General features: G+C 40.1%; 2 protein-coding genes across 11 annotated transcripts; one reads left to right on the top strand and one right to left on the bottom strand.

The window, feature by feature from the left end:
- Positions 1-50,653: 50,653 nt before the first annotated feature.
- Positions 50,654-95,770, top strand: LOC142144389 (uncharacterized). 2 transcript variants are annotated; one of them, XM_075203164.1, is made up of 14 exons: positions 50,654-51,110; positions 57,265-57,384; positions 58,774-58,893; positions 59,762-59,881; positions 60,324-60,446; positions 62,257-62,339; positions 72,755-72,880; positions 74,004-74,049; positions 80,208-80,356; positions 80,907-81,035; positions 83,238-83,352; positions 84,886-85,020; positions 86,424-86,549; positions 94,847-95,770. In XM_075203164.1, the coding sequence occupies exons 1-14, from the start codon at positions 50,885-50,887 to the stop codon at positions 94,981-94,983; spliced, it is 1,755 nt and encodes a 584-aa protein (XP_075059265.1). In that variant the 5' UTR covers positions 50,654-50,884; the 3' UTR covers positions 94,984-95,770. The 2 variants fall into 2 exon arrangements, with proteins under 2 accessions (XP_075059265.1, XP_075059266.1); XM_075203165.1 differs by having other exon boundaries at positions 50,655-51,110; positions 80,208-80,341.
- A 143-nt stretch (positions 95,771-95,913) lies between these two features.
- On the bottom strand, positions 95,914-218,432 carry MAP7 (microtubule associated protein 7). Of its 9 annotated transcripts, none has more exons than XM_075203157.1 (19): positions 218,315-218,432; positions 134,670-134,753; positions 129,099-129,176; positions 122,760-122,923; positions 122,372-122,489; positions 121,592-121,675; positions 118,190-118,300; positions 116,698-116,811; positions 115,462-115,616; positions 109,656-109,780; positions 108,925-109,205; positions 107,916-108,093; positions 107,570-107,762; positions 103,911-103,991; positions 103,262-103,312; positions 100,571-100,622; positions 99,266-99,377; positions 98,868-99,061; positions 95,914-97,506 (listed from the first exon to the last, which is right to left on the bottom strand). In XM_075203157.1, exons 1-19 carry the CDS (start codon positions 218,400-218,402, stop codon positions 97,496-97,498), a joined length of 2,274 nt encoding a protein of 757 aa, XP_075059258.1. In that variant the 5' UTR covers positions 218,403-218,432; the 3' UTR covers positions 95,914-97,495. The 9 variants fall into 9 exon arrangements, with proteins under 9 accessions (XP_075059258.1, XP_075059255.1, XP_075059256.1 ...); XM_075203154.1 differs by lacking the exon at positions 218,315-218,432 and adding an exon at positions 181,614-182,197; XM_075203155.1 differs by lacking the exon at positions 218,315-218,432 and adding an exon at positions 181,614-182,197 and having other exon boundaries at positions 115,462-115,592.
- Positions 218,433-227,151: the final 8,719 nt, after the last annotated feature.

Genomic DNA, 227,151 nt, shown 5'->3' with positions numbered 1-227,151 from the left:
AATGGAAAGTTGAATACTAATGTTGCAAGGGTAATTGCAGCCCAGAATACAAATAAAGGTCAATGTCAAAGTGCGAAAGAAGAAGCATTAAAACTGAGGAATGAAAAGGAAAATCTGCAGAAAGAACTTGACGCCAAAGTCCCAGATATATAAGAAAAAATTAAGATCATGTCCCAGGTTGAAAATGTAGGAAAGCAATATAAGACTCAATACGAAGAATTAAAGATTCAGCATAAACTGATTGCTGAAGCCCTCCTAGCTCAGACAGCACCATCAGAAGAGCGAGCTTCTCAAACAGAAGTACAAGAGTTAAGAGAGTCACATGTCCAGGCTAAAATAGAGATATCTGCACTGGCAGACCAACAAGAGTCAATAAGTTCAAAGGAAATAAAGTTAAAGGTCAACAGGAGCTGTAAAAGGACCTGTGGTAGCGCCTCACATGCGCACGCTATCCTCTTATTCTGTTCTCAGATACACTTATTATAAAACTCACACTTTTATGCACTTTTCCTTACACAATGTTGCCTTACTCAGTCTTTTGACCACACTAAATAACACTTAAGCTTCACAGAATTATTTATCCAATAACTACTGTATCTCAGCAGTACTTCACAGTATATATTCGTTATATATAACACATACCCACAACATATGTATGTATTTATATCAAAGTATTTTACTGTTAACACAGAAAGGCTTGTATTCACAGTTCACACATATATCATAACGTTGTTCAACATAACATAGTATATCAATATAACACCACCCCTGTCGGTTCTCCCCATTGTGTATGTGTCCAACAGTAAAAAGCAAATGAACCTCCTAGTGTCCCAACACCCTCCTTTGTCTCTGGTCAGTTTCAGATAACAGCTTTGATACCTGAGTTGTGTGTGGGGTTTTACAAACACATGCAAAATAGCTAATGTTGCCATGTGGCTGGGAGGAGGGGAGATACTTTGAACAACGCCTGAAATGGCTTGAGAATCATATCATAGGAGAAGATTCTTCAACAGTCCCCCTGTTGTCGGAAACCCGACACTACAAGTTAGAAGTTACCTGTCCCTAGATTTGGTGGTGAACTAAAAAAAAAATAAAGGGAGAGAGAGAGACCCCAATATTTTCAACTCTCTCTTCCTCTCCCTACCAACTATGGAGGAGATAAAAAAAACAACTCTTGGGGCGTGGCCAGGCATCCAAACAAAATGGTCGCACTGGCTGTGAGCTCCGGACAAGAAGTTTAAAAAACAACCATATATCGGCGGTCTAGGGTTCTCCCCAGCCACGGACCTTACTCACGGCAATGCGCCTGGTACCCCGACAGCTGACGTGGACGGCAAAGCGGGGATCCGTCTCACGATCCCAGGTGGCTGAAGGGCTGAACGCCTTTGCAGCTGAGGCAGGCAGAAGTCCGAGTGGTGGACAGTGGAACAAGTGTCTCCCCCAGCGCATATATCATCCAGCTGTTTTCTCTCTTTGGGTGCCTCCGAGGCTGCTGTGTCGGGTGGCTGTAGCGGTGACTGGCCGGAAGTCCCAGGATGCCATAGCCGCCTTCTCTTCCAGGGAGCCAGTCTCTGCAGGGTCTGCTGGGAGTCAACCTGAGACGCAGAGGAAGGAGAAGCGGCGCTGCGGAGGTAAGAGGTGATCTGCCTCCCATAGATTGTAAGCTTGCGAGCAGGGCCTTCTCACCTCTTTGTCTGTTTTACCCAGTTTGTTTATTAGTTTACTATGTTTGTCCCCAATTGTAAAGCGCTACGGAATATGTTGGCGCTATATAAATAAATGATGATGATGATGATGCCTCTACCTATACCTATATAGAGCTAGCTCTGCACTCATAAAGCCCCCACTCTGCACGGCCAAATCTGTCGATGCTCATCAGCCAGAGTGACTTGCTAGCCTGCTTTCAATTTTGATGTGATCACAGTGTGGCTTCACCCCCACCTAAGATTTTTACAGCAAGGGGACCACCCAACATATCTGCTTATAGATTTCAATATCAAGTTTACTAAAGAGTTACCACTCGTACCTGTATAAAAGTCTATACAGCAGCCACTTGTTCTCTTCTGCATTTAACAAGCAGCGTATGCTGCCATCTAGTGGTCGCCTTCCATATCACTTTGAAATAACTCTTACCACATTAAACCTTTACCAGATTTATTAAGAAGTTTGCTCTTTGGGGCGTGGCTTGATAGCCTTCTGTGTCGGACCCCCTTCCAGACGTGTCTGCATATGACCAGGGAAACAATAACATCAACCTACAGCTCTTTCTCCACCTGGTAGCTGTTGTCGTAGTTCCGCTCATCAACATACACTGTCCGCTACCAACACTGTATGGTGACCCCGTCTGCCGAGTGAGGCTCTGGCCGTGAACTCTCTTGCAATGTGGGAACTCCCACGTTCCCCCAACTTCAACGCCCTATGAAATGTTGATGTCTGGGTGCTAACCATGCCTCTCTACTCCCCTTGGTCCTGAACCATTTACAGCAAAGCAACCAATCTCCCCTCCCCACTACTTCTGTAAATTGTTGAACCCCTATTCTACCAAGATGCCTAGGGGGGAAAAAAGACCCAAGGAGGAGAACTCCTACCCTACCTCTCCAAACAGAAAACTCCTGCCAGATCCAGTGATTCTGATTCGGACCCTGATACTGAGGATTCTGCTCCGATGATTCGCAGAGACTTTCTATCCCTCCTCAAAGAGCTGAAAGATGTCAAAGCCTCAGTCCAAGCCCTTCACTCACTAAAAGCAGACATTGCTGACATAGGTGGCAGAACCGATCATCTTGAACACAGAGTGGAGGAGGTGGTGACCTACCAGCAATCAGTCGGAAGGGATCTCCACCAAATCCGCCAAGACATCATCCAATTACAAGAAGGAGAAAAAGACCAAGATAATCGAGCATGACGCAACAATATGAGAATTCGCGGGATACCGGCACAGATTCAATCCGCCCACTTGGACCTTTACCTCAAAAGACTTTTCACTCAGCTCTCCTCTTCGACTCCTGAGGAGCACCTTCTTCTAGATAGAGCCAATCGGGCGCTGAGACCTTGCTCCCAAGATCCGTCCCAACCTAGAGACATCATCCTTAGAATGCACTACTTCATGGCGAAAGAAAACTTCATGAGGGAAGTTCGCCGCCTTCAATCCATCACCTTTGACAACGTTAGTTTTCAAATCTTTCAAGATCTTTCCCCACTTACCCTAGCCAAAAGAAGGGACTTCAAACCTATTACTACACTTCTCCGGCAACGACAAATCAAATACCGCTGGGGATTCCCCTTTCGCATTCTGATTTGGCATCAGGGTTTGATGCTCATGGCCAGAACTCTCTCTGAAGCTCAGTCCCTGCTTCCGAAACTTGGAATTACTACTGTTCTTCCAGCCCCCACTGAATCATCTCCTCTTCCTCAGAGGGCAACAAGACCTTCGTCGCGTCAAGCTCCCAGTACTGAGTGGACCACCGTACCGATTTCATCATCATCACCTGATGAGGCCTCCGGTACTTGATTTTCCCTGTCAGGTTTTGTTTTTCTGTACTCTCAATGGGTTTTTTTTCCATTCTCTTGTCCTTGCTATTTTTTTCCTCCTCTGAGGTCTGGCCTAAATGTCACATGTTGGAGAAAGCCCATGTATAACTCTGGGTCTCCACCTTTAGTGGGATCCCCCTCATTCATGTGCCTTGCGGCTCCACAATGCCTTATGTTCATCGGTAGTTCTGTTTCATAACATCTTTGTTGGGTGCTCCTGTGTCGCAGCTCCTCACCATATGTGCCATTTGATTGTCCTTGTTGACACCTTCCTACCCTCCCAGCATCACTCACCCACCTGACCTGCTTCAAGTGGGGGCTGTCGCACAGGACCACCCGACTATTTATTAATCTTTGTTTTATTGCATTACCATATGATGCCAATTTACCTTGTTCAACCTTAATATACATGGCTATACTCTTTTAGCTATGATTATTACACTAGAGCGGCCCACGCAGGAACACCACCTGATACCACCATACTTACCCCTTTGGTATTGTTTTACATGTTGCTTCCTATCATACCGATATGTTAGCCTTACCTATTGTTATTTGGGTGTCCGCGGACCCTTACTACTTATTAATGTTACCCTTATCGCAGTGCCACTTGATACTAGTTTATACTGTTTTATTATAAAAATGTTTGCTTAAATTGTTTTGTTTTGCTCCACATTCCTATTTTTCTCTATACCTTTGCCCTCTCTCCTCTACACTCATTACCCCTCCCCTCCTCTATCTCATCTCACCTCAATTCAAACCGTCTACAATATTCCACATTTTCGTTATCCCTGCCTCCCTCCCAGGTTGCTTCGCCCATTACCCGCATCTAATCCCACTCTAAAAACTCCTTGTTCAGATACCCCAAGGAGACACCCCCCTGATCCGTCCTTTTGGACCCACGCGATGCATCTATTGGATGCCTCGCCGTGTTCCCCTGAAGCTGTTAGCTCCTTTGCTGACCTATGTACTCCCCAAGTACATAGTAACCTCTCTCGATGTCGGCACCACTGGTCCCGGCCTTTTTTGCCGTGTGACCCACTTCTTGCCCTCCCCCCCCTTTCCCTATCACCAACTTCTCCCCTTCTTCAACCGACCACATGGAACATTCAGATTTAACCCCCTCACTCACCTTCCCAAACCCTTCCCCTTCACTTTCCGGCCACACTATACCAGGCCCTCTCCTGATCTTTTTCCTCCTCGCTGCACATGGGTCTTAGAGTCCTCTCATTTAATATTAAAGGGCTGAATAGCCCTCAGAAAAGAGGTAAGCTTTTCACTACCCTCAAACTCTACTCGGGCAATTTAATTTTCCTACAAGAAACAAATTTCCAACACAATTCCCATCCCAAACTCCGCTCAAAAGCATAACCTGATACACACCATGCATGCGATCACACAACTAAAAAACGGGGAGACAGAGAGGGTAGGTACCTTATCTTAGTAGGCAAAATTAATAATAAACTTTGCACCCTGGTTAATCTTTACGCTCCCAACCAACACCAGAACCGCTTTTTTTTTCAAAACTAGATGTCTTAGTGTCCCGCCTGTGTCAGGGAGATTGTCACCCGCCGGGGTATCGGGCAGCTCACCCGACCCCAGGCAAACTTACCTGCCTCCGGCGGTCCGCTCCGTCCTGGGCGCCGCCATCAACTTATAAAATCTTTGCCTGTCCTCCTATTGGCCAGGCAATCCTGGCGCCGAATACAAAAGGCACTTCCTCCAAACCCTCAGTGCCTGTTCCTCAGTTACCTTTTGGGTACCTTAGACGTGGCTACTCTGATCTATCTCGTCTGCAAAGCTGACACTCCATTCAGATACCAACTATCTGTACTACTCGTCTGCAAAGCTGACACTCTACTCACGTACCTGCTACTATCTCGTCTGCAAAGCTGACACTCCATTCAGGTACCAACTATCTGTACTACTCGTCTGCAAAGCTGACACTCTACTCACGTACCTGCTACTATCTCGTCTGCAAAGCTGACACTCCATTCAGGTACCAACTATCTGTACTACTCGTCTGCAAAGCTGACACTCCATTCAGGTACCAACTATCTGTGCTACTCGTCTGCAGAGCTGACACTCTACTCACATACCTGCTACTATCTCGTCTGCAAAGCTGACACTCCATTCAGGTACCAACTATCTGTACTACTCGTCTGCAAAGCTGACACTCTACTCACGTACCTGCTACTATCTCGTCTGCAAAGCTGACACTCCATTCAGAGCTGACACTTTTCTCACATACCTGCTACTATCTCGTCTGCAAAGCTGACACTCCATTCAGGTACCAACTATCTGTACTACTCGTCTGCAAAGCTGACACTCTACTCACGTACCTGCTACTATCTCGTCTGCAAAGCTGACACTCCATTCAGGTACCAACTATCTACTCTACTCGTCTGCAAGCCGACACTCCGTTCAAGTACCAACCATCTAGTCTACTAGTCTGCTAAGCTGACACTCTACTAAAGTACCTGCTACTATACTCGTCGGCAAGGCTGACATTCTATTCTAATACCTGTTATCCTACCTGCTGGGTTCCAAACTTCCCAAGAGGGCCTCGTGCAGTACTCTAGCAGGGGTCGCGACCTGCGAGCAAGACGCAGCTAAAGACCATACTGCCTTGCGGCAGTTCCTGGTGAACACCGTCTGCTCATTAGACTCCACGCCCTGTTGGTGTAGCGCTAAACTGTGCAGACCCTAGGATTCGCATTGTAAAGACCTGCTATCGCTTGAGACCGTGACAGAGATCTTATCGTAGCGGGAGACTTTAATACTATCTTGAATCATTCCTTGGACTGTTCCAGCCCTGTGGCCGCACCCTCTGCTGCTTCGGACCCAACATCCTCTAAGTCTCATGAAATCCCAGCTTCTTTACGACTCCTGGAGAGTGAAGAAACCGACCGCACGTGACTATACATACTACTCTCACCTTGACTAATGATCTATCCCTTAAACTACAATCCCTGGAAGCCCAACACAAGGCTACTCCAGACCCTGCCACTTTGCTAGCCCTCCGCGGGACCAAAGCCAACTTGATCTTCTTCTTTCCAAACAGGTAGCCAAGCACCTTAAATGGCTCCGACAATCCTTTTATGAAAAGGGAGACAAGACGGACAAAATCCTAGCGGCACGGCTTCGATCAGTCAGCACCCACAAAAATATTATATCGATCCGGAATTCCAACAACCAACTCCTCCATGACCCCGCTGCTATCAGAGAAGCTTTCCAGCAATACTATTCCTCCCTTTACAACTTCCCAGCCCCCCCTCCTCACAGCAATCCAATGCTGCTCTGATCTCAAATTTCCTTGCTACATCTAAACTCCCTAAGCTATCCCCTCAAGCCCTCCAACATCTTATTGAAGAAATCTCATTAGATGAAATCCAACTCGCTATTAAGTCACAAAAAGTGGCTAATCCCCAGGCCCCGATGGCTTTATGGCACTCTATTACAAAAAATTTTTGAGCTTGCTTGCTCCCTACCTGCACTCTCTGTACAATGGTGCCCTTCGGGGAACCCCCTTCCCACCTGAAATGCTCAAAGCCAGAATTGTAGTGGTCCCAAAAGATGGAAAAGACCCACTCTATTGCGCCAGCTACAGACCCATCTCCCTCCTTAACCTGGACCTAAAGATATACGCTAAAATCCTAGAAACTCACCTGAATGAATTCCTCCCATCACTGATCCACTACGACCAAGTGGGATTCATTCCGGGATGCCAGGCAAGGAATAACACCAGGAGAGCCATTGATGTCATCCATATTGCAAACACCAGGAGATCCCCTACTATACTCCTCTCTCTGGATGCTGAAAAAGCATTTGATAGGATCTCCTGGGGTTTTATGAGAGCAGATCTCGAGGCCTTTGGCTTCACTGCTGATTTTCTCACTGGTATCCTGGCACTGTACTCCTCGCCCTCGGCTAAAGTCCTGGTCAACGGCACACCTTCAAATTTGATATCCATCCAAAATGGTACAAGACAAGGTTGTCCTCTCTGTCCCCTCATTTTCGCTCTAGGGGCGTGCAGGTGGGGGACATCAACTCTAAAGTTTCACTTTTTGCGGATGATGTCCTGCTCTCGCTCTCTCAGCCGGCCATCTCCCTCCCCAACCTCTGTAAAATTCTCCAGACTTACAAAATAAATGGCAGACCAGGAAAATAAAATATTTGGGAGTCTATCTTACATCTCGTTATGACCTCCTTTATCAGGAAAACTTTCCACCTCTATTTTCAAAAACACAATCTGATTTGGCTTCCTGGAACCATCTCATCATCTCCTGGCTGGTCAGGATCATAGCAGTTAAAGTGAATATCATACCCAAATGGTTATATCTCTTCCAAACTCTACCAGTTGCTGTGCCTGCCACCCTCCTATCCAATATCCAGAAAGCTCTGACTCTTTTCATTGGAAATCACAGGCCCCCAAGGGTCTCACTCAATATTCTGAAAAAGACCATCTCTGGTGGCGGCAGGGGACTACCCGATATTAAGTTATTTTATCTGGCTTCCCATTTCTCCCAAATTGTTGCATCATATGCCCCCTCGGGGTCCACCTGGTGGCTTGACCTAGAGGCAGCATATATAGTTCTCCCTGATTTCACCTCACTATGGGGTCTACCCCCTATACACCGTCCCCCCCATCCAAATTACTTCCTACCACTAAATTTGACACCAAGATTTGGGATTCTTACTCCTTTAAATTAAAACTCACATCTGCCCTTTCCCCTTTGACTCCCATTTGGTTTAACCCTATATTTCGTCCTGGCCTCTACAAGGTGAGACACCGCCATTGGACTCAAGCTGGCCTCAAATTCCCATCAGATTTCTCGAAACAAGGCAAATGGCTCCCACTAGCAGAACTTCAGCCTCGCCCCCCAGCTCGAATGCTTAATCCTTTCGAGTTCTTCCAAATCACCCACTTTTTACGATCCCTACCACCCAAATATTTACTACATCATTATAAACTTTTGACTTCTTATTGTATATACCTTTTGTTGACTGACCATGCAAAATAAAGAATTAAAAAAACAAACCCTCTTGTGTTATTGGCGCACAACAGGAAAAAACCTCCTAGAGGGGGAAACCATAGTGGAAAAACACCCTTTCCCAGAGGGTGTGAAGAGCAGGAGAGAAGAAAGGAGAAGAGGAACAGAGAAAAGGCACAAAGGAATAAAAAAAAATTCATGCAAAGCAAATCCTATGCCCGCAAAGTCCATAATGCATAATGTCCATACCCCCCCCTTTCCTTAATAATTCATCATTTGTTGTCCTTTAGTCTTCATGTGTAACTAATACCAATATAATGAGAACTATTATGGGATGAATGAGAAGATGATACTTTGGCATCATGTTCCAGCTTAATTGTAGCTTGATTCCCAGAAAGTTTCTGCAATATGTCTTCTTCCTTCCCGAAGTCGAGCAGCCAATTCTTGAGTTCTGAACCAAAACCAAGCGGAATTTTCTGAAGCCTCACAGTAGTATCTGGATGGGTACCTAGTCGCTTCTCTGGGGAGAAAGAGTACAATATGCTCCTCAGAGGTGAATCCCTCTTTGAGCACTGTTAGTTGCATATACAGTACAGGATGTAATCAGGGGAGGGTTCTAGGATTTTCCTTTCCTTACACTTTGGTTCTCAATGATCAGTTAAAACCCCTTTTTTTGTTTTTTTATTTGGAAGGAGTATTTCTCAATCTACCCATCTCAATGAGCACAGAAGCACTCTATTGAGTTAAGGAGGCTTGCGTGGTTTTCACTTAATCGACGTGGACCCAGAGAACTTTATGTCTTCTCCGAGAGTCTTTCTTTTTAGTCGTTGGCCTTTGTACCTTTAGCATTGTATCACCCAAGATTTCAAGGACCTGATATGGTCCCTCCCAGTTTGCATCCCAGGGACCTGCCTTTCGGAATGTGTTGATCATTACCAGACTATGTACTGGAGACATGGGAGTCTCCCCCTGCAGATAGGGTTTGTTCAGCCAGATGGCTGTGTATGGCAGCAGTTCTTTCAGGTTATTTTGCACCTGTTGTAAGAACACATCTCTGGCAATCGCCTCTTTGATGGGGTTTGACAACTGTGGTTCATTGGGGAAGCAAAGTGGCATTTTGCGACCAATCATGAGCTCAAACGGAGTGATCCTGTTGTAGTTGTCTCAGTTGCCCGAATACCCATCAGTGTTGCTGGCAGAGCTGTCACCCAAGAGGAGCCCTTCTCTAAAAGTGTCTTGGTCAAATGAGATTTGATTGTTTGATTCATTCGTTCTACTATACCTGCTGACTGGGGATAATAAGGTATATGAAATCGCTGTTTTATGTCCAGTAGTTCACAAAGCGCTTTCATGACCTTGCTAGTAAAGTGTGTTCCCCGATCAGATTCAATGATTCTGGGAACTCCCCAACGTGACAGAATCTGTTCCCATAAGACCCTTGCTGTGGTAGCAGCAGAGTCATCTACAGTTGGAATGGCCTCAACCCATTTTGAAAATTTATCCACCACTACCAAGGCATACTGACAATTGCGACTGCCAGCTGGTAGTGGTCCTATAAAATCTAAATGTAGGGCAGCCCATGGTCCTCCTGCAGGGGGCACACGCTGTAGAACTGGCTTGAGAGCTGGAGCTCTGGGGTTTACTTGTGAACACACAAGACATTGTTGTGTGACAATTTCCACTGTCTTAGACATCCCTGACCAGTATAACTTGTCCGTTAAGTGAGACATGAGTTTATCTCGGCCAGGGTGTCTGAGGAGCTGATGGTTGAGTCTTGTCAGCTCTACCTGAAGATGTGCGGGAACAACTGGTGGGGTTCTGAACCCTCATTGTTTGTATGACACAGGATGCCCTCTTTGATTGACCAGGGATCTTGTGGCGTGGTAATGTGGGGTATAAGAAGAGGATCCTTTGCTTGTTCCTCTTCAAATGACACTGGACTTTCATTCAGAGTCTTGTTTTGTATAGTTACTTTATAAGAAGATACTTCCTTGCAATCTGGGTCTCGGAAAAACCCAGATAATGCATCCAGTTTGGCTGCTTCATCTGCAGAGTTATTACCCAGGACAAGGGGAACATTCCCTTTCTGGTGAGACCGAGACCCATCATCAAAGATGACTCTGTCATCCGGATGTGTTGTTTGTTTAAACAAAGTCATTGTTTCATCATATGACATTTGTCCACAGTCGTGTTCCATCCCTGCTGTGTTTAGCAGTTGAGACAATACATATTTGACCTTGTGACTTACTTTGAGATTGCCTCCACTGAAATCCATTATCCATCTCCCAAACCTCTGTTGAGAGACACCAGGCAGCATGTCCCAGAGTAGAAGGATTAATGAAGAGTGTGGGGTCTGTATAGTAAGGGGTCTAAAGCCCACAATATGTTCTGTCACTTTGACAGCATAATGTATTGCAGCAAGTTGTTTTGCACATTCATCAAAACCTCTTTCCACAGGAGAAAGAAGTCTTGAGAAATATCCTAGTGGTCTAGTCACAGATCCTACTTCTTGTAGTAAGACTGTTGATATGGACTCTGGGCCGGCGTGAGCCTGAATTGCCAGCTCACCCTCTGGGTGTGGGGTGGCCAAAACTGGGGCAGAAGAGAGATCTCTTTTCAGAGTAGAAAATGCCTCTTCCTGTGCTTCTGCCCATCCTTTCAATGAAGGTTCCTCACCTCTGAGCAATTCATACAGAGGTTTCGCTTTTGTAGCAAAATCCTCTATGAACTCCCTCATGAAGTTTGTAACCCCAAGGAATTTTCGCAAATCTTGTAGGGTATTTGGTTTAGGTAATTTGACCATTGCGTCAACTCGGGTGGCCATTATACCTTTTGTCTCATGAGTGATCTTGACTCCCAGAAAAATGAACTCTGGCCTAGCCAGGTTTGCTTTATGAGGACTCAGTTTGAGCTCTGCACGTACAAGGAGGGCTAACAATTCCTGTAGGCGTGTCATATGTTCCTCCATAGTCTCTGTATGGAGTAGTAGATCATCCACATATTGCAGTAGGCATTCTGGGTGTAAAAATACACTCAGTACTTCTGCTAATGCCTGATGGAAATATGTGGGACTATTGTGAAATCCTTGGGGTAATACACAAAACATGTATTGCGTATCTTGCACGGTGAATGCAAATTTGTAACTGCAGCTTTCTGTCAATGGTATCGAAAAGAAACCATTGGCTACATCATTGGTAGAGAATACCTTACTTTTGCCATTTATTCTTGCCAATATGTCTGGCGTCTCTGCTACTACCTGTGCTGCCATGGGGGTATATTTATTCAAAACCCTGAGATCAATTGTGAGTCTCCAGGTGTTAGTCTCCTTCTTCTTGACAGGCCATAAGGGATTATTGCACTTGAAATTTCTCTTTAAGACCACCCCCCTTGCTTCTAAGTCAGTCACTGCTTCTATCACTGGTTCCATAGCTTCAGGGGGGAAACAATATTGGCGTTGAGGTGGTGGATCTGGTCCTTGTATGTCCACCTGAACATCAATCATCTTTCCACAATCATTCTTTCTTTGAGCCCATAGCTCTGGGAATTTGTATACAATATGTTCAAGGTCTGTGTTATGCAAGACCTCTGGCCATTTGTGTACAACCATGTTGACTGTTCCACTAATTTCATGTATGGGTGGTCCTAAGTGATGTTTGTTTATCACAAAGACCTTTGAGTTTTGTGGGCCCTTCCATAGCAAACAGTTTGCTAGATCTAAGATCCAGCCATTCTGTGTCATTACATCAGTTCCGATAATGTTATCAGAACCTGAATAATACCACATAGGTATTTTTAAGGTGAAATCATTGTTGATTTCCACAGTGACTTCCTCAATTCTTTGGGCTTTTACCCCCCCCCCCCCTTGTCGGTGAATCCAGTCACCACACACTGAGGGCTGTCTGGTAGTAAGTCATAATCTACATTAGTGATTGACATTTCTGCTCCAGTGTCAGGGCAGAAGCATAATTTTCAGTAATTCATTTTTTATTCTGGCCATTATGTAGAGTCTCCCTGAGGAATCCAATATGATATTGCATATTGGTGCCAGATCCTTAGGAGTCCCTAACCTTCAATCTAGTTGCACCAGATTCCCAGTAGGGACATCTGCTGTGTGAACTGCTACTTGTGCTTTCTGTACGTCACAATTGTTTACCTATTCTAAAAAGTTCTGTGTCTGTGGAGTCACTGAGTTATGTGACTGTACATGAGACTTTCCTGCTTGGCCAGTATGTGTACTTACAAGCGACACACATTTTTGCATCTGATTCAGGTGCTGCAGTTTTGACTGGGTAAGTGTTTACTCTCTAACATGAGGCTTGTTTTTAAAGCCATTGTTATAGCCCAGGTGTTCAGAGTCTCATATATACTCTTTGCGAACACCTTGTGGACAGTTACGTCTTACATGGCCAAACTTTAGGCATGCATAACATTGCACATTTACCCATTTCTCCTGTGGAGGAGCTGTAGGGGTAATATGTGTCTGTCTGCGCACATTGCCATATGTTGTGTAACAGTTATCTTGTGATCTGCCATTGGCCACAACATATTCCCTGATCTTCAGTGACTTCCTATTTTTCATCAAATCTTGTCTATACTCTTCTATAACCATTGCTGTATCTGCAAGCGTTGGTTCTTTAGCCGCGCTTAAGCGAACTTCTGTGTCAATGTAAGGAAACTTTTCCACAAACATGCGTATCATGCCTTGTGGAACTTCTGTACCTTGATCTTTGGTTACTTTTCTATACATTGCTTCAAACCTACCACATAGAGACAATGGCTCATCGTGAATGCTTGGTTTAAAGTTAGATAGGATCTCTGGGGCAACTTCCCAATGACCAGTTGCCAATTTCATGAGGACAAAAGTCTCTCTTCTTCATCGTGAAATTGACCATTTTTGGGAGCAGTTTTTCCAGTTGCTTCATACCTCTGATTGAGGTGAGTGAGTAACCACAATTTAAACAAGTCCATGCGATGTTCTGGGGCGACAATAAATTTGTCACAATGTCACTCAAAAATATCGCAGGAGGTAAAAAGGTCTATAATGGAATCATATTTTGGAATTCCCTTATGGATTTTCAACAGAAATTGAGTCTTCTCCATACTATAATTTCGATGGGGAACATGCAGTCCTGTGCCATTACCGTGACATGTTTTGGTGTAGGAGCGGTCTGTACAGTTTCCCAACTGCTGCCTAGGCCAAAAACTTGATTATCCAAAAATTGTGCACGACCATTAGATCCTTTCCCCATGGGTGTTGGGGAATAAGCTAATGTGCATGCTACAAGGTCAGCCACTGAGGCTATTGGATTTCTCTGATCTATCACAGGAGTAAGTATGGGCATATTATGTCTTATACTCCCTGTTTCACTGCTTCTCTTATCTGTTATACTTACCTGCTTTCTAGGCATGGATGTATTGTGTGTTGTGGAGAAGGGTGATAACTCATTGATTATTTTTTTCATATTGGTTATCATCTGTGCTCTATTAAATAAATCACTTTGTAATTCAGCAATTAGAACTTCATTAGATGCTACCTTATCCCTGAATACATTGATCTGTGTATACAGATCTGCCAATTCCTTATCAACATCTGTGTAATATTTTTCTCTAATAATTGGGAATTGAGCATACAAATCTGCAATCCCCTTTCTATATTGGCCATATCTTTGCCTTCCAATTGTGCTTCAACTATGGAAACACTTTTAACCTCTTCAATGCAGCCCTGACAATGAGAATTTGCATCAGTGCCCTTTTTGTTTTTAAGTACCATCTCAGCGTGTTCAGATGTCCAAATACTATCTTCATGTACCAATTTAGCTAACATTTGGAGACATTTAGTTTTTTTGTTAAACACGGTTCTCCTGTTAATACAAAGCATATTATGTGTATTAGCCTGTTCTAAAAGTGTTGTCCATACATTTTCATAAGATGTGTAATTATTAGGCATCACTGGGTTAAATATAATATTTGCTAACAACTTCTCAATGGTAATAAAATTCATACTCGCCTGTCCAGATACAGAAGTCATTTTTGTTCTGTGTTCAGTGTTACTTCTCACTGTAGTAATATCGGTCCCCTTAAGCTTCCGGGACTTAAAAATGTTGCTTCCAGAAAGATTCTCTTCAGTTCAGGAACTACTTTCTCTTCTCAGCAGAACCCTTCCAAGGGACTGTTGCATCCTTGAAAAGTGAATCCAAGTTTCTCACAAATGCTCACAGTGCGACAAACTGTTCCTTCTTAAAGAAAAAAATAAAACGAGTGTCACGCATGTGCAGTTGTACTGTTAGTGTGCGCGCACGCTCATCGCGTGCACACAGCGACTCTCCCCTTCACACCTATAAACAGCTACAGCCTTCCCCTTAGGCAATACTAATGCAAACTGACCATCTAGACAATTCTCTCTTTAACACCCTGATTATAACTCAGACTCCCCATAGTGAATGTAGTGTCTGAACAGGACCTTCTCACCTTTTTGTCTGTTTTACTCAGTTTGTTTATTACTTTACTGTGTTTGTCTGCAATTTTAAAGTGCTACGGAATATGTTGGCGCTATATAAATAAAGGATGATGATGATAAGTAGCACAGATGAGTGTGAGTAATGCTATGGGGACTCACACACAGATTTCAGCAAAAGATGAGATGGGACATATGAGGGAGACAGGCAGTAAATAGACGTGAGACAATAGGTAGAGAGGACCCTGCCCGTGAGAGCTTACATTCTGGGGGGGGGGGGGGGGGGGTGGTGAGAGACAGCAGGACCAACTGGGAGAAAATGGAGATGGCAGGCAAAGAGGAGGTGATGCGTAGAATGGTTATGAGGTGGTAAGATAGACAAGCTTGAAAAGGTGAGCTTTGAGTGAGGCTAGGTACACACTGGAGCGTTTTCATCCAATAATCAGGCAAATCAGCCGACATACGACCATTCGGTTGGAAATCGGGTTAGTGTGTATAGAGACACGATGGTCGAAAGTCTTGCCAAAGTGTCAATTGTCGGCTCATTTGGTTGGTTGTACTGTTTAATATTTTCCGACCAATCCACCTAACGATCATGAAGTGTGTATAATTTTCCGATCGATCCACGACCAAATGCTGATAGTTCCTCAAGCTGCGACTCCTTTGAGGCCATGTGTATGTTAATTTATGATGCCTGTACCAGTCCTACATGGTGTGGTGTCCGCATTTCACTCATTTTGTAATTAGGTGCTTCTAGCGGTAAAGCAATAGCCACATATAGCACAGTAGAATGTCACTGGAGACTTTTATGAACACTGACAGCCCTATTATTACAATTTCTGTTTCAGCACTGAACCCTGCCACCCTCCTGTTTCTGAGTGAGCTATGGTACAGTAAAAAGTAACTGCAGATTTAGACCAAGACTGCCAGCCCTATTATTTCTATTTGAGCAATTACAATTAGCAATGGAGCAATGGAGCTCTCTTCTTTGTGTGTTACCTATATAACACAGTACAATGTGACTGCAGATTTAGAAGATCAAGCCTGCCATACTGTCAGGCGCCGTCCCGCGATCTCTCCGGGATGGCCGCCTGTTCTTCCTATGTGATTTTAGCAAAAAAAATAAAATTAGAAAAAATAGGTACCCAAAACCAAAACCAAAATCGAAAAGGGCGGTTTTGCCAAAACCAAAACACGAAATTAATCCAGATCCAAAACCAAAACCAAAACCAGAACACGGGAGTCAGTGAACATCTCTAATTTATATGTGTATTGCTTATGTCTGCCTCCTTAATTATAGCTATGTGTCACTTTATTGTACACTCAATACACATTAATAAAAAGGTTAAATATGTGTATTACATTTGACTGCTTGCTAAATTAAATACATTTTTGTATATAACACACGTTTTGTGTTTCTTATAGATGTGTATATTAGAGATGCTCACTGACTCCCGTGAAGTGGTTTTGGTTTTGGTTTTGGATGTGTATTTTTTTAGAAAATGTGTAAAATATGCTAAAATCACATAATTTTGCTCTTTTTTTGACCCTACATTATTATTAACCTCACTAACACAAATTTCAAGCCATTTGCAGTCAGTTTTGACTACCTCACAGGTCACATTATTATTTTCATACACTTTCGGACAAATACTGCAGTGACCTGGCTAGATACTAAGCGACAGAGCAATGACGCAAACACATGGCAGTTCCTACCATATCTAGGACACATTGGCACACAGCAGTGGCAGAAAAGAAAAGTGGTGCAAGATGGAATTGTCCTTGGGACCTCCCACCCACCCTTATGTTGGATCTTAAAAAGGACATGCACACTTTAACAAACCAAGCACTTCAGCCACAAAAATGCCACTCCTTGTGGCTGAAGTGCTTGGTTTGTTTGGGCCCCCACAAAACAAGGTAACAATGGCCTTAAGGCACCTAAGGTAACAGTGCTGTTAATTAACTCTACTGTGGCAAGATGTTGTTGTCATCATCCTCAGCCTCAACATCCTCATTAGCGCACTCATCGACTACACAAATATCCCACTCATCCTGTTCCAATTCCAAAGTGGCATCCTCAATTGGTGTATCACCGGCTACACTCGGGCTGTTCAGGCACACATCAGCAGAAATGCTGAAAGGGGCCTTCTTTATGGGTACACTATCAGAATGGTCAGGATTACACATAGCACTCGTGGATGAATTCTCCTCAGGGATTGGTGTCATTTCTGAATCTGAGCATACATTTTCCTCTAATGCCTTATTGTTTTCTTCCTTCTTGGTTTTTACACGTAAAAGTATTTGTGCACCACTTTTGGAGTCCAAATTGCTTGATCACGAGCGACCTTACAAGAAGATGCCTAAGTAACAATTTTAGATCTCGCACTCATTAAGAAAGGCGAAGGCCTCATTCTTTCTTTGGCAATTTTTGTTTTTCGGCAAATAACTTTTCCTGGATTACAGCTCTTTTTTTCTTGACCATGGTAAAAGGTGTTTTTTTTATTGTTTTTTTCCCTGACTTAAAAAGACTGTGTACTTTTACATAGGGTTTACCAGATGATGTACAGCTATTACTATCATCAGGACTGGTGGCAGCAGCTGCTTGCTGCTCCTGCTCTTCTGTGTACTGCTGTGAATCCATTTGGATAACACCCTGCACTTTTTGGTGCAAATTCAGGCGAAAAGTCTGCAAGGACTAGTATATTTGTATTTCAGCAATGACAATTAGCAATGGAGTTCTTGTCTTTGGTTGTATATAACACCCTACACTTTTTGGTGCAAATTCAGAAGAAAAGCCTGCAAGGACTAGTATATTTGTATTGCAGCAATGACAGTTAGCAATGGAGATCTTGTCTTTGGGTGTATATAACACCCTACACTTTTTGGTGCAAATTCAGAAGAAAAGCCTGCAAGGACTAGTATATTTGTATTGCAGCAATGACAGTTAGCAATGGAGATCTTGTCTTTGGGGGTCTTGTCAGGGCCGCCATCAGGGGGTACAGGGAGTACAGCAGTATGGGGCCCAGCAGCAGAGTGGGGCCCCACCAGCCCTGGGCCCAAATTTATTAGGGGAGGAGTCATCCAGAGTGAATAAGGGAAGTAGCAGGCGCTATTTCTAGGCAGCAGTTGTTCCTGAGATGTGAGAGGTGGTGTGGGGAGAGACCTCTGCACGTAACTAAGGATGTGGTAGTGGGCCCCCTTGTAGGCATGTTTGGCTCCACTCCCAAGATGTCGGGGCCCCACAGTTTCTGCTATTTGCTCCAGCCCCAGTCTCAGGTGCCCGGCTCCCAGGCAGAGTGCCACGACAAGGCAGAGAGACTCTCTGCAGCATCGCTGATGTCATGAAGTTAATAACGTGACAGTGCTGTCAATAGAGAGGAGTCGAAAGGAGACAGCAAGAAGACGCAGAGAGGTAAGTAAATTACTGCAGGGGTTAGAAGGAGCTGGGGATGGGGGGGTGACTGTAGAGAATGGGGGGAGGCAAGCGGCTAGAGAATAATTAAAAAATGGAGATGGGGTGAGAGAAGCAAGGAGGGGGGCCCTGCCTACTACATTTGTACTGGGCCCCGCAATTTCTGGTGGCAGCCTTGTATCTAACACCCTACACTTTTTGGTGCAAATTCAGAAGAAAAGCCTGCAAGGACTAGTATATTTGTATTTCAGCAATGACAATTAGCAACGCAGCTCTCCTTTTTGTGTTACCTATATAACACTGTAGAATTTTACTGCAGATTTACACAAACCCTGACGGCACTAGTTTTCTTATTTTTATGCAATGAGAATTACCAACACAGCTCTCCTTTCTGTGTGTTACCTATATAACACAGTAGAATTGGACTTCAAAATTACATCAACCCTGTAAGCACTATTATTTGAATTTTTCTGCAATGAGATTTAACACAGGAGCTCTCCTATCTGTGTGTTACCTATATAACACAGTAGAATTGGACTGCAGAATTACACCAACCCTGACAGCAGCAATACTATTTGTATTTTTCTGCAATGAGATTTAACACTGGAACTATGGAGCTCTCCTGAATGTCACTGACAGGCGCGGGCTGGGAGGTATCAGCACGGGGGGGGGGGGCGCACAGGCGGCCGCATCACATGACACGCGATGCGGCTGCGTCATAATGACGCGGCCGCATCGTGTGTCACGTGATGCGCCCGCCTGTGTGCTGACGCGGCCGCATCGGTAATATAAAAAAAAATATTGCATCCACGGCGGGGGACGGGGGAGGCGGCCGGCCCGAACAGCCACTAGACTGAGCAGCCCGAGTGCCCGCTGCCCCCCTGCCCCCCGGTCCAGCCCGCCCCTGGTCACTGATTAATTTCTTTAACACTGCTACCACCCTCCTCTTTCAATTCTCTAACCGAGTTGGCTCGGTACTCGGATCCCCTAAGTAAGGTGTGTTCGATTTCCGAGGAACCGAGCCTGAGCATCTCTAGTATATATGTTAAATAGATAGATAGATTTTATATATGTCTGGTTGCATATTAGTATACCTGTGTAAATTGTTCTGCATCTTTCACCTGTCTGTGTTCTGTAAAACCCTTTACATGTACATTTAAGATGTTTTATAATCAAACCTTTATTTACTTGTTAATGCATATATTTGTAAAATACACAGAATAAACCACACATTGTACATCCAACAGATTTCTTGTTGAATTATGCTTCAAAAAATAACATGTGAAAAATAAAAAATAAAAAAATAAAACATTTCAACATTTTAATGCTAAAAGTGCCTAGTGCTTTATGGCATAAGCTTTTGAAAAAAACTGAAACATCTCTATGAAGTTTTTTACTATTTTTTTTTTTTTTACATCATTGATGTTTGTCCTCAATTATTTAAAATATTCCTCAAGCTTTTCCATCTTCTCTACCACACCCTGCAAAGGACTACCAACATTCTTTTCTCCCTCAGAACTTTCGGCCGATATGACGATGGTATCTACGAGAAAAGGGGAAAAAAATGTTTAACTCTTAACTTCTATATCTGTAATAAAGTTTATTTCTTTTCCAACACCAAGCAAAGTCTCAATGTGCTCACCTTGTACCCTGCTCGTAATAACTTTATGTTGTGGTCTCTCTTGTTGCATCTCTGCAAAGGTGCCCTTTACCTCCATGGTTTCTGTAAAATAGGCGCCATTTTGGTTATTATAACAGTATGCGTTTCTTGCCAAAGCATTTTACAGTTTCCACATGTGACTTCAATTACCTTCTTTTTATACATCCTTTTTATCTTCAAATTCAGTATCTATTTTTTCAGCTTTAATAAGTACGTGTTCAGCTTTAAAATTTTCAGTACCTACACAGCACATGTCATCGTGCATTCTTCTTTCTGGAAATAAAACATTTTTAATACACTATATACTATTGGCAATCGTATATCTACAAATTCACTTACAAGTCCTTCAAGCAGTCAAACTCACCATCCAAGAACAGTTTGGTGACGAACAATTTGCGCTTATGGCAAGGTGCTCCATCATGCTGGAAAAGGCATTGTTCATCACCAAACGGTTCTTGGATGGTTGGGAAAAGTTGCTTTTGGAGGATGTTTTGGTACCATTCTTTATTCATGGCTGTGTTCTTAGGCAAAATTGTGAGTGAATGCGAACATCGAAATTTTGGGTCCATGGTCAGGAAACTCCCCAGACCATAATCCCATTGAGAACTTGTGGTCAATCTGCAAGAGGCGGTTGGACAAACAAAAACCCACAAATTTCAACAAACTCCAAGCATTGATTAGGCAAGAATGAGCAGCCATCAGTCAGTATGTGGCCCAGAAGTTGATTGACAGCATGCCAGGGAGTGACTTGCAGAGGTCTTCAAAAAGAAGGGTCAACAATGCAAATATTGTCTCTTTGACACTTATGAAATGCTTGTAATTTTACTTCAGTTTACCATAGCAACATCTTAAATCACTGAAGCAGCAAACTGTGTGAAAACCAATATTTGTGTCATTCTCAAAACTTTTGGTCATGACTGTAATTAAAATATATTACGCTGTTGCTGTGTAACAGGTTTATTACAGTAGAAATACATAACAATAAAGTTTGCACACATAACATGCTTATGCACAATTGTTACATACACTCATTCTGCCATGGCAGAGCACCCTCACCGTTAATATATTGAAGGTATGCCTCCCTGTTTAATTTTGCACTGGCACTTGCATTTCTAAGGTGGCACGACTTTAGAGGTGTCAAGCCAATTCCCTCTGTTTCCTCAATATTGTTGTCCTCATAAATATGGAAACTGCGTACACAGGAGGTTTGTCTTAGAAAGTTATGCAGAACACAACAGGCCATCACCACTTTGTCTATCTTGTCCAAACGCAGATTATTAGCAGAATGGAAAACTCTGAATCAGTTACTGAGATTTCAAAAAATGCATTTTCAACAACATACCTAGCTTGTGACAGTCTATATTTAAATATCCGCCTTTTTGTAGACGGACTGCAATGCGGGTAAGGTTTCAATACATTGTTGTGCAATGCAAATGCCTTATCCGCCACAAACACAAAATTAAGTCCATATTTTGTATTACTTTTGTTTGGAATATTAAGTTCATTGTTTTTTAATTTAGCATGAAAGGGATTCTGCTCCAATGCACTGCCATCATACACTTTACCACTTTTTCCAATGTCCACAAATAAGAATTAATAATTCGCATCCACGATGGCCATTAGAATGATGCTCAAAAATCCTTTATAATTATAATAAAAAGCTCCACTGTTGGATGGAGGCAGAATTCTGACATGTTTCCCATCAATGGCACCACCACAGTTCGGAAAATTCCAGTGCTTTTCAAATTCGTCTGCAATAATTTGCTATTGTTCTACCATTGCAGGAAACTAAAACATAAAGATGAGTGAAAGAGTTTTATTACATGCATTTAATATTGTACTATTTTTTTTCTCCTTTTATCAATACCAGCTGTCCTGTCACAAGGACTCATGTTGGAATTTGATGACCAAGAAGAGACAACTACAACTATTGTACAGGGAACCCAGGTGACAGTTAACAGCCAGGATGTACCTGGGGTTATAATTCCACCACAAACGCAACAGAAGAGGGGAAAAAAAAAAAGCTCTGTGAGGTTGATGAAAGTGATGCGCTAACTACAAAGTTTTTGATGGCCAAAAAACTTGAACCACACACTTTTGACCTACTTAGACAAACGCTAGCAAGCAAAATGATAAGTGCTAGTAGACCGATATAAATTGAATTGGGGCATTGGGTGTGCGACCTCTTTTGTAGGGCTACCAAGGAAGATTTGTACCCAGATTCAATTCTAACGCCAGCAAACCACAGCCAGACACCCTCGTACACATTTCGACATACACAGATGGAGCATTGTAGTATGGGGGAACAATATTTAATTTCAAAACCATTCCTGACTTCTACCACTATACCCAGCTCAAACATGCAACACTTCAGTGGACCTGCTTTTATTGGTTTGTACTTTATAAATTTAATATATATTGTAAATTTAATAAATGCAAATAAAATTATACATTTAAATCTAAAAAAACACTATTTATGTTTACCAACCTTCATATACTGTTCATGGAGAACTTCAATGATAGCATCACAGGTCTCAGGTATTATCAAACCCAGAGCTTGTGGTGAAATTGCTGTGCTGTATTTCAGATCAACCAGTATCCTTCCTGTTGTCAGAAATCTTAGGGTAGCAACCAGTCTCTGCTCAGCAGATATGGGACCCCTTAAACGGGTGTCCTCTTCTGGATGATGGGGGTGACTAGTTGGAGCAGTTCCTGGAATGTGGGTTCATTCATTCTCAGGAAATTCCTGAAGTCATCAGGGTTGTTATCCTGTATCTCCTGCTGCAGGGACATATGAGAGAATGAGTCTCTCCTCTGGGACCACTCTTTGGTCCAACAAAATCTATCCTTTCTCCTTCTTTCCCTTCGGGTTTGTACTTGCAGTCTTCTTGCCACAGTGAGCAGAAAAAGAGCAGTTGCTTGTCGTTATTCCAAAGTATCCATATTAGTAAAATTATTTTCCTTTTTTTTGCGGTTGAGAATGTACGTACGATGCACTCGTGCTAGCGAATGCATGAAGAAAACGTGTTGCCTTTGCTTTTTTTATGAGGTTTGGGGTGGTTTCTATTGAACATGCTCTGCCCCTTATTTAAATTTCTTAGGGATATTGTTACATAGTCGTTTGTATACAAATTTCTAATCTTTGTTCAATATGGCGGTGAAAAGTCGTTGCCCGGACGGTTGCTCTTTCGTTAATCGTCTAAAATGTTACTAGTGTGTATGCATTAATTGTCTGAGCGATCGGACCTTCGGTCGAAGGGAAAATTGTTGTAGATGACACAACAGTCAGAAAATTCTTCAGTGTGTACCTAGCCTTATTTAACTACAAGCACTATAAATTCCCAAATACAGCATACGCTGCACCACTCTACCTTCACAATCGAGCATACTTTACATTAGACACACCTGTACTATCAGTTGACTTAAGTGTAAGATAAAATAGATACTTTTAATGAGCACTCCTGAAACACAAAGAAATGCAGCCTGCCTGCACTTAGGGTGCCACTACACCCAAAAGACAAATAACTTTTACAAAGAATGTTGACACTGGCACAAATCTTCAATATATTTCATGTTCTTTGAATATTTGTCTAAGTCACTTCTATTAGAAAATGTTAAATCCAAAAAGGATGAAATTCCACAGATTCCAAGTCCCAGAATCCTTTTCAGATCTACTTTTACTGCCATTTATTTATGATGAGTTAAACCAATCAGTATTGACATCCAGGTTTCCATGGTAACCCTTTTTTTTTTTTTTTTTTAAAGAAAACATAGTTCTTTATATCATCACACACATTATGTTGTGCCTAGCACCCCATTAAATCTTAAAAATAAGCCACTTTACAGGTAATATATAAAAAGACTAAATACCCAAGGTCCACTACTGCTGTTACCTTACATCATTCAAAATACACCCAATAAAAGAAGCGAGTTCCGAAGGCTGTACAGACTTCTAAAGAACATACCTTCATCATAGCGTAATACCGCTGGTAATTCTTATATATGGATAGTTCAGCTACAATAAAAGCTCGTACTAACAAGAGACAACTGTGTGATTTCCTGCAATTCAAATTTCGATGTTGCTTAGCAGTGTACATCAACAATATGATATGAGCTGCATCAAACTAATTGGAATAGTTCAAAAGGTGCTTAAGGTGCAAGATATATGCTGATAGTTTTATATACAATAAAACTTCATAATATCGTAAGACTATAAGATAATTTCCAGAACTAAAAAATCTATGTTGCCCAGACACATAAATCAGCGATGTAACATGAATGAAACAACCATCTATAGAAAAGTACTGCCTATTGGATAATCGTAATCTGCATTTTATAAAGCAAGATGTTAAGTCAACATATAAAGTCTTAGGGGTATATTTACTAAACTGCGGGTTTGAAAAAGTGCTGATGTTGCCTATAGCAACCAATCAGATTCTAGTTATCATTTATTTAGTACATTCTACAAAATGACAGATAGAATCTGATTGGCTGCTATAGGCAACATCTCCACTTTTTCAAACCCACAGTTTAGTAAATATACCCCTTACTCTTCAATGACATCTCAATGTCATAGCAGAACGTACTCATTCAATAACTAAATATCACCTTAATTTCCTCAGCTTATATTACAGTGTCGAAGTCGTATAATTGGATGAACGAAAGTATATTGGTTAATATTGTTTTGCCGTGCGATTGCGATCCGTACGCCACGTAACACAGATCCGTACGCCACGTAACACGTGGCATGGTGCGATTGCACGGTAAAATACGCACGCAAACACTCGCATTACAACATTTAGTTATTTATATAATTCATATTCATATTGTTTCCGTTACACTGTAATTTATGAGCAGATAGTATTTGGTTTATTATTAGTCTATATATATTATGATTATATGTACACTTCAGTGATATTCAAGGTTCAGGTTATAGGAAAGGTATCATGCCTAGTATCATATTAAAACCCTATTCATCAGCAGCTGTCCGGTTCCATCGCCGAAGAGATCGCATATTGCATTCTCTAGTTATTGATGTTAGGGAATAAACCTTTGTATGATGCTGGCTATGAAATGCTAATTTACTAAGATGTAACTGGAGCATTGGCGGGAAGAAAGGAGCTTATCCCCTGGAGAGACGACCCCCACCTTTGGATTCCTTAGATTGAATCAGCCTATGACCTGTTTAGCCTGGACCCATCTGATGTCTGGACCTATAGAAGCAAGCCACGTCATTTGCATTGTTCTCTGTAACACTGACTGTGTATATATGATCATAGCTGCGCACCCAGTCCTCAGTCTTCACTGACCGCAGTATTCTAACAGATATACTGTCCACTGGGTCCCGTGGGTGCGCAGCGAGCGCATGCGATAGCAGCGGTATGTATTTATCTTTTGGTATTGGCTGTACTGTACTGTATTATATTACAATCATGTATTGAACTGTTAACTTTTTACATCTGCTAAAATAAATCACTTTGTGCGTTAGAAACACAATACAATCACTTGGGCAATGCTTATTTGAAAACGATAGAATTACTTTAATAACAGACTTATCAAGGTGCTGTCACAACTCACAAAGAATCTGATGCCCATATGGTAAACTTGTAGTACTCACATAATTAAATTTGCAACATAGTGTTGTTCCTTAAACTGTTTTTGTATGTAATTGAATACCTCAAGATCTTATCTATATTTCTATTATAAGGGATTTTTTTTGTAAGAACCATTTAAGTTCAAACTCAGCATTAAGGTCTTCTGGGGAAAGTGTTTTAAGGTTATAAATATATTCGATTTCTGCCTTCGCTAATCTTTCCCCTAAATTATCACATTGCCAACTGTCTCTGACACAATTCTACAAAATGTTCTAAAGGAATTAATAGAGCACTTATGTGTGTATTTAAATTGAGCAGGTAATGAATGTGTAGTGAGGTCATTTCTTAGATTGGTAAGATGGTCGCCATTTCTTTTTTTCAATGGGAGGATGGTTTTCCCAATGTATTGTTTATTACACTGTAGAAAATATATAACTTTTTTTGTATGGAACATTTTAAAGTTCCTAATATAATGCTTAGAGCCATAAGCTGTGGATTCACATTCAGTTGTTTACTTTTGATTACACATGATGGTTCTACAAGGTAGACCACATCTATGAAAACTTTCCGTTTTGATATAACTCCTATTTCTATCTTCATACTAGCCTACCCTTAAGGCTTGGGGACTTCCGATATGCAAACTTTGGTTTCTCTAGAATTGTGTTTTTCAGTGTTTTAGGATGTTCCAATGTTTCTTAATGGCAGTTTCTAATTTCCAATAACATCCTATATTGTTCATTACATTGAGTAATAAAAAGCAGACTGAAATCTTGTTTCTTCTCCTTGTTTTTGCTTGGGGCTAATAGACATTGTGGGCCTGATTCATTAAGGCATGCAAAATTTGCATAATTAGTTAAAAAAACAAAACTTTTTTTTTTAAATGCACGTAAATTGGGCATACACACATCCGTATTGAACAAGGAGCAGATCTGAAGACACGTCTGTTGAATACGGGTTTAGGTACGGTCTGCTCTGAGAGACACAATACACTGCAAGATACATCCAATACATATTTGGAATATAAAGTCCCAAAAGAACATACTCACTTTCTTTTCACTCATTTAAATTGGCTTATTGGAATACTTTTTAGCCAATTCTCATGGTGGTGACAAGTGGCCATGTTGTATGAGTTACTATCCTTAGTTTTCCTGAATGTCTTGGTATGTATTGCTTTCTCCTTAATGTAAATGAACAAATCAAGAAAATTCACACTATTTTTACTGATGTCAAATATTAATGTTAATGTTAGTATAATATTGTAGAGATTATCATTAAGGTGATTACAAAAATAATCCAAATATTCTTTCTCACCATACCATATAAAGGAAATGTTGTCAATATACCTATTTCACTATACTAGACACCGCCTGCGCTTCATGTTTCAATATAGAGGTCATTCCAGGAACTCATGAATAAATTTTTCCTAGCAGGGAGCGAATCTGGTGCTCATAACAGTACCAATCTTCTGTAGGTAATAGCTCACTTCAAAATAAAAATAATTGTTTTTCAAAATAAATTCCATGCCCTTGATGATTAAATCATTTATATTTACATTTACAGTCCTTTTTGATTTATAATGTACTTTTTACAGCTTGGATCTCTTAATAATATTGAATGATAGCATACAGTGAGGTTACATCAGCTGTGATTCGAAAATAACTATCCTTCTATTCTATTTCTTATAATTTATTCAGAATGTCTCAGGTATCTTTAAGATAGGATGTACTCTTCGTAACAAGGGGCTGTAAATGATGAACTAAACATAGATAAATTAGATGTAATAGAAGTACAACCCGGTATAATGGGCCAACCTGGAGGTTTATTCTCGTCCTTATGGACTTTGTGTAATGTATACTAATGTATACTGTGTAATGTAACAGGTACTGGTGGATTTGTGATAATTAAAAGCCAGTCATCTCTTTACTAATATCTCCTTTCTTTTGATTAAAATGAATGAAATTCTAAAACTCCTTTTTAATTTTTTTCTGTGGGGTTATTCTGTGGGGTTATTCCTTAGTTTTTGACATGTTCCCCCTTCATTTAATTGGCTGTAGACTTCCGCAATGTAATCAGCTCTATTCATGATTACAATAGCACCTTCTTTATGATGATTTCATGGTTAGATTTATTCTCTCTTTTTTCTTTAGAAGGTCCTTTCTGCTTTTTATTTTTTACCTATCACCTTCCACTTATTTTTACAATTTTTCCCAAAAATTATCTGAATATTTCCCTAAAGGCTCATACCTATTTTATGTGGTATTCTAAAATGTAATGAAAGGGTCTCCTCTTTTTTCCATCTTTCCTCTCTATCATTCCATATGGTTATTCTGCTCTTATTTTGTCTTTTTCTTTTTTAGCTTCTCCAATGTTTTATCTATAATCATACAAGTCAGAACATAGATTGGTTAGGCTCTGGAGCGTAGTGATCTCCTCTTCCAGCTTTCTTGAAACAGGTGTAAGTGTGTCTGACGTATGCCTGACATAAACCTTGTGTATATATGCTGCTGGTACAGAGCTGAACCCATCTAGTGATGCGTACGCCTTAGCGCATGGGTGTAAATTAACTATTTTTTGCATACATATAAGAAATGGGACATTTATATTTACTTTTTTCTTTAATAAATGGGGACATGATGATTTCTTAATTCAATAATGGGGCCGCTATGCTTTATTTAGTTATTATTATAGTGACATTTTAACAGCATTTACAAAAATAAAAAGGGGTACCAGGAGTGGCCCAGTGGGCCATGTATTTCTATATTTTTTAACACAATAATAGGCAAAATACTGTAGCTCAAACAGCATGTGGTTTCTCGCCACTCACAATCACCTCTTTTTTTCCAGGGGGTTTTCACAGTGGTTTATCTAACTATAGCTTCATGAATGTCATGCTTTGTATTCTTAGCATGTAAGAAATCAGGATGGAGATTTGTAATGTGGCAATTTATAAACCAGAGATTTTCAGGCGTTTGCCTTTAGTAAATCGAGCAGATTAAACAAATGCTGGAAAACAGCCTGTTTCACTAAACCACACTTTAGTAAATTTTCTCCTTTATGTGTAAAGCACATAATTCTGGAGGAAGTCAGAAAGATAATATATCACTATTAGGTCTATAGAAAATTTGATTATAACGGTGATCAAGATGGCTTAAGAGGCTTCGGGAAGAATGACACTTTCAGAGAAAATGGCTCGTTTATCCAAAGGATTGAACACACGTTATGGACAGCTTTTACAAGAGAGTCCTCTTTGTCAATGTATACTGCAGCTTAATGATCATCAACCAATAATTTAGTAAGGTACTAGAAGACATAAATAACTGCAGAAGCTTTGTTTTGGAAGGAAATCTTAAATGTTATTTTTGTAGCTAAATAAATTGGTTGTTTTCAGCTTTTTGCATCCCGTCATTAATCCCATTAGTATACTAACATGATAGCACACTAGGTAAATAGAAAATTATTGTCCATTACTTACCATAATTTTCTTTTTCTAGTCCATTCATTCCACAATCCCAAAAAATACTGGGGGGGGGGGGTGCGTGTGTGTGTGTGTCTGCAACAGGGTAGGAACTCATATGAATGATGAAATATTCTCTACACAGAGCTACATAATATGGCGGTACTATAAAAATAAATAATAATAATATGCAACACCCCCGCATTATGGCTCTGAAAGGGGTGTTGCAGATAAGTGGTGAGTGTATCTTCTCACTTCTCTCGATGGCGCAGTGCCTCCACCCGAATCTTCTTTCATGCTTGAAGGGTAGAGAGACTTGCCTACACTCGCCTCACACGCTTCCTTTCCGCAAGCAGCCTGTTGGATCCTCTTCAGTCTGGCTTTTGTTCTCAACACTCCACAGAGACTGCGTTGACTAAGGTTGTCAATGATCTGATCACTGCTAAAACTAAACGCCATTACTCTCTCCTAATTCTCCTGGATCTCTCGGCTGCATTTGACACCGTTGACCACTCTCTTCTCATACAGACACTGCAATCCCTAGGGCTTCAAGACACTGTTCTATCCTGGTTCTCATCCTACCTTTCTAATCGCTCTTTCACTGTTAACCTCTGCTCCGCTTCCTTTATCAGTTGGAGTACCGCAAGGCTCAGTACTAGGTCCTCTGCTGTTCTCTATCTATACCGCTTCTCATGGAAATCTAACAAGTTCCTTTGGATTTCAGTATCATCTCTATGCGGTTGATACCCAAATTTATCTATCCTCTCCTGATCTCTCGACATCTGTGTTGTCCCGTGTAACTGACTCTTTCTGCCATTTCGGCTTGGATGTCATCTCGCCAACTGAAACTTAATCTTTCTAAAACAGAGTTAATAATATTCCCACCCACCAACAAGAGCATACCTGACATTTCTATCTCTGTTGATAACATAACCATAAATCCCACCCCACAAGCTCGCTGCCTAGGTGTAATCCTTGACTCACACCTATCCTTTGTTCCCCACATCGACTCTATATCTAAATCATGTTACATACATCTAAAAAACATTTCCAGAGTCCGCACATATCTCACACAAGACACTGCAAAAACCTTAATTCATGCACTTATCATCTCCCGCATAGACTATTGCAATTCCCTCCTTACTGGCCTTCCCAAAAACAGACTCAAATCCCTACAATCTATTTTGCACACTGCTGCAAGATTGATTTTCCTTGCAAATCGTTATTCCTCTGTTGAATCACTCTGTATGTCTCTACACTGGTTGCCTGTTTACTACCGAATCCAATATAAAATACTCTTACTAACCTACAAGGCCATCAACAAAGCTGCACCATCATACATCTCCTCTCTTGTCACAAAATATCTCCCAACTCGGCAACTCCGTTCTGCACAAGATCTGCATCTCTCATCCACACTCATTACATCCTCCCATTCCCGATTACAGGACTTTTTCCGGGCTGCACCCACTCTATGGAATTCTCTCCCTCGCACAATAAGACTCTCCTCTAGTCTACAAGCTTTTAAGTGTTCTCTGAAAACCCACCTCTTCAGACAAGCTTATAATATTCCTCAACCAGCCTCTTAACCTCAGTACATTACCCTATAACCACCTGTTATACAACTACCCCTTGATCACCATTGCTGTGTGACAGGATCATTTAGCTTATGAGTCACTTTTACCTTTGCAATCTGGCTGGGCCGACTGCAAATGTAGACTTAACCTCATGTGTCAAACTCCCATTGTCCAATAGATTGTAAGCTTGCGAGCAGGGCCTTCTCACCTCTTTGTCTGTTTTACCCAGTTTGTTTATTAGTTTACTATGTTTTGTCCCCAATTGTAAAGCGCTACAGAATATGTTGGCGCTATATAAATAAATGATGATGATGATGATGTGGCTAGAGGGTTTTTCCACCGGGGGATGACTCGGGAGGACCCTTGTACCTGACGCAAGCAGGACTTTGGGCACACTTACAAACTCCTACGACACAACTCACCAAAATGGGAGTTCCTTTTAAATGCTCACCTAAGGCACGAGAAGCTTTTATTAGGCATAAAATCTGGAACAAAAAAACAACTCTAAAGTGCTGTTACTCCAAAAAATATATATATTTTTATAGACTATATAATGTTATAGTATGAAACAACAAACCAGTGTCGCTCCCTAACTGAGGAGTACCAGACCCTCAAATTGCAAAACCATGAGAAAAAAAACTTATTAAAATTTACTGATATATTAAACCCAGCAAAAGAGAAGTGGCGTATGCACCTATTTGTTTTTATTTTTTAATAAATTAGTTGGTTATATACAACCTCACAAACTCCGCTTTTCTCTTGCTGGATTTAATATATTAGTAAATTTTAATTACATTGAGTCAGACCTCTGGCGCCCCTTTCTCATGGTTTTATTAGGCATAAGACTCTTTTTAAATCAGGACCAACATTGGTACATCCAAATTCCAAGCATCCTTTTTTGTTGAAGTTTATGCCTCTGATACTGCAGTTGGTGCAATCCTCTTACAACTTGTGGGTGAGGGGATGTTGTTGCATCGCTGTGCCTATTCTTCTCAACAAATGGCACCATTTTTCCAGCGGACTCAGACCTGTCAGTGTCACTGCTTGATAAACTACTGTGGCACATTATGGGCATAATTAATTAATGTACGCAAAACAAACGTAATGTGCAACTGCAGGTTATGGCCAATACATATGAGAAATACAAACTCACCAAAGAACACACAGAAAAATAAAAAACTATTCAATTAATGTCACCTGTTAATAATACACAAATCATTATAAATATAGTAAATATACAATATCAATATAATATAATATACAAAACATTTTAAAAAAATGATTTTCAAACTTGTTTTTTTAATGAAAAACATTTATTAGGATGTAATTAAATGTCTACTGTACATAAAATACATTTTTACAGTTGCTTCTGATTGCAAACACAAGTTCTAACATGAATACATAGCTGTCATCATTAGCAATCAACACTTTACTAGACCTGTAGCTGGAGAAAGATATACAGATGAAAAACTAGTACCTTATAAATGCTCTGAACTTGAATTGGACACCGCTGGGTGCCCCCGAGCTTGGCATATTCCTACTGTACAGTAACTACAGACATATGCCCCTTCCCCACCCTGTTCCCTCCTTGAAATTGTAAGCTGTTGTAAGTGTCCTTTGTGGTCAAAGATTAAACAGAAATTGCTGCGTTCTTTGGCATATGGTTCCGGATCTGGGTATATGCAGAGTAATTATGCGCATCTTACGCAAGAAATCGCCACTTACGGTCCTTAATTAATCAGGCCCTATTTATATACTCTGGATTTCTGCAAGGGGCACTGGCAAATGTCACCAGTCAGAGATATCTAGGAGAGATCAGCCTTCATTACCCTGTGACGCCCTTCAAAGCAAAGAATGCCTTGGCCACTTTCCAGTGAATAGCAGACCATATCCAGGTAGGATGCCAGGAATTAACCCAGACCTATTTAGATTATATTCCTATCTTTAGTACCACTTTGGAGGATCACTATTAACATGTGGTCAGGGTAAATGCAGACATGATACAACAAATGGCAATTAGGAATGGCGGTGGTACAGTATTCGGGCCACCAAGCAGGAGGGGATAAAGTATAACCAGCACCAACCAAAAAAGATGCAATTTTTTTATTGACCACACCCCTTCCAAACAATGGTAGGTATGAGCCTTCCTGAGCACCACCTGTTATTATTGAACATTTGTTCCTCAATACAGCGACCTCTTCAATGAATCCATATTCACCATATCCAGATGCACAATGAATCCATATACACCATATCCAGGTCTAGTCTAGTCTAATCCATATCCAGACACGTTACCAGTGTACCTGCATATGCCCTTCACCATGCCAAGTGTCCCTTACATGCCATCTACTGTACCAAATGCCACCAGATGCTATCCACTGTACCAGTTTCCTCCAAAATACCTTCCACTGAGTCAGGTGTCCCCACATGCCATCTATAATCCCAGCCATCTCATGCCACTCACTGTAGCCACAGCTTCTATTGCTGTCCCCTCACTGCTTCCTCCACATACCATCAGTTGTGCCAGATGTTATATACCATTCATTGTGACAGGTGCCCCCACATGCTACCCAGTGTCCGAGTCACATTATTATATCACTCACACACATTAAACCAATAGCACCCCCACTCCTCTTCCCACACAATACACTAATAGCACCCACACCCCTTTCTGCACCTTACATACAAAGGCTGGCTGTCAAATTATAGCCCGGAGGTTCATTAAGAAAGCCTATGGATTGGAAAATGGAGAAATGTTTTAAATAGATTCATATCTCTTTAATCTGGAGTAGGCATGTCCATGCATGGATGGATAATCTGTATACAGACATTCAAGAAAAAGAAAGTAAAAAACGTTTGATGAATAATATGGAAATTATGAAAATAGGAATTGATTTCCTCTGTGAAAATCACTGGATACGATCACACTTTATGCCAGAAGTGTAGTTTTAAACATGGTGTTGCAGAGATTCCCTTAGACACATCTCTGGGCAGCAGATTAACAGTCTTAAAATCGCTTAACTACACTACACCAAAAAGAAAACCAATTCACAATGACTCCTGGCTAACACAACCTCCAGCAGGACTGTTGGGTGACAGGACTGTAAGGTATTCAAGGACCTGGACACACACTAGGCAAGATCGTTGGGTTTGGGATATTATAAATATATATTTACAAAATAAATACAATTTATAAACAAAGGGTACAATAAAAAAACTTGAGTGGTTCACACCTTTAATCCTGTTAGTTGCACCCACACTCCTGGGCACAGGTTCAGCTTTCTTTAGTTCTCTCTCCTCTCTCTTGCTTGCTTGAGTCCCCTCCTTCCCCTCTCTAGTTTCTTAGTGTCCTGACCCTCACTTATACCTCCTTAATATAAGTGGGTTGATAATTTACTGCACTTTGCTCTTGTAATGCCCTGTATGCTGCTTCCTGTTTTTATTCCCATGCTCTATGTACGGCACAGCAGGCCCTTTGCAACGCCATACAAATAAAAGACAATAATAATAATAATAATAATCTTCACCTAGATGTACACAATCCATTGGATCCCATATCCAGAATATCTGGATCATCCTATAAGACTTATCACCCCTCTCAAAAACAGAATGGACTATATTAATAACAGATTCAAGCTCCAATGATTGGGGTGCTCATCTGCACACAGAGGTAGTACAGTGTGCTAGGTTTCAAAAGGAAAAGAAACTGCATTCTGGCGCCAAGGATAGTATGGCATGCAAAACAATGTTTTCTAACTCATTTGGAACACAAACATCTCAAGATGTTCTCAGACAACTAGATGGTAGTGGCATTTATAAGCCAACAAGGAGACACAAATAGCACAACCATTGTGACACAGGTATTGACAATCATACATGGGCAGAAAACAATATGAGATCTCTTTCAGTTTTTCACAAAGCGGGCAAGGATAACAAGTTGGCAGATTATCTCAGTCGGTATCAGATCTACCCAGGAGAGGTGAGTATCACATAAGGAGGTGTTTCAGCAATTGGTGGAAAAGTTTTGCTCCCCTCAGATAGATCTGATGATGACAAATCAAAACACCAAAATGGAGCTATTCTATTCCCATCACAAAGACTCCACAGAGTGGAATAGATACTCTGACAAGAACTGGGGGCATGTGTTTCCTCCTGTTACTCTCATTGGACATACAAAGATCAAGAGAGACGCAGTAGAAGTATTAGTGTTTCTTCCATTCTAGCCCCTGCCGGCCATGGTTCACAGTAGCATGGAAAATGCTCCTAGAACAACCTTGGTCTCTACCACTTCAGCCAGATCTTCTTCATCAAGGACCAATTTTTCTCTCCTTGATGGTGTGATGATTGAGTGGCCGTTGCTTAAGAGTATCTCTGACAAGTTGATTGAGGTATTATTGCAAGAAAAAAAAAATCTTACATAGTGTATGGAAAACATTCATACTTTGGTGCAAATCCATATTGACCAATCCAGTTACAGCTAATATAGCTCAGGTGCTGGATTTCCTTCAAGAAGATTAACAGAAGGGCCTTGCCCTTAGTACATTAAAGATACAGGTTCCAGCATTTGTTACTGGACACAAGATTGATATTAGAAGATCTGCTGGAAACATTTTTTCAAGCAGCTAAAATAATTCATCCTAGCATCAAAACTTTTCTATCAACTTATGACCTTAATCTATCTTTGGAGGCACTGGTATCATAACACTTTGAATCCTCACATGAGGTTTCACTTAAAGGGCTTACGCTCAAGGGACTATTCTTAGTGGCAATCACATCTGCTAGGAGAGTGGAAGAACTTCAGGCTTTATGATACAAGGAACCATTTTGGAACATGTACACTGATAAAGTGGCGCTACAAAGAACTCCTGCCTTCTTGCCTAGGGTAGTTTCCACATTTTGAATCAACCAAAAAATTGTATTTTGCCCAAAGCCATCTAATGAAAGTGAGAAAGATTACACACTCTAGACCTGGTGAGCCTGAGTCATTAATGAGAGTAAAGTTTAAAAAAAGAGTAACTTTACACTTGGGCAAAACCATGTTGCATTGGAGGGGCAGGTAAATTTAAAATGCGGGGAAAGATTCATAGTTGGAATAGGGCATGTCCTAGATCAACTTTAAATTTCAGTATAAAAATAAAGCTATCAAGTCTTTGTGTGCTACATGAAGCCAGTAATTAACTTATGTGCAAACTAATAAACTCATTTTCACCCCTTGCATTGTAACATATTTTGTCCAGGGTCAAACTTACTCCTTTTTTGCTTTGCTCTCCTTAATGACTCAGGCCTGGTCAGAGCAATTTCTATGTATCTCTTGCGAACACAGGAATTCAGTAAGACAGAGTATTACTTTGTATTTCCTGAATGTCAAATCAGGAGCAAGCTCCATCCAAAAATACTCTTGCAAGGTTGATTCAAGAAATCATTTCACAGGTTTATAAGAGGAATGGACGTGTCGTGTCAAAAATGCTGAGGGTGCAGACAGGACTTTGGATCCAGCAAGTAATCTATGCAAAGCAGCAGGCTGATCATCAAGTCAAACCTTCTCCAGACATTTGCTCTGTGCCTGTATTCAGTTTACCCCTTACCAGAAGAAGTTTACTTAAAGTTTACTCTATGGAAGCTTCTAGGGTGGCAAGTAAGACTGCAGTCCATGATAATAACCTTAATATCTAAATACTTGATGTACTGTTCACTGCTCTGGTAAGTGAATTTTAAGATGCCTGTAGGTGTGAAGTGATGACCAGCCTGCTGCTTTGCATAACACATTTGCTGGATGTCATAGCTTCAGCTGATGCACATTTTGGAAGGAAGATTCTTCAAGCAGTTGAATAATAAAATATTTTACTTTAAACTCTTTAAGAACTGTGTCAGAGGTACATGACAATAGAAAGATATTATGAGTAAACACTACATATAGGGGCATATTTAATAAAGCACGATAGTGCTTTTAACGGGTCATTAAGGTCCCACAGTGTCCTCCGCAAATTTATTAAGGGGGCATCGCAGCAGATATCATGGATATCTGCTGCTTTGCATTCCTCTTCGTTTTTGGGAGCAGTCACCATTCAACAGAATGGTGACTGCTCCTAGCCGCAATCTAACAAGTCCCGAAAAAACATTTTTTTTGGGAACTTGTCATGTTAATGTACGTCAGCTGAAGCTGGCGTACATCATCCGAATTGAAGAAATCTAATGCTGTCAGCTCTGCTCCGGAGAGCAGAGCTGGACAGCGCATGTGTGGAGGGATCACATGATCCCTCCCTGTCACTCAGTGCTCTCTCTCTGCAACTATCGTTGCAGAGACAGAGAGGGGAACTGGACATGTGCAATTGAAGAGTGAAGAGAAGACCCGAAGACAGCGCTTCCGAAGAGGGGGGTAAGTATGATTTTTTTTATCTCTGAAACAGCAGTTTTTCGGAACTGCTGTTTCTGTGCAGGGCTGTACATAAATGTGAGAAGTAGTTCAATCCTTATCATTGCGATAAGGATTGAAAACTACTTTTCACTTTATGTGAATATTGATAAATGTGCCCCTTAAAGGCTACATGATACATAGACACATTTAACAAGCATATAACTTATGAAACGCAACACAACATGGGATTGGATAAGAGAAAGGTTAAATAAGTAGATACAGGATTTTGGTGTTGTGTGGGGTTTGTGAAGAGTAGGGGGGGGTACTGCAAACATATATAGTACTATGCTAAAGTGCTGCAAAGTAAGAATGCTTTCAAAAACAGAAGTGATAATAGTTTTTATTTATCAATTAACAAAATGCAAAGTGAATGAAGAGAAGAGAAATCTAAATCAAATTAATATTTGGTGTGACCACCCTTCACCTTCAAAACAGCATCAATTCTTCTATGCACACTTGCACACAGTTTTTGAAGGAATTCAGCAGGGCGGTTGTTCCAAACATCTTGGAGAACTAAAAGAGCTCAAATCCTTCTGTCTCTTCATGTAATCCCAAACAGACTCAATGATGTAGAGATCAGGGGGTAAGTTTACTAAACTGCGGGTTTGAAAAAGTGGAGATGTGTTCTATCGCAACCAATCAGATTCTAGTTGTCATTTTGTAGATCGTACTAAATAAATGAAAACGAAAGTCTGGTTTGTTGCAATAGGCAACATCTCCACTTTTTCAAACCCGCAGTTTAGTAAATATACCCCCAGGACTCTGTAGGGGCCATAGTATCACTTCCAGGACTCCTTGTTCTTCTTTATGCTGAAGATAGTTCTTAATGACATTGGTTGTATGTTTGGGGTCATTGCCCTGCTGCAGTATTAAGTTGGAGCCGATCAGATGCCTCCCTGGAATGGAAATGCATGATGGATAAGTACCTGCCTGTATTTCTCAGCAAAAAGGAAACCATTAATCCTGACCAAATCCTCAACTCCATTTGCAAAAATGCAGCCCCAAACTTGCAAGGAACCTCCACCATGCTTAACTGTTGCCTGCAGACACTCATTATTGTACCGCTCTTTAGCCCTTTGGCAAACAGATTGCTTTCTGTTATAGCCAAATATTTAAAATTTTGACTCATCAGTCCAGAGCACCTGCTGCCATTTTTCTGTCCCCCAGATCCTATGTTTTTGTGTATGAGTTGAGTCGCTTGGCCTCATTTCCACGTTGAAGGTATGTCTTTTTGACCGCAATTCTTCCATGAAGACCACGTCTGGCCAGACTTCTCTGAACAGTAGATGGATGTACCTGGGTCCCATTGTTTTTTTCCATTTCTGAGCTGATGGCACTGCTGGACATCTTCCAATTTTGAAGGGAAGTAAGCATGATATGTCTTCCATCTGATGCACTAAGTTTCCTTGGCCAACCACTGTGTCTATGGTCCTCAACGTTACCTGTTTCTTTGTGCTTTTTCAAAAGAGCTTGAACAGCATGTCTTAAAACCCCAGTCTGCATGGAATCTTTGCCTGGGAGAGACCTTGCTGATGCAGTATAACTACCTTGTGTGTTGATGCTGTGCTCAGTCTCACCATGGTGTATGACTTGTGACATGAAACCGTCTTCTACAACCTCACCTTTGCAGAAGAGTTTGGCTGTTCCTCACCCAGTTTTAAGCCTCCTACACAACTGTTTCTGTTTCAGTTAATGACTGTGTTTTAACCTACATATGAAAATGATCATTATCACCTGTTTGGTATGATTGGTTAATCATACACCTGACTATAACCCTACAAAATTCCTGACTTTGTGCAAGTGTACCTAGAAGAATTCATGTTGTTTGAAGGCAAAGGGTGATCACACTGAATATTGATTTTATTTAGAATTCTCTTTTGTTCATTCACTTTGCATTTTGTTAATTGAAAAAAATAAAATAAACTATTAACACGTCTATTTTTGAAAGCATTCTTACTTTGCAGCATTTTTTCCACACCTGTCTAAAAAAAATTGTACAGTATTGTATGTCCCCCAGTTTTCAAGAAAAGGCAAGGTTTGTTTTGATTTGCATGAATGAATACAGAACCTTTGCTTAATCTAAGGATTTTACAAAACCAACAGGGATATGGTGGTGTGGACCTACTTAACGTACATTTGTATTATTTAGCTAGTCAGCTGGCACACCTCATGTCTTGGATGAAATAGGGCAAAGTCAGAGCGTGAAGTTTGTTGGTGTTTGCAATGGATGCTATATATTATGACCACAATATTAATTTAAAAAAATCCTGGTTGGAAATTGGATTTGGTTAAGGATCTGATAGGGATAAGTCCTACTCATGTATCCCCATTTGGGGTAATCAACAGTTCCTACAAACACAGTGGGGGAGGAAGCTTTTAACAAAAATATCTTTTTTTTAAAAAAAAAAAAAAAAAACCTCAGCCAGTGGTTTAAAGATGGCTTTTTCAAAAACGTCAACAACCTAGACTAGAATTTGGACTTCCTAAATTACTTGTTTAGATATTGCTGACTCTATCATGCCCTAATAATGTAGGTTCGCTGACAGTTTGCCAAATCCACTGTCAGTGAAATTCCATCTGCACATCTTATTTGAATGTGTGACACCAAAAGCCTTCTGTTAAGTTTTTATTCCTGCATGCTGTTGGCTTTCCAGCGTGATCAAGCCACGTAAGACTTACAGGGAGGATGTCGACCAATGCAGCATCTCTGGTGTACATTATCCACTGAGCATGAAGTGCATGAATGAAAACTGCATTTAAATTAGGGATGTGCACCGGCGACTTTTGAGGTCTCGTGTTTTGTGTTTTGGATCCGGATTTTCGTTATTTTTGAGGTTCGGATTTGTCTCGCAAAACACTTGACGAAAGGTCTCGGTTCGGATTTAAGGTTTTGGATTCGGATTTTTTTTGAAAAAAACATAAAAAGTTTAAAAATCAAGTTTTTGGGCTTATTTTCACTCCTAGGCTATTATTAACCTCAATAACATTCAATAACAAGCATTTCCACTAATTTACAGTGTATTCTGAACACCTCACAATATAGTTATTAGTCCAAAACGTTGCAACAAGGTATCTTTCTGGACTGCGTAGAGGAGTGGGTCACCACAATATATATTAAAAACCCTGAACTTTTATGATTCGCACCAATAAATGTACCTGGACTGCGTAGAGGAGTGGGTCACCACAATATATATTAAAAACCCTGAACTTTTATGAATCGCACCAATAATTGTACCTGGACTGCGTAGAGGAGTGGGTCACCACAATATATATTAAAAACCCTGAACTTTTATGATTCGCACCAATAAATGTACCTGGACTGCGTAGAGGAGTGGGTCACCACAATATCTTAAAAACCCTGAACTTTTATGAATCGCACCAATAAATGTACCTGGACTGCGTAGAGGAGTGGGTCACCACAATATCTTAAAAACCCCGAACTTTTATGAATCGCACCAATAAATGTACCTGGACTGCGTAGAGGAGTGGGCACTGGGCACCACAATAAAATATATAAAAAACCTTCAACAGATCTGCATTACACTACACATACGGCTGCTCCTCCATCCTCTCCATCATATACATGTTGGAGTTTTAGCGTGTGACAACCTCTTGTTTTTGATAATGTCAGTGCATTTTGAATATTTTATTTTCAATTTGCCCCACACCACTGAATGTACTTTATCTATGATACGCAATACGCATCTATCTATCTTGACTGCGTAGTGTGGTGGCCCCGGTACACAATTTGGTACCGAGGCCACAATATAATTAAAAAACCCTCCACGTGTCAGAATTCCACCAAACAAGTATCTGGACTGCATAGTGGGGTGGCCCCGGTACCCAATTTGATACCGGGGCCACAATACCTCCTCCAAACATGGTACAGACAATTCGTCATTGAGATCCCAGACAGACAGGGTCAAAGTGTTATTGTTTGACTTTGTAAACCCAAAAAACTGTCCCTGTTGCACATAGTCGTGCAATGAAGACTGACTTTTTCATTTAAAGGCACGATCTTTCAAGTGTAGTGTTTGTAAGTCTAAGTCATATTATACTTTTGGTAAAATTGGTTTATTTTGTTCCTCTTTATGGTAATTAGTAATAGAATTAAAGTATGAAATAGAATTAAAGTATGAAATAGAATTAAAGTATGAAATAGAATTAAAGTATGAAATAGAATTAAAGTATGAAATAGAGTGGTATAGAGTTGTAGTGTGGTATAGATAGAGTGGTCCACACAATATAATAATAAAACCCTCAACTGGTCTGAATTCCACCAAACAAGTATCTGGACTGCGTAGTGTGGTGGCCCCGGTACACAATTTGGTACCGAGGCCACAATATAATTAAAAAATTGGGCATCAACTGTCACCGTTGTTTAATATCTGATACACCTAAATATGGACTGCACAGTGGAGTGGCCCCGGTAGTAAATTTGGTGCCGGGGCCACAATACCTCCTCCAACTTCCAAGTGTAGTGTTTATAAAGACAGACAGCGTCGAAGTGTTATTAGTTGACTTTCTTAACCCTAAAATTGTCCCTGTTGCAAATATTCGTGCAATGGACAGACTTTTTTATTGAAAGACTCAAGCTGTCAAGTGTAGTGTTTATAAAATATAAACAACAATACAGTAGTTTTAGAGCACGTCAATACCTCTTGTTTTAAATTATGACACGGCATTTTACTTTTGGTTTAATTTCTTGTATTTCTTTAAATTTGGTTTTACTTTTTGAACATGGCAAACGACTGTTGATTGGTCATATAATGCAAAAAAAAAAGGTCCAAGATGGAATTGTCCTTGGGCCCTCACACCCACCCTTATGTTGTTTAAATAGGACATGCACACTTTAACAAACCAATCATTTCAGCGACAGGGCCTACCAAACAACTTTGGCTGAAATGATTGGTTTGTTTGGGCCCCCACACCAAAAAAGCTATTCATCTCTCCCTGTACAGACTAAACAGGCTCTACTGAGGCAAGATGTCGTCCTCATCCTCAACCTCTGATTCCTCTCCCCCTACAGTGTGTACTTCCTCCTCATCACACATTATCAATTCGTCCCCGCTGGACTCCACAACCACAGGTCCTTCTGTAGTATCTGGAGGGCAGTGCTGTACTTCATTGAGGAATTGATTATTCATTTTTATAAACATCATTTTTTCAACGTTGTGAGGAAGCAACCTCCTTCGCCGCTCACTGACCAGGTTCCCCGCTGCACTAAAAACTCTTTCCGAGTACACACTGGAGGGGGGACAACTCAGGTAAAATAGAGCCAGTTTGTACAGGGGCTTCCAAACTGCCTTTTTTTCCTGCCAGTAACAATATGGACTGTCTGACATGTCTACTTGGATGGTGTCAGCAAAGTAATCATCCACAATTTTTTCTATTGTGACAGCATCCAATGCAGCGAGAGTAGACATGTCTGCAATGGTTGGCAGGTCCTTCAGTCCGGACCAGATGTTATCAGCATCCCCGCCAGTGCCTCTTTTGGGAAAACTGAGCTTTTTCCTCGCAGCCATAGATGTGGAAGAAAATGAGGGTGGAGCTGTTGGCATGTCACGGTCCTCTTCAGAGGACAATCTCCTGACCAGCAGGTCTTTGCACCGCTGTAGACTTGTGTCCGCCGGAAACAGAGACACAACATACGCTTTAAACCGAGGATCGAGCACGGTGGCCAGAATGTATTCCTCTGACTTTAAAAGAGTGACCACCCTCGGATCCTGGCAAAGCGTACGAAGGGCTACATCCACAAGAGCTACATGCTTGGTGTAATCGCAATGGCTTACCAGCTCCTCCCTCACTTTCTCCAGCTGCTTCTGCAACAGCCTGATCAGGGGAATGACCTGACCCAAGCTGGCAGTGTCGGAACTGACTTCTCGTGTGGCAAGTTCAAATGGCTGCAGAACCTTGCACAACACGGAAATCAGTCTCCACTGCGCTTGACTGAGGCGCATCCCCACTCCTTTGCCTATGTCGTAGGTGGCTGTGTAGGCCTGAATGGCCTTTTGCTGCTCCTCCATCCTCTGCAGCATATAGAGGGTGGAGTTCCAGCGCGTCACAACCTCTTGTTTGAGGTGATGGCAGGGCAGGTTCATGCTTTTTTGATGTGCCTCTAGTCTGCGGTAGGCACTGGCTGAATGCCGAAAGTGTCCAGCAATTTTGCGCGCCACCGCAAGCATCTCCTGCACACCCCTGTCACTCTTGAGGTAATGCTGCACCACCAAATTAATGGTGTGGGCAAAACATGGGACGTGCTGGAAATTGCCCATATTTAATGCCCGCACAATGTTACTGGCATTGTCTGACACCACAAATCCCCATGAGAGTCTAAGTGGGGTAAGCCACTGGGAGATAATTTCCCTCATTTTCTCTAATATGTTGTCAGCGTTGTGCCTCTTATTAAAGCCTGTAATGCACAATGTTGCCTGCCTTTGCATGAGCAGCCATTTTGTAGATGCTGCTACTGATGCAGCTGTTGCTGTTGCTGCGGAAGGGGATGCATCTACCCAGTGGGCTGTCACAGTCATATAGTCCTTCGTTTGCCCAGAACCACTTGTCCACATGTCCGTGGTTAAGTGGACAGTGGGTACAACCGCATTTTTAAGAGCACTGAGGACACTTGATCGTACTTCTCTGTACATTTTTGGTATCGCCTGCCTAGTGAAGTGGAATCTCGAGGGGATTTGGTACCGGGGACACAATACCTCCATCAACCCTCTAAATCCCACTCCACTGATGGCGGACACCGGGCGCACGTCTAACACCAACATTGCAGTTACAGCCGCAGTTATACGCTTTGCAATAGGGTGACTACTATCGTATTTTGTGGTCATGGCAAACGACTGTTGGACGGTCAATTGTTTTGTGAAAGACTTAGCGGTCTTACGACTTCCCCTCTGGGAAGATGACCGACTAACAGCAGCAACAGCAGCAGTGGCAGTAGTAGGCGTACCGCTGCAGGATTCCTCGGATGAATCCCGTATTGAGGAGGACTCAGTCTGGCTGCTGACTTGGGCTGCAGGACTGAATCTGATGGAGATTGTGGAGGAAGTTGACGAGGAGGGTGTTGCTGGTGTGTATCCAACTGGACCACGGGATTTAGGTGTCCCTGTACCGATGAGGGTCCTAGCCCCAGTTCCTGAACTAACCACTGAACTATGAAGGTTATTCAGGTGACGTATAAGGGAGGATGTTCCTAGGTGGGCAAGATCCTTACCCCTGCTTATTTGAGCTTTACATAAGCTACATATGGCCATACATTGGTTGTCTGGATTTGGATAAAAATAACTCCAGACCGAAGAGGTGCATTTTTTGGTCTTCTGACCAGGCATGACGATGGGCTTTTTCATCCCATGGACATCAGCTGTTTCCCCCCCTGGTGCCTCATTTACAATAACCACATCACCATCCTCATCATCAAGTTCCTCCACAGCGCCAGCTACATCATCAATAGCCTCCTCCCGAGCCACCTCTTCCCGTACAGTGATGGGAAGGTCAGGCTTGACAACCACCAACACCCTTGGACTCGCCTTGGGGATTTGTGATAATTTCTCTTTAGAAGGCAGAGTTGTTTGCTGTTTTGTTGCTGACAGCATAACTCTCTTCAATTTTTTTGTAGGGGGGGGGAGGAGGAGGAGGGCTAAGATCCGTGGGTGAAGCTGAACCACTAGTCATGAACACGGGCCAGGGCCTAAGCCGTTCCTTGCCACTCCGTGTCGTAAATGGCATATTGGCAACTTTACGTTTCTCCTCAGATGATTTAAAGTTTCTCTTTTTGCTACTTTTTCTTAACTTGGGCTTTTTGGATTTTACATGCCCGGTACTACGAGATTGGGCATCGGGCTTGGAAGACGACGTTGATGGCATTTCATCGTCTATGTCATGACTAGTGGCAGCAGCTTCAGCATTAGGAGGAAGTGGGTCTTGATCTTTCCCTACTTTATCCTCCAAATTTTTGGTCTCCATTATATGTAGCACAAGATACTGCAGAATGTGTGAACTTGGTAATATTGCAGTACCAATGGACTTATACTGCTGGATTGGTTTTGCAAATTTGGTTATAATTATTATATATTTTTTTTTTTTTAATTTTTTTTTTTTTTTTACTTTTTTTTTATTTTTAAAAAACTTGGGAATAGTGGGGAAATAACTATGCCCTTAGAAGCACAGAGCACAGGACACAGCACCACTGGACTGAACAGGACACGGCACAGGACCCAGCAGCACTACGGAACTCAGCAGGACAGAGCACAGGACACAGCACCACTGGACTGATACTGCAGAATGTGTGAACTTGGTAATATTGCAGTACCAATGGACTTATACTGCTGGATTGGTTTTGCAAATTTGGTTATAATTATTATATATTTTTTTTTTTTTTAAATTTTTTATTTTTTTTTACTTTTTTTTTATTTTTTAAAAACTTGGGAATAATGGGGAAATAACTATGCCCTTAGAAGCACAGAGCACAGGACACAGCACCACTGGACTGAACAGGACACGGCACAGGACCCAGCAGCACTACGGAACTCAGCAGGACAGAGCACAGGACACAGCACCACTGGACTGATACTGCAGAATGTGTAAACTTTGTAATATTGCAGTACCACTGGACTTTTACTGCTGAATGTGTGAACTTGGTAATATTGCAGTACCAATGGGCTTATACTGCAGGATTGGTTGTGCAAATTTTGTGGTAATTAAAAAAAAATAAAGTAGTTTTTGGTATTTTTTTAAAAAACTTTTTTTTATTTTTTTAAACACAGGGGAATATTGGGGAAATAACTATGCCCTTAGAAGCACAGAGCACAGGACACAGCACCACTGGACTGAACAGGACACAGCACAGGACCCAGCAGCACCACTGACCTCAGAAGGACAGAGCACAGCACACAGCACCACTGGACTGATACTGCAGAACACAGCACAGCACAGCACAGCACAGCACTAAACAGCACAGAACTAAACAGCACAGAACTAAACAGCACAGAACTAAACAGCACAGAACTAAACAGCACAGAACTAAACAGCACAGAGGACCACCTAACACACCCTCCCTCTACCCTGATCAATGCCTGAGTGAAGATGGCGGCGACTAGCGGGGAATTTATAGGATCCGAGTATCGCGAGATCCGACAACGGGATTATGAGTCAGAGCCTCAGTTTCACTTTTGAATTTGGCGCCAATACCCGGATCTGTCTCGGATCCGACTCGGATCCGCAACGTTCGGGTGGGCTCGGATTTCATAAATCCGAGTGCGCTCATCCCTAATTTAAATTAGCATGATACTTGCCATAGATACAGGAATTGTTACGTTTTGGAGGTTATTTGCCAAAAGGTAGTATTATTCTTACATGTCCCAGTCACTCAAGACTCCAAATTATGTATTTTGGGTATATTCACCTGAATGTCTCTAGGAGCCTAATGGTTTGAAATAGTTTCCCACCAAAAAGCCATAAATTGTCTCCCTGAATCTCAACTCTCAGGTGTAGCTCAATTAAATCATGCTTGTCACATAAACATTATATAGACACTAAAAGAGCTTGTCAAGATAAATTCTCCAAAATATGGCAACATTCATTACCATGTCCTAAAATGGGTACCGCAAATCTGGAATGATATGGGTATATGATATTTCGATGTGGGTGCCTCAACATTGTCCGTTTATCCTGTCCCAACGTAGTTTGGCGGCTACCCTCCAGTGAGTATGCCTACCCCACTCAATCCCCCTGTGTTAGTCAAATTGTGTATAAACCTATTTGTATCAGTGTGGTATCCTGCATTGACCATTATGTGTATGTTGTTGTTATAAGCGGCATTGATGGCACTTATTTAATAGTATTGTGTTTGTGAGATGTGAAATCATCATTGATAAAAAATAAAATAAATGCCCTCATCTGAATACTCCCTTGTCTGGTTACCAGCAGTTCCACCTCCATCTTACCATCAATCACACAGCTAATGTTTGCTTTTGCAGTAATACATTCAAATTTAAATAGTAAATAGAGTTATGGGCCCCTCAGTTCACAGGATCCCTGTGCAGCGGAATGAACAATTGGATTTTTGTGTGTGTGTGTGTGTGTGGGAGGGAGGGGGCAGTAAAGCATTCCTACTTCCCACTCTGGCCCATCACTTTGTTCTGCTTAATATACAAGGTGGTGTCACATGCACAGTGGGGCCCTTTTGGTCTTACAGTTCCAACACAATGCATCTGCACATGCTCAGTACAGCAGAGTGCCTTCGGAGCGGCCCCTTACTGCCAAGCCCCAGAGCAGCAGCGTGGGCTACCTCATTGGTAGCTGCACCTCTCGGCCCACCCCTTGACCATTTATTACTGGAGTACAGTATTCTAGTAGTGACCTAAACATTCCTCTTCACTTTAATACACCCTCTTTTAAAGGAGTTTTAGTTTTGTTGAAGCCAGAGGTGCGTGACTCCAAATCACCAAGTGCAGTCCAGTACTGTGCTGGGGGCTTGATATTTTGAACCCTTCACTAAAGGAAAAGGGCCCCATAGGACTCTTCTTTGCCAAAGCTAGAAAGGGCATCTTTAGATCCCCGACCTCCAGAGCCAAAAGGTCCCTTATGAGGCAAAGGTCTTCAAGACCACTTCTACTTCAAGACTCGGGTGATCAGCTTTACCCCAAGGTTAGCCGAAGTTTCCCCCAGGGGAACTAGTTCTTCAGCTCCCCCTTCGGATAACCTGAGGAGAGAGCTGTCCAAACTATGTGAGGACAAAAACATACTAGCCCCCAAAAAATGAAGAAAAGTGATTAGTGCTAAGTACTGCGTGTTAATAACTAGGTGCCATAAGACCCCTGCCTTTCGTCGGAAATATAAAAATTGTCCTTGCACCCGTCCAAAAGGCTAGGGCAAAGGAAAAATGGTGTTGCCTGAAAATTACCGGAGCATAGTGCAAAGTGATTTACTCAGGTACCTTTCGCTTCACCATATGCATTTTCGGGCACCAGAGGACCAGATGACAGCCCATCCCCTACAGGGGGTGCCTCTAAGCCCCACTGCATACATTGGCATCTACATCTGATCTTAGCCAAAAGGCCTCATTTAAAGGTGTTCTTTAGATCAAACTAAAAATTAACTGTGTACTTCTTGGCAGTAAAATAGCAGTTCTTAATCCTGCTACTCCTTCCAGGGAACTGAAGTACTGGAGATTCTCTTCACCCCTACAATTTGCTGCTTGGACCCAAGAACAGAAAACTGCGGTGTACACAACAGCGAAGACAAATTCAAATGAAGTTTGTTATTTTGTTGCATGGTGGGGGTGAAGAGAGACCCAAGTGTTTCAACATACTGTAGGGGGCAGTGTGTGTGCTGTTATTCACAATGTACTGCTGACAGTTTGTATACAGTACAGCTTTAGTTTAAGGTGGGGCGCCATGTGAATTTAGCATTTTCCTATGCAATTTAATGGCACACAAACAGTTTAACAAAGGGCTTGTGCTCACAGGCGGTATTAACACTCCAAAATGTATAACAGAGAGGGTGTATTCTACTAACTATAAACACTCAGAAAGTTATGGGTTCACTGAACTTTTGGTGAATGCTCCCTCTGTACACAAGGACAATCCCTGTGAATGCAGAACAGTCCTTTTATACAAGGCAATGCTGCTTTTGATGTTGCCTTGCGTACAAAAACTGCCCCACTTTCACAGCCAGTACCTGAGCTTACAGAGAGTGCAAAAGGTTCAATGGACTTTCGTTTTCTGTGTATTCACAGTGCGCCAAAGATGCTTTACCTGAACATTGTTGCCGCTTGTGTGTACGAGGCTGATAAAATAAATATATATTTTTAATAGATTCACTGTAATGAGAATGAACCTACACAAACCCTCTTCCGTATCTACTCACAATCTTACTGTCTGTGTGCAGAATTGGTCTCTGTATAATGTCTTTTATATAGTAAATGTTTTATGTCTTGTTTCCTTGGCTGGGATTAATGAATGAATAACAAGAAAAAATTATCTGAATATGTGTATTTTTCTCCTGGTTTTTTTTTCATTTTGACCAGACTGCTGAGTTATCACTTTATCAGCACTATGGTAATTATCTCTGACAGTCACACTCTATATTGATTATCTCTGCTGAGACCTGTGTGCATGTTCAGTCACATTCCATATAAACTTCCCCCAGCTGTTTCCTTTCTACCAGTGACCCTTGCTATTCTAATCCCCACCACCATTTGCTTGCACACCCAATGCTTTATTGGTTTCAGATGTGATAATAAAGAAGGGGTAGAGCCAGTGCTTTTTTTGCAAGAAAAAAAGGTGCCGGAACTCACCTTTTTCTGCCCCCTCATTTTTGTGAAGCCCTCTCTGTCTGCACCCCTCGCTTCTCTGTAGCCCTCTCTTTCTGCCCCCCTCATTTTTCTGTAGCCTTCTCTTTCTGCACCCCCTCCCCCGCTTTCTGTAGTCTGTACTTACCTTTTATGCTTCTAATCTCACTTCTCTGCTTGATCGCGGCTCCTCTCACTGGCAACGTCATGACGTCACAACGCTGCCAGAGCCGGAAACAGGACACACACTAAGATGCGGTACTGCACTGTAGCAGCACCGCAGAGAAAAATAAATAAAAAGTTAATTGAACTTTGAAAACCTGAGGAAAAAAGGTGCCGGAACGCCGTTCTGAGCGTTCTATGACCAAAAAAGCACCGGTTAGAACTATCTCAAACACTTTTCTTAATAAGCAGCCATTGGGCCTGATGTGGGGTTAAGAGCAAATCAAAAAAAGGAGCAATTTGCACATGGACAAACCATAGTACAATGCAAGGGGTGCAAATTGATTTTTTTTTGTAGACAAGTAAAATACTGGCTGCTTTTTCATGTAGCACACAAATACTTGATAGCTTTATTTTCACACTGAAATTTAAAGTTGATCTAAGACATGCCCTACCCCAACTATAAATCTGTCCCTACATCTTAAATTTACCTCCCCCTCAATTGCAACATGGTTTTGCCAAGGTGCAAATTTGCTCCATTTTGTTTTCTTTCTTTGTTTTCAGTCCCATTGTTTTGAAATTTGAAGAAAAAAAATCCCAAAACACACAGCTGCTTTTCTAAATGTGTAGTACTGTGTCTATTACTCATAATTCAAATAAATATTTTTTATCTGGGTTGCATAATATGTTGTATAATTTAAACTTTATTTTAGTACCTTTTGTGGGTACTTTTAATTATCCTACTTGTCCTGATAATCTCCACAGCGCTATGTACAGAAATGGCTCTAATATATAAACTGATAGCAAAATAATTGATCCATTGTTATAGGGTGGAGGGGGCTATCTTATCTACATGAATGTAATGAACTTTCTGTACAGAAATAAGCTAGACAACAAGCCTCTGAAACGGTACTTGTAAAACCTTTAGACATAGTATTGTTTTTATTGTTGTTTCCCTTAAATCCACAACATATGCGAGCTCCTTTGTTCACAAAGAACTGGAATATCCTGTTCTGCTGTGTAAAACCTTACTGTCCACGGGCCAATAGGAATGGTGCAGCCTGAAAGGGGAAGGGACCAGCCATTACATCACCGTGTGATCCTGCAGTTGTCCTGCAGAGGGGTCTGGTGGTGACTTCACTGTTCTTTGTCTGTGCTCTCCATTGAACCGATTTCCCTGCAGCAGTTTGATACAGATCGTGTGGAGGAGATGCACAGGGACTGCTGAACGGCTCTTTTTATTTAATAGCTAAGATCTAAATTGTGCAATAAGGACAATTTGATAAGAGGGTCACAAGAAGAGCGAGAAGGCAACAGCTGAATCCAACTTTAGACCAACATGGGTCGTCTGTGTGAAAGGTGCGCTCAGCTGGTTCAGGACTTTGTCAACTTTGTCAAGAGATTGTCCTCCAGGATACTGGATAACATCAAGGAGTGTGCGGCCGTCATACGTGAGGGCTGTTGCTTCAACACCAATGCTTCAAAAGTCAGACAGCTGTATGAGCCTGTTCTGGAGAACCATGAGAAACAAGCTGCTCAGGAATTCCTCAATCATATGGAGACAGGTAAGATGGTGACCCCAGATTGTGCTACATTATACATTAAGCCTTCAGAGACAGCATAACAATAATGGTCTTGTGCACATGCAGCTTTTCTTCAGCACCACATGCAGTGTTTATCTTTAGTTGCAGGAAGGTAATTTAGTATTTACATTTTGGAGGCTCCATAGGAAATGCATCCTGGAAAGCAGAGGGGGATGGGCTCCTATTCTTGTGTTTCTTTTTTTTTTTTCTTGTCCAACACGTGTTTGGTCACCTGTGAGTGCACTTCCTATTGCTCATATAAATAGAAGTTCAAAATAGAAATGGAATATATATATAGAACAGGCAACTTTATTCCACATAGCAAAGTGAAATAGTTTAATTTGTAAATGAACACAATTTGGGAAAACAATGATATATGTATCTTGTGACTATAAGCAAAAACAACCAAATATATACTTTTGTTTATCTAAATAATACATTATACTAAAACAGCTGATGGCATGGTCACCAATGATATATATAGATAGATATGTGTGTGTCTACCATGCTTTCTGTGGTGCTACATAATTGTCTCCATCACACCTATGCTACAGTAAGGGATATATAGTAGTTTCAATTGAATTTACATACTTTTCACTCTTTTAAGCCTTAAATCAATGGCTACAGTATATGAAGGGTAACATTACTAACCGTGGTCACATTACCGATAATTCAATTTTGTTTAATTGATAGCATGTATATCTGTGTGGGAATGTTGCTGTTAATTATGTGCTTGCTCATGTGTATGATGTCTATTTACTTTGATCGAATTGTAGGCATTAGTTGCTCTTTTACTAAAAAAAATAACCTTGTTATTATTTAGAATCTGAAATAAGTTATTAGAATGTCCGGATATCATCTTTAAATATATTTTTTAAAATGTAGCAGTTTTTCAGTTTTTATCTGGAAATAGTTCAACACACATTGTTACAGATTCTTATTTTCAAATTTTAAAGGTACAGTAAAGACTAATTGGATTTACAATGTATTTTACAGTGTTATACATATTAACATATGATGCTGTGGTTCAATTAAAGATGGCTGGCTTGTTATTTAGATGTTCCTGAATTTGAAGCTACCACAGCCATTTTAGCAGAATTTTAGAGGAGCATTTGCCTCTCAGATGTTAAATTCGTTTTGCAGATAAAATACAAAAGTTAAGATTTTTGACATGCCAGATACTAGAGGTGATGCTTTTAAAATGTGTTTTTGTTAAATAAGGTGGACACAAACTTCACAGATCAATGATAATTGGATTGTCCCCCATTGCATCTACATTACATATCCAAAGTCATCTTATAAATTGTTAGGTCACCACATTGAGTATGATCAGTTATTCAATTATATAAATCATTGGTAGGATCCACAGTATTGTGCACTGAAATAAATGATTCATTCCTATAAGGTTTCTGCCATTATCATATAAATGTGTGTACTTATTCCTCATAGCAAAGAGGAAATAAGATAGAAACAGATGACCTTTTTCATGTAATCTTTCTAAAAACCAATACAACAGATACCATTGCTCTGACAATTAAATGTGAAATCAGTATCTGTGTATGTATGTATGTATATATATATATATATATATATATATATATATATATATATATGTGTGTGTGTGTGAGTGTGAAGCCTCTATGTATATAACTTTTAGTTGAGAATATCATTGCTTTATTATAGTGATCGGCAGAATACATTTTCATACAACATATTTAATACATTCAGTGAAATAGGACACTTTTCTATAATTTATGTAGATATTATATCCAAGGTATTGCTCTCCATAATTTCAAGTTTATGAAAATTACAAATACATGTTCAATACAAGTGACAAATTAATTTCATTAAAACTGTATCTGGGTTAAAACCACATTTCACAAATTTGACATTTCAACATAAATAGCAGGTGATATCTATTTCTTTGTTTTTGAAGCAGAAACTTACTGGTAGGTTAATTGGCTTCTGAAATAAATGGACCCTAGTTTGGCATTTGCCGTGCTTGCCCTACCAATTAACTCTTGCAATACCCCAACTATACATCCAACAGTGGGACCCTCATTTACCCTTTTGAGGTCATGGCCCTTCCATCTGACTGCTAGGGGGGCTTTTCAATATTTTAAGAGCAAGTAGGGGTTTATTTTTATATGCATTCCCCGCTGCCACATCTTTCTGTAATATTTCCCAATATTTAGTGATAATAGGCCTGATTCATCCACGGACGTAACCTGAGCGCAGCTTATGTTTCATAAAATGCATGTAACTTCAAATCCAAGTGGAATTTTTGGTTTATGAAAGTTAGTGAGATTAAACATATTGCGCCTGATTCACCTTCGAACGTAAGTCCATTTGCATGGCGTATTTTGCGTAAAATATCTCTGCGCATGAGCCAGAACGGTTTTTACACCAATGAACGGAATTGTATGACTGGCCACGTCTTGCAGAGTGGAACCGGGGTGGGAAGTGGCTGGCGGCCGTAAGCAATGTACAGTAAGGATGTGCCGAGAGCATGCAAACCCAGATGCGCCCAATTCAAATTCAGCGTATCTCTTAAGTATATGATTTGTAGCTGTATCATTTGCACCAGCTACAGGGCAGCTGTAAGTGCCAGCAGATAGTGATGAATACACGTATGGGTGCGACTAGATAGCACAGAACATGTGTTTGCAAGAAAGAGAAACTATAAAAATGCATTTTATTACAGTACGCGTTAAGAACATCCTAATTTATGTTTTAAATATAAACAAATATTTATTTTATTGATTTAGCAAGAGTTGTAAATTTATTTTAGAAAACATTTTTTTGCATGCGTTCTGATGGAACTTTATACTGCACACATGTGTGCAGTTTGTCTACATACAGCAATTAATGTATAGCCAGATCATACTTCTCAGATTCAAATGGAAACGTATCTTGTATTTGAATACGTGCTTAGAGGTTACAAGCGCATTTTTTTTTAAACACAAGTTGCGTTCATATTGTGAAGATGAAGCATGCCCCATGTGTTTAATGTAAACTCTCATATCATAAGTTCAAAAAAAAAAAAAAAATTCATTCAATGGGGGAATTCAGTTGATGTGGTGCACTTACATTGAGCCGTGCACATTGCCGGCAATTACGGTACCAATCTCTGCTTATTTTCCCTTGCACTTCTATGGGGAGTGCAGAAAAATGAGAGTAGATTTCTGTCAAATCTCCACCACAAAGGGCTAGATTTACTAAGCTGCGGGTTTGAAAAAGTGGGGATGTTGCCTATAGCAACCAATCAGATTCTAGCTGTCATTTTGTAGATAGTACTAAATAAATGAAAGCTGAGATCTGATTGGTTGCTATAGGCAACATCCCCACTTTTTCAAACCCGCAGCTTAGTAAATCTAGCCCAAAGTGTCTCACTGACGTTCCAGAAACACTTTGCAACTAATTAAATGCCCCATTGTCTTCATTTTCTGGGGGTTTTTCTCTCAATAATTCTTCTCTAGGTTTCCTTCTAGCTCTGTCTGAAAACTTTTGTACAACCTACTTATCATAGCCACACCCACTTTCAGAAGGCGATTATCATTTTTCAGTTCCAGGACCACCAGGACCTTAGTTCAGGACTACAAATTACCAGAACACTTTCCCATCTTATGTCTTCAAAGTAACAGTACTCTGACCTATAGCTGATTCCTGAAGCATAAAGCTAGTTACCCATTAATGTTAAATATTATTATTTTATTATTGTATTTTAATGCCAGTAAAAGCAGATAAATGGGGATAGAACCTTCCAAATATCTTTTATACATGGTAGCCGCTGGGAGCACCATCTTTTGGATGCTTTCTGTAGTGTTCACTTGCTTTCACTACAAGTGAGTACAAGGTCCAATGCAGTATCCTTTATTTACACCCCATAGAGCAAGTCTAAGTGCTGCAGAAACGGTGTCTCTGGCATTTTCTTTTTGTAGAAATTTTATTTATTACAAGGACCATAAAATAAAAACAAACCTATTACAATACAAAAAGCATCTATTGAAAGGTATAGAATTAAAATAGACAATATGGTAATCAGAGCTTTGAGCTTTAAAACTAGGGGTTTATGATAAAAGGGGAAGCTTAAGCAGAGGAGAAGGGAAGTAGTAAGGAAGGATAAAAGAAGGTGTTCATGTCCAGGGTGAACAGGTAAAAATAGTTATATAATAGTTTAGTAATAGCGAGAATTAATAAAAAGCCAGAGGAGATATATATATATATATATAAAGTGAGAGGCCCAGGGTTCACAAACCTTAGCAAAGGATTTAGTGAACTGATATTTCATGTCATAAACTCCGTTCGGTATACGTACCAAATTCTGTTAATAACTGATCATATGGGTGAAGCTGATGGAGATTTCCATTTTGCCAGGTGGCTGCAGAAACTATGTGATGAATAAGTTTAAATTGATGCTTGGTGATTCCGGGGAGCCAGAGGTAGGAGGTAATATTTAGGAGAGAACAGAGGTTCAACATGGAGAATGCTGTGTATTAAGCTGTTTACAGCTATCTAAGGGCTAGATTTACTAAGCTGCGGGTTTGAAAAAGTGGGGATGTTGCCTATAGCAACCAATCAGATTCTAGCTGTCATTTTGTAGAAAGGTACTAAATAAATGAAAGCTAGAATCTGATTGGTTGCTATAGGCAACATCCCCACTTTTTCAAACCCGCAGCTTAGTAAATCTAGGCCTAAATCTCTTGGAGCTTCGGACAAGACCACCTGACATGGAAAAAATATCTATAGAATCTGACAGGAACGTAGTATTAACAGTACAGAAGTTTATGACGGTTTTTTTCTTTAGAAAAGGGATTGAGCTGGAGGAAATTTGCTCACGGATCTTGGCCCAGTCTTTGCTTTTTAATATCTCTCCACTATCAGATTCCCAAGTCTTAACTCAAGCAAAGATATTCAAAGGTTATTAGAGGATATAATGGTTATATAGTCAAAGACCCCTAAGATCACAAATTGTCTTAATGCCAGTGGGTAACCACCCTTACTGTAGACTAAATTCTATACATTTCAGAGTAATGAAAAACCTCGACTGATTAGATAGTCAGTAATGTAAAAACCATGATTATGATGAAGTAAAAAAAATAGCTTGTGTGAATATATTGTGAGTTGATGTCTGTACACCTGTGAGAGTGAAATTCAACAGGATGTACAGTATAATCTAACATGTTCTACAGTACAGTTTTGGTCCGGTCTCTCGTTCTTCTGCTGGTGTTCAGGGTAAAGCAATGTTTCAACTAAAAGCAACTTTCAAATAATAGAGATCAGTCTATCTATGCTCCACTATCAAGCAAGTCTGTTACCTAATTGGAAACCTGGATTATTAAAACACTGATGGGGAACCTAGGCTTAATGCATCAAGATGCTGTCTGCTGCTCCTCATTGTCAGCATTATACCATACTTACCAAGTTTCTGGGAGAGGGGGCGTCGCGGGGGGCAAAATGACGCGATTGGCCTCGTCCCGCCCTCCAAAATGACGCGATTCTCGGTGAGATTGGGATGCGGGAGAAATGCCAGCTTGCCCGGATTTCGGGAGTCTCCCGGACTTTCCGGGAGAGTTGGCATGTATGCGTTATACTTGGAGTGTGGTGCTTGACTATGATGTCACAATCAATAGCCACATTTCCAGTCCCAGGGGGAGAGAATTCCAATGCAATGCAAAACCAATGATTTTGGTGATCAATTGGGAATAATATTCTGATCAGTTTTTTTCTAGATTACTTAAAGAGCTAACAGTTTGTGCCCTTTGTCCTTTACATTCTTTAATTCCTTGTCAGATTTTATATTATTTTTTTTCCAACATGTGCAGATTTTAAAATGGTTTCGGAATCTATGAATCCCATAAGCTTTCAGAATGTATAATAACATTTCTCAGAATGTATGGGAGTTGGTTCTCCAGTGAGACTAATGTTGAAAGCATCCACTTCTAGGGCTAACTAAGGACAGGTGTGAAAATGACTGGTGTGATCCATCACTGTGACACAGTATGCATGAATGCAGATACTGCATAAGTTTTGTTTTTTTTCTTTTTCTCACTACATTCTGGTTTTATAAATGATACCACCACATACAGTTGGCAAAGATTTACATTCTTATCAGTACATATTTACTTTTTTTAAGGATTAAACGAGTCACCAGTGGGAAAAGAGACCCTGGATGCATTGATGATCTTGGCATTTTCAGACAATGGTAACCTACAACATTCTGCTGCTCTTTACTATTTGCATATGAGCCAGCACAGTAAGTATCCCAATATCCATTAAAACAAATACAATTACCTTTCTTACTGTACTATATACTTATAATGCAAAGATCTTTAATATAATGAACAAAGCAAATAATAAATCTAAAATGGATATATTTCATTACAATTATGATGTACTACGAGTGATCCGATAAGATCAAAAATCTGGAATTTCAATGTTTTCTGACCTGCTTTAAATACGTACTTACAATTGTGTAGCAATTCTTCTTCCCATTCTATAGTTTTGGTCATTAATGCACATTTTATGACTCTACAATAGCAAGCTTTGATCTGACCAATCAACCCTTATGGGGTAAATGTATCAAGCTGAGAGTTTTCCGGCGGGTTTGAAAAGCCAATCAGATTCTAGCTATCATTAAAATGATAGCTAGAATCTGATTGATTGCTATAGGCAACATCTCCACTTTTCAAACCCGCCGGAAAACTCTCAGCTTGATACATTTACCCCTATGTGTCTGTTTTCAGTAAGAAGCCTAACTATATATTGGAATTTGACATTTTAAGGGGAAAGCAATTGCTGGAAGCCATAGTGGCCTCATGCACTGTGATTCTTTTTTTTTTTTTAAGTGAAGGTCCCTACTTCATTTGCCACGTATTCACTAGCCCTTTTTAAAGTTCACAATCTTTCCTATACTGTTTTTCTTACTTTATATTTTTCTACCTTCTATTGCATTATTTTTAAAACTACAACATCCTTTACACCTTTTTATCTATATTTACCCCTCACTACTCCTCTCTCCCACCAATTAATACTCATAAATACCTTTCCTATCATTAATCCTCTAAAAAACTGCTACAGAAAAGAAAATCTCATACATATTTTAACCATCTTTGTATCTCTCTGTCCTTCTTCTATTAGCTGGTGATATATCACCAAATCCTGGTGAGCATCCCCACATCTCCCATTAATATCATTCTGATTCAGGACTCTGTTATATAAATTATATAAAATATTTATCTATACTAGGGAAGGTGGTGTGGTTCTTGTGGATCCAACCCTGCTGCCATATGAGAGGCAACCTATTGGCTGCAGATCCCAGGGCAAACGAACCCTGTGGCAAAGGGATTCTAAAGATAGGAGGTCGATGATGTAAAGGGGCCCTTCCTCTTTAGAGGAAGGCCTGTAGACTTGTGACCCAAGAGTATGATTTTCCTCCCACCTTCTGGAGCTTGTCTGCTGGCTGAAGAGAGCACTGCATCTCAGGCTTTCAAAAAAAAAGAAAACCAAACATACTATTTACCTGATCAGTATGACTTAGGATGTAGCTTCTAGACAGTGTAACATGGTGTAGTTAATACACACATAGTTTTGGATATGTACAGTCCTTTTCATTTTGATGTCTTATTATTGTCTATATCCTCAGTGACTACACAGCTACCACCAGAGTTCCTGGAGCCATTCCAGCCATTGCTGCAGTCCAGTGACCTGGAGGTCCAGCAGATGGCTTCCTTGTCCCTTGTGAACTTTCTTCTTGAAGGAAATTGTAAGTTGACACAATCTTAAGCTACAAACACATACTTTAGTTACCTATTCTTTCATTTGGTTTTCCTACTGTAGATACATGTTCATTGAAGATAGAGTGGAAGGCTACACTTCTACCTTAGTAAAACAACCGAAATCTGAAGTGGCCCACTAACATAAAACATATTATAATTAAGATTACCTGTCCATCTGCTTGTCTGTCTATAGCAAATGTACAAAAATGCAAGAACTTTGCATAACTACATTATTTCAGGTAAAACCTTATTCGGGAGGGTAGAGAAAGATTTCTCAGTTTTTACCAGACTCTCTAAAGTTTGGAGGATACAGTAAATAGGCTAGGGACCAAAGTATTATTTTGTTCTTGCCAAATGCAATTAAAATTTATGAAAGGTTGAAATTGATCTGTCTTCTGTTAACCTATGTAACTATGTACCAAGGATGTGTATCTATAGCCATTCTTATTTTTGTAATATACATTTTTTTTAGATTAAATCAGTTTGTATTGAGTTACAGTGGCCATTTCATCCAACATAGGAAAAACTTGAAATGTGTGTTAGATTTTTAAGGGGAATTCAATTAGCTGCGAGGTGCGTTGGACATCACCTCCATGTCCGGCTGCGCACATTGCCAGCTAATACGGTACAGAAATTCTGCTTATTTCTCTATGGAACTCAAGGGAAAGTGAGAGGAGATTTGAGTAAAACCTCCGCTGTGACATGTTGCTGGAACAGTCAGCAGAGACACAGCACCTTGTGAATTGTCCCACTAATATCGGCATCACATATCAAACAGCAGGCATACAATTTATCTTGTTATCAATATAATTGTGAGGAATGATTATTTCATTATGTTTTAATCTCTGTTTACAGTGAATAAAGAGCTTGTTGTCCAGGTGGGATTACTTGAGCCAATACTTGAGATGCTGGAGTCCGGGGATTCAGCCGTACAGTGTAATTCCTGTGCCTGTATCATGACTTTGGCTGTCACAGGTTAGCACATATATTTATAGTCTTTATAGACTAATTTCCTTGTAAGAGATAGTTGATAGAGGTATCGAACAATATTGTTAATGTTATGTATAACTTAAATATGTTGAAAGGTGTTAGCAAAAATTTCTCATAAACAATGATTCAACAATATGGATTCAAAAAAGTACACTATTTTCATACGTATATACATTTATTTTCTATTTTTACTCTTATCTAAACTTTATCATTGTTTCTTTAACACCTTTTCATCAGTATTGTGTTAATCTGAGAGAGAACCAACTTTAGCCAACCATTCCATTTTTTATTTTTTTTCCTTGTTTAATTTTTAGTTAACTTTTCTTTTACTTTTGCAATTATAACCCATGGATAAGCTAAATGATAAATGTATTAATATCTTATAATCTCCTCTGTTAATGCTTAAGTTGACTCCTTTGTTCTTCAGACTCCAATCGTCAGGCCATTGGTATTGCTGGAGGTATCCTGCCTCTGCTCACACTGTCCAAGTCTTATGATCCCCGAGTTCAACAGAATGCTGTTGGGGCTATACTGAACTTAACTCGATCAGGTTATTTTAACTATATTTACTAATTTGTGTCCTTCCTTTTTTAAATCCATACAGCATTTTTCCCTATATGCTAAAGTCTACAATTAAGTACAGACTTCAGTGATGTGTGCATATTGTGTATGCTGCAGACCATTGATGGGCAACAGGCAGTGGCCCGTCAAGCTTGCACCTGTGGCCCCCAGCTCCCACACTGTTTACTATTGATTAGGTCAGAGCTGCGGGCATCTTCGAATGCAAAGGACACCTCAGCCTACGATTTTGGGGAGTGAACATGGTGGGAAGGGTGTTATAGTCAATGTATAGTAAACTCAAGCACACACAGCCACGCCCAAATCATGCTCTGGGCATCGCAAAGTTACTTGTTTTTCTGCCGTATTTCTTGCTCCAGCTACAGGGCTAGTCTAAGTTCTGACAACTAGTGATGACAGTCTCATGCATGCTATAACATGTGCCTGCAAGTTTGCAATCAGGAGCAAATGTACAAAATGTATTTTATATTCAGTAGACATTAACAGCATCCTAATAAATGTATTTCAAAAAAACCTTTTTTTCTTTCTTTAATACTGTTTGATCATTAATGCCTTTATTATCAACTGGTTGCATTAGATATATATTTTTTATTCTATTTTTTTCTGTGCGTTCTTTTGCGAATTTATATTCCACATAGGCTTTAGACGTGTCATGCAGTGTCTTGTATAATAGAGCACAGCAGACCTACACCCGAATTCAATAGCACACGTGTCTTCAGATCTGTGCCTTGATGAATTCGGGCATGCACAAAGCCGAAATACAGGTTGCCCTCAGTATGTGTGCCTTGAAGAATCGGGCCCATTATGCCATTGGACAGTCATTTGTCACAAACTGTTCAAAGTGTGACAAACACTATTTTGTGTTTATTCAGGTTGTTTTTTTATCCTATATTCAATTTTGTTTGAATATCTGAAACAATTAAGTGTGACAGATATCCAAAAATAAAAAAAATAATCAGGAAGGGGGCAAAATATTTTCACACCACTGTACAGTTTAAGAAAAGTAGAGTAAGCCCGTAAGACCTTTAACACCCTCAGCAAGGTTCAAGAGAAAAATTTCAACAACAGTTTGGTTTATTAATAAAAATATAATCCTAAAAAATGAGCCATTTTTACATACACAATCAAATTTATATATTGTGTACTTGAGATTATGAGAAATAGGATCACTTAATTGTGAACTTTTAATTTAACCATACATTAAATCAGGGTTTCCCAAACCCAGTCCTCAGGGCTCCCTAACAGTGCAGGTTTTCCATATCTCCTTGCTGGAGCACAGGTGTGTTCATTACTGACTGACACATTGTAACAGATCCACAGGTGGTCCTAATTATGTCACATGTGATCCAGAAAACCTGCACTGTTGGGGAGGCCTGAGGACTGGGTTTGGGAAACCCTGCATTAAATGATGCAATTGTTTTCAAATAATAGGTGTTGACAATGACTAAAATTTGGTTGACATATTTCTGAATGATTTCAGATTAGACTGCAACATGTTTATGTTGTTTGTGTGCCAGACAATTATTGATAATTGTATAATCATCAAGTAGGATTGTATTGAAAATAAAAATTGGTGCATTTGTAAGTAATCTGTAGATGTTTCTGATATGCTGAGACTATTACACGGTTATGTTTTGTGGGTGGTTGGTTTGTATTCACAAATGAATATCCCTTGTGACACTTGTACCATTAAATTGAGCTGGTATAGTTTAATTTTCCTTTTAAATATTTTATTGCTAAATGATTTATTATTAACTTGATTTGTTGCCTTTATCTCGTAGAGCGGATCAAGAGTATCCTGTGCCGAGAGGGAGCTCTGCCAGTTCTCACCCTGCTCCTGCAATCAGCTGATTCAGAAATCCAGGTATGAAATAGATATATGTTGTAATGAATGTGTTGCAAAAGTGTTGAATAAATATTGATGTGGCTCATTATGTTTGTAAACATAATACAGATCATTTTGCCAGATTATTAGTTATGTATTGATCAACGTTGCATGTATACACAGGGCCATCTTTTCCATTGGGCACGATGGGCAGCTGCCCGGGGGCCCCAAGGGCAAGGGGGCCCCATAGGCACAGCTCTTAATGAGAATAAATAATACTGCAAAAGAAAGAAAATCTGCAAAAAAAACCTACAAGGGTCACTGAGCAAGTACATCTATCTATCTATCTCCTATATATCTATATCTATATCTGTATCTGTATACATCTATATATCTATATCTAGGGGCCCGGGGGCCCATAATGTTGTTAAGATGGCCCTGTGTTATACATAAAGCCGATACATACAAAAGCACCATATCCTCCAACAATGATAATAGATACTAAAAATATTAATAGGAGTACTGCAGTAAAATATCTAAATAGCTTTAAACAAAATATCTCTGGTTTCAAGTAATGTATTTGAAAAAATAAATGTAAGAATTATGTATATATAATGCATACTTGCCAACTTTGGCAAGGCTTGCTCCAGGAGATCGGGAGCGAGAGGCGTGTTGGGCGTGGGGTTGCGTCATTTGGCCCCGCCCTCTAAACATCAATTGCCTTTTCGGACCAATTGGCACATGGGGCAGGGCCACAGTGATGTGCAATTCACGTCCTAAACCCCACCCCCCGCCACTGTATTGCTGTGGTTGTTATTGAACTGGGAGATTAGCCTGCTCTCCCAGGAGTCTGGGAGGACTCCCAGAAATTTGGGAGTCTCCCGGACATTCCGGGAGAGTCGGCAACTATGATATAATGTCTTATCTGTGTAATGGAAGGCTCTGAGTAATCCCGCCTCTAAGGCTTAACTAGGAGTTATCCAGTTCTAATTGATAAAGTGAAAATTCCTAGGCTCGAGGAGATCCCGGGTTTCTTCATTGTTTGCTTACAGCCTTATGTGAAGAGTATCAGTCCACCCTTCACTCAAAATACTCCATCCCGAGGTCCCACAGTGCAAACAAAAAGAATAAAAGCTTTAACAACATCATAGGGCTTTTTATATCCTACCATAAGGGGTAATGGTTACACAATACTTAAGGTCTAAAATATCTGCATTCCACAACAGTAAGCAATACTCAGAGGAAGTAGACATCACTAGAATATTTGGGAAATCTGGAAAGGTTAGCTCCAATTCCAATCTCTCCACTACCACAGCTATTTTGGGTGGGGGTCATGGCCTTATAACTGCAGGCTATGTGTCTTTTGACGGGCTGAAATCATTGGCAGGTATGCTGGAAAACTATTTTGTAGTGGCTTATTTTGGTTTTCCATTTTGCTAATAATAGGTTATTGAACTTTACTTCCTTTTTCTCACACTATCAGTCACCACGCTACACGTGACTACAGGAAAGAGCAGAAATGAAGTGTCACCCTCTGCTTAAGGTTCTCTGTATCTTTAAGTTTATTAAAGGCAAAAATGAAAATCCACTCCTTCCATAATTATTGCTTAGTGTGGTCAGTGACTGGAGAAGAGCTTCTCCCCATTCCTCCTTTTAGACATGACACTGACAACTTCCCATACTTGGTGGTTGTTCTTTTTGAGCATGGACATATTACAGAACTATTTCTTTTTTATTTAGAAATTATACATCACAAAGTGAAGTGGTTAGTTACAGTGTGAGTCTAAAAATGGTGACAATCCCTTATATGCGTCTTCTAAATTGTTCAAATCTTACGTGAGATTTTGGCAAAAGACATGTATTGAAATAATGTTGCTAAAATTATAGTGGGCATTTTGAGCAATTGAATAGGACTGGCCAAGAAAATCTGGAGCTTGAGGAGAAAAGAACATTTGAACCCCCATTCCTCTCAAACTACCTTTTACTACTGTGTTAACTGGTCTAATCAATACTATACTAAATACTTGTGGTCAGGGCAGTTTAAAGAGCCCTGGGGGTATATTTACTAAACTGTGGGTATGAAAAAGTGGAGATGTTACCTATAGCAACCAGTCAGGTTCTAGTTGTCATTTTGTAGAACATACTAAATGATAAATAAAATCTGATTGGTTGCTATAGGCAACATCTCCACTTTTTTCAAACCTGCAGTTTAGCCCCCCCTTGGGGTAGAAGGCTGTGAGACTTAAAGAACATTTAAGTCATAAATGCATACTTATCATTTAGGCTCGCTGTGCTTCATTTTAGGATTCGGCGTCAGAATAATTTGTAAAACAATTCAATAATTGGCAAATCCTAAAATATGGATTTGATATATCCCTAGTTTAATTACTGCAGAAATGGTCTTTCGTGTAGTCAAGCATCACAGTATTTGAGTAATTAGCTGCTGTGGTTTCCCATTGTTTATTCACTGGAATAGTTCATATCTGTAGTAAAGCTTGTGTTGATAAGCGCTTGTGTAAAGGCCAGTATCTGGTACTGCATATGTGTCTATTTATAGATGCATACCTTCATGTTGATTTCTGAAGCTGCCCGTTGGTCAATAGATTGCTGTTTGCATGGTTAATTAAATCCTTTGTCAAATATAGAATGAATGGAGTTTACACAGGTTTATAGCAACCAGTGTTTGCAGCAAAGGTCTGTGGGTTTATAATATTATATATATTTCAAAGCTCTGATTTGCTTTGTTTCTTTTTTTCTGTTTTAGTAAATGAAAATGTCTCTAAGCTTTGAAATGAATCTATTTTAGTATTTTATTATTGATTTTTAATTCTAGATTTTAATAGATTCAGACATTTATTCTGAATGTATCCATTATTAAATCAGTATAAGATGCTTCAATATTAATTACTCTTAAACAGACACTATAATGTGCTTTTTGCAGGCATTCCTAAGTCTTTCACACTCAATTCATCTATTTATCTTATTCTAATAGAAAGGGTTGTTTTGTGTGAAGAATGGGCTAGAAAGTTGGCATACCACATGCATACTTGGTGTCTTTTTTGTTGTTACCCCTCTGGAAGATCCCATTGAGGAGGTGAAGTGAAAGGGGGATGGGGGGGGGGGGGTTCGCCACAAATCTTGTCATTTTGGCCCCATCCCTGCAAAGCTATGACGCAGTCATGTCATTTCGTTGTGGTAAGTGGGGCCAAAATTGTGTGATTCACTGGAGGTCCCATGCTGCCCAGTTCACAAATGGTCAAGAAGTGGGAGAATGGCGTGCTCTCCCAGGAGACCTACCTAGAATTCAGGAGTCTCTCTGAAATTCCAGGACAGTGGGCAAGTATGACCAAATGTGTTGTCATATCATGCTTTAGTGATATCTTATTCTAAAAACGTTCTACAGCACTCTTCTTAATGTCTGAGTTTAACAGTAATTGCTTTGTAAGGCCAAACTCAGGATTTCTAGAGTATTGTTTCGGAAATGCTTGATTATGGATCATTTACAGGGGCAGCATTGCTAATACAAATATGGGGGACATATTTATTTGTTTGTGATAGAGGACATTTATAGTGCACACTTCTGTGACATCATCATCATCATTTATTTATGTAGCGCCACTATTTCCGCAGCGCTGTACATAGAACTCATTCACATTAGTCCCTGCCCCAGTGGAGCTTACAGTCTAAATGGCCTAACACACACACAAAGTCAGAGAGCAAGAGACTAGGGTCAATTTGATAGCAACCAATTAACCTATTATGTTTTTTGGAGTGTGGGAGGAAACCGGAGCACCCAGAGGAAACCCACGCAAACACGGGGAGAACATACAAACTCCACACAGATAAGGCCATGGTCGGGAATTGAACTAATGACCCCAGTGCTGTGAGGCAGAGGTGCTAACCACTAAGCCACAGTGCTGCCCATGTGACACTACAAATGTGCATATGCACTCACACCCATAAGCAGAAGGGGTTGTACTATATCTTGATATTTTAGCCCTGGTATCCAACAGCCATGAGTACCAGGGGTGGAGAGCTAGTCAGCATTGGGCTGGTACACTCTAGGTGTGGGGGCCTGGTTTATTTTGCTGGGCTCTTACAGAATGTAGTCGGTAGAACCCAATAATTACCAACCGATTTTACCATGCGGTTTGCCCTAAGCGCATAGGGATTTGCAAGCCTCCAAAGATTGAATGCTGCTTGAGTTTTCAGTCTCCAAACAGCAAGATAGTAAATCCTGCGGTTCAGACCTGAAACTGCATCCAATGTGTGGTGGTTTGCAAACCACACTTTGTTTCTCTTTTTTAACCCCTTAGACTGCTGACAAAGTGTTTTTACTTTTATAATGCAGGCACTAATTGGGATGTTCCTAAAAGTTTTTTCTTGCTGCTAAACCACATAACAATTGTAATATGAGTGTGTCTATGGGGGGTTTCTTGGTTACAGAAAACGCCCCTGAGTGTGCACTGTACCATTTGAGTCTGGTGCTATTTCAGTACACATCAATTAATTTGTCAGCAGAGGCAACTGTGATTTCAATTAATAGATGCAAATATCAGAAGAAGCAAATGTTCATTATACGGAGTTAGATACACTATATGGACAAAAGTATTTGGACGCTTGACCATTACACCAACAAGGACTGAGGGACTGTAATGGCATTGTATTCAAATACATATAATTTATTATGGAGTTGGTTCCCCTTTTGCAGCGATATCAGCATACACTGTTCTTGGAAGGGTTTCCACAAGATGATGGAGTATTTCTGTGGGAATTTGTGCCCATTCATTCTGTAGAGCATTTATGAGGTCAGGCACTGATGTTGGACAAGAAGGCCTGGCTTGCAGTTTCCGTTCCAGTTCATCCCAAAGGTGTTCGATGGGGTGGATATATATATATATATATATATATATATATATATATATATATATATATATATATATATATATATATATATATATGGATAAATCAAGACTGGGTCATAAATCGAGATCTGTATGCTTCCCGCAGATTGGGATAGAGGCAAAGACACAGATTATTTGATTTCACACTGCAATATTCTAGCCTAACCAAAATATGGGGAGATTGAGTATGAGTAGTGTCCAAGTTAAGATCAGTTTCAAGCTGACCGCCATAACCTTGATCCTGTCTGATAGTTGAGAGTAGGTATGCTGAACCTCAATTCAATAATTATCAGGTGTGGCCAAATACTTTTGTCCATATAGTGTATATCTATATGATTTACTATCCATTTACTGGAAGTTAGAGTGAAAATGAGATAATAGATTTATTTTTTTTCCCCTATGTGTAATCTACTTTAAATTAGAAAATTGATGTAAACATTGCAAGGTATATCTACATAATGTTCTATTGCTGTTGAGTTCTGGGCATTGTTGCTCTTTGTACTTGTTTCATGTTGTGAAAGAATTAAGGTGTGTACACAACAAACAAAGCTGATCTAACAACGTTAAGGTTTACTTACATCTTAGCTGTTTTAATAGTTCTAATGTGCAAAACAAACCTTAGCCTATAAAAAGGGGTTAAAAGTGACCACTTATCACCAGTTTTAACAGCTTAGATTTTATTGAATTTGGGCAGCACGGTGGCGTAGTGGTAGCACTTTTGCCTTATAGCACTGAGGTCATGAGTTCAATTCCCGACGATGGTCTTATCTGTGAGGAGTTTGTATGTTCTCCCCGTGTTTGTGTGGGTTTCCTCCCACATGCCAAAAACATACTGGTAAGTTAATTGGCTGCTATCAAAATTGACCCTAGTCTGTGTATGTATGTTAGGGAATTTAGACTGTAAGCCCCAATGGGGCAGGGACTGATGTGAGTGAGTTCTCTGTACAGCGCTGCAGAATCAGTGGCGCTATATAAATAAATGGTGATGATGATGATGGTAGCTGATAAAACATATAAAATATGTTTAGTGGTGATCTAACTTTATGTAATCTTCTGTAATCATGATGCAGAAGCAGAGCTCTCCAACCATTCTGCAGTGTGAGCCAGTCACCTCTCATACTTTACTCAGTATACATTTTACAAGCATTTATTAGACATTTAAAACAGGCACTTCCTCCCCATCCCTGTCTCTAACATTCTCCTGCATAGGAACACATGACAGAGTGTTGAGCCGATGTCTGTCTCACAATGGTGAGACCACGGGTCTGAATGTGAACATTCACAATTGTGGATTGATTATGCATTTTGAAATGAAACAAGCCAACTATTTAGAATCCATGATTACCGGTACGCTTTCTATTTGAGTGCACAATTATTCCTTTGTATGGCCCAGGATACTGTCTGATCTGGGAGCCAAGTGTATATAAATAACCTGTGTATTAAGGACAATAATCCCATATTGCTTCAGGGGATACCCAGTGACATTTACTTCTCCCCCCTCAACATCAATTGGTCTGCTTCCAATAGGTTGGCTTGGCCACCTAGAAAAAAAAGAAAGCCATTTGTATCAAAAAGAATGGGGGTAAGAGAATTTGCACATTTTAATGTTTTCATATAATTTTTATTAAATATATTAATAATAACATATTAATACTGTGAACACATATTACAAATGTGGAAAAAAATCAGATAGACCTAGGGTGGTTAGTCAGGTATCCAGCAGCATGGAGAATGGAGACCACTATAATTAAGTCGGCCACACATGTGACTATTCTACAATAAGGGGTGAACGAAAATATTAATATCCAATTTGTCCCCACATATGTTGCCGATCGAGATGCTGCCCTTCTGTCTGATGATCGATTCCGGCATAATTGGACCCTGTTAGATTAGAAAATAGCTGCATGCAAAAGCCAATCTGCGGTCATCTTCTAAACGCATTCAGAAACATGCCTATAATGAGCCTGTTTATTTCTGTATGACCATTATAGGCACAAAAGTCATTTTGGAATCATACATGCTGTGATATCACAGCCAGTATTGGGAAATGGGCACAGATATCACAGCCAATTTCCCAATATTGGCTGTGATATCCCAACATGTATGGCTAACATTTATGATGAATCAAAAGAAGGTGATAATTGATTGTCAATCATGGTTGCTATACCCTAAGACACTTGGTATCTGTCCTCCTGGGATATGGGAAAATTTTCCTTTGAGAAAACATCTCATCTAATGTGGCTTATAGCTGTCCAAAAGCTATGTAAGCTATAACATACTTATTATTTATTCATTTCATGGTTGTTAATATTTGTATGGACAATTTCCAAGCCAATAACAGGGATATTGTTCTTTTAACTGCACCCTTCTAAAAGCCATGAAGCCTATATGCTATAGTGATTTTGTATTAAATGAATCCACCCTGCATACAATAAAATCATACTATGTGAAAATACAAGTCTTACTGCATTCTTGCTATTCTTTGGTGCACAGTTTGAAACATTTTTATATAGCGTTGTCCAACGATTGTTTTAGCTCACGACGCATGCGATTCACATATAAAACACAGGTGTGATTCAGAAATAGTGAGAGGACCTGTACGTCACAAAATGTTTTATAAACATAGAGTTCTTGACAATTAAAATAGCAATGTTCTTATCTCTTATCAGGTGCAGGATTTTTTTACTCGGCAACATGTGAAATTTGACTTTTACATTTCTCTTGTTACCCACATATCTTGTAGTACTGTGTAAATACATAAATGCAAATGTATATAGCATGCAATTTTATTTTTGCCCATATACCAAATATATATGTATAGAAGTAAATTAACATAAATAATAATAATTTTAATACAAAGACCCTTTCAAAAGCCTTTGGATTCCATGTGTCTATAAAATGAATTTACTGTGACAGTTGTATGTCTGTCTGTTCTTATGTAGTAGTTATTACTTGTAGAAAGAGGTGTTGTATTTTAATACTTACAGGAATAAATGTGTTTAAAAGTAGTATAATACTTGGCTTGAAAAAGCAATATCTATTACATGTGAAAAGTCGGTGTACTTGAGAACTATTGAGATGGCACCATTTGTAACATACAAGATTTATTTATCCAACCCTTCCTGCCCTTAAACTCTGTGAAAAATAGTTGTTGCAGTAGTCTAGTATTTTTAATTATCAGGGCTATTCATTACAATGGTATTGCTGCAGATATCTGTGCTATCTGTGCCGTTCCTTTAATTACCATTCGCAGCAGCTGTCTCCATAGCGGTCTATGGGGACTGTGAAACGGCTTTATTTATCTAGCGCCAAAAAGCTTTTTAAAGCTCGGCCTCTATAAATAACGCCAACTCACTTGTCATCCCTTAAAATAATCTTTACATCCAATTTAAAAAAATTATGGCCAGCAGGGATCCACGGAATGAAAATAAGGGCACCCGTGTAACTATTTAGACCCTAAACCATTGGAGTAGTAAATGCTATGTGAAATTAAAGCAGCAATACCATGATAAAATTGTGATTTTTTTTATTTTTTTTGTTGTTTTGTTTTTTTACATAATTCACCGTGGTAGGCTCTTGCTGCTAATGTTGGTATTTATTTATTTTCTTCCTACATTTTGTTTCTTCGGGCTGCTATTAATGATGTATAATTATGCTCAGTGTCATGGAGTACAACAAGAGGCTTACAGAGTGCAGTATGTTGTGAACAGACATGCTTTGACTCAACCCCCCCTGCTGAGTTCAGTGTACTTTAAAATCTGTGAGCCTGTGTGTGACAGGTAGCCATACCTTGTGCCCTCGAGAGATTTTGAAATGCACATCATGATTTGTAGGAGGACAGCTAAGAAAAATGACTAACAGTTACTTAACTTGCTATTTAAAAAAAGACAACAAAAAGCTTAGTGGGATTGCTGCTTTATGTACTGTCAAAGGCTGTTCTATTTTTCACTGATCTATATTTGACTGTAGGTAACCATGATTCAGGATCATATCAGGAGTCTGTATTGAAAGCTGGCATAATCCAACTTGATGTCACAGAAAGTTTCTTAGGAGCACAGTGGTAATACTCCTGGTTCACACATTTAGTAATACTCATGATTTTATGCATACATCTAACAAGGGAATTTAGTGTTACAACAGATAGAACGATCCACAGCATCTAAGATGTTAACAGTCACATAAAACTGATCAGTGCAAGGAGGGGAATTGGTTGCTAAGGATGTTATGGGGCTCAATGTTTTCTTTTCAATGTTTCTCTCTTATATTCCTTGTTGTACTCTTGTTGGATGTGTTACAGACAAGTCATACTGTTATATTTATTTTGTATACACTGAATACAGTTGACTTCCTTTCCTCATTTCTAAAAAAATCTAAACTTATAGATCAGTATTCTAACATTTAGGAGAACACAGTTCCTATATAGTGTTTATATGCGGTCTGTTCAGAAATGTATTTAATGTGATGTCACAAATATACATACTTGCCAACTCTCCCGGAATGTCCGGGAGACTCCCGCATTTCATGTGAGTCTCCCGGACTCCCTGGAGAGTGTGGCAATCTCCCGCATCTAGTGGGCAGAATTAGGGCCAAAATGCCGCTATTCTCTGGGAATCACAGCATTTGGCCCCGCCACTGTTGTAAAATGACGCATTTTTGGAGCCCCGCCCCCCACACGCCCACCTGCCCCAGGGAGGCTCCCGAACACCAGCGCTAGAAAGTTGGTAAGTATGCAAATATATATGACTATTGTTTGCTATAAACAACTATGCTCCGAACCCTCATGGCGTCTTGTGAGCTGTTTTCACTCACTGAGAGATGAGTTCTTCAATATTTCAGATTGGTTTTTGTTTTGTTTTTCCTGCCAGGGGCAGTTTAAACAGATGACAGGTAGAGGAGAATAACAGATTTATATGAAGAACTGCTTGCAGCGTTTAACAAGCTTGTATGACCTCATCTAGACCAAACCAGTTTATTTCAAAAGGACAGCATCTTCAAGAAGAAAGCACTAAAGAAAAAACCTCACCAGGAACCTCTTGTTTGACACCACTCTGTCTTTAGAATTCTGATGAGGCAGATTTTCTTTTAGTCAGCGACAGGTCACTTACATAATCTGACACAAACAGCTGCATCATTGGAATTCTAAATACAACTACGTTGCACATCCTTGGCAGTTTTCTTGGTTTTTTTTGGGAGGGGGGACGGACAAATTCTTATTTTTACCATTTTATAATTGATATAAAATAATGAACACATTATAGGCATTGCTTTGCTTTTATTAGGCATTATTATTATTATTATTATTATTATTATTATTATTTCATGACTAGTGTTAGTTTGTTTTATTTTTACAGCATGTTATGAAATATAAGATGTTGTTGTAACCAAAACCTAATCAAGACAAATAATAACAGGTTGATAGAAGAATTGAAGCATGTTGAAGCAGTAATCTGCAAACTGTAATATATAACCCAAATATACATTTGTGTAATATGCTTGCTTTTAGTGTCATTTTTCCCCCCAGTTTTTTATTATCCGTTTGTTTTATTGCAGTATTACAGCTGTGCCTCGTTGGGAAACATTGCTGCCAGTCCAGAGCACCATAAAGCCATGCTAGCCATTGGTGACAAATTCCTACTTCGAATGCTGTTCTCTCTGATGTCCTCCTCTGTGCAAAAGGTGCAGTAATTCTCACAATGCCACCATACCTGTTATTGATTATGTTGTACACAAGCCATATAGCGGTCACGTTTAGCAGATCCGCTTACTCTTGCAACCATTGTTTTGCTCAAAGTCTCTACCGGTGGCGGATAATAATAAAAGGGACTAATGAGATTATGAAGTGGGGACCAAAGCTGGAAGGAGGGCAGGGATTAGTCATATCTAACTGCATTGTGCAAGTATATATTTTCAAGAGTTAAAATAAGAATTTAGGGGATAGTGATTATACTTTAACAAATGTGACATATAGATGTATTCTTATTATTTATATATTGTGAACAAATTCCACTGCACTGTACAATTAGGGAAAACAATTACAATATGGCAACCAATCAGATTCTAGCTTTCGTTTATTTAGTGCATTCTACAAAATGACAGCTAGAATCTGATTGGTTGCTATAGGCAACATCTCCACTTTTTTTAAACCCGCAGTTTAGTAAATATAACCCTAAGGGGTAAATTTATCAAGGTGCTGGTTTGAAAAGTAGAGATGTTGTCTATAGCAAACAATCAGATTCTAGCTGTCATTTTGTAGAATGTACTAAATAAATGATAACTAGAATCTAATTGGTTGCTATAGGAAACATCTCCACTTTTTCAAACCCACAGCTTGATAAATTTACCTCTAAGTGTTAAGAGCATGAATTAATGTTTAGCGGTGTCATCAGTAAAGTAAAGGAGATCATTTTGAGGCTGATGTGACATGATTTTGCGAAGGGTTACAAGACATAATCACATATTCTGAACAAGGGGGATTCAATTGGAACCGCAAGCAGAAATCCGGGTTAAAATTAACATATGAATGATAATAGTATGCAAACCACGTTACTTTCAAGAGTAATGCAGCCAATTAAATCCGCCCTAAAAATATTATTGGCATAAAATAAAACGGCAACAAAATGTAAATTCTGAATGCATTTATAAATGAGAGGATTTTCATTATGATACAAGGAAGCAGGTAAACCATGTTATTCATACACAGAGGAGTAATTTCCTTCTGTGTGTCCATTCAAAGAGCAGTAGATAAGTGTCTCTGGCATAAACCTGTTTTCACAGTGTACTGTTTTTTTCTTTCTTGCAGGTAGCCAGTCAGGCCTGCCTCTGTTTGAATAACCTAGCCTCAAATGGTGAGGGATTTTAAATTCTTTATACTTCTAATTAACTACAGCGATACATTAAGGGGGAAGGGTGCATAAAAGGAGGCTAAAGAAGGGGGGGGGATACAATTGAGTCATTCAACATACATGTTCTGTCCAAGACACTGGGGAAATCTCTATTCCGCAAAGTTTGTGTGTGATGACAATGTGATGACATTGTGTAGAGCTAAGTAATGGGTGCATTGTCTATTCTTGGGTCAGAGTACTTGCCATGCATCATATAGATTGTGTAATCGTATAGGTATTGAAGGTATACTCTTAGTGCTCTGTGAAGCAGCCAACACACAAGTATGTTAGTTTGAATGTGTCAAAGTGTGGTTTCTTTTTTTTGAAGAGGAGGGTGAAGAGTTAGGTAAATCAGGTATACACAGTTGGCGAAGTAGCTCTGAACTTTATTCTGGGGCTTTCATCAAAGAATTTGTGCCTTTGTTGGTAGCTATTAACTTGAATGAAAATTCCCAATTATATATTACCCAATGATTAAGCAGCATCTTCTTAATATTAATAAGACCATGCTGCTTCATCCGTGTGGAGAAAATGTGAGTCAGAGTGTAGAATAACTGGTATGTTTCTAGCTGTTGCCATCATTTTCTCCTTTGTTTGAAAGGAATGAAAACAGCAATAGCCATTCTCTGGAGAAACTGCATGAAAACTGGGATTAGTTTGGGAATGCGAGCAGGAACCCATTTTGGGCTTCCAGTTCCATATTCTACAACAAATAAAAATTAAAGTTAAACATTACATTGCATTTGGTAAATAGGCTTCCCCATTGCATGGGGTAGCCTAGCAGGAGGCCCCCAGCGATAGCAGGAAATAACCTTTTCTGGCTGGGACTTTGGTAAATCCTGCGAAAATCTTGTTAAATAAATAGACCCCTTACTGTATGACCAATGATCTCTAAACACTGAGGGTTTTATTCAGTGATGCTTCAATGGTGCAGAGACAAATACCAATACAATCTTCTTGTTACTGCGTTTGTTCACCTGTTAAATTTGAGCTACCGATCAGTTGATCGGAGTCCTACTCGCAGCAGAGAGTAGGCTTTAAGAAATCTTCTAACAAATGACTAATTGTGAGATTACAATTTTTCTGTTTGAGCATGTGGATCTTTTATATAAAAATACTTATTGGAAAGATAGATGTGTATGTTTCATTTGTAATCTCAAAACTTTTAAAGGGTCCAAATACTTTTGAAAGGCATAATGTGTCTGGTCTATGTTTCTTAGTAGGGTTTATTGTTCTGGAGGATTCATTGGCTTGAAATGATAAAAAGTGAAATAATACTTTGCCAAATTAATTACCAAGCAGTCCCGTTTTATAAGTAGTTGGGTCAAAAAACGTAATAAGTATCTAGGTCAGGACAGAAATACTTATGTGTATCTTTGCATACAACTAAATAAATCCAAGGGAGAATAATATTTTTATATATTTTTTTCAATTATATTTCTGTCAAAGAATAATTTACAGCTAACTCACTCTGTGCCCCTGCATCATCATCCACACACTCTGTGCCCCTGCATCATCATCCACACACTCTGCGCCCCTGCATCATCATCCACACACTCTATGCCCCTGCATCATCATCCATACACTCTGTGCCCCTGCATCATCATCTACACTCTCTGTGCACCTGCATCATCATCCACACACTCTGTGCCCCTGCATCATCATCCACACACTCTGTGCCCCTGCATCATCATCCACACACTCTATGCCCCTGCATCATCATCTACACTCTCTGTGCCCCTGCATCATCATCTACACTCTGTGCCCCTGCATCATCACCCACACTCTCTGTGCCCTTGCATCATTATCCACACACTCTGTGCCTCTACATCATCATCCTCACTCTCTGTGCCCCTGCATCATCATCCACACTCTCTGTGCCCCTTCATCATTATCCACACACTCTGTGCCCCTGCATCATCATCCACACACTCTGTGCCCCTGCATCATCATCCACACACTCTGTGCCTCTACATCATCATCCTCACTCTCTGTGCCCCTGCATCATCATCCACACACTCTGCGCCCCTGCATCATCATCCACACACTCTATGCCCCTGCATCATCATCCATACACTCTGTGCCCCTGCATCATCATCTACACTCTCTGTGCACCTGCATCATCATCCACACACTCTGTGCCCCTGCATCATCATCCACACACTCTGTGCCCCTGCATCATCATCCACACACTCTATGCCCCTGCATCATCATCTACACTCTCTGTGCCCCTGCATCATCATTCACACACTCTGTGCCCCTGCATCATCATCATCCACACACTCTGTGCCCCTGCATCATCATCATCTACACACTCTGTGCCCCTGCATCATCATCATCCACACACTCTGTGCCCCTGCATCATCATCATCCACACACTCTGTGCCCCTGCATCATCATCATCCACACACTCTGTGCCCCTGCATCATCATCATCTACACACTCTGTGCCCCTGCATCATCATCATCTACACACTCTGTGCCCCTGCATCATCATCATCTACACACTCTGTGCCCCTGCATCATCATCTACACACTCTGTGACCCTGCATCATCATCATCTACACTCTGTGCCCCTGCATCATCACCCACACTCTCTGTGCCCTTGCATCATTATCCACACACTCTGTGCCTCTACATCATCATCCTCACTCTCTGTGCCCCTGCATCATCATCCACACTCTCTGTGCCCCTTCATCATTATCCACACACTCTGTGCCCCTGCATCATCATCCACACACTCTGTGCCCCTGCATCATCATCCACACACTCTGTGCCTCTACATCATCATCCTCACTCTCTGTGCCCCTGCATCATCATCCACACACTCTGTGCTCCTGCATCATCATCCACACTCTCTGTGCCCCTGCATCATCATCCACACTCTCTTTGCCCTTGCATCATCATCCACACACTCTGTGCCCCTGCATCATCATTCACACACTCTGTGCCCCTGCATCATCATCATCCACACACTCTGTGCCCCTGCATCATCATCATCTACACACTCTGTGCCCCTGCATCATCATCATCCACACACTCTGTGCCCCTGCATCATCATCATCCACACACTCTGTGCCCCTGCATCATCATCATCCACACACTCTGTGCCCCTGCATCATCATCATCTACACACTCTGTGCCCCTGCATCATCATCATCTACACACTCTGTGCCCCTGCATCATCATCATCTACACACTCTGTGCCCCTGCATCATCATCTACACACTCTGTGACCCTGCATCATCATCATCTACACACTCTGTGCCCCTGCATCATCATCATCCACACACTCTGTGCCCCTGCATCATCATCATCTACACACTCTGTGCCCCTGCATCATCATCATCATCTACACACTCTGTGCCCCTGCATCATCATCTACACACTCTGTGACCCTGCATCATCATCATCTACACACTCTGTGCCCCTGCATCATCATCATCCACACACTCTGTGCCCCTGCATCATCATCATCTACACACTCTGTGCCCCTGCATCATCATCCACACACTCTGTGCCCCTGCATCATCATTCACACACTCTGTGCCCCTGCATCATCATCATCTACACACTCTGTGCCCCTGCATCATCATCATCCACACACTCTGTGCTCCTGCATCATCATCCACACTCTCTGTGCCCCTGCATCATCATCCACACTCTCTTTGCCCTTGCATCATCATCCACACACTCTGTGCCCCTGCATCATCATTCACACACTCTGTGCCCCTGCATCATCATCATCCACACACTCTGTGCCCCTGCATCATCATCATCTACACACTCTGTGCTCCTGCATCATCATCATCCACACACTCTGTGCCCCTGCATCATCATCATCCACACACTCTGTGCCCCTGCATCATCATCATCCACACACTCTGTGCCCCTGCATCATCATCATCTACACACTCTGTGCCCCTGCATCATCATCATCTACACACTCTGTGCCCCTGCATCATCATCTACACACTGTGACCCTGCATCATCATCATCTACACACTCTGTGCCCCTGCATCATCATCATCCACACACTCTGTGCCCCTGCATCATCATCATCATCTACACACTCTGTGCCCCTGCATCATCATCTACACACTCTGTGACCCTGCATCATCATCATCTACACACTCTGTGCCCCTGCATCATCATCATCCACACACTCTGTGCCCCTGCATCATCATCATCTACACACTCTGTGCCCCATCATCATCATCCACACACTCTGTGCCCCTGCATCATCATCATCTACACACTCTGTGCCCCTGCATCATCATCCACACACTCTGTGCCCCTGCATCATCATTCACACACTCTGTGCCCCTGCATCATCATCATCTACACACTCTGTGCCCCTGCATCATCATCATCCACACACTCTGTGCTCCTGCATCATCATCCACACTCTCTGTGCCCCTGCATCATCATCCACACTCTCTTTGCCCTTGCATCATCATCCACACACTCTGTGCCCCTGCATCATCATTCACACACTCTGTGCCCCTGCATCATCATCATCCACACACTCTGTGCCCCTGCATCATCATCATCTACACACTCTGTGCTCCTGCATCATCATCATCCACACACTCTGTGCCCCTGCATCATCATCATCCACACACTCTGTGCCCCTGCATCATCATCATCCACACACTCTGTGCCCCTGCATCATCATCATCTACACACTCTGTGCCCCTGCATCATCATCATCTACACACTCTGTGCCCCTGCATCATCATCATCTACACACTCTGTGCCCCTGCATCATCATCTACACACTCTGTGACCCTGCATCATCATCATCTACACACTCTGTGCCCCTGCATCATCATCATCCACACACTCTGTGCCCCTGCATCATCATTATCTACACACTCTGTGCCCCTGCATCATCATCCACACACTCTGTGCCCTCTGCATCCACTCTCTGTTACCCCTCTGCATCCTTAATCTGCCCCCTCTGCATCCTCACCCTGCCTCCTCCTTCATTCTTTTGCCCCTCCATTGCGGTTTCCTATCACCATTCCCCTTCATTCCCCTTCATTTCTTTACTTACCATACGTCGGCGGTGCCTGGGATCCAGCATCCTCTCTCCTGCCACTTGTCACTGAATGTTGGGCGTGATGACGTCACGTCTGAGGATGCTGGGTCCCGTTAGCCACCAGATTGGTAAGTTGTTGCTTTGTTTTGTTATTTTTGTCCCCTGGCCACGGCACCCCTGTGACAGCGCCGCGGCACCCCTGGGAGCCGCGGCGCACACTTTGGGAACCTAGGATCTAAGTACTTCTATTGTTATCTATTGAGAGTTCTTAATGGTGGCATTAAAGAACCATTAACCTTAATATAAAAGGGGCAGTACATAAGCAGGCTCATAGTAACAATCATAATATTTATAAAACCTCCTATATATTGAAATAATTTTAGATATTTTCCATTGTAGTTACATTTTCTATGAGTGCAAGCTATTGGTTGCTGTAATCTGCCACTTCAGGCAAACAGAAGCTGAATACAGAGTCCTTCAGACAGTTAATCTGTTTTGCACAATGTTCACCACAGAAATTATTTTGGCAAATTGGCCTTATGCCCTCTCTATTTGTGGTCAGCTTGTTCATGAATGATTGCCCATGTTTTCATCTGCCGAGCACACGAACAGCCCCTATGTGATCCATGCACTCTGCCCGAACACCAAATGGCTAAATTTATCCAATTTAGCCACTTATCCGTGTGTCCTATTATAAATGGACTCTGATGCTCGACCAAGATGGATTGTGCATAAAATCATCTTCAACAACTTGATCTCAAATATCTTTAGTTCTGATAAGTTTTGGGAACTTGTACATAAATACTTGTGATTGTCACTAATGCTGTAGCTATTTTATAGAAGATATAGCTTTTAGGTTTAGTGGCCCTTTAACACTTGGGCATTATATGGGCCCCTTTGGTAAGTAGTAAGTATATTAAAGCAGACAATGAATTTCTGAAAAGCATAGTATATTTCTGCAGCCTCTGGGCTTTACAGTGTCACATATATCCTTTATAATGTATGTTACTGAGGCACTATTCCATATTTACAAGGTTTTTTTTTTTTAATATTAATGAATGTTTCATATTCATTTTTAGGAGACGTTCGGGTTCACCTTTTTTCTATGGACATCATACCTCTAGTCCTGTCATTGCTCAATTCCAGCAGTAAAGATGTCCGACAAGCTTCCATTACTCTTCTCTGCACCATGTCCCACCCTCCTGGAAACATGGTAACTATTACACTGGTACGGTGCTGTGTTTTGTCATGTCCTACATCTATAGTTATATGTATGCATTTAGCACCATGTACAAATGTCTTACTTTTATTTTCACCTCTTTAGACCGAACCTAAACACAAGTTCAATTTCATGTGAAGAGATGATTTTTTTTCCATATAAATAGTTTCACTCAGCCATAATTATGGTGGGTTTATTCCCAACTGATATCCAAAATATAACAAATAGCATCACAGAATCACCTGCAAGTTATATCAGTATTTCCCGAGTCTAATACTAGAAACACTTTCACAAGCTAAAGGTTACTTTACAAGGAGAACAGCCTCTTCCAGCAGTTTACTGAAAATATCTAAAACAACAGTGTTGTATATCAAAGAGAATTTCACAAGGAGAAACCACATATTATGTGAAAGAGATTATTCTGACCTGTTTGGGCATAGTTCGAATTTCACTCAAAGGCTGTTTCAGCTTTTATGTTTCAATTCCTGCAAGCACATTATCTATTTTAACCCTTTGAGGAACTATACACATCTATCCCATGTTTATCTGTTTCTCCCAGGATGCACTGCTGTGTGAAGAAATGCTTCAACAGTTAGCTGTACTGATGCAGACAGAGAGGAGGAACCCTGTGGTTTTGATTCATGCAGCCTGCACTATTCAGAATCTCAGCCAAGCAGAGAACGTAGAGGTAACTGTATGTTTTTCTCCCAACAAACCACTGCAACTTATGATTGTTGCAGACAAAATAAAAGTGAGCTCAGTTATTATGTGCACCTGTTGTCTATTTATAGTGGCATAGGCAAACCGAGGGGGGGTTTCCTAGTATCTGGAAACCCCCATCCAAGCCTGGGGCACTGTATAATTGAGGTGGCTGGACCCTGCCCCGCTTTACACGGCTCTGCTTGAAAAGGAAGAGCTGCGTGCACCTAACAGTAGTGCATGCAGCATTGCCCATGTATATTATGGGGATAGGAAGAGTTGGAGAGCAGCCAAACACTGTCTAATATTAGAGCCACGCCCCCATGCATGCTGGTCACACCCACTGGTGGCGTGGTGTGGAAACCCCCCTCTACAAATCCTGCTTTTGCCCCTGAGTGGAGGCTGCCATGTTACTGGGCTTAGCCAGTAACATTTATGGCTTTGTGATAGAAGTGACCAGTGAATTAATATGCCGCACTCATCTGACTCTACAGTGTTTAGGACATATGTGAACATCAATATTGCCAAATATTTTCCCTAGCCATTAACATAATTTCTTGTGGGAAAAGTTCTCTGAAGCAGCAACATTGATGAAAATGAACACAAATCTTTACATTTTATGTTTATTTTTTTAAAGCATCCATCATTTTTAACAAATATTTTTCCAAAATGAGGATGGAATAAATACAACATGAGAGATGAAAAGGGTAGACGGGGCAGGAGACAGTTGCACAGTAATGTCATATAACTGTCACATAACTTTGTTACACAATCAGAATAGTAAGAAAATGTTTAATGAAGGCTGAACTATAATTGAGATGAGCGTTGACAGTCAGATGGGTTAGTTGGTGAGTTTTCATTCTTATCAATGTGTTCTTACACACCAAATGTCGGGAATTCATTTTTTAGTACCATTGCATTCCTATTAATGTTATTGAGGAAATTAGACTTGCTACACTATTAAAGGAAAATATCAAAAAGACCTACATTTGTATTGTGCTGTGTAGAAGTAAATATAATTAAACTGAAAATGTTTAATTGGGGTTGGGTACGATATGGCGACGGTAAATATGTTGACAGTTATACTGTTGGCACCAATGAGGTGACATGTTTAAAATGGTGACATTGTGACTGTTGACAGTAGTAATGTCGACATTCAAAGGGCAATACAGCCGGTCCAGCAAAAAATATTTTAATATGAAAAAAATTACAACCATTAACTGCAAACCCCTCTCCCCAACAGAACACATTAACTCTAGTGCTGGCAGACCAGCAGCCACAATCCAGTACAATAATACACAATAACATAGATAAAAAGATATAAAAAAAGCGTGCCTCACCAAAAGATGAATCCTAGTGGTACTAGCAAAATTGGAGGGACAAATAGTGTTGGGTCCCCGTGAACTTACTATTACCAACACTAGGCTTTGCCAGTCTGGGCTGGTGGCACTATAGCAGGGAAACCTGCAGCATGGGGCCCTCTTGACATAATGACAATCTGCCCCAGGCTGGTCAGCACAGGGCTGGATTCCCTATAGAGAGTTTAGCATAAAGTGCAGAGTATTTAAAAAAATATGAAAGGTCTTGACATCAAGGCTCTCTGGAAGCAAAAAATAAATCCTGATTTGTAAAAGTAGTATACATTTTTATGTGATTAGATCAGAGGTTTCAAAAAATCCCAAAAATTGGGGAAAGGTGGATGAACAAGTTATATCGTTAGTAATCTAACACCACCTGCTAGCCACAGAGCAAAAAATATGGAAGCCAGAAAATTTTTTTTTTTTTTTTTTTATTACAGTGGTAATGTCTGTGTATTGTCTCCAGGAGTGATCACACTGATTATAGATCTCAGGGTCAGATGTCAGGGCTTTCTCCTGGTCGTTTCTTCCCTTACATTGAGTCAACCGATCTTCCTGTAAATCCAATAGCTCTATGTGCTGACCATTGGACAGGTGCAAAACTATTAACTGGTTATTCCAGTAAGATCAGATTAGGCAGCTTTGGATCAATGTTGCATTGTTTTGTTTATATCCACTAGTGTTTCAAAATAATTTATTATAAACCCAAGCCTCAATGTCAAAAAGTCATACTTTAATGCATGCATCAATGTTTAAGAATACATCATATAATGTTACCCTTTCTGATTATTTTGAAGGCCTTTTCTAAGAAATGACTTCTTTTGTTATGTTAGGTTATTGTGCGGAGTCAGTGCTTTGAGGAATTTCTACTGGCTCTTCTTGATCCAAAAAATGAAGAGGAATCTCTGCAGTATGTGGCATCGTGCCTTGCAGAGCTAGCTAAATATGGTAGGATTTTATCATTTCACATTCAGATTATTAATGATTTTCATAGTGTGCACAAATACACTCACATATTAATTCTGCATAATACATACAGATAGATTTTGTAAATAGAAGGTAAAATTGCTTAGCTGGATCCATACATTCTCTAACAAAATGCAGCTGTTACCTAAATCTGCAGACTCTTCTCAAGATGAAAGTGTATGTTTTATTTATATATATATATATATATAGCTTGGATATGTTGCCCCCTCAACTGCTGCATCAGCTGCCAACATCATTGGTTTTGAAATCACTGGTAAATAAAGTTCTTCAAGAGTACAGACGCTGGCGGATGATCTAGAGATGGGGCTGCAGAAGACTGCATAGGTTACCTCCCATTAGACAAGAGTCACCAGGTCCAGGTAACATTAGAAACTCTCGGAGAGAATGTATGTATCAAACTAAGCAAGTTAGGTAGGAACTATAGGCTTGTTTTTCTAATCCTCTCCACTCTATTCTATGACTGGCACATTAAGAAACAGTTTGCTGTGTATTTTTCTTAAAACCTTTCGTATATGGTACTGTAAGTATTTAATAGAGAAATATTTAATTCTAGTTTGAACACAAAAAGGTGCTTTCCTAATTAAATAGCATTAGACCATGGCCACTCAGAAGTTAATGGTATTTTCTAGACCAGTGTTTATCATCTCCAGACTCCACGCACCCCCAGAGCTTCTCACCTGAGTGACCCACCCATTATATATCGCCTTATCCTCTTGGATTTCTATCTCTCCTTAATATCCCCGATTCCTTTCCTTTTCTTTCTTACTCCACCTCCCTTCTTTTGTCCATCCCTTTGATATAGAAAATCTTGGTCAACTCTTTGAAACAACTTGTATCCTCACGTTGTTTTATGTGATTTTTAGCTCTCTATGTGATCCTATGTGTCAATCTGTTCATTACGTTCCTGCCAATTTGCTGTTTTTTCATGTTGACTTTAAGAAGTTAAATATAAAAAAATAAATAAAGCAGCAACCCATTGCCAGGCCTACCAACTCTAAGAACATAGCATATACATTAGTTATTTAAATATTTATGAAAATGATGTTTTTGGTTACCATATTGTATGGAATGTATAAGTTCAATGCATCACAAACTTCATCCCTTCTAGTCCTGATTTTTGGGCATATATATATATATATATATATATATATATATATATATATATATATATATATATATATATATATATATATATATATAAATATATATCTGTGTTATAAAAAAAGAACAAAAAAAATGTATATAGGGTTAAAATGTTTACAGAAAGTTTATTAGTGTGTTGTATTCTGCCTATGTTACTACTGGAATGTTTACTTGACAATAATACAGATAACTTGAATATATTAAATAGAATATTGCTACTCCAAAAAGGCAATCTAATTAACAATTGTATTTATAAACAGCATTAGTTTAAGTATGTTGGTAAACATCGATTATTGTGAAGCCAAGTTGGAAATCGAGTCACCTTGTATTTATACAATATTTAATTTGCAGACTTCACACGGGAGCAGATGATTAAGAGGAAGGATAAAGCAGTCATCCGGTGCTTAGTGAGAATGGCAGGGCACTTGGAACACAAAGAACTCTCCCTTGAAGCAGCTACAGTTATCAAACATCTGTCACATTCTGGTAATGTACTGAGGAGAAATCCTTTAATCACATCCACCATCAAACAATATTATCCAAACTATAAATATGTCATGTTAGAGAACACAAAACTTAAAAAGCTATTTTAAGAAACCCATTGTCTATGGAAGAGTAATGTGATTGTGGCAATTGAGTTTTCTGAAAACAATATTCGTCTTGTTAAAGATTTATATGTCTACTAGGCAAATGTACCACTGTAATCACCAGCATGAATAGTATTGTACTAAGAAATGTCCCCCAGTCATGTATCAGGCGATATAGTATAACAATGCTTTCAACTGCAAAAGTTTTCCTGCAGCCACCAAAAACACAGTGCAAACTGCTCTAAATTGATAGGAATGCTAGCCATTTATTCTCTATATTCCTAACCACATTGTCATTCCCTTAGCGCTGATTGGCTGTTAGAGACGATGGAGCATCAGCCAGCATTCCTGCCAGATGTTCAGGAACACTCTTTTTCAATTCACGGTGGTAATGGTAGTTTACTAGTCAGGCTTTTGCTGGTTATTGGTCAAATTGGTTCTGCAATATATATTGTTCAAATGTAGTGCGTTCTTATAGCAATTGCAGAGAAAATTGGGTATGACTAAAAAAAACACATTTACACACCAGATTTTTTTTGTGGGAGGTAGTTGAAAAGTCAACAGTGAAAAGGTCTGCACCAAAATGTCTACAGTCATAAAATATGTACATGGTTGTAAATGTTACTCAATTTAAAACAGCATTTTTACTGTCCAGCCTTGTGCTGACCAGCCTGGAGCTGGTTTGGCATTATGACAGGGGGATCCCATGCTGCAGGTTTCCCTACTATAGTGCCAACAGCCCAGACTGGCAAAGCCTAGTACAGTTTGTCACTATAAACAATGTACAGCTAAATATTGAAGTATTTCTTCACACAGCATTGCATCATGGGAGGTGATTATATCGTTGCTGTAATAGCACATGTAATTGATCAGGTAGCTAGGAGAAGCCATATTTGCATACCTGGCTTCAATGGATTATACAAAATACTAATAGTTATCCAGAAATAATGGCCTTTTATATTTAACAAAGTTTCCATTTTGAAAAAATAAAACAAAATGGCAGTATGGATTGTGGAAGTGTGTGAGCAGGGCAGAAGTTGGATGGAAAATTAAAAATTCCCACCATGCAGACACTTACTTATGTTTAGTTATTCATACATCTGTACACTTTTTTAGCCTAAAAAAATAAACCCTTTTTAAAGGAGTCCTTTCTGGCTAATATTATAAAGGGGGAAGGTGATCACCATAAAATCAAATCACACTTTTCTTTTTGGTTAATGTGTGCAATATGTATGTATCTAAGGGAACAGGAATAACATCAACTGATATATCATGTAAGGATGTTCTCTATTTATCTTATAGGGAAAATTGCAGCAGATTTGATGCCTCTTATGAAAGAAGTTCAGGCCTACCTCATGAGTTTCCTCACTCACCCAGAGCTGAGATTCCAGCAGATGAGCATTGCCACACTCTGCTACTTAAGTGAAGGTACAGATAGTTTTTTGATTTGTATATTTTTTTTTTTGGGGGGGAAGAAGGATGGATGGATTTGTGTGTTTGATTTGTTTTTTTATTGTAACGTCCTCAGTTAACCTATCTCTTATTATTGGCAAGTTGTGCCCTCTAGCCATACAACTGCACGCAATTACTAACTACTACACATATTTTGTCATTTCTGCTAATGCAATAGGGACCTTTACAGAGAACATTTACACTGCTTGCTGCTCTTTCTCCGGCATCCAACTGTGGGACACTGGGGTATAGAGGTGCAGCCAGGAGTGTGGGAACTTTAAAATTGTAATTCCTCTGTAGCTATTCCACCACCCTACCTTGCCCCTGCTAGAAAATGCACACAAGGATGTTTATGTTTTTGGGTTTTTTTTGCTTGTGTTGCATTAGCAGCTTAGTTTTTATTTTAATTTGAGACCACTACTGCAGTCTGGCAGCACCTCAAGGAGCACACATGCTGGTTTGGTGCCTGTAGCAGAGTGTGGAGTTTCCGTACAGGTGCCTCCAATAAGTTCTGAGGAAGCACCCCAGAAGCAGCAGTCCTTTCCAGTCCAGCGCTCCTTTTCTATACCACTGGTGTCATGAGTTATAATTACTGAGTTTGTTTAATTCTGTTTTACTGAGCTTCAGTCTGTATAGCAGGTTCACCTCCTTTGCTTTGGATTGTGTTCTGCTTTTGTATTCTAACTTTGGCTTTTGGCCATGTCAGACATGGGGGTTCTCCCAGAGTTCAAGCTGGGAAGGTGGCTTCATATGTTGTAGTTGCCACATTCAGTTACCCTTGGTACAGTCAGGTGCAGATGTCCTATGCGCAGCCTGGCAGTGTGAGAATCATGTGCCATGTATGCCGAGGGGTTCTTGGGTACATGGCACCTGATCCTCAGACATGGCAGGTTAATGTCTAGCAAACTCCATTGATGAGCTTCCTCAGCTGACCACTTTCATGAGGGGAGCCCTTCTCGAGTTCCCTCAAGTTTTGTGAAGGTTCCTTAGGACAAGGGTCTGCTTTGTTCATGTTAAGCCAGGGTCCTGGGAGTCCCATAGTCAGGGCCATCTTAACAACATTATGGGCCCCCGGGCAAAGCAGTGCACCAGGGCCCCTACAGATACAGAGAGATAGATAGATGTACTTGCTCAGTGACCCTTGAAGGTTATTTTGCAGGTTTTTTCTTTTGCAGGATTATTTATTCTAATTAAGAGCCCTGCCTATGGGACCCCCTTGCCCCGTGGGGCCCCCGGGCACCTGCTTAATGGAAAATATGGCCCTGCTCAGGAAGAACCTGTGTGGGCAAGAAGTCTAACAACTTCTTTTCAGGGACTAGTTAAAGTGTCGTCCTCCATAGAAAAGATGCTGGAATCTGCCACTCCTACTGCCTCTCGCAAACGCCTAAGTCTGATGTTACCTTAGCCTGGGAATAATTCAAATTCTGACTGTTCCTCCCAGGACTAGGGTAATTGAGCTGGGGGCTCAGATCTAGAGGACTATTCATTTTTGGAAAGATTCTATTAACCAACAAGGGGTTGCTGACGTGATACAGTCTGTTACCCAGGTATTGGACTCCCAAGACCAGAAAGTTCCAAATATGTAGGAAACTTCTATATTTAAAAGGAATGAAAAAAAATATTTATTTTCCTTCTTCTTAGGAAAAAAAAAGAAGCTATATGACTTGCTTGGCAAGGCGTGGATTATACTATGTGTCCTGTAAGCTGCAGAACTGTTATTCTCTTTTTAATGAGGATACAGTTAAGTGGGAAGTGGCGGATGCCTCGGTAACGAGGTTGTCCAAGTCAACCAATATTTGCATTCCAAATGCTGCAAATATTAAGGTCTTAATAAAGCCATTGAGAAGTGGTCTGAACAACTTTCCGAAGGATTGTTAGCAAGCAGACCAGGATGTCTTTTGTAGGAGTAGATTCAGGGAGCTACAGAGTATTTGGGAGATGCCACTCTAGATGTCAGACTGGTCTGGGCTAGGATTTCAGCTAAAGTATTCTTTGCTCTTCTGACTCTGTAGCTTAAAGCCTGGGAACCTGATATCTTATTTAAGGGGACTATAGTATCCCTTCCATTCTCTGGAGGGGATATAGTTGGCCCTAAGCTAGATAAGATTTCCAGCCAAGTTACAGGGTGAAGGAATTCTTTGCTTTCATTTAATGCTCCTAAAGCCCAGCCAGATTTCATTTCTCACAGAATGCACTTGGAGGAAAAATGAGGCGCGAGTACCCCCAGAGGACAATCTTTTGCGCCAAGGGAGGAATTCAGAGGGAGAGCGGCTTGCACTGCTATAAACCCACCAGACAGGTATTCAGCCAAGCTCTTAGCATGACAGGCATTTTGCCCACCCATGAATTATTATAATAATATCATGCTTGAGGCCTACGTCCAGGAGACTGCACAAACTTTAGAATACCGCAGGTGGATTCTTAATTACAAAAAGCCCAAATTGACAGTCACAGTGAATGATCATTTTGGGTCTTCTCTGACACCAGAAACAGGTGTTCTTACCCTTAAACAAAATTCTGGCCTTGCAGAGTATTGTAACGTCTCTGTTGGCTTGCAGATAGACTTTTGTACACTTTTGCATGAGTACTGGGCAAGATGGCTTTGACTTTTGAGGCAGTCCAGTTTGTAAAGTTTCATGGGAGCGAGTTCCAGATATAACTCCTCTCAAAGTAAAAGATATCACCTTTTGCCTATCCAATTAACAGACATGCCTTTCCCAAAGGTGTGTTACTTGCTCCTTTGGTGAATGCAGAAGTTGCACATTTTCCATTTGGGATTGGACTACAGATGCCTGCTGGCCTTCGGTGCTGGGGGGTTCTGTCATTCTTCATTCTCGCTTTCAGGATCTTTGGGCCACTGAAAGACCAAGATTCCTAATAGACGTGCTAGAATTGTGAGCAGTTTTCTGGGCTCTAGTCAGCACAGAATACTTGTTGCGGGGGAGTGCAGTGAAGATATAGTATGACAATGGCACAGCTGTGGCATACCTCAACCACCAGAAGGCACCAGAAGTCCTCTTGCCATGTTAGAGACAGTCAACAGCTTACATTGGGCAGTTCAAATGTTCAGACCATCATGGCAGTATTCATCCCAGGGATAGACAACTGGGAAGCATACTTTCTGAGCAGGCAGACTTTTCACCCATGGGAATGGTCTCTTCACTCAGATGTCTTTTCAGACTGTGGACATATCATTGATATGATGGTATCTTGGTGGAACTGTTTTGTTTAAGGGCAAAAGACCCAAAGGCTGTTTTACTAGAGGTCATGTCACTCCCCTGGACTGGCAGTTCCTTCTAGTTCTTGATGAAGGTGAAGGGAGAGGTGGTTTGGTCATTCTTGTGGCTCCAGCTGAACCACGAAGATCCTGATGCACAGAAATCCCATTTTCCTTTTAGCTATTTTGACTGCTAGAAGAGTTTCAGAGCTGGCAGTATTTTGTTCAAGTCTCCCTCTCTTATATTCCACGAAGATAGATCAGTCTTTCAGCCTAAAGTGGTTTCCAGATTTTACCTTACCCAAGACAAAGTGTTTCTGGCCTTGGCTCAGGGTAGATCTCCTAACAATGAGGGTGATGACGATGTTGTCAGAGCTTTAAGAAACTATATTCATAGAAATCACAACATTTACAAGACTAAGGATAGGTTTATCCTCTAGGAGGCCCACAAGAGGACTTGGCCAGTGTCCAAGGCATCGATTGCAAGATGGATTTGTTGGTAGTCCATCAGGCTTACAATGGAGAAGGGCAACCTGTTACAGAAAATCTCAGGGCTTACTCCACCAGAAAGATGGGTTGCTTGTGGGCAGCATGGACTGGCACTGGTCTCAGCTAGCAGCTGTGTTGGGCTGATACCTGGTCCTTGTTTACACATTTACCAATTGCTATAGGTTTAATGTTTGCATCTAGGGATCTGCTTGGATCTCAGAAAATCAACTGTTTCTTATCATCAGGCTGGAAAGGGTTATTAGACCATTTCTAAACAATTTCAAGTCCATCATTCTACAGTGAAAAAGATTATTCACAAATGGAGAACATTGAAAACAGTTATCAATCTTCCCAGGAGTGAATAGTGGGCCTCCCAGAAAATAACCCAAAAGCTGCATCCAGGGATCTACCAACACAGTAAATATTAATGACTCAGAAAAAGACTGAACAAATATGGCTTTCATGGAAGGGCAGCCAGGAGAAAGCCCATGCTTGACAAAAAAAACACACAAAACATCACAATACAGCTTAGATTTGCAAAGTTGCGTCTGATTGAAACATAATACTTCTGGAATAATACCCTATGGACAGACAAGACAATTGTCTGTTCTTAATGCCATGTTTGGTGAAAACCAAATGAAGCGTACCACAAAAAGAATCTCGTACTGACCAGAACGCTTTTGGGTTGTTTTGTAAACACAAGGCCCTGGATGCCTTGCAGTCAATGTCCTTCATGAAGTCCTCATTATACCAGCATTTGATGCCATTTGTCAGACAACTGAAGCTTGGCCTGTATGTGATCATGCAACACCCAGTGAATCTACAACCGATTTGCTGAAAAAGATAAGAACCAACGTCCAGACCTCAACTCATGCTATGGTTGACCTTAAGAGAGCTGTGCATAAACTAATGAGATCAGAGTTGTATATTAATATTGTAAATATTAATGCTTCTAAACGGTGTAGGCATTGTCCACATTTATAGAAATCAAGGAGAATGCTCACTAGTGTGTGCGGGTTCTTTCGCTAACATTGTATTTTAGATTATTAGCTTTAAAGCCATGAAAGTGTTGCTTGTTTGTCATTCTAAAATGGTGCCTGAATGATGGTGTGGCCACACAGATCAATAAGAGCTCTGTGCTTGCAACTTTGTCTCACAGTCCCAATTGAAGTGGGATTCAGAGAAAAGTACGCTGCATGGATCAATACAAACGACTGAGCTCCTGGAGAAAAGGCTCTTCCAGGCAGCCATTTCTCCTGGAGCTCCAGTGAGGTGCGTAGGGTATCTTCACCCTACCCAAGAATTCCACTTTAATAGGCTTTGAGACTGCACATTAAATGCTTTAAGTTACTGTAGTCATGGTTTTATGCCAAGTTCCATTGTGGGGTGAAACAATAACATCAGAGCTTGGACTATTATCTATTCTCTCTGAAATTTTAACTTGAATCTAAAATCCTAAGCAAACAGGTTAGAGCCTATTTGATTCATTTTCCACTAGAAGGCAACAGAAAAAAAACAACAATGAAAGTGACAGGCATGTACCATCAGCATCTATTATAGAACTGTATACTTGGAATGAAGGTCCAAGTGTAAGAGATTCTTCTACACATGTACAGTGGATATAAAAAAAAGGCTACATATCCTTATTGAAATTGCAAGTGTTTGTGATGTAAAGCCAAATATCCTTTTTCCATATTTAATGTTACCTTGCAACACAAACAAACATTCAAGTAAAAAAACAAATATACAATTTTTAGGAAAATGTAAAAAATAAAAAAAACTATCCTAGTTGCTGGTGTGCACAACTTTTTATAACAGGGCTGTAACTATGTTTAGAGTAAACGACTCAAGTTCAAGGCAATTATAATACAGCTGCATGCAATGAAAGTGATTATGATTTGTCTCAAAGAAAGATCAGTTGTTCCTGTAGGATTTCCTTGCAATTTTGTTTACGGGACCTCATTGTTGAAAGGTACCAAACCAATCAGGAGTATAAAAGAATTTCAAAGGCATTGCATACTTGAGACACTGTGAAGACGGTCCTCAATAAGTGGAGAAAATGTGACAATGGGCATTTCCAAGAACATGACGCCCCTTTGAAGTTGATGGTTACCAATAGGCATACAGCAACATTAAATGAGCTGCAGGAATTTCTATCAGGAACTGGTTACTCCCTGCATGTGACAGCAATCTCCTGTGCTCTGTGCCTGTCTGGGGTATGGTGGCAAGACAAAAGCCATAAAAAAAAGAACATCCAAGCTAGCCTAAATTTTGCCCAAAAAAAATTAAAAAAATATATGCAATCACCATTTCCCACAATGGTCTATAATTAGACAAAGGTTGAACTTTTTGGCATTAATTCGAAAAGATATGTTTGGCGCAAAGACAAAACTGCTCATCAGCCAAAGAACACCATACCAATTGTGAAGCATGCTGGTGGCAGCATCATGCTTTGGGGCTGCTTCTCTTCTGCTAAGAAAGGGTTTCTAGTAAGGATAGAGGGCATAATGAATACCTCCAAATATCAAGTTATTCTGGCACAAACCTGATGGCCTCTGTCTGAAAACTGAATAGGCAGAGGAATTTCACCTTCCAACATAACAATCCAAAGTACACATCTTAGTCCACCAAGGGATGGCTTCAGAAAAGGAAGATCAAAGTCTTATAAGAGCCCCAGACCTCAATCCCATTGATAACCTGAGGAATGGCATAGAGAGAGCTATTCACAGTTGCTAGTTGCGAAGCTGAAGCTTATTCAAAAAGACTCACTACTATAATAAAAGCAAAAGGTGCTACCCCAAAGTATTAGTTGAAGGGTGTACATACTTATGCAATCAGGGAATTATAGGGTTTTTATTTTCACTTTTTCTTTAAAAATTGTCTTTGTTTCTTTTTCACTTGGTTGTAAGGTCACATTAAATGCTATGCCTTTGAATAATTACACCTAAATGCTTGGTGCTTTTACTTCGTATTAAAACAGGGAGGTGAATATTTATGTAATCAATTATTGTCTCTGCTTCCATCCAAGTTAAGAAAAAGCTTTATTTTTTTTATTTGACATTAGAGTATTTTGTGTGAATCAGTGTTAAGAATTCTCACGAGATATGTAATCATGTTATGTGTTGGCCATAATTAAACAAAGATTACATAAAAACAAAGGATTCTCAAATTAATCCATTTCGATGCCATGATATGAAAATAAAATCTGAAAGCTAACTGAATACTTTTTAAAGTCACTGAACGAACGTGACAACTCTTTATTCTATAATCAATAAATTATAATCCATCAAAGTACAATGCGTAGTTGCCAACTGTTTCTAATAAAGTACAATCCCACGTTTTAAAAATTTCTCCCTGGAAATGTCAGTTTTTCAGAACGGACCAAGTTAGCAGTGCATTTCCTTTTAGTCTATGGGGGCGCACATTGTTGGCAATTGCAGTAGAAATCTCCACTCATTTTTCCTCGCATCTCTATTGGGTGAAAGGAAAAATGAGTGGAGATTTCTGTTAAAATCTCCACCACAAAGTGTCTCCGCACTTCACGCCCGAATCCCCCCCCCTATATATTGAATGCAACTCTCATTCTATGTATTTTGTCTTTATTACCAGTGTCTTATAAGTTAAAACTTTCTGCACTCGAGTATAACAAAAAAAATGAATTTTAACCAAGGTATTCAACTATTTATGTGGAATCAGTAGGTCCTGATTTTTTTTTTTGTTTTATATTGCATTTAACATTGATGTATTCATACACATCTATTTTAACCTACCAATCACTTGATGACATTTATTAGGTATTTATTGGCTGAATATAACTTGCTACACTCCGCTTCCATCTCCTATCAATAGACTTAAAATCATCAATGGGTGTTATTCAATTGCATGATGCAGCCAATTTAGATTTTTAGTTTCTATTTCAAGGTAATTTTCTTTTCACCTTCGAACAAAACCCACCCCAAAAATCCTCACTAGTGTGGAAAATATCAACCACCAAGCTCACCAATAGTATGTATGTATGTATGGGCCCATCCCATACAAGAAAAGGACGTAATGAGTGTTGCATCAATAGCATTGAAAGACTGATCTCTGAAATATTTCCTGTATGAAACGTAATTGGATCATTTGGTCCGCTGCATGAAAGACTATAGCAGTTTCAGGGATGGTGAGCAGTGCGGAAGTGTTTAACAGAGACAGCATAATGCAGTTGTTAATGGTAGAGGAGAGAAAAGGGATTATCTTTATAATGTCCATCTTTGCTCCCTCAGTGTCTTATTGGGCAAAATACAAGGCAACAAAATGTTAAGTCTAACAATTAAATATTGCTTGAAGGACTATATAACGTGAATATGGAAAGAGGACACAAAGGATGATTAAAAGGGCAGGTAAAGGCAGCAGCACATGAAAGTGAAACAAGAGCATTGAGATCACTAAAGGTAGTAAAGTAACTGTGTACCAAGAACTTGGAATATAAATTGAAGGGTGGCACAATTTAGTTATGTGATACAATATCAATAACCTCAAATTTTACGGAGAATAACGCAGCCACTGTTCTCCTTGTCTTTTCCAGATCCCGAGTTTTCCATGATCATCAGTCAAAGTCGTCTAAAGGAACAACTTGAACAAGTCCACCAGCAGGCAGAGGAGACCCAGGCACTGCTCAGACTGGCCATCAGTCAGACAGACAGTTTAAACTTGAATGAGTGATTTGCTAGCCTTGCTTTAATATTTTTTACATAGTATTGGCTAGTGGGGAAAGCTGTAATTCACCCCACTGACTGTTGCTTGTAGTGTTTTACTTTTCAAAGTAGGGAAATTATTTAGTGATGTGGGTCTTGTTACTGCTAGTGTTGACGGTGCAACCTCCTGATAATAAGCATTGGCTTGATACTTGCAGAACACAAACCCCATTCTCACTGGATAGAGCACATTCCTTGTATTGGATACACAGATCCACTTTAAAGGGTATCTCCACTCAAAAATGACTTAGACAATTTCACTTATTGTTAGTTATTACAACAACTCATATTTTAAATGGGACTTTTGCTTGGAATTGGCTAATAAAGACCCAGAAACACACTGTTACTGACATTTCAAAGGTTGTTTAGAATGGTCATTCATTAGGGATATCTGCAACCAGAAAAACAATCTGTGCACTGCACTTTGATCAACAGGAATTACTCAAGAAAGTTGTAATATTCAGCATAATGATTTTAACTAGGCAACATCATTTTTCAGTGGAATTATACTTGTTAACTGCATCTTCCAAAATCACGTCTCCCTTTTATTTATTATACACCTTTGTGTTCTTTATTGAAAAATACCTTTCAGAATTGGATTTTATATGTTATATAACTTTGTGTTTTATACCAGATTACTTTTAATTCATTGCCAGTGTATTGTAACATAAAAATGTTGACATGGTCATATTGTGAACCGGTGGATGTATAAAGGAGTAATTTGAATATTAAATTAAAGTGGAAAGTTGAATGTTTATTTGGGCATGTTTCATTGTGGCTGACCTATCATTGTTTAGCTTGTTCAGCAACTGTGTTAATACTGTGTCTGTTTCAGTAATGCCTTTGCACTGTACAAAACAAAAAGAAGATAAAAATAAATACACAGATTTTAGGCTAATTAAAATTACTTCAAACATATTTATTAATTAATAACATGCTATATAGATTAAAAGAAATAAACTACATTATTTTTTTTAAATATAACTCTTATGTACATGGGCATCAGAACAAACCAAAAAACAAATCCGAACTCAGTGTATGAAAGTGGAGTTTGTGTAAAACGTGAACCAAATGTTTTTTACTTGTATTACTCTATTAACTGATGTGTGACATTAACTCAACATAACTTTATAAAAAAAAAACAGGTTTTATTTGCAGTTGCGTACAAATCCTGTAGACATAAATATCCAGACCTATGGGCTAACATAGATGTCCATCTCCAGTCCTCTTATGCGCTCTAGGCCTTGTTTTAGCATATGCCTGTTGGAGAAATGTAGTGTAACATTTGTCTTTATTGTACACCTTCACTAAAGACTGTACTTCCACAAACCTAAGAGGGATGCTTGACAACGAGTGATGGGAAACTATAGGCTAGCATTTTATCACCCTTCCCTTGACTGGTATCATCATAATTTAAAACACAAATAAGTAAATTATAGTAGTGAGGTTTAAAAAAAGTGCAATATTATAAACCTTCATTCGATAGACAAAAACAGCAATGTACAGTGTAAGTGTATTCATGTGAGGAAAACGGTGAAAGATATATAAAAAAAAAAAAAGACACTTTATATCGACAAATAAAGAGAAATTAATAATGGTTCAACATTTTGTTTTGCTCTGAAACGAGCAAAGGAACAAATGTTTTCAAAGTGATAATTCTTATTTTCCTTCGACCCCACCCATTTTTATATATAATATATCCGTGTTTTAGAATTTAATAAGGCAAAGAAACATCTATAGGTAAGTAGAGCAGACAAAAAGTAACAGTTACAATATAGAGACTTTTTTTTCTTTCAATTTCTGTTATTGTACAACAAATATTCAAGTATGGTAAAATCAGGTATAATTTACTATGGAAACATTGGTTCAAAAATTATTTAAAAAATAAAATAAAAGCAAATCAAACAACTAGTTTCTTACTGATCAAAATTAAGCAATTGTCAATTACTTTCAAAGAAAACGAGAAAGAAACCAACCTATGAGATGATTCAGATATGCATGTACTAATTACATTTCTGAGAACCTGATACAGTAGCCTATACATTAAAGCCCCTATAAATGGAGTTCTCAGCAATAATATTTAAACCAAATGGCTTAAATGGAACCACTCTATAGCCCTACATGTAGAGCTATGATGGTATATTCAAGTATTAAACATACAGTGTAAAAGATTATTAGCAGGTTAAACAATTGTTTAAAATTGGACAATCCCAAAAACTCTCCCACACAGTCTTGATGCTTCCAATTAATGTTTCCCCTTCAACGTAGGTAAAGACTTCAAATGTAATGGTATTTGCTGGAAGCAGCATTTGAGAGAAAGCAGCTGGTTTATGCACCGGACACGGTCTGTTTGGATAGAGCAGCTGTCCATCGGCTGGTTCTAGTAAGGTTTTCCACATATATAGTAAACAATCCTTTTTAAACTTTACAAAGATTCCCTGGGGCTTTAATGATGATTTTTAAAATGTCACTTTTGGTGTTCAATTTACCTCTGTGAACACAAAACAGAAAAAGATTATGTATAAAGAAAGCATATTAAGAATATTTTTAAACATAGAGCTAGTTTGTAGATCAAAGGTCAATGGCACTCAACTTACAATGTAACTTTACATGGAATTCAGTATGATAGGATAAAGCAAAAATCATTCCTGCACTTTCCAGGTGGCAGTAATATCCAAGTGAGATCCTCAGTTCTGTTGGAGTAACTTTTTTTTTTTTTTTTTTTTTTTTAAAGTGATGGGAAAAGTGACAAAACTTTTCCCATTCAATGTTCGTTTGGAAAGGGTATCGACGACTGCGCTGTCTGTCTGAAAAAAAAAATGCCCCCTCCAGCAAGACAGAGAATCTCCTACAATCAGCTGTTACATGTACAGTGTTAGCAAGAGTGCGTGGCACAACAAATGCTATCATTTTGGCCATGTTCCCAATCGTGTCATTTTGCAGCGGGTGCAGGGCCAAAAATGACCAGTCACTAAATGTAGTATATTTTTTGTTTACTATATTTTAGGCTTCTTCAGATTAGAAAGAAGTCCCATACATAAGTTTCATTTTTTTTTTTTTGACGGTGGTGGAAAATCTATGTTTCAACACTCCAGAATCACTTATGCACACAGCTGCTTGCGAGCAACCTCTTGTTAATCATGACTTTACCTCATATTTCTATTCCAACATCATCTTAACCACTGTTAGGGCAGCACGGTGGCTAATGGTTAGCACTTCTGCCTCACAGCACTGGTGTCATGAATTCAATTCCTGGCCATGGCCTTATCTGTGTGGAGTTTGTATGTTCTCCCTGTGTTTGCGTGGGTTTTCTCCGGGTACTCCGGTTTCCTCCCACACTCCAAAAACATACTAGTAGGTTAATTGGCTGCTAACAAAATTGACGTGTGTGTGTGTGTGTGTGTGTGTGTTTTAGGGAATTTAGACTGTAAGCTCCAATGGGGCAGGGACTGATGTGAGTGAGTTCTCTGTACAGTGCTGTGGAATTAGTGGCGCTATATAAATAAATGATGATGATGATGTTCTTCATTAATCTTAAGCAAATTAAGCAGTCTGCACCACTGTAGCTCTAGCAAACATGTCTGAACAATCACCCCTCTCTCAAAGTGACGTTTACTTCTCTAACCAGGTAGGATAATGATATGAAAGCATTTTTATACATGATCTTAAACAAAGACATTATAATTTCTTAATTACCTGTGTGGAAGTACTAGTTTAAAATCCCATTTACTCAATATTTGTATTATTTTGGTAGTTATCTCACTAAAATATAAATTGTACACAACAGAGAAGAGCCAACTATTTATTTTATTGGTTCAGTATTATACACAGCCAATAAAACTATTACTGTACCTGCTGTTTGTGGTGTTTGTACACTATCGACTTCAAAAGCTATAATTGGACTCAGAGGAAGATCCTGAATGCTGTTTCCCTCATTGTTTAGAGAATCAAGTTTGATGGATTTAGTTCCAACTGGCAAGTTTATAATCTCTTCAAAGTTGTTATTCGGCGTACATAAACCATTTTCATTTGGCTGTTTCTCAGAGCTAAAAGCCATTAAAAAAAAAAAAAAAAAAAAAAAAAAAGACCCATTAAGGAGAGTTCATCAAAGCAAGCATATTTCAAGGCTGGTACATGTACAGGTTTTGTTTTGCATCTGGAGAGCTGTATGTGTTCAACAGCAGAGTGCAAAACAGTATAAGAACACCAACATACATTTAAATTTGTTCAGGTAAAGACTCTAGTATTACCTATCCAAAGTAATGATCCTCGGCGAGGGGGCCAGCGATTCTCCATTGTGAGGGGTTTCTACAGGGCTCTGGAGAAATACAGATTCCTGCTCCTGTTGTGATGGTGTAATGGCTGGAAAGAAAATGCACATACAGGGCCTCATATAGAGCTTGGAGTAAATACAGCTAAAGGTGCAATTTTGGAAACCTTGTGCAAACCTGGGAAAAACCATGTAGGGGGTGGAGGTTGTCGAGTGTCAGATTTCTGGACAGATATAGTGTTGGGAGTGGGCACATCCTAACTTAACTTCAAATCTCAGTGTAAAAGTTAATCTGACCAGTATTTGGGTGCCACAGGCAGAAGCGCAGTATGTTCCCTGCATGCAAAAAAATAAATTGTATTTGCACCACTCACACTGCAACATAGTTTGTCCAGGTGCTGCTAATTATAAATGACACCCATAATGAACATTATAAGCTATCAGATTGTAAACATTTCAGGGGTATACTTATTAAACTGGGGGTTTGAAAAAGTGGAGATGTTGCCTAAAGCAACCAATCAGATTCTAGCTGTCATTTTGTAGAATGCACTAATTAAATGATAACTAGAATCTGATTGGTTGCTATAGGCAACATCGCCACTTTTACAAACCCGCAGTTTGTTAAATATACCCCCAGGAGTAAGTTCCTCATCAAGACTTCAGTGGGTCAATAGCTTGGACTAAATATATGAATGACATTAGTAGAAGCTATTATTTTTTGGCCTATTTTTCTTTTGTGTCAACTAGGACAACTATATGAAATGAAAAAAAACAAAAACAAAACAAAAACATAACCACAGCAATAATGGAACATCTGTAATATAAGAAGAGTTGTTACCATTGCTCAGTTTATTGGTGCTAACCATTTGCAGCACTGTCTAAAAGATAATATAACGCTTACATATCAGCTTTATACAGTGTTAGCAATGCTGCCTCACAGCCCTGGGATCACAGATTCATTTCAACCAAGGCCCTATGTGCGGAGTTTGTTTTGGCATGGATATCAGCTGATGCTACGGATTCCTCCCACAATCCAAAGACATACTGGTAGGTTAACTGGCTTCTGATAAAATGGACACTAGTGTGTGCTAGGTAGGGAATTTAGAACCTATTAGAGCAGGGACTGATGTGAATGATTACATATTCTCTGTACAGCGCTCTGAAATATGATTGGAGCTACATAAATAATTGTTTATTTCAAGTTGTTTTTTTTTAATGCTGGTGGTGCTTGTAAAAATCATAGTGTAATACTGCAAATAATAATGCCTGATAATGTATTAAATACCTGTGCTTTCCACTGTTTTTGATATTTCTCCATTTCTTTCAACATTGGATTGCTGCGGAAAGATTACAATAATACAATTAGCAAGTTGTAGCAGTTTGTAGTAGATCTCTATGAACACAAGAAAACTAAATTTGAGGCTTGATAATTTTACAGCTACACGCTAGTCATCTTTTAGAAAACAGTTGATTGGATGTCCTCAAATTTCTTACCAGCTTTAAGCCCTATAATAATTGTTTTCCATTTGTCCCTTCTGCATATAAGATCAGAATTGCTCATACACTTAGACATTCCAGCAGACTAAACTAGGGATGTGCTGAATTCTTGATTCAGTGTTCTGACCAAATTCAGACATTTTTCAAAGGATTTAGCGCTGGACAAATCCTATTTTTAACACTGAACCAAATCCAATAACTTTCTCTATGGTGCTTACTGGCTGCTGTCCGCTGCACTTGCAGTCACTGCTTGATACTGTGGTTATCACAACATGTTAGTGCTAAGTTATCATAAGCCTATATGACCCCAAAAGTGGCACTTCCTCTTGTCGATTCCATGCTCATTGAGGACCAATAAGCATTAGAGGCGGCTGAGAGAGTCAGAAGAGGACTAGTAAGGTGAAGGGATCTGGCAGTTGGGGGTGGGTCTCAGCACAATAGGGGGCTGACAGTTGGGGGAGGGTTTCAGCACAATAGAGGGCTGGCAGTTGGGGGAGGGTCTCAGCACAATAGAGGGCTGGCAGTTGGGGGAGGGTCTCAGCACAATAGAGGGCTGGCAGTTGGGGGAGGGTCTCAGCACAATAGAGGGCTGGCAGTTGGGGGAGGGTCTCAGCACAATAGAGGGCTGGCAGTTGGGGGAGGGTCTCAGCACAATAGAGGGCTGGCAGTTGGGGGAGGGTCTCAGCACAATAGAGGGCTGGCAGTTGGGGGAGGGTCTCAGCACAATAGGGGGCTGGCAGTTGGGGGGGGAAGGTCGCAACACAATAGGGGGCTGGCAGTTGGGGTGGGGGGTCGCAGCACAGTAGGGGGCTGGCAGTTGGGGGGGTGGGTCGCAGCACAGTAGGGGGCTGGCAGTTGGGGGGGGTGGGTCGCAGCACAGTAGGGGGCTGGCAGTTGGGGGGGTGGGTCGCAGCACAATAGGGGGCTGGCAGTTGGGGGGTGGGTCGCAGCACAATAGGGGGCTGGCAGTTGGGGGGTGGGTCGCAGCACAATAGGGGGCTGGCAGTTGGGGGGTGGGTCGCAGCACAATAGGGGGCTGGCAGTTGGGGGGTGGGTCGCAGCACAATAGGGGGCTGGCAGTTGGGGGGTGGGTCGCAGCACAATAGGGGGCTGGCAGTTGGGGGGTGGGTCGCAGCACAATAGGGGGCTGGCAGTTGGGGGAGGGTCTCCGCACAATAGGGGGCTGGCAGTTGGGGGAGGGTCTCCGCACAATAGGGGGCTGGCAGTTGGGGGAGGGTCTCCGCACAATAGGGGGCTGGCAGTTGGGGGAGGGTCTCCGCACAATAGGGGGCTGGCAGTTGGGGGAGGGTCTCCGCACAATAGGGGGCTGGCAGTTGGGGGAGGGTCTCCGCACAATAGGGGGCTGGCAGTTGGGGGAGGGTCTCCGCACAATAGGGGGCTGGCAGTTGGGGGAGGGTCTCCGCACAATAGGGGGCTGGCAGTTGGGGGAGGGTCTCCGCACAATAGGGGGCTGGCAGTTGGGGGGGGAGGGTCTCAGCACAATAGGGGGCTGGCAGTTGGGGGGGAGGGTCTCAGCACAATAGGGGGCTGGCAGTTGGGGGGAGGGTCGCAGCACAATAGGGGGCTGGCAGTTGGGGGGAGGGTCGCAGCACAATAGGGGGCTGGCAGTTGGGGGGGAGGGTCGCAGCACAATAGGGGGCTGGCAGTTGGGGGGGAGGGTCGCAGCACAATAGGGGGCTGGCAGTTGGGGGGGAGGGTCGCAGCACAATAGGGGGCTGGCAGTTGGGGGGGGTCGCAGCACAATAGGGGGCTGGCAGTTGGGGGGGGGGTCGCAGCACAATAGGGGGCTGGCAGTTGGGGGGGGTCGCAGCACAATAGGGGGCTGGCAGTTGGGGGGGGGTCTCCGCACAATAGGGGGCTGGCAGTTGGGGGAGGGTCTCCGCACAATAGGGGGCTGGCAGTTGGGGGAGGGTCTCCGCACAATAGGGGGCTGGCAGTTGGGGGAGGGTCTCCGCACAATAGGGGGCTGGCAGTTGGGGGAGGGTCTCTGCACAATAGGGGGCTGGCAGTTGGGGGAGGGTCTCTGCACAATAGGGGGCTGGCAGTTGGGGGGTGGGGTCTCAGCACAATAGGGGGCTGGCAGTTGGGGGAGGGTCTCAGCACAATAGGGGGCTGGCATTTGGGGGGTCTGAGCACAATAGGGGGCTGGCATTTGGGGGGTCTGAGCACAATAGGGGGCTGGCAGTTGGGGGGTGGGGTCTCTGCTCAGTAGGATTTTGCGATTCAGCAAAATACTAAAATAATGTATTCAGAAAATCCATATTTTTCTGGACAACTACATGTCAGCAAGAAATTTTGGCCCTTGCGTATTAAAATTCCTGTGCTGTTCTGTGAAGAGCCAACTGTGACAGCTGCAGGTAAAATCCATTGCTTCTTTTCTGTGAATACATTTAATGCCAATATGTGGTTTTAGCCTAATCAGGAATGTTTACAAGACAATTACTAGTTTTAAAATTACCTTATCCCCAGTTTCACTACGCCTGGTTCTCTTCATGATCTCTTCCAGTCGCTGTACAAAAGAAAAAAAAAAAAGAAAAAATATTGTAGGTTAGTTGAAGGAATGAAATTATTTACCAGCAGAACAGAACTCCACAATGCTATTCTGTTATCGCAAACAGACCAGCCAGTGTCCCCACTCACAAAGTTGGCAAAGCAGGTAGCCAATGGAAGCTGTTGCAAGCAGTCATGACAGATACTGAGGTGTCTCAGTAACATTTTTGGGACAAACTCTGGTCTCCTACTGAGCATTTGACCTGCATTTTATACACAAATGTTGAATGGGCATAACATATATTCAAAGTAATATACATTCAAAATGTAGATGTCACAGTGACTATCTAATAAATAATATGTTCTCAGTTGGCTACGTCTGTGTTTTTCTCTAACAGTATAATAGGGGATTTTGTTATTGTAATTAGTTTTCATTTATTACAGAATGGATGTATTAATCAGTTTTACACGTTTTTAAAATTAGTGAGGATCTACAAATGAACATTGTATTTGTAAAGCACATAGGATCAAACATAAAAATGTATTTTCTCAATTTGGCTGTTTGTTAGCCTGGGGATAAAAAACAAGGACATACTATTATAGAAGTATCCTCTTACCTTCTTCCTCTCTGAACGTTCTTGCTCCTCTTTTTGGAAATGTTTTTCACGCTCTATCCTAATGCGATTTGCTTCTTCTTTCTAGATGAATTATATAAAAGTGGTAGTTCTACAATTATTAGCAGTTGCTAATTTTTTTTATTACAAGCATTAAGTGAGGTCACCAAAAACCTGCAATAAAAACACTTTGGGAGAGAATCAATTCAGCGCGATGTGTCTCCGGAATGTTCACAGAGACACATCGCAACAATGTTCTGACTGGTATATCTGCTAATGAGCAAAGATTACCTATCATAATGGCCAGCAATGTGCGCAGCCAGACATGGCGGTAATGTCCAGCAGCACATACCTGGCAAATGAATTCCCCCCTTGAGCTGCACATTTCTGGAACCTGAATTTGAGTTAGGCCTCATGTATTAATGGCTAAAGGATATTGATAATATCAACTGTATTTGGACATAACATCTGTTTATTAACATTGAGATAGATGAAAAAGGCAGAGTCCATCCAGCAACGGTAATGGGGGTGTTCATAAAGTTATCCACAAAACTACGGCGTAATCTTATAAGGATGTCCTAGAATGACTTATATGTGATATTTAGCTACCCTTTTCACTTTATGAGATGGATGTTGGTCCAACGCCTGGGTTCCCTACCATCGCTATACCCAGCTTACTTTTTGGATAGACTGTCCTCTTCTTTTCATTACCTATGCCAACACCACACCTATGTGTTTTCTCCTCTCCTCAGTCAGTGTCTCTGATCCTGCTTGCTGCGCCAATACTCCCTGGTGCAGGCTCAGATTGTGCTGAATAGCTCCTTCTTTTATCCCCCAGTTCTCATGCCACTTTCCTCAAATCACACTGATACACTATTCCCCACCTAGTTATTTCAGCTATTTGTTTCCTGTGTACGGTTTTGTCTATATTGTAGGGTCATGTTTTTTTTTTGTTTGTTTTTTTTTTAATTCCTGTTTTGTCATGTACCGTTTTACTGTATGCTCAATTTACGGTGCTGCGGACCTTTTATGGCACCTTATCAACAAAATATAACAACAGATGTACCAGACAACAATGATGACTGGAATTCATGTAAAAATATGTCCTCCGTATTGGGACTGTGTGCTATAACAGGCTGCATCTAATTTGAAAGAGTGCTGTGGTCAAACACTTATGTTCTTTATAGCTTGGCAGACATGCACAGTGTGAATTGGGTGATTAATACAGGGGTAGCGCTAGTAATGTAACATTAATTCTAAAACTGCAGTTTCACCATTATAACCTGCATCAGATCCCAGGATTTTGTGGCTTCAGTTGTCTGTAATGGTGTGGGGATGTATTGCTTTAATTTCAAACAGAGCTGCAGTAGAATGCGCTCAACAATGCATTTTACCTTCATGGTTGATATCTGCAAATTTCCTTTTGTGGTGTTTACTGGTATTATAAGTACATAATACATTACCCAATGAATTACCTATGTGAATATTGGAGGAGAGTATACAAACTTCAAAAAAATACTTGTATAAATTGTGCTTAGGGATGCAATCAATATGTACTATGATAACAGTAAGAAACATACAAGGAATAAGGCTTTAGGAAATCAATGCTGATTTACAAGCAGAGTATGAAGGCAGTCATCCTGCTGCCTTGCACAGTCATAGTTACCACTCAGACTTCAACAATCCTTTTTCTTACTAGCAATGAGTACAATATTAGACTTGTCAAGATGAAGGCATGCATACATTTCCTGAGAATATCCATAATATATTACATTTATTTTTCATCAGATCTAGTCCCAAACCGGTCTTACAGTATGTGCAGCTGTTCCTATGGAAAAAAAAATGAACAGGACTGCTACAGATCATCTACAGTAGTAAGGTTCTCTAAAGAAACCCGCCATCCTTTTGTTTCAGCCTGTGGGATGTACATTGGATGAGACTAAGAAGTTTAAAACACAATTATGGCATTCAATATACAGTCAAGTCCATTAATATTGGGACATCAACACACTTCTCATACTTTGGGCTCTATACACCACCACAATAGATTTGAAATGAAACAAACAAGATGTGCTGCAGACTTTCAGCTTTAAATTGAGGGAATTTACATCCAAATCAGATGAACAGTGTAGGAATTACAACAGTTTATATATGTGCCTCCCACTTTTTAAGGGACCAAAAGTAATGGGACAAACTAAACAATCCTACATCAAACGTTCACTTTTTTATACTTTGTTGCAAATCCTTTGCAGTCAATTACAGCCTGAAGTCTGAAACGCATAGACATCACCAGACGCTGAGTTTCATCCCTGGTGATGCTCTGCCAGGCCTCTACTGCAAATGTCTTCAGTTCCTGCTTGTTCTTGGGGCATTTTCCCTTCAGTTTTGTCTTCATCAAGTAAAATGCATGCTCAATTAGATTCAGGTCAGGTGATTGACTTGGCCATTGCATAACATTCCACTTGTTTCCTTAAAAAACTCTTTGGTTGCTTTTGCAGTATGCTTCAGGTCATTGTCCATCTGCACTGTTAAGCGCCGTCCAATGAGTTCTGAAGCATTTGACTGAATATGAGCAGATATATGCCCGAAACACTTCAGAATTCATCCTGCTGCTTTTGTCAGCAGTCACATCATCAAAAAATACAAGGGAACCAGTTCCATGGGCAGCCATACATGCCCACGCCATGACACTACCACCACCATGCTTCACTGATGAGGTGGTATGTTTTGGATCATGAGCAGTTCCTTTCCTTCTCCATACTCTTCTCTTCCCATCACTCTGGTACAAGTTGATCTTTGTCTCATCTGTCCATAGGATGTTGTTCCACAACTCTAATGGCTTTTTTAGATGTTGTTTACCAAACTCTAATCTGGTCTTCCTGTTTTTGTGGCTCACAAATGGTTTACATCTTGTGGTGAACCCTCTCTATTCACTCTTGTGAAGTCTTCTCTTGATTGTTGAGTTTGACACATACACCTACCTCCTGGAGAGTGTTCTTGATTTGGTCAACTGTTGTGAAGGAGTTTTTCTTCACCAGGGAAAAAATTCTTCTGTCATCCACCACAGTTGTTTTCCGTGGTCTTCCAGGTCTTTTGGTGTTGCTGAGCTCTCAGGTGCGTTCTTTCTTTTTAAGAATGTTCCAAACAGTTGATTTGGCCACACCTAATGTTTTTGCTACCTCTCTGATGGGTTTGTTTTGATTTTTCAGCCTAATGATGGCTTTCTTCACTGATAGTGACAGCTCTTTGGATCTCATATTGAGAGTCGACAGCAACAGATTCCAAATGCAAATGTCACACCTAGAATCAACTCCAGATCTTTTACTTGCTTAATTGATGATGAAATAACGAGTGAATAGTCCACACATGTCCATGAAATAGCTTTTGAGTCGATTGTGCCATTACTTTTGGTCCCTTAAAAAGTGGGAGGTACATATAGAAACCGTTGTAATTCTTACACCGTTCACCTGATTTGGATGCAAATACCCTCAAATTAAAGCTGAAAGTCTGCAGCTAAAGCACATCTTGTTTGTTTCATTTCAAATCGATTGTGGTGGTGTATAGAGCCCACAATATGAGAATTGTGTCGATGTCCCAATATTTATGGACTTGACTGTAGGAGTGCAGCCAGGAGTGTTTTCAGAGGGGAACTGTGAACGCACTTGTTTCTGAAGACGCTCCGCTTCCTCTTGCTCCCTTTGCTCTTTTTCCTCTGCTAGTTGTTTGAGCAGCTTTTCTTTTTCCTGACGCTCTTGTTCCTCCTTCTCTTTTCGTTCTGCCTCCTGCTGTTTCGCCTCCTCCTCTCGCTGAGCTCTTTCTTCAGCTTCCCTTCGAACCAATTCCTCCTTTCTCTTCCTGCAACAAGTGGATCATTTATGTAAGTACCCTATGTTTATAAATGTTGGCAACACTGACCACATAGCCAGTGCTCGCTTTCTGTCCTAGGCACATTAACACATAAACTTGACTGTTCACATTAGAACGTTAAATTATGTGAGAACATTTTACCGATCTTCCTCTTCTTTTTCCCTCTTTTCTTCCTCATCTCGCTCTCGCTGTTCTCGAGCAAGTCGTCTTTTCTCAGCAAGAATTCTAGTTGCTTCCTCTGGATTGGTGGTTCCAGCAAATGATTTGCCAGGCACAGTAGGTGATGGTATGACTGGTGTAGATGGCAATACTGGAGAGTCTGTAATGGGGTCAAAAATAAAATCGAAACATTCAAGTTTATGTGATAAATATGAATAACATGGACTGCGGTGGCCAAAACTAAAAGCATAAGATGGTGCAGACATTTTCTAATAAAGTATTTTGGAATGCGTTTGTTGAGTCCTATATGCTAAGTCCAATTACATTTGAAACAATATAATGGGGGTCAGTTTCGAAAACTATTTGACAGTGTAGAACAGGAGGTGTTGCCCATAGCAGCCAGAGTCATTTTGCTATAACATATTAGAAAATGAAAGTGAATATTTGATTGGTTGCTATGAGCAAACCCACCAGTTTTAGACAGTAATACAGGTGTCAGAACTGACCTTATTCTTGTCCCTCTTGCAGTGTTGGTATGCAGATAGTCAGAACTTAGTGTAGTACAGTAACTAAGGCAGAGACTCTGTATTTTGGAGAAATGGTCCTATCTATCTACTCAAAACCCTGGTCTAGTCCATCCAAAGTGTCCCCTACTTTGGGTGTTATGTTTAACATTTTGAGGATAAACGCCTTAGATGTATGTTTGGCTCAATATATATCATAAAAGCAGTAGTTTTGCAATCTAAATTTTAATGTCCATGTGTCTCAAAATTAAAATTAAAGGTTTTCTCGAGAACGAAACGCATTAGGAAACACTAGTGTAAGGTAGGTAAGTAATAGGATTTTTAAAAGCAAACGTCTAATCGTACGGATTAGATCCAATTTAAAACTAGGCAAAACAGATATGTGTAACTCTCTTATTATGTGTAAATTCTGAATCTAGTAAATAACTGACAATGCAGACAACAGAAGGCGGTTGAGAGAGGTCTACCTTGCATAGCTTCAGTAGGACTTGAAGACCTTTTTTCATTAGTGTTTTCTACATCTGCTGGTGAAAGAACTTTTGTCTCTGTAGTTTCATTAGCTGTGAAGTCAGGATGTTTTTCTTCCTGTTTTTTCTTGCTGTCTTCCTTGGTGTCTCTTTTTATTGGTCGGACATTTCCCGGCGACAGTGGACGTTGAGAGATAGTTGCCCCCTTGATGGAACTGTTAGATGGACTTGGTACTGGCTTACTTATACTAAACAAAGTGACTGTTGATTTCTGTGTGGGTCTGCAAACCGAAAGGTTTCATAAATTAATAGGAAAAAAATGCAATTTCAACATCATTAAACTAAACACAAACCTGACTTCAGGTGATATATTATTTAAAGTAAGTGTTACACACTGGTGACCAATGCAACTGAAATAACAAGAAATCTGTGTAGGGTTTACTGAGCTATGAGTGCAGTGCACTGTTAAGTGTGATTTCAAAGTGGAAAAGGAGATAACTTTCTACTTACCTGCCCCAGTGCTAAAAGTATTCACTAAAGTCATGAGGCTGACATACAGTGCACTGCCATTGTGCTGCACGTTAAACAAAACTTATCTAGCAAATATTGCATTGGTCACATATAATTTTGAAGTGCCATATCCAGATCATCATCAACTAGGAAACACAACGATGGATTTGGTTACAATAATAAGTGCATACTACTAAACTGCAAGACATGTTCACACTTACACTCCAGATGTAGGGACTGGTGATTTTGTCTTGAGGATACTATGGGAACTGGAAATCTTGACTGTGGAAGTAGATGTTGGGAGACCACTTTCCCTATCAGTCTCCTGTTTTTCTTTTTTCTCCACCTTAAAATATTTTTTAAAAAAAATTGTCAGAACAAAAAGACAGAACATTGGCTCAGTGCTTTAATTCGCTATGAAACAGCCATGCCTGTGGATATTAAGGTATTTTGTGTGCTAGAGTTTAGCCTGCATGTCCGACACTTAAGGTAGTATTTTGCCTTATGAATTGAGGCTTGAAGAAATAATGGCATTCGGAACTCCCTGTTGTGCTTTTAAATGCAAATTATATTTGGACTATATAGGAATCTTGCAAAACTCAATAAAATAAACGACATGCTGTTTGTAGATAATACAATGGGGCTAAAAAAAAGTGCAAACTATGCTTACTGTTAATTCCTTATCCTTAAAATACTCCATGACAGCTAAAAAAAAAAACCACACACACTAATATATTATATAAATGTGTGTTTTACATACATATATGCACACACGCACACGCAATATGGTATACGCAGGGCCGGATTAAGGGAATGGAGGCCCCTGGGCTAAGGGGGCCCCCATTCCACCGTGAGCAAAAGCACTTACCTTCTCCTGTCACTGTTGTCCTTCTGCGGTACGCTGTAAGCTCCTTACTGAGGAGATCTCGTGACACTCTCACGAGATCTCCTCAGTATTGAGATTACTGAGTGCCGCAGAAGGACAACAGTGACTGGCTCAGCAGCATTGATCGGGCCGGGGGCGACAACGGCCCGATCAATAATGCTGCTGAGCTATGTCAAGGGCCACCTGGATGCCCGAGGCCCCTGGGCTGTAGCCCAGTTAGACCTCGGGTTAATCTGGCCCTGGGTACACGCTACTCCTCTTCCCCTATATATTGTAGCAACTTCCCAAAATTCCTCTGAAAAATATAAACATAACAAACATGGGTGGGAAACTGGGCTGCCATGGAGTATTTCAAGGAAAATTAATATAATTTTTATTGTTCCTCTTCAATGTCCCATGGCAGACATTACACTAAGATGTACCAAAGCAATAGAGTAGGAAGAGTCACAAAAAAACAAACCAGCCACCTTATGCTGCAAAATTATGAATTTATTTAGGGGATGAGAGAAGAACATGTCTCCAAACTGAGAATCAGTGGAGGAAAAGATATCCAAGATGATAATGACCAACAAATGAATAGATGTCCATCCAGCCACTTTGCAAAGCTCTGTCGTTGAGACCTTAAGCCCTTCTTGCCCAAGCTGCTGCTACGTAGGATCTCGGGCACCTTGCATCCATTTCACTTTTATATCTGTCCCTTTTCTTCTCTGATCTCTCAAGAAACGGCTTTAAGAAGAGGTATGGCCTTTCCAATATCAAGCAGGAATCATGAATATTTACTCCGTGTTTCTGAATCCATCTGTGTTGTATAGATATATGAAAATTGTCTTCGACAATTCCAGAGAGTGAAGTTTTCTTCCCCTTTCATCATTTGGTTGTGGAAAAAAAAAGAAAGCAATTCAACCTCGTAATTAATGTGAAATGTAGATACTACTTTAGGCAGAAATGCTATATGGGCTCTAAGAACCACCTTTTCTGCATAGACATCCAAAAATTGCTCCTTGCACCACAGTGCTTGTAATTTCCAATTCTATAATCCTGTGAGCAGAAGTAATTGCCACTAAAAATCGCCACTTAGTGTCACCCATCTCCAAGAAACTTCTTGCAGTGGTTCAGAGGGGTTAGACATCAGAGGGACAGAAAGGATCAGATAGAATGATGGATCTTCTTCACTGCTTAGAAGCAGCAAATAATCAGCTATTTTGATGATAACTTGGTATCTAATATACACATTCAAAGCAAGTACTTGTACCTTGAGTGTAGACAAAACAAGACCTTTGCTGAAATCATCCAGAAAGAAGGCAAGGATCTGTGGATTAGCCATCCCAGTTGGACTACAGATGGAGTCACATCATGTGATAAACTCTATTTAGATTCTGTATTAGATTATTAAAGAATTCTTCTTTCTCGCCTGTACAGTGTGCTGATTACTTGCTTTGAGACTCCCTCAATCTTAAGCAGTTTGCACTCAAACTTCATGCCATTAAAGATATGCACTTTGGATTTGGTTGAAGAATTGGGCCTTGATGTAAGATACCTGGTGAAGTAGTTGCTCCTGAAACCTCTCCCAGGCAACAAGGAACCAAAGACAATTAGAAAGGATTGGAAGAATTTCTGCCATATCTTTTTAGATCCTTCTTAGAATGCGAGTGAGTGGAAATCACAAAGAAGGCCTTCTCTAGGTGAAATGTTCATTAAAATGTCAGTATCTATCTCTATGTCCCTTGAGCTTTGGGCTGAGAGAAGAACCTAATAACTTGGCAATTCAGCTTGTCACCATAATTTCCACTAGTGGAGGCCCGAATTCTCATATTTCTAGCTGGAACACTATCCTATTATTTTTATTTTGGGCATCGCCATCACGTGAGCTTCCCTGATGGCTCTTGACAGAGTGATCACATGATTCAGAGAAGACTGGTTGTGACCCCACTGTGTCAGCAGTTACATTTACCTTACCCAGGGAATAATCTCTATGGCAGAGGAAAACAGTCTTAACAGATGAAGTCCCTCTTATTGACATTTGATGAGTCTGCAACTGATGTGTCAGGTACTGAATCTTAAATCTCTCTTCTGACAGAGACACTTTGTTCTGAATGGTGTTATCTGGACTTCCAAAAACTTTATCTGTTGTGATAGAATGAGATGACTCTTAGCCTTTCTATAAGAGCATAGCTGGATTGTGAACAATGCAGCCACCTTGAACTTCCCACCAGAAGAGTCTCATCCATATAAATCCATACCTTGACTCTTTGTTTCCTTAATCCCATCACCAGAGTAATTAGCACCTTGATAAAAGTTCGTGGAGAGGTCTCCAGCCCGAGGCTCAGACAGGTGAACAGAATGTGCTGGTCCAATACCCAGAACTCGCAGAGTTTATTTGATGAACTCGAGATTGATTACCTGCGATGACTGAATTCAAAGACTCCATGAAAAAATGTCTGTTATGGACAAACTTATTGAGTCTCTTCAAATCTATCAACGTGCAAAAAGCTCCTGATGACTTTCTACAAAGAAAGAGCCTGGAATAAAAACCTGTGCCTTCTTGACCTACAAGAAAAAGATACATTTCATGAGCCTCTATTAAGGATAGAAAACGGTTTGCAAGACTACCCATTCTATTAGGGTTGATAGAGCCTTAGTTTGGAAGAAGCTACTGCTGGGACACCTATCAAACTATTTTGTACCCAGTTCTTAAAATGTTCACCACCCATTGATCTGTAGTACAGCTGGTCCTGTGCAAATCTGCCCATACTGGTGATAATGGGACTTATCCTGACAATAATTATTGTTTAGCTAGCCTGGCCAACCTGTGGCTCTGGAAGTGTTGTGAAACTACAAGCCCCAGCATGCTTTACCAGTGAAGAGCCACAGGTTGGCCAGGCCTGTTGTATAGCCTTCTGAATTGACCTATCTTCTTTATGTTTGAATGGACTATTTGGATGTAGTAGACATATTTTGTATGGTCTCCAAAGCTTAAGGACTCTCCTCTTTTTAAAGTGCTGAAGAGCCAAGGGAGAGAACCTAGTGGCAAGTGATTAACTTTATTACAGAAGACTTCTGCATCATTCATTACATGATAGTGCAGTAAACAAATTGTAATACATTAAACAGGTAGAGAACATTAAAGGATAATGAATTGTTGGTTTTATCCAAACGACTGTCCAATTTGTCTCTCAAGAGCAAAGACCCTTCATTTGTAACATTTTAAAATACATAGCACAACAGCAGCCATTGGCCTCACTGGATCAGGCAGTACATCCCCAGCACCGAAAGGCCAGATCTGTTCATTATGACTTTTTACACATACAATAAAGTGACTAGCTGATTATACAAGTAACATAGTTGATGAGGTTGAAAAAAAGACACCAGTCCATCAAGTTCAACCTATTTTGGATCTCCTGCGATCCTGCACTTATATTTGAAATTGATCCAGAGTAAGCAAGTGCCAATCTGTTTCAATTGTGAAAATCCCCCCAGACTCAATATTGCAGTCCTATTTTTACCCTATATCCACTACTATCCTTCATTTTAATTAACGGTTGTATCACTGGATACATCTTTCCGCTAAAAATTTGTCTAACCCTTTCTTAAACATATCTATTGAATCTGCCATCACAACCTTCCCTGGCAATGAATTCCATATCTTGACTGCCCTTACTGTAAAGAACCCCTTCCTTTGCTGGTTGTGAAATTTCCTCTCCTCTAACCTTAGGTGGTGACCGTGTCCTGTGTATAGTCCTTGGGGTAAAAAGTTCCCATGAAAGTTTTCTGTATTGACCCCTAATGTATTTGTACATAGTAATCATATCTCCCCTTAGAAGCCTCTTTTCTAAAGTAAACATGCCTAAAACTGGCTAACCTTTCCTCATAACTTAATGACTCCATACCCTTTATCAAATTTGTCGCCCTTCTCTGAACCCTTTCTAGTTCCAAATTATCTTTTTTATAGAGTGGTGCCCAGAACTGTACATATTCAAGATGAGGTCTTACCAACGATTTATACAGTGGCAAAATTACACTGTCTTCCCTTGCATCTATGCCCCTTTTTATGCATGCCAATATTTTGTTTGCCTTTGCAGCTGCTGCTTGACATTGAGCACTATTGCTAAGTGTACTGTCTACGAGCACTCCCAAATCCTTTTCCATTATAGATTCTCCTAAATTAATTCCATTTAATTTATAGATTGCGTTCTTGTTTTTGATCCCAGAATGCATAACCTTAGATTTATCTGTGTTAAACCTCATATTCCATTTGGCCGCCCAATCCTCCAGTTTATTTAAGTCCCTCTGTAGAGAAGCTACATCTTGCTCTGATTTTATTACCTTACAGAGTTTAGTGTCATCTGCAAAAATAGAAACTTTACTCTCTAAACCAACACCAAGGTCATAAATATATTAAAAAGGAGTGGCCCCAGCACAGAACCTTGAGGTACTCCACTTAAGACTTTTGACCAATTAGAAAATGTTCCATTTATCACAACTCTCTGTTCCTTATTCTCTAACCAGTTTTCAATCCAAGTACAAATGTTGATTCCTAGACCCAGTTCCCTTATTTTGTAAACCAACCTCCTGTGTGGCACTGTATCAAAGGCCTTTGCAAAATCTAAGTAGACCACATCTACTGTGCTGCCCTGGTCTAAGTTCCCACTAAATTCCTTGTAGAAACTAATTAGATTAGTTTGACATGACCTATCCCTCACAAATCCATGTTGATTCCCACTAATAATTGTATTGTGTACCAAGTAATCCTGAATACTATCCCTTAAAATACCTTCCAGTAGTTTCCCCACTATTAATGTCAGGCTTACAGGTCTATAATTCCCTGGTTGTGATCTCGACCCCTTTTTAAACAACGGCACCACATCTGCTATTCGCCAATCCCTTGGTACTGAGCCTGATGTGATTGAATCTCTGAAAATTAAGAATAGTGCTCTAGCTATTTCCGAGTTTAACTCCATAAGGACCCTTGGGTGTATGCCATCTGGACCTGGAGCTTTATTTATCTTAAGTGACCTGCAGGAATGGAGTTGACATCACCAAATTCTTTGTAATACATTAAAAATGTCTCACAAATGGCCATTGGTACGCTCTAGTATAAATTAGTCTGTAAATGATATTGTTCTAAAATGCAGCATACTTACACTTTTGGTCCCTGTAAAGTGTATGGTTCTTCGCCTCGCTATGGCATCTGGTGTGATAAAAAGTTTCAGTCTCTCTGAACTTTTGCTGATTGGAGTCTTGTAGGGCTGAGGACTTATGGGGCTGCAAGATGCTGAACGAGGACAAATGGGGATAACTAAGGTGTTTTTAAGAGAATATAGTTGGAAATGTGGACAATGAAAACGCCAGAAACAGGAAGCAAGAGAAGAAGAGAGAAGAAGGAGCCTGTTAATAACACCAAAAGAACTTACATAAACCAAAACCATCAATGTCGTCTGCAAAGCACAGAACTTTTTATATTAATTGCTTTACTGAATGGAGAGCTGCAATTTACAGATGAATCAGTTTCAATATGTAGAGCAACATTTCTCCTAAGTGTTGTGTTTTCGAGGGTATAATCTTCCCCCATGGGCAGCTTGGCATGATCTCCTCTCGCTGCACTTCTAGGGTAGCAGACAAGTACCAGAGCGTAAATGAAATGCTGCCAATCAACAGTGATAGTTTTGGAATGGTCTTTTAAAGCATAAAACATTGGATCTTACAAAGATTAACTAATTATTAATAAGAGATAATTGTAATTTAAGAATTGTAAGCACACAAAAAAAAAGTAAAAAAAAGAAAAAGAAAATAACCAAACCTAGAGACCCATTCACCATAAAGGAAAGTCACCGTAGGAATGCAGTGAACCCAATACTATATGTATAGTCAGAAAGCAAAGCATTGGCAGAGGGGTACAGCAATAGACATACACAGTACATAGCTATCATGTAATCTGGTGTAATTCACTTCTTCTATACTATCTACAACACCATTTATACAACACATTATATTTAAAAACACAGTCAAGGTGAACTAAGCCACTAATTAAAAAGCTTATGGATTGTTCTATTTAAAACCAAACAAAATTGGATAATTTAGTGGTTCAATAGAAATAGGGGAATCCTTAGAAACAAAAAAGCTGTAATTTGTTCAGTTCAAACTAAGAATATGAGAGGTCACAATGGTCATATATTACAAGTATGATTACTTCACTCTTTTACAAACCATTCCCAAACATGTCATACATGTAAAGAGAAGAAACCAGAGAAGACATGCTATATTTTCTCACAATCTAGTAAAAAATGGAAACAACTACATACTTACAATTCATTTATGAAAACACTATCAGACAATAATTCATACATACCATAAGTCTTGGAATGGGGTGAATAATTTACCTGCATCTCCAGATAGGGCAGCAGTGCTTTTACTTCTGGCCAAGTACGAGTGCGTGGGCGTTAGCAGTCTTGTCACCACACTGGACTCCCATGGACTAAGTTGTGGTCGGCGACCTAGTTGTCATAAACACAATGATAGACATGAACATTCCCAGTGATGGCTCTATGATAAAAGCACACTGTCCAGTAACACATGCATAGCATTGAGTATTCATTTTGACCTATATCCATGCAGGAAATAAAGCTAATTAGGAACTGTTACAATATTACAACAAATCAGAAAAGTCAATTTGTGTCAAGTCTAAATTTATTTAATTTTAAAAATGTTATAACACCTCTGGGGATTTTAACTGTGCTACAAAGTGTCCTCATATTTGCATACAATAATATTCAAATTTAGCTGTCATTTAATACTTTATAATCCAAGAGAACGAACTTACCAGTTGATCCATTAAAAACCATCATTTTAGATCACTTCATACCGTAAGGTGAGAACCCAATCTTTGAGATAAACAGACCGTTTCATCAATCTGATAGACCTGTAGCAAATTGTGTGTATTTGTCCTGTACTTGTGTAGTCCTACAGCTAAGAAGTTGTAGGGTGACTGAGGAAGCAATACTGGCATCATTTTATAATGTAATTACTAGGACAGAACATTCTTTTGAAGAGTAGTACTCAATCTATTAATAATAGTGGCTACCCGAGTTCTTCACTGCTACTCATTTTAAAATCTAACTAAAATATTTAATAATTCCAGCTAATAAAAACAAGTTAAATAAATTTGATGAAATATTGTCTATGTACTGTAAATCCTGTAGGATAAAGCAAAATAAATGACTAATAATCACAAATGTATATTTGAAATACATTTAAATGGTGGAATCCACAAATGTTAGGTACAAACAACCAACATATCACAAAGCAGTCAGTACGCCTCACTGAATGCATAAGGATGAAGCACAATGAAGACGATGGCAATATGCGGTTACAAATGAGAACACAAAAATAAACTGTTGTATGAAAATGGAAGAACTGCACAAAATAGCAACGACTAATCCCATGACAAGAGAGGAATCTGCTTTGCATAGAAGTGATCTATAAGTAACATGCATGATGTGCATTGTGTAAAATTATAAGTGCAGAGGACGACTATAAAATGCACCCAATGTTTGACTTCTAATGTCAGTCACCTGATGTTTTCAAGTTATGTCACTGTAATATATTGGGGGTGCCTATTACAAAGTTAAAACATTTATAAACAAGCTGCAAGAAAACTACACTGCATTACTATATTACATATGTGCAGATGCAAAGTAAGTCTTTACTATACATACATAATTTATAGCAAGATTGGACATGTATAAAACAGTCCCTTTAAATAGATTTATTTGGAAATTCAGAAGAACTTTTGTGTGGAGGATACAGAGGGGTTCACCCACTGCTACATTTTTTTTGCTTGACATAACCTGTACATTTGTCATGACACTGTACCTCTGTCTGGAGAATTAAGTAATGTTGCAGATGATGTGGAGAGTCGCTTGTTAATAACTGGATCAACATGTTTCGAAAGGTTCATTGTTGAAACTGACCTCCTGTCAGGATCTAAAACAAATGGAAATATTGCTAATTGGCAGCACAGCCATAAAATGTATTCTCATCAGTGCACTGTCAGGTGATCTGATTACATGGTTGTTACATGGAAGACCTGCAGTGCAGTGCTCCAGCCAGGCCAGGATCAGCACAAATATAATCTGCAGGGAGAACTACAATAAGACGGACACTAGTTATCTAACAAACACAGCACTGAAACACTAGACAAATTTATGTCTCGTACGACAATTTAACATCCGCCTAAAGTTGTGCCTGTTGGACGAGCAGGGAGTGGTCACTGGGGTTGGCTCAGGGCCGGTGCTAGGGTCCGTGGCGCCCTAGGCACATTTACAAAATCGGCGCCCCCCGCCCGGCACATTTTCAAAATCGGCGCCCCCACCCTGCACACTTACAAAATAGTGTGTAAGTGTGCAGGGTGGGGGCGCCAATTTTGAAAATGTGCGTCTTTTCTTACCTGCTTCTAACTTGCCTCCTCTCTGCTCCGTCTCCTCCCCTCCACTCACTGACACTGTCGGGCCGTGATGAGGATATCACGCCCGATAGTCAGTCAGTGAGTGGAGGGGAGGAGACGGAGCAGAGAGGCGGCGGTGGTGGTGAGCAATAGTCCCTCCCCCCCTCCCTGTGGATGTATGTGAAGCTGTGTGGCGGCCGTGAAAGGTATGGTCAGCGGTCTCCGGACAGTTTTTAAAGAAATTTTTAATCTGTGGCGCCCTCCAGAGCCCGGCGCCCTAGGCAACTGCCTAACCTTGCCTAATGGGAGCGCCGGGCCTGGGTTGGCTAGAATGCAAGACTTCCAAACCTCACTGAAGATGTAAATGGCATTTCAAAATTCTAGTTTATTTCCTGTTATTATAAGTATACAGCCTATTCATTTCAGTGCTGTGTTGATTTATCATGGTCTCTCTCTATATTTACTACTACAAGAAAGGCTAGGGGCTTAAAAATGCTTTTGAAATGTAGGATATCTACTTAACAGAATATATAATATTTACACGTACGTACGTACGTACGTACATACATACATACATACACACATACACACACTGATCAGCCACAGTACAACCACTGACAAGTGCAGTGAATAACATTGATTATCTCATTACAATGGCACTTGTCAAGGGGTGGGATATATAAGGCAGCAAGTGAACAGTCAGTTCTTGTAGTTGATGTGTTGGAAGCAGAAAAAATTGGCAAGCGTAAGGATCTAAGTAACTTTGGCAAGGGCCAAATTATGATGACTAGAAGACTGGGCCAGAGCATCTCCAAACCGGCAGGTCCTGTGGGGTGTTCCCGGTATGTAGTGGTTAGTAGTTACCAAAAGTGATCCAAGAAAGGACAACTGGTGAACTGGCGACAGGATTATTTGCGCCTAAGGCTCATAACACGCATGGGGTGTGAAGGCTAGTCCGTCTGGTCCAATCCCACAGAAGAGCTACTGTAGCACACATTGCTGAAAAAGTTAATGCTGGCTATGCTAGAACACACAGTGCATTACAGCTTGCTGGGTATGGGGCTGCGCAGCCACAGATCGGTCAGAGTCCCCATGCTGACCCCATCCACCGCTGAAAGTGGCTACAATGGGCATACGAGCACCAGAACTGGACCATGAAGCAATGGAAGAAGGTGGCCTGGTCTGATGAATAACATTTTCATTTACATCATGTGGTCAGCTGGGTGCATGTGCGTCATTTATCTGGGGAAGAGATAGCACCAGGTGCACTATGGGAAGAAGGCAAGTCGCCGGAGGAAGTGTGATGCTCTGGGCAATATTCTGCTGGGAAAACCTGGGGTCCTGCCATTCATGTGGATGTTACTTTGACACATACCATCTACCTAAACATTGTTGCAGATCAACTTCACCCCTTCATATCAATGGTATTCCCTGATGGCAGTGTCCTCTTTTCTTCTTTCAGCAAGATAATACGCCCTGTCACACTGCAAAAATTGTTCAGGAATGGTTTGAGGAACATGACAAAAATCAAGGTGTTGACTTGGCCTCCAAATTCCTCAGAACTTAATCCGATTGAGCATCTGTATGATGTACTGGAAAAACAAGTAAGAGCCATGGAGGCCCCACCTCACAACTTACAGGACTTAAAGGATCTGCTGCTAACATCTTGAAGCCAATAACCATAGGACAACATCAGAGGTCTTGTGGAGTCCATGCCCCGACGGGAAGAGCTGTTTTGGTGACATGAGGGGGACCTACACAATATTAAGCAGGCGGTTTTAATATTGAGGCTGATCAGTATGAGTATATGTGTGTGTGTGTATATATATATATATATATATATATATATATATATATATATATATATATATATATACATACATATACACACATACATACACACACATACATACATACATATATATATATATATATATATATACACAATGTTTTGAAAAAGAAAGCAAATGTCCGATCAGGTGCTATGGGCTGCAGCACATTTGTGCACATGGTGCCATGATATTTAATAAATCCATTGGCATTTAACACAGGCTGTTAACTAAAGGTATCTCAAGTACTGGAGTAGACATACTGACAAGAAGCAGACATTTTCTTACTACTGCTCCCATATGATATGGATAACACAAGCACAGAGCCAACACAAACAAACCACAGGGAAAAGACAACACTACAGTAAAAAGGAAGGGGGTAAAGATTATATAACAATAACTGCAACATATCACTTACAATAAGAAAACATAGCAGCCTATTGCAGTTTGTGTCTAATTAATAGTGTACAATTTGTTACCCAATAAGTGTGAATTTCTAGGCTAATCAGATAAAGTAAATATGATGTAAATCTATTTAATACAAGTACTTTTTTGCATTGAAGAGAATAACTGTGCTGTAAAGAGGACACAAATCCACTGCTATACAAAGTCAATGAAACAGTTTCACCGTGAAAATAAACATTTTACCATTACAGAGAAATAATTGGGCTATTGTCAGTTACTGGAACACAGTAGTTGGAAAGTAGTAAACAGAAAATTTAAGAAAGTAGATTTTGATTGAGAGGCCACAAAGCAGAAATACAAACATGATGACAACAGGGTCAAATCACAGAAAGAGGTTTCAACCTGTTGCCACCATTTCAGTCATCACTGACATGGAATCTATAGTCTACATTTGAGCAATGGATTTGCATTTATCTCGACACTAAATGCAACATGAAAGACTTAGGGGTAATAGCGAATAGGGTCTACGTAACACAGGCAATATCACAAAAGCAGAGTTTAAGGGAGAAGTCGCACACAGAGTGGTTTAAGTACCACCTCTTCTAACACCACCATTGGCTTGGAGATGGTGTGCCAAGTCAGATAAATCGATATTGATCAAAGATGAGTCAACAAAGTAACCTAGGAAAAGAACATGCAAAAGTGATGCAAAAAGGCAAAAAAAAAAAACTGAACAAAATTAAGAGGAGTTAAAAGAAAACAAAACAAATAGAGAATGGAACTAATGATATTTGTGAGATCACTGAATTTACAGTACCAGTAGAGAATGTTATACAGTCACTGCTTTAATGCTGGTAAGTCCATCATACACATAGTAGCTCACACTAGACTCCAATATAAAGAGAAAACCTAAGATAGAAGCTTGCTGGCCCCATAACATTAGACATGTGATAACCTTTTTCTACAAGTTTACTTAATTATTTTTAATAAGTTAAAAAGGAAGGATATAGCATGTTTAACTATAGTAGTGCTGGGGTAAATTAATTTGAAACGGATGGGAAGAAGGATCCAAAACTGTACAGTACTCCCTCTCCATGCGGTCACTGAAACAACTAAATGTCACCTCTAATAGTCATTCCCGGTCCAAAAGCAGGGCCAACCCAATCTATAGAGTCAGAGGTGACCTGTGAATTATCTTCCTCTCTGGACTCTGAATGGACTCTGAGGGAAGCCCTTGTGCAACTTAATTTCCCTTTGCCTAAGGAAGTTGCCATATCTGCCTACCCCAAACCCGGCCCCGGTTATATTAATACAGTGCCAGCAAACTTGCAGCATTTAACAATTGGAACATAATAGTCTGGCTCCATTCCACGTTACCTGTACTGGGGATGCTTGTATTGCTCTGTAAAGCACCACCCCAAGACCATCTGGTATTTTTCTGCTTTGGCTTCTGACTTCTCTCCATTGTACGCCTTACTACTTCTTCATGGCGTTTCTTTAATGGGAAAAAAACATTGTTACTCTGACTAATAGCACATCTCTACAATACAAAGACAGCTCTCCAAACAATGCATGAAAGAGGTTTGCTCTTTCTTGCAGGGGAGGGTCTATAAACGGAGAAAGTAAATTATACATAAATGCGCCATCAAGTATAGAACTTTTAGTTATTTAAAAAAAAAATATTATGCCTGTGTAGTTTAATAAATAATCACTTAAAAGAATAAAAACATATACATTTGAGAGGAGTTCAAGACAAGTGACCTACTTTTTCTTCCTCCAGTTTCTGCTTTCGTTTCTCATCCACTGCAGCACGCCTCCTTATCTCTTTAATCCTCTGTTCTTCTAGTTTCTTCTTGCGCTCCTCCATATGTTTCTCATAGTGCTGCCGCGCTCTCACCTCTTTTTCCAACCAGAAAGATTCTCTTGCGGCTGAAGTGAAAGAAAATATGATCAGATGGGGAAACCTGCCTATTGAACCCTGTGTTTTCTATAAATAAATAAAATCCTTAGTTATAAAAATTGGTATCAATCAAATATTGGGTTCACCAAGTTAATATTAGTATCCATGAAGCTCGTTATAACAAAATAGAAATGCACGATCCTTTTTTGCAGAGACTATAGCAATGGCCACTGTAAAAATACTAAATATTAAAATACTAAAGAATAAAAATACTGTGGCGCTCATTCAGCAGTAAGTTATTTTTTAGATCACAGTGTCTGTCAAACTGATCACACAGAGCAATTCTATTGTGAAAATGGTTATTAAGAAGTGGCACAAAGCCTGAACAAATGTTTTTGGAGGCCAGAAATTTCTTGAATTTCCATGAACAAAAGAACAGATTTGGCTAAAAAGAATTGTAGGAAGTTAGTGAACACTACCATATTTATGTAAAAACCTATCCCTTATTCCTAGCCACTGACTGCCCTGCCAGGAGTAGCATAATGCCACAAAAGCTTTTAAACCTCCTAGTCCAATGGTTCCCAAACTTTTGCAGTTCGCGGCACCCTTAGAGTCTCCAAATTTTTTCAAGGCACCCCTCCAATATAATTATTGAGCAGTCCTGTTTTAGAAGTAATTGGGTCAAAAAAATGTAATAAGTATTTAGGTCAGGACAGAAATACTTAATTAGTTGTATGCAAAAATGCCCCTCTGCATCCAGACACTCTGCCCTCAGGCACTCTGCCCCCTCTGCATCCAGACACACTGCCCTCTCTCGCGCTGTGTCCCCCTCCACTGCCCCTCTCGCGCTGTGTCCCCCCTCCACTGCCCCTCTCGCGCTGTGTCCCCCCTCCACTGCCCCTCTCGCGCTGTGTCCCCCCTCCACTGCCCCTCTCGCGCTGTGTCCCCCCCTCCACTGCCCCTCTCGCGCTGTGTCCCCCCCTCCACTGCCCCTCTCGCGCTGTGTCCCCCCCTCCACTGCCCCTCTCGCGCTGTGTCCCCCCCTCCACTGCCCCTCTCGCGCTGTGTCCCCCCCTCCACTGCCCCTCTCGCGCTGTGTCCCCCCCTCCACTGCCCCTCTCGCGCTGTGTCCCCCCCTCCACTGCCCCTCTCGCGCTGTCACCCTCCTCTGCCCCGCTGTCTGCCCCGCTGTCACCCTCCTCTGCCCCGCTGTCACCCTCCTCTGCCCCGCTGTCACCCTCCTCTGCCCCTCTGTCACCCTCCTCTGCCCCTCTGTCACCCTCCTCTGCCCCTCTGTCACCCTCCTCTGCCCCTCTGTCACCCTCCTCTGCCCACTGTCTGGCCCTCTGTCACACTCCTCTGCCGCCAGCCAGCCATAGGAAAAAACAAAGAGCACATTAACTTACCAATCCGCGCGGCGCCGGGACCCAGCAGACTCCTCTCTCCCGCAGCTGTCACTGAATATCGACGTCAGTGACAGCTGCGGGAGAGAGTCTGCTGGGTCCCGGCGCCGCGCGAATTGGTAAGCTTATGTGCTCTGTTTTTTCCTATGGCTGGCTCGCGGCACCCCAGTGACAGCGCCGCGGCACCCCTGGGAGCCGTGGCGCACACTTTGGGAACCACCGCCCTAGTCTATACACATCCTACTATTTAAAAAAACAGGAAATCAGAGCAAAACATTAAAGTGTCCATTGTTCTAGGTATACACAGCAACCCCCCCCCCCCACTCCACACACAAACACTATCAGATCACTATGGCAAGGCATAGCCAGCAAAAGCTAAGATAGTAGAACTGATACAGGGGCGGACCCAGACATTTGCCCTACCTGGGGCGATTTTAGGGGGGGCGATTTAGGCACCGCCCCCTTTCTGTGTTCTAAGGCTGCCGGCGGCTGCACAGTATGTGCAGGTCCGTTCAGCAGTGACAGTGTGCTGCCTGGCTGCTCTGAGCAGCCGGGCAGCACACTGTCACTGCTGAACGGACCTGCACATACTGTGCAGCCGTCAGCAGCAAGCCCCTGCTAGGGGGGCCCCGATCGCCTCCCCCTGGATCCGCCACTGAACTGATACATGTATGAACAAATGCTTTTTATTTTTTTTGCTTCAGTTTAGTTCCACCAAAACCCATCTTCTATCCATACTCTAGTTTTTAGTTCTAAGATAATTTGCTGCCATCCATAAAGATGTTCTCCATACCATTCCAGATTTAGCCAGGACAATCTCACCTTGAGGGATTGCTAAGACAGTTGGGAGACGTGACTCAATCACCTTGTGTACCTGCCAATGGTATATGTGGCAACAGAGGAATGTTTTGGTTGGAAGGAACTGAGGAATTAGAGGCAGCCTTGCATTTCAGAAGCATTATGCATTCACCCCGAGGATCTGACACTTCCCCAGCAGGACAACCAGTGGCAGGCTAGGCTGGGGGGCATCTGTCCCCCCCTAGGCCGGTCCCATAGTGGGCTATTTCTTGCTGGGTCACCTGCATTTTTTTTCCCTTTAAAATGTTCCTAATAGGCTGCTGAGTCAATTCTTGCCCCCAGGCTAAAATTTGCCAGCCCTCCCCTGATGACAACGCCCCATTACCGCTGCCAAACTGTGCACTGACAGGTTTCATTCTGCAGGAAAGGTAAATCATAATCGCCTGATCTCCCGGAACTTGCGGGAGACTCCCAAACAATTTCCAAACTCCAGGAAGAGTAGGCATCCTCCCGGGTTTTTCAGGAGGTAAGGCATAATGAATGACACGATTAGCGTCCTCAAGCCCCACCCCCCACAATGCAATGCCGTGAATTTTAGTATTACAGAGCAGGGGGCAGGGCCACTGACGCCACACCCTCTCCTGCCCTTGTCATCTGACCCCACCTCCGGGTTTTTCCCACAGGGGAGGTTTTAATAGTCGGCAAATATAGGGTAAATTAAAAGCTCCAATACCTCACTATGCTCTAGCAGCAAAATGATGTACCATGTTAGCCACTGACCGAAACAGGAAACCAGGAGGATGTATAAACTTTTTCATACAAAAGGTGCATTTGACACTACAGTTCTCCTACATCAGGAGCCGTACATCACTTCTCTGTGCATCTGAGGGACCCTGCTGCTTCCACTCTCTAACTCTGAAGTCTGTGGCCCCGTTTGCTTCCTTTACCTTCCATTACATGCAGTCCTAGCTACCAACAATAAAAATGGTCAGGTCACTGCCTCCCACAAGTTCAACACACTCATGGACTGCTGCAGTGACCATTCCAAAGATCTGACTGACTACTGGTTGTTCTATCCCTGCCCAGTTCAAAAGGAGGACAGATGAGCAGAGGTTGAAAGTTCAATACAATAATGTGCTCACACTCACTGAAAATATACCTTAAAAACAAACTATGATAAGGAGACTGGAAAGGTTAATAACGGGTATACCATTATTTTATTTTCCCCCTTGTAATATACTATGATGATACATTGTGTATTGGACAGGAGTGAATGCCTACACCAAATATAGATAAAGGAAATCAACTAATAAATGTGGAGTAGTGATTTGTCCCAGCTCTCCATGCGAATCCCCATATTTATATGAAGCTGCCCCCTATGTACTGCTTTTGACACAAGACCATCTAAACTGTATGGTGAACTATCAACTCTCAATGAGAATATTTCCATTATAACAGATAATGTGGCATCCTGACATAAAATTAAACAACCAAATTACCATGAAATTTTATGGCAGCTTGGTCTACAATGGTACTTTGCCATAAAGTATTCCAAGATATTAATATTTATAATACACATTATAATATTAAACATGTATGTCATAAAATGTTTTTTTTTTTTTTTTCTAGCAATAAACCATGAAACTTGCATAAAAACATAGTAACAAAAATAATGACATATAAATGTGACACATTTGTTTCAACTCTTTAAAGTAAGAAGAAATTCATTTTTTCCCACAGAAGACAGGCAAATACTACAGCCTAGTTTTGTGCCTTTACAAATAAGAAAACATGCCCGTCAAGGTCAATTGGAGTCATATTCTCCCTGGAGCTTATGACAGACAGACAGAGCTTAGTGGCTCTTGGGTGTTTTGAGGAACCCTTGAGCTGCTGCACAAATTACCTAACGGAATATATTGAGTTATGTTCATGATTGTGTGTCCTTGAGAAGCAAGGCTAATATATCATGTATACAGAGATGTAATGTGTAAGGTATCTGACAGGGGCACCTGATTGTTATATTCTATTGTGTGCTCCTATTAAAATACGTGCTTCAAAAATTTAATTTATTACATAGGACTACAGATACAAACAAGTATGTGTGGTATTGCACATTTTTTTAGGTCACCATGTATTCCAGTATTTGTTTTACTACTAACAGATATAATAGCAAACAAACTGATAACATCTGTTTCTCAAAGTGTAATACAAGCACCTATAACTGAATGACTGATGGGAATGGGGCCATTTTACATTAAAATTCAAGCAGCAGTGATAAAAAATAAATAAAACAAAATCCACCCTTGGCACCTCAAGTGCTCACATGTGGTCTAAATGTAGATCCTACAAATCTGTGGAGAGTATCATTAAGCGGTAAGATGATTGCACTGCAGGTTCCATAGGAGACTTACAAAAGTATTAGTCTGCTTTGATGCAACAGTATCATGTGATCACACTGATCTCCGTGAAGTAGCTACAAAAAGTGGGGTTTATTTACTAAGGTCTGATCAGCCATAAAACAGAGAAAACAGCAGTTTTCTCTGTAAAATGACCATTGCATAATTTAGGAATAGTTCAACATAGGAGGAATCATAGATTTCCCCTGCCATAATCCATTTAACATTTCTTAACGCAGACCCCATATATAAATATGGTGCTGTAAAGTTCTCCAATTTATTAATCTGCGAAAAACTTTGCTTTTCACAGGAAGGTAACGCCATATCAGGATGTCGTTACCTGCCATTTTCAATGGGATCCAGCTGAAGTTTCTCCGGATTTGCTGGATTCCTCACCTGTGATCTACGCGCATGCTCCATTCACAGGTAGCGCACAGGGTTTGTGGAGGAGGGGGACTTCGCTGGGGCTCTAAGAGCAGCACCGGAATGGTAAATTACAGCAGAGTTCCATTATGTATCACTGCAATTTGAAGTGATGCATACAGAATGACACTGCACTATCTTAATAAATAGACCCCATTATCTACATTTTTATAACAAAGAGCAGCTAGCTAACTACCCAATGTCAGAGTTATACATCAAGGTCTATGTCAGTGAACACATTTTCTGGACAAAGTACTTATTTAAACTAGTTAATAACACCACCCAAATCTGCATAGATACATACAGAATAGTCAAATATTTAAGAATGTCACATCTTTTGTTTTCCCCAGAACAGTACTGTTTTTTAACCCACCTAAAAATCTTAAACTCACAATGCTTGTTTCTCAGAATGTTTTTTATGCATACAAGTTTACACTCTCCCCATTGTTCCCAACCTCTCCAGACATATACTCAAAGTTCAGCCCAGGGGGCAAGACTCAACTCGGCAGTCTATTTTAAAGGACAAAGAGTGCTAGTGGCCCATTCACCCAGCCCATGATAGCCCTCTATGGGAGCAGACCTTCAGCCCAGCCTGCCCCCGTACTTATTCACTCACTCCTTCTGAGGCCGACAATGTATTGTGTGTAATAAACTCACCCTATTGAGAATCACTTTTTGTAGGATTAGCTGTAACGGTTTACAACATAGCTGCCTACTATCCCGGAATATCCGAGAGACTCACAAATTTCTAGATCTCCCGGAGGGCAGATCGAAGACCTTGGCAGGTATGGGTTTCAATCTCCTACCTCATCCACTTCTGAAGTGTGTGTTAATGGAAAAGCTGTAGTTCTAAAAGGAAAACTAGAGAGAAATGCAAGATTCTCCCTAAAGATATATTCTCAACGTTACTTAACGTTCATATAGAGGTTTTCAGTTCTCAGGTATACAAAGTTTTGTCATGTTATGAAAGACATGCAATAAACATTTGTCAATATATTTACAAGTATTTTGAAAACATTTTCTTAAACTGCACCAAACATGCTTCAGCTTCAACTGTCCTTTAATTGGTTTAGTCCAGCTACTGTAACAGCACTTCATAAGATTAAAATAAACAACAAGCGGAAAAATTTATATATTGTTTTGTTTTACCAAGTAAGTTTTATAGCTCATTGATAAATACATACCTATCAGCTTCTCCCGTTCTTCTCGACGCTCTCGGGCTAGTCTCTGTTTATCATCGACCTTCAGAATAAGATGAGGCTCTGTAAAAATCATCAGATACCAAACAAAGACTTCAGTCAAAGCAAAGAGAAAGTATGGTGCAGGTAAATTGGAGATTAAGACATAGATCGATTCTGCAGCTGATGTAAATATGTATGTGATTTCAACCCTCTAATGCAGGGGTGTCAAACTCGCGGCCCAAAACGCATATTTTTTTACGGCCCCGTCTGGGCCCAGAAAGAATAAATAAATAATACTTAGATACGTATAAAAATAGTCAGGTTCTGGGCGCTTGTAAAGGAAAGATATATCAATTTAATATGGATAGGTCCACAATACGCTCCGGCCGGAACGAGACAGCTTAGATGTGTTAAACAATTAACATGCATCAATTGACACTGCCGAAAACAATGTTAATGGTAAAAAACACTATAAACTCAGTGTGATTGAAAATATGGTTAGAGTGCACTTGCAAGCTACTAAAATATGAAATGACAATTGGTGTGAACCGCAAAAAGGGAATGTAAGGAAATATAATGTCCAGAGTTGTAAAATAAAAATGTTGGTGATGATGAAAAATGCAAGCAAAAATGAAATTGGTAGCCGTTACTCACATGAAGCAGGGATGTCTGGCTGTCTATAATGCAGACAGGCACTTAGTAGCGGTCCCAGAGTCTGTGCTGATGAGGTTAGATATAACGTTGATTTCAATGATAAAAAGCACCCAGCAGAATGCCAATTATTAAAACAAGAATGAGGAAGAAAGTTCTTCTAGTTCCTAAAGGGAAATCCTCTCCTTGTTGAAAGAAAAAATGATCCCGCTCAAATAGCGTGTGCACGCTGCGGGATATCTTCGTGTTGAGATTAAATGTATGGATATCAAAATGCCTCCAATAATGGACAGGTACCCAGCAGAATATAGGTGGTGATGATCCAAATGTAGTCCTCCTAATCCCCAACGTAGTCTCTCTCTTTCTCATAAAGTTGAGGCTAAACAGGGGAAGCGGTAGTGCCGCTACGGATGAGCGCATACACGCTACAGGCTGGTCTCCGATGTGGATGTCTGTATATGGTAATGTAAGATGCTAGCATGCTAGTAAGTTGAATAAAACTGAGTTGAGGGACAGTCTCCAACGCGTTTCGCCCGGTGGCAATGGCCAGTGGGCTTCCTCAGGGATAGTAATGTCCAACTGGTCTTCCTAGCCAGTTTTTAAAGAGATCCGGATGTGCCAATCAGCCAAGAGGCAATGGAGTAATTAAGTAATTAGTGAATAAATCTGAGTACTGGTGTTTGCACAACAATCCAACAGGCATGATGGAAAAAAACAAAAGAAAACGATAGTGCACTAGTTGCAAAACAAAAAAGAGCATGTTTGAACATATATAGAAAAATATATATAAATAGATCTGGTTGCATAAATATTAATTGGTGATGTACATGGTATATATATGAAATGAACAAAAATAAATAAAAATAAATAAAAATAAAAATAAAAATAAAAAATAAAAAAAAATATATATATAAAAAAAAAAAATAATAAAAAAAAAAAAAAATAAAAATAAAAAATAATAATAATAAGAAAAAAAATAAATAAATAAATAAAATTAAAAAAAAAAAAAAAAAAAAAATTAAAAATAAAAAATAAAAATATAAAAATAAAATAATAATAATAAAAAAATAATAATAATAAAAAAAATATATATATATATATATATATAAAAATAATAATAATAAAAAAAATAATAAAAAAAAATTATAAAAATAAATAAATAAATGAAATAAAAAAATATATATTTTTTTATTTCATTTATTTATTTATTTTTATAATTTTTTTTTTTATTATTTTTTTTATTATTATTATTTTTTTTATTATTATTATTTTTATATATATATATATATATATATATATATATATATATATTTTTTTTATTATTATTATTTTTTTTCTTATTATTATTTTATTTTTATATTTTTATTTTTTATTTTTAATTTTTTTTTTTATTTTTAATTTTATTTATTTATTTATTTTTTTTCTTATTATTATTATTTTTTATTTTTATTTTTTTTTTTATTTTTTTTTATATATATATTTTTTTTTTTTATTATTTTTATTTTTTATTTTTATTTTTATTTTTATTTTTATTTTTATTTATTTTTGTTCATTTCATATATATACCATGTACATCACCAATTAATATTTATGCAACCAGATCTATTTATATATATTTTTCTATATATGTTCAAACATGCTCTTTTTTGTTTTGCAACTAGTGCACTATCGTTTTCTTTTGTTTTTTTCCATCATGCCTGTTGGATTGTTGTGCAATCACCAGTACTCAGATTTATTCACTAATTACTTAATTACTCCATTGCCTCTTGGCTGATTGGCACATCCGGATCTCTTTAAAAACTGGCTAGGAAGACCAGTTGGACATTACTATCCCTGAGGAAGCCCACTGGCCATTGCCACCGGGCGAAACGCGTTGGAGACTGTCCCTCAACTCAGTTTTATTCAACTTACTAGCATGCTAGCATCTTACATTACCATATACAGACATCCACATCGGAGACCAGCCTGTAGCGTGTATGCGCTCATCCGTAGCGGCACTACCGCTTCCCCTGTTTAGCCTCAACTTTATGAGAAAGAGAGAGACTACGTTGGGGATTAGGAGGACTACATTTGGATCATCACCACCTATATTCTGCTGGGTACCTGTCCATTATTGGAGGCATTTTGATATCCATACATTTAATCTCAACACGAAGATATCCCGCAGCGTGCACACGCTATTTGAGCGGGATCATTTTTTCTTTCAACAAGGAGAGGATTTCCCTTTAGGAACTAGAAGAACTTTCTTCCTCATTCTTGTTTTAATAATTGGCATTCTGCTGGGTGCTTTTTATCATTGAAATCAACGTTATATCTAACCTCATCAGCACAGACTCTGGGACCGCTACTAAGTGCCTGTCTGCATTATAGACAGCCAGACATCCCTGCTTCATGTGAGTAACGGCTACCAATTTCATTTTTGCTTGCATTTTTCATCATCACCAACATTTTTATTTTACAACTCTGGACATTATATTTCCTTACATTCCCTTTTTGCGGTTCATACCAATTGTCATTTCATATTTTAGTAGCTTGCAAGTGCACTCTAACCATATTTTCAATCACACTGAGTTTATAGTGTTTTTTACCATTAACATTGTTTTCGGCAGTGTCAATTGATGCATGTTAATTGTTTAACACATCTAAGCTGTCTCGTTCCGGCCGGAGCGTATTGTGGACCTATCCATATTAAATTGATATATCTTTCCTTTACAAGCGCCCAGAACCTGACTATTTTTATACGTATCTAACATTGTTGGGAGTTTAGGGGTCCCCCACACACTCTCAGGTTCGCATTTGGCTGCTTCATATATTTGGAGGAAGCGCAGCCTATCCCTCTTTTTCAATAAATAATACTTATCTGACACGGCGGCATTTGGGGCCCGTCTCACCTCGCACTGAATGTTGGGCGTGACCTCATTACGCCCGACATTTGCAGTGAGGAGAGCATAGAGGGCAGCCACAAGAGGAAGAAGAGAAAACAGAAGGCAATAGAGAAGAAAGAAGGCAATAGCAAAGTAAGTAAAATGGAGCAAAAAGCAGAATGGAGGGCACAGTGTGAAACAAGGGAAGACCGATGAAGGGGAGCAAAAGCGGCATAGAGAGCGCAGTGTCAAACAGGGAAGACAGGTGAAGGGGAGCAAAAGCAGCATGGAGGGCGCAGTATCAAGCATTGGGAAGAAAACATTAAACTATTTTTGTTTTTTCTTAGTAACATACCTTATAAAACTAAATATGAGACTTTCTTTTTCTTGCGACCCACAAAATCCTATACTTTATTATTTGGCCCAATTGGGGTTTTGAGTTTGACATGCCTGCTCTAATGACTTTTGTACTTGGAAAAATCAACATGTGTACACATACAGCAAATTTTATGCCTGACTGCCAGTCAAAGAACTAAATACCTATTGCAGTATTTTACCCAGTCAATTCCATATTTTTAATATTTTCTGCCAACTGAAAGTCAATTTTGACAAGCTTAATCCACAAATAAAGTTTAATTTTCATGAAAGAATATATATATATACAGACATACACATATGTACATTTTATATATTAATTTGCCTGGTGGGGACCCGTATTTTGCATATAAATACTAGTCACTGAGCAAATACATAAGTGGTGACGTTATTAGGTGCACCTTTCTAGTACTGGCCTCAGAAAAGTCTTAAGAGATTGTGGCCCATGTTGATAAGAGAGCATCACACAGTTGCTGCATATTTGTCAGTTGCACATTCATGTTTCAAATCTCTTACACCACATCCCAAAGGTGCTCTATTGGAGACTGAGTGACTGTGGAGGCTATTGAGGTACACTGAACGCATAGTCACATTAATGAAAACATCTTGATAAGACATTTGCTTTGTGACATGGTGCGTTAGCCTGCTCAAAGTAGCCATTAGTAGATGGGAAGACTGTGGTTATAGGGGGATGCACATGGTCAGCAACAATACTCAGGATGTGGCAGTTAAACAATGTTCAATTTGTGTTAAGGGTACTTACGTGTGCCAAAACAAAACAAAAAACATTCCCCACACCATAACACCACCCGCCTCCACCATTGACACAAGGCAGAATTGATCCATGGATTTATGCTGTTCACGCTAAACTCTCACTATACCATTTGCATGCTTAATGGATAGGACTGGAACCCAGTGTTTAACTTTGATGTGTGTTCAGAGATGCTCTTCTGCATACCACTGTTGTAACATTCTCCTCTGACCTCTCATTGACAAGGTATTTTTGCCCACTGAATGAATGGCCTCTCACTGGATGTATATTTTGCTTTGTGCACCTTTCTCTGTACACTTGAGAGGTTGTTGTGCTTTAAAATCAGAGGAGAGCAGCAGTTTCTGTGATATTCAAAATAACACCATCTGGCACCAACATTCATTCCATTGTCAAAGTCACATTTCTTCCCTATTCTGAAGTGTGGTATAAACAACTGAACTTCTTAACCGGGTCTGCACGCTTTCCAGAAAGCTGACACATGATTGGCTTATTAGATATTTGCATTAGCGAGCAGGTGTATACTATGTATAGTGATGAGAATAGACCCAAAGACAGTAGTCTTCTGGTCAGTGAATAGTGTTTCACATGCTTCAGGGAGGAGAACATGTATGATATTAAACATAACTGTGGGCAGAAAAAGGACCTTCCCTTCAAGAATGACATGACCAGAGGACATCATTAGCATCCAAAAAAGAGCATGAAACAGTGAGGAGCTCTATAAAAAGGTTACTTGGCAGTCTTAGCCGCGTGAGTTAAATAGCAGCAGTAACACATGTAAGTTTATTGAATAGTATACACTTTGGGAAAATCCTACAAAGTATTCATGGGGAACATTGAAAACACAGATTAACTAAGCGAAAGAGGGTTTCAAGTTCAAATCTATGAAAGCATCCAGACAACAGTGTAACTCACCAGACTTGGATAACATGCTATCTTTTATATTACAACTCAAAGCCATTTTCTTCTCTTGGATCTTACCATGAGGACCATCAGGAGCTGAAAAATATAATGGAATCATTCAAGCACCGAAAACACACATTAAAAATACACTGAACTGCTAACAAATCAGTGGACAGGTAAATACAATAGTCGGACGCTTGCAATATTAGCCCTGTTGGGTATATAGTAAAGTGAAGTGGTGTGTCTGTCTCTGTGTGTGTGTGTGTGTGTGTGTGTGTGTGTGTGTGTGTGTGTGTGTGTGTGTGTGTGTGTGTGTGTGCTTGTTTTCCATGGTTTGTGAATGCATGTGTGTAGAATTGCATGTGTTTGAACATGAAATAATCCTTTAAATAAGTGTAATTTATATGTATAAAACAATCCGTTCAGCAATGTATTTTACAGTATACACAGTGGGTTGAAGTGGAAATTTAGACGTGTTGGTATGAGGTGGTGTAAGTGAATGGAATTTGATAGTTTTATAATGAAAGCAATAGGAGAAGTGGCAGTATGGCATACCACTGTATACCAGATCACTTTAACCACCCATATGTGTATATAACAGTGTATACATGTAAGTGTTGTGTGTGATCAGCAGAAATACTGCAAACATCCAGTTGTCATCCACACTGTATAAAAGCCATTTTCCAGCCTCATTGCATAGACCCCATAGTGACACAAACTGCTCAAATCTCATTGCAAGCCTCAAATTAGGGGTTGGAGCTTGAGACCATTGTCCATCTAGCTAGTATTGGTGTGACTCCAATGTTGTTTTTGTTTTCCCTGTTTTAGCCACTTTAAAGCTTTGATTTGGAGTGCTGATTTTCCTGGAATTCAGACTCCTGACACACTTAGGAATGAAGGAATAGACTACTAGTGACTACTACAACACACTATGATGTGTTATATTTTATCACAGCATGTGAATAAAAGTCACTTAATATGTATTTCATTACAGTTGCTCAATTTCTGTTCTTACTTGGCTGTGTTATGACACACTTGAGTTTACAGGACCATGACCATAGATAATTTTATAATCTATTGGTAATCACATTTTATTTTATTTAATCATAATACTAATTTAGATACCTGGTACTTGATAGTCATACTGTCAGGTATTTGGCTATAACCAAAACAAATTTCACAATTCCTGTTGTGAATGCTTCATAAGATCATATTTATGTAAGGGCAGTGTAAAATACAATATATTTCCATTGCGAAAAGACTATGTGCTCATGTTATATTCGGATCTGTGATACACTGTGCTTCAACATGTAGGGATCTGCAAGGCATTTCGGAAAACAAATAAAATACAGTACCCAGGTCTCCCTTGGGGAGCTCTGTGATGGAGATTATGGTGGGGTTGGCAAAAGCGCTAGCCCCATTTGCTCATCCACAGGCCAAGCTAAAGTGGATTATGGGCAGGGAAAGTCTTTTTCACAGACGGCCATATGCCGTCTGTGGGGGATGGGATGGACGTGCTGATACATGTCACAGTCTAGGAGAGCAGAAAGCAGCCACACTGGTGCAATAATTGCTGACAACAAACATTCCGCAAATGTATGTAACATGGTGCCACCATGATACAGTATATATAGTCCAAATTTTAGGGCTCTGTCTCGACCTGCAGGTGGGAATGTTTGGGGGGGGTATCTAATGGGCAGACTAGTGCTACAGACCCTATTGTGATGTGGCCATGCCCCTGATGTGTGTGTATATTATAATATATATATATATATATATATATATATATATATATATTATATATATATATATATATTATATATATATATATATATATATATATATATATATATATATATATATATATATATATATATATATATATATATATATATATATATACACACATACACACAAAGCAACTGTACAGGACATATTGATTGCTTATAATCATCATTTATTTAAAATGTGTCACAATTATCTAGAAGATAACTAAAACTTTCTGTAAAAGGAAAATAGAACTTAAATGCATAGTTTCTATAAACATAATTGTAGTAGAAAGAAAGCATGTGGATAAAACTAATTGAAGTGTACTTACTGCAATTATAGTGCTAACAGCACAAAATAGTTAAGTGTGTACAGACTAATTTTTTCAATAGGCAGGTGAGTTTAGTAAAGTAATATAACTTTAGAAAAAGTCACTTGACAAACATATGGTACAAAGAAAGGGTAAGAGGGAGTGTGTGGCCTGAAAATAGTTATTGACATAAAAAAGTACAGTGACATTAATGATGTGGTGTGTAGAGATGCTAAGCCATTTAAGATTTGCCACGAAAAATAAACATCTGGGGGTAAATGTATCAAGCTGAGAGTTTTCCGGCGGGTTTGAAAAGTGGAGATGTTGCCTATGACAACCAATCATATTCTAGCTATCATTTTGCAGAATGATAGCTACAATCTGATTGGTTTTTCAAACCCGCCGGAAAACTCTCAGTTTGATACATTTACCCCCTGAAGTCATAAGAGGTAATATATTCATTATATAGGATAAATACTTTAGCAACTGTGGATCCAAATACAATGAAGGTGGAAACAACTAGTCATTTTCCAGTAAAGCAAAGATAACTGCTTCATATACAAGAAATTAATTGCATTAATACATTTATTTTATAAAGAATAAATTTGTATACAGCATGAACATAAAACTCAATCTCTCTTCAAAAGCAACAAACGGTTTCAAAATTGAGCACAATATTTACTTGGGTAGCATCAAATATGATTATATAAATATATAAACAACTTCACTAAGGTGAATGGGTTGATTTTATTAATTATTTTTATATAATGCATACTTTGATATACACACACAAAATAAGAGGATTATTTTGTTGTTTGTAATTTAAAGTAAAATATTTGGTATTGGTACAGTTGTGGGAGACAGTCGTTTTTGATTACCGATTGTGAAGGAAAATTCAGAGAAGTTGGTCAGGTGTGATCCGCAGCTTGTGTTTTGATAATTAATAAGAATTAACACAGAGGAGAACCAGAACATACATCTAAATTTTGCTATGTGGTCAAATAATGTATAGTGGCACCGATGGGCCAGTGGTTTTATGGCTGAACATGTGTGTCATTTTGACATGTCTGCATGAGAGCTAAATCAAATCAAATTTGCCTATGAAGACAGAAATCCCCTTGGGGCATTTTTCCACACTAGAGGGCAGTGCATGATTAAAGTACGGTAATAAGAGTTCAACAAGCATTCTATAACCTGTCAAGTCATTCAACCAATCAAAGATAGCTCACGTGACAGGCAGGCTCTAGACAACATTTCAGTATACTCAGCATATCAAGTCACACCTTAACCAACAGAATGGTTTAATCCATTTCCTGCATCTACCCTAAACAGTGACATGTCACATCATTAATGGCTTTACTTTCTACTCCGGCATCTTTACTACATAGACTTGTTTAACCAGTTACCACAGTACACACAAACTATGCTTTTTCTCTCTGTTTCTTCCCAATGATTTTAAAGACTGTATACATAGTGTATATATATGGAATTCACATTGCAGCTCCTGGATGTTTAGGACCAGTATCAAAAATCATATAAATTATATCATTGTGGATATAAAAGCAAGGCTTAAAGAAGAAATAAAGTTAAAAGATTGAGATATATATATATATATATATATATATATATATATATATATATATATATATATATATATATATATATATACACACATATATACATACACACACACACATATCAGTTAGAAAAATAGTGACGTGTATCTGAGGAGCTGATTCAAAGGGTGAAAAGTCCTATTGTGATGAGGCTTTACCCCCCCCCCCACACACACACAATTTTGCCCTGTAAATCAAATGGTTACCTCTAATGGTAACCTCTGCTTCTGCATGGGTAAGCTATTTAACAAGTACCACTGCAGTACCTGTTCTGCTACTGCCATCACAGGCCGGCAATACTAGATTAAATCCATTAAACATGCTTTATTAAAAGCAGATTACACTTATTAAAATGATTTATGCTTTTAATAAAGCATACATTTAATGAATAAAGATTTTAATATTTTTAATACCTTTAATCCCCCACCTTGTGTACAGCTGAAATAACTGGTTTGGTGGAGAAGTAAGTTAACAGTTATAACTCTAGGCCAGTGATACCAACCAGCAGAGAATCACTCAGCTGAGCAGGTGATGCTTTTTGTTAAATTTTAGTGATAAGCGGTCTTATTAACATAAAAAAATCCAACTTATCATTGGGATCATGGACTTCATTATAAATAAGCCCCCAATACTCAATAAGGTAAAAAAAAAAACACTTGTCCTTCAGAGTTTCAATAGTATCTACTGCCAGTTTCCAAATTTTTATCAAATGATATGTAACTGCACACTTAGACCTCACAATCTCTGCTGTTAAAATCAGTGAACAAAGTGGGCCAATATAGGACGGTATGACATACCGGCACTTCACCCGTTCATGTGCTCTACAGAGGGGTGCAATAAGGAGCCGCAAGTAAAACTTACTGCGCTTTTCTCCAACTTGCTCTATAGAGAAGAATGCTGATACTGAACGGTATTCCCCTATTTGGTGTGACAGCATTTCTGCATCTAACATCAGCTTTCCCAGTGAATAGTGGCAATGGGGGTATACAGAGCTACTGTAAGTCCCCAACTAAATCATGCATCATCAAGTTCTCCCTGCCCCAACCCATTCTACACCTGCTCCATTGCACTCCTGAACACCTGGGATTTAATGAACTGTTTATCAGCTCTTCAGCACCCAACCTTTACAGACATCCGTGAGAACGACCCAGATCTCTTTCAGCGCAAACCCTGCAACCTAACACAGCTCTTCTTCCGGCAGTTTGGTTCATCTGTGCCCTGGCTTCTCCATACAGGCAGTGAGTCTCTGAGTGTTATACTTAACTGCTTGGGTATGATGATGCCCCTTTCACTGCCCAGTCTGCCACATGACTCCCCAGGGTCTTCACAGCCTACCAAGCTCCCTCACACCAAGCATCCTGGGCGCGTTATGTTGTCAATCTTCCTGGCTCAAAAACTTCCTAATGCTCAAGAGACCAGAAGATATCACAAAGGTCGCTGTGGCTTGTATCTCTACATGTTAAAGGTGAGCAACCATATTTTACTACCAGAACTTTCTGGCGTGAGACACTATATATTTCTACAGGGTTAGGCCGTGACACTTGGCTGATCCTTCTCATTTAAATATTGGACACTGTGAAAATCAGTGTGCATTTTAATGGAGTATCCTGATATGCTTTCTGCATAATTACCAATTTACCAAACCATTACGAGACGTTTTAGGACTATGACATACAGTATGTTATTTTTTGTATGCTATATTTTATTTGTCATGCATTAATTTGCTTAAGATCTACAGTATATTTATTCAACTTTGTTGTTACTATGTTTTTTTTATAGGTACAGGTACCTCATTTTGTTTTTGATTTCAAACTATCACATTTCCTAAAGCTTGTGGGTCCTAGGTGGCTCGCTGACCCCTGGCTGTTTAGCTACATTATTCCTTTCCGTCACTTCTAAATTTCTACTTCAACCACTGATTGAAACACATTTTACTAGTTTACTCGCAAACACTGCAGTATAGCTATACAAGCTTGGTTCAACTAGCGGATTATATGTAACAAGATGCAAGCCCAGTCTATGCTGTGATTACATATAACAGGACATGAATCCCTATAGCTTTTTTCAGCTGCATACCAGATATGGGCTATAGCAGAGATCAGTAAAAATAAAGGGGAAAAAAAACGAGAAAAAATATACAAAAGCAATAAAAACAAAAAAAAGAGGAAATATATTTGTTGATTGCTAAAGACAGACAGGAGGGGAGAAGCGATGACACTACAGAGGTGTAAGCTGCCTCTTCACTGATTCTTCTCTGACAGGACAGAGAACTGTACTATCTGCCTTGTTAACACCTCAGATGGCGGAAACTAATGAAGACAAATGGTGAAAAGTCTAACTTTTTACCGCTTGATACATTTAATCATTTTTGCCACCCACACAGAGCTCATGGGAGCAGCGATAAACACCAAAAGCTGGTTTAACAATGGTGACAGCCAGGGGTGTCGAGGGAAGGGGGTGGTGGGACATGTACTATGTAGCAAAGCATGCCTGGGGGCTTGGGCCTCCCAAGGTTTATGCCAAAACTAGTTTACTGTTGTATGAGCAATGGTAGAAGATCCTTGGTGTTTTTCTTGGTCCCAAAAGGTCAAATGTTGTCAGTCTTCACCTGTTTGTCAGCCAGCAACCACAGATTTTCCCTGTGAACTTACACAAACTGTGTAATAATCGGATGTTATTTTTTCCAAACAGGCCCCAACATTCCAGGAGCCCACCAAAAAGCCAGGATGTGAAAGCAGTAACAAGTAGGAGAGAGCAACACAATTTTAATATGTAATAAGGCACAGCCGCGCACTCCCGCTTTGCAACAACGCACAACCTCTGTCCCCAAGAAGCTGCTGCATTGGAGCCCCATATTAATCTTGTCAGTGCTATCTCTGGAATAAGACAATTGATAAATTGAGTGAAAGCAGCTGTTTTTTGCGGGAAAAAGGCTAATCACTAGTTTTTCACTGTGAAAAGCTCTGGTGGGACAACACTTGCACACCTGCATTATTTTTTAGCAGCTATCAGAGCAGATAATCTGGTGTGACACTCTGGAAAGAAATTACCTTATTTAATTATGTCCTTTTGAAATTTAATTTAATCTTTATACACAAATGTTTCCCTTCACTGCTTTTTTGTTAAAGTTTCAGCACAGAAAGAAAATTTCTACAAAAAAATAATGTGAACCTTTGCAAGTGTAAATGTGGTAATAAACACTAAAATGTTGAGTTAAGAGCAGTGATTGTAACACTCAATGACAAAATCAGTACTGCAAAGTACATACAATTATAATTTACTTTATTTCTGGAAGTGTAAAATATTAAATGCAATTGAGCCAATAAGATATGAAAAAGGAAAAAAATATATATTTTGTACTTCCCTATATTGATTTTATTTATTTTATTTCAAGTAACATTATGAGCATTTGATTCCTTGCTTATGCACAAATGTTACTTGGTTTTTGAAACTCCCATTCCCCCTGCTGGCAAAAAAAACCCCAAATTTTGATACATTATACCTTACAATATAGAAGAGCTAACAGTTTCTTTCCGTTTTCTACAGGAGAGAAAAGCACAACAGAAAAAGCTCTCACATGAAGCACTTTTTTTGTGTAAACTGTTTTGCAGCTGCTCCAAGTAGGGATTGAATATGCAAATTTTCAAATATGCCTAATCATTTGCTATATAATCTCTAGAATACTGTATCTATATAACTACCACCTACCGTTCCTGCAGACGCTGCTTACTGGAGCATCATAAGCCTGATGTCATTGGGTTGTGCTACATAATTTAAGCACAGAGTTAAGTCAGGTTATGTAGCAGTGGGGTCACAGTATAGACAGAACATGAGAAACTGACAAAACTATTTTAAACCCATCATTTGCTGTGTAAATGTGTATTGTACACTGAGATGGGAGAGATGTTTTCTCATCAAAATCATAATATAACGCTTATTAAAACAGATTTGTTCTGACAAAACTGAGGCCATATGACAAAATTTTGACTTCAAGTTTCCTTAAATTACTACATAGGACTCATAGGTTTGTAAAATAACAATTTTAGAGAGTAAAATAGTCACATAAAAATAATGACCACATCTTATAAACTTTGTTATGCTGACATAGGAATACAACTTAAAACAATGTTATTTCTGGTACGTTTGAGAACAGGTTTCAATTTTAATGATGTCATGTACAGATCTTAGAGTGCATGAATCTCTTATACTATTGTAAATATGTTCAGTAAAAAACAATGACAGTCTAAAGATTAAAAATAATTTCTTGAAAGAAAGCAGTAGAAACCACTAAAACACAGCAAATATGACAGCAGGGGCAGAAATCAAAGGGAAGCACTCGTCTCTACACTTTAATATACTAAAGAGCAAGCAAAACTACTTGACAATAAAATAAACATCAAAGATTGCATTACCAAGCTGTATATACAAGAAACAACTGTGTGGTACATTTAAATGTTTGTAGTGAACTAAACAGGTTCATCATTCTGCCTTTAGCCCCTCTGCAGCAGGCTGCCATGTTAGGGGGAGAAGCTTCTTTAACTAAACAAGCAGGCAATGACCAATAGACTTACAAAGCACTATGTGGGCTGGTGGCAGTGGCGTAGCTAGTGGGGCAGCAGGGTGCCCCCATGTAGCTACCTATGCTGCCCCAGGGCCCTGCGGTCAGCAGGAAGCTCAAACTCCTTGCTGTTTAGTACCACAGGGGATTTGAAGCCCCAGAGGAAGATTGGGGTAATGCAAGTGAGGTGAGGGAAGAGGTGTCTATCAATGAAAACCTTGGGGGCCATAAAAATGTTGCTCACAAAGTACTAGTTACGCTCATAATTGGATTTATACCCAGGGGTAAGGTCAGTGATGTCTCTCTCAGCTTTTTGACCTGCAGCAGATTCCATTAGGAAAGTTTCATAAAGACATAGGAGGGGCATCAAGTTGTCTGCAATGATGGGGAAAGTCATTATATATAATTATATACAGTACACACACACAGTGTATGCCATACTGCTACTTCATTCACATTCCTATTACATTTAACATACAGTTACTTATATATACACACACTGAAAAATTAAATTTTGGGGTTTAACCCTAATAAGAATGTGTTTCTTGTGTGTACAACATTTGTATGAGACCTAAGTGTACAAGTATTATGCCCATACTGATATATGTAAATATATCAGTAAGTGTTCAGATCTATGGTACATACATGATTCAGTATCCACACATAAGGTGGTTCTCTTGTAATTGATTGATCAATATTAGGTGTGGTCAGGGCCGGACTGGCCACCTGGCACTTCCGGCAAAAGCCGGTCTGAGCTGTCAGTGCACTGCACGGTGTACTGTGTGGTATAATATCAACTGGGGGCACTATTGGGGCATAATATCAACTGGGGGACTTTTGTGCCATAATATCAACTGGGGGCACTATTGTGGCATAATATTAACTGGGGGCACTATTGGGGCATAATATTAACTGGGGGCACTATTGGGGCATAATATTAACTGGGGGCACTATTGGCATTAAAAACAACGCTTTTATAGACTTTTTATTACAGAATAACAACACGCAATTGCTGCAACAGCTGAAAATGGAAACATCTCTAATCCTAGCATTTTCTATTACAGTTTTTCACTAACAGAGTACACAGAGGGCCTCATTTAGAGTCGGACGCAATGCCCATTTCAGGCGCATCCTGCACATTTCCACTGATGGGGCATACGCAGTAAGCAACAGTTCCCTGCAGTTCCGTCTGCTTTTCAGACGCAGTGTACATTGCGACAGCTTGCGTCTCAGTATGAGGTAAAGGGTGAAACACGGAGTTATGTAGGTGTGTCTGTGAATAATTCAGATACTATGGGCATCTACCCGCAAAATCTACCCTAGTCGGATCAAGACGCAGGCAGAAGACACGTCAAACAAGACTGAAAAAGTGCTTCAGGAATTAGGTGGCGCAAGTGGTTATCTAGCTGCACGAACTGGTTGCACCTTGGTAGGGTATTACGATTAGGACGCAACTGTGGTTACCCTACGAAACTGTGGCACTCTCCCATTCCTACTCTTTCATGTAAGTCTTAGACGCACATTGCGTCCAACTCTAAATGAAGCCCAGAGTGTTTGAGGCTGTAAGAGTTTGGTACGTAGTATAATATTAAGTTAATATTAAGGTAAACACATTTTATTTATCGATTTAAAAAATGTATTACAATGGAAAACTATCAAGCAAAACAACCAAACATATTGGGTTACATGTATGGGCAGCACGGTGGCCTAGTGGTTAGGACTTCTGCCTTACAGCACTGGGGTCATGAGTTCAATTCCCGACCATGGCCTTATCTGTGTGGAGTTTGTATGTTCACCCCGTGTTTGTGTGTGTTTCCTCCGGGTGCTCCGGTGTCTCCCACACTTCAAAAACATACTGGTAGGTTAATTGGCTGCTAACAAATTGATCCCTAGCCTGTGTGTCTGTCTGTCCGTCTTTCTCCATCTGTGTGTGTTAGGGAATTTAGACTGTAAGCCCCAATGGGGCAGGGACTGATGTGAATGAGTTCTCTGTACAGCGCTGTGGAATTAGTGGCGCTATATAAATAAATGGTAATAATAATAATAATAATGTACACTTGAACTGCTAGAGCAATGTGAAATATCAATAGTTAGTTTCAGTGCTGTTTGTAAAGGGATGTTATCTTGTGCTATGGTTTTTTAACACTGGACTACAAATTATATACACACACTCCCAGAATTTCCAGCAGGCTCCTGAAAGAGTAGGCATCCTCCCGGGAGGGTGGAGGCGGGGCTCAATGACAACTCCCTGCATTTCATAGCAGGGGCGGGGCTATGGTGATGCAATAGTATCACCACGTCTACTCCTGCACTTGTCACATGACCTCCTCTCCGGGATCTCCTAAATGGGAGGTTTTAAAAGTAGACAAGTATTACAAATATTTTGAACATGATACATATAATAACTTTAAACTTTTAAAAAAGGCCTAAAGAGAAAGGGGTCTTTACTCTATAGTAGCTGCCAGAGAAATACTCAGGGAATTTAGAGGGATGGGAAAGTTGCTTTATAGCTGTTTTATTAATTAAAACATTATAGTAGATTTTCCTGTAGTTGTTAAAAAGTGCCAATTCATTTAGCAGCAATTTACCAGCACTGTCATGTACAAGTGAGAACTTCTGCACCAAATGTCCATTAAAATTAGCTGGTATGCTGTACCCATCACTTTACTTTATGTCTCGTCATTGTACTGTATGCAATGTATTACTATCATGATCCCCTCAGTGTACACTGCTGCATAATGTTATCACTTAACAACAACTAATTTAAATAATATTCTAATTCATAATATAATAGGAAATTAACTATAATAATATTCCTAAAAACAGTGGTAGGTCAATAGGCTGCCGATAAAAATGGACTTTAGTGTGTGTATGGTAGAGAATTTTGGACAGTAAACTCCAATGGGGAAGGGGCTGACATGCATGATTAAAAATCCTCTGTACAGTGCTGCATAATATTGTGGCGCTATATAAAAAGTAATGAATAATCACATTTCCTGCAGCAGGTAATCAAAGCTGCAAGACCAGATGAGAGACCAGCAGTCTGCAAGCTGTCTTGAATTGGGGGGAAGCCCTGTCCAATAAGGGCTTTGCCCAGCCTCAAGTTTCTCTGAGATTAGTCATATAAATACACACATATGCACACCCCCTTACTATCCCGGTTCTAGTAGTGCAGTCATGATTTGAAGCGGATACTTACGGAGGCATCCATTTTGTGAACTGAACTAATATTGATTTACCCATATTTGCCAACTCTCCCGGAAAGTCCGGGAGACTCCCGAAATTCAGGTCAGTCTCCCGGACTCCCGCAAGAGCTGGCATTTCTCCCGCATCCCGACATGCCGTTGTTAAAATGACGCAATTCACAGAGGATTGCATCATTTTGGCCCCGCCCCCCACGGCAAAATGTCATTTTACTTGTGAGGGAGGGGGCAAAAATGACGTGATCCGAGGTGCCCCGCCCCCTCCCACCCATTAGTCACGCCCCTCTCCCGGATGTCGCATACTGAAAGTAGGCAAGTATGGATTTACCAGTACCTCATGAAAATGCCAGTCCTCATGAATATTCTTCCTAGCAAATTAATAGGCTGCAAACTGGTTAAGCTAACAAAATAAATGCCTCCAATGCATTTAGGAGACAGGCCTACTTTTAAATTTTGCAAAAATATACATTTTTCACACTATAACAATGTTTCATTTTTGAGAGGGGCCACATTTCAGTGCGCCCAGTATAATTAACAGCTTAGTTTGGCTGTGCTATCACATCTCCTCTTTGTCAGCAGTATCAACCAGTAAGAGCCATTGGGAGACTTCTCTAAAGGGAGGATGCTGGCAAAGTTCAATGTTGTAGTAACCAGGCACTGAAAAAAATAATTTTAAATAAAAATATCATGTCAGTCCTTTATGTTAAAATTTAGCTACACTGAATGGAATTCCAGGAAACGAGACAGTAAAAAGAAGCACTGTGAAATGTTTCTGTGATGCTTATTGCAAATCTTGCACATGGCTTCTGACTAAAGGATTAAAAAAACGTTTTAACAGTCCTAGATTAATAATTAAATGTATGTATAAACAACAAAAAGTGCTTACACAACCCACTGAATTATTACACACATTTCAGTTTAGGGAATAATGCAGGAATATACTTTTCAGTCACAATATTTACAAAGCTAGATTTATAAAGAAGTATGTGTCATAGGTAATTACCTGGCCAATGTCATCACCATCACACTTAACATTAAAGTATCCTACTTAAAAATAAAAACATAAAACTCAGCACAAAGGACATAGAAGAAACCCTTGAAGTACTTAAAAATCTATTGTATGTTCCCCTTCTAGAGCATACAGACATCTATAGTCATTATTTTATCATTATTCTGACCACATTGAGGGTTCGGGTTCTTATGTTTTCTTAGTGATGACATACAGCCCCATATGCTCCAAACCCCTTGTTTATGGTGCAAGCACAAGAGTCAGGATATCAACCTCAGATATCACCCAGAGTGAGGATGTAATAATGACCCTATGTCATGGACAGGATGAGATGACAGTACACCTACTATAATACCAGTAATAATCAGATATTTACCTGCAGCCACCACTAGCAGGTATGTGAAAATTAAAGTATGAGGGTGTACTTCAAATTTCAGAACAGAATTAACAAGTTCCCACCAAATCCTAACATTTGACACATTTAATCTCAAGTGACTAACAACAATATATGAAGTTGCCTATTTTTTTTTTATTGAATAATGACCAACATGAAGAAGCAATTTGTTACCCTCTAGAACCAACTTTTAATGTTAAGTAATAATTTCCTGTATGAGTTTATTTAGTCTCCTACATCATATTAGAAGAATATTGACCAACTCCTCCTTACAACACTGATACAATTCATTGATGTTTGTTTAAGAACAATTCTCATGAGGTCCAACCACAGTATCTCAGTGGGGTTGAAGTTTGGACTTTGAATTTGTCATTCTTGATACTTTTCTTTCTCAACAATTCAGTTGTAGATTTGCTGGTGTGCTGTGGATAATTGTCCTGTGGTATGATTTCATTTCGGCCAAGCTTCAGCAGTTGGACAGATGGCCTTGTAATTTCTTTTGTAATACTCTGGTATAAAGAGAAGTTTGTGGTGTCCTTGCTGCAATACCACCCAAATCACCATACCACTCTGTGATAGGAAGGTGGTGTGAGGGTCTTGTGGTGGTAGAATGTGTTTGGTTTTCGCCAAATATGGCATGCATTATGGCCAAACTCTACTTTTGTTTAGTCTGTTGTTACAGATGATGTATTAATGAATGTATATTTAATTGAATATTAATTGAAAATGTTACGTCAGTAAAAGAAGATCTTAAAATGATCCTGTGATTTGGAAACTGTGGAAATGTTTTCTTCTTTTTGGATTCAATATCTCCATTTGAACAGACTTATCCCATATTCTTTAACTATTTGTCGATTTTAAGATTTGCACCAATGCTAGAAAAAGGACATCTAGAATCGCATTGGTTTCTAAGGTTTACACAACAATGCTTACTAAATAAGCTTCTTACTCTCCAATACACCACAATTAATGCATATCTATACCAGCAAATACATCAACAACACACAAACTATTAACATTGTATTTTAAAATAAATTCACTTATAAATATGTTTGCCATTATTTTTTCTAAAAAGGTGGATCACATGTGCCTTTATCAATGGGTGTAAATAATTATATAACTGCAGAACTGCATAAGCGTAAATAACAATGTAAAGAGGGTAACATTTCTAAGCATTAAAACATCACTCCGCAAATCAGTGCACAGAGATGCTAGACAATAAGTGCAGGACAGCCAGCCAGCCAGCAACACGGAGTGCACTGCACTCTAGAGAATTTCAGCTGCCAGAGGATAACAGACTCAGCCATGTGTGTCTTTATGAATGCAAAACAGTATGTAGATACAAGGAAACAAGAAACATAATAGGGCACAAGAGAGGAGCTTCCATCGGGAAGAAGATTTACAAATGTCAATAAGAAAAAAACATGATCTTCAAATTCAAGCATTTGAGAAAAACCTAAACCAGGAAAAAATCACTATGAAATAACACACATCATGCAGAGTGGCAGGATTTATACCTAATGTGATATAAGTCATTGGGCTAGATTTACTAAGCTGCGGGTTTGAAAAAGTGGGGATGTTGCCTATAGCAACCATTCAGATTCTAGCTTTCATTTATTTAGTACTTTCTACAAAATGACAGCTAGAATCTGATTGGTTGCTATAGGCAACATCCCCACTTTTTCAAACCCGCAGCTTAGTAAATCTAGCCCATAGTCCATAATAATGGGTGGGGTACGATTGTCCTATACTTATAATCCCAACACATTGTATCCCGACAAAGCAATTCCGATTACAACAATGCCGATAACATGGAAATGCAGACTTGCCAATAAAAAGACACAGTGCATTACCAACATGCCTCCTACATATTACGATTTCACTAAATTCCGCCAGTTGTAATATACGTCACTTAGCATGGCGATGGTGTGATTTCCGGATTTAAAGGCAATAACAGGACCTACCGCTTGTATAATCTACTTTAAGGGTTAGGGTTTAGGTAAGGGTTATGGTAATAATTGCAATTAGGATAAAGCCTTCTTGATTATACACGCGGCGGGTCCTGTCATTGTTTTTCATCCTACAAAGTATACACTAGAGATGAATGAAAAGTTGTTCGTAGAGTCAAGTTTTTCATAATCAGTGATGCTTTACATTAAATTACCAATCTTTTATTTCATTATTCTTTATTGAAACTTTTCAAAAATATATGGGGTACAGAAAAAAGAAAAGAGGGGCAATCACATAAGGAGGAACACATGGTAATTTCATCATTCTTTATTTCAGAATGTGATTTACAATTACAGACCAGCAATAGATTATTGCATCAGAGGTATATTATATTCAGGCGCAGTGTTCACTTAAGTGACTTAAAACAAAACAATCAACTGGACATTAATAAGTACAGAAGCCTGTTTACCGCTGAATACTATTTGAAATAAATGTAAAATGTACACACTTATATTTCTGCAGGATGCAATCTGTCTGATCACTGTGCTGGAAACCATTTATAAAACACATTTAAAAGTGCATTACCACATAAAGTGGTTAACATTTCTGTTAACCAATTTCAAAAGGTTGCAGAAAGGAAGGCGTGAGAGGGAGGACCAATTAGAAGTCACTATGTTCATGATTGCAGCATCTGATTAGTTCTTCTGCTCACACCCCCTATTTCCCAGCATCACTGTTATAAAACAAGTTCCAGAGAAAAAGACTGTATGTAGCATACCCCAGGTTATAGTCAGACTGCCTTTTTCCAGAATGTATTTTAATTCCTTTGATTGCTTCAGATAAATTCATAAAAAAAAGTTCTCCATTCACTTAAATGGGATTCCCAAAAAATAAATAAAAGGTTCTTAAAAGTCCTGTAAAAAAAAAAGCTGTGTACAGCATGGGAAATGTGGACTGATTATTTTTCCATGTTCCTGGACACGATGTAAGAAAAACAAAATGCCCATTGCTTTTTTAAAAGAAATAATAAATATATACTATGGAACATAGCCTTAAAGCTGGGATTTTTTGTGACATGTCTATTTTTTCTACAGTCTGTGTATGCTAATCTACAAACACATTTATTATTCCTAAAGTCCCAAATCAGGAAAGCCCTGCTGTAAATCGATTTCATTGAGTATATGGGTACACCATCAGTCCAAAACTTCCTGTACATTATCCTGCCATTCCATTATCCAGCAATTACATCATCACTTCTAGACATAAATTACTTATAAACATTCATTGTTAGTCATATAGGGCTGAAAATAGCTCCCATTGTAAACCATATACTGCAAAGCAATACATCACGATTCAATCAAACAGCATCTAGTAGAAGAATAGCACCCATAATGCAAACCCCATAATGCACTGAGACCTGCCCCCAGCAGACAACCACCTGTGGCACACAGAGGCCTGCCCCCAGCAGCCAGCCACATGTGGCACGCAGAAGCCTGCCCCCCAGCAGCCAGCCACCTGTGGCACACAGAGGCCTGCCCCCAGCAGCCAGCCACCTGTGGCACACAGAGGCCTGCCCCCAGCAGCCAGCCACCTGTGGCACACAGAGGCCTGCCCCCAGCAGCCAGCCACCCAGGGCCTGTGCTAGCCTCCATGGCGCCCTAGGCATTTTTACAAAATCGGCGCCCCAGCCCCCCCCCCACAACAATCGGCGCCCTCCTCCCTCCTCACCCCGTCTTTCCTTACCTCACCACCGCCGCCTCTCTGCTCCGTCTCCTCCCCTCCACTCACTGACACTAGTGAGTGGAGGGGAGGAGACGGAGCAGAGAGGCGGCGGTGGTGAGCAATAGCCTCTTCCCCCCCCCTCCCCCGTGCATCTGAATGCTGTGCGGCGGCCGTGACAGGTATGGTCAGCGGTCGCCGCACAGTTTTAAAGTAATTTTCATTCTGGAGGGCGCCCTCCAGAGCCCGGCGCCCTAGGCAAGTGCCTAACCTTGCCTAATGAGAGCGCCGGGCCTGCAGCCACCTGTTGCACAGAGCTTCCTTCCCCAATTTACAGCTGCCTCTATCGTTGAGACCCCACCTCCACGGCTAGCTACCTTTTCACAGTTCACAGAGAATGCTTCCTAAATGCCATCCACCTGTTGCAAAGTAACCCCCCAAACTGCCAACCACCTGTTGTAGACCCCCCACCCACAAATTGCAAGTGACACGTTTCAGGGACCCACCCAATTGCCAGCTACACAAAGGCCCAGTGCCAGCCAGCTGCTACAAAGAGATTGCCCTTACTGACAGCTAGCTACCCACTGCACAAAGCCCCCAGAGCTGCATCTTACATGCTTTTTTAAATTTCCAACATAACTAGAAGCAATGTGAAGGCACCAGGAGAAAAGTGCCTCTGTCAGGTTCATACAAGGAGTTGGCAATCACATGTCCTGATAACAGTAATGTGGTACAGTGACTGGGGAATAGACAGCAAGTGCAGCAGTCACCTCCGCTGTCAGCAAATAGTGGCCAGTGTTACTACATCCACACTGAGTCATGGTCATGGTCATCAGGTCACTGCCTCTCTACCAGTAAACCTTGATCAAAGACTTGGGCACCACTACCAAAGAGTATGAAATGTCTATCAGGAACGTGGAAGTAGAGGAGGGTCAGTATAATGAAACCTAGTGTTTCATAAGCTAGTCAATGCCCTTGGACTTTTCCACATTTTGCTGTTACAACATGGAACCATGATAGATTTATTTTAAATTTATTCCCATTAATCAGACACAAAGTACTCAATAATGTGCCAAAAAATGTAATCCAATCATTTGTCCAAATAAATTACGTACAAAAAAAACTGAAAAAGTGATGACATTAGTATTTATCTCTGTGCTATATTCATACTACATTTCCTCTGAAGTAATCAACTTTCTTCACAAGTCCCATTAATAGTTTATTGGAGTCCAGCTGTGTGCAGTTAAGGTGTGTCAAATGATTACAGCATGAATACACCTGTCTGTGTGACCTCCCACAGGTAGTTAGTGCATTTCCAATCAATGAAGACAAAAGAACATTCCAAGCAGATCGGAGACAAGGTCACTGAGAAATATCAACCAGGAAAAGGGTAGAAGAAAATTTCCATGGCATTGAATATACCCTGAAGCACAGGTAAATCTATCATACAAAAATGGAGAAAATATGGAAAAACTGAATCTGTCATGAACAGGCCTCTTCCTAAACCGAGTGTCTCGTTGAGAAGAGCTGCAGCAAGGGAGGTCAACAAGAATCCAATGTCAACTCTAAAACAAGGAATAAATGTGCATGGGACAACATAGCATTAACGCTTCGTCAATCTGGGTTGCATGGGAGGGCGGCAAGAAGAAAGTCCTCCACGGCTACAGTTTCCCCAAAGACATGTGGAAGACATGACGATATGGAGGAACATTCTATGTTGTGATGGGACTAAAATTTAACTTTTCAGCTTCAATACTAAGTGCTATACTTAACACTAATCTAACACTGCACATCGCATTGAAAACAGCATCCCTACAGCATGGTGGTGGCAGCATCATATTGTGGGGATAATTCCTTACAGCGGGGACTGGAAAGTTCACAAAAAGAGAGGGAAAAATGTACAAAGCAATGTACAGAAAATCCTGGAAGATCAACTACAGTCTTAGATAGACTATTTTTGCTCTTCAGTATCACTGCTTGATACAACTTTGCAAGCAGCAGTTTCTGAAAATAAGGTGTCTAATGTAATTTCATATTGTAGGCTATGTCGCCAAAATCTGCACACACAGTATGCTTTGTATTGTATACAACTGACAAATGTTTCCCACCATTACATTTTTTCACATCAGCTTCATCATCACTGGCACTGCTTCTTTTTTGTACAAAGGACTTAGTATTGTTGGGTTGTCCAAGCACATTTGCCATTTTATGTCAGTGCCAGTCTTATAACTTGGTGGTAAATTTTCATCCCCATCCTTTACTTTTGAACATGGGATGAGAGTAAATGTTCAACCTCATCCTTCTGAGGAGGGCTATCATATTGCACTACTACAATCTTACCACGTTCATTTTCAAGCACCTTGGCAATCCAAAAGCATTATGAAGTGGTGGGCATCCATATACAGCAAGCTATTGTAGGTTTTATCATTTTCACTTATTTTCCCTAAAACATTAATTTTTTTTTACTTGAAATTTGTTGGATGTAAGGTCACATTATAGGTTTAATCTAACATGATTTATCTTGATTCCAGGCCATATATCACAAACACCTGCAATATCAATAAGGGTGTGTAAACATTTTATATCCACTGTACCTCAAAACTACCATTGTAGTGTTGATTAAGATTTGTCCATCATCTGTGATGACAAATTCCTTTCTTAGATCCCTCTGAAAAGCTATTTGAAGTGACGCCTGACCATTAGAGCTCATTCACACATGTGTGGGGAAACTGGGTATAATGCAGGAATATGAACCTTTACATTAGATGCACTTCAGGGATGCATTTTAAAGCATTTTCAAAACACAGGATTTGTTTAATGGATTTGAAAAAATTACAAATTCTTTCACTATAATTATCATTTTTAATGCTCACCAACTGTCATATCTTCTGGATTTCCCTATATTATTTTCTCAATGATAAAGTATTACATACCATAAAACACTTTGGTAGAAATTTAAATATAACTGCACATAATCAGGAACACTAGGTCAAAATATTTACAAGACACAAAATTCAACTGTATTTCCTGCACCCAGGGTGCCTGTGTACTTCTACATGGGTAACATAATCAAATAAATATTAAACCTTTAAATACCAATTTAAAAAAACAAACAGTTGTACATCTATACCAAAATACCATGTACACAGAAACAATGCAACCATTGCTTTACCACTGCTTCTTTCAAGGTACCAGGGACAAAATATTTGACGTGTGGTAGATACATCTAGAAACCAGTGTAAAATTACCAGCAAACCAGACCTCAACATTGAAAAAACATTGAGAGACACAATCCCCTCATCAATGAACAGGCTGCGAGCAGATCAAAGTCTATGTGCAGAAACCCAGTGGCTGGTACAGTTATCTAAAAGTGCTGGTAAACAGAAGCTTCATTGAAAAGAAATGAAGGTCTGGAAGCTGGCCTGCTGTACTGCTCATTTGCACATTACTGTGCTTCCCCTTCCAGACAGCTAATGAATGAAGAGAGCAATTACCAAAGAAGGATACTGATCAAAAAACGCGAGGAAAAGCTGTGAAAAAAAAATGGTGCCAAAACATTCACAGCAAGTTCACGTGGTTAACAGGGCAAATCCCATATACAAATAGACAAATGATAGATGATCTTGGATACATTTCAGACTGGACATTTCACCATACATTGCCAATCCTTATACTAGTCACTTATTCCACAAACATTTACTGTTAGTACAATGTCTACTTGGACAGAGATTTTTAGGACAACTTCCAGTCAGGAAAGAAAAATTGCGTTTATCTTGAATATATATATTCATTTTTGTTGTATTACATCATACTTGCCAACTCTCCCGGAATGTCCGGGAGACTCCCGAAATTCGGGTCGTCTCACGGACTCCCGGGAGAGCTGACAAATCTCCCGCATTCGGCTAGTGTTTTCCCAATATGACGCAATTAGTGGCGAATCGCGTCATCTTGGCCCCACCCCCGTGACAAAACGCCATTTCCGTCGCGGGGGCTGGGCCAAAATGACGCGATTCGCCGTGCCCTGCCCCCTCCCGCCCTCCAGTCACGCCCATCTCCCGGAAAGGACTTCGCAAAAGTAGGTAAGTATGTATTACATTCCTCCTTTGTTGCACATCTATTCTCAAAATTGTGCATAACAAGAAATCATCAAAATCATTTAAACATTATATTGATGGGGAATTGCTGTCATCCCTTTTGTGTGAATAAAACTGTGTACAAGTCTAAAGTTGCAGTTCTATTGTTGGAATCTGCAGTCCTTATTATAGACTTAATATCACTAATGAGCAGATGGTTTTGTCTATAGCTTAGTTAGCCTGATCCATGCTTATTGAGTGAATGGAAGTGATCATAAAGTGAGACCAAAATGCTATTCAAAGATGACGGAACATGCAGTTGACCTACGCACACACAGAAAGTCAATAAAACAGAAAAGAAAGAAAAACATTAAGTTAATATTAGGGTACTGAGTTACATGTATTTTTCACTATTCTATATAAGTTATTGGAAAAGGCATACATGGATGAAAATGGCTCATGACTGTACACGAAACGCTGGCTTATAGGGAAGTGACAAGTCCATTTCAACGTGTGCTCAGTCTGTATCTGCATTTATTGAAGTAAAAAAAAAATATATATTTTCTTTTACTCAAAACTCAAAAGTGAAAGGTGAACTAAGTAAATGGAAATCGTTTCCATGGCAATGCTTTATCAGTTCCCACAGCTACTTTGTATAAGACAGAGGCGCACATTGAGAATGACTCATGCTGGAGACGCATAGAAAACTTCCTTTTACATGTAAAATTCTAAGCACATGATTTAAATGTAATGTGTGCCCTTCCTCATCCAAGCCAGATTGCCACATTTCAGATTCTGGAATACAATAATGTAAAACTTATTTACAATTAGTCAGATAATATGTATGGGATGGAGTGGTTAAAAATAAAAAATCTTCATAGATAAAATGTACACTTTATATGTTTACTTATGTTTTCGTACACATGGTGGAGTTCATACTGGTACGCAGCAATATCATTTCGGCCATTAAAATGATTAAATTACTAGGGCAACTGAAAAAGTATATCCAATAAAATATATTTATTTTGACTAGTAGGACCAAGAGTATGAGTTTATTTTGGACTTAAGCTTATGTTCTTACACCATGACACGAGTGCAAAGGTCTTTCTTGATAGAAATACAAAAATGAACAAAAAATTATAAAAAATAGTTAACTAATATAGCAGTAAAATGTTTTTCTTCAGGACATATGCAACTTGAGAAACACACAAATGTTCAGCTACTTTTGTTGTGTATGGGGTACCACAATACAATTTTTTTTAGAGGCGGAACTAGCAAGCTGTGGGCCCCAGTGCAGGAAATCAGGGCCCCGGACCCTCTGCATCTGCCATGCATTGGGCCCCATTATCTCCATGGGCCCCAATGCATGGCACCTGCCGCACCAATGGTAAGTCTTTATTATTAGAACGCCTTTCTTAAAATAGAACTCAAAGCACTTTACATTGCTATAGGCAGCCATCTTGAGAACACTCAGATGCTTATTTTATTTAGTCATTCACATCAGTCCCTTACAGTCTAAATTAACTACCACACATGTCTCTATTTTTGTTGGAACCCAATTAACCTACCAGTGTGTTTTTGGACTTTGTGGGAGGAAACACAAAAACATTACAAAATATAGAAACTCCACATAGATAGGCCCATGGTAGGAACCAAACCCATATGTCAGTGGTTCCCAAACATTTGCAGTTCACGGGACCCTTAGAGTCTCCAAATTTTTTCAAGGCACCCCTCCAAAATAATTACTGAGCAGTCCTGTTTAAGAAGTAGTTGGGTCAAAAAAATGTAATAAGTATTTAGGTCAGGACAGAAATACTTATTTAGCTGTATGCAAAAATGCCTCCTCTACATCCAGACACACTGCCCTCTCTGCATCCAGTCACTCTGCCCCCTCTCACACGGCCCCTTCTGACGCTGCCCCCTGTGCCATCTCTCACGCTGTCCCCTCTCACTGCCCTCTGTCACACTGTCCCCCTCCTCTGTCATGCTGTCCACCTCCTCTGTCACGCTAAAACACTGTACCCCTCCTCTGCCCTCTGTCACACTGCCCCCTCTGCATCCAGGCACTCTGGCCCCTCTGCAGCCCTCTGTCCTCCTCTGCATCCAGGCACTCTGCCCCCTCTGCAGCCCTCTGTCCTCCTCCGCATCCAGGCACTCTGCCCCCTCTCACGCGGCCCCTTCTGACGCTGCCCCCTCTGCCATCTCTCACGCTGTCCCCTCTCACTGCCCTGTCACACTGCCCTCCGCCGCATCCAGGCCCTCTGCCCTCCGCCGCATCCAGGCACTCTGCCCTCCGCCGCATCCAGGCACTCTGCCCTCCGCCGCATCCAGGCACTCTGCCCTCCGCCGCATCCAGGCACTCTGCCCTCCGCCGCATCCAGGCACTCTGCCCTCCGCCGCATCCAGGCACTCTGCCCTCCGCCGCATCCAGGCACTCTGCCCTCCGCCGCATCCAGGCACTCTGCCCCCTCTGCAGCCCTCTGTCACACTGCCCCCCTCTGCACCCCTCTGTCACTCTGCTGCCCGCTGTCCTCCTCCGCTGCCCTCCTCCGCTTCTCCCAGCCATAAAAAAAAGAAAGAGCACATAAACTTACCAATCCGCCGGGCGCCGGGACCCAGCAGCCTCCTCTCTCCCGCAGCTGTCACTGAATATCGACGTCAGAGAGGAGGCTGCTGGGTCCCAGCGCCTGGCGGATTGGCAAGTTTATGTGCTCTCTTTTTTTTTTTTATGCCTGGCCCGCAACACCCCAGTGACAGCGCCGCGGCACCCCTGGGAGCCGCGGTGCAGTTTGGGAACCACCGCCATATGTGGTTTCCTCACTGCTTGGATATATCTAGGCCTCAAATCAATGGAGTTATTTCGAATCTCAGATTTAAATTTTACATAACCGATTTTCAACCTGCATGCTGCCTTGACAGTGGCTCGGAGTACCAGAACATTAGCCTCAAAATGAATCCATCTACGACCCTCCCAAGGAATTTCCAGACTGTAAGCTCCAATGGGACAGGGCCTGAATAGAATGAATACATATTCTCTGTACAATGCTGCTATACATTAAATTAATAATAATAATAATAATAATAATAATAATAATAATAATAATAATAAAGCACTAGTATTTTGTACCACATAACTAGTGCTAGACAGCTTTGGTAGTCTGAGCCAGAAGTGGCTATTAACGACATGATCCTCACAGGCCCGGCGCTCCCATTAGGCAAGGTTAGGCAGTTGCCTAGGGCGCCGGGCTCTGGAGGGCGCCACAGATTAAAAAATTCTTTAAAACTGTGCGGCGACCGCTGACCATACCTTTCACGGCCGCCGCACAGCTTCACATACATCCACAGGGAGGGGGGGAGGGACTATTGCTCACCACCACCTCTCTGCTCCATCTCCTCCCCTCCACTCAGTGACTGACTGTCGGGCGTGACATTATCATCACGGCCCGACAGTGTCAGTGAGTGGAGGGGAGCAGAATGAGCAGAGAGGAGGCAAGTTAGAAGCAGGTAAGAAAAGACGCACATTTACACACTATTTTGTAAGTGTGCAGGGTGGGGGCGCCGATTTTGAAAATGTGCCTAGGGCGCCACGGACCCTAGCACCGGCCCTGGATCCTCAACTGACTTAAGCACTGAACCAGAGATCTTCCCATTGCTTTTGTCAACAGGTGCAGCATGTCATATCTAATGGGAATAGTGAGCGCTCCATAGGCAGGGCCCGATTAAAGTCTCAGGTTGCCCTAGGCTGATCTGCTTGTAGCATCGCCTCGCCTTTCACGCCAAGTTAATACATGGTAGGTAAAAAGAACTTGTCCTTAATTTGAAATCCTGCTTCTTTCAACCCTCCTCCCCCACCAGCAATGTTTATGTTCCCATGTTTTCAAAACTCAGCCCCACTTGGCCTTTTTAAAAGGTTCTCACCAATCTTAGTCCCTCATTTCGTTTTCATTAAAACCAGAACTGTATAGCAGAATGGATGCACAAGTCAGTGAAAGTCTCACTTATCCTTAAGCACTTGCCTAAGTATGACTCATTGTCTTCAGCCCTTACCATTGGAATACATCAAGAATAAAATCTTAGAGGGAAAATGCAATTGCTGGCAATTACGGTAGAAATCTCTGCTCAATTTTCTTCCCACCGGAAAATGAGGGTAGATTTTTATAGAAATCTCAACTGCTTTGTGTCTCTCAGACGTTCTGGAGACACTTCGTGGCTAAATGAATTCCCCCCTTAAAATATTATCTATAATATAAATGTCTAGTGGCGTGTGTTAGTCTGTCTGTGTGTGGAAAAAATAAAACCAAGCTGCAGCGCCACCTGCTGGGCGGAGTTATACACTGACCTACTAAATTCTTTGTGTGTGGAAAAAAAAATTCAGAAAGGGCTGAAATTTGGTATACTAAGATGTTTTTAATTTGTTAATTTAATTTGTTAATTGTTAAAAGTGTTTATAAAGATTTAAAAAAAATATATATATATTTCTTGAAGGAGAAGTGACAGTTGGGAGTGGTTGGTGGTTGCCGGGGGTGACAGTGGGGAGTGGTTGGTGGTTGAGGCCTGGGCTATGGCCCAAATGCATGACAAGAACCTTTTTACCACCTTAAGTAGCTTGATTTGACTAGAATGCATGAGTATCATGCACGGGTTTACTTGTATTATATAAATGCCTAGTGGCGTGTGTGAAAAAAAAACAAAAACAAGCTGCAGCGCCACCTGCTGGGCTGAGTTATACACTGACCTATATATTTCTTGAAGGAGAAGTGACAGTTGGGAGTGGTTGGTGGTTGCCGGGGGTGACAGTGGGAAGTTGTTAACGCCTTAAGTAGCTTGATGAAGGATGTGGCGATGAAGATGAAGGATGAGGTGATGGAGAAAAATGATGAGGTGGTGACATGTGGACTAAACCACGTTAAAAAAGGGCGCTTGCGTTGGGAAGTAACGCTCCTGGGCTAGGCCCAAATGCATGACAAGAACCTTTTTACCACCTTAAGTAGCTTGATTTGACTAGAATGCATGAGTATCATGCACGGGTTAACTTGTTATATTATATTTTTCTTTCATGTTTTCTTTCTACTATTCTCTTATATTTTAAAATGAATTTTAGTTCACACCTCTATCTCTGTTATAATTTTTCACTCATAAAAACTTTGCGCAGTTATTGTTGAACGATTCTGAAATCTTTTGCACATTTCTTGAAAACATTCAATGGGCTTCTCTCGATCTTTTGAATGCTTTGTAGCAAGTTCTTCCCACAATCAACTTAATTGCTTCATTGGATAATGTCATGTGGCACAATAAACACATTGGAAGCTGTTTATTTGTAACAGATTCCATGAAACCCATCTTTAGATACTCTAGTAACTAGCCATTAGTGTATTTCTGTTTTTTAGACATGGGTTCACAATTGCACAATTTATCAACTCGCTCAAAGCCGTGGACACGTGCTTACTCTCACAAATCTAACCGCGTACTGCCCCCCACCATGAAAGAGGTTCAAAGTTTAGAGAAGGAACTCAAAAGTAAATTGCAAAAGCCTATTTCAAAAAGTCTATCTCTGCAGTCTTGCATATACAGGTTACTGTATTCACATATATAAATGCAGGTGCAGGTTGTCAGTATGCACTGTAACACTCTGTGACACTTCTTGTTGTGGTGGACAGGCTCTATTACTTATATTAAGTATAAGTATTAAGTATAATATACTTATTAGGTGCCTCCAGTCTGTACCTATGACTAACACTGGTTAAGGGGAAATCCTCCCAAAACTGTAAATTAAGTTAAACCCAGTCCTAAGGAATATGTACGCAGCAGCTACTATATGCATCTGTTCACTGTGGGCACTAATGCAAGACTTGATGCAAAAGCCTAGCTACCAGTTTCGGGACCATGAGCAGTAGCGCATTTTGGACACTGGATTCCTGCCCCACTTCCTCCTACCTCTAGACCACCAGGGATAGGGCTGCCATGGAAACAGAGCTAACTTTTAGCAATGCAGAACAAAGCTAAACACCCCACCGCTCACCATGAAGCTTTAATCGCCCACTAGTGGGCGGTAGGGACCAAGTTGATGACCACTGCTGTAGACAGATAGCGATATATTTGCACCAGACTCATTTGCTCAGTTAACATGCTTACAACCTGCCCTATGTATCCAAAGGAACCACTATAGTTGCAGTTCATTCCAAGCTTGTGTTACAAATTAATGGTCAAGCTCCTCTAGAATGAGAGCAGAACTTCTAGAAAAAGCTATGACACTAGCAATGTTACTGACAAATGTACAAAGGCTACAAACTGCCCATAAACTACACTGTCAGATTAACAATGTATCTGATGAGATTATGAAACCATAAGTAGAGAGATCAAGTTACTGCATTCAGTCAATGCAAATGGTGATTCAGCTCATGATGCATATTGTACAGCTCACAGTGAGAATTTCTAGGTCAAAATCAAAAACACTGATTAAACAGCTCAGTAGGACTTGGTACTTTCATTCCACTACAGATAAGTTTATTCTACTTTTCGTGGGTTACTGCAGTCCACATAGAACTCTATAGGGACTGCGATATTAGATAATGCCATCCATCTCAGGTTGGTGTTATATTACCTGTTTCTATAGGTCCAATGAAGCCAGAATGGCTTTGCATGATTTCCCTCTGGGTCATATCATATGTATATGTGGGTACTTTAGCTGCATACGCGAGGTTCAGACTTGGCATTCACCTACAGCGCTAGCCTGCTAGTGAAGACATAAAACCCCTTTATATAGCAGGGGTTTCTTCGCCATGGCTCCATGAGTAGCCCTGGCATAGTAAATAGCAGCGATGTTTCAAAATGCATCGCAGCGATGTGCAGTAATGCACATTGCTTGACACCGCCCTACATTCATAAATGGATGCCTTATTTTTGAATGTGAACCTTTCTTGACCTAAAATACAACCTATGCCTTCCAATGACTGGCCTTCATATAGATGAGGATTTTAAGAATCAGAGTGTCTGCATCTGGTATTACAATTGCAGACAAACCATCTAAGAAATGGTCATGCTAGATCTGCACGCATTTATGTCACAAATTACATGTGATACATGACTTATAGGGTAAAAATTGAGCAACAATAGAAGAAAAAAAAAAAAAAAAAACATTCTGTGCTACCTTAAATGATATGCTTATAAACATGTATGCGCAGGGAGGGCCCACATTACAAGGTCACCCACCCGAGGATCCTGCTCCACATTTGGTCTTTTGCGCCTGAACATACATGCATATGTTCTTCTGAGTGGGAAGCTGCAGACTCCATTGTTTTGTAGAGGTATTTCCTAATTTCCTCATTGTTCGTGGATTCACTGTATCAGGTTACATTATTGGCAATTTCAAGTCTTCTCATTGGACCTTTTGTGTTATACATATTTTTCCCCGACTATAATCTTAATCGATTTTGACTACAACACTGTTTAACCATATAACAAAACTTTATTCACCACACTGAACTAATTAATGTCCAAATGCTTGTATACACATTCAGCTATACAGAGCATCATACCACAGCATCATACTGCATTGTTGCCTTTTAACATTCTAAAATCATTTCCAGGGAGAAAGTGCTGTAATTCACAAGTAGAAGTCACATTCCTCCATACTACTAAAATGACTGGCTTAATATAAAAAGGTGAATGAAATGCACTTACTCTCCATTAGTTCTAAAGCGATATCTGTGGTCTATTAGACCTCATATGCAAGTCCAATTTACGCACAATGAATGCCCCAGAACATATGCAGCTCTTTAAAATGTAAATATCATGGGGTACAATAAAAAAAGAGGTTATATTCTGTAGCTCTAAATCTTCACCAATGCATACACCAACCACACGTCTAGACGCCTAAACACAAGTATCAAAATGTTGTGCTAGACGCCTTCCTCAAATGACAGATACTCAACATTTAAATATGCAAATTACTTAATATGTGAGCAAGTTTTGTAAAATATTGAAAGTAGTGCAAAAATTATTTTGGTAACATTGAATATAAGAACAAAGACAACAAACATGGGACGGATCAATTTGCATTTCATTATATTCACAGGTTGGAAAATCTAATACAACATTCTTGCACAAAAAAAACATGCAAACAGTATGCAAATAATTCAACTTTAAAACAAAGCCACTGTTCTTTATAGTTGTTTTCAAAGCACTTTGAACCAATATGTTTGAAATTGCTGTGTGATGCTGAAAATACCACATATCTGAATTGTTTGATTCACTTCTTAAACCCAGGCTTAGGCAACCTGTGGATTTCCAGTAGTTGTTGAACTACAACTCTCAGCATGCCATACCACCAGTCAGCCTGGCAAAAAATTATTTCAGCTAGGACAGTTCTACACCTAATGTGGTGTTTGTTTTACCCTAATATATTTCAAATTTCTCACAGAGATGTTTTCCAAAACAATAACGGAGGGTGAATATAGCCAGTTTATAAATGGATTATAAAACTATTTTGCTCAAAGGATTTGATATTAAACACTACTTAAAGTGATGGAAAGAGGTCATAAGGAGAACACTGATTTCATTTAGTGTATTGAAGAATCACATTAAGTTTACTTTTTATATATACGATATATAAACCATCAAGAGAGACTTTCAAAGCAGCGTGCCTGTGTTCCATTTATCTTTCCACAATTAATTTTATTTTTGTTTGGTTGTCTCCAGCAACTTTAAAAAAAAAATACATTTTGCTGACTCAAGTGAAAAATAAAACCCAAAATATAAAAAGTATCTGGTTATTTTTTTTGTATTTGTGCAGTTTGCAGAACAGTAGAAACTAGGAGGTAAATGCATTAAGCAGTGGATCCACCAAATCGCCAATATCCAGCAATTGTGATAGATAGCCATATTTAAAATGGCAATTTTATTAAAGGCAAAATTGCTGTTTTAAACATGGCCATCACAATCGCCAAACATCGGCGATTTGACGGATCCGCTGCTTATTACACTTACCTGCAGATAAGTTTTTTTCTAAACTTCACAAATAATAAGTGGGTAAGAAAATGGTCATATGTTGTCTACTGCCAACCCTTTCAAACAAAGCTTGCGATGCATTTTAATCTCCTTTTAATACAAGTATGAAATTGTTCTCCAATTAATAGTATCACTTCTATGAGGCCCGAGATCTTGTGACTTGAAATATATAAACCACCATGTCAGACATACTGCAACACCAAGACAGTTCTACTTCAAGCAATTATGCACATAGCTACACATACCATACTGAAGTCTCAGAAGAATAAAAAGTGAAAAATCATCTTACCCTTCTCTCCCATCATTGATTAAAGTAAACGCTGTCCCATATGAGGTTTTCAGAGCTTTTTTAATTCACCAGGAAGCTTGAGTCCATAATCACAAAGACTACATGTCACGGAGTGTATTGCTATACATACATACATGAAAGAGGGAAGCAATGTCTGAGCCTCCTCTCAGGACCTGACAAACAGGTCAGCACCAGGCTTTACAGCTATAGAATAATTCAGATGTGAGCTTCAGTGTCTGACTGACCAAAATGGAGTTTCTCACTTCCACAGCATCAAGAGATTAGATGGACGGGGAGGGGACAGGGGCTCCTCTGATCACCTTCTCTGAAATGCTGCGTAAATGTATTGAGCTGCTTATCCTATGCTAAGCCCAAAGCAAACTGGTCACTGCTGTTGGCAGCTGCCTCCTCTCATGGCCTAATTCCTCAAGAGAACAGCAACACAAGTCGCAGCTCCATTCAATCCTATGCCTGAGACAGCTATCTCAGCTTTATCCCTAGAGACATTTATACAACTCCAAGTTACGCCACAATAAAACAAGTCAAACGGTTGATAAAAAGAATAGTTGTCAAAATAATAGAAATAAAATTATCTTTTGTGCTGTAATATATAAAATGAGCAGTAAGCTGTGGATTCCCATCTGCAGTTGAGTTAGGTTACCAGCAACCTCTGCCCCCCACACTGTCAGAACGGCTAAAGACTCACCAGTACATATCTCAACTCTGCTAGTTAGAGGTGTAATTGCAATTTAGTTACTTTAACTTTAATTATTCATTCATGATAAATCTGCAATGTATTACTGAAAATACATTGTAGTTGGGCAGTAAAGATATCGGGCCCGATTAATTAAAAAAAAAAGCAAAGCAAAAAAAGGAGTAACTCTGCACCTTGGCAAAACCACGTTGCATTGGAGGGGGAGGTAAATTTAAAATGTGGGGACAGATTTAAATTTGGGGTACGACATATCCTAGATCAACTTTTAATTTTAGTGTAAAAAATTAACCTATCAAGTATTTGTTTGCTACATGAAAAAGCAGCCAGTATTTTCCTTACATACAAAAGAATAAACTAGCACCCCTTGCATTGTAACATGGTTTGCCCAGGAGCAAATTTACTTCTGTTATTTACTTTGCTCTCCATAATGAATCAGGCCCATCATGTGTAAACACTACAGTATGAAGTCAGCACTGTGTTTGTGTAAAAGCCTATCATAGACATGACTTCACCTTATACAATTAGGAAATATCTAAACATTCCAAAATGTCACATGGTTAAAGAGGGACTTACTGAATACAGAAAAACACTCTGCAGCATGTGACATGTAAATTCCATAGTTAGTCATTCACCATGGTAATCCTAAGCCGTTGCTTGTAAGGGCTAATATTCAATTTTCAATATATGCTAGCATACAACACAGCCAAGTATAAAATCCCACACAAATCAGCAAACACAAACATTTAGAAATACATAACATACTGAGTTAAGAAAGCCAAACAAGTCACTTTTGAGAGCTAAGGGAGGTGTTTATTCTTAAAGATCTACACATCTGATGCTAAAGAGGAAGTGTGGGTCCGAAATGTGCTGTCACTTACCTACCTGACAGGTAGGTAAGTAATTACGACCAGAAACAGCAATTTTAATGCAGCCACTGTCCATGCAAGTTGTCAAAACAGTACAGCATTAAGCATACATCAACAGTGAGACTGTGTCAATAAACAATAAAAGTGCACATACTAACTGTAGATACAGCTATTTTAGTGGTCTGAGCCAATATAATAAGAACGCAAACTAGTAACTGTCGAAGTCGTATAATTGGATGAACGAAAGTATATTGGTTGATATTGTTTTATTGGTCGATTGCACTCAGTATGCCACGAGAGTTGTAAAATACGCACGTACACACTCGCATTACATCATTTAGTTCTTTATATAATTCATATTGGTTCCGTCACACTGTAATTTATGAGCAGATAGTATTTGGTTTATTATTAGTTTATATAATATGATTATATGTGCACTTCAGTGATATTCAAGGTTCAGGTTATAGGAAAGGTGTCATGTCTAATATCATATTAAACCCCTAATCATCAGCAGCTGTCCGGTGCATTCGGCAAAGAGATCGTACATTGCATACTTTAGTTATTGATGTTAGGGAATAAACCTTTGTATGATGCTGGCTATGAAATGCTAATTGACTAAGATGCAACTGGAGCATTGGCGGGAAGAAAGTAGCAGATCCCCTGGAGAGATTACCCCCACCTTTGGATTCCTTAGATTGAACCAGCCTATGACTTGTTTACCCTGGACCCATCTGATGTCTGGACCTATAGAAGCAAGCCACATCATCTCTATTGTTTACTCTTTAACACTGACTGTATATATAATCATAGCTGCACCCCCACCAGCCTCAGTCTACTCTGATCACAGTATTCAAGGGTGAATTACTGTTCACTGGTGCCCGTGGTTAGCGCAGCAGTATGTATGTATCTTTTGGTATTGGCTGTACTGTACTGTATCTTAATATAATAATGTATTGAATTGTTAACTATTTACATCTGCTAAAATAAATCACTTTGTGCGTTAGAAACACAATACAATCGCCTATGCAATGCTTATTTGAAAACGATAGAATTAATTTAAATATAACTCACTAGGAACATGTACCTTATGAATAATGGTCGTAGTCCTAAGGGCATGGTTAAATCACATGGTGGCATGTCAATCCCCCAGGTGGATGCGTACTGCTTCTAAAGCACTAGGCCACCCCTTACCCACCAACCTCTCCCCAAAAACACCTCTCCACTGCAATGCATTACCGGCTATCGGGACACATCTCCCAACTGTACCGGAGTTTGGACAAAAGTCGTGATTGGTACTGTACCGCCTTAATCTAGGAGGTATGCCTTATTGAATTCAATCTTGAACTCTTGTTTCTCCAGGATGGTCCCAGTTTTAAAGGGAAGCATAAGAACAGCACTAGTATTTCAGGAAAGGAGTGTGCCGACTTTGTGGGAGGCAGTGATCCTAGCTCCATTACAGCCAGGACATGATTTACACAACAGACATGAATACAGAGATGATGAACCGCATTGACCCATAAGCAGGTAGGATTGTAATGCCCATTTAAAGACCAAGTGTGTGCCCTAGAACATGACCCAGTGACAATAATGAATCCCTTAAAAAAATAAAACAATAATAATAGCTGAAGTAGTGTACTACAGAGGCAAGGTCACGTTCCCTTAACTTAGTCATGACCTTGACTGTCCTCGGGTATTGATGTATTACAGAGACTCTTTCTGACTAACGAATGCTGAGTGCCCCGACATATGGCTGTACAGGCAGAGAGGCTCTACAACCAAATGAAAAGTGAACAGATTTAAAGTGAGTCTGTGTTACGTGAGGGAACACTCAGTGAATACAAAGAGGAGTTAGAAACATGCCAAGTGCAAGAGAGCTTGACATAAGAGACTAGGGCAGAGTGCAGTAAACCTGTCCTGTTGGGAAATGCAGTACTGATGACTATGAAGACTGGCATGGGAGACCACCAGCAGAGGCATGTACCAAGACTACCGCTGAGGTACCCCATGGTGACAGCTAGCAGAGGGAGACTCAAACACTGAGAGCGAGCATGAGGAAAACAGTGAAATTGCCTTCATATGTGCTGTAACTGAGAACTGTGCAGGAGAGAAGAGAAATGTAAATAAACTGTGGCTTTATTTTGTACTGACAGCCTGACACCCATTAACAACTGTATATATGAAGGAGCACCAGTTCACATGAAACCCAACAGAGCCTGAGATGAGGGGACCTGAGCTAGCCTGAGAGAAACTGATCAAGATGTAGATGCACCACTGACAATGCCAGTGCAAGGCTATGAAATTGCTTCAATGCAGCCATAGCATACACAAGTCCACACACCTGTCAGTAAATACAGCATTGTGCAGTGACGTGGCTTTCCTGGATATTGCTTGGTTATTTGCTATAGATAACATCACATGCAGACAGTCACATGGAACAAGCTTTGTTCTAGCAAAATTAGTGAACACCTTTAATAAGTTGTCCATGTGCACTTTCTGCAGTAGAGAATAAAAGAGCAGAGAGTACACAATGCACTAAAGAAAAACTCCTATAAACCCCATTACCAGGCCAAGATGCCAAGCATACAATACCCTACAGTAATGCCCGGTAGGTATAAGAGATAGATGCTGACTTAGCAGATTTTTTTTTTTTTTGCCTATGGTGGAAAATGCATATATTTCTCACCTAGTCCTGCATACTGCAGCAGTTGTTTCAGGAAACTGGATAGCATTTGTAGTTGACTTCTAAAAAAACCAAAAAAACAATTTGGGAGTGTAATATCCTAATATTTGGCATATGACTAAGTGTTTATGCTATGTAGACACTGTCTTGTATATTGATTTTAATATATTGTACAAATCAATATTTTTAATGACCAAAGAGGACCTTTTAAAATTAATGTAAGTAATACACTTAAATGCATTTCTGTGATATATATATATATATATATATATATATATATATATATATATATATATATATATATATATATATATACATATACACACCTATGTATTACAGCTCCCAAAAATACATACCATACTTGCCTACTTTCTGTCTGGGAGATGGGGCGTGACTAGAGGGCGGGAGGGGGCGCTGCGCGGCCAAACGCGTCATTTTGGCCCCGCACCCGCAATGGAAATGCCGTTTTGTCACGGGGGGTGGGACCAAAAATGACGCAATTCACTGCAAATCGCAATATTTTAGGAAAGCAGTTGCGGGATGCGGGAGACTTGCCTGCTCTCCCGGGAGTCCGTGAGACTGACCCGAATTTCGGGAATCTTCCCGACATTCTGGGAGAGTTGGCAAGTATGATACATACTAGATTTGATTGTATTTCCTTGAGTAGTCAGATGTTCCTTCCTTTATTCACAACGCCCAGCACCTTGTTTCATGGGGTTTTCAGGAACGTGGTTTATGGTGACACATTCTGAAGTACTCGCTTCAATGGAATAGCGCACTAAAACTGGCTGCTGTAAGAGATGAGGCAGTTAACTGAAACAAAAAAAAAATTTGTTTCAGTCATTAAAAAAGGCGACAGCCCAAGATAAATTTAAAATGATTTATGAAAAACTAGAAGCAAAGCTTTACGACATCCCGAATCCTATACTGTCACAATCCTTTAGTCACGTAGCTTTCCGGCATTAATAGAATCTGTGCTACAGTATGTACATAAATACCCAAATGCCCTGTGTGGACTCATTCTGATTTTGGCTTCTTCTCCCCTTACTTTTTGATCTCATGAAACAGTGGGTGCTTACAGTATGTGCCCCCCTCTTTTATTGATTTTATGCTCATCAAGGAGAGGACGCTTGGGCTTAAGAAATTAACTGCCCACTATTTTCTGAAATAGAACTGAGAGGTTGTTGCTGCATTGTTGTCACTATGACTTTACCAAATTCATGGAGAATGGTGTGATTTCCCCATAAATAGATAAAGCATTGAAAAAAAAGTGGTAAATGAGCCTATTCAGGCCTTTAGACTGTCAGGACAATTGCTAATAAAAAAAAACCCTAATTAACATTTAGGGATACTGGTGAGTATTTGCGTAGGTGTTCTTACTTCACCAATTATTTTGTGAAAGTATTGCTTATAAAGTTCTGTAGAGAAATAAATGAAAGTTACCAAGTAACGCCCAGTTTTATTGCACTTTGTTTATTACAATTGAGAAGATTAAAGTTGCAGGACAAATTAACTGTGGGTTGCTACAAAACTGCACTGTGCTGTATTCCTGCAAGGCGCAAAACACAATCTAAAAAAAAAAAAACCACACAAAAGTGCACAGTATTCTAATTGTGGGAGGAGTATTATGGCACTTTCTGAATGTATTGCATGTATTTAGCAGAAGATAGGAAATGTAAATATTTAAACCCGATTGGGCCCCCTCTGATCGTCCTTAATCATAACAGAGAAAATGTAAGTATATCGCAAACATTACACAATAAAAATGCTGCCAAATTCAGGAAGGTTGGTCAGGGAACAGGACCTTTCCCAGGGAATGGCTGTCAGTAGCCATCTAAACACATTCTAGTTTAAAATATCCAATAACGTCTACTGGTCTTTGTGGAATGTAACTGAAGTGTGATCTAATGATTTAAACCACACTGGAGTCATTACTGGGCTAAGGACAAATATCTGTCTGTGTGACAATGCAGAGACATCCCCGCCTCATGCTAGAAAAACACTGGCTGGTATTTTGTTAGGACTAGCTGTGGGTGATTGGGGAAGCAGAGACGTGCACATTGTGTTCACTAACAGAACAAACCTCTAATAAGCAATATAACCATGGCAGAAAGGGAAGAAGCGTTGCACACTAACTGTGGACACTGATAACTGTTGGGACATTTCTTTTTCGATGCAAGGAAGGTCTTACACCAACATCCATTTAATGTAACATTTATTTTTATTATTCATATTTTAAGATACCCACATACATAACCGACAGGTGGGGTGCAGAGTGGGAGGTGGGGCAGGTACAAAGCATAAAGCTCCAGGCCTTGTTTGGGGATGTGGTAAATTATAGAGTTGATCGATGGAGCTCCAGCCCCATCCGCCGATTCATAACCCCAGCAACACCAAATTAAAGGCTGTGCATGGTGACCGCATGGACCAATAGCTTCCTATAGATCAGCCTGGTCACACCCCTCTTAGAATTTTGTAAAAACTGTGTGCACGTATCATGGGGGTGCAAACAAATGCCTTGAAGTGCCCTACACAAAATTCAAGATTACCCTCGGCAGCACGGCTGACAAGAGTACACTGTAAGCCTAGGCACACACTAGCCCGATGATTGCAGCAATAAACCTCCAATCAGCCGACATCCGACTGTTTGGTCAGATATCGTGTGAGTATGTATAGTGACACAGGATCTAAAGTCGTTCCAAGGTGCCGATCATCGTTTCATTTAGTTGGTCGTACAGTTTAATATTTTCTGACCAACCACTGACCGATCATGTAGTGTGTATACACTCAGGCTCACAATCTCCATAGAGTCTACAGAATCGTGCTCTTTTCAGCCGATGCTAGCAATGAATGTCCCGGTGAATAAAAGTAGAGAGTGCTGTAGAAGGAATAATTCATTTGTTCGTTCTGAGACAGAATGTTTCGTTTCAGAGTCACAGAAGCTAACGAAATTCGTTGATGTGTGGATAGCTATAACAAGGTGGTTTTAATCAGTGTGACAAAAATAAATGATTAGAGTTCCAGATGAAGGACCAGGTGAAGAGTGCAGATCTGAAGGTAAATGTTGTCAGTGTGTATGGATGAATCGCCAGACTGATCGGACCTTCAGTCATAGTTACAATCGTTTGAGATAACAGGTCAGTTGGAAAATTCTTCAGTGTATACATGGCCTAATACAGTGCTAATTAATTTATAGATACAGATCAGAAGCCATAGTGTCCTAAATAACCGACGTGTCCAATATTTCCATGTTCCCAAATCCTCCTGTTTTCTAAACACAAGTAGACAGGGGAAAAACAATAATCTGTGCACAATACAATGATACAAACGTTATCGCAACTAGCGTTGGACTGAATACATGTCTAATTTAGCTACTTTTATTAAGCCATTTACATTGCAAAAAAGAAATATCACAGCTACCAGTGACAGGAATTAAGAACGATGGATATTTGTACAAGATTACAAAAAAAAGAGGGCGGATATGTTATTGTAACAAAGCAAACGTGTGAAGTGTAAACTTACAAAGCCCTACATACTTGGCAAAGACAAAGTAAATGGATAAGACCTTATGCAAGAATTGTTGGAGACAGCATAAAAAACAGCTGAGTGAAGACCAGAAAACTAACCAGACAATAGGAACGCATAGCGACAGTTTTCAACATAAATCATTCTATTCGTTTATCCCAACCTTGATCATATTTTGGACAGGAAAGTACATTCGATTACCACAAGGTGGCCTTTTTACACAATAAAAAACAAACAATAATAAGAATAATAATCATGCAGAATATCCCACCTTAATATAGAAAGGCACACAGCATTATTTATTTAAAATAACTTCAGTGTTGTTCACAGTTCATGACACTGGGCTCTCCAAAGAAAACAGCAAACCTATAGCTTTCAAAAAGGGATTATCCAATCCGGATCGTTAAACATCCTGCCAGTGGACAGGATTATACAACTGTAGGAAATCTGGACTACAATACAAGCCTTGCTCTACACAAATAAGTGAAAAGGTATATAACCTGTAGTTGCAGCAGGGTTACATCAATCATTAACTACAAGTATTCTGGGTAGGAAGTGACTATCATTTTATTGTATTGCAAGAACTGGCAGCTTTATTTTATTTTTTTGCTTAAGACTACTGCTTGTATGACTTGTTTATTATTGCTCCTATACTTTACCCTAATAGCACCTAATAGTATTATGGGGTTTTATATCAAACTACTTAAAATCCATCAAGTACCCATTAGCATGAAACATGATCAGTTATTATTTGTTTAGAACATGAATACAGTATGAGCTGGTGTGTTGACTGGCTCTGAAACCTTATATGGTCCAACTGGAAGCCATTCATCTCAAAAGGGCCAAGTGCTCTTTCTTATGTCAACACAAAGAGATAGACAGAGCAACATTATGGAAAATGGGTTTATAAGTTTACTCAAAATGTAGCATTATTGTAGTGTGTGTGTGTGTGTGTGTGTGTGTGTGTGTGTGTGTGTGTGTGTGTGTGTGTGTGTGTGTGTGTGTGTATATATATATATATATATATATATACAAAAAATTGCTGTGAAATAATTCATCTAATAGGAGACAAGAACATGTACATAAAACTTTTTCTATGGCAAACATTATTATATGTAACAGAATATTTAATTCCCACGTGTATAATCCCTGATGATCCCAAGGGTAAGATAGACATGTGTAATGCATACATCCCAACATGCAAGTCCACTGCATCGGGATAAGAGTGGGCATTCATAATGTGGGCGTGGCCATTCACAATGTGGCCACCTCCCAGAGGGCTGCCAAGGACTGTAAAACCTCCAATATTCTCACCCACAGGACAAGCATGTCCCCGGGCAGGACAGATGGGAGGCATGGTAATGTGAGCATCTACAATTTATTTTACAGATCCAGAGGTGACCAAGGAAACAAAGTAAGGAATGGCACCCCTGCCTCCAGTAGCCAAATAATATTATCATCTAATGATTCTCATGCTTGTAGCATTTTAGTCTGTTCACATTCCAACAGCAATCTGCTGATAACGTAGCAGAGCAGAACAGTCAATAATCCGAGCAAATACACCCCTGTGAACATGACAAGAGGAACACACTTTGTGGTTACGTTTTTTGTCATGCTTTAATTTTTATCTAGCTAGATATTAATGCCACACCCCTTCAGTGAAACATTTTGGCTTCTTGTAAGAGATCTTGTATTGAGCTGGCTTACACTATAGTTGAGTGCTGTGGTCAAAGTGGGGTGTATATGGTGATATGTCATACTGCCACCTCTCCTACTGCCTTCAATGGAACACTATCAACTTCAACTCACCAACATTCCCATTATATTTTTTCATACGGACACTTCTAAATGTCCAATTCGATCGCTGGCTGAGGAGCTATTAAACAGTGTGACAAAAATGAATGATTAGAGGACCAGATGAAGGACCAGGTTAAATTTAAAATTAGATCTAGTACAAATCAGTAGTCCCCCCTATATTTGTACATGATTAAAATAACCTGTTTCTACTACTAAAGCTTCTTTACCAGACTACATAGGAGAAACATTCTCCAGATCTCTCCAATTTTGTTTATAGTGTTGACCATAAGTATTTTTAAAAGCAGGTATATATCTCACATTATATCAGTTTATCCACACCCTAAAAAGTAGCAGAATGGTGTAGAATACGTGGCACTGAATTGGTGGAGCTGCCACAACTGATATGAAAGAAAATCAGATATATTAGACATAGACCATGCATCTATGATATCTATGGTGAATGACCACTTCTGCTTTCCAAAAATAACCAAAAGCCTGAATTGCTTGTTACTAGCAGCGACTACATTCCTGAGGAAATAAATCAGTGGATTCAAGTTTTACTTTTCATAACAAAACTCTTATCACCTATGCAGAAAGTCAGTCTGCAAGTGAAAGGTACAAAAGAAGTGTCCGACAAAGATTTATGTGTAAATGTAAAGATCTGCCTCTAAAGACTCCCAGAGGCTTACAATTGTTCCTATTCACTGAATTTAAAATGTTTAGCACCTGCTCACCCTTCGTAGCAGACTGGCAAGTTGTCTGCTACAGGCACAAAAATATGTTTTGCAAATATTATAAATATGTAAACATATTTCATACTTTCTATAGGTGTGTTGCCTGGGTGTCACATGTTATGCAAAATCGAAACTAACCCATTTTTTTCCAAGTGAAGACCAAAATTTTAATATTTTAATATTTTATTCAAATATGGAAGTCATGAGAAAAGTGCCAGTCATAAGACAGATACATTGACCTAAATAACAAACCTAAATTAAATCTTAAGAATCCCTGGGCTGTGCCAGAGCCCTGGTTATATAGTATTTCACAAGGTACACTGTCTAAAGTGATATCGGCATGTAACAAGTTGGAAAACAATGTCAAGACAGGGTTAAAATCGACCAGAAGTGCATACAAGTCAAAATATATCATCTGTGAATAACTCATAGAGCAAGACAAAACATAAAAAAACTGCAGAGCTATTGACCGCAAAATATCAACTAAAGAGTGGAAGAGTGTGATATAAAATACAGTTCTCCACTTAAGGACCACATTCCTAGAAAGTTGCTGGTGTGCCTCATATGTACAGGAGTCAAAAGGTTTTCTGCACTTCACATGGGGAATAAATTAATAGCATAACTGTGTGGCAGGATCATTTATCGCTCATTACCTTCATCTCCAATAACTCTCCCATCCATATCTCTCCTCTCTTACTAGTCAATCTGAAATCCTTCTACAGCTTCTCATACGGAACAGAGGAAAGCATTTTTTACACATGGAACATGCTGAGTGGACACTGGAGGCTACTTAAGAAGGACGCCTCAAGACACCTTGGCTTTTTACTAGTGTGTCTGGATGGTCAGCCCAGCTAGCTTCAAGGTGTACACCTACAGTCTCAGGAGACACTTCCAAAAATGGAAATTGTGGGAAATGTAAAAATCTCCTGAGGTATACTGAGGAAAAACGTAACTGTCCGATCAAAGTCCAGTATCCTATCAATTGTTTTTATTACATGTGGCAGTTTTGTGTAAAAAAAAATCAAAACACATTTACATCATGCATCCAGCATGCAAAAAATACAAAACAACTAATATAGTTTGAATTATTTTTTGTCTACATTGATGTAAGTTGTTCTGCACAGAGCTATTAAGAAGGGGTACAGAACACAATGCCGACTAGACATTAGCAAACAATCAATTTTGATGAAGCATCAATAAGACCTGGAAGCATTTTTTTAAAAAAAATTAACAAAAATACAAAAACAATATACACTTAACTCAATGCATACATCATTAAGAGTTCAGCCCAATAAAGACACAAAGCCATTAACTTTTAATACATGCAAGTTACAATAACAAAGTGCAATGATGGTTAAATGTTAACAAAAAGCTATATATGACCTCATACAGTGAAAGTGGGACAGACGAGTGTTACAATGTTGATTGCCATGTTATGGATTCTCTCTCACACACACACATAAGTAAATACATACAATAGCAATGTGCCAATGATGCAAAATAGCTAATGTTCCTTAAAAACATGAATTTCTCTTTTAAGACGGTACACTCCTAAATTGCTCAGAATTTGTTACCAGAACCATTTTATGAGAATTACCCCTATTTGTACCTACAGTACTGAAATAGACCAAATTAGCTGAATGATCCCGGCAGCAGGGAATATGTAGTCCCATTTTATAGCAACTGAATGACCCGGCTCTTCCCTGACTATAAAAACTACATGTTATTGGAATTCACTCAAAGCAAAACATGTGAGAAATATAGAATATAAAATTAGCAGTTCCAACTAGTGTTGCTCATACTGTATTAGAGTATAGTAATAGTTGTAGTTATAGTTAGACAACTGATTTAGCATGAACTATCCACTCTGGAAACACTCCAGCATAGATATCTGCACTAATAGGTACATTTTAAAAAGATATTCGCAAAGTTCACAAATCTAAATATTAAAGTAAAAGTGTCTATAACATGATATTTTACCAGCATTATAATAGTTAATTTTCTAGCTGCCTCCACAACAAAGCTTTTGGAATATTTTTGAGCAAACCATAGTTTACACCCTGGGACACTGTTGGCTAACCTGTGACACTCCAGGTGTTGTGAAACTACAAGTCCCAGCATACCCTTCCAGCAATAAGCTGCTACATATTGGCAAAGCATGCTGGGACTTGTAGTTCCACAACACCTGGAGTGTCACAGGTTAGCCAACACTGCCCTGGGACAATATTACTATTGCGCGCGAAAAGCGTTAATACGGTAGTTTACTTGCAGAATTTCAGCTCGCCGCTCAGGGGGCTGCGAGCTGAAATTCCGCAAGTAATAACCGTATTAACGGTAAGATTTTTTGAGCACTCGCTTGTTAGCGTTAACGCTAACAATTGAATACGCCCCTAGGTGTCTTAATCTTATTGAAGGATTGTCCATCTCACACAGCCTGCCCCTGGCATACAGATTATCATACATACATTTATTCTCTGTAATTTCCTCCCATTTTTTTTTTTTTATAACTTATCCATTAATGATTTGTATGTCAATTGTTATCTGTTTGTTTTTATAGCCAAGTGCCCTGTACCTTTGTATATTAAATCTAAAATGTAATAAGTTTTGTCCTTGATACTCTAACGAATCCATTAGCCTTTTATGAAGAATGTTGCTTGATCATGTTAACCCTTTGAATGCTGGTGCGTGGTTGATAATGCATTTGACTAACCAGCCTAGTGTGTGCCAGAGTGTACATGGGTGTAACAAAGTCTTGCGGTGTTAACCCTTTGGTTGATGGCGTGTGCCTGGCTAACCTGTGTGTAACAATGAGCGTGGTGCGCCAGTGTGTGACACTATATTGGGGTCCTATTGCCCTCATTCAATAGGTGGTGATAGAACATAGGTGTGTATGGGTTTGAGATCGCTGTTTGGGGGCGATTCAGTAAATCTATTACCTGTGTGATAGGTGAGTGAAAGATTTAGTGCTGGGATAGTGAGTAACCACATACAGTAAAAACCCAAAGTTAGGGATGCTGAGTGTGCGTTCGTGAGAATGTGGGAAATTCAATTGGCCGCATTACGGGTAAAAGTAACGCGGTGTGCGCATTATTACTATTACGGTAATAATGCGCTTTATTACCGTTATCACGGTAGTTTCAACGTCGGCTTTTTGCAAAACGCCAGGTTAAAACTACCGCAATATCGGTAATAGTTTAAACGCTGCGCAAATTCAGGTGGGATTTATTTCCCCCCAATGTGTATCATTGATCACTACTGCATGTAAATTTGCAAGAAACGTTATGGTGTTGTGCAGAATATTCCTTATCCCAAACTTGGAATACAGTAATCACAAGTGCCTTCTGTGATCCCCTTTAGTCTCATTTACAATTGCATAAGTAAAAAAGTTTACACATTCGGACAGAATTTTGCAATTTGTAATAACAATTATATAACACACTAACATCCAATACAGCCAAAATGCAACATTTTACCAATTCAGCTAACTTCACCACCCATTATTATGTGACAATTGCAGAGAGCACATCTTGACCATAGATAGTGTGTGGGTAAAAATGAGTTTGTAGATGACCCTGTTAAAAAAAAGAAAAACTATAATTCTCTGGAGGACAAGTTTTAGCCTTTTTCTCTACATATAGCTGTAGCCAGCCAAATAAAGAATGAATTATAGAGTGAACCGAATTTCATACCACACCACCTTCCGGGAATAACATGCAGCCCCAAAAATAGGACTGCTTGTACTTCTACCTTATCTTACCTCTAAAGCCATAAGCCTGGGAGTTATTCAGTAGTGAGTAGAATACATATTGCTAGCAGGATGCTACCAAGGTCTCTTCCCCATTTAACTTCACTCATCCACTACAGAAAAGTATCTGCCCAGCAATAATAACAAAAATAAGGAAGAATTCTGACAGATACTCCTGATTAGCAGGTGGGACTGTGATATCCTGCTCTACGGAGTTCTCACTGGACCTGTTCTGATTAAACTGGCTGCTTGTATCACAGGTTGTACTTGCATGCACTGAATGTTACACAACTGTCCAGATTTACAATAATGTTTAAATTAGAGGACTGTGAAGGCCAAAAGCTTCCATCTTTCTTTCCTCTAATTCATTATTTTGATGTATTATCTCTTGCTACAATACCCAACCTTTTTTCAGTTTGCATTTCTTCATTATTTCTACATTCATTATTCACATTTTGAACATGGCAGCCCTGCTCCCATGCATGTTTTTTTTTTTCTAAGAAGAGGACACGGCCAACATTCAGCATTTTTCCAGTTTTCCCCTTTCCTTTTAGAGAGGCATTTTGAATATTTGTCCCAGGCAGCATTGCCTATGTTCAGTTAAACCCATTCTTCCGTTCACCAGCACAATATTCCCTGTGTCACTTGTTGCTGCAAAAGCCCACAGCTTTATAGATACAACTGTGTACACAACAGCAAGGAGTTGTATCTCTTCCCTGCTTCACCTTTTTATCCAAATGTATCTTCTGAGGTGACGGTCGGTTACATTATTATGTGTAGAGTCCAAAACACTTGGTTATAAAAGCTTCAGACACTGTGAAGCATAATTTAAATACAAATTTTGCAATGAAGCTTCAAAAGAGAATGTGGACAACTTTCTAATGTGGACTTGTGAACTCCTCCTGCGTAAGTAAACATTTCAGCAGGTTAGTAACCCATTGGTTTGGTTTCGTAAACCTGACCTTTCTTTACGCAGTTCTGTCAGAAAGTTTTCTTGGTCTTCCATGACTTGAACAGAACCAAGCAACTTAAACTTAATGTTTCTGACAGTTGAAGTTGCAAGCTGAAAATGTTCCTAGCTTTAAAATAACATTATGTAATCAGTGTATTCACCTACTTTCATACTTACGACAGAGCAACAATCAGAAAAGTTGGCACTAAGGGTAAATGTTCAACACTGGAATTGTCTTTATCATAGTAATGGAAGATCCAACGACACTTCAGGTTGTGGTAATGAGTTTAAAAAATAGATCAATCAATCAGCAGGAAGTGTGGTCACATTAGCACACACCATATGCACTCTCCATCTCCTTTACCTCACAGATGGGACCACCACAGACTATTCTTTGGTCTAGAGCCAGGCACTAGAGCCACTGAAACTAATGCCTATTTGAAATAACGTGGCACCTTTACTTTCATTGTACTTAACACTTTGTATTATGATCCCCTCAGTGTACAGAGATGAGTAATAAAATAGTATAATATTGTTCCCAGACAGATCCTGCTTTTAGTGCATTGTCAAAATTAATTTTACCTGGCAACTCTCTTACATCAGCACCTGTGGATCTCAGAAAACAGGAGCATCAATTGCTTATCATTCGATAAGGCAGAAGGGCACCCAATTGCTTTTTTTCAGTGCAGAATATGGCAGCTCACACCAAGCAACACATATCTGTATAAACATGCATATTTAAATATGCCATCTTATCCTCACAAACTATTACTGCTTATTTGTAAATTAGCTATTTGCCCTAACATTTATTAAACAAATATTTGGTTACCCACAGCAAGTTACAACTAGCCATATGTAGAAAATAGGCAAACACCACACTGGCCACTAGGCAATGAACTATCCACAACCACTTCTCTGTTTGTCACACAATATCACACAATGTCATTAAAGTGCTCTAGAATATACCCTGGGAAAGTGGCTGCTCTATTTCTGGATTTTATATATATCTATTAAGGTCAAGCACAAGGCACAAAATAGTGACCTATATAATTTAATAGTAAAAGGGTCCAAGCTTTTGTAATTCATTGTCAGATAGTTAATTATGTTACCTGCTACTAATGCATATGGATCACCAATTAAGCACTTATCATACTCATTTATTTAAAAACATTCTTCGGTACTATTTTCATGAGCTCACCAGCAGATATCGTGCGAGACAGGCTTGCAGACATGTATGCCTATTTAAAACTATTTATACACTCCTCCCTGTGCTGTATATTAGTTGGCAGTGTTAATGACTATGGGATAGGTTAATAATGGATTATCTTTATGAAAAGATGTCTCTAACACCCTTGACACTCCTCAGCTGTTGTGGAGCACATGAAATGGACACATTCTGCTTATATGACACAAGGTTCTTTCCACCCCCACAGATCTCACCCCCATGGCATGCATGCCACTACCAGTCTAGATCACTATGGAACGCTACCCTATCACAGTGCGCACCAGCTCATATGTCTGCATAAGGGAGGGCCCTGTTACTTCTTAAAGACATTCAGTATTCTGCATAGTGGGTCCTTACAAGGCCTTACAGATCAAACTGCTGTATTAAAAGATTACTATAAAACTAATAAGTACATTTACTTTCATTTCTGAGGTTACTAGGAAAACTGATTAACACCTTAAGCATGACAAACTCGCTTGACGTTTATAGTCTCAGCCTATGCAACCTGCAACAGAAAATGTGTTAACCATATTGTGCCTGTGATAGACAAAATACTAAAGAAAAAAGAATGGCTGAATGCCTGGTGTTAGCTCCAAGTAAAGGCCAAGCAAACATTCATGAATATTAATCAGCAACATATTTTCAGCACTAATATCTGGAGGAAAGCAAAATTACAGCCTTAGCAATGGAATCTGTCAGCTGGATACTGTGCTTCCTGCATCCGCATTGGAAGACAGTACTGTTCAATGACTCTGCATTGTATTAAGCACAATGTCAATGACAATCCTACACACACACACACACACACACACAGAATGCCTACCTTTTACCTTCCTACTGTTGCCATTCTTCTGCTGCTCATCCTCTTCATTAATAGTGAATAAAAGCGGAGGTGTAGGCCGTGCACCTGTTTTCTTCACCCTTTCCTGTCGGGCAGCAGTATTCGATCCTGGCATTTTGCTTGCCACTGTCCTTTTTTTCCTCGGTTTCAGGAATATAAGCATGTATTCTCCTCTCTTGCAGCAGTTGTCCAAGAAGAGTCTATCACTGGAGCAGCCAGCTCTTCTATGGGTCTACCAGTGACTCCCCCATAGGTCATAGGAGACAGTGGGAGCCAGTGAAAATGGTCCCTACCTGATCACTAGATGGTCTTTCTTGTTGGATCCCAGCCAAATCAAATATGTTGAATTCTTACTGCACCAGCACCTTTCTCTAACCCTTTCTGCCGGCTACAGCACACTAAAATATTCAGCACACAGCACAGGAGGAAAAAATATGATACGCCGCTGTTCACAGTTGCCCTGACAACAGTGACATTGTCTATTCAAAGGAGAGCTGCGTAATGCTGCCTCTTCAGCTGGAGCCTGCTGGAATGCCTTCCAGCTCCTGTGCTTCCCACTAGCAGTACTGAGCTCTGGCTGGGATGTGCCTCCTCTCCCATGTGGGGCGGTAAGAGATGTTCTTGCATAATAGGGCTAAGCACACAGAAACCTGAACTGCTAGAGGCATATCTTTTAAAGGACATACATAGATTACAAACAACACAACTATACACAAGTGGGATATCTTCCTTTGTGACACTGTGCAGGGCCAATGTGTCTGATTAGACACAATAATCAGAATAAACAGTTAATAATAACACAAGAGACATCTGTACTGCACAGACTGGAATTGTATTCGATAAAAAAATCCCTGTGAGGGTAAACATTGCATAAATATAAAAATGAAGGCAGCTGGACCAATTTCGATCTGTACAGGACAAACACCTTGCATTTACAATATTATTAAAACTACAGGAAGTTTATTACACACATATATATATATATATATATATATATATATACATATACACACACACACAACGCAACACTGGATGGAAAGAGTGGAATTCAAAAGGTTGTACTTATGGACTAGCCACCAGCATTTTCTTTCAGTTTTTGTTTGTCAAATCCAATCAAAATATTTTACAACATGTCTCAGTGCTGGTAAGTATGTTTATTCTTACAATAAATCATGTGTGTTTATCCATCTCTGCAGTAGACATGGATAATAGCTGTACATCACAACCTAAATTATTGATTTTATTTTCATGAAATGATATGTCTTAGTCTGGAGCCATAAATGGTGACTTGGGGACATGACTATGAAGATTAATGTGCAGCCCCTTATGTAAGATTTGGAAACATAGATTAGAGCAGTAAGAAAAATACACACTCCTATGTTAACCTTTGTTTATGTTCTCAAATACATATTTTATTGTAATCTAGAACCCTGACGTTTTTGCATATTTAGCATATATTACATGTGATTTGATAAGTTTTCTGTTGGTACACTTGTATGAGTAGATTCATGATGTGCATGTTTAGCTGAATTGTTCAGCTGGTGGAACAATGGATGGGTGAGCCTGTTCAAGGATAAAAATTTTTTATCATCTGTACATATTTATGCATCCCTCTGCAGGGAAAACAGTCAATGTATATTATGAAGATGATTATATTCCTTTAATTGAGGAACAAAGTATAAGAGATAAAAGAAGAAGACTATATATGACGTGTAATAGTTCATTTCTGCAATGCAAAGGTTAAACTTTGTCACAATTAATTGTCTTTGTTTTGTTGGGTTGCACCCAAAGTAATTGATATTTCCACTCCTGCATGTTTTACAATTTGAGCAACCTCAGTAGAAATTACATCAAGTAGAAGCAGCAGTTATAATTTCATGACAGTCCTCCCAGTCTGACTAATTAGAAGTGAATGTCATAGGACCACATTATGGCAGGGTGTAAACAGCTGGTAGGTTACAAAATCAGCATTACCTCCCAAGTAGAGACAAACAATGTATAATACATGGGGACTGGTACTACAGAAGGTTTCAGAGTGCTGCTTTCCTGAATACCTTTTAACTGGTATGTCTTTTCTGTAGTCACTGAAACAGATCCGCCCATGTGAGAGGGCACTGACACAGCCAATGAGCTCCATCATCTACAGATGACGAATATGTCTGCATTTAAGCAGAACTTGATTGTACTTGAAATTGGCCAAATAGTATTACTAAATATAGTTTTGAACACATCCACACTGCAGGCAGACCTGCACAATTCAGAATCATACAAATTGTGCATTTCTAGGATGGGACCTGTACATCATGAAACGCGTCAAAAGTGAATGCACCAGGTTCCCTCATATTTGTCTCCAGAGATGTCTCACCTGCAATTTTAATCACTATGTGAGATAAATGGAGTGTGTTTTGCATTTTTATTAGGACCCAGATTCACATTCATTTGTATGATTTTGGATGTTTAATATATGAATATATAGGTTTCATTTGCATGTTAGGAGTTTCAGTCCCTGCATATCAGCACGTCCAAGTATACATGTGGCAGTAAGAGTGTTTCTTATTTCATTTACTATATATTAATTGTAGAAATAGCTCAACACTTGATGATATATGGATAGTCATACTTCTTTTATCTGTGCTATATTGGGTCTATAAATACTTTAAATACTTTATCAATGAATATCCATTTACCAGTAATGTATGACATAATGACCCAGCAGCCCTGTTTTAGGCACACACCAGTCTATCACTCAGCACCCATGGGACACACTATTGTATGCTTATGCTCAGAAGGTACACGTATTACCGCAGACACCATGCATAGCCCTCCCCAACACTGAACTACTAAATATAGTGGTGGAGCATTCACACAGGTAGCCCTGTGAAAACAAACCCATAGCATCATAACAGAAAGGCAGGGGGAGAAGCGAAGAGATCTATCACACAGAGAATTCGTGTAAGACAAATAACTAGAATAGTTTTAAAAGAGAAGGCAATTGATTCTCTTCAAAAACTACAAAACAGTAAGTTGTTCTTGCGCAATAATGTCCCCCCGTTGGGTCCATCTTCTACTTCTCTAGCAGGATATATGTATCACACTGCAGTGAACAAATGTAAGAGCACGCTGTTACATGTATCAACTTTACAACTGTAAGAATGCAGGGAACAAGGGGAGAAATACTAAAAGCAAACAAACAAAAAGTTGGACCGATAAACCGCGGGGGTGGGACGACAGATGTAAATCATACTTGCCAGCTCTCCCAGAATGCCCGGAAGACTCCCGAATTCCCCGGTAGGTCTCTAGGACGAGCAAGCAAGTCTCTAGCATTCTGGCCATCGGGAGCCAAAATTGTGCGATTTGCGGTGATTATTTTGGCCCCGCTCCCGTAACATGACGATTTTGTTGTGGAGGCAGGAACACAATAACATGATTTGCCCTGCTTCCTCCCCTCCCACCACAAACCCTCCCTGGAATCTCCTGGATGCCAACAGCACAAAGTTGTCAAGTATGATGTATATACGAGACACATAACAGACATCACTTATGTCAAATTACATTTAAATGAATCAACTATTAAGACATTGTTCTGAAAAGTTGCAATAACTAAAAACTGCTCTTTGGGTTTTGTTTTTTTTGCTAATAAATGTTATGAAAAAGGTTTGAAAGAAGCAGCACAAACTATGTGGCGTGAACTGTATTTTTAATGATGCACAAAATGAATCCAAAACAAAACATAAAATCCAGTCATGGAACTATCATCATTTCAGGGGGTGTCCCTGTCAGGGGGCACAGAGGTAAGGAGGACCCGCTCTGCCCTGTAGCCACACATTCTACTCAGGGATCCAGTGATGTAGTATTCTGCTCCTCATAAAACTCTTGTCCCACCACTGCAGCACAATACAACAGTGGACATGATATGAGTGTCAGTATAATGCTAGTAGTGAGCTCAAATATAACAAATGTTAAATCCTTCATGGCTGGACGAGTTGGTACCTTAACGACCAGAACTTGCTGGATTTTGTGCTTGCGTTCACCAGGAATAACTTATTTCATAGTTTAAGAACACAATCTTAAATATGAAGAAATAAGGGTTTGATTTGATAGCATTTTGGTCAAAATATATAGTTATTTTATAAAAAACTATATACTGTATACACTCTTGTCAAATAGTGACTTTACTTGCAATTAGCCAGAGTACAAAATTTTATTAAAATGGTTTGTTGGAGGGATTTTCTTTCATCGTGAAGTATAGGAGGATAGCTGCTAACCTGTGTGGTACCATTTTTGAGACCAGACGGTACTTTTTGGGATTGGCCAAGCCTCAGCACATGAGATCTCTCCACCTACTGGCACGGTAAAGTGGTCTTGAAAGAGCTTACTATTCTTGCTAGGTTTCTGATTCACAAACTACTGAAATGGTACAAATATGATTTTATTTTTTTTTACTGTTTATTTATTTCTTACAAACACAAATATATTAAATATATGCACAGCAACAATAATACAGCTCAATAACAAATGCTGATTATTTCTACTTCAAATAAATATAGAAAAAAAAAATAATCACATAGCTAACATCCTTGTTCCCAGGATAGACTGAATTTACACAAGGCGGGATCTAATTCTGCAGCTCCAGCCTGTCAGCTGTCACAAAACACAGCAATATTTGATTTGCTACAATATATTAATTTGTACTAGCTTGTACATTAGAGGTTGCGTGCTCACAGTCAGAATTATCAGGAAGACATGTCAGATTATGATCTCATTTTTGTTTTGTTTTTAATTCTTTTCTTTTTGTAACGTTGATCATTCTTTATCAGTAAAGAAAAAAAAAATGTTTGACCTCACTGAAAACACATTAGGGGTTATTTATTAATAAATGGCAATGTTACAGATTACCTATTGTCGCTTATCGTGTTCACAGAAATGTAATCAATTTTAACAGGGTCGGACTGGGCATCTGGCAGTTCTGACAAATGCCAGAAGGGCCGATGGCTAGATGGGCCGGCCCCATTACTCGGCGCACAGACTGTCATGCTGGAACCTGGCATGACAGTCTGTGCGCCGAGTAATAGGGACGACCCTACAATGACTTCCTGGTGGGCGAGCGTCCCCCCTCCCTCCCTATGAATGGCTCTCCGACAATCAGAGTCACATGGGAGGTGCTGTCCCATGTGTGAAGAGAGTCTGCAGAGCGCGCCTTGGATCGAACAAGGTAAGGGGGGGGGGGGAGACGAGTACTTTGTGTGACAGTGTAACTATAGTATGTGTGTGTCTGTGTGTCACAGGGTATGAATATAGTGAGTGGGGGGCCAGTGTATGACTATAGTATGTGTGGGGGGGGGGGGGCAGTGTATGATTATAGTATGTGTGGGGGAGGGGGGCAGTGTATGATTATAGTATGTGTGTTGGGGGCAGTGTATGATTATAGTATGTGTGTGGGGGGCCAGTGTATGATTATAGTATGTGTGTGGGGGGCCAGTGTATGATTATAGTATGTGTGTGGGGGGCCAGTGTATGATTATAGTATGTGTGTGGGGGGCCAGTGTATGATTATAGTATGTGTGTGGGGGGCCAGTGTATGATTATAGTATGTGTGTGGGGGGCCAGTGTATGATTATAGTATGTGTGTGGGGGGCCAGTGTATGATTATAGTATGTGTGTGGGGGGCCAGTGTATGATTATAGTATGTGTGTGTTGGGCCAGTGTATGATTATAGTATGTGTGTGTTGGGCCAGTGTATGATTATAGTATGTGTGTGTTGGGCCAGTGTATGATTATAGTATGTGTGTGGGGGGCCATTGTATGATTATAGTATGTGTGTGTTGGGCCAGTGTATGATTATAGTATGTGTGTGGGGGGCCAGTGTATGATTATAGTATGTGTGTGGGGGGCCATTGTATGATTATAGTATGTGTGTGGGGGGCCAGTGTATGATTATAGTATGTGTGTGGGGGGCCAGTGTATGTTTAATTTCTTGCTGGCGTTGTTTGGAGGGAGGGAAATAGATGTATTTATCAAATGTGAACACTATTATTTTAATGTTGCGCCTGGAGGAGGGGCTAATTTTAAAACGTGGGTGCTATATTGATTTAACACCAGGGCTGGTTGGAGTTTTCTACATTTCATGTACTCATTTTTTTCCCACATAGGGTCCCCAACATTCCAGGACAAGCTGCAATTGATCTAAAGACACCAGCAGCCACAAGTGGTGAAAGTGACAAGACAGGTAGGAGAGAGCAGGACAGTCTGCCAACTGTCCTGAATTTGGTGGGTGACTGTCCCACTTAGTCAGGATTTGGTCTGACTTCAAGGACAGCTGGGAGATATGTCCTGCTTCACAATGAACTGCTCTTGAAGGCAGAACTGCGTGCACCTAACAGTAGTGCTCACAGTATTGCCTATGTATTTGTTGAAAATGTATCTAATAACCATACTACATCATAGGAGTCCCCCTGTCTTAAGTGCCCTTGGTCCCCCGAGCCTTAATCCAGTTCTGGTCAGCTGGAGGAATCTGATAGTTGCTCCCAGTCCCGGACAGGACACAGCCTGCAGAGTAAGCCGTGGAGCTCTAAGTCTCATGAGATTTATAAATCTTGTGAGACAAAGAGCTTCCCTGCTCACTCTACAGGAAGTTCACGCCCCTATAGATGTCAGCAACACCAGAAGCATAAATAAATACAGTGGGCTGGGGGTGTCATAATGTGCCTGTATGTATCAATGCCCTATGTTGGCCACACCCACAACACAATATGGTCACACCATATAAATAAATGATGATGATGATGATGACGCCACCTAGTTTTTTTCCTGCTGGAGCTGAGGTGGGCCTGTTTACTTTAAATGCCAGGGCTGATTTTTAGTCCCAGTCAGGCCCTGACTTTTAAAATCTTGCAGAGGCAGCTGAGCAATGCGGAGGTGCCTCAAAGATACTGTCCAGAACTAGTTAAAGTTAACTTAGTTTTGCTGGCCTGCTCACAGGGGTAATGCGCACTCGTTACCCAGCTAGCTAGCCGACTTATGTATGCGCAGTGGAACTGAAAGCCCAGAACAGGTCTTTCAGTTCTACTAATTAAAAAAATTAAAAGTAAATTGTAAAAAGTAAAGATTTTATTAAAACCATTGCTGAATGAAAAAATGTTTTATTCAAAATATAAAGTTCTATTTTTATTAATTATCTTCTGCTATCACAGCAATCCTTGTTAAATAGGCTTTGCCTGCAAAACCTTTTGATGATTAGTCATACTTGCCTACTCTCCCAGAATTCCCTGGAGGAGGCTCCCAGAATTTCGGGGAGTCCTCACAGACTCCTGGAAGAATAGGCAAAGCTCCCACATTTGCAGAAATTCACGGTAGTGAATGGAGGGGGCGGGGCTTAATCATGTCATCAATCTCCGCCCCCTCCATGCAATGCCGTGAATTTCGGCTTTTTATAGTGGGGCGGGGCTATGGTGGTGCGACAATGTCTCCTTGTTACTATTGAACTCTAATTCGGAAGACACTTTAGTACTAAATTCCACAATACTCTAGACAAAACCAGTCTCCATTCTTATTCAGCTCTGCTCCTCTAATTTAAAACACACACCCAGGCTCTTAAATCATCTAAAAACAGAGTGATTAGACACTTGTTTTTTGCACCCTCACAAGACCTACTACAAAACAGATTTCATTTTGCTGACTGAAAAAGCCTACGTGACATCAGACGCTGCAATTAGGGAACTGCTTGGTCAGGGCACTGAGTGTGTGTGAGTGTGAGTGTGTGTGTGTGTGTGTGTGTTGACAAAAGGAGGAGGGGTTTGTCACAGGCTTCTAAGAGATGAGACATGTATTTAGCTGGCAATCTGCAGAGAAAGAGTTACACATGTGTACAGTAGTTCACCTAGGGAACATATGTGTGATAGAATAATAGTAAAGAGTCTGCTTTAATTTACATGTTTGAAGTGGTTTAAAAACAAAAACATCTGGTGGTGCGTGGCCTGGTGGAGCACGGAGTAGGACGTGTGCACCTAAGCTCACCAGTCTAATTATCCGCTAAAATCATCCCGATGCACTGCTATAGCTTCACAAATGTGGTCTGGATTCGTGGTGGAGTTGTCCCTGCTCCCTCTGGTTGTGGCCTTGCTGGAGGATTGGGGTTTGCCGCTGACGTTCATGACCGGAGCTGGACGGAGAGATCGCGTTCCCTGCCTCTGGTGGAGTCGGGCACTTACAAAAGTATTGCAGGCACTTACTCACCTGCCCCCTTATCTTCTGTGTGATGTGTGGAGACCAGGGAAACATCTGACTGCATGCAGGACACCTGCATCCGTCTTCCCGCAAAGGAACAAACCGGGATCCCATCTTGGGGATGTGAGATTGCCAAGGACAGATCTGAGTGTGGATCTTTAGGTGAGGTTGGAAACATTATAAATGCAGGTACAGCTTCCTTAGCCTCACTGTTTGGATTTGCTGCGGATACTGCACAAGTTCCCCTCTCTGGCGCAGTGGAGAGAGTGTATTGCCTCATTAGATTCTACTGGAGGGCCCTCACTCTCTCAATCCTCCGTGCATGGGTGCTGTCTGCACTGCATGTGTCTCCCTTGACCTCTGACTGCATTAATTGTATTTTTATGTGGGACCTGTAAACGCTGGCTGTATATTCATCTGCGGCCTGAGTGCCCTCTCTGTGGCTTGCTTTTGTGTTACGAGTTACCTATATACCACCCAATATTGTATCTATTGATATCTGAATATAGAGGGTGTCACCATGAATAAACACTTTGCAACTACTACTGCTGCTAGCAGGCTGGAGAAATATGCACGCTCTAATTACTCTACAGCCGTTGGAGGGACTCCTGTACTTGAGCCACAGGCGTCTCATTCTTCCAAGGACTCAGCTCTGCCTACAGACGCTGGTGCTACCCTGCAGGAGGTCTTGAAAGCTATTGCTGTCTCTGAAAAACTGTACAACTCTTGTAGTAAGAATGTTTGAGATGACTCTCTCTGGTACATATCATACTGTTTCTTGTTTATACAAGTCGGGACGCTTTCTGTTTTGTTTTTTATTTTCCTAACCACACAGACATTACTTAGCTATTCATGAATGTTGAAAATCCTAGGGTGGTATGTGTAATATTGCCCGATATTCTGTATTTATTGACTGGATGGTTATGGGGTGTTGGAGGAGTAGTATTCTGGATATATTGGCTGGGGGGCTCCTTGCTTAAACGGTCATGTTCTCCCCTCCTCTTCTAGCACATATTAGCGCTTCCATACATACGTAGGGATAGCTGTTTAGGTTGTTTGAGGGGATGGGTTTTAGTTGTAATGGGCTCCAGGTATGTCTAATTTGGGGGTGGAAATTACAGTGAGGGGGGTGATTTGGATAGGGTAGGGAGGGTTAGGTTTACTATTGTTCAATGCAGTGTCACTTTGTTTTTATATGCAAGTACTGTCAAATGTCGAGGAACGTTGATTTTGTATGTATTATTGTGGCTGTCTGGTGGCTAGGTGTCTGCCTGGGTCTGGAGGGGTGGTTTTTATGTTGTGTTATGTCATGTGTATTGCCTAGTGTTATGGCGACTGGGAAGCTAAGTAGGGGTTCTATAAAGTTTCTGACCTGGAATGTACGTGGCCTAAATTATAAACGGTCTCTAGTTATGTCTTAATTAAAGAAATATAAACCGGATGTTATTTGCCTCACTGAGACCATCTAGTGTGAGGCAGACTGTTGGCTCTTAAGAAACCATGGGTTGGATGGGCTTATCATGCTACTCACACTTGCCACTCTAGGGGGGTGTCCTTATATGTAAGAGTTAATTTTGTTCGGGAGGCGGTGGACCCTGAACCACTGGGTAGATTCATTTTGTTGAAGGGCATTTTTGATTCTACCTGTATAAATCTCATGGCTGTATATGTCCCGCCCCCCTATAAAAGTGAAGTCTGGAGGAAGTGTAGTGATTTTATCTCCTTGTCCCCTGATACTCCTGTGGAGACTTTAATGCTGTGCTGGATCCCGCCCTTGATAGGTGGAGGGAGTCGGCAGATTCTTCACATGTTGGGAAGTCAAAATTTGCTGGTCTGGTAGATGTGATGGGTTTGGTGGATGTGTGGTGTCTGAAGTACCCGGCAGAAGTTTGTTTCTCCTGTTTTTCTACCTCTCATTATGCTTTTTTCCCCCGAATTGACTTGGGACTTAAGAGGTTATTGCCGGCTGCCGTAGATTTTACATATCTACCTAGAGGGATCTCAGACCACTCTCCTTTACTATTAACTTTGAAATTGAATGCTCCTTGGGGCCAAATATTTTGGAAGCTTAACCCCTTTTGGTTGACTTTTTTGAGGGATAGTGACACTCTGGAGTCTCAGTGGGAAGATTATTTTGCCACAAATATACATACAGCTGCCCCACCTCTCATCTCAGATGCCTTTAAGGTCTTTCTGAGGGGTGATCACTAATATTAACTCTTTTAAAAAGGAGTCGAGATTGCGGAGGGATAGACTAGAAAAGGAGGTCTCATGGTTGGAGAAGGTGAATCTCTCTTCTCATATGGCAACTGACAGGCAGGCCTGGATGGTGGTGCAGTGGGAGTGGTCAGATTGCCTACTATACACATCAAGACGTAAACCGATGTGCACTTGGCACACTCAATATTTTGAGGCAGACAAGTGTGGTAGATTTCTGGCATATTTGGCTAGATCAGAAAGGGCGACTGTAGTGGCAGGGACCACGGATACCTCGGGTGTTGTGTACACTTTGACTGGGGAGATTAATGAGGTTTTTTTATACTTATTTTAAAGATGCGTATGCATCTAGGGCCGAATGTAGCATCTAGGGCCGAATGTTCTGATTCTGACCTAGACTTGTACCTGGCGACTGTTTCCTTGCCTGAATTGAGTGCGTCTGGCAGGGAGAGTTTGGACTTATCGATCACTGATGAGGAGATTGCTGCCGAGATCTCTTCTTTCCCAAATGGCAGGGCTCCAGGTGTGGATGGGGTCCCTATAGAATTATATAAGAAGCATATGGGGTTTATTGTACCTCGCTTGCAAGAAATATTTACGAGCTTTAGAGATTCGGGCTTGACGGGGATTGTGTCCCCGTCCATGTCGGAAGGTCTTATAGGTCTTATTCCTAAAATGGGGAAAGACCCCCTGTTCACAAACTCATACAGACCTATATCCCTATTGACAATGGATATTAAGTTCCTTTTGGCTGGTAGGAAGTCTAGGGGTGATCCCCACCTGCTGACACAGGCCCTGAGAGTGTGGAGGCTCTCGCTTCAGATTGTGGATGAGTCAGCTTATGATCCGTGTACCCCTCTTTGGGACAATCTGGACTTTGGTGAACTTGTGAAGATGGGGGGGGGAGCTGAGGCCTGTGATGTTTTGCATATTGGGCAATTGTATGTGGATATGGGATATTGTGCTCCTTTGAAAAGCTACGGGGACTAAACGAACTGCCTAGGAGTCGTTTCTTCAGGTATTTGCAACTAAGGCATGCTTTGGACTCGCAGTTTTGGGGGGCTGTCCCGAGTCTTAGTGCAGACCCTCTATGGGTGCAACTGTAGCAGTTGGGCTCGAGGCACCAAATTTCGTCCATATATTCAATCCTGTTGGAAAGGGCTGGTGCGGGCGGCTTGCTGGAACTGCGACCCCTATGGGAAGTTGATCTAGGGGAAATTATCAATAAAACCTGGGGTACCATTTCGAACAGTCTGGGTCGGGGCACTGCTTCTGCCAGATTTGATCAGGTCCAGGTTTTCCTTCTACATAGAGCGTATTTTACTCCCCTTCGGATTTCTAAATTTAGTGGGGGACAATTGGTCCTATGTCCCAAGTGTGGGAGTTTGAGGGGGGACTTTTGGCACATGCTCTGGAAATGCCCATTGGTGTCCTTCTGGGGGGGGCGAGGGTGGGTGCCCGTGTAATATGATTGGGAGTATCCGCCATCACACCAAGACTATGCATATTCGGTCTGGGCCTGAAGAATACTCATAAGCTCATTAGACTACTCAATACTACTATACTTATGTTGGCAAAGGTGGTCATTGCAAGGAAGTGGATGGCTCCGGAGGGTCCGTCTTTGAAAGACTGGATTGATCTTGTAAATGACACAGTAGGCCATGAACGATTCATGTACATTAGCAGAAATTTGCTTGATAAGTATGAGAAGATCTGGTATAGATGGAGAACATCTCCTTATTTTACAGAGGGATTGAGGGAGGTGGACCTCTCTTAAAATTATTATGTTTGGGACAGGCACCCAGCCACTATTATTATTATTATTTCAATACCTCATTTTATGCTATATGTAGGCAGGTCGCACGGGAAGATTATTCCTGTTTTGCATGCCATTTTTTGCCATGTTTTTAGATTTTTTAAATATATCTGAAGTTAGATCCTAACCTGCTATTTTCTGATGCTTGATGTATTTTGACAATGTATATATGACCTTATGTCACTGCTATTACCCCTGCGTGGGTTTAGTTTTATTTGTTATAGCCCAGTGTTATGGGCTCTTATGTTGAGGGGAAAAAAGAAAAACATGTTTTTTTTCCCGATTTAAACGCAAGGTGTCATCTGTCTTTCAAGTTATAGCTGTAAACTATTTAAACCTGCCTGTTTCATTGCTCAGTTGTGACCAATGCCAGATAGTGGTTGGTGTCTAGATAGTTGGTCTCTATTAGGGTCACAAGAAACAGTGTGAAACTCCATGCTGTCAATTTACTTTACCATCCTAACAATACATGCAAAGTAAAAAGCAAAAAGGTGTTCATGTGTGCATCATCTGACGTATCACAATATAGAAATATAGCTCTTCGCTTCTCTCCAGCAAATTCAAGTACCTTTTCAAGAATTGAGGAAGCTACTTCAGAATATTTTCAGTTAAACACTATGGAAGATTGAGCTACATTCAATTAGCCACCAAGCAGTTATGAAAGGTCTTGTAATTCACACTGAGAAGCTAGGCAATACAAAATTGATAAATGGACCACTTCTCTAACCAAACTGTCATTCTAACACATACAGCACCTCTGTAGGAAACAGGTCCAGGAATTTTATAGCAATATTTCCACATTCCACAATGTATGGGGCTATTTTGCACACAATATAATACTTTTAGAAATATGCTGACAATGCCCACAATGTTTTAGCTAGAAAAGTCAAAACAAAGTGTAATTTCAAATGTATTCAGTATAACAGCAGAAACGCTGCGGAATTAGTGGCACTATATAAATAGATGATGAAAAGGTAGAACCATCCACAATCCAGTAAATGTTATGCCCGATTATACAAAGGTAATAAGGCCCCCAACACACTTTTTTTTGAAGCCCAAGGTGTGGTGCTTCCAAACATCCTATGCTGTGCAAAAAGTCAGTGGTGGGGGCTTGGGCCTCTTCCGTAAAGGAAAAGGGAAAGGGCAATGTTGTTCCCCATCACCCAGGAGCAGGAGAGGGATAAGGGTCTTCATGTCCCACTTCGTCGAAGCTAGGAAAGGCCCTTTGACATGTCCGACATCCAGATCCAAAAGGCCCCTTGGGAGGCAAGGGTCTACAGCAGGCCTGGCCAACTTGGGGCTCTCCAGGTGTTGTGAAATTACATGTTCCAGTATGCTTTGCAAGTAGATAGCCAGCCAATAGCTGGCAAAGCATGCTGGAACGTGTAGTTTCACAACTCCTGGAGAGCCACAGGTTGGCCAGGTCTGATCTTTCAGGCTTATCACCACCACAAGGTTTGGAAAGGCACCTTCCTCTCCGAGGAAGGCTGAAATTTTCCCCAGGTCTCTGGTTCTTCTAGGGCGAAGGAAAAAGAGTGCTACTTGAATGAAAGTACTAGTGCAGAGTTCCACACTAGTGCACGTGTCCCCTGTCATCCTGTTCATTGTCAGACACCCCTGTCAATGAGTGCAACAGGTGCACATAACACCTCGGGCTTCAATCAGCCGGCCTAATTGCTAGAGGACCAGGCGATGGCCCATCCCCTACATTAAGCCCCTGCTTTCATGGGCATATATGCCTGATCTTAGCCACAAGGCCGAATAGCAATATAATAAGGATCCCACTTTCTCATGTGAAGTTCCCATTTCAAGTGAAATCAATTTTGTACCGAAATCCTTCCAATGTAACATGTCTAGAGGGCCTGATGACATAAAAAATTTCAGTAAAAAATATACAGTTATCCAAGAAGCACCATCAAATTAGTGTTTCCACTGACTGCTATACCTCGCTGTTTTCAGAAATGCCGGGGATATTTTTTTCACATCTAGGGGTAAATATATATAGCAACCAATCAGATTCAAGCTGTCTCATTCTGTAGAATGCACTGTAAATGATAACTAGAATATGATTGATTGCTCAAACCTGCAGCTTAATAAATGTACCCCCTAGTGCTCACTTGCCTCTGACTTTTGGCAGATGGTTGCAATGAAGTTCTCCAAAATTGCCGACACTTTTTGTGTGCGCCTGGGAGTTTTGTCTGTTTTACTGCTTGTTTGCCTTTCTTGTTCTGTTTTTTTTTCCGTGTTGCCTGTTCCCCTCTGTCAACGTTTTAATTGATGCTACTAGTGGCACTTTGCATAGTTCTATAAACTAGTCTTTTGATAAATGTAAATATAGATAATTCACTATTCTGACATCGTAATTTTTTCTCAGTATTGTAAATAGCTCTTATTTGATAGCATAAAGTAATATATATACTCCCAATTGGCACAGAAAGTAAGGCACTAAGGCTGCGTACACACTACAGGTTTTTCACCTGATTATTGTGCCAATCACAAGATAAAGGACCGTTAGGTCTGATATTGCATTAGTGTGTATGCTCCAACAGTCATGTTTTATTGTACAAAAGCACATTGTATCATTTGATTTGATCTTATAAACGGACTAAAAATCTCTATAAAGGATGGAATGATGTTGGGCAAATTCTGCAGTGTGTATGCACTCATAACCAGCAGTGTAGGCAGATCTCCATAGAGCTTACACAGTCACAATCTATTCAGCCAATGGTTATGACAGAGCACAGATCTGAAGGTAAACCTTGTAAAACGTGTATAGTGTGTACACATAAATCAGCATGCTGATTGGGACTTTCAGTCATTGGTAAATTACTTAACGATAACGCATCGGGAAAAATTTTCTATAGTGTGTACCCAGCCTTGACCTGCAGAAAACAAAGAAAACCAATAAAAGCATTTGTATAAAATCCCATGTGCTTGTTGTGTTTCTACCCCCTTCTTCCCTTCCCTTTTTTTTTCTGTACCCCTATTTGAAAACTGCAACGCTTACTAAAATTTTTATTTGTTAAAAAAAAATAAAAAACATGTTCTTAAAGTAACTTTTTATTCTTTTTATTTAGAGGCCGTCCAATCAGCTGCTTTCAAGAGCCTGGTTCTGCTCACTTTGAAAATTCTCCAGGCTCCAATGTCACAGGGGTGAGTATCTCAGTTGTGGAAGTCAAGAGGAAAACTAGCAGCACTACTGGAAAGAGTCCATGTAGTCTAGTGAGGTAAAACAGCTATATTACAATAAGACTCTGCACCTCTGTATCTCAACATTTTATTTAAATACATTTTTAAATGTTTTATTGCAATTTATTGTATTCACTCTTGAAATGAAAGTAAGTAACCTGCCAATATCTCTTATCTGCTAAGCCGCAGAGGCTGTGTTGCCTAGGACTCCTGTGTGTCCCAGTTTTCGCCACAGGAAATCTTACACAGAATACCCATTTCTCTAGAACACAAAACCTGATGCATCTGGATTTACAGGATATGTGTAAACGGATAACTACAATTATTTGGCAACAAAAAGAAACCAATGAGCGGAATTTAGACTGAGGAAGCTGAAAAATTGGATGCTCCGGGCTTCTCCCGATGAAAAGCCCGGATGGATTTTAGCAACTATACTCTGAACAAACAATGGTCCAGGGCCCCTGAGACCTACCAACAAAGATACTGGGAATCAGCAGGTAAGATCTCAGCAAATCTCTACACATTGACAAATAAAAGGAAAGAGGGCAAACTACAAAACATTTGATTATGATGAAATTATACATTATTTACAGTCAAGGTTCAAGTACACATATATAGGCATACATAAAGCCCAACAATTCCCATTTTGAGGATATTCCTTGATGGGAACAATTGAGACAAGAACTTAACCAGTAAAAGAGATTAATTCACCTTGTACAATTAATGAAATCCACAAAACAGGACCCATTGTGGCTACATGGGATGAAAAATTATGCAAAACCTCCTCAGGTTTTCTGATATGAAAATGAGGTTTTGTCGCGAGTGATATTTAGACACCATAGTGGTGACGTCAAGGGCAGGCTGGACATCTGCCTCCCAGGCTGGTCCCATATGGGGCTACCTTGGGCTAGGTCACTAAGCCACCAGCATGTACCTAATAGGCTCCTGAGTCAAGTCTTGCCCCCCGGGCTACAATCTGCCAGCCCTCCCCTGCGTGGCGTATAATGTGGCAGCAGAGGCATATGGCAAACAGTCTGATACCAGCAAAAAATTGCTTTTATATATGCTTTAATACTCAAGGTTCTGATTAGAGGAAGGGACTTTATAAGTATTCGGATTTGTATACCTCCCATTAACTTGAGACGAAACACGTTCGTAGTTTGCATCTGGGACTGGGGTGACCATGATAGAGGAGTCCAACAGTGACAAGATCCTGGGATTTGCAATAAACACTCTTTGGGACTTTCCTTATCTCTGTTAGGTAAGAGACTTTCATTACCCAAGTGGGGTTGTTTTTAGATATAATTTGTTGTGCACTTATGTCAGTGTTTTTAACTGGCTTTTGGTAAAAATTCTTAAAAGAATAATACACTATGCAATGTTTTTTTCTTTTTGGTTTGATTTTAAATGAGCACAAATATATAAGTTGCAGAAAAAAAAATAGATAAGGAGTTGTTACCGAGGGAGAGAATAAGTTTAGCTGAGGATACACACTACATGGCCAAATATAAGTTGACACGCCTTCTAATTAGCGTGTTTGGTCATTTCAAACACACCCATTGTTAACAGGTGCATAAAATCAAGCATACAGCCATGCAATCTCCATAGTCAAACATTAGCAGTAGAATGGGCCCTACTGAAAAACTCAGTGACTTTCAACGTGGCACTGTCATAGGATGCAACCTTTCCAACAAGTCAGTTTGTCACATTTCTGCCCTACTAGAGTTACCCCAGTCAGCTAAAGTGCTGTTATTGTTATGTGGAAACATCTAGGAGCAAGAATAGTTCAGTCGGTGAAACAGTATGCCATACAAGCTCACAGAACAGGATCAACAAGTGCCGAACTGCTTAAAAATCGCCTGCCCTCTGTCACCAGAAAGTTCTGAACTGCTTCTGGAAGCAACATCAGCACAAGAACAGTTTGTCTGTATGTTCTTGGATTGGGTTCCCATGGCCGAGCAGCCGCACATATGACTAAAATCACCATGCACAGTGCCAAACTTCAACTGGCCATTAGACTCTGGAGCAGTGGGAACGCGTTGAGTGAAGAATCACGCTTCACCATCTGGCAGTCTAAAGAACGAATCTTGGTCTGGCAGGTAACAGGAGAATACTATCTTCCCGAATGAGTGCCACCAATTGTAAAGTTTGGTGGAGGATGAATAATGTTCTGGGGTTGTTTTTCATGATTTGGTCTGAGCCCCTTAGTTCCAAAGAATGTAATTCTTAATGCTACAGCATACAATGACATTTTAGAGAATGTTGTGCTTTCAACTTTGTGGCAACTGTGTTGGGAGAAAGCCCTTTCCTGTTTCAGCACAAAAAAATGGTTTCCCCAAGATTGGTGTTGAATAATTTGATTGGCCCGCACAGATCCCTGAAGTCAACTCCATTGAACACCTGTGGGATGAATTAGAAGGTCAACTTAGAGCCAGACTTTATCATCCAATTCTGGCCTCACTAAAGCTCTCGTAGGTGAATGGATGCAAATCCCCACAGCCATGTCCAAAATCTAATGCCCAAGGTTTTGTAATGACATGTTCAACAAGCACATATGGATGTGATGTTTGAGTGCAATGGATATGATTATAAGATCAACTTATAAGAGTGCATTTGGAATATATGGAACTCTCTCTGTGAAATTAGAACTTTACTATTTCTGGACACAAATCTATTACAACTGTTTGTAAGTGGAAACTAGATTGGATGCTTTGGATTATCACACTTTGCAAGTGTTGATGTTTGTGTATTACACAAAAACACATTTTTATCACTATTTTGGGGGTGCATGTGGTTTTAATTGTATCTTCTTTAAATACCTTTTGTACTTATGTATTTTATTATATGTGCTAACCTTTGGTGTGCCTAATACATAGATGATGATAATAAATATTTGTATGTGATCTACACTTCACAAGGATTGGACTTTTTCTCTGTTTATAAATTTATGACGGTTTGATTTTTATTGATTATAATTTTGCAAAGCACCAGGGTTCAAATGGTTACTTGCACTGTCTATTCTGTGCAGACTATAAAGTGCATTAGACAGAAGAAACCGGCGCTGTCTAAGCAAATGCGTGACGTTAGCCTCATGCAGCGCATTTTACTTGCTCCTCTTAGGCTGTAAGCTTGTTAGGCAGGGCCATCTTTCGGTTTCAGATCATTCATTGCATGTAGTTTGCCTGTAACATGATCTCCCTAATGTGCAGCACTGCATAATATTTTCGTGCCTTTTTAAATAAAAGATAATACTTGCCGGATATTGCAAAAACCCAAAGATCCCCAAGTCTTTTATTCAAACCAGCACTAGCAGACATGTCCAAGAATGGACATGTTACTATATGTACAATATTGCTTGTATTATGCTGGGACATAATAGAAACAAATAGAAAAATATTAATATGAACATCCCACGATGTTCCAATTTTCAATGAAATATGTTATGTACATTGTAGTCTGTAATGATTGATGATAACTTCCAGCCATTACATCAATCACTCCAGAGACTGAGGGAACTATACAGTCTGTTGTGTCTTCGGGGATAGCTCAGCCTCACCAGCAATAGGCTTATAATGAAGCTATTTATTTCTGCACCACTGAGACACCATCAGTTCATTACATAAACCACATCCATGCAGCACTACTAGTCTGCTTCAATAGAGGCCACATAACACTACAGCCAGAGATGGCATCTAATATATGATCATGTGGCAATGTGTCCAATAATAGGGGTTTCAAAGTGAGTTAGCAATTATTATGCCTCTTGTTTTCTGTACTTTAAAACATAGGGTAGGATCCTTTAATTTGTTACAAAATTGGAGGAGCAATTTAATATTTTTTTTTCCTTGTTTACAGATTTGGAATGATAATATACACACTGACTGTACGTGTCCAAAAGCTTTTCATGGAAGTCAAATCTCACTATGGGACTTCTCTTTCTCCATTCAATAAATTAGCCTGACTCTACCAAGGCTGTAGATCAGAGATGCACAACCTATGAATTTTTTCTAGGGTCTTAATTGTCAGACATGTAATACACTGTACCTGGAAATGCATATATTGGGACCCAGAACAGTGACACACCGATATTCCCCCCAAAAAAGAAAAAAGAAAATATTGTGCACCACTGCTGTAGACAACATTGTCAACCAATTAGGAATAATGAAACTACCAATTTTATGCAGAAAAATGAAAAGTGACAGATCCTTCAGAGTAAGGTGCATTTTAATCATAGGGCAAAAAGCCATAAGATTTCAACGCACAGGCGTTATGATTCACAGAGTACCACTGTAAACTTTTTCAATAAGAATATATATATATATATATATATATATATATATATATGTTTGTTTTTACACAATTAATTTATTATCAGTTCCGCTGCGCATATGTGAACCAGCTAGCCTGTTAACGAATGCGCATATCCCCTCAGACTGCTCTGGAAAGCAATGAATTAACTCTTACAACTCAGAGGCAGAATAGCCCGAGGTAGCTGGGTATCACTCAGCTGTCCCTGTAATATTTTACTGATAAATTCTGGGAAGTGGGCCTTATCGCTGGCCAATTATATGTATAATCATGGTCCTTTAAAACAGCTCCCCTAGAATATATACAAGTAGAACTAAAATTGTAGTTTTGATAATGTGTACTTTTCTTTTTATTCTCCTTTTTCAGAAAGGTATGTAGCTCATTATATAATATGTAGGGTGTGAAGGACGCTCAATAAAAGTTTAATCAATGGTAAAAGCTCAGCTCACCCACTTTATACCCAACCCTCCTGGGAGCCATCCCAGTTTTATTTGTGTAGGCCATCATTGGATATTAGTTTGGAAAGATATGCTATTGCAGGTGCTAAGTCATCAAGTAAGCTAAAGGACTATCACACACTCCTTTCCTTCCGATTACTTTACTCAGAATGTACTGTGTATTTCATGTTCACTACTTTCACTGTATTCAGCAAATATTTAATTAGGGCATGCAGTGGATTGCTGCTGTTACAGGAGATTGCATTATTTAGTATATGCAGATAACTTTTCTTGGAATTAACTGTGTAGCTAACAAGAAACACCGAATGCAAAACTAAATATAGACAGCTAGAAACAAACAAAAAAATATCATCTAATGTATAATATTTGATTTTAGATATGTCTTGATGAATGACAGCTTATTTAACAGTAAATTATCAAAGACGACACGTTACAGTGCTTTGTGCTCAAAACAAGAGTGATCATAATTTTGGGTTGACCTTTTTCATAAAAGTTTACAGATGGAGGTTTGTAAAGAAATAAATCACCTGGTACTAATCATGGATATTTTAAATATGCTCACCATTAGCATTGAATGGTACTCATATCAGTTAATTATGACACATGGAGGAGGAGGGGCGGCAGTGAGACAGACATGGAGGAGGAGGGGGGGGGGGCGGCAGTGAGACAGACATGGAGGAGGAGGGGGGGGGGGGCGGCAGTGAGACAGACATGGAGGAGGAGGGGGGGGGGCGGCAGTGAGACAGACATGGAGGCGGGGGGCTCGGCAGTGAGACAGACATGGAGGCGGGGGGCTCGGCAGTGAGACAGACATGGAGGCGGGGGGCTCGGCAGTGAGACAGACATGGAGGCGGGGGGCTCGGCAGTGAGACAGACATGGAGGCGGGGGGCTCGGCAGTGAGACAGACATGGAGGCGGGGGGCTCGGCAGTGAGACAGACATGGAGGGAGCAATGGAAGAGATATGAGGTAGCAATAACATAGTGTTTCTCTCTCTTATGTGAATCAGGGGCGCACACAGGGGGAGTTTCTGGGTCTCCAGAAACCCCTCCCCTCCGCTAAAAAGTGCCCCTACATAGCGGCACTGTACTATATAGCAGTGGTGCGGTCAAAGAAGCGTCCATGGCGGTGCTGTATTGTATACAGCACCGCCATGGACGCTTCTTTGACAGCGCCGCGGCTGCTGTATAGTACAGTGCTGTAGAAACGGAGCTGCTCTCTCGCTTTTTTTTTTGGGTTGGGGGGGAACCCCTCCTTAAAAATCCTGCGTGCGCCCCTGTGAATGGTGACACTATGCCCTTAATTTTAGTTCATAACATTAGAACAAAAAAGAAGAGGGTTGTCCAACGCTCAGGGTGACAACACAAATGGATATAGATTAAGGTTCTTCTTTCTTTAAAACTACTGGACTGTGAATATTCTAATGGTTGGTTTGTGTACAGATGTTGGTAGCCCCCACACTGCAAAAGGTGAGTATACACAGGCAGCCAGAAATAAACAAAATAGAAGTGCTCACACTTGCATTACTATCATATCACAATACTAGCATTTTTTTTTAACAAACATACATTTGGTGGTAGCCTCCTATACCTTATACAAAACAGATGGCCTATAGCATATTCTGTATAATCTAGCAGAATATGTTAAATTGGGCTGTATAAAAGTGGACATCTTTGTTCATTCATACAGCTTGCAACAATGCCCATACAATTAATACACAAAACATATGAGAAAAAAATGGAAGCAGCTTGGTATACTGGTCAGATTAAGCATTCCTAAAAAAGTTTTCAGGCGACCACACGGTCAGAATTTTTCAATTTAGCAACAAATAAGTTACCAAAATAGATAAATCTAACCATTTGGCAGTTAGGCAAAGCAGCTGGGTACATTTGTGTCTATTAATGCGATTTGCCTATGTTGGCAAATACACTGCGATAGCAGCCACTAACTGACTGAATTTTTGGCTGAGAACAAATGGAATCAGGATGGATTTTAATAATTCTCAGCCATCTATGATGGTTAGTAAAGCTCTACGGAGGTAATTTAGGCCAACTTAGTCTAAATCAGCCAAACAAATGCCAATTTGTGTGCTCATCTTTAGATGTCTAAATCTTAAGAAGAAAAAGAACAAAAAAAAACACAGAGAGTGGAGTTTATAAATTAAACACAGCAAAATAATATTTAACATAAACTATCTTGTTTACTGCACAAATCTCCATAGATAAAAATCTATGTCCAATTTGGCTAAACAATTTAGCCAAATAGAGCAGGTTCCAAAATGACACATGCCAATAACACTCATCTTACAGATGTAACTACCAACATGAGGGATACTGATCCAACCAATTTCAATTGGCCGTCCCCGCTCTTCTCCTAGGTGTCAGGGACGGACACCTGTCTGTTCTCACTGACAGCGCCCTGCTGCCTAGCAACAGAACGCTCTTCCTGGTTCCGGGTACCTACGCTGCGCACATTTTCACATTAGGTCGCATAGCGACTAGAGACCTTTTACCTGCCCTGTGGTTGGTTGCATTTTGTCTGCCGAAAACCGCAGCACCAATCAAGGAGAGCTTCCCTGTATTTAAAGCTCCTTCAGACTGTATCTGGTGCCAGAGTATTGGTTCACCAACTCCAGCCTTTTGTTCCAGTTCCTGCATTGTGTTTTGGCTCTGACCTTTGGCTTGATCCCCGGACTACTCTCTCGTGTTATCCCTGGTACTGCTCCCGCCTGTCTGGTTTTGACCTCTGCCTTCCCTCTGACCATTCTCTGCATTATCCTTGTGTACTTTGCTCCTGTTTTGACTTCTGACCGGACCGTTCGACTATTCCTGTTCCACAACACTGCACTGGTGACTAATTTGGAGAACCGCGTCCTGCGCACCTCACGCAGCCAAGTCCATATCTCCTTGCGGGAGTCTCCGGTGAATACCGGTGGTGCGTTAGACTCCGCACCTCCTTGTTTAGTTGCGTCAATACCTGTCGGTAGTACTTCCTGCAGTCCTACCGTGACAAATCATTTTAGGGCCAAACTCTGCAATGTCCGATATTGTATTATGGCTAACATCAGTCTGAAACCACAATACAATATGTCACTCTGTTCTGTAACATCTCCGGTCTACAGATACATTAAATAAAAATAGATTTTTAAATTAATTGTGCTAAAAGACATATCAGAGGATCACAGTTTTATCAGCACTGCATACTATTAGTTTAGAAAGAATGAAAGGGCTGTCCACACAACATAAATATTCTGTACCATCATACGAGCCAACTTTCAAATTAAGGAGAGGTCAGGTGATAAGTATAGGAGAGGGGGTGGTACCAAAATTCATGGCATTGCATAGCGGGTGGTAGGGCTATATCTCATTTCCACCAAGACCTGGGAGGGCAAACTGTGCTGACATATTCTTTCCTGAGTATCAGCACAGTTCTGAAAAATTGCTTGCTGCCCTCTACCATATCAATGTAATGTCTGTCCAAAAAAAAAATCCTGGGATTGTCACATTCGGTATTTTACAATTTTCCACAACAAGCTTCTATGTTAGCATTATATGTTTTATTTCTTAGACACTACCTGCACTTGGCTGCAACATTTTATATTAAAGTATTAGCTAGATAAACCCTGATATCGGATACATGTCTGGAAACCAGATATGGAAAGCTTTGTTCTAACACTGAATAGTGGAGAAAAAGCACTGAAATTCATGGACAAAACAACCTCATTCTTATTTTGTTTAACCCTTATGAATGCAAATATAGAATAGTGCTGGTCTCAAAACTAAAGCTTCAGATTTTGTTAAAGTAAAAAAAAAAACAAAAGCAAAAAAACCACACACACCAAAAAAGCAATTCACTTTGTCAGTGACATTTGTACAGGCTGCTCTATGATGCAATACAATTGTATAACAAAATCTTAATAACTTGACTTAACAAATACTAAACATCAAAGAAAAAAAAGTAATAGGCAGTGACCAAGCATATAAGGCCACCATCTGTGGCCACCAAGGGCCAATTTGAATAAAATTAAGTGAGTTTCTCATCAGTTCTAATGGGGCTGCCACACATTCCCCTGAGAGGATGCAATTGAAAAGTTGTCAGTGAAAACGTCTACACCAAAACGGCCACTCAGAAGGTCGACAGTCAACATGTCTACCTAAATCAATAGATTTAAAACCTGCAACACATGACAAAAAACAAAACAAAAACAAAAATGTTAAAAATAACTAAAAAACAAAAAAACAAAAAACAGCGTGCCCCTTCAAACAGCTTAACAAACCCTAGTGCTGCCATCCTAGGTTGGTACTAGCAAAATTGGGGACACAAAAAGCATGGGGTACCCCCAATTTTACTATTATCAGCACTAGGCTTTGCCAGCCTGTGCTGGTGGCACTGTAGCAGGGAAATCCGCAGTGTAGTGTCCCCCTGCCATAATGCCAAACCAGCCCCAAGCTGGTCAGCAGGGACCTGGATTTCCCAGGGAGATCGAATGCGGACCCCTCTCACTGATTGAACTCAAGCCCTGAGTTCAAGCTGTCGGACTACTGCCGTAAGACCTCATTTGCGCCTGGAACACTTAGGAGCTAGTCATACATCGTGTATCAGGTTTTTTTTTTATTTTGCCAAGGATAACTGTCGACATTTCATACCCAATCCCCCTGAACTGCAGGTTACATTACTAAAGAGGTAATATACTGTGCACTCTTTTCTTAAATTCATAACAGGTAAAATTTATAAAGATTGGTGCAATTTTGTACATTTCCTACACCAATTTAAATAAAAATATTGTTAGCTCAACTGCTAATACACATATTTTCAGAAGCCATAAAACAATTATTACAGAACAATGTAAAGAATAGCTCCACACAAAACTAAAAATTCAGCTTTAGGTCGAGTTCCGCAAGTTCAACTTTGTCACACAATATTACTTTACTGGGGTCCAGCGTTCCACACAAATCATGGCAGATTTCTCCTATTGGTGGCGTGATGTCCACTGACACCACATTGAGGATTGAGGATATCATCGCCATATAATGGCAGACATCTGGGGACCTGCCAGACCCCAACTATGTAATATTGTATAACTTAAGAAATTCCATCCAAAATGGAAAATCCAGTTTTTAGTAGAATTAGCTTTTGTAAGGATGTAGACCATATTTCATTAAAAATTGCAATATTGACTGAGAACCTGAAACTACAGTGAAGAGAGTCACATACAATCCCAAAACACCAGTTAGACACGACTGCCATGGATTATATAGGGACACTTACAAAACATATAGCACCCTGCTCACTTGTATGTCAGGATAATGGAAACATAACAATTGTGATGTTTGTGGCTCTTTAACAAGGACACCCAATACATTTCTACCACAGTCTACATTGACTACAAATAAATCCTTGTCTTGATTTGTAGGAGGAAATGGGAGTATAATGTGGCAATTTAGGTATTCTACCTCCGTATTTATGAGTCACTCATATAATTAATGCTGTAAATATGTCATTCAAAACCCTTGCCCTTAAAGGTAAACAACCTATATTTTAAAAATAGAACAGACTGTTTTTATTGTTCTAAAAACGTCCCTTATAGTGAAAGCCAAAGACTACAGTGGAACAGAGTTCTACTGTGGCTAAATGATGGAAAAGCATAATGCCTTCTTCAATTGAACAACAAATTTATCAGATGTAAAAATATACTTGTGTAATTGTACTTGCCGACACAATAGTACTACATTCAAAATATATCAGAACAATGTATGTAGATCAGTATAATGTTTAAACTCACCGATTTTAAGAGACATTTTTGATTTTGAAGCATGATGGAAAGTAATTGCAGACACCGACTGCATGGTGACCATAGTGCACTTAGGGTCAATAGTATTTTTGTTTGTCACTGGTAAAAAAATATAACAGAGCACCTAGCCCTGTGTCAACCAATTAATAATGTATCCAAGACAAGTCAGACTTGAAGCATTTAAACAGAACACCTCTATCACTGTTACTCTCTCGTTCTCAAAAAACTGGCCACATATTTGCAGATTTAGCTATCCAGTTTGATCATTTTTACCAAAAGACGTCCCTGTTACACACGGTGCATGGCCCAAGTGCCAGATGAAGTTACAACTGGCAGAGAGGAAAATAATGTCACTTGATTACCTCCACCCGCATGATAGCGCCAATCATCAGCTGGGCCATAAGTGTGTGTTAGTCTGCCTGGTCCCTGAACAGTCATACGGGTGGCTCTATATGTGCAGGGAAACTGTTTATAGATCTGGCAGTTCGGCAGTCAGGCCAAACAGCAGGATCACAATTTGTTTGGGTAACCTAAAGAGGTGCCCTTCCTCAGTGGAGTCAACCTACAGCTCAGTTATTTAAAAAGGTTTGACCAGTTTAAACAACCCGCTCTTATTCAATCCTGCCCCACACATATATCAATTAGGCTCTTGGCTTTTGATTTAATCAGTCCATACATATTCCATAGTGTTCATTGGAATACATTTGGAGACAACTTTCAGTGTGATTGTTTACTCAGCAGCGTCAACCACGTCATTGTACTATTCACATAGAAATGGCAGCAGGCACTGAGCATCTTCTAAGTGATTATAGTAGGCGTAGGGATGGGTGTTTCAACATTCAAATGAAAAAGAAAAAAATAACAGTATAGTTCACCTTCCTCTAGAAAACAATAGTGATGGTCAGTTTAGATTTGCCACAATATTAGCCATGAACTGTTAATGGGTAGGGCATTATGAAATGTCTCTAGCAGTTAAACGTAGGTGGATTTGGATGTGTATACTCAATGACTGTCATGAGACAGACAGGTTGGAAGGAAACAAGCGCATGTTTAACTTGTTTAGATCTTGCAGGTAAAAAAAAGAATTAGGAGGGGTTAGTGTTAAACCTACACGTCTGTGTGACACACCCAGATCCTCCCCGCCTTTGGAAGATGCCAAAACAGTTCAGCTCACTCCTTCATAAACAGAGGACAGAAAACACTGTGTTGGAGCCACACCTTTGCCCTGAAATCTCCTATTACAACCAATGGTGTTTACAGTAACCTGAATACCCATCTTGCCTTTAAGCTGCTTGCTCTCATTGTACACCATCACCTTTATTTCAGCGACAGTGGTATTTCTACTGAGCTATGTAATTTAAATAAAAAGCTTTCCAAAGCAGAAAAAATAACCGCTGGGTTAAACACTCAGAAAAGGCTGGCAAAGTCACTTATTATGTCTGTCGTGAAACACTATGATGAACAGAAACCAGACACATAAATAGCAGCTTCTCAACCTAACATAGTCAGCACCTTGGTCACGGAGTAAAAAGCTAGCAATTATCTTGTATCTTCCACAGTAAATATTCACAAAACAATTAGAGCATCCATTCAAGTTTTGACTACCCATAATAATGTAGCCCCCACCATATTACCTGTACACAGCTTCCCAAACCATTGTATCTGACAGCGGAGAGGGGTCAGCACTGGAAGACACAATGGTCATAACTCCAGTCCAATCAGATGCTGCATATACAACTACAGTGACAGTTTACTACACTTTACCCTCCAACGGTCATGACTTTTGTGGGAAAGTGCTGTTTTGTGGTAGAACGGGTGGGGTTTTGTAATTGTGGGGCGGAACTTCACATTTGGGAATCAAAGTTTGGGCTGATAAGGGAGTGGTATTGAAGCATTGGTGACTTGATCTAAAATGTCCGAATTTCCAAATCAGGAATGTTGAGAGGAATGCCACCTACTCAGGGAAAATTACAGCCAATGGTGGCACAGTGGTTAGCATTGATGCCCCAGAGCACTGGGGTTTACTGGTCCAGACAAGGGCACTATCTGCATCAAGTTTTTTTATATTCTCTACATGTTTGTGTGGGATTCTGTCATGTGTTTCGTTTTCCTCCAACCAATTAGGAAACATACTGGTAGGTTAATTGGCTTCAGATACAATTAACCTGTGTGTGTTAGATTACATTAGAGTAGAAACTAATGGGAACGATTAAACATTATCTGTAAAGCTCTATGTAATAATAATAATAACAACAACAACAATAACAATAATAATATTATTATGAACAACAACAATTATCTAAATATGTCCAAAAATGTACAAAGCTAAGTTCATTAAGAGAGAACATAAAATATTATGTAGAGAAAAGATAATTTTTAGTTATTTTGGTCAAAGAGAAAATTAGAATATTATAAACAAATATACAAATAATGCCTATACTACATATAAACAGTAAATAGAGCATGTATTGCAATATACACAAAGCACTATGTAATGTAGAACATAAAGGTCGTTTGTGCAAGGGATCAGATCATCAATGGATCTAAAATTTAGTGATCGCTTTGCCTGATGCTAGCCAGACATGGTGATATCGGCAGCCTTAAAGGGTCAATTAGATGGATCTCGCAGTGTGTGACCCTTAAGGACCACTGTATATAATAAAGTTATTTGAAATGATTATACTCACTAACAGGCATAAATGAGTAAATGTGCTTTGGAGATGGTCACTATCAGTGTGTGTGTGTGTGTGTGTGTGTGTGTGTGTGTGTGTGTGTGTGATCATCTACAGACAGTACTGACATGCCACAGTTATGTTGCAAGTGGTTTGACTGCTGTGCCAAGAATTAGGATTGGCTGTGTGAGGCTGCACCAAGACAACCAGAAATTCTATAGTACGCAACTTGTTGATATCATTTACAATCAGAGGCCAGGAGGTCTCCCTGTGGAGGCTAAGTTAAGTCTAACATCCATACACACTATTTGAACCAGGTGCCTGGCATTTTTCTGTAAACAATGGGGTGGGTTTAAAACCAGTCCAGCCTGAGTGGGAAAGAAGTCATGAATTACAAGCAATCCCAATTACTATGCACAAAAGCTTGGGAATAGCCAAAAGTCATGTAATAAATACCTAGAGTATCAGAGTCACTATAAGTAATCCACAAGAGGTTTTATACACACTGATTTGACGAGTAATAAAGCTTGGTACACACTACAGATTTTTCATCCAATAATCCACTCGTTCGAAAGTCAGGTCAGTGTGTGTAGTGACACGATGGTCGAAAGTCTTCCGAAATGGTCAATTGTCGCCCCACTTAGTTGGTCGTACCTTTCAATATTTTCGTTCCTTTCCATCTTGTAGTGTGTTTAAATTTATGATCGATCCACGATAATCCTCCCATACCTCCTCGAGCTGGGGCTCCGTTGGGGACGTGTATATGGAAATTTTAGATGCCTGTACCTGTCCCACGTGGTGCGGTGTCCGCACATCACTGGCTTGTTAATTAGATGATTGTAACGGAATAGCAATAGCCTATTGCATTAATGCGCCTAGCACATGGCAGCCAGTTTAATAAAGTGTAGTGTTATACCAAAACAACGTTTTATTGTGTATTTCCTAGGTCTGACTTATTAATTAGGTCCCTGTGTATGTAATCTATAGATCAAGCAATCGGACCATCGATCGGATGATAAATCGATCAGCATAATAACTTGGTGGAAAATTAGGCAGTGTGTACCCAGCTTAACTACATTTATCTCCTTCTGTACAAAGGCTAGTAACACTCTTGTCTTGCTTTTTGATTTATGTCTGATAGAAATGACAATAAAGAGTGTCCCTGCCTCTATGTACAGCAAGAAGCATGATGCCAAATAAATATATACGGAAACACAGCTCCTCCAAGCTGACGGCTAACCACAAGAGCACCTATGTAGCTCTTCTATAGGACCAGTAAAGGAGTTTGATTAATGACCGACTCTTTCGATTTCTATAATAAGTAAATCTTTCATGTTTCCACCTTCCACATTCTCTCCTCATTCCAACTATAACTGCAACACTGGTAGCCACACAAGAATGTCAGTTGCCAATGGCTGCTTTAAGATTGGTGGATAATAATGTTTCTTCCTTCAAGTAACCACACACACTTTTCCCACCTGCAGAACTACTATTGTTACTCTGCTACCTTCTGTATCAACTGTTCACCATGACCTGTCAGATTGTAAGCTCATCTTTTCCTTTGGCTTCATGTCTTTGTATGTAATTTGTATTATGAGCCTCTAAATGTAAAGCGCTGGATAATATGTTGGTGCTTTGTAAATAAAAATATATAATATTGCTGGTAGAGATATACAAATGCGTGAGACATACCACTACTTTAACTACCTGTATATTACCTGATCACAGTTATCTCTAATTCAGAACTAGAGAAGCCACACGTTATTAAAATCTAACTCATAATCCCTCACCCATTTAGATTCCACAAACCATATGTACGAATGACAAATACAGTGGTTTTTGGCCGTCACAACTTCAATTAATATATTACAGTACAGTTTTTCTAGGGGTATGACATTGTCATAGCATAATTTCCAATAATTGAAAGCATAGGATTGTTCATTATGTTTTACATTATACTGCCTAAATAATGGCCATAATAGACCAGCCTATGCTCCATTCATAAAGCTCCAGCCCACTCCCCCATGTCATGATTAATGCAATTAAAAACAAAATTACTACAGAGTAGATTAAAAATGAATATTAGAAAATAAGGGGCTGAAGCAGGATTGGACATAAACCCATCTGACCAGCATTATTTAGGAAAATGTACACTGCACATGCTCAAACAGAGCGCACGGACATGTGTCCATCTGACACTTCTTACAGCTGGAGAAGCAGAATGGTGGAGAGAAGGGGCGTTCTAACATAAAACACGTGGCAGGAGCAAACACACGCTGATGATGACTATGACGGTCACCAGATAGCCGTTTCCGATTGGCTGATTGTGAAGCCAATAAGTGATTTCTTCATTGATCCTGCATATATTATAGGATTTTGTTGTCATATTTTAAAAATATTGCTCAACTATAATATCCTGCCCTTCTGTAATATCTATATATCTATATACTATAATATCCCAGCTTTACCCTCACAAAGTGTCACAAATCACTTCAAGCTATGCCATCACAGTGCTAACCCCTTTGTGAAATCTCCGCACCCCTAAACTGCGCTGCCACAGAATCCTGATTCTACTACAAATGTATTAAAATTGACACTAACTTTATTTCCAATTCTCCTCCCCATGCTGCCCCCTCTACCCCACAGGTACCCTGGCATACATTCTATTAAGCTACAAATGTTTGTATGTTCTCCCCGTGTTTGTGTGGGTTTCCTCCGGGTGCTTTGGTTTCCTCCCACACTCCAGAAACATACTAGTAGGTTAATGGCAGCAGCCAGATAAATTGACCTTGATCTCTCTTGGGGGGGGAAGTGTGTGTATGTCTGTTGGGGAATTTAGACTGTAAGCTCCAATGGGGCAGGGACTGATGTGAGTGAGTTCTCTGTACAGCACTGCGGAATTAGTGCCGCTACATAAATAAATGGTGATGATGAATGTCAGCTTTCAAACATAAGTGTGAAAAACACTGCTTATACAAACAGTACGCAGTGTAAAGGAAAGGTTTCAAGTTCTGATTTATCGTTCCTGCACACTATTGTCTGACTTCAGACAGGGACATGAAAGATGTTAGGACTTAGTCACTGTGTACTGCTTAATCTGTTTACCTATTCTTGTGCTAATATGTAAAGTTTGGAAAGTGGTAATTCTCACAAGGAAATTTTGTGCAGTAGAATATCAGAGACTAAAAAAGAAACACAAACAAAAAGCCTGCCTGCAGGGACCAGGATAATCTTGCATCCCATCAAATGTTATGTTTCTAGCAGTGGCTATATAGTGGTGGTATAGATGAGGGACCTTACATGCTCTCCTGGCTTTCTTTGTGATCACCACAAACAAGCCCTCCATCAGTCCACACTGTTTCCACCTCTGAGTTCTTAGTCATTATACATATGAGCACCCAGCACTTATGCAGGATGTAGTTGCGTTACTTGGGGAGGGGGGGTCCCCACACAAACCTCTTTAACCCTATGCTGAGCATATTATGGCTGGTCAAATTCCAACATCAATATCAGTAATTTGTTTATGCAGTACCCACACAAATTTTACCTTGTTTTGTTTTTCAGAGAAATGTCATTAGAGAAGCACAAAAAATGTATTTTGATTATTAAAATTGCAAGAAATTCGGTACAGTTGGTAGAACTTCACTGACTCTGAGATGTATAAAGCTGGGTACACACTTTTAATCCAATAATCGGCTAAATCAGCCGACATACGACCAAAAGTCAGGTCAGTGTGTGCAGTGACGCGATGGTCGAAAGTCTGCCCAAATGAATGATTATCGCCTCATTTGGTTGGTCGTACCGTTTAATATTTTCATTCCAATCTCGTTTCCGCTGTGTAGTGTGTATAAACTTCCGACCAATCCACAACAGTGAGTACGAAATTAGTCATTGCTCACGACAACATGGCTGTAAAAAGTCACTAAAGGGACGTCCGCTCTTCCCTTTATCGTCCTAAACAAGGCTAGTGTGTATGCAGTCCATGGACCGAGCGATCGGACCATCGATCGCATGTAAAATCGCTTGGCATAAAAAGTTGGTTGAAATTTCTGTAGTGTGTACCCAGTTTAAGTCCGTACAAATTTCTTTATCTTAAATTGTTTGATTATTAAATGTGCTTAAGTCTATGTTAGACCCTTGAACTATGCTGCTTTGGCATTGAATCCAGAGCTAACAAATTCATCTCTTCTCCCTTACATTTTACTACCACTTATGTATGCCCAAATGCTTTTAGAATTTATGATAGGTAGTTTATATCCTGCTGTAACCGACTTTGAATTATCTTCATTACCTGGAGTTCACTGGGGTTCCAGCTAATAGGCGATAAATTGTTTTCAAAGTTGAATTATTAATTCTAAACTTCTAAGCATCATTCAATCTTTAGATACTATTTTGTATGCTATTTTGTTACCATTGAATGTGATGTCTTTTTCATGGTATACACTTATTATTATGATTGCGTTGTATATGCTACATAAATGGCTTTCAATAAAAAGTTATTTTAAAAACAAATTGCAAGAAAGTCAAATAAAAGAACATGTGTGTGTTGTTTTCTAAACACCAACAAGAAATAGCTTGTGGTTCTTGCTTTGGCATCAATTCACCTTTCCAAAACAGCAAAGAGCAGGATTCCACACATAGGTTTTCATAATAAAATCTGCACTTGCAAATGATGAATCAATTTTTTTGCTACTATCTGAAATCAAAGACATAACACATTTAGGAATAATATGGATAGACCAACAAGGCATAGAAATTTAAAAACATAGACAACCTACTGCATCATATGACAGTAGTCTGAGTTTATTGAAGCCAGAATGGGAGAGATCTGGGCAATACAACCCTCACCTCTTGACTTCTTAACCCCTGAGTTAATTGATGCTAGGATGGGGGTGTATGATTTTGACTACTTTGAATCCCATTGGAGCTAAGGACAATTGTGATTCGTCCTTAGCTCTTTAGTGCTATAAGTAGAGGACCAGTGCAACTTGTCCTTAGCTCTGAAGGGGTTAAAAACAGACAAATGGCATCCATAGATACGATCAATCGCTGGTTCACATTTTTTAGTAGCCAAGGTAAACAGGATTTGTCCAGCTCTAAGACGAACATACATATATTGCTTTGAATTAGTATTTACCACAAAACAGTTTTTATGACTCCTGTATACGAGAAAAGTCCTGCATTTAAGAGAAGGCGATATAGAATTTTAGCACTCATCCACAAAGTATTGTGTATGACGTGAAATAAAAATAAATGGTCAAAAAGTTATGTAACATAAAAACTATTCATATCTGATGTAACTGGATAACCACTGCTAACCACTTAGCATGGTGGCTAAGTGGTTAGCACTTCTGTCTTACAGTACTGGGGTCATGAGTTCAATTCCCGACCATAGCCTTATCTGTGAAGAATTTGTATGTTCTCCCCGTGTTTGCGTGAGTTTCCTCCAGGTGCTCTGGTTTCCTCCTACACTCCAAAACATACTGGTAGGTTAATTGGCTGCTAACAAAATTGACCCTAGTGTGTATATGTGTACGTTAGGGAATTTAGACTGTAAGCTCCAATGGGGCAGGGACTGATGTGAGTGAGTTCTCTGTACAGTGCTGCTGACTTAGTGGTGCAATATAAATAAATGGCAATAATAATAACTGGAAGTTATTGTTAAATTTTCCCAGGTGCAATACATTGCCTCAAAACTCACACAATGTGTAAGCAATTAGCAGTCATGGGATGTTACATTTTATGAAACTAGAAGTACCCCTCTCTCTGCAAGGTCCTACAACATGGAAGAGACATTAAAGTGAAGAAGAAAGAACATTCTGAACACGTCAGTGATATGATTACAGAGAAGCACAAATCTGGGAAAGTTTGGAAGACTGTAGCAATGGTACTGAACATCTCTGGGAGATCAGTACAGTCTATTGGACAGCAGTGGAATAAGAATGAAACTACAGACACACTGCCTAGGCAGGGCCCCCACCTAAACTTAGTTGCCAGAAAACAATATGCTACTTCTAAGCCATCTGGGACATTGAACAAGCTACATAAACCAGTTGCTGTAATTGAAAATAATGTACAATCATCCATAATAAGGCATACCAACAAATAGGCCTCTACGGGAACATAGCATCACAATGAAGAAACACTGCCTGAAATAAATCAGATCTTTGCCCGCAAAACACCATGTAAGATGCTGTAGAGATGTGGAATATAGTCTTGTGATCTGACTGGGTAAGTTTGGGACTTTTTGGCCTGAGTGCTAAGAAGCGTATCAATAACTGTACACAAGCCAAGGTAATCTATGGTGGTGGAAGCATCATAGACTTCAGTGGCAACAACTAACAATCTTGTCAGGATGGATGGGAAAATGAATCGTGCACAAGGCAAACAAATCCTGGATAGAAACCTGCTACCTTTTGGACGAAGCTCAAACTGTGGAGGAAGTTTGTCTTTCAACAAGAAAATGATCCAAATTACACAGCAATCCCACTGAAAATTGCCATCTGTCACTCCCCTACTAACCTGACTGGGCATCAGTAATTTTACAAGGAATGGGCAAATATTACTCCATCTTTGTGTTCAAAGTTAGTAGAGACTTAACCTACTGGACGTAATATCAGAGTCACAATAATCTTGAATCTTCATTTCATATTTACTTATGTCAGAGGCTACGAGATGTGATTATTGTTGCTACAGACAAGTTAAACATGATTAAATAATTTCATAGATACAATCGCTTACATTAACAACATGTTTACATTCATAAATAAGAGGAGTTTTGTACATTAATAAGCTTTCAAAGCTTTTCCTTACATGGGGAAGGGCTCTAAAGAGTGCATTTTATACAACCAATGAACTTACATATTTGAAAACATTATAAAAACATTTCCAGGTGCAGTGTGTGCAGTGCCGGATTAAGGGAATGGAGGCCCCTGGGCTAAGGGGGCCTCTATTCCCCCGTGATCCGAGCTGCCCACACTTCCCCCCTCGGCACTTACCTCCTTCCCCGGCGCGCTGTACGCTCATTACTGAGGAGATCTCGAGAGAGTGAGACTCATGAGATCTCCTCAGTAAGGAGAATACAGCGCACCGGGGAAGGACCGCAGTGAAAGTGCTCAGCAGCACTGATCACGCCAGGGACGCCCCCACCCCCGACCGATCAATACTGCTGCTGAGCACTTTCAAGGGCCCCCTGGATGCCATAGGCCCCTGGGCTGTAGCCCAGTTAGCCCTATGGTTAATCCGGCCCTGAGTGTGTGCATGAACAGGTGTATGGTAACATTTTACACATGTTGCAGTCTCAGAGACATTAGTGAACTATAATTCCCATCAAGAGAAGACATGTTTACTGAACTTCATTATGTGATTTCTTGTGTCTTTTACATACATCTGTTCCACAGACATTAACATATAGTCTACTCCATAAAAGTATATAGTTGCAATTGCTTTAAATAGATTAAGCTTATGTAGACTAGGTCAGGATTAATAAAAGAGACAATTATTTAAAACCTGGGTCAGTCTCTGGAAAAATGAGGGACAGAGAGCTACTATGACCCTATTTTGTGGATCTGTTGGCAGATTGCCATGAATAGCTCAAACAGCTAATGCCACAAGTGAGGCGTCTCTAAAATACATAAAATTCACATTAAGTGGGTGAGTCACTCATACAGGATTCTCACACTGAGATGACATATCCTGGTGCATGGACAACAGTAAATAGAAAGCTCTCTACTCAATCTTGGTAACAGACTTTGGTACAAAATATGATCATAAGTGTAATAAATTATATTTCCATTTACACAACAACTACATCAACGCCAACCGTTGTAATGATTTATAGTATATTGCTCAGTAACTGAAATTCTAAAACAGGATTACTGACCCCATGATATGCATCACATGAAAACAGGTGTCGTGACCATGTCTGCCTGCCCCATATAAGTATGCAGAGGAATGGTCACGTTAGAACACGCGCCTCCACTCCACCTAGGTGTGCACTGGCTGTCTCACCTGCTGGTTGGGGGTTCATATTGACTGTCTCTCTTTCTGACTCTGTGTGATCCCCTTGCTCCGCTTGCATTTGCTGTCTCTCCGCCATGTCTAGGCTGACGTCACCCAGGAGAATCAGCACCTCCCCACCCGGGACTCCCCAGTCACCATCAGAGCTGGACAGGTGAGTTCCACGCGTGTGAATTCCTGTAGTGCCACGCCACCTGCAGGTGCAGTGAGGGCATTGCAGGATGCAAGGTGCAACTGATAGGAAAGAGAGAGAGACGGGAGGATAGACGAACATAGAACCGCAGCTACAATGGAAAAGATGAGATGCAGGACACTGACATCATATACAAATATATTTAATAAGCAAGGACTGGAGGAGAGACACATAGCGTGAGGGACAGGGTTACTAACTTGCAAACGTGCTTATTAACACTTTCTGAACAACTTGTAGACATTTTCTGTCTGCAAGAAAAAGAGGATCAGGGATTGTAAGACAGGAGTATCCAAGCCTACAGGGTTTCATAATCATTGGTCTGGTACTTCTGTAGTGTGATCAGTAGAGTAGTATGTGGAAGATGTCAGATTTTTATTGACCTGTATTTTTTTTTTGTTACGGGGGAAAACTGCATTACATTTTACAGCCTGTCAGTAAATTTACTGATGGTTTGCAGTAGGCATTACAGGTGTCTAAGCAGACGTATTTTAATAAAAGAGACAAGACAGGAGATTTTTTTAAACCCATATTAAATACATAACGTTGCAAATACATACGGTATAAAACATTTCTAGGAGTACCAATTGTCCAAGTGAACTAATGTAAATAAATACAGTATTAAAGATAGTAAGGGAACGATGTGAGCATTTCAATAGTTAAAACTAGGAGGGACTGGAAATTCATTATGAAAATACAAGGAATGGGGGAAATATAGAGGAGGTCTGGCAGCAAAGACTGAAGCTGAACAAAGGATTGCAGCTGTCTAATCACAACATACCACAAGGTGCTATAACAGTGTTAGCTAACCTGTGACACTCCAGGTGTTGTGAAACTACAAGTTCCAGCATACCCTACCAGCAATAAGCTGCTATATATTGGCAAAGCATGCTGGGACTTGTAGTTTCACAAACCAATGGAGTGTCACAGGTTAGCCAACACTGTGCTATAACAATAACATAGTACACCATTAAATGTTACTTAACATTCTAACAAAGGAGAAAAAGCAGTGGCACAAAAAACAAGGTTAAGACAATGGGTCTAGGTGGCATCCACTTACCTGTGCTAAAGGAGCTTGATTTAGGAATTAGAATTTGTTTTATTAATGGACTCCCTCATAACCTGGTCAGTGCCACAAAATTGGTTTATTTATTTATTTTTAAAGTGAACATAATTATAGATCTGTGAGCCTAACCTCTGTTGTTGGTAAACTTGTGTTATTTATTTAATTGATTCTGAAGGATGCGATTCTGAAATGTACTGTAGAAAATACTTTGATAAGTGTCAGCAAATAAGTTTTAATAAGGAGGTAAGTTTTAAACTGGATGTTTGTAGTGCAATTAATGTGATATTTGTACATTTTTACTTGATGAGTAGTAGATCTGCATAAAAAATATGTACATGGGTGGATAACTGGATAGAACATCTGTGTCTCCCCCCCCCCCCCCCAACCTTATTATGTAAGTGAATGAGCTGTTTACTATATGAACACAAGCTGTTGTAACAGTCTTGGAATTGGCTCATGTTTGCATGTCAGTGCAATCTTGTAGACTTTCAGTGGCAGGAAAACAAAACTATCAAATGTGTAAAGAAAGTATCAACTTAGAGATAGTTTGAAAACTTAGTGAAATGCTATGGTAGAAGATCCCATTTATTAATTCAATTTTACTACATTGCATATATTTGGGCCTAGTTGTTTTAATTTATCATCCAATTACTTATTTGAAGAAATTTTATCTGGGAATGTTGTACTGCTCAAGGGCTGCAGTTCTGGAAGTACAGAAAGGTAGAAAATTTAGAGGTGGAGCTACCAGAATTTGAAATTAATTGTCTACGCGTATTAAAATTTTGCCTGCAGGGAACAAAGGTTCAACACAGTTATGGAGGGCGCACGAATACCCCTCACCCCCTTAGTAGTGATAGTTTACATATCCCTTCAATTAAACACAGGTAACAATTTGTTAAGGATAATTAAACTCAAGGTATATCTGTTTTGTAAGGAATATATCCCATGTATAGTGGATTTATTATTTCTTCCAGCCTTTCAGTACATTTTCATGTCTTTGCTATTACACCTCTATTTACTTTTCTTTTGTGCTTAATATTTGAGATTACACAGAACCAGGTGAATACACAATGGAAAAAAAGCAGGGAGTGTGCCAGTCAATGTAAACTGAACCATAGGCACACTTGTTTTGTCTATGTTGTTTCTGTACTGTCATTCTTCTTCCTATGATGCTGTGCTCGCCACATCACTTAAACACATGGCATATTTATTTGCTGAACAAAGGGATGTTGGCAGTAGCCCATTACATTAGAATAGTTCATTATCCATTAGTTTCTTTCTCTCGCTCTTTCTCTCTCTGTATATATGTGTATATATATATATATATATATATATATATATATACATACACACACTATATGGACAAAAGTATTTGGCCATACCCGTTAATTATTGAAGTGAGGTGTTTCAATCAGACCTGTTGTCAGAGGGGTATGAAATCAAACACTGAGCCATGCAGTCTCCGTTTGCAAACATTTGTGATACAAAATGGGTCATTCTGAAGAGCTCAGTGACTTGGTACTGTGATAGGATGCCACCTTTGCAATAAGAAGGTTTGTGAAATGTCATCACTGCTGGATATTCCACGGTCAACTGTAAATGATATTATTATTAAGTTGAAGCATTTAGGAACAACAGAAACTCAGCTACGAAGCAGAAGATCACGTAAAATCACAGAGCGGGGCCAACGACTGCTAGGGAGCACGGTCAGTAAAGGTTTCTAATGCTCCGCCAGGCCCGGCACTCCCATTAGGCAACCTTAGGCAGTTGCCTAGGGCGCCGGGACCTGCAGGGCACCGCTGACTAGATTTTCTAATCAAAATTTTGCCTAGGGCGACGTGAACCCTAGCACCGGCGCTGCGCTCCGCTGATACCATAGCTGAAAGAGTTCCGAACTTCCGCTGTCATTAATGTAAGCAGAAAAACTGTGCGTCGGGAGCTTAATAGAATGGGATTCCATAGCAGAGTAGATGCATGCAAGCCTTATATCACTAAGACCAATGCCACGTATCAGATGGAGTGGTGTTGAGCACACCAACACTGGACTGTAGAGCAGTGGAAACGTTCTATGAAGTGACGAATCACACTTTGCTGTTTGGCAGTCAGATGGGCGAGTCTGGGTTTGGCGGATACCAGAAGAATATTACCTGCCTGACTGCATTATGTCAACTGTGAAGTTTGGTGTTGGAAGAGTAGGGGGAACCTACCTATGTATAATACTATCCTCTCTTTCCTACTATTATAGTGTTGTTTTGCTTTTTTAAAAGGCTCTCCATGCGAGGTGTTATCCCATCACAGCATATCCACCCAGGATAGAGCCATGCACACACTTTCACTCCATCTAAATGTCACTAACCTGCCTCAGTCCCTGACACAAGCCTTTGGGTGGGAATGTAGAGAACCCAGCTGCTGCACAGCAAGTTCTAAGTAACACTATTAGGGGCATATTCAATTGTTGGTGTTACATGTAAAAGTAACGCGGCGTGCGCACTATTACCGTCATTACGGTAATAGTGCGCGTAAATACCGTTATTATGGTACCTTTAACGCTGGGTTTCAGCTCGCAGCTCAGGGTGCTGCGAACTGAAATCCGGCTTAGTATTACCATAATAACGGTAATACTTTTAATGCCGCGGGACAATCAAACAATTGAATATGCCCCTTAGTTTCCAGTCTCAAATTGTTGCTCTGAGTCAAACTGGACACTAAACCCAGTTATCATCTACCAGTGCCCCCAGGCTACATCATAGGTATAAACTGTACAATTGTCTCTCTCTGATCTCTTATGCATTTATATCTATCAGCCTGTCATCAAATCTCAGACTTATAATTGTAGCATAGCTGCTACCTTCAAGCAGATGGACATTTTCCATCAAATACCCCCCCCCCCCATAGTTATTAACACGATGCAGACAGTTTTATGACAGAGAATACAAAACGCTCCTTCTAAGGCCCTTCCAAAGTAGAAAAGACTCACAAACTGTCTGAAAGGCAAGTAAACTATAGTATGCATCAAGTCGGATGTATTGCTGAGCAAAACAATTAAAGGGTCTATTTATTATTGGGCTGTGGTAACAATCATGTTTTGCAGCTATACATTATGAAGTGCCGTTGCTATTTACCATGCCAGGGTAAGTAGCCTGGTGAAAAGTAAACAAACCACAAAGACTTTTTAGTTTTCAACAGCAACCTAATAATGTTGGCGAATAGAGGAAGTGCTATGTGCGGCTAATGCACATAGTGATCTGACCCTGAGAGGGAATCAAGTGAAGCCTTTCCAGATCCCCTACAGCAGGTAAAGCGTTAGGGTGCACTGAAAGCAAGGCTGTTTACCACTGTCAAAGTTGAATAATTTGATGAAAGAAAGTATAAGGATTAATATTGTTTTACCGTGCGATTGCGATCAGTACGCCACTTGTCATGGCGCAATCGCGCAATAAATAATGCACACATACACTTTCACTTGTATATAGTTCATTTTATAATAGTTCCAACCCACAGTCATTTATGAACAGATGTTATTTAGTTTATAATTAAATATTATATGTTATATGCACTTTAGTGAGATCTAAGGTTCAGGTTACAGGAAACACATGTTTGGTGTCATTCTAATCCCCTATTTATCCTTAGTGATCCGGTTCCATCAGCTATAAGATCGCACTTCGTGTATGCTAGTTATGGAATATAGGGTATTAGGGATCAGAATAGTATTGTGTGTATAATGTAAATAGACCAGTTTGAACTAGCTGTCGGCAGGAAGATTGGTATGCATCTGATTGGAGAGCTGACCCCCCCCCCCTTGGAGGGTGTCGTTTGAACTGACCTATGAACTACACTATACTGGACAGTCCTGGAGCCTGAACCTATGAAAACATGCCAAGTTATCTGTATTGTATTTACTGTAACACCAAATGTATTTATATTGCTGTGCTGGAATAAGCTTGCAGTCTCTTTGACCACAGACTTCAGGATTGAAAGACTGTAAACTGGATCCAGCAGAGCGCGTCGTATGTATGTTATTCTTTTGATTTTACTAATCGCTTTGTGCTTTGGAACCACACAAATCGCATAGACAATGATTATTGGTAAACGATAAAATAACATTAATACCACTTGATAAATTACTGCGGTAACCAATGAAACTTAATGCAGGAGAAATCCGATTCTGTGCAGAGCCTGGAGTGTGCATCTTCTTGTTTCATCTTTCGTAGGTGGAAAAAATCTCGTAGCCTCACAACTACTGTAAACCACTCCAAATTTAGAATATAGGTGAAATAGTATATGATATGAATGATTACCCTGAAAACAGCATCATGGAGGCACCAGGATATTGGTTTGTGCCACTAGGTAATCTGTTAGGCGTGCCTGGCAAGGGGATATTTATATAGCTGGTGGGTATGTATGCAATTATGGTAGGCAAGGAGAGTCTCTCTGCAATATCTGGGACACATATCTCTGCAGTATAGCGTGGCAATTGAGAATGTGTGTGCAATTGTAGCCAAAAATAAGGGGACTCTGTGCAATAAATGACTGGCAATGTTGATAGCGTTGTAAAATATATGACTGGCAAAGAAGGTATCTTTATGGCTAGCAATTGTGGTGGGTATCTCTGGGGTATGGGGTGCAAGTGGGTAATATAAAGCTGGGACTAGGGAGAATTTGCACAATATATACATTTATGTGCAATGTATGATTGGCAGCAGAGCTAGATCTGTACAATATATGACTGCAATGTATAACTTGCCATGTGGTTTATCTCTGCAATATATACTTTTACAGCTATACACCTCGGCTATGAATATGAAGATTCATCTTCTATTTGTGTAGGGTAATGGCCGTCATATGCTGTAGAGTTAACGTTGGTCACCAGCTGTTGGGACTCTGCATAGTATATTGGTCACTAACTTCCACATGGATATTGGATAACAGTTAATTTCATTGGTTAACGTGCATTTTTTTTCCAGCCTGCATTCACTTTGCACTGCTGAAGAAATCTTTTGTGTATAAATGACAATATTGGAAACGTGAGGAGATTCTGCAATGCGCTTGTACCAGTTATATGGGTGAAGCTGATTGAATATAAAAGTCGCACCTTGGCATCCGATTGCTGCTTTGTGTTTCTGCAGAAACCATAATATATAAGTAATGAAACATATTGAGGCTTTTTGAGAATATTTAAGTTTGCCTATTTCTACATCACACTTTTCTCCATGGACCCACCAGGAGAAGCATATTGCTTTATGGATCTGTTTGCTAGCTCACATCTATTTGGCGATATACAGGGCCTGATCAACCACTAGGCTGACCAGGCTGCAGCCTGGGGCGCGGAGTCCTGGGGGGCGCAGCGCGGCACACTAGCAAGCTGTTTTTTTTTTTATATTTTTTGTTTTTTTATTCAAATGCCGGCGATCGGCTTCTTTCTCCTCTGATGGGGCCGCCCCTGTCCACAAGGGGGCGGTCCCGCATGTTCCTATAGCCAATCACGCAGCTAACAGCATCTGATGCTGTTAGCTGTTAGCTGCTGCTGTTAGTCAGTGTATTGCTTAGTGTGGTCATGTGAGATCTCACGTGACCACACTAATCACAGAGAGCGCGCCCGCAGTGACAGTGCAGCTAACAGCATCGGATGCGGTTAGCTGCGTGTGAAGATGACAGACGCGCCGGCTGGTGAGAGGAGGAACAGAAGACAGCAAGGTAAGTGCAGCTTGTTAAATACTCGGGGGGGAGACACATCGGATGTGGAGGGGGGGAGATGACTGGGGGGACTAATGAACTGGCTAATGTGGCTAACGAGGGGTCTTATGAATTGGATATGGGGGGATTAATGAACTGGCTAGTATGGATTGGATAGGGGGGATTAATGGAGTGAAAATGGGGAGGTAATGAACTGGTTAGAGGGGGCTTATGAATCGGATGGGGGGATTAATGGAATGGCTAGGGGGGATTAATGAAGTGCAAATGGGGATTAATGAACTGGCTAGAGGGGGTGCTTATGAATTGGATGGAGCGGGTTAATGAAATGGCTAGGGGAGGGGATTAATGAAGTGAAAATGGGGAGGTAATGAACTGGCTACAAGGGGGGGTTAATGAATTGGATAGGGGGGTCATACACTGTCTGTTTGCGGGTCGATAGGGGGGATGAATTAGCTGGTGGCGGAGGTGATGAAATAGCTTGTGGGGGAAGGATCTCTGTATTGTGTGGCGGTGATGTGGATGCCGACTGTGGTTTCAGCGGTCACTAGAATACTAAATACTAGATAGACAGGGCTGGTAAATGTTACTATATGAGTGTAAATAAATTTCATATATTTTATTGTCTATGTCTGTACTAGGGGGTTGTTTTGTATCATTCAGGGTTTGTTAAAATTTGGCACTATAATACAATTTTTGCACATTTTAAATACAGGACTCCCAAGTTTTCAGAAGCCAGGCAACGGCCAACGCTCCAAGAACAAGCAAAAGAGAACACCAGGTAGTCTACGCTGCAAGATCAGGTAAGAGAGGAAGTGCATAATGAAATGTGTTTTATGTATTAATTAATGTTTTACAATTTTGTTTATATATATATATATATATATATATATATATGTATATGGTGCGGGGGGGGCGGTAACCAGTGTAGTAGCCTAGGGCGGCTGTGACCCTTAATCAGGCCCTGGCGATATACCTTTAATACTAGGAATAAGATACAAGAAGACATGGAGGCTGCAATCTAGTGGAGATTTCTCCTTGTGAGCCATGGATTATAGCAGTGTTGGCTAACCTGTGACACTCCAGGTGTTGTGAAACTACAAGTCCCAGCATGCTTTGCCAATATATAGCAGCTTATTGCTGGAAGGGTATGCTGGGACTTGTAGTTTCACACCTGAAGTGTCACAGGTTAGCCAACACTGGATTATAGTGTTACACTTCAGCGTATATATCCTCCACTACTAGGATCACTATTCAGCAAGATGTAGAACTTTATTTGGTATCCGCAGCAAGGCTGCCACATAGTGGTGTTGTCTCCTATAAGCCGCAGGTAAAGCACACAGGGATTTATATATCTATATTTATTTTGTGATGGGTATTTTAGCAGCATTATAATGCAAGGTAGCAACCTTTTGGTCCGTAACTAGTGTGTTTAGGTGTAAGACATGTGCTGCCTCCACCAGGTAGTCCAGACTTGTTATTACAAATTAGCAGCAACTGTACATCAAAAGAACACTGGCTTTAAGAAAACAACAAACACCTAACTCCTATTTAGGGTACTCACTTCTTGACCCCTCTATCCAATGGGTAACTAGGACGCTGAACCCTTTCACTGTAGCTGCACGCCACATAAAACAATCCTTTTATTGCCTATATATACACACACACATTCATACCCACACATACATATACACATATGTATGATGTGTGCAACACAGGATCGTATTGATAAAGGGACTTTGACTGTGACCATCTGTAAGGATTTTGTGCATTAAGTGACAAAGGACAGGAGTGATTGTTGGTATAGACACCACAAGGAAGCAAGGCACAGTATAACAAATAACAAGGGTATCATAGTGAGAGGATCATCATATTAACAGC

The sequence above is a fragment of the Mixophyes fleayi genome, chromosome 3 (assembly GCF_038048845.1).
Source record: "Mixophyes fleayi isolate aMixFle1 chromosome 3, aMixFle1.hap1, whole genome shotgun sequence".
Lineage (NCBI taxonomy): Eukaryota > Metazoa > Chordata > Amphibia > Anura > Limnodynastidae > Mixophyes > Mixophyes fleayi.
Note: the sequence above shows the minus strand (reverse complement) of the source record. Positions and strands in the feature narration are given on the sequence as shown.

What these genes read in the sequence shown, in the direction of transcription:
- LOC142144389 (XM_075203164.1), top strand. Translation starts at nt 50,885, where the DNA reads ATGGGTCGTCTGTGTGAAAGGTGCGCTCAGCTGGTTCAGGACTTTGTC. An exon ending in TGTCCTCCTCTGTGCAAAAG is followed by an intron (nt 72,881 to 74,003) that starts GTGCAGTAATTC and finishes TCTTTCTTGCAG; the next exon opens with GTAGCCAGTCAGGCCTGCCT. An exon ending in ACTCTGCTACTTAAGTGAAG is followed by an intron (nt 86,550 to 94,846) that starts GTACAGATAGTT and finishes TGTCTTTTCCAG; the next exon opens with ATCCCGAGTTTTCCATGATC.
- MAP7 (XM_075203154.1), bottom strand. Translation starts at nt 181,794, where the DNA reads ATGCTTATATTCCTGAAACCGAGGAAAAAAAGGACAGTGGCAAGCAAA. An exon ending in TAGCATGTTATCCAAGTCTG is followed by an intron (nt 129,177 to 134,669) that starts GTGAGTTACACT and finishes TGATTTTTACAG; the next exon opens with AGCCTCATCTTATTCTGAAG. An exon ending in AGAACGGGAGAAGCTGATAG is followed by an intron (nt 122,924 to 129,098) that starts GTATGTATTTAT and finishes CTTTCACTTCAG; the next exon opens with CCGCAAGAGAATCTTTCTGG.